The sequence below is a fragment of the Podarcis bocagei genome (assembly GCF_964188305.1).
Source record: "Podarcis bocagei genome assembly, chromosome: 10".
NCBI lineage: Eukaryota > Metazoa > Chordata > Lepidosauria > Squamata > Lacertidae > Podarcis > Podarcis bocagei.
In genome coordinates, this window is record NC_138135.1 from 22,192,919 (window position 1) to 22,466,773 (window position 273,855).

General features: G+C 43.9%; 3 protein-coding genes and 2 long non-coding RNA genes across 12 annotated transcripts; 1 reads left to right on the top strand and 4 right to left on the bottom strand.

Moving 5' to 3' along the window:
- Window positions 1-8,099: 8,099 nt before the first annotated feature.
- TMTC1 (transmembrane O-mannosyltransferase targeting cadherins 1) lies at window positions 8,100-151,057 on the bottom strand. Its single transcript, XM_081212029.1, has 20 exons — window positions 150,519-151,057; window positions 138,952-139,129; window positions 133,342-133,415; window positions 128,042-128,218; window positions 126,394-126,600; window positions 96,880-96,961; window positions 96,303-96,406; window positions 87,718-87,907; window positions 75,495-75,616; window positions 63,053-63,217; window positions 61,223-61,336; window positions 35,816-35,959; window positions 28,375-28,483; window positions 23,406-23,508; window positions 16,243-16,378; window positions 15,498-15,642; window positions 14,104-14,241; window positions 13,066-13,188; window positions 12,237-12,314; window positions 8,100-11,181 (listed from the first exon to the last, which is right to left on the bottom strand). The coding sequence occupies exons 1-20, from the start codon at window positions 150,848-150,850 to the stop codon at window positions 11,047-11,049; spliced, it is 2,856 nt and encodes a 951-aa protein (XP_081068155.1). The 5' UTR covers window positions 150,851-151,057; the 3' UTR covers window positions 8,100-11,046.
- Window positions 151,058-195,269: 44,212 nt separating this feature from the next.
- On the bottom strand, window positions 195,270-195,778 carry LOC308596838. The gene is made up of 2 exons (XR_014012725.1): window positions 195,592-195,778; window positions 195,270-195,550 (listed from the first exon to the last, which is right to left on the bottom strand). It is a non-coding gene; the product is annotated as an uncharacterized lncRNA (long non-coding RNA).
- A 2,067-nt stretch (window positions 195,779-197,845) lies between these two features.
- On the bottom strand, window positions 197,846-240,545 carry IPO8 (importin 8). 6 transcript variants are annotated; one of them, XR_014012704.1, is made up of 26 exons: window positions 240,332-240,545; window positions 234,117-234,198; window positions 233,660-233,816; window positions 232,022-232,180; window positions 231,353-231,509; window positions 230,164-230,253; window positions 228,541-228,635; window positions 227,143-227,227; window positions 226,148-226,282; window positions 225,560-225,668; window positions 223,027-223,103; window positions 222,387-222,503; window positions 221,285-221,374; window positions 220,568-220,733; window positions 219,379-219,539; window positions 217,274-217,399; window positions 217,004-217,070; window positions 216,219-216,377; window positions 215,588-215,685; window positions 214,228-214,323; window positions 210,507-210,727; window positions 205,048-205,253; window positions 204,393-204,611; window positions 202,924-203,040; window positions 200,188-201,587; window positions 197,846-200,125 (listed from the first exon to the last, which is right to left on the bottom strand). XR_014012704.1 is itself a non-coding variant. In XM_081211999.1 (25 exons), exons 1-25 carry the CDS (start codon window positions 240,413-240,415, stop codon window positions 201,493-201,495), a joined length of 3,126 nt encoding a protein of 1,041 aa, XP_081068125.1. In that variant the 5' UTR covers window positions 240,416-240,545; the 3' UTR covers window positions 197,846-201,492. The 6 variants fall into 6 exon arrangements, 5 of the variants coding, with proteins under 5 accessions (XP_081068125.1, XP_081068123.1, XP_081068124.1 ...); XM_081211999.1 differs by having other exon boundaries at window positions 197,846-201,587; window positions 216,219-216,344; window positions 225,569-225,668; XM_081211997.1 differs by having other exon boundaries at window positions 197,846-201,587; window positions 225,569-225,668.
- A 162-nt stretch (window positions 240,546-240,707) lies between these two features.
- Window positions 240,708-252,644, top strand: LOC308596818. 3 transcript variants are annotated; one of them, XR_014012714.1, is made up of 3 exons: window positions 240,708-240,914; window positions 251,051-251,207; window positions 252,505-252,644. It is a non-coding gene; the product is annotated as an uncharacterized lncRNA (long non-coding RNA). The 3 variants fall into 3 exon arrangements; XR_014012715.1 differs by lacking the exon at window positions 240,708-240,914 and adding an exon at window positions 248,220-248,309 and having other exon boundaries at window positions 251,055-251,207; XR_014012716.1 differs by lacking the exon at window positions 240,708-240,914 and adding an exon at window positions 248,234-248,309.
- On the bottom strand, window positions 247,386-273,500 carry CAPRIN2 (caprin family member 2). Its single transcript, XM_081211994.1, is given in 24 exon segments — window positions 247,386-248,284; window positions 249,201-249,368; window positions 250,387-250,450; window positions 252,573-252,676; window positions 253,894-254,016; window positions 255,024-255,207; window positions 255,751-255,900; window positions 256,402-256,515; window positions 257,909-258,004; window positions 258,664-258,716; window positions 259,904-259,979; window positions 260,236-260,364; window positions 261,640-261,735; window positions 262,672-263,337; window positions 264,060-264,103; window positions 264,569-264,757; window positions 265,789-265,871; window positions 267,687-267,925; window positions 268,395-268,481; window positions 269,349-269,405; window positions 270,430-270,492; window positions 272,138-272,403; window positions 273,215-273,245; window positions 273,251-273,500. Coding segments are annotated over 24 exon segments (3,711 nt in total). The 5' UTR covers window positions 273,314-273,500; the 3' UTR covers window positions 247,386-247,718.
- Window positions 273,501-273,855: the final 355 nt, after the last annotated feature.

A 273,855-nucleotide genomic window follows, 5' to 3' on the forward strand; every position in this document is an offset into this window, starting at 1 on the left:
TAGAAGTATTTGGAGATGTATTTGCTCTTGAAGGTGGAAGACAGTATGAGAGAGAACATTATATATTAGGACCCCGATGAATAAAAATAATATGGTATAAGGTACTTGTCTTCAACTGGTGAGTTGGGGCAAGGGATGAATAGATCTGTCAACTTTATTTCAGTTTCTCATTTTCCCAGTCTTCAGTTCTCCACACTTCCGCATCAGTTTGCAAATGAAGATTTGTCAGCATTTTAATGCATATTTCGCCTAATATACACATTTTAATGCAATTTTGCCTGACACATACATTTCTGCAAGCTATTTCCACCAATTTAATGCATTTCAGATGAATTTTTCACTGATATATACACTTATATAAACTTATATGTTTAAAGCAGTATCATTCTTATCACTTTATACATGACTTCCTCCCCAAAGAATCCTGGGAAATGTAGTCTGCTAAGGATGCTGAGAGTTGTCACCCCTATTCCCCTCACAGAGCTACCGTTCCCAGAGTGGTTTAACAATCAACCCTTCTTCACAAGAAACTTCGGGAAATGGATGGAGAAGGATGGAGAAAATTAAGTTTTGTTGGCAAGTTGAAAGTCACCAAGTTAACAAGGGTGATACACTTGGCTGGCTTCCCAAAGTGGGTGTTTTGCCCTTTCCAAATGGAAGCCACTGGTGACCACTATGCAATCTTGGCCAAACCATGGTTTAGTGCACCCAAATGGGTTCCCAGAGTGATTGCAGCTGGTTTACCCCTTCTCTGATCCTGCTGATGAGCTAAATTATCCACCACACTCAGATAGGTTCATATTGAACTTCCCCCATGCAAATGTGTTCATGGAGACATGTGGAAAATTAGTGTAAAATGGGCTGCATGTGCAGAAAACTGGCAGACATCTTGGAGCAATAGGATTCGGTTCTGTAAGAAATATGAGGTTTTCAATAGTTCTCAAGTTCTCAGTTTGGGGAGGCTAAGGTAAGGTCCTTTCAATCACTGCCATGCCCCACTGTTATTTAAATATTACTTCCACACACATTTTCTCTGTTTTCTCTGTAAGTGTTGCCCCAAAGTTGCAGAGTTAAATGGAAACCATGAAATGCAAAGCCCCGACTTTTTCATTATAGAATGACATTTTCGCTGAAGCCCTGCAACTTCTGGTAATATGGATTTCTGGGTATTCTCTGTGCAGGGCAACTTGTACCCTTAAGTTGGTGTACGTACTAGCTGACTCCCAGCTCCCATCTACCCCAGGCAGCATATCTAATGGTGGGGGATAATGGGAACTGTAGTCCAGAGCATCAGGTTGGGGAAAGCTAGTATGTTACATTAATAGTGAAGAATTGCTACATTTGTGCTCCTCCCCATAATCCATATGTTCATGACGATTGGCCTGTATGAGAAACAGGGCTTTTTCTGTGGTAGCCCCTTGTAAATGGAATTCTCTCTGATGGAAGATACACCAGATATGCTCCACTGGCCCTTTAGAATGACCATGAAAAAGAGCTTTTCTGCACTGTGAGTTACTAGGAGTTAAGACGACTTTTAGATATTTCCTTTTCATTGGAATCTTTGTGTTTGCTTCTATTTGGTGATTTCTTTAAATACACTGCAGCCTTCTCAATCACACACATGAAAGCACACAATGAAAGATTCAACTGCACCAGGCTAATTGAAAAGCAGTCTGGCAGAAGGAACTCAGACACGTTTATATTGTTTTTATATAAAATAGACATCTATATACATTTGCTTTGTTCAAAGACTTCTTTGATCATAACCTCTGTAGGCAAAATTCATAATTTGACAATGAAAATAAAGGACCTTTCAAAATCCTGTTATCACTGACATACATCCCACTGCTAAATTGTGCATTTAATTGATGGAACAAAAACAACTGATAGTTCAGAAAGGCAAAAGTGATGGAGACAAAAGACAGAAAAACACCACAGCTATGCAAAATTAATTTCTGCTTGTTGAAGTAGATTAACGGCATCCAGTTTCAGCAGAGAGATTTCTATGTTTTCATAGAAGCCACAGCAGTGACCCAGAGACTTTTCAGGAAAAAATAATTTTCAAACAAATTCATATAAACATCACAAGGAAGTTCAGCACATATTTTCAGAGATTACCATCATCAATGGTGACACTTTTCAAACACCATTAACAGCCAAAGCAGGTTTTCTTGTTGCTGCTTGTTATTAAGTGTACATAGAAGCAGGCTGCTTACTTGATAAAACTATTGCACATCCCCCTTAAGGCAAAAAGCCCTTTAGGACTAAATTTTCACAGATGAGAAAGCAGGTGAGCAATAAGCCGAAGTGCAGTGCGACTGCAAACAAGAACCAAGATACAGAAGGACCTTGGCAGGTTCTTAAATGAATCAATCAACTTATAGGCTGTGAATCAATGAATCAATCAACCAACATAGCTTCCCAGAGGTGGTGTTAGGGAAACTCACATGGCCTACAACATTATGTTTGTTCTGAGTCCCACCAAGGTTGCTTGTCAAATTGATTTTGCAATTTTCATACCACTCAGTGCTAAGGGACAGATTCAGCTACCCCATTCCAGTAGTGAAAGGACTCCCAGAAGCACAATAGAACATTCCCACCCATGCACCTCCCCTGAATCTGCTCTGGAGGTTTGTGAGAACCCCTAGATCAGTGCACCCCCAAATGTGAGATCATTCCTTCAGGCAAGCAGAAATGCTTGTGCTGATGCAAACCATCTTCTTAGCACTACACTGAATTCCAGCCCATACCTTTGCCACAACTAGGCCCCACCCACCACCAAAAGCATAAGAAAGTGTTGATGCACTAGGCACATGTACATCTTGTTGCAGTTGTCATGGGCACCTATTGGTGGGAGACTTTAGCTCGGTGATAGGGCACATCTTGCATGCAAAAGGTCTCCATTTCAGTCCAGGGCACCTCCAGTTTTAAAAAAGGACCAGGTTGCTATGAGAGCTGAAATACAGGTATCTCTCTAAACTTGCACATAACTGATGCAATGCAGTTCTCCAAATGAATGATGTTTACAGAAATGCATGCATTAGGGGAAAGTGTGCATTAAAAAAAAATCAATATATAAGTAAAAAAAAAACAACCAGAAATGAAATGTATTATGAGAAATTGCTTGCAAAAAATGTGTATTTTAGTCAAAACTGCATGCAAATTTGTGTTTATCGGGAGAGATTCACACTAAAACGCTGAAGGAATTTTTGTGATTTTTTTTTAAAAAAAATGAAATTAGGAAATTGCTGCAGAAAGTGAAGAACTAAATTCAAGATTGAAAAAAATAAGAAGAGGAAAGAAAAGAAATTAATAGATTCCTCCATCCCTACATGAGACCCCCAGAGAGCTGCTGTCCATCAGAACAGACATACATGGGGGGGGGGGAGCCCTGGAGCTTACTGTCAAATCTTTTGTTGCCATGGCCACTTAGGAGAAAGACCTAGAAATTCCTAGCACTTCCCTGTGTTCTGCAAAGCAGGACCAACAGGCATGAGAAATCTGCTTTTCAGGGGGACTCCCCTCCCCATTGTTGATCTTCTGTTCAAGGAAACATGCATGTGCTTCAGAGGAACCCTAAGAGTCCCTAAGGACAGTAGTTTGAAGACTACAGAGAGAACCACCTCCACACAGGCACACACATCTGGCACACCAATTCATGCTGTACTGATCTACATGTTGCTGCACTACAACTCCCTCACCATGCTGGTTGAGTGCGATGACAGTTGTAGTCCAACAACATCTGGAGAGCTTCGGGTTTTCTATCTCTGGGCTACGTGAATGCAGCACTTTGAAGACCTCAGGAAAATGAACTAAGAACAAGGGAGGAAAGTACACAGAGGTCCTGCTATTCAACGCCCGTTATCAGTGGCGTAGCGTGGGGGGTGCAGGGGGGGCCGGCCGCACCGGGCGCAACATCTGGGGGTTAGGGTTAGGGGGCGCAAATCCACGGGTTAGGGGGCGCAAATCCACGGGTTAGGGGGCGCAAATTACTTGCCTTGCCCCGGGTGCTGACAACCCACGCTACGCCACTGCCCGTTATATATAAATTCACTTATCCAAACACAAGGAATTAGTACCCAAACCTTGCTATACACACTGCAGGTTCAGATCTCCAAACTGCCAGACCTGCATGTAGTAGTGTAAACAAATCAACAGACTTAAAGGAGCTTTATTTTTTTGTGTTTTGCTGGTCCGTGGCAGTTGTTTCATCAGAAACCATGATGAGAGAGGGAGGGAGAGCGATCAGCCGAATAAGAGAGCTTTTCCTTGTTAGCTTTTTGCAAGGTTTCAGAGGGTTTCCCCATCATTTTATGGTCAAAATCCCATGGTTGGGAACACATTAGAAATTTCCCCATAGGAATCAATGGAAATTGTCAACTCATTATGCAAATGCTCACCTAACAAATGTTTTCCTGAGAGCACATTGCGTTCGGATAGCAGGACCTGTGCGTATGCTGTTTGTAGACTGGAGCAATAGAATTTCCCCCTCAATAGCTTGCTTTCCTTTTTAAATAAAATATAATCCTAGTGACACAGGGAAGCAGGAGCTCCCTTTCCAATGACTTGCCACTTGATATGATATTGAAATATATATAATCTCCATACCCTGAAATTTTATCCTATTCCCTCAGAGCCATCCCTTCCCTTTTGGATTTGGCCAGCGTCTGTCTGCAGAGGTCTGCTTTGAAAACAGTACTTAAGCAATATAAGAAGAAAACTGCCAAGCAACATTATTATTATCTGTAATGCAAAAAAGGTGTCCATAATACATGCTGTGCAGGCTAAGTATATGGCAGTAGCAGGAAAGGAGCCAGAGTATTTATAGCTGCATTACGTCGGTGAGCTATGAGGGGGAAAAAGAGAGGGGAAGAGCTGTCTTATATCTATGAGAACAAGATCAATTTTATTACCAATTAACCTGCTCTATTAGTTCAGCAGAAGTGGGAGAGAAATCCATTGTAATGTGATTAGACAAATATGAATCCTTATTTAAAAGTGAGCCTTTCACCAAGACTCTCCTGATTCACCTAGCAAAGGGGCCCAAATCAGACCATCAATGGAACCATTCCTGTTATTAAAAAATTAACACACGTGATTCTCTTGTGTATATAGAGTTTGGTGAAACTGCAATCACGGCACTGGGAGACTACACAATTAAATGAATTGCTGCATTAGTTGGCATGAGGTTTTAAGCCTATAAACTGTTACTGCAGGAGAGGTGCAGCAGAACAAGAAGTATAATCCTAAAGAGTGTTCACCTCTTTTCTCCAGAAATACTACAACTTGTCTGATCCTAGCTGCATTCCAAAACATGTCAACTGCATTGACTATTTTATATATATTGCATTTATATCCTGCCTTCCTCCAAGGAGCTCGAGGTGGCATACATACCGTAGTTCTCCCAATTTTATCCTCCTCCCAATTTTATCCTAACAACAACCCTGAAAGGTAGGTTAAACTGAGAGTGAGTGGTCTATCCATGTCATAATTGTGGCTGGGTAGTAGATGCAAAAAGAAGTTTATTCTGGGTTGGGGGGCATGGAAGAAGACAACATCCACTTCTTATTGACTGCAAAATCTTAACATATTGAGGAATATACATGGCTTGAAAGTGGCTTTCTTTGTTTTAGGAGGGGTTGGTTTTAACCCCTGGGAAAAGCAGCTGTGAGCAAGCTGGATTAAAAGTAATTTTCGCCATCAGACTTGCAAGCCAAAACATGTAAAAGTGAAGACAGAAAGGCTGATAGGAAAAGATTGTGACATGGATGCCTTTTAGTCAAGACTAACTCATATGACGGCTCTGATGGGCATCCTTGGGTTGTATTCAATTGTTACTCTAGAGTAGATCCACTGAAATTAACAGGGCTAAGTTAGTAATAACCATGATTTCAATGCATCTACCTCTGAGTAAAAGTTCATTGACTATAATCCCTTAAAACTATTTCAGGTCTAATGTACAGAGGGACCGCTATTTTTTCTGCAGCCACAATGACTTTTGGATGGTTTCTGATTAAATATACAAATTTGCCCAAATCTAAAGCCTTCCCTTCATCAGCCCTCTCTGCCTCCCTTTGAGATTCAGGGTGATATTAAACTAAATAATTGTGTGAGTTGAATGATTCCACTTACAGAACTTTCCTTCCTCTCCTTCTCTGTGCACACCTTATTCCATTTCCCAAATCAGCTCTGGAGGGTTGGGGTAACCCCCAGAGCATACTTGGGGGAGGGTGCCAGGGGAAGGAGGAAGTAGCATTGCACAAGCAGAAGTCGTTCCACTTGCACAATTAGGTAACCGAATACAACCCTCAGTCCCCAGTGTCAACACCTGGCAAAGGTAACTGGATGAATTAACATGTGGTAACCATACTAAGACAGGAAAGCTTTGCTTAACCATTATCATTAAACTAGCAAAACAAAACCAAAAAAAAACTTGTATTATCTCAGATCAAGGAGACAGATTTTCAAGACGCCATTCCTTAAAAAAATAATGTGTTTTCCTTAAGTTACAAAAATAAACTCAATGTGTACATTCTGGATCTATGCAGCCAATATGTAGAATGATAAATACTTATACTTATATTCAGTGCTTTTTTTTCTTTAAAAATGTTTAGGGGTACTCTCATTTTGACTCAAGAAAATCACCATTTTATAGTTCAAATCGGAAAAAATAAATACAGTAAATGGACAAAAGTACAAAGATTCATAAAATGTTTAGGGGTATGCGTCCCCCCAGGAAAAAAAGCACTGCTTATCTTGTTTTACAAATCTAATGTCTTCTTGTCTTTCAGTCCTCAGATATGTTACAATTAGGTTTCTAAGTATTATCAAGAAGTATTGGCTTACAGGGAAAGCTATGAAGGCTGCAATCCCATACTCACTCACCTGGGTCTGCTCAGTGAGACTAACAACAGAGTAGAAATGTATAGAATTGCACTGTAGCGTATGGATGCTTGAAAATGAAATATTATACATTTGTGGCACTGTAGGTCTCCAAAGACTATGGTCCAGGTCTAGCTGCAGTGAGCAAATCATAAGTTAGGCACAACTTGTTCTGTTGTTTTCAGTGGGCTGTAGTCACACCTTATGCCAAGTGCATTTTAATTATCAGTGGGGAAAGAGATTTTAATTTTCACTCTGGATTTTTCTCTCACTCCAGCTAATGCAAATCTTACCTTTCACAAGTTATGCTCTGATGGTTTTTAAATGTCACTGCAACCCTTCCCCAACCAGCTAGTCCAATTGCAAATCTATGTAGATTGCCCTGCAACTATACTGGGATATCATCAAACACAAATTCTTGTCGTTTTCCATACCACTTTTTTCTTCTTTACCATACTTTCTACCACCCATTCTCTAGTGAAATTGTAAAGTTGCCTTGTCAGTTTTTCTTTCCTTCTCCCTTATTGAAGTAATTAGTGTGTGCTGCATGTACATATATGCTTTCCTAAAGGAAAAACAGAAACTTACCCTCTCTTCAGCCATAGCCTGGAGGCAGGGGAAAGGGCCGGCATTAGAGAAAAATAAGTCCGCAACTATGTCAGTTTCATTGGAAAGCAGAGAAGGCAGGGACAGTGAAGAAAATATGCATTCATGAGATTGATAAGCATTCCCCATCCCCCACTCCAGTATCAATTTCTCCGTAGAACACAGGTGGGGGTAGTGCAATAAATATTTATGGATGAAACTGACAACGCTTCTCCCGCGCTTTGGTGCAGAGAGGAGAGATAAGAATGTGAAAAACACATCCCAACTGTGTTTAATTCGAGAGAGAGAGAAAAAGGTAGGCAGAGGATTAAAAATGCATGTCAACTAGATTGCATCAGTTCACAGGTGATAACCCCCCCCCCCCCCCAGGAAGGTTGAAAGGTGATTGTAAATCCATATTTCTCCATGCCTGTCAATCAATTTAAATGACTGATACAAGCACATTTAAAAATTGTATTCCTGTCTCCCCCAGGCATCGCAGCAATGGGAGTAAAGTTCATGCAGATGCATGAGAAATCTGTCCAACACAAGTTGGATCAGAGCCTAAGTGCACAATCTACCAATGAGTTGTTCATTTCAATGGGGTTTGTTCAACAGAACTTCATGCTGGATTGTATCGTGTTTCCCACAATAGTTTTACTGGGAATATCTATAATCATTGGGCTTAAACGCTTTGCCAAGAACAACAACATTTAAAGGCATGCTAAAAAAAAGCAGGTGATAAAATGGACCTTAGATATAAGTTAACCAAGTTCAGCTGCCTTGAGGCCCAAAATTAACTGCTGGAAAACTATTCCCACCCCCAAACCCCTCTAGATTTATGCCCCACCCTGAAAGCTCAGGGTGGTACAAAGAATTTAAGCAAGCAAAGGGACATTTACTAGTAAATCTTTAAACCTAATTCTGCATCTCTTGATGCTCCATCATATCTGCTCTTTTCAGAATTCTTAACTTGTGAAGTGGCTTGCTGCATTTGCCGTCACAACAACCACATGTAATAAGTAAGCACTATACACATTTCACAGATGGGGAATGGGAGCTAACACACAATGACTTGCCCAAGTCCATAGCAGAAGTGGGACCTGAACCCAGGCCTCCAAACTCTCAACCCACTGGGGCACACTATCTAATTATTAAGGCCACTCAGAGTAATGATTTTTTTTTCAATAAAGATATTGAGGTCCACCTCCTTTGCCACTCTAGAATGCCGTGAGGCATTTAACAATTTCTGCCAAAGTTTCCCAAGCTGCCCTTTTGCAGACAACAGTGATTAAGTACTGGCAACCAGCAGCCACCAAATAGTGCATATGTGGAGGGAAGGTATTGTCCTGCCAAATGATGAGCACCTGCCATTCTCCAGATTCCGCAAAGTGTGGTAAATTACCAAACAAGGGGCGCAGAAAGTAGTTACATGCATATCACAATTAAATTATTAACTGGTAAACAGTCATCAGTATTTGTTTGACAGAAACTCTAAAACAAAACAGACACAATCCTCATTGAGGCCAATGTCTAGCAAGAGGTAGGGACAAGTTGGACTACCGCGCTTTGTGTTTTAGTAAAGCGTTCGCTGCCTGTTTCTTGGCTGCAGACTTGTTCGCATAGCAGAGGTCTTGCTGACGGAGGGCCTCTTCCCTCGACGTCATGAACCCCATCAATGCACACGACGTCTGAGCTCTTTATTGAGCATGCGGAATCCTCGTCTTAGTAGGATTTAACTTCATTCAATCAATGGAGTAAACAAGGATTGAGAAGACAAGAATCTTTAGCGCTCTGAGGCATCTGAAATATGCTCTGAAGAGGGGGTCACCAATGTGGTGCCCTTCAGACGCTGTTGGACTACAAATCCTGTCATCTCCGACCAATGGCCATACTGGGTGGGCCCGATGGGAGTTGCAGTCCAGCAAAATCTGGAGACCACCATGTTGGCCACCCTTTATAGGCTAGAAATATTAACAACTATTCACATACATTCCCCCTCTGTGTTTGCTACCTTCTCTGGCTTCATAAAAATAAGAGCAACATCCACAATTTTAGCTACATTCCCAGTAGTGAAAGATATCACTTATGCTGCAGAGAAAAGTTAAATAAATAACGCTCAAAAATAAACACCCAATCCCTGTGAGCTTCCTTCTTCTCTACCATATTTATCTTTTATCTCATTTTTTATTCAGTGGGAGAAAGAGAATCTCCAGATGGAGGTGGGCAGAATAGGCCTCAAAATCCCTTTCTTCACTCACTCCCCTGTGCCTCATGCACAAATCAAGTCCAAAGACCATTGGAAAATGATCCCATCCTCTCTGTCTTCCGCTGAGATCCAAAGAGCCACTGGTGTGCACTTAGTGGACCTTCTAAGGCCTTCCTTCCTTCCTCCTTTGGAGGAAGTTCAGTTCATTGGCTTTGCACACAGACAGGTTCAACCCTCGCCATCTCCAGGTAGGACTGGGAATGTCCCCCGTCTGAAACCATGGAGAGCTGCTGCCAGTCAGTGTAGGCAATACTGGTCTGACTCAGTATAAGGCAGCTTCCCATATACTCCCAACAACCTGTTGTGCCACTACCTTACAAGCTGTCCTGAAAACTCAGGAGAGCTCCTGAGGTCAACCTCTGAGGCAAAACAAGGGTCTATGATTTTTTGGGGGGAACCCAGTGTGCATGGGTTCAAGAGCAACTTGGGACCCTAATATCATTGATATGGGAATAGGCCATATGACGGGGGTTTTCCAGAGCTGTTTCTCTCCGTTCCCCCATCTGGCACTTTCATTCTCTACAAAAACAGCAACCACCCTGTTATTCGGATCGAAGAAAAGCAGAGCTACTAAACTTCTAACACTGTGTGAGAGCTTCAGTACAAACTGCAATGAAAAAGACTTTTCATATGAGTGACTTCTTCTTCTGCAACTGCCCTCATGATCGAAATATTCAGCTGAGAGCTAGTTGCACCCACCCTCCTCTTTGGGTGATGGAGAACTGCTTTCCGGGAAATGCAACCAAAATCCCTATTGGGGCCTAGAAGGAGGCTGCTATTTCTTTACCTCTTTGGCTGCTGCCCACTATCTTCTTGGCCAATCAGGTGCCTGGCTTTGGTAGGCCTCTATGGTAAAATATTCTTTATATCAAGACTGAATGGTGGGGGCTACCTCCTCCGTTCCTTGCTGAATCAGGCCACTGTTTCACTTCTCATAATCATCCCAGTGCTTGATGATGATGATGATGATGATGATTTTTAACAAGTGAGAGACATGGACGTTATATAAGCATTATCTACTGTCAGCACTAATGGAAAGTAGCATGAGGCAAACCCAAATATAATTCTGGATTACGATGAGCTTTTCGCCCATCCTTCGGCTCATCCAGAGAGAAGCAGCAGGACTCCCCATAGCTTTCTGGCGACTCCAACATGCTTCCCATGTGCACCCTTCGTAGTCTGGGTCACCACTGCCTCCCTGCTATGTCCTTTCAGTTCACTTCTGTCTTGTGTGGGCTTCAGGGCTTCCACAGTTTCCACTCATCTCCAGGAGACATTGCACTCCACTGGCTGTCCCTCATTTTTCATTTTTATCCCCTCTCTTGAACTTCCTGCAGCCGTTTCTCCAAGCGATCCAGTTTAGCCAGATTCTCTTTCAGAAGCTTGCTGTTTGGAACCAGCTGCAAAGCTTTCTTATAATAGCCACGTGCCATGATGTAGTTGCCCTGCAGAAGGAAAGGAGGAAGGAAGAAATCATAGCACCCGTTGCAAAGCTGCTGTTGCTGAAATGCCATTCCTAACAGCCCTGTCCTAGTCTCACACGCCAATAGCTACAAATGTGCTGACAGAACCAGCATGGAATTGTGCAATAGTGAAGGCATGTAGCCTAGTGGCCAAGACACCAAACTCTGTCCCTGGTTCAGATCAACAAAGTAGGAACTACGCAGACCTATGTCTCAGGCGGTTGTTGGGCAGAGGAATCTGCGCTATAGAAAGCCAGTGTAATTTACGCTTGGGTAAATTATGCAAGTGTAATTTTCCCCAATTCCAAACTCCTTTCAGGAGCAGGGCTGCTGTAAACTAAGCCAGCCTGAGCCTGGCAGATGGAATACAAGCCTTTAAAATAGTTCAGCTTAACACATTTTTGCCAGATTAACTTCTGTTGAGTTTCTAGGTCCTGTGATCAAACTGAAAGGAGTTTGGAATAGGGGTAAGTCCCCCACTGCTGGCTTGCCCCCCTCCACACCACATCCTTTTTGCAGGGACTTACTCAACCCCTAGGGAGCGCGGGTGGCACTGTGGGTTAAACCACAGAGCCTAGGGCTTGCCGATCAGAAGGTCGTCAGTTCGAATCCCCGTGACGGGGTGAGCTCCCGTTGCTCTGTCCCAGCTCCTGCCAACCTAGTTTCCCTGCAACGGTGTTTCCGTGCGCTGCTCTGGTTCGCCAGAAGTGGCTTAGTCATGCTGGCCACATGACCCAGAAGCTGTACGTCGGCTCCCTCGGTCAATAAAGCGAGATGAGCGCCGCAACCCCAGAGTCGGTCACGACTGGACCTAATGGTCAGGGGTCCCTTTACCTTTTTACTCAACCCCTTCTGAGCCTTATACCATCAAAGTACACTCTGAATAGAATATTCTAATATATATGCCAAAATGAGTGATTTGATGAACCTCCGACTCCTATCTTAACCCTGCCTAGTTATCTCTGAATCACTTTCTGCCCTTCTTTGTTCCTCAGCAAAGGACCACTTCCATTGGCAGAGCTTGCGAATCTTCTTACCTTGATATGCTCAATCCCCCCCATGTTCATCCAGGCTTGTGCTTGTTCTGGGTTGAAGTCTACAGCAACTTTATAGCTCTAAATTAACATGAAAAACAAAACAAAGCCCAAATGTTGGAACAATCCTGCCCGCAGTGTGGAAATCTCATGAGAGGCCAGTAAAGGAACGTCACTAACATGCCTTTCTGAAATCTCCTCAGAGCTACAAGTGATTTCAAAAACTGCTTCACAGTCTTAGGTGCTTACAATAGGATGGTATCATTCTGTTAAGGCTCCGAAAAGCTATTTCTTGGGAGAGCAGGTGGGGGAGGCAGGGGCACAGATTGCAAAGTAGAACCTCGGGAGGTTATAATGCTTGCACTGACTTGGAGGAGAGCATTATGAATCATAGAGATTTCAGAAAGGAGTGTCAGCAACATTCCTCCAGAAGACTGGGTAATAAAACACGTGCTTGATCACAGGAACGAGGACACACAGTGCTGAATCTTAAACAGACCAGATTTACAGGATGTCTGCCTGCATCTCTGGCTTCACCCTTTGCCACATAAATCGAGCAGCAGTTTCAGGGCACCGAACTGGGGGAGCAGGGATACAAGATTCCTAAAGTGCCTTCTTCATGGGGCACCCCATTTGCCTCATCATCCTCAGCTGTGTGGGGGCCCACTTGAATGTATACCAACCAATCTAACCAATCTGAAGAGCTGTGTGCTACATTAAATGAAACAGGTGGCTGGTGAGTTAAGACAGCCATGTGTCTTTTAATTATTATTATTATTATTATTATTATTATTATTATTATTATTATTATTATTATTATTATTATACTTACCTCAAAAGCTTTGTCCAGGTGATTTTGTTCTCTTAGCTGGTTTCCTTTAGTGAAAAAGAGTTCTGATATGACTTTGGGGTCCTTTGGTTTCAGCTGTAGAGCTTTGTCTATGGCTTCAAGCGCCTGAACAAACATACAAACAATGATAAATATGGGTCATTTGAGCAGAACTCCTATAATATTTAAACACATGTAATGTGTGAATGAGACCCATTTGTATCATACAGGTATTCTCATCAGAGAACCAGAACTGGCTGGGGTTTTCTGACAAGTGTCCAGCCGGTCACAAAATTGGTTTTGCTCCTCCATAATGTGTGGAACAGACCCAAAGTCAGAGGTGAACATGGGTGAAAATGCTTTTGCAGACTTCATAATATTTTGTCAGTAGTCTGTACCTTGATGTTCCTGTCCCCTTTTAACACTGAGGAAAACATCCCTACTTCATACTGAAAGCACCAATATTTTTGTTATTGGACATACAACCTTTCCCTTTGCTACAGTACTTATCAGGCAATTTGTGTAGCTACTTTTTGCCATTTTTTTTTCTGGCAAGAAAACTAACATTTCACCGGCAGTTGGATCCTCAGTACCACTTGCTGAAGGAAGTTGGAAAATGGAGTCTCTCCTCTACTTCTCCAGAAGTCTCTTCTGAGAATCAGGAGACCCTACTGGGTGAGACTGGCAGTTGATGGGAGGTTGATGGGAGAGGGTAGAATTACATCAAACTAGGCAGAGTTACTAGACAGAGTTGAGGAGGGTCTCCTGAACATCTGGAGAGGCTTCTTGAGATTGCTGAAGGAAGTAGGGGAAGGGAAAATCTCATTCCAGCAGCTTTCTTCTGCAAACGGTTCTTAGACCCAAGCTGAGATCTTAACACTCAGTGACAATACATGCACAAAGCCACATGGTGTCTGGGTTGGCTTAAAGGTTATTGCTATGCATCGTTTTAGGTCTAACTCCACCTGATGGGTGGACAAAGGCTGATCTCCTAACCAAGTGCTTTGACTGGAAGATTTCCCACCAGAGCAGCATTCCTACCTTGTTGTAGTTCTCTTGCTTGCTGTAGATGGCTGACAAAAGGCGGTAGCACTCCAGGCATTCTGCCTCCTCAGTCACAATATGATTGGTCATTTGTTCTGCTTCCTTGGTTTGCCCCATCATTGCTAAAACTTGAGCCTACAAACAAACAAACAAACAAACAAACCATAAAAGGTGTCCTGATTGGAGGACCTCATATTTACAAGCATTCTGTGTCACCACAGGAGTTTATAGGATGACTTTCCAATTCTATCAGAACGCCTCACATACCGATAGCAACTAATCAAGGCATCTCCCAAAAAGATACCTCTGACATGATCTGTCTCCCTTTTTCTCTTTTACTGAAGAAGAACAGGATGCTATCATCACCACAGAGGTGTCTGTGGAGGGGATATATTTATTGAAAATGTCCAGCCAACCAGATTGGCAGTTGGGTTCCTACTGAGGATATTTGGCGACCCAACGTGACAGTGATGTGGGATTGAGGAGTGGAGTGATCATTTTGTGATATTATGGCAGCGGACAAAGCTGCATTGCAACTTTTGAATAAATGTTTACTTTAATTTTAAAAAATCTTTTTTAAAAAAGAGGGGTGACTTTCCAGTGAGTGAGCATTGCAACACTGGAACCTCACTGGATGAGATGTTACCGTGGAAAAAGCCACACACCTCAACTCAGAGGGTGGGCACCAGAGCTGGATGATAATAATCTGAACCCCTGGCTGGTTTATATGGGAGCAGGCCATTTTTCAAATGCTCTGGTCTTAGCCCATTTAGAACTTTAAAAGGCTAATACCAGCACTTTGAATTGAGCCCAGAAGCAAACTGGCAGCCAGTCAAGATCTCTAAGTACCAGCATTACTAGCTGCTGCCAGGGCATTGATAACTGCAGTCAGATCACTTCTCAACATCAGCTTTGGGAAACGTGGACTTATATACTCCTTCCACATTCCTCTTTCAGCATGGCTGCAAGGAAGAAATCAGAAGCTTGCATTTTTGCTAGAATGACCACAGTTTAATATTACATCCAAACCATAAGCTGTGGTTAATTTTAACTATGGTTTGTTGAAACAAGCTAACTTCTTAAGCTATAGTTTGAAGTTGCCTTGTTTCAACAAACCATAGTGACTATTAGCCACAGTCTGTGGTGTTTGAATGACACAGCAAGCAGTGCTTAACTGAAAACAGAAGTAGGAGTCTTCAAACTCTTCTTCATAGAAGAAAAGTGGGAGTGTGCAAACCCAAGGCTTAGGGGTGGCTCATTCTCATAATTCAACCTTCACAGAGTCAGGAGTAGAGGAACTGTTCCTTTGACATGGAAAGACAGTTGCCCTTGCTATGGTTCCAATGGTCAGTATGATATAACTCCCCCTCCTCTGCCACACACACACTCACCAGAGCCAGCCGAGTCTCCTTGTTGGATGGTTGAAGTGCTGCAGCTTCCCTGTACACCTTTAAGGCGTCTTCATATCTCCCTGTGTTATAATACAGAGCTCCAAGAGGAGACAAGATTTCAGCCTTCCGTGCTACTTTCAGTGCCCTAAATGTTGGCAACCAAAAGGAGGGGAGCAGTGGAAACAAGGAAGCAAATAGCATGGGTTGAAATGTGCCTGCTGTTAGGCTCCAAAACAAATACACAAGCAGTTATATAGGATGCTGCCTTATACAGAGTTAGACAATTGGTTCTCCTAGCTCAATATTGTCTATACCATTGGGATTGAGCTTGAGACCTTCTGCATGCAAGGCAGATGTTCTCCTACTGAGCTACAGCCCTTCCTAAGGTTCACAACAAGGCTTTCTGCCATCGGGGGCAGGGAGGATATTTCCTCCAGTCTTCCCCCTGCCCTTCCTTCTATCATCATAATCTCTACTCCCCTCGCCTACTGATGCCTTCCTTGTGGCTTTACTTCCATGGCAACATTATTCTGCATTTCAGGAAATAACCCAAATTAGTACAGCTGCAATAAATGGCATGATCCAAGTGCATTATGAAGTGATCACTTACATCATTTGTTCAGAAAATTGGCATTTACATTTTCCTTTGTACATATCTGGGATTTCTTACAATTAGACGCCTTGAGCCCCAAGAAAGGAATTTGACACTATAAAGTGGCACATACCCCATCCTGCCTTGCCTTACCGTTTGTACCAAGTTTCAGCATCTTTGTTCTGCCCCAAGGAGCGGTACAGCCTGCCGAGGTTCACCATGGCCACATGATGATTGGGGCTAAGCTGAATGGCCTTCTGGTAGTGGGAAACTGCAGTCTCTGGAGATCCTAGGAAATAAAGAGGGTTTGGTTATGGCTTCTCTTTACATATCCTGCAAAGCTATTATGGATTCTGTTCGTGCTCATGTATTTGGGAATGCATATGAAAACCAACCACACCTTCAAGAAGAGTCTGAAAAACTGTCTTCTTCAACCCTAGGTCACCTTAATATCTTGCATTATTTGTATAATGTTTTAAACCCACCTTTCCTCCAAGGCAACCAGGATGCCACACATAGCCTTCAACACATAGCAAGGGACTATGAGACACTGGGCAGGGAGCTGAAGAGCTGCGTGGAGAACACGGAGAAATGCTATTGGGTGACAGAGAAAAGGCGGAACTACTCAACACCTACTTTGCCTCTGTCTTCACCCAAAAGGAAAGTGATGCCCAACCTGGTGATAAGAGAATAAATGATGTAAGGAGAGAGCTGAAGCCCAAGATAGGAAAAGAGGTAGTAAGGGAACACCTAGCTACTTTAAATTCAAATCTCCAGGGCCTGATGAGCTGCATCCAAGGGTACTAAAGGAGCTTCCGGGTGTAATTTTACAGCCTTTGTCTATTATCTTTGAGAATTCTTGGAGAACAAGCGAGGTCCCTACAGACTGGAGGTGGGCAAATGTCCCCACCTTCAAAAAGATGAAAAAGGAAGACCCAGACAACTACCGACCAGTGAGCTTGACATCAATATTAGGGAAGGTCCTAGAACAGATAATTCAACAGTTGGTCTGTGAGCATTTAGAAAAGGATGCTGTAATTACTAAGATCCAGCATGGGTTTCTCAAAAATAAGTCCCGCCAGACCAATCTGATTTCTTTTTCTGATGGAATTACAAACTTGGTAGATCAGGGAAATGCTGTGGACATACAGTGGTGCCTCGCAAGACGAAAATAATCCGTTCCGTGAGTCTCTTCGTCTAGCGGTTTTTTCATCTTGCGAAGCAACCCCATTAGCGGCTTAGCAGATTAGCGGCTATTAAAGGCTTAGCGGCTTAGCGGCTAAAAGGCTATTAGAGGCTTAGCGGCTTAGAAAAAGGGGGGAGCGGAAAAAAAATCGCAAGACTTGCAAGACGTTTTCGTCTTGTGAAGCAAGCCCATAGGGAAATTCGTCTTGCGAAGCGCATCAAAAAACGGAAAACCCTTTCGTCTAGCGGGTTTTTCGTCTTGCGAGGCATTTGTCTTGCGAGGCACCACTGTAGTGTATCTTGATTTCAGTAAGGCATTTGACAAAGTCCCCCATGATATTCTCATGAGGAAGCTGGTAAAATGTGGGTTGAACGAGGTAACTGTTAGGTGGATTTGTAGCTGGTTGACTGACCAAACCCAAAGAATACTCATATACAAAGATTCTCTAAATACACACAAACATATTTATCCTCACAACAACAACTATGGTTCCAGTTACAGATAGGTAGCCGTGTTGGTCTGCCATAGTCAAAATAAAAAAATTCCTTCCAGTAGCACCTTAAAGACCAACTAAGTTAGTTCTTGGTATGAGCTTTCGTGTGCATGCACACTTCTTCAGATACACAGTGTGCATGCACACGAAAGCTCATACCAAGAACTAACTTAGTTGGTCTTTAAGGTGCTACTGGAAGGAATTTTTTTATTTTAACAACAACTATGTGAGAGAGGTTAGGCGGAGAGATGCTGATTAGTCCAAGGTTACCCAGTTCAACTTAAGAACCTTCAGAATAGCCTGCTGGAGAAGGCCAATAGCCCGTTCTCAAGTGGCCAAGCAGATGCCTATGGGAAACCAGCCAACAGAACATGAACACAAGAGCTCTCTTCCCTCCTGTGGTTTCCAGCAGCTGGTATTCGGAAGCATTGCTGCCTCCAACGGTGGAGGTAGGCCATAGCCTTCGTGGCTAGTAGCCACTGATAGCCCTCTCCTCCATGAAAAGAGAAGAGCTGTCATAGAAGAGTGGGGATTTGAACCTGAGACTTAAGTGCAGTATCCCTAATCACTACACCACAGAAGCCAGCCTAACTGACCCCATAGGGCTGATTTGGGGGGGGGGGAATGCATTGTTCATGGAAGTTGCGGTTGGAAATTACTTGCTCAAGGTAACCATCTGCACTTGGCAGAGGTGGTCTTTATTTATGATGTAAATAAAAAGTATAACCTGCTCCTCTAACGATGCCAAAAGCAGCTTGCAAGAAAAGCTTTTTTAAAAAAGACACTAACATTAAATAGGAAAAAACAAAACAGCACAGTTACAGGTATTTTATTCCTTCTATCAATAAATAGATTGGTTTGGTCTAAAGTGTCCTTTAGTGGCAAAACCTAAGACTGTATTTATGCATCGCCACAGGATGGAGCTGCTCGACTGTATTTTTCATGGACAGACGTGACAGATGAAATTTTGGAGAAATCCATTACAGCAGAGAAGAAGAGAGCAAGAGAGCGCTCAAGCTGTGTGTAAACTGATTAAGTAGTATCATTCATCAGTGTCTTATGCTTAAAAAAAGGCCAACAACCCACAACCGATGTGTTGATGTTAATTTCATCCTGCAGAAAAGTGACAGATTGCTAGCCTTGGGAAGCAAACAGCTATTTAAGATAAATTTTGTACATGAATCCACTGCCTGTCACATGGAAACATCTTCCACAGCAGTATGCATACATAATCTGCATGTGAAATGCAAATAAATACGTCAAGGTTAAAAATAACCAATGTTTAAGAATTGTAAAATAAAAGGGGGGGGCCCTCTTGTTAATTTCACTTTATTTGAAACTTTCAGTCATGCCCTCAAGGCGAAAGCATATTTACAGTGATTCAAGACCCTTCAGCTGTTTTATTCACTGCAAACTCACATCTCTCACAGCAATAGAATCACAGAATTATAAAGTTGGAAGGGACCCTGAAGGATCATCTAATCCAGTGTTTCGCAAACTTGAGTCTCCAGCTGTTGTTGGGACCACAACTCCCATCATACCTGACTGCTGGTCCTGCTAGCTAGGGATGATGGGAGTTGTGGTCCCAACAACAGCTGGAGACTCAAGTTTGCGAAACACTAGTCCAACACTCTGCTACACAAGAATATGCAGCTGTCCCACATGGGTATGAAATCTCAACCTTGGCGTTATCAGCACTACGCTCTAATCAAGTGAGCTATCCAGGCCAATTTAGACGACTGTAATGAACTCTACCTTGGGCTCCCCTTTGTGGGTACCTTCAATGCTAGTCCTGTACAGAGAAGACCCATTGAAATTAATTAACTTAAGCTAGTCGTGTTGATTAACATCAATGGGTCTATTTTGAGTAGGGACAGCACTGAATACCACTCTGAAGCTGCAATGGTTACAGGACGAAGTGTCTTGCCTCTTGGCAAGAGTGCTAGGAAGAAATGCCGTCTGTGCCTCTTGTACCTGTGTTGGTGTTCTATAGCTTTCAGGATATGAACTGTGGTTCTGGTTTTGATTATAAACCTCTAAATGTCTTAGCCCAGAGGTTTTCATCCTTTTTGAGTCCACGGCTCCCTTGACCAACTACATTCTTTCTGTGGCACCCCTGTGGGGCTGAGGAGCCCAATTATGTCACCCTTTGCCTGCAGAGCCAGCTGCCCCTCACCCCTTTCCAAGCACTCTCCCTTGTGGTGTGCTCCCTCAGCCTCCCTCTTATCCCCTCTCCTTGGGACTTCTCTGGGAAGCCGCCGCTGCCGCCCCTGGTCTCTGAACTGCCCCCTCCCCAAAGAGAGGTGCTTCTTCACATTGCCCCACAGGGGCCTGGGAAGCACCCCCTGTCCAGCCCCAGAGGCACCATTTGCCTGGGAAGCTTGTACCCAGGGCTGCTGCAACAATCAGTTGTGCAAGCCTTTGGGAGGCAGAGACGCGAGAGGGAATCAGAAGGAGGAGGGAAGGAAAGAGTGACAGGGGCCAGTGTTGCCCACAGCACCCCTGACTATCATTCAAGGCACCCCAGGGTGCCACGGCACACTGGTAGAAGACCACTGTCTTTGCAAGCCACTTCGACTTTACTTGTTTTATTTTTATTTATTCATTGTGCTTATATTCCACCTTTATCTCAAAGGAGCTCAAAGTGGAATTACATGGTTATCCCCCCTCCTCATTTAAAACAACAGCCCTGCAAGGTAGGGTTAGGCTGTTTGCTCCGATTCTGCATTAAAGAGTGGCCTTACCTGGGGGAAAAGTAAGGGGCAAACCAAAACAAACAAAAGCACTTGGACACTGACCGGGAAATGGCTAGAAATGCAGAGCAAAGTTAAGTGTGGACTCATCAAGAGTATCTCTTATACAATCCATCTGAATACTGAATCCATGTAACAAGAGGAATGTACAAAAGAATTACCAAGTGTTTGGAGTTCAAGGAGCAAGTTAAACCTGAGCAGCTTCTGAAAGCAAATTAAAATGTTCCTGGCTGAGCCACAGTTAAGCTAGTTAAAGCTTCATATTATTGTAAGCATTTCATCCCGATGCCTTAACTTGCGGTTTCGGAAGAGTCGGGGTTGACAGTGACAGGCCTCTCAGTCACCTCCGCTGGCAGGAAAGCTCAGACGGCAACAGAAAGATTTGTCACAATCCCCAGCACTTTTAATTGCTGTGCTTTCCCCATGTGCTGTCAAAAGCGTCTTTGGGGAGCGTGGGAGCAAGGAGATATATGACAGTATGAGGGCAAAATTGAGTGAGAGACATATTCCTCAAACCGCCCGTGTGTTTCTTATGCCTCTGACTTTGGAGACGGTGCTAATAATCACAGTCCGTGAAAGGAATAAAAATGGCCCCTTTTATCGCCTATCCAGGCTTCTTGAGGCAAGGCTGTGCATCCAGCGGGCTTTTCAGAAAACTACTTTTTATTTTTCTGAATTTAAAGCACTGAGATTCTCTGCCCTGACCTCATCCAAGACCTTTGCAGAAGAAAACAGACTTGCAGCCCAAGGAGCAGGTGCCTGCCCTCTCATGCAGAATGCAGATCAAGGCAAAGAGGAAGAGTTCCTCCCACCACAGAAAAGCAACTCTGGCACTGTTTGGTGTCCAGGGGCTATTCTGAGGCTACAATAAGCTGCTTAAGAGGAGGAGAATAGAATGAACCCCAACAAAGTACGGATATTAAAAATACATATATAGAAAACATCTACCCTACATTTTTGTCTAGCAAAAAATAGAAGACAGCTCATTTCATTGCAGTAAAAGAAAGGCGGGGGTTAGGTTTCAGACTGGCTGAATTTTTTAATTTTATTTTAACACAATAAGGGTGGAAGACAGAGAAGGCGGTATTATTCCAAAGTGTATGGGGAGGTTTTGGATCTGCTGGATCTAAAGTTCTCCCATTCCCTCAAATCCTGCCCCCAAAACCCACCCAGGAATAGGTTTGAGGGTGGGGAAATACAGCAGCGTTAAAGCTGGCATATTTCTTTTCCCTACAGCTACCCCATCATTAGCATATTCTCTGGATGGTGGGAAACTGGCTGGACTCAAGATTTGATAGTTCTTCTACCACAGGGTGCCTGTCATCACAATACAAAGGCAACAGGATCACCAAAATTTACTTTTTCTGCTGTGGCTTTCAGAAGTGTTAATATGCACCTTCTCCCTTATTTTATCTCTGAGAAATGCTTGCTGCAGCAGTTGGGAGCCCAGATAGTTATGTAACCTTCCCTGTCAACAGCTCAGGCAATTGTCTGAAGTCTGCTTTGGAAGGGGTAACCTGAGAGCCAAAAGGAGTGGCTTACTTTCTTGGTCCACTATTCAAATTCAAGTCAATGTATGACGTGCCATTTGCAGTGACTACTTCTATTATGTTTGTGCCAAGGAGGGAACCGAAGCTACAGAAGCTGGATCTGAAAGACTCCGCATTCTGCCACGAGTCCTTTGCTGAGAAAACATACATGCTTCCTTTTCCAAGTCACAGCATTTGTGTTTGGACAAAACAAGCCCACTGCAAAGCCTGGTTTTCTTCTGTAGCAGCTGTACTCTTCCTCAAGGAGCTGATGAGCAATTCTGAGCCACCACTGAGCTGCAGCAGGAAAGCCTGGGAAGTGGCCGAAGCATACATGGTTTCAAAGCGGTCATAGTGCATTACCATCAGGATATGGTAGGCAACCCTTTGGTGGCTCAGACAGAAAGCCGGACAACACTCTGCTGGCTTGAAAATACAAGCACGTACCAGGAAGGTTGCCAGCTGGACATCACTGCTAATTGCAAACCCTTCCAAGTGCACTTCCAATGACCACCCGACGTAGATGCTGACTCATGAATTTATTCATTTGCAGTGTGATCCTTTACACGCCAATCAGAAATATGCCCCCACTGAGTTCAATGGAACTTACTCCCAGGGAAGTGTGCATGTGATTGCTTGGCTGGGAGTAAGCCCCCTTGAACTCAATGGTGCTTTCTTCTAAAAGACATGCACAGGTTTACACTGTCAGTTACCTAGGGTTTTAAGGACCTTAATGCCCTGATAACCAGCTATGCATCTTTCTGCAGGTTGCAGGCTGAGTGGGAGGGACTATGCTAACACACATACACACACCATTGTTAAGGTTGGAGGGTGGGGTGTAGGATTGCACTCTTACAATTCTTCTCCTTTCATTATGCTTGGCCTCATTTACCCTTCCTGACATTTAATCTCTCTGACTGTGGTGAACCATGTGGCTTCATTTACAAATGTCCGTGACATCACCAAGTCACACGTAACACTGCAACATCATAGTCAAAACCGGACTGGTCACTGCCGTTAATCAGCGGGAGGTGAGGGCAGATGAGGGCAAGAGGGAAAAGAAGGTAAATGCAGAAAAAAGCAGCAGCTGACGGGGGACCAAAAGGCTGCTGAACAATTCTGAAATAATTAGGGTATGGTTGCAGCAGGTATCAAAACTGCCAAAAATGGGAAGAACTTTTCAACACATACGAAAGTTAACTAAAGACAAATTGAGACGTTTTGGTTCATTTTCACAGATGGCAACAAGAATGGGCACATTCGCTTTTGGGCACTTTGAATTACACAGATTAAACTAATTGTCCTCTTGGTTCAACCAGAATATATCTAATAACCCCAGTGCAGTATGTACTTACCTGTGTCTACTAAGAAAACCCCATAGTTATTGTGCAGATCGGAGCTCTCAGGACAGTTCTCTATTCCAGCCCGGTACACTTCCTCTGCTTCTTTTAATTGGTCCTTAACACAAAAAGAGTTAGCAAACGTGGTTACCCGGAGGGCTGTCAGCCTTGCTACTCATGGCTACTTGTACATTTCTTTCATGGAAATACTTATGGGCTTATTGGGGAAGGGTTCAGGATATTTCCTTCTGAATGCTTGAGAATGTTATGCAAGCCGCTCTGAGCTCCTTGGAGAAAGAGCAGGGTTGCCATATAAGAGACTGAAGTACATTAATAGCACTGATGAAAACATAATGTTCCCATGAGAACAGAAGCTCCTGTGATATGCTTGAAGGTGAGCATGATGCTGCCGCTGCCCCAGATAGGCTCAAGAACAGAGGGAAACGCTTTCTGCTTGCATGGCAGCTGCGCCTGCACTTCAAAGAACAGTGCGCTGTGAGGCATAACGCTGAATCATATCCATGAAAGGGTCTGCACTCATCGGGGTCAAGAAGTAGACAGGCAGGTGCTGTGTGAGATATCATCATCACACATGGTGAGCTTGAGAATAATCTGAGGCCACAGGAGAGATTTTCACAGCTAACCTGCATATATTCTAGATGGGGGCATATGATGTGCTAAAATCTTTTGCATTTAATTGTGTTCAGATTTTTGAATGTGAATTATGCAAACTGAGCATATCTGTACATATAAGGATTTTACAGCATTTATTCGCCTTCTGTTAATCTTCAGGAGGGACGAAAGCTTTGGGAGCTGCTAGGTCCTAACAAGGCACAAAGGTCTTCAGGACACAAGGAAAATTGGCTGTTGGTTTAAGTGAACCTCTCTGGAGTTTTGGCAGAAAATAATTATTTCATTTCACAATCCATGAAAACTCGGCAGAATGGAACTGGGTGGGTTCACTCATCCCAAGCAAATATATTCGTTTTATTTAAAAGCATTTACATGCAGCTTAGTATTTCAAAAACTTCTAAGCAGTGTACAGTTTAAACAATATACAATTAAAACAAAAATGCAACTAAAACAGCAATAGAAAAACACATGAAAGCATATAGAGGCATTGCAGACATGTCAAACAGGGTCCAGTCTTACAGGCCAGGGAAAGCCTGGTTGAAAAGGCAAGTCTTCCCAAGATAGTTTTCTAAGTTGCTCATCAGAGAAGAATCCAGACATAGATCAAAACGTTCCTGGTTTAGGAGCCAGGTACTGGTGTCGGCTACAACATGTTTCCTAATTTCCAGAGGGGAAGCTGCATTGGCCTCTTGCGGCTGTTTCCTGCAGGCTTTTTGTTATGTTGCTCCCCCTCAGGGATTTTTAAAGCACCCACACCTCACAGCTCTTGTGGCCCTTTACAATGCACTACATGAGCCTTCCATCTTTGCTTTGCCATGGTTGCACCAGGGAAGCTTGAGATGCCATTGCTCTGAGCCCCTGCTTTGCAAGCAGAAGGTCCCAGGTGCAATCCCTGGCATCTCCAGTTAAAGGACCAGCTATCAAGTTGTGGGAGAGTCCTCTAGTTGGGACTCTGGCAGCAGTAGACAATACTGGGCTAGATGGAGAACAGCTGGAAGGCAGTGTCTAATGCCTCTTTGACTCCAGAAGCTGTTTTCGGGGGGGGGGGGGGAATCTGCATGAACTGCAAACACTGAAGTCCCCAAGTCTCCACCACCCCCACTTAAGTTGCCCTGAATCATAATTTTGTAGTTTTCAGGCGTCAATAATACAATATGCTTCTGAAGGAGGATTCCTGCCCAAGGCATCCATTTCATTAAAAAGCAAAGCAAAACCTCATTTGATTCTAAATCAGGGGTCAGCAACCTTTTTCAGCCATGGGCCAGTCCACCGTCCCTCAGACCATGTGGTGAGCTGGACTATATTTTTTTGAGGTTGGGAATGAACGAATTCCTATGCCCCACAAATAACCCAGAGATGCATTTTAAATAAAAGCACACATTCTTCTCATGTAAAAACACGCTGATTCCCGGATCATCCGTGGGCTGGATTGAGAAGGCGATTGGGCTGCATCCGGCCCGCGGGCCTTAGATTGGCTACCCCTGTTCTAGATCAACCAGAGACACAAGGTCAGCTGCCTAATGCCAGTATACGACCAAATCAAGCACCACCTTCTGAACTTCTGATGTCTTAAGCATTCCAATGAGAACAAGTTTTGTTGGGTTGGGGGACCCAGAAGAAAAACAGAATTGTAGAGTTGGAAAGGACGATAATCATTTGGTCCAATGCAGGAGTCTTTTGCCCAACGCAGAGCTTGAACCCACAACCCTGAGATTAAGAGACTCATGCTGGTTAGCTCAGTTGGCTAGAGTTTGGTGCTGATGATGCCAAGGTTGCAGGTTCGATCCCCGTAAGGGAGAGCTGCACATTCTTGCATTGCAGGGGATTGGACTAAATGATCCTCAGAGGCTCTTCCAACTCTATGATTCTATGCTATCTCTGAGCTATCCCTATAGCGCTTTGAATTCCACAAGCATCACAGGAGAAGCGGCTTTTCTTAAAGGTACAGAATCTTCAAAAGCAGCAAAGTGCTCGCAGTTAAGTTTGGGGCTCACTACAACACAGGCTTGTGTAATCGTCCTCCCTTTGCAAGTCTGCTCTCATTTGAAAATCACCTTTCGAGGGGAGGACAGGGTAATTACGCTGACTTACAACCCAACTCCCTTGAGCATGGAACATTAATCTTAAGTGCCCCTTTTTACAACTACTGGAGCAAAGGAACGTCAAGGCTCATTTTAGATTCTTACATTGCAAGGGGAAACGTGCCGTGCAGGATCAACTGAGTCAATCAGAAAGCTCCCTCCTCCTCCCTTTCCCAGATTATAATAAAAATAAATCCAGAACCCACAATTAATCAGTCTGCTTACTTCATTGTAGCTGCAGAGAGTGTGACTTCTACCGCTTGACCTGATCCTCCTGTTAGTCTGGCAGCGTGGGAGCGCTAGTAGCGCTGCTGCTTCGTGCGCCCCCAGGTAACTTGCCAAGCCCCACACCACGCAGAAGGAGCCTTTGCTGCAGCTCCTGTGCACTCCCAAAACTAACCCAGTCTACCAAGGGATGGCACTGGCAATAGGGAGGAGTCAGAGCTGCACATGTTGCTAGAGTACAGCCTCCCCAAACCTGGTTCCCTCCTGGACTACAACTCCCATCAGCCCCAGCCAGCATGGCCAATGGTCAGGGATGGTGGGAGCTGCAGTGTAAAAAATATCTGGAGGGCACCACGTTGGGGAATGCTACCATGGTGGATGGAGAAGAAGTGCATCAGTGACTCCCAACCCAGTAGGTAGGGATCCAATAAGACATTGGGGCTCCCCTGTAGCTACTGAAAGAAGATACTTTCCTCATCTATTTACAACTGAGCCAATGCTGCTCCTCCCACACTGTGGACACCATGTTCACATGCCACAAAGTTGTGGGGAAGGACCTTTCAATGGTTCTGGGGGCAATGGCAACCCCAACCATGAGGGTCATCCAGTTCAAGCCCCAAAACCCTGAGATTGTCTTGTGCTCTACCAACTGAGCTATCCACTTGCAGCACATCTATTGCCTGGACCATTTTTTAAATTAAAAGTTGATGAGTCAGTGAAGACCCGTATATTTTATTTATTGATTAAATTTCTATATCGCCTTTCATCCAAGGATCACAGGGCAGTTCACAAGTGACCCAAAGATATGATTCTAACAGTTCACCAAACTATTCTTTACTGATGCTTCATGTTATTACCTCCTCAGATGAGATAATGTCTTGAGGGAACAGGCAGATCGAGAATGAGCCTCTCCTATTACCTTTTCTATCGTCGTTGCAGACAAGAAGTTTACTGCTGCTAGGGGACAACTGTTTTTGACTCACAACCTCTTTGACTCAATATTAGTTATTGCTCTAATGGCCTTATGACCGGTGCTCCACAGTATTGAAAATCCATACTCTTTAAGTCTGTTGTCACTGAGAGCAATTAATTTCGTTTATTCTCTGGAGGTGGTTCAAAATGAAGACAGCCTTACACATGCCCCACCTGCAAGGAGGAAAAATCAGTATGTGGCACTGGCTCCCAACTCTGCGTGCGATGATAAAGCAACCCAGCATCAGAATCCCAACGGCAAAGCCCTGGTTTCCTTATCCTTGCACTATTTTCCATATGGCCTTATCAACCTACGTAGATGTAACAATATACCTACAGTGAATGAGAGAAAGGATGCCTGCCTACGACAGTGCTTTTATTAACATAAGCATTCATTTTCCATAAGTAAACACAAATAAATGAAAGCATTTCAGAGATGCTTCTGACATGTTATACATATTTGCAAAATGGGGCACCTGCCTCATTGGGACAGGCAAGAGGTATATCTTCAAAAGTTGTACGCTGTTTGCCAACCCTAACACTAATCCTATAACCCTTTACATGCACAAAGTCCATATTCAGTCCCAGGTATTATCTAACTAGGACTGGGAAATATCCTCTTGCCGGATATTGCAAGTCTGTGTAAATAGTACTGAGATACATCAAGCACAAACGACAGCTTCCCATGTTGTACGTGCAGCAAGGAACACATGAATGTGCCTAATATCCCTTGGCATGCATGAGACTTTTGGTGGGTGTTTATGCAAGTTTAGCAGCTGTTGCCTTCACAGCTCCATGCCTCTCCTGAGCAACAGAATAGAAAAAAATATAGGATATGGACCACCACAATATAAAATGCATCATTTCTACAGGTGGTATAGTTCAGGCACAGAAACTGGCACACAATTGGGGCTAGGTTGGTATAGAATAGCCTTCATTTTTAACAATTTCATGGTTTTATCCTGCGTGGAAAGTAGACATCTCTTATCACAGGCACGTACCCAACAGAGCTGAAAAGGAGGATTAGTATACAGTACAAAGCATAGGTGGTGAACTGGAATGGAACTGGTTACCTGTTCAGCCAACAGTGAAGCGAGGCTGGAGTAAGCATCTGCAAAATCTGGTCCATACTGAATGGAATCTCTCAGTAAGACAACAGCTTCTTCCTTCTTCCCCCGGGACCTGTAAGTCATAGGAATTTGGATGGGGGAGAGAGAAGGCAGTTCTCTTAACAACTTTCTCAGCTCACCAATTGATTAAAAATACCGTTAACAGACTCGAAAGTGCCTGTCTTCTCCTTTTCAGAAAGGGCTAGATAATTAAATTTTCTTCTATCGAGCGTCTCCTGGGGCAATATCATATTGCACAGCCTGACAGCACAAAGAGGAGTGGGAGCAGCCACTGGATATGAGCTACGTTGCGGTGCCTTGGCACCTGCTGGCAACATTTTCTGTAGCCTGCTGGGCAGCACATGCAATCCCTACAAAAGCCCCTTCTCTCCCTTGTCAGCACTTCTTTCCATTTGCTATTGTATCGGGGCAACACAAATCTCCCAGGGAACCTGAGTGAAGCAAACCAGGCTGATGGAAAACTCAAAATACTGGAGGTGGGGGGGGGGAGGAATATGAGGACCTGTATAAGGAACTTTGTGGTTCTCACTGTGAATCGTGCAACCCAATCTTCTCAGTTTCTGACTGGTACTCCAGAAAGGAGGCAGAGGGAATCGTTTTTCTCTACTTCTGAAACTCCACATAAACTAGAGATGCTTAGCAGTCTAATTTTACATGCTGGTTCTCCATATGTGTGCCAGCATCATGCTGGGAGGAAGAGGACCGCAGTGAGCTGGGTTGGTGTCGTTAAAACATATAGCTAGTCAAATTGTGCATTTAAAGCAAATTTATATGGCTTCTCCCAAAGAATCCTGAGAACTGCAGTTCACCTGCCACAGAGCTACAATTCCCAGCGCCCACCACAGGCTACAGTTCTCAGTCTTCTTTGGGTATCTGGGGTTAAAGCTAGACTTTATGACATATATGTGGCCGAAGTTGAAAATGACAGCCCTGTGCCACCTCCTCTCTCTTCTCTGTAACATTTTATTAATAAAGAATACAGTATTATTCTGAGAATGTGACTTCATCATGCTTCACGTGTTTTGTATTACGATAGACATTACTGCGGGGGAGACACTGGGCAGCTGCTTTCGGAAGCAGATAGGCCTCTCTTGTGTCCTAGCCTCAGTACACCTGCAGCCGCCATTTCCTGCTTTAGAAGGAGTGAAACTGAAACAGAAAACATTGTGCCCAGCTATGCAAATAGGTCAACTTATATGCATCACAGCCTATTGCATGTAAATCTGACAGCAAAGGAAAACCCGTTGAAAGTCATATACTGCCAAGTGCAAATGTTTAACCTGGGAGGGGAAAGTTTGCGGTTTCTTTCAGATGTTCATGCCAACCTTAGGTAACAGCTCCAGATGCTGGCGGAATATTGATGTACAGTGGAAAAAGGAGCTGGCAGGCCCGAAGCACGTTCAGTAATGACAAACCATAGTTTATTGTTACGATTAAATGCAGCTAGTGTCATTTTGATAAACGCTAACTCTACAAGGATCCGGTGTGGGATGCCTACCTTCTTTTGGCTTTACACCTGTTCCAAGTTATTACTGTCCATAAATTCCACTGTGGTCCACCTTTTAAAAAATCAGCTGCAATATTTGCCTTCAGAATTGAAGTCCCTGAGAAGGGCAAACTACAAATTGCTTAGTGAGACCTGGGCCTCCCGTGAATCAGCAGGAGACGGCTCAACAAATGAAAAGTTCCCCAGAAGCACTGATTAAGGAGCACACTTGCCCTCTGGGAGCCATTAGCTTTAATATCTTGGACTAAAGTCATTTACTGGTTGTCTCTCTCTCCCTCTCTACTTCTGACTCCCATATCTATAAAATCAGCACAGGGCATGGTAAGCTCAAACAGGCCCCATTTTTTTTTCATGTCTGAGGTTGCCATAGGGAAAAACAGGGATATAAAAGTGAAGAGAGGAGCATGATGAAGCTCAACAGTAATTGAGGAAATAATGAGAGGGAAATGACACTGCTTCTGTCACAGCCTGCCCATGCCGCCATCTTGGCTGCTCATGACTGAGGAGAATAATATGACACTGGACTCCCTACCGGTTGTCTCCCAGTCTGTGTGTGAGGAAGGCTTTCTAAAGTTAGATGCAAACATGTGCAAACAAAGCACTAACAGGCATGTAAAGGAAAATGGCTGAGGGAATCATTTTGAGTGTTGAAGTGCCCTTCTGTTCAGCCATTTCCCCTCCATCTCAGCTGTCTTAGCTTTATGGCATACATTTCTGTGTAATGAGCAGTCTTCCTCTCAGACATCCAAAGCCAGGGATTTTACTCCTTGAGGGCCGTTTCCCAGAGCGTATTTTAAACCAGCTGGAGCAGGCTCATAAGCAACTCCCACATTTAAAAATACAACAAGGGAATGGTCTCTGTGTGTGTGTGCTGCTTCAAGAAAAACTATATACACAGATGCTTCAGCAAAACATTTCCTTTCTTAGAAGTTGGCCTGTGTGTATAGACCCTTCCCATACCTACTTCCAAAAAAGAGACAACTGTGCTGTGCAAGTAGATAAATAGGTACCGCTCTGGCAGGAAGGTAAACAGCGTTTCCATGCGCTGCTCTGGTTCGCCAGAAGTGGCTTAGTCATGCTGGCCACATGACCCGGAAGCTGTACGCCAGCTCCCTCGGTCAATAAAGTGAGATGAGTGCCGCAAGCCCAGAGTCAGTCACGACTGGACCTAATGGTCAGGGGTCCCTTTACCTTTACCCTGGACCATGTCCCTTCATCTCCTGCTTCCAATGCAGAATACGGGAAGAGGCCACAGTACAGTAATAGAGCATATTATTTTCCTGAAAAAGGTCCCATGTTCAGGCCCTGGCACCTCCAGTTGAAAGGATCCAGTAGCAGGCGAGAGGAATGACTTTTGCTAGAGAACCTGGGGAGCCACTCTTTGTCAGAATGGACGTACCAAGATGGATGCACAAATGAAGAAAGTACAAGGCACCTTCCTGTGTGGTTTGCTTTGAACCAACCCACTTGCTCTGCAGGTTCTCTTCAATGTACTAAACTTGTCAATTTATAGATCATCATCTGAGGCCCTTCCTCATGCACCTTCTCCACAAGAAGGTGGCAATAGGAGAAGGGGCCTTTCCTGTGGTGGCTCCCTGCTTGTGGAATGCACTCCTCCGGGAAGCTTGCCTTGTGCCTTCATTACATATATTTAGGCACCAAGCGAAAATATCCCTCTTCTCCCAGGTCTCTGGCTAATTAAACAATCTATGGCCTTTTAAACCGTTTGGGGGGGTTATTGTTTTTGTTTGTCACCATGTTATGTATTTTTCTGTTTTCATACTGTAAACCACCTTGTGGTCCTTGGATGAAGGGCGCTACAGAAATGTAATAAATAAATAAAAATTCAAATTAAAGCATCTGAGGTCACCGGCTTGAGTATCTGTGGAACATTTCAGTGACATGGAAAATTGATGACTGCTCTGCCAAAAGATTTGGCAAGAGTGAAGGAAATGCCAGTATCAGAAGTTAAAGGATTAAGAAACCCACTCAGCAGCAGTAAAAAAAATCTTTATTACCCACAGGCATGCTTCTTGAGCACCATGTAGTCCTCTCAATTATCCTCTTTTTTCTGTTAATGGCTTTTTTTTTATTTGAACAGAGAACAATGTGCATTTTTAAAAGAGATAATAAAAAGATTATAGCATCCCTTATGTGGCAGCCTGAATTACATATGTTGCTCTGGCCCCATTCCAGACAGAGGCTCCGTTTTAGGCAGAGAAGCAGCTGACATACAATTGCACACAATCAGTCATTACAATCAAGAGTAGATAAATGTGGTCCAGTAGACAGGAAGTTGGATTTAGATTCGGAAGTCTGCTTCTGCTACATTGGCTTGTTTGGACCTAACACTAAATTATAAAGTATGGGAATGAGCCTTGGACTTACATGCTGGTGCAGCAGCTTACTAAAAAACAAACACTGGCCCATTTCAGATGTAATGTTAAAACAAGGTTTAGCCACACAGGAACAAGTCTTAGAGTCACACCCCCACCCCTCTGGTGTGATCACAAGGAAGAAATTAGAGGTTGCCACTGCCTGGTTTCAACTAACCAGATTTTCTTGTTACATCTGAACTGGGGATTCTGGTTAGTTTAAATTATGGTTTGTTGAAACAAGTCAAAATCCTAAAGTGTAGCTTGTTCTTAGCTTGTTTCAATAAACCATGGTTTAATCCAACCACAGTTTCCCCCTGTTGCCCTCTACCTCTGGGAACATTCTAGGCTGTTGCCTGGCTCACAACCCATTGAGGGTTCTGTGAAGGCAATGATGGTATTAGCAGGCCCTTTCACATGGGATACAGGGCTGCCACACCACACACAATGGTGCCAGTCTGAAAGGGGGATGCTTCTTGTTCCCACTTACACACATACATTTCCACAGTGTGCAGCTGCTGACACATACAACTAGTATCTCCATGGAATTTTTCCTGGCTTTTGATCCTGCTAGCATTTCCATGTGGCCCCCAAGGCCTACTAGTGCAGGCTATCGGTTCTGCTGAATAGGGCAACTGTCTTTCAGTGCTAGGTTTCCTATCTGCTTGGTCCACCATATGAAACAGTTGAGGATGAAAGACAAGCACATGACTGCACAACACACTGCAAAGTCAAACAGCATATAAACATTATTTAGCAGTAGTCCGAAGAATTATGGGCTACGAGGCTCTTCCTGTCTGTGACCGAGGGATCTGCTGCATGGGGGGCAGGCGATCACTCAGAGTATGTGTTTGTTTCCTGAGGGCAAGATGTATATTGCAGGAAAACAAAGAACCTGGCTGGCTATACTTCCTACCTTCTCTGAATTCACTGAGTGACCTCCTGCCAGGAGCTGCTGGGGCAGCACCAGGAACCTCCAGATCGGTGCTCTGCTGCCCTATAAACAGTTCCCTGGGCTATGATACCTTTTCACAGTTCACTCAGCCCATCTTGTCTGTTGGATTTCCCTGACCTACTAGGGCAGGGGTCTGCAACCCGCGGCTCCGGAGCCGCATGTGGCTCTTTTACACCTTTGCCGCGGTTCCGGGGCGGATACTAGCAAGGGGAGGAGGCGCATTGTGCGCCCCGACACTCCCCACTGTTGCGGGCGCTGTACTGGCTGTGACGTCGCATGGGGGCGGTGCGTGCGTTAGTCACGCACCGTCCCGACGTCACCTTCCCACCCGCCCGCTACATTGTAAGGGGCATGTACGCTGGTCACTGCATTTAAAGGGGGCATGTACGCTGGTCACTGTTTTGAAGGGGAGTGAAGAACACACACACACAAAAAGGTAACTTGTTAATTTAATGTTTATTTCTATGAGGAGGAGTAATTCTGAGGGGTCAAACAAAGAAATAATAAAAAAGTGACAAAAAAGTTATTTTTATAATGACGAGTTTTGCGGCTCCCAGGTTTTTTTTCTTCAGAAATGGGTCCAAGTGGCTCTTTTTGTCTTAAAGGTTGCAGACCCCTGTACTAGGGCTTCTAAAGTCTCCCACTGCCTGGCTGTTAGACCCGGCTCCCATAAGGGCATGCAATGGACAATCACATCAAAATAAGAGAAGGGCATCTTCTCCTCTGGACTGGAAACAAGCTGAGCTATTTTCTCTGCGTGAAAGAGTATGGTTTATTTCTAAGTCAAGCTGAATTTGAGTCACAGAAACCCTTGATCCCCCAAATCCCCACTTCTCCCCATAACACACGCCCAGTTAGGGCAGTAGCTCTCCAGCTATGGGGAGACAGAAAGAGGGAGGTATCTCTCTCACTTCCTCTCTATTCTGCTACTGACACTGCAGTCATAACAAGGAGCTCCTAGTGTGCAGGTGCATGCTAGGTGCACTACAGACACCTGCCCACCTCCCATTCAGACTAGAGCTGTCTGGGAGCTCCAGTAAGAGATGCTGAAATTGGAGAAGGCAGAGGAAACAGAAGCAGCAGTTTAATCAGAGAAAAGAAAGGGAGGCATGAAAGGGGACTCTGAGAAAGCAGGAAATTAATAGTCTTGCTGGAGAGAATGGGAAGCTGTGATTGCTAGGACTAAGCTACTAAAACTAAGTGATGTGGAATAAGATGGCAGAATTAACTGTAGCACTTTAGGTTGCAGGTGGAGGATTTTTATTTTTAAAAAGATGTTCAACTATGAAAAGTTTCCTGCAAGTAGAAAACTAGCACAGTTAGGAGAAGGCTGGTCTACAACAGGCATCCCCAACCTGTGGCCCTCCAGATGTTTTGGCCTACAACTCCCATGATCCTTAGCTAACAGGACCAGTGGTCAGGGATGATGGGAATTGTAGTCCAAAACACCTGGAGGGCCAAAGGTTGGGGGTGCCTGGTCTACAACCTCTTTCCCTTCATTATGTCTCAGTTTTCTTCTTATGAAGTTATCATTTTTTTGGGGGGGAGACTATGCAACACTCAAAACTAGTATCCCCCTACCTGGACTCTCAGGTGATACAGTCCATTCTATCACATTCTGCTTAATGCACTGCTCTGGCCAAAGGTAAGGAGAAAGAATGACAACTAGTGTTCCTTTACTCTTTCAAAGCTGCTCAAACGTTGCTGAATAGTCACACATTAGGTACCCCCTCCTCCAGGGCATCCTATCTCAAAATCCAACAGAACAGAGAGCACTTTTTTTTAATTTTACACCAGGATAACCTTCTGCACTGATTTTCTTCCTCTTCAGTCTTTATCACATAGGGAGGAAAAGAAAATGACATCACAAGTTTTCTTAAGTAGAAAGCTGGAAACAAAGCCAAGGATTCGGAACATGCTTCCGATCTAAATGCAGTATCTAGTCCACAGATGGGCCCTAAGGCAAAACTGGAAAACTGGAAGTGGTTTTGTTTTCACTGCAAAAGGGAAAATGCAGGTAGCCAGAAATATTTTATCTGAAACAAATGTACTGATTACAGGGTAACTCTCTCTGGAAACATAGATCATTACGACTGATGGTTATCAGAACGCACATGGGAGCCAAGTATCCAAAAGTTAATCATAAACACAACTCCCTCAGTTCTGAAATTCGAAGTCATCTAAGTTCCAGTGACATACTTGCAAAACAGCTTGGGCATGCCCTCAGATGCAACATGGAACCTGCAGAGCTCCAGATGTTTATGGACACCAACTCCCATCATCCCTATGCTATCTGGGTCTGATGGGAACTGGAGTCCAGCAACATCTGGAGGGCTCAGAGTTTCCCCAGCGGTGTACTTAGCAAAGAACAGGTTGACTAGAAGTTGTAACCATATGCATTTGAATAATTAAGACTTACCTGGGGCTGAAGATGGAAAGGTTCTGAGGACTCAAACATCCTCCCAAGGCAGTCAGACCTGGCTTTGATTTGCAAGAACCATTTTCCAATTTTAAACCTACAGGGGACTGAATGAGACCATAACCTACTTGAGCAGATTTCCAAGATTGAAGAGGGCCCGGTTGTGCTGTGGATTCAGCTGGAGGGCTCTGCTGTAGTATTCCTTTGCTTCTGCCAAGTCTTTGGTCAATGTCCCAAGGTTGTTCAGGGCACTTGCATGACGTGGGTACAACCTGAGGGTACAAGAAGGAAGTTGATTGTCTTGTTGTAAACAAAGAAGGCCATCAAACCCATTTCAACACAGCCTCCTCTTTGCAAACCCTAAAGCTGTTCCAGCCCAGTTACTTCCCTGCTTCAGTGTGCAATCCCATACATTGTTACTTGGAAGTAAATGTGTTCAATGGGGCTTAGTCCAGGTAACTGAGCATAGACATCAGCCCTTTTATGCAAGTATATGAAAGTGAATAACACTAGTTGCTTGGATGCAACAGAAGACTGCTATTGCCTGCCATGTCCTGCTCGTGGGCTTCTCATGGGTATCTTGATGGTCACTGGCTACTGTGCAAAGCAGGATGCAAGACAAGCTTGGCCTTTGTCCAGATGCAAGAGGGCTCTTTTTAAGTTCTTATGGCATCAGAATGTCTGCTCCTCCTCTGCCACCATTGCCTGTCGGTGAGGCCCTCAGTATGCCCTCTCCCTCTGTGCTTGATCTAGGCAGCCACCCAGAGAAGGCAGGTGGAAGACGCTGTTCCATCTTGTCGCTCCCCTCCGTGTTCACATACTCAGAGAGGATGGGCTAGCAACTGGAATTTAGCAAGAGCAAGACAACAAGAAGAGAAGGCACAGCAAAGCCAGGCAGCTCCAGGGTTGGCAGCAATGATGGCAAGCCAAACCTAAGCTTCTCCCATTATGGTGCAGGGTTAGGTCCTTGACCACTGGGCATGCTGATTGGAGGTCGCAGTCTAATACATCTGGAAGGAACAAGGTTGGGGGAAGCTGCCCAAAACATCACATTTCAATGGAGTTTACCAGGGGATTGCCGGGGCTCCATTACTACTCTGCCTTTTTTTTGAAGGGGGGAGTCAGCCTGACGTGATCTTGCATCCCAATTATGGGACAGGATACAGCCTTCATTCTAATCTACAGCTCCGGTGCCTGAAAGGAGAGACAGCCTGTTTACATTTAATCCTGTTGGCTTTATTATGAAATACAGCCTTCCCATTTGGAGTCTCTCTGAAAACACACATGCGCGGGCACATGCACAACGGTATATATGTCACCAATAATGGCAACCATCTGCAAGCAATATCTCTCTTGCTATGTATCTCATTAGGCACAAACTCCTCTTCGCTTCACCTAATCAAGTGCCAAGTGCTGCATTATTTATGAAAGAAAGCTGAATTTCATTAACACTCTCACTGGGGCACTGAGATTGTTTTATTTTTATTTTATTTTTTTTTAAAAAAAACCCAATCAGTTTCCCAATCTTTCTGAAATCCTAGGCATTTGTGTTAAGAACTTCCTCTCCTTCACAATTATAGCAAAAGGCTCAAAACAGTGCAATTCATTATGCCACTGGAAAGAGAAATGGAAGTAATACTTTAAATCAGATTCAGCTTTGATTTCTGTACACAAGAAAAGCAGGATGTGGCGGGGGGGGGCAAAATGAATTATTCAGAAGAATCCTTCAATGGTGCCACTGCAATTGTCAGGATAAATTTAGGCAGCCTGGCCTTGAACTATTAGAGGTACCACATACACTGCACAAAACTTCCAGTATCAATTATTGCCGCAGTCCTCCCCACGCCATTGTTGCTAGAGAAAAGAAGTCTCTTTGGCTGCCAAAGAATGGCGAATTGCAGCTTCAACACAAAAAAGATGTCAAGCAGAAATGGATTTTAAATTTTTAGAGAACTGTTAACTGTTCTTCTATCTGAGACACTTAAAAGTTTTTTTTTTCCATTGCTGTTTGTCATCTTGCAGGGGTGAAGGTCAGGATGACCAATAGAGAGCCAGGCTAAGAACCTCTGAAGCCATATTATAGGGCCATCTAAAAGCTAAAAGCACAAAGCCATTTTAGAAAGCTAAAGACTATTTCTCTTTCTCATGTTTGTCACTTTGCCACCTTTTGCAGAGGCAGCAAGCATGCAAGCTTGTGGGTGCCGCTAGCTTGCCCCTGCAGGAAGTTTGCTAGTTGAGGTTAAGCCATTTCTGAGAAACGACCCCTGACAAAGGCAAGTAGCAGGATGTTTGCTGACCGCCAGGCTCCAGAGATAACGCTTAGGTGTGAAGTTGCTAAACCACAAGGACATTTCTTGGAAGTGGGGGGTTCAGGGGCACTTCCTGGAACTAGTACAGAGGTTAAGTAGATTATAAGCCAGTAGCGCCACCTAGTGGAATAGGCAACTTGGAACCGAAAGGACACACCAAATTTATTCATTGATTGAGCTTTAATGAATATGTATCAATGACCATAGGAAATTGTCAATCATTGGCTAAAGGGATGCCAAGGGGCTGAACTGTGCTTTGCAGAAAGATATATAAGTTGACTGCCCCAAAGGGGGGGCGGGCATTCTTCATTTTCCTGAATGCACCCTATTTGCTTTTTGTCGGACAAAAATCCAAATAAAAACTTTTTCTTTAAGAAACTTTGCTGCCTGATTTTTACATTCCTGGTCTGAATACCGATGTCCCTTTCATTTCTGGTGCCGTGACTCGGATCAGAAGGACTTTAAGTGTCCTCAGAGACCAGGAGGCAGCTCCCTTGCCCTCTGGGCAGAGGCAGCGGAGGGCCAACAGACTTCCTGGCTTCCAAGTGCACACCGAACCTTTTTTTCGGAGGGGGACAGAAGGCAACTTGACCCTCTTGCTGTATCCTGGGACAGAGGACAACGGATTTGAAGAGCCGAGGTTGGGAGGACAGGGCAGAGAACAGCCGGCTGGGGTGAGTACATGGCAACAAGCCCTGAGGGGATAGAAAATCCTCCTTTTAATTAAGGAGAAGGGAGATACTGATCACATCTCCAGCGTGGATAGTGGCATTAAGTAGAAGGGTTGATTCCTGACAACCACCCACGTTTTGGTATTAGGAAGGAGAAAAGGGGGGGGCACAGGGTGGATAGTGTGTCGTGCAAGCGTCCAACGAGAGAGGCATTTTGTGCATGTATGTGTGTTACCCCGGGGCATTCCCCTGGGGTCGTAGCAACAAGTACTCCATTTCCCAGTCGGGCGACCGCACCTGGGTGAGAAAAGTTGCGAAATGAATGTGTGAGTGTTTGGTGTGGGGACGCTGTACAGGACCATACTGAAAATGGGAGGGGGGAGACTTGAAAGCCTTGAAAGGTCCAGTAATTCCCCTTCAATGTATGTTAAACAACTTCAAGGAAGGACCAAAATCAGCATAGACCAGGGGGGACATCCTGACCAGATTCCCTATATAGACAACTGGCTGAAGGTGGTAGATGACAATCACCCCCCCCCCCCGGTTGAAGAAATGCAGGACTGAACATTGCAAAGTCACTCCCTCATGTCAGGTTTTGGAGAGGGAAGATGTCCAGAAGAAGTGCAGTGTTTATGGAGAAGAGTGTACAGAACAGTAAGCAGTTATTACTGCATTAACAGAGGAAAATAAAAGAAAAGAGCATGAAACAGGATGCTGCTATAGAATTAATGTAACAGGATCTTGAACAGACAAATGAAGGACTTAATAGATTAAACACAAGTCATTTAGAAGAGAGGTCTCAACTAATTCAAGACCTCCAGAGGTATGGAAGAGAATTTGACAACCTCAGAGAGGTTTTAGCTGAGAAAGACAAAGAAATTTCTGCTATTATTTCAAATACAAATGTGTATTCTGAGCAGATTAATATTCTGAAATGTCAGATCAAGTGCAAAGAGGATGAAATGCAAGACAGGGAAATAGTGTTGTCTAAGGCTGAAAGGGAAGTCCAGTTACTGAAAGATCTACAAACCAAAGGTGTGAACAGTGGAGGCAGAAAGCTTTCAGAACTTTCTGAACAGTTAAGTGCAATAAAATCAGAACTGGCTGAGGAAAAAAAAAATTGAAAACGTTAGTAAAACAAAAGAGAATGAAGAATTTGTTAGGCAAAACAAAGAGACTAGCCAAACAGTTAAAGATCTTCATTCTACAATCAATACTTGTGATGTTACTTAAAACAACAAACTCATGGAGTGTGAGTCACAAATTAAATTGCTTAAAGAACAAATAAGTAAATCAGCTAAAAAATTGCAAGAAACAGAAATAGAATGTAAGGAGGAAACAGACCATCTTAAATCCCAGGTCGATGAACATATCTCTGTAAAGGAGAAATTGAACAAGTTACTAAAATTAAAAGAAAAACAAAGAACAAAGTTTTGTGAATGAGCTGAAATCAGTGAAAGATTCACACAACCAGCTCACTTTACAAAATGCAAAAAAAAAAAAGGGATGAAGATTTAGCTAATTTATCCAGACAACTTGCTGAACATACTGACCATCTAGAAATTGTCAAAAGGTCACTGCAAAAAAGGCAGAGATTGTGATATCCCTAAAAGACAAGCTTAAAGTTGTGGAGCAGCAGGCTTTTGCAGAATCCTGATCTAAGGCTTCAGTATTTTAGCAAAACCTCTAAATGAAGTTACCAGAGGAAGAGAAAGAGACCCCTTTGAGTGGGGACCGGCCCAACAAGAAGCCTTTGAGACTATCAAGCAATTAGATTCCACAGTGAAAGGCTGGCCACCCTGTCTGCGCGCTGTCACTGCCACCGCCACACTAGTGGAAGAAGCAGACAAGTTCATGTTTGGCCAGGAGATGCATGTGAATGTGCCCCATTCGGTTCTCACCCTTATGGAATATAAGGGGTACACAGACTGAAACAGGCTTTGCCCAACCCATTGAGGAGTCTACAGGCGCAGTGGAAGTTTGTGAAGCAGACGTGCCTGATGTTCTAGAGAGACCAAAGGGTCCTAGTCATTTTAAGGGCCAGCGTTGATTCTTGGCTGTTGGCAATACTCCAAGGGAGGAAGTCCTGGGTAGCGTGGCAGCCACTGAAGACAGCATGTCAGGCCACAGTGGCAGCCAGACCAGAAGGGGCTGTGGGACGCCCAGAAAGCCCAGAGGGGGCTAGAGGATGCCCAGAAAAAGTACCGAGCCCAGAGGGGGCTGAGGCTGTTTTGGGAAGCTGTTTCTACGCTTCAATAAGTTGTTCCTCAGGCAGCAGAGCACCCAGAAGTGGGGGTGCAAGGCAGGCAAGCCGTTCCAAGAGCTCTAAGAAAGCCAAAGTCTCCAAGAGTTGTTTGTGTTTTGAGGCGAAGTCCAACAGCAAAAGGCATTGCCCTGCAATTGGCAGCAGGATGCAAGGCTAATGTCCAGAAGTTGAGACGTTACTGGAAGCAGTATGGGGTCCCGAAGAGATTGCCGTGATGCACTGCAAAGCCCATGGGAGAGGCCGGGACATGGTCACTAGGGGCAACCGGAAGGCAGACAACGCAGCTCGTGAAGCAGCTTTGAAACCTCCACCAGCACTCAACGCAGCCCTCATCCCACAACTCACTCCAGACGATGTGGAACCACGCTACACACCGGAGGAGCAACAGTGGGCACGCCAGGAAGGAGCAACACTCCAGGAGGGATGGTTCCGTCTACCAGAAAACCGTGTTTTTGTGCCCCAACATCTGGCTACCGTGATTGTGAAGAATTACCACAAGTCCACTCATCTAGGGGGTCCAGCTGCCAGAGCACACCTTGGGAGACTTTTCTATATCACTACCCTTTCTCAACTAGTTGCTGCTATATCCCAGGGGTGTGTCCTGTGCGCCAAGAACACCCCCAGACAAGGCCACCTCCCCCCACCGGGTGTACAACACGTGGGCTTTACCCCTATGGAAAGCCTGATTGTGGACTTCACTGAACTACCACCAACTAGGGGCATCAAATACCTGCTTGTGTTTGTCTGCACCCTGACAGAGGCATACCCCACTAGAACAGAGATACCTCGTGAAGTGTCCAAGAAACTGTTACATGAACTCATACCCCGATTTGGCCTCCCCAGAAGTATTGGCAGTGACAATGGCCCTGCCTTCATTGATAAAGTTGTACAAGAAGTGTGCAAGGTGCTGCAGATAAACTGGAGGCTACACGCAGCCTACAGACCCCAGAGTTTGGGGACACCTGAGCGTATGAATCGCACCTTGAAGGCCCACTTGGCCAAGTTGACCCAGGAGTCGGGACTACACTGGATAGATGTCCTGCCCATTGCCTTGTTTCGGATTTGGAGCGCTCCAACCAAGAGACTGAGACTATCACCCTTTGAACTTTTGTATGGCAGGCCACCCCCTTTCGTCTGAGACATCCCCACCAGTTTGGGGCGGGTGGGAGATCACATCACTCAGGAACAAGTGCAATTCCTGTCCCCGTGTGTGTTTGCTTCCCTTTCCCGGTACTACCTCGAGCCTACACCGTGCAGTCTCGCTGAGCCGGTCCACCAGTTCCAGCCGGGTGACAGCGTGGAAGCGCAACCCCCTCATCCCTAAGTGGCGAGGCCCGTATACCGTCCTCCTCTCCATCCCAACTGCGGTGAGAGTAGCCGACGTGATTCCCTGGGTGCATCACACGCGTCTGATCATCACCTTGTGTCTGACGCTACCGGAAACGCGTTGGGCCACGGGCAACGTGATCCTGCGACTGATCATCACAAGGACTTTCACAAGGACTTTCCCCTTTTCTCTATTATGTTCTGTATTGATTTGCTCTATGTCCTACTGCCCTTTTTGCTCTATGTCCTATTGTCCTGACCCCACTGAGCCATACCAACCCTATTGGCCTGCGGACCTCTGCTATGACTGGTTCGTCTTGCCAGTGGTAAGAAATGGCGTGCTCATTGGTTATTGGGAACAGGGGTTTGATGAGGTTGCCGTATTGAAACATCCTACTACCCCACTGTGGCTTCTCTTCCACACCACTGTCCAGCGCACATGGGTACTGCTCCTACGGGAAGTTGCAGAGACGGTCGAAATCTATCGAGTTCTGGACCGCTCTTGCTGTTGTGGGGGGGTAACCAACTGTCAATCGGGGGGTAGAGCACTGTACCAACCCCATCTGGTAGACCAGGTCCTGAATCTTAATGCAAATATTGCAGGGGAGGGAGCCTGAACCAGGTGCACATTGAAATTGCTGAACAAGTGCCAGTAAATCCTGCAGCCCCACCTGTGGTTGTCGTGGTGGCTCGAGCCTCCCATAATCCCAGAAGAATACCTGGCCTGGTAACTCCACACATAATACCCTTGAATGTGGTAGGGTATTCTTGTGGCTGCATAAGGGTTGCCACCCCAGGCTTCAGCCTCCATAGGCCCTGGTCAGAGACCACGTAGGTGACCGCTACCCAGTAGGACCAGCCTTTGAACTTTACAGAGTCTATTGCCATCCCTATAGCTCCCGAGGCCTAACAGTGTATCAGTGCCAGGCGGCCACTTTTCCCTGTGTAGAGTGGGAATGTTTTGTGTGTAGACGCTGTTCACGCCTCAGTAGGGCCAGGAGTTAGAGGCCCACATGACCTGGCCTTCGTGGGCCACCATCCCTTTGGCTTGTGGTATTACCCTTTTTGTGGTATTTCTGTGTTGGTGGTACAGTTCTTCGTTCTGGGCCACCGAACATTCCTCGAATCAGGATGTGGATCATACCCTGCCTCCTGATGGTTCTCACCTCTCAAATGGCCACAGGGTGGAAGGAAAACACCTTCCTGAATATGACAACAGCTGTAGCTAAGAGCCTGAACAGGTCTGAGTGTTACAGGCTGATTTGTACCACAAAATTAGTCTAGATGGTGCAGGTCTCCCCAGTGTATGTAGTTGAATTAGTTCTTAGCTCCCAGGTTGGTCATGGTTAAAAGAGATTTTGCTTGTGATTTTACTTCTCTTCGTTACCATATTACTCTTATCATGCTTTTTGCCTTGCCTTATTCAGATTGTACGCCAAATGGTAAGCCGCTCAGTTAATGCAGCAACACGTACCTATATCCTGGCTCTCTATGATGTTGCACCTATAGGTCCATCAAGCGAAAATGGAGAACCGTGACCGGTCAGCATTTTCGTGATGGAAAGGGGGGAATGCAGGGGTGAAGGTCAGGATGACCAATAGAGAGCCAGGCTAAGAACCTCTGAAGACATATTATAGGGCCATCTAAAAGCTAAAAGCACAAAGCCATTTTAGAAAGCTAAAGACTATTTCTCTTTCTCATGTTTGTCACTTTGCCACCTTTTGCAGAGGCAGCAAGCATGCAAGCTTGTGGGTGCCGCTAGCTTGCCCCTGCAGGAAGTTTGCTAGTTGAGGTTAAGCCATTTCTGAGAAACGACCCCTGACAAAGGCAAGTAGCAGGATGTTTGCTGACCGCCAGGCTCCAGAGATAACGCTTAGGTGTGAAGTTGCTAAACCACAAGGACATTTCTTGGAAGTGGGGGGTTCAGGGGCACTTCCTGGAACTAGTACAGAGGTTAAGTAGATTATAAGCCAGTAGCGCCACCTAGTGGAATAGGCAACTTGGAACCGAAAGGACACACCAAATTTATTCATTGGTTGAGCTTTAATGAATATGTATCAATGACCATAGGAAATTGTCAATCATTGGCTAAAGGGATGCCAAGGGGCTGAACTGTGCTTTGCAGAAAGATATATAAGTTGACTGCCCCAAAGGGGGGGCGGGCATTCTTCATTTTCCTGAATGCACCCTATTTGCTTTTTGTCGGACAAAAATCCAAATAAAAACTTTTTCTTTAAGAAACTTTGCTGCCTGATTTTTACATTCCTGGTCTGAATACCGATGTCCCTTTCAATCTCAGTTAAACCAGTGGAGGCAAGGCAATGCCAAACTCAACCAGGGTGGAAGGGAGAAAGGAGGAACTTGTTGCCATGGATACCATCTATAACCAAGCAAATATACTGTATTAATTCATCTTTCGTTTGCGTCAGGAAGCCGCTTAGGAAGCACTGCAGTGAGAACGGGCTGTGGAACTGGCCAAAGTTTAAAGGAGCTCTGAATTTAGGTCAAAAGCCAGGGCTAAAGTTAAAAACGAATGCTTATGAGGTTGTCAGTTTTCAATGGTGAACAAGTAGTTTAGGCTGGAACTCAGGCAATGGGCAACATCCAGAAGGGCAGGAACACAGATAAGGATACAGTGGAGCGGAACAGTTAACTGGTATTGCAATGTTAGGCAAGAAGAATAAGATAAGAATAACAGAATGGAAGGAATTCCCAAGGGTCATTTAGTAGGGTCATCTGGGGCTTTGGAGTACGTTGTCAGCAATATGCTGATGACACACAGCTCTACTTCCTGGTGAGGCAGCGGAAGTGCTGGACCAGTGTCCTGCCTCACTAAGGGACTGGATGAGAGCCGACAAACCGAAGCTCAATCCAGATAAGGATTGAGGCACTCTTAATGGGTGGTTCCCTAGTTTGGATGGATGGGAGACTGCCTGCTCTTGATGGGGTTGCACTTCCTCTGAAGAAGCAGGTGTGCAGCTTGGTGATACGTCTAGATCCATTGCTGTCACTTGAGGCTAAGGTGGCCTCAGTGGCACGAAGTGCCTTCCATCAGCTTGGGCTGGTGACCCAGCGGCTCCCCTATCTGGACAGGGATAACCTAACTGCTGCCGTCTATGCTCTGGTAACCTCTAAGTTAGATTAGTGCGACATGTTATACGTGGGGCTGCCTCTGAAGACGGTTTGGAAACTTCAGCTGGTGCAGAATCCAGTGGCCTGGTTGCTCACGAGGGCAAGCGTGAAAAGGGAATAGAGTAGCCTTCTTTACTCCATTCGGAACCCCTCCCTCATCCTTTTTGTGTAATGACAGGGATTCAGAAATGTAGCAGTAGCATGCCAGATATTGCAAACCTGTTTTCATACCAGCACTTTTTAGAAAATAAAACCAACAACGAAGAAAGCAAGCAAGCACAAGAATAAGAAACCCATTCATTCATTTTTGGATGCTTCCAGACAGGGGTTTGATATTGTAAACAGCTTGTTCAGATATTGCAAACGAAGACTTTTTCTAAACATCGGATTTCCCCCAGAGAGGAATATTATGGATTAAACAGAGGGAGACACAAGCTGACATTTTTATGCCAACAGTGTTGGATGAATGCTGCAGGAAGAAAATTTTATGCACGAGGAACATCCATCCCACAATGAACACCCATCTGAAAGCACTCTTTATGTTAAAAAATAGGCAGGTGTTTGGATTGGGGGGTGGGGGGAGTCTGTTTAAAAGCTAATCAGAAAAGAACTGGGTAGGGCTTTCATGGAAAAAGTAGTTTACTTATACTGGACCGTGTCAAGGCCAGTTTGTATGAACCTGTGCGTGGTGTGGGTGGGTGTTTGTATGTGTGTTTCCCCATGTGAGTCCAGCCCAGTTATAAGTGTGGCATTAAGCCTGTGCAAACCTGAAGTGATTGCACTGGGGCCATCCCCAAGTGTGAATGACTCAGCCCTTTTATTTAACAGCTCTCTGAACTCACGCAGGTGTTTAAATCACTGCTTCCTTTCACCCATAGGTAAAGGACGGAACATCACAAAGATCTCTCTTTATAACATTACAAGGAGCACAACAACATATCCACTGTGTCATCCTAATTATGTAGGACCTGAAATACTGCGCGACAACCCCATCCTTGTCTTGGCATCCTGAGTTGTGTCAATCAAGGACTCTTCAAAGGGTGGAGTGGTTGATTCCTCCCTGTACAATCAAGTGCAGTACGCAACTATCTCCTTCAGCTCAGTTGGGGTTCTCTTAAAGTAAAGATAAAGGGACCCCTGACCAGGTCCAGTTGTGACCGACTCTGGGGTTGCGGCGCTCATCTCGCTTTATTGGCTGAGGGAGTCGGTGTACAGCTTCCGGGTCATGTGGCCAGCATGACTAAGCCGCTTCTGGCGAACCAGAGCAGCGCACGGAAACGCCGTTTACCTTCCCACCGGAGCGGTACCTATTTATCTACTTGCACACTTTTGACGTGCTTTCGAACTGCTAGGTGGGCAGGAGCAGGGGAGCTCACCCTGTCGCGGGGATTCGAACCGCCGACCTTCTGATAGGCAAGCCCTAGGCTCTGTGGTTTAACCCACAGCGCCACCCGCGTCCCTTGGGGTTCTCTTAGGCAGTACTATAATGTCCAGCCTGCCTTGATTCCCCAGCACAATATACATTCATGAATAACGGGCCCCAGTCTGTTGTGGATGCCTTTGCAATGAGACAGAATTCCAGCAGCCTCTTCTCCTCTGGCATTGATGATGAACAGAATCCCTAGCCTTTTTTTTTAATGGCCCTCTGTTTTTGCCCCCATATTCAGGTAATCTGAACCATATCCACAGCCTTCACAGCCCCTCCCAACTTTACAGCAGTTTCTAAATTGACATCCCATGGTAGGTATGAGGTAGGAGAGAAAGCAGCCATATAATATGGGAGGGGGAGGAAAGTGGTGAGCTGAGCCATAGGATTACTAAATAAAATACCATTTAACACCAGGCTACACCTTCCCGTTCTTTAAAATAACACCCACACAAAAACAGCAGAGGATCCAGTTTCCTTCAAAGCTTCTCCATGAGTTTTTAAAAATTTATATTTGAAACCAGCGGGTCTGGATTCATTTAAACTTCATTAAATCTCTCTCTGCCTTTACACTCTGAATGCTTTTCAGCAAAGGGCTGCAGGTGACCTTGGACACCATCTGGGATTTATTTCTGCAAAGAATTAAAGTGCCAACACCTCTAGTCAACTTCTGTTTTTGTTGTTCCCTTTTCTTTTCTTTTTTTACAAGAACTCAAAATGTTCTCCGCTGCTTCATTTATGAGAGCTATAGCCATCCTTGTTCCTAACGCATCAAGTACTATTATGGGACCTGGATTAGTCTTTTGGAATCATTTATTGGCGTTTGGGCTTGGTTTGATTTTACGTGTGATTGCACCAATATTCCTTTTGTGCCATGTTTTACTGAACTGTCCCTGTGCATTGCTAAATAAGCACATAGGAAGAATCCAGACACAACCTATGCAGAGTTATATCAAGGTTTCCTCTTTTCTTTTTGTGCTATATATCAGTGAAACACCCACATAAGAATCTTAATCCAATCATGTGTATGTTCACATTAGGAATGCTTTCTACCAGTGACACACCCACATATACACAGCAGTCTGTACAAAATTCAGAAACTAAACCAAACCTTTAAAATGGGAGATTTCTGATGCACAAGTTCCACTTCAGAGACACTGGAAGCTGCTTGATACTTAATCAGGCAGTTGATTCATCTGGTCCATCTAGCTGAGTAATTGTTTCTACACTGACTTAAGAGCATCTCTCCAGTGTTTCAGAGGGGGACATCCAAGCCCTATCAGGGATGCCAGGTCTTCAAATTTGGATCTTCGGCATGCTCTGCCAATGAGCACCGGCCCTTTTTGGGTGATTTGGAATTCCAAAATCAAATGATAAATTGGCTATTTCAGAAGTATCCCTACACTGCTGTAGTACTTTGAAGAATAAGACTGAAAAAAGTAATCCTGTCTAAGGCTAGAATCTCACTGAAAGCTTCATGGAACTCCTAAACTCCAAGTGAACATTTCCTCATTTTCAGCATTGGAAAAAATGTGTGTGCCATCTCTGTCTCTCACATCAAAGGAGAATGGGACAATGCTGAGCTCTGTGTATACATTTCTGTCCCATCCTGTGTTCATCACAACAGCGCTGTTTCTATTCTGCTACAGACTGGCTTCTGCTAAAACCAACATTGTTCACATCAATCACTATGACCAAAACTAACATCATTTATTACATAATTTCAGTGGAAGGGAAACATTGAAAACAATGCAGAAAATAATGCCCTTGTTTACATTACATTTGAAAACTATAAAGTCGATTTCTGTTCCTGACCTCCAATGAATTTCAGCAATTTCTGCTCCTTCACAGATTACTGTGAAGAAGATCTTCATACCTAGCTTTATCCCAATGTGTGGATTTCCCAATCCACTAGTCACTAGCACATATTTCAAAGGAGGGGACATCAAGATGATCTGGAGTTGCTCGGCACCCAGAATGCTTTATGAGTAGTTGCCAGGAAATCATCACCATCATCATAGTCACTACTACACTTTGGTCAAAATGTGGGATAGAGAGGTGACTGTGGTTACCCATGAGAATCATCCTAATGTCTTCCAACCCAGCTTCAGGGGCAATTGGCTCATTGGTCTACCAAAACACCAATGACAAGGATGAATAGATAAGAAGAGCGCAGATGGCAGACAACCTGAGCCAAATTTTTAAAAGTTCACTAATTTGCTGTGCAACTGAAGACATACAGAAAACTGGTGTCCTTGCACCGAAGCTTATAATAATGCTTAAGAGGCATGACATTGCAGTAGCTCTTCCTTAAGTAAAAGCTATTATAGCTTCAGAGATGTTAAGTACCTCAATGGTGTGGAGCAGGACTTTATATATTGGAGCAAGGAAAATGTATGAAAATTGTATGTGTAAATCTAGGTCCCAACATTTGGGCTTAAGCTACTGTTTCTCCTATTTTTATGAGCACTCCAAATCTGCAGTCTAGAAAACGTTCCTGTGCTGTGCAATCCTATGCATGTTTACTCAGAAGTAAGTCTTGCTGTGTTCAGTGTAGGTTACTCCTAGCTAAAATAATCTTTAAAATAAGCAATAGAAATGGTCAGCATTTCCTTGTCCACCATTCTTCCCAACACAAGAAGTGTTTACATTTGAAATTTTCAACACTTCAGTGGGGAATGCCTGTGACACAATGTGACTCAACTCCCAGTCTGGGCAAATGAGTGAAATGCATTTAATGAATTCATTTTGTTTCAGCAGTGCCCACTGTGTTTTGAATTTCATCATGGTTAAAACGAGACCATTTGCGTTAGATCACTTGGTAAGAAGCAGCCTTTTGCTGCTGACAGGCAACCGCAGCCAGAACTCAGGGAGATGAAAGACAATTTCCTTCTCTACTTGCAGTAGGGGGGCTGGAGATTACATTTTAGGGTTGTCTAGAAATTCTGTTGTGCTTTTCCCACTTCCCTTTAGGCCCAATAAGAGGTGATGTTAATTGTATCATTGTAGCTAATACGTCTAGTATTTTTCCTCTTTGAAAAGCTGCCTGGGGAATAGTATTGCGACTGTGGTGTGCAGGGAAAGTGGGATTTTTTTTTTTTTAAGAAAACACAACACCTCCCTTCCTGCTGCAGTCTCCACGAAAAGTCACCCAGCTGCTATTTTTTCTGGGAGAGAAATATCCATTGATCCCAATAAAAACTCCCTCTTAGGAAGAAGAGCATAAGGCCATTTTCACCAGGACCACATTGGGAGTTTTTTTAAAAAAACAAAAAACAACAACAACCATGTTTTAAGCCTTCCCCACATAACATGCTGTCCTAGCCCAAGTACCTAGCCCAAGTTCTGCAGCTGAAGGACTATTTAATCATATGGTAAAGGGACCCCTGACCATTAGGTCCAGTCACGGCCAACTCTGGTGTTGCGGCACTCATCTCGCTTTACTGGCCAAGGGAGTCGGCCTACAGCTTCTGGGTCATGTGGCCAGCATGACTAAGCCGCTTCTAGCGAACCAGAGCAGCGCACGAAAACGCCATTTACCTTCCCACCAGAGCGGTACCTATTTATCTACTTGCACTTTGATGTGCTTTCGAACTGCTAGGTTGGCAGGAGCAGGGACCGAGCAACAGGAGCTCACCCCGTCACGGGGATTCGAACCGCCGACCTTCTGATCAGCAAGTCCTAGGCTCTGTGGTTTAACCCACAGTGATGCCATAAATTGCATTTCAACCACCACTCCATAAAGTTCAGCACAGGCACCAACTTGAACAAAATATGGGGGGCACCTGCCTACCCTCCCTTCTCCCCACACTTCTCTGGAGAGCACTTTCCTCCTCCACATGCAACTAGACACAAATCTCGCCCCCCCCCCAGTCTCCCACAAGAAGTTTCTGCCTACTCACCTGCCCCACACCTGTTTGCTTCTCCTACCAGCCTGCTGACCCACTTGCCTCTGCCCAGCTACCCTGGGCTCAGACACGCTCGGAAATGGCGCTGAAAGCTGAGGGCCAAGTTGGGGAAAGAGTGTAGCACCCAGCTTGGGGGGGGAGGTGGCTGCCCAAGGGGGGGTTAAATATTTTATGGGGGGGACCAGGGGACCATAGAGTTGGTGCCTATGTAACCCAGTACTGTCCACCCTGAATAGGAAGCTTCTTTGTGCCAAATCCGACACTTGGCCCATGTACTTCTGTATTGCCTACACAGGCAGGCAGTGGCTCTCCAGGGTTTCAGCCTGGTGACTCTCCCAGCCCTACCTGAAGATGCTGGGGACTGAACCTGGGACCTTCAGCATGAAAAGCAGATGCTCTACCTCTGAGCTAGGCCCCTTCCCAGTCTTTTCCCAGGATATCAAGCTGAGAAATCCCGCAGCCCAAGTTAAATCAGGCTATTAGGAATGGACGATGGGACTCTTCTGTAAGCAAAGTGTGTGCTCTGCTTCTGAGCTGTGGCCCTTGCCCAACACGTAGGAATGGCAGCACAGCAGTGAGCCACAGCAGGCAGAGATAGCAGCACCAAGCACTGCAGCTAGAAAGCGAGGAGTGTGCAGCGCTGCTTATCAGCAACGCTGCGTTTTAATGAAGAGGGAGAGCCTGCACATATTTTAATAAGAAAGGCTTCAATGACACATTAAACATTCAGCGCAGCACTAGAAATTGAGCATCCCAATATTCCTATTCAATCTTACACACATTAATATGCACACACTGCGATGATTAGTCGTACTTTGTTTCATCTCAGATGAATACTCTTTGATCTCCTTGCAGCAGGCGTCTCCTGCAGAGCTGGCAGCAAAAAACCAGCTATAGTGGCAAGTATTTTAAAATTAACCTTAGGGGATAACCTTCACCTTCCAACAATCTGCACTTTTCTTTTCTTTTTTTGCAGCCTCTCTCTCAGTTTCTTTTCTTTTTTAAAAAAATGGTTCTGCCAAATAGCACGATTCTCTTCTTTTCTGGGGCCAACTACAGCACACCTGGCAAACGACCAGAGAGCTCTATTGCAATGATTTCTCTTTATTGCTTCACTGCAAGTAAGCTTAAAGGTTTATAACCATTATCACCATTCCAGAATATCAACCGCTCGTGAACTCTGATTTAGACACAGCTCAGTTTGCATTCCCCAAAAGAATGAGCCTTTCAAGTTACACTTAATTTCCACCGTCTGTGCTGGGCACGCAAGAAAAGAGTTTTTGTCCAGACCAATAAATTTGCGTGTAGAAGTTTGCTTTACCTTAATTATGGCTCCCTCCCATGTGGTTCCATTTCTGAGACCCCCACAACAATTTTTGCAAACGTCTTTGGTGTTATACATTGTAGAACAACTTTGTGGCCTACCATGTCTCCACATTATGCCTTTTCTAAAAAGCTGACTGTCACCATGGCCAGCACATGCATTTCCTAATTAGCCTTAGCTACACTAGTAGAAGGGATGCGGGTGGTGCTGTGGGTTAAACCACAGAGCCTAGGACTTGCTGATCAGAAGGTCGGCAGTTCGAATCCCCGCAACAGGGTGAGCTCCCGTTGCTCAGTCCCTGCTCCTGCCAACCTAGCAGTTCGAAAGCATGTCAAAGTGCACAACTGGTCCTAATGGTCAGGGGTCCTTTTACCTTTACCTTTACACTAGTAGAAAACAGTGTTCTAGAAGCCTTGCTTAATATGTCAGCATTACAATTTAATTTAAAGGCTGTCCCTCTCCTTTGAAAACAGATGCCAGTGTTAAGCTGGCCTTTGCAGCAGAAATATGGATTTGTGTTTGGAATGTGAACATTGTGTTCTGTCTCATGTTGCAATCTTTGAGGGAGAGATCATGTCAGAAAGTGGATATTGGAGCCCCTTCCACAGTGTTGGGACCATTTTTTGTGTGGGGAGAGGGGGGAAATGTCTAAGGGGGTCATGAATATGGTACATCTAGACTGTATGTAATGTGAAGGAGATTATGCGTTGAAATATTTTAGTTGATATTTTAAAATGTAAAATGCTATTTTATTTATTGATTGGTTTTATCTGGTGGGCTTATAGCTGAATAAAGTATTATCTATCTACAGTGGTACCCCGCAAGACGAACGCCTCGCAAGACGGAAAACCCGCTAGACGAAAGGGTTTTCCGTTTTGGAGGCGCTTCGCAAAACGAATTTCTCTATGGGCTTGCCTCGCAAGACGACAGCCCATAGGGAAATCTCCGGGACAGCGGGGAAGCGCAGGGCGTCTTCCCCACTGTCCTCGGACCTCCGCCCGCCGCGCGGCATCGGAACGAAGCTCCAATGCCGGGCGGCGGGGGGGGGAACGCCTCCTCCCGCCGCGCGGCATCGGAACGAAGCTCCGATGCCGGGCGGCGGGGGGGGAACGCCTCCTCCCGCCGCCCGGCATTGGAGCTTCGTTCCGATGCCGCGCGGCGGGGGGGGGAACGCCTCCTCCCGCAGCGCGGCATCGGAACGAAGCTCCGATGCCGGGCGGCGGGGGGGAACGCCTCCTCCCGCCGCGCGGCATCGGAACGAAGCTCCGATGCCGGGCGGCGGGGGGGGAACGCCTCCTCCCGCCGCGCGGCATCGGAACGAAGCTCCGATGCCGGGCGGCGGGGGGGGAACGCCTCCTCCCGCCGCGCGGCATCGGAACGAAGCTCCGATGCCGGGCGGCGGGGGGGGAACGCCTCCTCCCGCCGCGCGGCATCGGAACGAAGCTCCGATGCCGGGCGGCGGGGGGGGGAACGCCTCCTCCCGCCGCGCGGCATCGGAACGAAGCTCCGATGCCGGGCGGCGGGGGGGGGAACGCCTCCTCCCGCAGCGCGGCATCGGAACGAAGCTCCGATGCCGGGCGGCGGGGGGGAACGCCTCCTCCCGCCGCGCGGCATCGGAACGAAGCTCCGATGCTGCCGCGCGGCATCGGATGGCTTTCCTGAAGACTTGGGGTGGGAGGAGGGTTTTCCTTCCCACCGCCAACATTCAGAATGCTGTTCTGAATGTTTGCGGTGGGGAGGAAAAACCCTCCTCCCACGCAAGCCCCGGGAACAGAGGGAAAGCGCTGCGCGCCTTCCCCTCTGTTCCCGTACCTGTCCTGAAGGCTTGCGGTGCGGAGAAAAGCCCTTCTCCGCACCACCAGCCTGGCAAGCGGTTTCCCTAGGAACGCATTAATTGATTTTCAATGCATTCCTATGGGAAACCGTGCTTCGCAAGACGAAAAACTCGCAAGAAGAAAAAACTTGCGGAACCAATTAATTTCGTCTTGCGAGGCACCACTGTATCTATCTATCTAAGGGGGTCATGACTGAGATACATAAAATTGTGCATGGGCCTGAGAAAGCAGATATAATTTTTCTCACTCTTTCCCATAATATGAGAATCTAATGAAACCAACTGGCCAGAAATCCAGGACAGCCAAAGGGCATTACTTCTTCACACAACACACCATAATCTAACCTCTAGGTTAGTTTATTGCAATGTGTTACACATGGGGCTGCCTCTGAAGACAGTTTAGACACTTCAATTGGTGCAGAATTCACCAGCCAGGTTGCTCACAGGGGCAAGATGGTTTTGAGCATATAGCACCAGGTAAAGGTAAAGGACCTCTGGATTGACTGGATGGTTAAGTCCAGTCAAGGGTGACTATGGGGTGTGGCGCTTATCTCTCTTCAGGCCAAGGGAGCTGGCATTTGTCCACAGAAGCTAGAGCACACAGAGCCTGAGCTGCAATAGCACTTTCCAGCCATTTATATATCATCAACTCTGGCCCAAGAGCACTGGCTGCCAATTCGTTTCCAAGCCTAAAATTGACCCATAAAGCCTTAAATGGCTCAGGACTGCAATACCTCAAGGACTGCCTCTCCCTATATGACCTGACCCAGACTCTGTGATCATCATCTGAGGCTCTTCTTTCATGTGCTCCATCCACAAGAAGTCTGGAGGATGGGAGAATGAGAACAGGCTTTTTCTGCAGTGGCTACCCACTGCAGTGGAATGCTCTCTCCAGGGAGGCTTGCATAGCCTTCATTGCATATCTTTAAGCACCAGGCGAAAACATTCCTCTTCTCTCAGGCCCTTGGCTAATTAAACAATCTACGGCCTTGTAAATTGTTGGGGCAGTACTGTTTTGTTTGCTGTTAGGTATTTCTGTGTTTTTATACTGAAACCACCCTGTGAGCCTAAACTGAAGGGCAGTTTATAAATTTAAAAAATAATAAATCAATTATGGAAATTTGCCAACCCCAGAGGCAAGAGGAGATGATGATCAGGTGCTAGAAAACGGACACCCAGGAATGGAGAGGAGAAGTCCCCCCGCCTCTGTTTCTAGATGTCGGACAGAAACGAAAAGGGTGGAGATAGCTACCCTGCTTAAGCTCCTGAGTATCATCAACTGTACTGACATGTCTCAAAAAGTCATCCCAATGAAGTTTCGAGTTTGGCAAGGTGGTAGGAACATGAACCGCATCCTTTCTCAACTCCTGTTCTTGTCTGGGCCTCGTAGAGGCCTGGAAGCAGTTAGTTAGAGGGGGTGGAGTCTCTAGAGAAGTGACTTTGTTTGGGGAAGAAACCAAGAATCAAGAGTTATATAAAGCCAGCCAGGTACCCTTTTAGCTTTCCAGTATCATATTGCCTGCCTGAGCTGCAATAGCAATTTCCAGCCATTATCTAGGTGGTGCTGCAGCACAGCAAATATCCGTAAGATAAAATGCTGGGCCCCTGCTGCCAGATTCCTTGGTTTGTGCCTCAGATGCCTGACATCTCCAGCACAGGGCTAGGTGATGCCCTTCAGATGCTGCTGGACTCCAATCCCCAGCAGTCCCAGCCAGCAGGCCCAATCATAAGGGATGGCGTGGGCAGTAGTCCAGCACATGTGGAGGGTACTGCTTTAGCTAACTCTGCTCTAGGGGAACTCCTGTTCTGAATCATGCAACCTAAATGGTACTTGAAGCCTCTGTGTGCTCATGTTCCTGCCTAATACAGGATCGACCTATGGCTAGGCTTCGCAATCTACCCTTCAGCAGCAAATCCGCTTCCTAAAACACTGACTGCTGGTTGCTAAACTCCTGGTGCTGAATCCCTGATTTATGTCTGCTGACATTCTGGCCAAGGCTACTCGCTTCCCAGCTGGCTGCACCAATCTTCCAGCTGCAAGGAAACCGACATAGTAGCATGAAGCTATGTTTATTTTGCCCACATAACTTAGTTGCTTGAGTTGAAAAGGTAACAGATCAGGGCCGGCAACCACGGCTTAATTCCAAGTTGCCAGGCAACCGCACATCCGCCAGTGAAGTACTTTCAGACGGCGCTACCAGCAACTTTGGAAAGCGGCGCTGCTGGCCCTTCATGGGGCCATAAAGCACCGAGCTGGATGAGGCTCACAATGCTCTGTAAACAAGATCGTTGTGGGCTATATATCTAATGATGCTTAATTAACACTCCTGGCAAATCAATCCTAAAAACAGCCTCCTTCATAATTAAAACTCTGCCAAGTAGGAGACAGCACCGGAGCTATGGCAACTTGATGCTTGCTGAATTAGGGGAGGAAAAAGAAACGAGGGAGAGGGGGGGACTCTTGACAGCAATTACTGTGTGCTTAGACTAATTCACAAGCAGATGGTTGCACTTAAGCGCCAGTGAAGGAGGACTGCGTGTTACTGTCAGCAGGATGAATAGAGAGGCTGTGTCGAGCAGTGGCTAGCTTTCCATCAGAGAAGCCTGGGGCAGGCGAAAACCATTATTACTTACTGTTCATACTCTGCCATCAGCATACATGAGTCCCTTACAAGCTAAACAGGTAGGTCACTGCCTCCAAAGGAGCACTGTAGAACCACTTTAGACTGTCATGGCTTCACCCCAAAGAACTGTGGGAAATGTAGCTTGTTAAGGACTCTGAAAGTTGTTAGAATACCCCTATTGCCCTCAAAGAAGGACAGTTCCCAGAGTAGTTTAACCATCAATCCCTGATGATCAATCCCTCTTCACAGGCAACCTTTGAGAACTGTAGCTTGTGGGGAGGAATAGGGGTCTCCTAACAAACCACTGTTCCCAGAATTTGTTTGGGGGAGCCATGGCTGTTTTGAAGTGGTATCGCTTTAAATGTGGTATTGCTTCCCTCCCCTGATTCCCTCTGAGGCTGATAAGCCATGAGGAAGAGTTTGGAAGGTTGCCGTTAGTTCTCCGCTGCCCCTTACTCACCCGCAGCCCCTCTGGGAAAATCACTGGCTAAGCTACTTGTGAGCAAATGGCTGGTCCAGCAGCTTCTTCCTCACATGAGGATAAGCCGCAGTACAGGCAGAAACAATGGTTTTTGAGGAGAGATTCGAAAGAAGGAAACAAACACATTCTGGAAGAATCTTTCATATAAGGGGGCATCAGCAAGGAGGGATGGGAGTAGCCATTTAAGAGAGCTGAGGAAAAGCTCTGGAAAGCTTTAAAGGAAAAGACATGGGAATCATTGCAGGATATGGAAGGGTATGGGGAAGCCACTGAACAAAACTGAAGAGGGACTTCACTAGGAAGGGGTATCACTGCTTCAATATCCTCTCTCTCTCTGTCTGTCTCTCTCACACACACAAGCACACAACCACACCAATTAAGTCCCAAGCGAGATTGGCTGCTCCTTGTGGGAGAAATGAGGATGTGGTGATGCCACATTTCAAATTGCTAGATGTTATGGGGAGAGAAGAGGAGGTGAAGGCACTTGTGTAGCTGCTTCTGTCAGCTGTCAACATCCAGGTTCATTCTCCAGAATGTGAGGCTGACAGGCTTAATTACAGAACTATAATTAATACATACTTGTGTTTAATAAATATTACCTGCCAGTTTACGCGGCACTTCAGATTTGCAAGGTGCTTTGCAACAGAAGGGTGTAATCACAATAACTCAGTGCTATGGATAGATGGATGAGTCTATTACCAGCCCTGGCCAATTCTGTATATGCTCATTCCTAAATCAGCTCTGCCCTCTTTCTGCATTAATTTGTGAGTTTCCTTTAAAAAATGAATGAAAATACATAAATTTTTTTCTCAGTGCACACAATTCTAAAAGTATTTTATCCTAAAATGTGCATTTTTGTAATGCATTTTAGTATGGGTTTTAAGCAGAGAGGTGTATGGCAAATTTCAGATAACTGCAAAATATGAAGGATAGTAGCATTAGTCATGCATTAGTCTGGGAGGTGTGAAACTGGCCAGCTCACATTCTTCTAAAGCATTTTCAGAAGCACACAGCTTGTTTTGTCCTCAGTGATTTTTCAAAGCTTCAACATTTTCTGCTCAGCCACCAGAATGAAGGGGAACTGATCAGTCAAGCCAGGAGAAATTCTGCTCTGAAATGCCTGCTTTGGCTTGTTCTTATGCACAGCTCATTAGGGTAGCTAGCCTCCTAATTCTTTGTACTTTGGCCACAAGCAAGGACAAAAATCCAGGAGGAAAAGCAGATAGACTCATTTGGGCTCCACATTCAACATTTTTTAAATGTCTGGTAATGAAATGCAAATAGTTGGCTGTGCAAATTTCTTAGCAGCATCCTGCTGTATGGAAAAGCTTTCCATGTGACCTTTAAGGCATTTGGCCCAGAGCCAAACTAGAGTTACACAGGAGATGCGTGAACAGTTCCTTAGCTTTTATTTATTTATTTTTTGAATGAAAAGCAGCTGTGGGAGGCTGCCAGTCTGAGCAGAGGAAGGAGAGGCAGGAGGGGTTGCTTAACCCATTCCCCTTCTGCTATTTGTATGCTCACAATCAACATCCTTAATGAGTACCCCCACCCCCACAAAACTCCCAAGGGTTCTAAAAGCAGCTTGGAGAGCAGCAATACGGAGATGCTTTTCTACTTTTAATCACGGCTACCAATACTTTGTTTCAGTGGGTTTAAATTAAAACTAAACTAAACTAAACATTTCAACAATCTTTGGTTGGTCAACAGAGCTTATTATAAAAAAGACACACAAAAAATCCATTGGTGTGATATGACACACAATTAGCAATATCTGCTAATAGCTCTAAAAGGTAAAGGGACCCTTGACCATTAGGTCCAGTCGTGGCCAACTCTGGGGTTGCGGAGCTCATCTCGCTTTATTGGCCAAGGGAGCCGGCGTACAGCTTCCGGGTCATGTGGCCAGCAGGACGAAGCTGTTTCTGGCAAACCAGAGCAGCGCACGGAAGCGCCGTTTAACTTCCTGCTGGAGCGGTACCGATTTATCTACTTGCACTTGGACGTGCTTTCGAACTGCTAGGTTGGCAGGAGCAGGGAGCGAGTGACAGGAACTCACTCCGTTGCGGGGATTCGAACCACCAACCTTCTGATCGGCAAGTCCTAGGCTCTGTGGTTTAACCCACAGCGCCACCCGCGTCCCAATAGCTCTACTTGGAAGCTAAGTAAAGGTAAAGGGACCCCTGATCATTAGGTCCAGTCGTGGACGACTCTGGGGTTGCGGCGTTCATCTTGCTTTATTGGCTGAGGGAGCCGGCGTACAGCTTCCGGGTCGTGGCCAGCATGACTAAGCCACTTCTGGCGAACCAGAGCAGCTACATTTGTGTAATTAAAGAGACTGCATTTAAACTTAAGAATCCTCTGTGAGTACTCTTGTAAACTTGAAATGTCCAGGAAGATATTTTATCAAGACACTATATTTAAACATAAGCACTCTCTGAGGGGGTTTATGTGATGTTATGAATTCCAGAAAACCCACAGAGTTGCAGTTATCTCTTTCTGGGAATTAATTTGCCAACAGACTAATTTGCAATGAGAAACATTAATTCATACCAACCTGTTGTCTATGTAAATGAAAAACTCTTGTGCCTGTCGTATGAATTTATGCAGATAAAGCTTTTAGAGGAGTGAGCATTCACTGCTGATTCCCCAGAGCATCCTGTCCGAGGCAAGATACACTGCCTGCATACTTAGGTTCTGAATATAAAGAAAGACACTCCGCAGGAGGCATAACAAGGAGCTGGGCACAAGCTATGAGCATTTTCCAAACACATTTATGAGGAAGTCAGTCCCATTGAACTAACATGAAGGTTTAGGGCAGAATATGTTAGTTCAGTGTGGGACTTCTTTGCTGTTTGCACTGATCATGTCTGCTTCGATTCTGTCTGCATGGACGACTAGTAAATCAGTAAGGGGAACTGCACCGTGACTTACATATATCAAGTAGGGTGATTCTGTGTGCCTGACACTCACAGAAATAGCTCAGTCTCCCAGGCTTGCAGTGGAAACAGAGTATTTGGAGGTAAGGTACTAGAGCCTCATGCTATGAGTCCCATTTGAAACACACACACACACACACAGAGAGAGAGAGAGAGAGAGAGAGAGAGAGAGAGAGAGAGAGTTCCATAGATCAGTGTTTCCCAACCTTTTTTGGGCAAAGGCACACTTGTTTGATGAAAAAAATCTCGAGGCACACCACCATTACAGCCCCGTGACGTCAGCGCGCAGCGTCACACCAGGAGGGACGCACGAAAGTGTAAGTTTCAATTTTTTTCCCTCCCCCTTGCCGGGGAACCTCCAAGCTTTGGGGGTGGGGGGGGAGGAGGCAGCAAAGCGAGGCAGGAAGGAGAGCGCGGCTTGGCTGGGTGAGCTTTGGCAGGGGCAGGGAATGAGAGCCGCGAGGCGGGCGCTGTGGACGGAGGCGCTGCCCGCCGAGCTCGCAGGCAGCCAGGCAGGCAGACGGCAAGAGCCCCGCGCTGGGCAGCCTCTCCTCGCCGCCGCCACCCCGCCTCTCGCTGCCCGACTCGCCCGCCTCCCTCCAGGCAACATCTCGCGGCACACTAGTGTGCCGTGGAACAGTGGTTGGGAAACACTGCCATAGATTGTAGTGGCTTCAAGTGCAAGAGCCTAACTCTCTGTTAAGACATTCTCTGATGTACCTGAGGCAAAGCACACCATCTAGAAAAGGTCCCTGAACAAAACAGCACACGCCCCAGGCCTGTAAGACGAGAATAAAAACATGGCATATACCCAAAGTTCCAGAATCACTGGTGATTAACATGCTTCCTAGTAATAAAGATGCTTATGGACCTCCTGGACCAACCAGCTTGTGAGAAGACAAAGCATGTGAGAGTAAAGAATAACAGCCGCAAAATACATCAGAGGTAGGGCGTTGGAACCGGCCTGTGGGCCAGATCCATAATTCCCTCAATCCCCACAGGTGAGTGGGACTGCCCACCTGTCTACCCCTTGGTATCCTAATGATACTGGGAGCATGCCCTTCAAAGGGGTTCACTGTAACTTCCAACCAGCTGACCAGCAGTTACAGGGAGCCTCTTTGAAGTCCTTTTGGAGGAAGTGGTTCCGTTTCAAAGCGCTTCCCCTCCATGAAGTGCTCCGAGTCCCAGCCGCTTTGTCTGCAGAGGGGAAAATACTTCATTTGAAAACATCTGTCATGTTTGGTCACTGTTCAAAAAAGGCCAGAATGAAAGCAAACAGAACCTTCCTAAGAACTTACTTGAGGGCTGTTTTGTAGTGGTAGATGGCTTCACTGTCACGACCTTGGTCTTTCAAAAAATTGGCATAGTTGTAGTGCACCTTGGCATTATGAGGCAGAGTCTGGATGCCTGACCTATGAACGAGAAACCACATAGGAACAGTAACAAACACAGTTTTGCTTTTTGTTATTGGAATTGCACCTCTTGATAGCTTGCCGTAAAAGGTACTAAAAATGAGGCATACTGGAAACCACGTACTTGGAAGAAACAGGATGTACCTACCTCTCAAACCAAACTGTAGTTTTGTTGAAATATATATATATAAAAATAATAAATGTCCAGTAGCACCTTAGAGACCAACTAAGTTTGCTCTTGGTATGAACTTTTGTGTGCATGCACACTTCTTCAGTCTCCCCCATCCTCCTATGAATGCCTCAACTAGAAATATACCACCAAGCCATCACTGCCAAAATCATACTGTATGCACACACTTCATAGCCTGAAACCTGGTTCCTGACCCACTTTGGAAATTATTCTCTAACTAAAAGGAAATAATAAATATTCATACCCCCAGTCAAATAGGGAAAGGTGAGGAGCAAATTACAAGGCAACACAAAATGTTTTTCCCATTTCTATTTCCTTCAATCTTGTGACTAATATTTTCCATGCACATTTGCCCAACATGAATTCCTAAACTCTAATATTGTTGCTCCAAAAAATACATAGCAATTGAACTGGCTGGGGGTGAGGGAGGAAAAAACACACACCACAGATTTGAGAACAATGTCCCAGTGTGGTTTCCTTCCGCACTGATTGCTATGGAGTTTCTCACAGACCAACCTGCAATATAGTGCGTTGGCATAAACTACAATGATGTTAATAAAGCCAACACAGGTGATTTTAAAAAACATTTTAGGGCACATGTGATCATAAAAGAGGGTGCCAAACACAGAATTCTCAGCACTCTCACAAAACTACAATTCCCAGTGCTGAGAGATGTGTCATACAATTTAAACCAATTAAAACTGGGTACCATTGGAAAAATTTAAGGTGCTTCCAGCTGGGGGGCTTAATATCTCAAATGGGTTGTTGGTGACAGGTTTTTGCATATTTTCTGCCAAAAATAGAGGAATTAAACAGGGGGGAAATATAAACTGGTATTTTGATGCTGATGATGTGATGTGCACACTATATAAAACCATGCACACATCAACAGCACCAAACCCCCAATAAATACCCATGTGGAAGCATCCATACTGAGCGTGACATTATCACCCCTCCGTTCTGTAAATCATCACCACCAGTAATAAAGTGTTCCACCATGATAAACCGTTTGCTGTGCAACCTCCTGTTAAATTGCTGCCCATTGATCTTTCCCAAGTGTATGTGTTTGGAACCTATTACATAATTCTGTTTGCAAAGCACAAAAAACAAGCGGGACTACATGCATCACGCTGCTCGTTCTGCAGAGGTAACGTGCATAAATAAAAAGAAGCAAAAGTGTCTTTTCAGGGGTGCAGAGGGAAATCATTCCTAGTCAGCATATTTGGCTCACAGAGCAGATTTACTGATTGAGGATAAGCTATTTTTAGACAGGTAAAGAGCACCATTTTAAAGGTTTAATCCCCAGTGGAGGAGAGACATTGCCTAGCGATCCATTCTCTCTCTGTCCCACACTATCACCTGCTTATAGGGTGGCTAAAACACATATTGTACTGTTCAGATTCCAAGTAATATGTATTCTTCAGGTAAGGTATGAAAAGTATTACTGGTGGGCCTTGGAGAACCCCAAGAAAGCCAAAATGTTTCCCCAGCCTTGCTGCCCGCCCCTCACCTTAGATCAATCTTACCTGAAAAGGGACTCTCTTGACAGCCAGATTTCATTCTGCTTCACTGTTTTCCATGAGAACAGCAACAGCAGCAAAGCTGAGAGGGTCGCTGCAGTGGCTCCCCATTTATTTAGCCACATACAAAGCTTGTTTAAGCCGTGGACCAAGAGGATGCAGTACCCCATACTGAAAAAGCAATCAGGGAAGGAGGAGGGAGAGAAAAATTATAGCAAGATGCAATGGTTGAGGTTTTTTCACAGAGGTTAGCATAACCAGCAAGAGGGCAGGTCCCTTGCATTATCTGGTCTTTTCTCACAGTGGGGCAAGATATTGCGAGATGGAGTCATTACTCCTCTGTGTCTCTTTGCTCATTCTTCAACATAACTAACTTAACACAATGCATGCTGCAATTTGACTACATCTTGCCCAGCTTCCACTGCCTAAGTCAATGATGTGAGGCAGGGGGCAGGGTAACACACAGTGAGGTCCCGTCAGTTGTTTTGTTAAGCTAGAACAGGGATGGGGGACCTTTGGCCCTCTGGATGTTACTGAACTCCAACTCCCATCAACTCCAACCAGCCTAGCTCAGTGGTGAAGGAAGATTAGAGTCCTGGCTCTCCATATGTCGCAACTGACATCATAATTGGCCAGCCTGGATGGATCTGATGGGAGGTAGAGTCCTCCTCATCCCGGGGTCCTCATCCCTTAGTTGAACATTATGAGAGAGAAGGTGCCAAGACACTCAGTGTCGTTCCTGTTCCTTCTCTCTTGGCAACATCTAGTTGTACTTTGGTTCTCAAAAACCTGCAGAACATATTTGGAAACTCCAGAAGTTCAATTTTATGATACAAATATTAAATTGGGGTAGCCAAAGTAGTGCCTTTCAGATGTTGATGGACCACAATTCTCATCAACTCTACAGGGAGTTTTAGTTTAGCAACAGCTAATGGTGGCTACCCTTGGTTTTAACTGTCGGGGGTGGGAATTGTAATTCTGCAATACATAAAGTTGTATGAGAGTAGCTTCCACCATGGCTATAGAAACCAGGTAGTCAGTGTAACCAGGACAAAAGAACACAAACACACACATATACTCTGTCCTTTGGATATTGTAAAATACATACTCTCCCCATCACAGAACTTCCGTGTTGGAAAAAATAATGAGGGAAGCAGCTCCCCATGGGTGTGATCCCAAGTCATAGTTCCTGGGGAAATTGTCCAAGGTCAAGGTTTTCGACTATTGCCCTTGGCAAAGTTTTTAAATCTGGAAGAATATGCTCCTTCAACTAAGATCCTCAACTTTAGTCTACCTCATACTGGCTGGGAAACTCAGAACAATATAGGACACTTCTAAGACTTTAGTCTTTTCTGACTATCCATTTGGTGCCACAGCTTTTAAAATAACAACTAAATAGCCAGGGTGTGGATGAGGGGAAAGAGATCAGGGTCATGGGATATATTTTTTGGGGAGGAGGTTAACCTTTTGTCAGTAATGTTCCAATTCAAAGCTGGGTATCACCCCACAAGCTTGCTATTCACAATGGGAGGAAAGCTCTGCTCCCACATGCCACATAATGAGGGGAATATATGTTAAGTACATTACATTCTGTTAGTAATTATAAGATATAGCTCTGTCTTTTTTGCTATTGCTTGCTCTTGTCTTCTGCACACTTATTTGCCTAATGCTGACATATGGTTTAACATAATCTTGAACCTGGTCATTTCTTTTGCCCCGTTTTGGTTTTTACTGCCTCTCTCCCATGCTAAACTGAATTGGTTTTTAACATGGTTTAATATAATTTTTAGCATCATTGTTATTATAATTATGTATTAGCTTTTTAATGTATTGTTGTTTTACTGGAGCATTTTGTCTGGAGCATTTTCTTTTTAATATAAACTGTTTGGGGCTTATAAAGGAAAGGGGGGAATCTACAATAATCTGCCTTAATAGTGAACTCTTAATTAGTTAAATTCACCAAGTTAATATGATCTTATGAATCAAAAGTCTCGTAATACGCTCAATAGATTTTTTTTTAAAAAAACATTCACACTGAACTTCTGGTTCAGTTTTTTTTAATTATAAATATAGTTTTTATACAATTTTCATGTGTTTCCTTAATCCATTCCATATTTAAAATAACAACCAACACCGCTCCATTTAAACTAATATGCAAGGTTATTTTCCCTACAAAACTATCCATATATATTGACTCTATCTTACATATTGCCAAAACATAATTTTCTTCCCAAAGAGCTGTTTGCTAAATCTACAGTCCCTGCTAAATCTACAGTCCCTGCAGATAGCACCAGAAGCTAATCTGCTTTTGTTGTCTAACATTCCTTTGCTTTTATTCCAGTGTGTTTATTATAAAGCAACAGCATCCAAGTATCTTGACTTTTTATGGAATCAAACTTGCTATTTGATTTCTCTTCAGAGTGTTTGATATTAATGGGCAAACAGCTAAACGTTCGAAGTCTGACTCTGGATAAGAATAATCTCAAAGAAAGGATGTTTGCAATGCTTAGTAACTTGATTATGTTTTATCTGATCAGAGAGCTAGAGAAACAGGAACTAACCCCAAATGGTAAAATGGCATTATTTCTTTCCTCCATTATTAAACATATGTGGGAATTGAGACTGTTTCACACTTGATTCCTGCAAGGCTGCATTTGTTTGCTCCTGGATGTGTTTCTGCAGGAGACTATATAAGAGCAGGGTGCTCACTTGCACATCATCATCAACAACAACAAAAGGAAATGTGCCACCAAAAAACAAGATAACAGATGTTCAAAGAATTTCCATATGCTCATTTATATGTATGGATGCAAATTTAAGCAGAAACACATCTCACAATAATGGGGAAGACTGTAACCTGGTGGCCTGGGTGCTGATGGACAACTTCAGTGCCCCTACTGCTCTCACTTCTGAGGGTTCTAGTTTCCATCAATTTTCAAATGGACTTGGACCGGACTGATAACTCCTTCAGACAGTGGACTATCCTCTGTAAAGTAGGAAACATGACCACTCTGCCTAGCAGGCTATCAACCAAAATGCAAATACTTGGAGCATACATTAGTGTGTGGCATTTTTTCAAATGCTGCCTTGGTACCAAGTGCCGGGAAGTCAGCTGCTCAGGAAGTTCAGCCCGAAGTTCTTAGAGCATATGAATTGAGGAAACTGGATACATTACGTGAGTACACCAAATTCCCCAAATGATCTAGGGGTTAAAGACTTTCTTTAGAATGAAAGGCTGAAGGTTTTTGGACTTGTCAGCTTAGAAAATGAATAGCTACTTAGGACAGTGTGTGTGTGTGTGTGTGTGTGAGAGAGAGAGAGAGAATGAATGTGTGGAATATGAAATACAGAATTATGGACGGCATGGGAGGCTGAATAGAAAGTCATCATTTCTCCCCCTTGCATCGTACTAGAATTCAGGGTCACCTAATTAAGCTGATTGGCAGTAGATGCAGGAGCGACAAAAAGAAGCAGCTTTTCGCACAGCGCAAAAATGGATAATGGAAATTTACCACCTCAAGGCTGCTGATGCAGCACAGAGAATGGAAGTGTTATACAGGAGGGATCACAGCTCAGGAGTAAAGCTCATGCTTTGCACGTAGAAAGACCCGGACTCTGGCATCGCCAGTTTTAAAAAAGAATAGGGGAGCAGGTAATGGGAAAGGTTTCAGTCTGAGACCCAGAAGAGCTGCTGCCCATCAGACTAGGCTGCAAATGACCCATTAAAATTCGTGCAGCCAACTGAAAATCACTGTTATAAGATCTGTTTAGGTAAAAACAAGCCTGACTACAATTAACCTCAGCCTGCAATACCTTCGGATTGCAGTACCCTCAGTATTCATTGATAAAAGTTGTTGATAAATGGAGCAGGGCAGCTACAAGTGTCATTAATTACAACAGGAGATACCCTTAAGCATGCTTAACTCTATCCAATGGAATCTACAGGGTTTAAAGGTGCACAATGCAGGCTGGATAATGCCCCTTCTATTTAGAAATAACTCTAACAATACTTTTGACAGCACTTTTAAGCCACAAGAATGTCAGAATCCTTTGCCTACCTCACCACAACCCTTTGAGGTAGGTCAGAATTTTCCCCATTTTATGTTCAGAGAACTGAGGGTAAGTGTTCACACCTTGCCAGTGGTAATTCATGACAGAGTGATGTGCCAACCCCTATTCTCTCATATTCAAGTGAGACTTAAAGGAATATGATCTAAGGATCAAATTCTGGTCATTCACAAATAAAATTTGCATATGTTTTCAACTGATGACACAGTTTAATCCTTTTGCGTCAGGTTTTTTTTTGGGGGGGTGGGGTGGTGTTCTTAAGCAGTTATCTACAGAAAGCGTATGTTGTATAAAAGTGGAGGGATTGCATTTGACTTCAATTGCAGGGGGAACGACACACAAGGCTTTCATCGAAGTAGAGGTTTTGTCATGTTCACAGTATTACGAATGATTTGTCAGAGGCATGGAGAAATTCAGATTTCCATGAGTAAATTGAAAAAAATAAAATGGAAAAAGACTAGCTCGGGCCAACAGCACACCAAATAAGCATTCGTAATAGGAAGTTAGGAGGAAAATATCCCCTAGAAGCAAGTGAATAATAATATATTCTCTTCAAATGAATACTTGGCTGGGGGGAAAGGGAGAGAGCTCTTTTGTGATTTTAAAGGGTCACAACCTCATAAAATTTTTAACTCTATTCTCACATCCTCATCACACTATGAATTTTAATTGCTATCGAACAAAATGCTATTAAAAGAGGTGAAGTAAAATGGCTACAAAATCCATTTCTCTTTTTACTTCCAGTTCCTCCCCCCCCTCAAACACATCGAATCATCTTTTGGCCCATTACAATGTAAGCAATTTCCTTTTTAAGGAGGACATGGTGAATACAAATATGTGCTTTTGAAAAATAATAGGTAAGTATCATTTAATGCCGAGTGCTAGACCCCAGGCCATCTCAAAACATTCCATGGTGACCTGAATATTCCATAACCACCACAAAACTTCACATTCACTAATATGCATTATTTAGATAAACTGATCTCTCGTAAACCTTGACAAAATGCCTTGTGAATATTAAGCACACACACACACACATACAGGCTCCCAAGATCATCATCATCATACAACATGTACAGCAGAGCCATAGCTGCTTTCCTTTAGCAGAGCGTACCATATTAACAGCAAATGTTTGACCCTCCACTGCTGGTCATACGCCGTGGAAGATCAAATTCTGGGGATGCCAATGTAGTCCCAAGAGGCAGAGCACCACCTCTTGGGATGGAAAGGTGCTGTGACATGGTCTGCCCAAACAAGTTGGTTCTAGTTTCTCAAACAAGTTCAGCAGACTAAACTCTGTGGGTCAATTGTGTGATCTAGGCTATAGTACCAGCCTGCCTAAATGTTGTCAGATAAACCATAAAGTTAATCTGAATCCACAGGGACCTGACACCCACGAGGCACTTATGAGGATGGATTTGATAACCACAAGCACGCCACCAGGAAGCACCAGATACTACAACTATCTGTGGCACCACTGACGTTCTTGTAAATAAACACTGAGAACCAAACATTTTACGGACATGAATACTTATAGGGATTATTACGTAACCTCATTCCTTTGTGTGCTCATGGGACAAAACTGTGATAGCTAGATAAGCAAGCAGTTTTCTAGCACCGCTGGCTAACATGCAAGTTGCAATGTTAGGATTAAGTAGCTGCTACCATATAAATTTGTGCCTTCTTACGACAATCACAGTTGCAAAATCCATGGATCTCGTCCAAGAGGGAAAGTTCCCAGGACTGATAAAAAATAAGGGGGGAAATGACTTAAGCACATTAACCAGGAAACAATAACTGAGAGCTTCTGTAATTTGCTCATTGTGATATGGGCATTTAATGGGGAAATTCTGAAACCACACTAGCAATACCGAAGAAACCCACTATTGTTTTCAGCAGGGGAGTTTTCTGAGAAACAAGTTCTTTCACAGGTAGGAGACAAGAACTCTTCTAAAAAGGCAGAACACCAGCCTTGAGTGTCAAGGCAATGCATCTAGCTCTGAACTACCTTCTCCTGAACATTCACCAATATGTGATACAGCTACTGTATTGTTATTTAAGCAGAATCTTAGCAGCTAGGGGGATATAAAACCATTTTAGTTCTAAGGCAGATGTAATGCAAGTCTGAACCTGTTTATTTGGAAGCAAATCCTTCTGAAACCAGTGAAAGTTTGTTTAGTGTATGTCAGGGAACTGACATCGGAGCCAGAGGCGGAGGCGAAGCTCTCAAACGATGCTGGAGAAGGGCCCAGCAGGGGGAGAGGCGGCTCACCAGCTGGGGAAGGAAATCAGCGTAACACCAGGGATAAAGGGGGGAGATGGGGGAATCGGCGAGGGGGCTCCAGGACTCCTCGCCGGAGATCAGCGAGGAGAGCATGGGTCCTCCGCTACCCACGCCCTCCCTGCGCAGAAGACTGGCACACTAGCCAGGAGTGGCACCAACTTGCGCACGAGTAACCCCTACAGTTATTACAGTGTACTGCAGCTATTGTGTTAATGTGAGTTTGGTTTTGGTTTTTTTAAAAACAGCAGCAGCAGCAGCACAGTATCCTGCTCATCAATGCTAAGGAATATGGCAGAACCGGCATTTGATCATGCTCTAGTCCAGACTTCTCCAACTTGGTTCCCTTTACATGTTGTTGGATTACAACAAGCCAGTGTAGCCAGCAATCAGGAGTGATGGGAGCTGTAGTCCAGCGGTCAGCAAGATTTATCTTGCCTGGGCCGGATCGGTCCCACAGAGATCCCTCCATGGGCTGGATTGTGTACCCGTGTTAGTGCGCATGCACGTGATTTTCGGCGTCTGCGCAGACGGGATTTCCTATGCTTTGGAAGCGAGTCCCTGTGCTATGTTGCGCCAGTTTAGCGCAGCACACAAGCGGGCAGCTCGGTTCGGGGGCGGCTCGGGAGCCGGTCAAATGACCTCCACGGGCTGCTTCCAGCCCATGGGCCTTAGGTTGCTGACCCCTGCTGTAGTCCAACAACATCTGGAGAGCACCAGGTTGGGGAAGGCTAATCTAATCAAAGCTAAGCACTTTAAAATCTTACTGACTTTAATGGGAGGGTATTGCTTGCTATGACTTTAAGATTTCAGGATGTTGCCTGGTTAACCTGCAAAACCTGGAAGAAGAATGGAGGAAAGGTTTTAAATTTTAATTATTAATCGCTCCTTACTCCATTCCAGGACACCCACGTTTACTGGCTTTCCAAATAATTGCAAGACAACAGTGGATAGTTTGCAGAGATCAAGGAGAATCATGGACATTGACATGCAACCAGTTGCCAATATGTACCCTGCTTTTATGGTAAAGAAAGCTGCATCATCTGGGCTCAGGAGATTGTGCTTTGCATGCAGAAGATCCCAGGTCCAATACCCAACATACCAAGCTAAGACTGGGAGAGACTTCTTTCTGAAACCTTGGAGAAGCACTGTTGATCGGTGAAGACAATACTAAGCTGGATTAATGGACTCAGTGTAAGGCGGGTTTTTCTTATGTTCCTGTAGAAGACCTTCTTATACACTTTCCTGCACAGGAGGAACCAATGACCAGGCTGGATAGAGTTAGTCTAGATAGAAGGTTCTGTAATGGCATAGCTTACCACATAGGGCAGTGGTCAGCAATTCCTGACAGGGTGTGAGGTCACAAGTAACCTAGGGGTTACCCAATGAGCCTCTGCTCAGTCAGCTGAACTTAATTCAAGAGATCCATGATGGGACCTCATGACATTTTCGTTTCTCCTCCTCCTCCTGTTTTAATTAAATACAGCCATGGGGGCTGTCAGTTTGATTGGAGCAGCAGTGCCAACATGTGTGTGTGCGTTTAAGCCTTCCCTCTCCCCCCCCCCGGCTATTTTTTTTTTTAATTAAAAAATTCACATACCAAATCCCTCCCAGTCAAAACTCCCTCGCTTGAGGTTGTTGTCTTCCAGGTGAGAGTGGGGGAGAATAGGAGTACCTGTAGCCTAGGGCAAAGTGAATTTGTTTGGGAAACCAGCGTGAGGGTAAGGGTTAAGCAGCCCCTCCCCAAGTCAAACTGGCCATCCTCCCAATCAGCATTTAATTAAAAAAAGAAATCAAAACCTTTTATTGAATACCAGAGGGATGCAATGCAAGCTTTTATACAAGATTTTTTTTTCAAAAGCACAATAGTACAATTTAAAATATGAGAATTTGTAAATTTGGGAGACAGTCACAGATTTTCCACACAACATGTAACTTGGCCCTGAAACTCAGGTCTAACAACACCCAACTGCTATGTAAAGGCTTCTAGCCACTTCACTGCTGCTCTCCCAGAATTTGGCAGAGACTGTTACACTGTCCTCTGCATTTACATGAACATAATTTTTTATTAAAAGATGTTTCATTCGGAAAAGAAGGCCAAAGAAAGCTTTAAAGGACCACTACATACCTATGGGTACATTGCCCCCAACCACACTGGTTAGATATCCTCGTCTTAGTCTAATTGAATAACTGAGACGTAAGAGCAGAGGTGGAAACAAAATCCAAGAAATGAATATTGTGCTTGGCAAGAGACGAAACTGCTGCTAAAGAAAGTTCTCAATAATGTTATACATCCCTGCTCTCATTATTTGCTGAACCATTTTATTTCCAGGCTCTCCCTTGGAGCAAAATTATAAAGAGGGGGTGGGAGGAATCTTTCTTGCTTTGCAGTGGCTACAAATTCTTGTTTGAGGAGAGTGCCGCAAGACTGTGTTCGAAATAAAACAAAAGAGATCATTGCTCACTATTCAGTCTTGTGAGCAGTCATATTTAGCCCCCTCAATATTCTAGGCCTGTATCACTTTTCGGAGCAGAGCACACCTCCCTTTTCCTGGGGGAACCTTGGAACAACAAACAAGATCTATCCATTTTAAACATAACATAGGAATTGGCTGCCATGCACATTTTTCATTTTAGATTTAAGTTCCAGTTCTCTGTCGATCTGAGGCATGGACCATTTTCTCCCAAGGAAATTCAGGACCCAGCAATCAAGAGCTGAAAGCAAGAGCTCCTGGCTCCCAGAGGCATAGTAAGCTCTGAGGAGGGGGGATGGGAAGGGGGCAGATTCTTTCCCAAAGAGTGTGAAGGAATGTGCCCCTGTCCCTCTAGGCTAAACTTTCTTGTGTAACACAGAATCATACAGTTGGGAGGGATCTCAAATGTCACCTCGTCCAACCATCTGCCAATGCAGGAAATCCACAAGCACAGCATCCCTGACAGGTGAGATCAGGTGTCCAAGGTGGACTGTCACAATGGAAGCTAAGAACAGACAGTAGCAGTTGCCCAATGCAGTGATGCTGTTGTAGATCAATACCACTGTTGCCCAACACTGTTATTTTCCTGCAGGGTCTTCTCCCTTCCATGGGCATGAATCTTCTTTCTGGTGACAACTAACCAGACAAGCTAATCACCAAGCCTCACGATACAATATGAAAAAGATCTGAAGTGTACTTTTTTAAAACTATGAATGCAAGCTTTAAATCGATAGATTAAACATCTAAAGATTTAATTGATTAACCCATTTGAAGCAAGTTAAAGGCACTCGCGCTCATTAACAAATAGCATGTTAGTGCAATAGACCATGAAAAGGAAAATATTACAGATCTAACACTAAATGGAAGCTTAGTGCTCTCTTCAATATAGGGGTCTGCAACAAAATACTGCAGTGTGGATATTCAGGGCCCTGTTCCAGGGTACTTACTCTATGCTATCCTCCCTTCCCAGTTTTCAATTATCCCCCTCCCCAATAGTCAGTTCACATTCCAGGCCTACTTCGCATGCCAAATCCTCACTGGACTGTTCTGGTGAGTGTCCACCCCAACCACTGCCAAGTCTTTTGTACCATAGATTCCGGCATATTAGGCAAATGGGAGTATTAGACGACCCCCCAAAGGTCCGCACCGGGAGAAAACTATACCTGGCGTATAAGACAACCCCTGACTTTTTAACCTCTTTTCCGGGGTCAAAAAGTCGTCTTATACACCGGAATCTACGGTACTTCTGCAAACCTTGGACTGCTTTGAGCCTCTTGGTCAGCAGTGGTACATGAGATAAGGGGGAGGGTGGAGCAGCAGTGCCAAACTCCTGTCATCAGCCGTGATATCACTCTCTGGGTCAGAGATGGGGCAGCAAGAAAGGGTTGGTGGCAGCCCACAAGTGCATGCACACCCATGCTACAAACAGCAATTTGCTCTCCCCATCTTTGTTTTGGTGAGCAGCCGTGCCCCTTCACATTCCACCGCTACTGTTACCTCCCTCCTGTGAATGGACAGTGTGGTTTTGGATACATAAATACCAGCACAGAGTACACTATTAGTATATGCAATATCAACATTAATGAGGTTTTAGCATCACTCTTTCTCATTTTTGTATACATCTCTGTTTCTTCATCGGACACGTCTTCATACCTCTGCTGAGACAACGTGTTCTATTCTCATTCCATATTACAGAAACACAAATGAGCCTAAGTTTTTTTAAAAAACAAACTAGCCCTTCAACTTCAGTCACACCAATTTAGCAACTCATCTACTGATTAAATCAATTTGAATTTGTGAGATAAGCATAACATTATTTTGTACACACTAGGGAGCAATCAACATCGCCCAATTTCTCCTGATCAAGACAGTGGTTTTCAATATGCACTCTGGGGAACTGTAGATGCCCTGAAAGCTTATAATGGGTTCCCCGTTTTTTTTAAAAATCAATGATGGCAGACAAGTTTCCTCTCAAAGGGAGCTTTGCCAGCGTCCAAAGCTAAAGATTGCCCCAACAATGAGAGCGTTGGATGTGCCTCACTGTCATTTTCAGCCATCTTAGTCAGTGCCTCACATGAACTGAAAGCCAAACCAGATGAGACACAAATCAAACAACTGTGTGATAATCGTTTTAAAAAGTAAATTGCAGGTGCAAAGACCCCAATCTAAATCAAGACCCTGAAATTGGGTTTTTATTGAGTGTTCTCTGCAAAGTTATACATTGCAACAGCACTACCCCTGCAATTTGCATTGTGGAGGGGGGGAGCGTCAGTTTACCCCACTGGGAATGTTTTTGAATGTAGATGCAACGTCCCCAATCCAGACTGGGACCATAAGGGGACAAAGGGGTAAAGCCCCCCCTACCTACCCCTCCAATTCCAGGATCCCACTACAAATGGGGAGACTGTGCCTGTAATTTATTTTTTAAAAGTCATTCACGCAATTGCTAATTGTGTTATTGGCATGTCATCTGCTTTGGCAGAATCCTCTGGCTTTCCATGAAAAGAAGTTCAAGAATTCCTTGGCAAATTAAAATGTTCCCTAAAGCTAAAAATGTTGAAAGACACCGCTCTAAGAGATAATAGGCCACATTTTCCACTTTCCCAGAATGGTGTGCATTTTGTTTGTTCTTTAACAGTATCTCTCTAGATGTCTACCCAACAAAACGCCTGTCTTCATTCATTAAAATGTCAGGCTAGATCTCATTCTGTGGCTTAATCTGACATTTCCAGTATCCTCCTTTTTTTTAAGGTTGAACTAAGAAGAACTTGTGACTCAAATGCTTTATATCCAAACAAAATAGCTGAAATGCCCAGGAATCCAAATTACAGTAAGACAATGGACTAGGTATCACATCTAGTACATTTTGAAACGGAATGCCATTGTTTACCAAAGCTCATTTCTCCCACCCCAAATTTCACTCTAAACTACAATCAGTTTTTCTAAGAATAATAGACCCAATACAGACTGAAGTAACAGATCTAGATAGAAATCCAATATTTTTCTTTCTTTCCCATTTCTATCTAATGTTTACAAATAAAGAAGAGAACAATTCACCTCTATAGTAGTATCTAGGAAGATACCATTTTGATCAGACTTTGGGTCAGCTCATGGTCACAGCAGTATCCACACTGGGCCTATACATCACTGTGATTGGTGTAATTGTGGCACCTTGAGAAAGGGCTGTTGTTACTGTACAAGCAACAAGGACCACATATACAATCCTTACATGAAGTCACTAACAGTCACAGTCAAGCTGTTTGAAAATCACTGCCAGCATAGCAACTCTTTCAGTAAAGCCCTTGAGTAGATCTAAGTATTGAACCATCCAAATCTCATTTTTACAGATTTACTTTAGCACTTGATGAGCAGCAGACCACGAATATCAGCAAAGTAGTTACAAATGAATGGGATTACATGGCATCACTGCATACAGCTAGTTGAACAATTCTATCTACCACTGCCTGGTAGATGTTCCTTGACAAATTCTGCAGAATTTCTGAAGCGATAGTTGTAAATACTTGTACATATTTACTTGTGGGAATAAATATGGGCTGAAGACCTTAGTTTTTAAATATCATAATTGAGAGTGTCATTTCAAAAGAATTAAATGTGTGAAAATTACCTAGGCATATACAGGACGCGCTCGGCCACAACAAATCCCACCCTGAAGAAGAGGTTGCTAGCTGGTATGAAGGGGAAAACCAGGAACAACAGGCCAACTAGAACTTCTCTGTGTTCCAGTTTCTGCAATGAAACAATAATTAGAGACAAATGAGTGAAAAAGAATGCCAAGTTCAGGGAAGATCATAGTTCCAATTCTAATATAACAATATTCATACTCATATTTTTCATCATTTCATTTTATTATGGCACTTAAGCTACGTGCTTTAACAACAACAGCAAAACTTAAAGAGATTGTATTGCACTGTATAGCATCCAAGCACTGGATCACAGCTAAAACCTTTAGGTTCAAGCTAAACATTAAATGACCTCTTTATACAGTATTAGCCTTCCACACACATTTTGCAAATGGCAAAGGGACAAGGAAATGATAATATCATATTATGAGTATTTTCCTACTACACGTTATTGGGGAGAAGTGAGAGAAGGCAAAGTTGGTGATGTCCAATAATTTCTCCTGATGTATAATGTGTCACTAAACTATACCAGCTTGTTTTTACTTATCTTGTATATATTCATCTTAAGCCAGTGGGTTATTGTCATTCCAATTTTACAGATGGAAAAATGCAGCAGAGGGATTACAGTTTGCATAAGGTTTATCAGTGTTTCCGTGGCTGAGCTGGGATTGGAACATGGACCTATCAGAACTAAGTGTGCTACTGGCCCCATTCACAAGCAACAGTAAGAACCTCAGCCCTCCAGATGTTTTGAGACTACAATTCCCATCATCCCTGACCACTGGTCCTGCTAGCTAGGGATCATGGGAGTTGTAGGCCAAAAACATCTGGAGGGCCGGGGTTGAGGAAGCCTGGGTAAGAATATTGTCCAGGCTAGGCCAACATTTTGCTCCAACCCTAAGTTTCTCAAGGGAAGACTAAAGGCTAGGAAATAACATGTACCATAATATTCTACAATGGGAGGGAAAATCTGAGGTACTGAAAGAAGAAATCTAATTGCCCTGTCCAGAACTGGGCTAGAACATTTAGCAATTCTCTTAAGCACAGTCAGCTGCTTAATGATCTCGGCTAACTGCTTAATGATCACAGCTAGTGACCACCTTCTCACTAAGCCAAAAGCGTTGAGATGTCTCAGCAACAAGCTTCCTTAGGAATTTCAAAGCCTGCTGAAATAGGTCATTTGTTCAGCAGTTCCTACCCAACAGCCATTTCTTGCAACATTTAGGCTTTTCCTCTGAGAACTCCATTCCACCCACAGCAGCAAACATCCATATTTGATGCCTAATAAAACTAAGTAGATGTAACAAGGAACCGCTAAGAGGCTAGAAACATGAAAAATGCACAATGTTATTTTTATGGCCACTTTTCAGTCTATAGTGCACCGGAGCATTTTATAGCACTCAAATTCTAAGAAACATTGCCTCACAGGCACAGGCACAGGCACGCACACACTCATACACATGTGAGCATGCACATACACAATAGTGGCAACACCAGTGCCTCAATATCCAAACTAACCTACACAATTACATTGAGGCCCCATTCACTTTCAGCCGGCAAAATGACCATGCAATTTCTTAAAGAATCATGGGAACTGTAGTTCAGAATAGGAACTAAGAACTCTCTGCAAGGCCCAGTTTCAACATGATGGCATGTAGGCAAGAACTTGCCCATTGCATCTCATTTAAAGTAACCCTTACATGCTATGCACGCAATATTGGCACACTAGTGCAGCAAACCGTCTGGGTCAGGGATCTCTGGTATGCTAACACTGCATGAAGAGGCAAAACAACACGGCACAGGTAAGTTCCTCTACCTTGCTGAAATCTGGTTGTCTTAGGCACTGCATTCTTAGCTCGCTTCTCAGACTATGGTTGGTTCGCAGAGCAGCAAATTTAAGTATGTCGTGTAAACATGCTCTTACAGAACCCCAAACTCTCACCTTCACCCTGTTTCCAAAAACAATTCAGGACAACCACTTATGTGTGTGATGGCTGACTTTCAGCACACTTTGTGATCACTTAGGCATGTACAATAGTTGGAAATGGGGGTGGGGGGAGCAATGGGAATAGACAAAAGAGATTATATATTAATCTAACGCATTTTAGACCCTTCTGGTCCCTTGCGGAAATCTAAAATCAATTTAAAATATTTTTAATTTGCAGAACTGACTATACTATACTATAGCAACTGTAATACTATACTATACTATACTATACTATACTATACTATACTATACTATACTATACTATACTATTGTTATAGGATTGGGGGATTGATTTGGATGATGCTCATGGGTACCAACCCAGGCTGTGGTTTTACAGCTACAAGATGGGGGTCTGAAATGGTCAAAGCAGTTTGCATCTCTAGCTCCCAGGCCCAACAACTGCTTTCAAGGATTCCAGAACAGAAAATGGCCATCTAAAAATGACACCAGCCAGACTATTTTCACCTTTCGCCACTCAACTTCATTGAGAAATTCTAAATTCTAGTGTTATCATGGGGGGCGGGCCACAATCTTGCCTATGCTCTCCACGCCATTTCGAATTATATCAGTGGCAGAGCACGGTCTTTCCATGCACAAGATCCCAGCTGCAGTCCTGGCATCTCCAGTTACAAAGGCTCTGAATGGCAAGATGAATGGCTGCAACTCTTGAGATCTGTTGTCAGGCATGGCTGACAATAATGGGATAGATAGAGAAGCCTTCAGTCTTACCCGCTACAAGGCAGTTCCTTATCCATTCAGTATTCAAACTATAAGGCAGAAGTGAAATTTTAACAGGAAATTTTTCAACAATGGCCTTTCATCAACCTTTTCATCATTTTTAAGACACAGATGGGACTGACTGTGTGTTAATCAGAGCCTAATCTTCATTTTTGGGTATAGGCTTTTCCCCTCCGCCTCCTCCTCCCTTTTGTTCCTAGCAAGTCTGTGAAGAATTGGTTTGATTCTATCCACTTAATCCTACAAGCTCTAATGGTACTTGAAGGTTTTTGCTGAACAAATGCAGACAATGACATAAGATATATTCAGAAATAAAACTCTAAAGACAAACTGAGTCTTAAAAAAAAAAAAAGAGGAATTGGCCTTTATAGTCTTTTTCTTTTGAAGACACTAGATTGCTCCCGTGTGCAGAAAAAAATGGTGCAAGAACATGCTCACACCCTCTTTATATATTTTTTAACAGATTACAAATAGCAAATAAAAAGGGAAAGTCAAACCAGGAAGGAGGACAGGGATTAAAATGCTTTGACCATACAAATTGTTAACACAGATACTTTTCTAGCTCTTTTATTTGTGGAAATGTAAGAAATCACATGCAGATGGTACTCTGCCTATCGAGATGTGGGGCTTATTGTGTTCATTTTACTGGTTACAATGCTAGCGCTTTTGTCTCGATTCCTAATGTTCCTTTTTTGCTGCAGTACCTGTTGCATTATAGAACCTTGGCTTTTTTATCAATATGTTGCCGTGTCGCACAAAATTTTAAAGAGCGGGAAAGAACTGCATGTCAGGAAACCACCCCAAATTTCATTACATGAAATTAGAACACAATATGCCCATAATCTTCCAAGTTAACCAGGTTGCAAAAGAATTTTTTTTCTGGAAACAACACAGAAATGAGCCCTGAACTTCCATTAGATTTCCAGAAGTGGCTTTTATGCTGTGTGAAAGGTCACATGGAAATTAACAGGTAAGAAAATGTCGGGGAAATGCAATAACGTGCTGTCCAAATGCAGCCCAAGCAATCTAATTAAATAGCTATAAAGTTATGCACTACTCAGTGGTCTGAAGATCTCATTGCTTTTCTACATTTTAACACTTGGCTTATAATAGCTTAGATATCTGATTGGACATATGGACAGTGTATATTAATTTATACATTTAAGTTATTGTTAATGTCAGCAGGCAATGTTCAAGCTATATGTGTCTTGGATCCCCTCCCCCACCTTTTGCTTTATCTTATTCGGGGAACAAGTTGGCAAAACCACATTAACATAGTGCCAGCCTATACTTATAAAAGAAGAATACCCAGCACTAGCTTTGATTTTGTAAATAGATATATAAATTTTATAGAAGTTATTAAGGACCAAACATGACAGATAACAGTTGTGGAATGTGTTTGCATTTGTGTCCATCTTTGCAAATTTTGGCAGATGAGAAGCAGTGGCACATAGCACTGCTTATATATGGAGCCCTAAGTAAGACGCAGGTGGCGCTATGGGTTAAACCACTGAGCCTACGGCTTGTCAATCAGAAGGTCGGCGGTTCGAATCCCCATGACGGGGTGAGCTCCCGTTGTTCGGTCCCAGCTCCTGCCAACCTAGCAGTTCGAAAGCATGTCAAAGTGCAAGGAGATAAATAGGTACCACTCCGGCGGGAAGGTAAACGGCATTTCCGTGCGCTGCTCTGGTTTGCCAGAAGCGACTTAGTCATGCTGGCCCCATGACCAGCTGTACGCCGGCTCCCTCGGCCAGTAAAGCGAGATGAGCGCCGCAACCCCAGAGTCGTCCGTGACTGGACCTAAAAGTCAGGGGTCCCTTTACCTTTAAGTAATGGTTTAACTTTAGTACATCATTTTATGCCCTCCCTTCCAAAAAGAAAAAGTATTTTAATCCAATCCTGTGGGTCTGTTGATCTAGAATCATACGAGGAGATGAACATGTAGCTGCTTCTGCATTTGCTACTCCTTAAGGAGTTAAAATTCACAATTTTAAAAGCTCAGTTAATCTCCTTAGTGTTTCCTGTGCTCCTGTAAGTCAGTTAACAGGGCAGGCGCGCAGTTTATGCAGGGAAGGAGGGAGAGAGATATTCTTTTAGCCAGCCCCAGGGTCTCTTGACTTATTGCTTTCTCTTCCTGAAGCAAATGCTAATGCAATAGTCATAGAAAACCTCATTGCCAAAGCACTAGGAACATCAATAGTGACCTTAGCAGGGGTGTCAGGAAATTCAGCAGGCCCTGAGGAAAATCAAGGAAGGATTGATTCAAAATGGGTCTTTTATGAAAATGAAGGCATTTTCCAGAGAGTAAAATGCAAGAAGTCAATAAACAGCCCTGCTCACCTTGTATATCTTTGGTGCATGGGGGGATAAGAATTGTTTGGGAAGGGAGAGAAAGATATGTGCTTCCAAAACCTTGTCCATTTTGGCCTCTAGGAAGCGCCCTTGCCGTCAAGGAACCATAGACAGCCATTTGTAGATGGAAAGTCAACTGTAGCAAAGTATGCAAGGCCTTTATTCACACAGCCTTAAAATGGTGAACAGCATCCTTAGCTGCTTTTGTAACAGGCGCTAATTCATTTGCTGCTAGGTCACCTTCTGACGCAGATGTTCAGTTCACATACAGATGTAGAACAACTTAATAGAAAGCAATTTGATTACAACTTAATGCAAACCAATTTGATTAGACACTTAATATAAACCAGTTAGACTACAAAAACAACTGAAAAAACACTATTTCCAAATGCTAGGCAAAATAAACATGCTTCTTCTACATGTCTCCAAGATCAGGCCAGAAAACAGTTGTAAAATGCAGTGCAGTGGAACAGCCACATACCACACCTCTACGCTCAAGGGAGAGAACTGCACAGGTGTGGATTGGGGTGAAGTGAGGGACATAAGAATAGCTCTTCTGTTCTGTCTCTGATTCTGGAAGAATTCATGGAAACTGGAGGAAACGATGTATTGCAGGCTAACAGGCTGAAATGAGTACCATCTCCTCCCATGAATGCTTAGACTACCAAGGAGCCTTTAGTGAGGGACTTTATAAAAAGCTTTTTTAAAGCCTAAGTACATAATGTTGACTGGATCTCCACTATGCAGGTGCTTGTAGACACTCTCCAAGAGCCTTAAGTTTAGTGAAACAGGAGTTATCCTTACAGAAGCCATGCTGGTTTTCTTTTAGCAAGACCTGAAGGCTTGGCCATTCTAGATGATCCTAGTGGTCCCTTCTATGATTCTATCTTTAATGCTTTCTACCAGCTTCCCCAAAATAAATGTTACGCTAGCCAGCTTGGATCTCTTCTGAATCGGTTTTTAAGAAATTGGTGTTGCAATGGTCTTTTTCCAGTCCTTGGGTATGGGGGCTGGTTTTAGGGACAAGTTACACATTTTTGTTAGAAGATCAACAATTTAACATCTCTTTAAGAATGCTCAGTTGTGGACTTCCGGGTTAGCGCCTCCGGCAATGGCGGATTTCCTCTGATCTGGAGGAATCCGCTCCGTGGAAATCAGGGTCTGGACCGCCACGGCGAGGCGGAGACCCACTAAAAACCACAGGCGGGAGAAGCCTGTGGACGTGGGATTCGGCTGGCACCTTTTGCGCCTCCCCTACTCGCGGGGAAACCCGATTTCGGGGATCTGGAGCGACGTGGGGTGAGTGGCGCGGTGCTTCGAATCGACTGCTTCTTTCACGGAGTGAAGCCGCATTGCTGTTGCCGGAGAGCGCTGACTTTTTCCTGTGGACAATTGGATTTTAAACAACTACCCGTGAGTAGAACGGAAAATTGGATCTTTAAACATCTCAATTTGGCATCGTAACGGGAAGGTCCCAAACAGGAAGTCCGCCTTCCTCTTTTGTAAATAAATTTAAGCAAAGACGTTGCAAGCTAAAGCCTGGAAAGCCTTTTGTAAAGGATTTAATCTCCATCGGTTAAAATTACTAAACCCCCCTTGGAAGCAGGAGAAGAGGGGGGAAATTTTAGATTGTCTAAGCCTACAGGAGAGAGAGTGAAGAAAGATAAATTACCACCGTTTCGAACCTGGGAACGGGCTGCCAGTAAGATCGACGTTTTGGGAAAGTTCATTGACTGTGAATAAACGTATGTTGACAGATAGTTAAATAAGAGAAATATATTGTTTCCATTGTTTCCTTTTGCACTTAAAAAGGAAAATTGAAACTAACTTTGTTGCTGGATCTGCGTTTAAAAGGATGGATACAAATGAAAATTGTTTCCCCTAGAGGGAGCTTTTGAAACTGTTGCAGGAGTGGAGCTGGGGAATTTTAAAGAATTAAAGACCGTGAGAAACAGAGGCTGACCTTGACAAGAATGTTGACAGAAGAAGCCTTAGTGAATGCATTTTGCAAGACAATTGCTTTATTGGAACAGCTTCATGAGAAGACGGATGTGAGGATTATTAAAATTGACAATTTGGGACAAAAAATGACTGATTTGGGACAAAAAGTGAATACCTATACAGAAACTACTCAGGAATTGATTCAGGAATCTGTTTTGACATGGCAAGCTGTGGAGAAGATGATGGAGAAAGCTGTCGTCGAATCTCAAGTAATTCAAGTGGAGAGAGCCCCGGCCTTACAGAGGCAATTTGATAAATATAAGCTGTGGCCTTTTACGATTGAATCTAGAGAAAGCCAGATTTGGAGGGATGGAGTCCCGCTTGGTTTGGAGAAGGAAAGTTGGTCAGATCTCCAGGGATGTTCTGGCTTTTGGGATCTGGATTTGGGTCAGCGGGAGATTGGAGTTGTGGGGGCCCTTAGCTTTGGAGGGATTTTGAAACATGCTCTGAAATATCTTTTGGACTTTAGTTCTGACTATGGAGAATGGGCTGACCTGTCGAGAAGGAACAAAGACATTGTTAGGTTGGAGTTTCCCCAAGATCTACTTCTCAGTGCCAAAGGAAGGAAATTAAGAATAAGATCAGCAGAAGATAAAGTAAAGTGCATGTATAAATATGAAGAAGATCTGCAGAAGGGACATGGAAAAGAGTTAAGAGCCTCGGACAGAAAATCACCAGGTTGATGGACCATATGGAATTGATAGAAAGGACTGACAGAACCCGAGACCAGGGAGAAGAGACGGTGGAAGAAGACTGGAAAAAAGTTTAAAAATTTATTTGGAGAAATATTGTAAAATTAATGAGTGCTAGAAAAATGTTGGAATGAAATTATACGGCTTTAGTAGAAATGTTATAAGGAGTTAAGTATAAATAAGTTTTAGGGTTTTAATGGTAAGATAAGGTTAAAATAAGTTAAGACAATTAAATGACAGAAAACAGTAAAAGATGGAAAGGATTTGCTGAAATAATAACTAGAATACAAAAAAGGGAGGTGTGAGGAGGTCGATGAAACAAGTTAAGGAAAGATAAAGATATGGAAATATTGGATGTGTTCTTAACTGTTTTTGCTTTTGTTTTTGTTTTGATGTATTGCATCTGTTGATCTTTTTTTCTTTTTTTATATGTATTGTAATGTATTGATTTGTATTGTTTACTTTTTCTTTTTTACTTCTTTCTGTAATTCTTAAACTTTTAATAATATTTTTTTTTTAAAAAAAAAGAATGCTCAGTTGTACCTGGATATTTGCCACTTTTTAATTTGCCAGCAATGCCTAGAACTTTGTCGCTTGTCACTACTGCAGGCAATGACCATTTTGAGCAGGGGTTCCATTCCTGGCCCCCACGCACATCGGCAGAGTGCGCATAAGCCTGTTGCTTCCCCATTATGCCTTCTTCTGGGCCCATCAGCGGTTGCGCATCAATTGGACGCACTCAAAATGGTTGCAGCTCATGTATTTCCCTGTTTCAATCCTGAGAAAGGTGGCTCAAGCACAAAAATCTGTCCTACATAAACAAAGAACGAATGAAACACATATATTTTGTCATAGATTATTCCTAACTTTTTACCTAATTAAATATGATTATTTTTGAAAGGGCGAAGAATGATTATTCTTGAAATATCTCTTTGCTTCTTATGAACGGAAAAGAAATGATATATCCTCTGGCAAGGACTATGACCCACAAGCAGGAAACAAAAGAACTTATGGGAACTGGTTTAATTAGACTTTGCTGGATATTGGGAAATGAAAATTGTAATTCCTTCCTTCTTACGAGAAAGGATACATCAAAAGGATACCAAGGGAAAGCTAAAGAGCAGGAGCACTGCTAATTTCCTGAAACAAATAAGCTGATAATACTGGAGAGCTGCTCTTGCATTCTAGGCAACCTTCTCTCCAGCGAAACGGCACATGGCCCTATTCCAAGAGTACCGTGAGCAAAAGCAAGACCTGGAAGAGACACAAGGCGATAAACCTATATTCATTCTACATTATAAATATAGAAGTATTCAGCAAACAAAACTGAGCTGCCTGCCTTGGTAGTTTATCAGCACTGCACACACATTCCAACAATGCAATTACACAAATCACAAGAGCTGACAACAAATTAGTCTCACTTAAAAATTCAATGATAACAAAATAATCAATCCCTTAGACATATTCTGTAATTATATTCAATGTAACCTGTCTTCCAACTCAGTATGACACGAGGCACCATCTCCCCCCGGTGCTCTGCAGTTTGTGCAAACCTGAGGAAGGGGATAGCATCTGGTTGCTGTTGGGGACCCAGACACAAGACCAGCTGCCCCAGCAACCAGATGCATATAACCCTGATGCATGAATTTTACTGGAGGTACACAGCATATACACTCTATGCATGCCTGGGGCAATAAACACTTTATGGGGGGGACACACACACACACTGGATATACTGCAGGTGCAACTTTGTCCTGGTCTAGCAAGGATGAAAAATTTGCAAAGTCTGTGGGTAGATAATGAAAGATTTAATGGGGGTGGGGGGTGTAGAGCTGTTCTAAATAATTTTGATGCTGGGTGCATCTTTATGTGACTGTAGGGGTACGCATTTCCAGCTTGAGCCCTGCCTTTTCTGTGCAGCTAGTGGTTCATTACTAGAGCTGAACCAAGGCCACTGTACTCACTAAACTGACATAAAATGTGAGGCTATCCTGAGTAGTTGGCATACTCCAGCTACTGGTGGGATATGGTCCAGCTGTATGACACCAACAGCGCCTCTCTCCGTACATGCACACACACATCCCTGGCCTAGAAAGCAATTGCAAACCTGGGAGTGTAAGAAAATGTATTCTATTTCTTTCTCTGGATGGCTATTACACCTAATGATGGCTGTACTACTTTTGGAAAGCTAGTTGTTCAGAAACAAAACACATGCTCCAAACGTAACATTATATCATCTCTCTTAACCAAGTCTCTCATTCTATGGGCCTCTGTACAGTGGCTGGAAAAGTGGATATAAGCTTCATCGGATCTGCTGCTTTGATTTTGTGGGGCAGAGGAAGGGAGGTTATATCTCTGCAAGGTTGACAGAATGAGACACATTGGTTAAGAGAGATGAAGCAATGTTTCATTTGGGGCTTTTGCTTTGTTTTTGATCTATCAGTGGTTCAAAAGTGTCGTAATCATCATTTAGCGTAGAGAAAGAAATAAAATCCATTTTCTTACCTTTTCCAGGTTGACAAGTGCTGTCTGGGTATTTTGTTTTAATGGCAAAAAGCAGTCCAGAGAACAAGTAGCTCCTTTGTTCTCAGAGCAGCAGCGTGCAATATTTCTGACTGCTAGCTGGTATTACTTCACCTATTCTGCGTCTCTAGAGTGTTACAAAGCATTCACGATTAAATTCTCACACAGCTCATCTTTCTCCCCAGGTTCATTACCAACACACGACTCTCAGCTTGTTTGTTGAAAAGTGGATAACCAACCCTGAATCGTCAGCTCTGTACCAATATTCCACCACCACCCTAAATTATATATATTAAAAGCAGAACACTTGATGACTTTTTGCTTCATGTACTGATTTGAGTCGTGATGGACAAGTTCAAAGTGACCCATGACCAAAGCCATAGGAAATCTGATTAGGATAGAAGAGGCGAGGGGAGTAAAGAAAAGAGGTGGAAGTAATCAGGAGCAGATGGAGACACAATGAATCCAAGGTTTCCTAATATACAAGAGAAGCAAACCTTAAGTTCATTCATGTCACAATACTTACCCTCACCGCTTCTCCCTGCCCTGCTCCCCATTCCCAAAGCCCTTTCTATCTCCCCTCTTTCCAACCTGCTACAAAGAGATCCCAGGTACAAGAGCCACCTGATATTTTGCCAGTTCATACATTACACAGGTAAATTGTAGTGGGGTAAGGAGTGGAAGGGGTGTGCATGAATCAGAGTGGGTTGTCATGGGGAAAGGGCCGGACTCTCAAAAAAGTGCTCAGACACAGCACTTTAAATCACAGGCTTGTTCCTAGAAAACACGGGGCAAAAGGTAACTGTGGATGAGCCCAGGTTGTATGCATGGAACTTGGGATCACATTCACTCGCCTCAAACAAACATTTTCTTACAGGTGCAGCTCCAATATGCACACTAGCTCTCCTGCTCACAAAGCCTGCCTCAGCTGTATGAAGCCAAAACTTCATTGCTTTGTTTGTGCTGATCCACTTCTTCCAGTAAAATAAATGGGATAGACAGCCCACACTCAGTATGTTCAAGGAAGAACACCCAGACCTCTTGATCTTCTAGGTAAAGGTACCCCTGACCATTAGGTCCAGTTGCGGACGACTCTGCGGTTGCGCGCTCATCTTGCTCTATAGGCCGAGGGAGCCGGCGTTTGTCTGCAGACAGCTTCCGGGTCGTGGCCAGCATGACTAAACCGCTTCTGGCGAACCAGAGCAGCGCACGGATCCTCTACTCACCAGCAATTTCTCCTTTAAAACTGCTACCAACTCAATGGTTCACAATAGTCTAAAGACCTTCCCCAAGGTTGTGGGGGCACAAAGGGAGACAAGAGTGCTTGATTCCTCCTCCCCCTCCCACTAAACCTTGATTCACGCACAGGTTTCATGCACAAGTTTCAGCTACAGCATCAGAAAGTTGTTGCATTCAAACCAATATGGTACAGCGTGTAAAGTAGCCTGTATCACTTATTATTTCATGTTCCCTTCAACCTAAGGTTCCAGGGCAGGATATAGCAATGAAAGAACAATATTAAAAACAGTTCAAAACAACATAAAATAACAGAAATAAGGTGGCTCCTAAAAATATACATCTCTCATGTCAAAAGCCACGGTAAAGAGATACATCTTCGGCATTTGCCAGATGCACCACTGTGGGGAAGGAGTTCCACAACTTCGGGGGTGCTGCCGTGAATCCTCTCTCCCAGGTGATACACCCAATACCAACTTTCTGAGGGTGGTGGAACAACCAAGACTGAGATTATTCCTTGGTAAATAACATCTGACCAGGCCCAGTGGGTATGTAGAAAGAGAAACAGAATACTTATCTTTAGCATATTCAGGAACACTGCCTCCTCCATTCTTTCAGGACAGAATTGTTTCTACACAATCAGTAAACAAACCAATGAGTAGAGGAACATTTGTTTACCTTGAATGCTACTATGCAGTGCAGACCCAGCAGCAGCATCACCACTGCCATCAGAAGTGTGGCAAAATTCCTCATGTCCCAGATCGATTCAACCAAAGGGATACTCCCAACCTGCCAGTCATAGCACAGAGTAATGGGAGCCAGTAGAAGCCAGGCATTGAAGGCCAGGAGGTAGGAATAAGTAAGAAACCTACAAAATGAAATGTGAAGTTCAGTTACTAGCATGCTACTCATAGGGGGAAAGGCAGGACTGTCACCAGTAGGTGGAAAGGACACTGGTGCAAATCAGAGCCAAGTTTAATTTGTGGGACGAAAGAACAGTGAAAGAACATCCACAACTCTGCCTTAATTTCCACACTCATATCCATTCGGCAGTACCATATCACGTTAGATGAGCAGAGATGGGCAATATCTTTATTAGGACTAATCAAAATGCCACAGAATAGTGAGTAAAGCTTTTTGAGTTCTCCAAAACACTTCATCATGTCAACTGTTGCACAACCCTGTGTGTAAGCATCTAGGCTTAAGAAAGAGTTCAGGAGAACTGAAAAGCTTGCCTGCTATTCTGTGGCATCCTGGTTGGTCCTAATAAAGGTGTTATCCAAATGTGATTTTTGAAGCTACCATTACAGATGCCTTTGCTTTTTATGTACATTCCTAATGGCATGCACTGGAGAAACCCAGCCAGATGGGCAGGGTGTAAATATAATAAAATAATAATAATAATAATAATAATAATAATAATAATAATAATAATAATAATTAGATCCCATGCAGCAGTGGCAGCAGCAGGCCCTCTATAAACTCAGTGAGATATGATGGGCTGTTCTAATGAGCCGGTTGGGCTGAGGCAACTGATCAAGCCAAACCACAGATTCATGATACGAGCTCAGATATGTAAGCTCGGCTCCCTAAAGGTAGTACAGTCAGATAAGACAAGTGTGGACAGACAAGAAGGTAGTGGGCGTTGGCAGGGCTGTAGAAAAGGCTTGCAGGATCCTGTACCTAAGTAGGAATAGGCAGGTGCAGAGCAGGAGCAGAATCCATGCTGCTTTTTTCTTAACACAGCCCATCAACAGAAAGAAGAAGGACAAGAAAGGCCAGAGAAAAAGCATAGTGCAGCAAGGCAAGGAGCCAGTAAAGTTAATTGGACCTAAGAAGACTTACGGTCTTGCACAAAACTACTGTGCCCCACCAAAGGCTCCAGCAAAGCTCCCAGAAGACCCACAGACTGAAAATTCACTTGTGCAATAAAAGCCAACATAGTGCAGCAGTTACAGCAGCTTTTGCCATCCCAGTGCCTTCCAGATGTTTTGGACTACAACACCCATGAGCTGCAATCAACACTGTGCGGGGGGTGTAGTTCACAACATCTGAAAGGTATCAGGTTGGCAAAGGGTGGGTTACAATATTGGGCTAGGAGTTAAAATCTCTGCTCAGCCATGGAGCCAGTGACTGTTTCCCAGCCTAGTGGATCTCCTAGGTTTGTTGTGCAGCTAAAACGTGTGTGAGCGTGCGCACATGCACACGGGCATCTGCACAATTTTGTACACCACTTTGAGCTCCTTGAAGGAACAGCAGGATATAAATATATATAAGTAAGTTAGTGTCTGATAACCTTGTGAGGTATAAGAAAGGTTGGTCATATAATGGAAAAACACCTTTTTGTTTCTGAGGCAGTGATCTGATGAAAACTGCTTTTCTGCAATCTGGTAGCATTTAGAAGCCAAGACGACTGAGAAGCCAATATCAGACTGTTAATCTCAGCATCACACCCGTCTGATGTGGAAAACAACAACATAATGAGAGATTCCCTTGAGGAGCAGAGCTTCCAACATAACCCAGGCAACATGTAAGCAGCCCACAAGGATGCGGACAGCTTAGCTGCTGACCCTGCAACTGTTCTTGTGAACTATTATGAGAAGGCAAAGGAAACAGAAGTCCCCTCCCCATACCATGTGAGAACATTTATGAAGACGAATGATAAGACCTATTTGTACAGCACTTTCAGCAGAAATGATACGTAACAACAAACGACAGAAACACCAACCAAGTGGCTTGAAAATTGCTCTGTTCTGTCTTGGCACCACTTATGATCCTTCCAAACATTCTGCCAGCACAGCCACATATTGTTTTCCAAATCCTAAAACACTCGTCACATGCTGTGCATAGTTGGCTGGTTCACATCTCAGCTTATCACAACAGAAAATCTCTTGGCTGTTTTGCTCGTTGTCAAATGCTGAAAGCTCTCATTAAATTTGCACGGTTTAGGAAGCATTTGCCAAACATGGCGGTGGGACTAAAGAGAGCACTTATTGATTCGCCGCAAGCCTCTTTTGAAAATGCAAGGATTCCATCTGTGACAGTTTTTAAAGCGTAACAATTTGGATCGCCTTCCCATTTTAATAGCCTTGAATAATAGCTTGCCGTTTGTGTATACCACAAAGCTAAGAGTGGCTGTGACAGCGGGCAGTAAGTGTGAGGCCAAAGAATAAATGGCAGCATTTATTTTTAAGTAATCAACAACATCATATAGTACCTTTCATCAGTAGCTCTCAAAATGCTTTGCAAAAAGTATAAAGGACCTGCAAACACTAAAATAGCTAATGCTATTAATCAGCTTTCACAAAAGGAGTAAGATACACTTGTTATTTCTATGAAGTAGTACATTGCCATTTATCCTCCCCAAAACCTTCTGTAGGAGGTTAAACTAGTGATTTGTCAAAGGTCATGAACTGGAACACAGGAAGCTACCTTACAACTGGTCAGATTATTTGTCCATCTAGCCCAGTACAATGTACTCCAGGGGTGCAGAACCACTGGAATTCCAGATATTGGTGGACTACAACTCCCACAATCCCTTTCCATTGGCCATGCTGACCAAGACTGATGGAAGCTGAAGTCCAGCATCAGGAGGGCCACTGGTCTCTTCTCACTGACAGCAGCCCTCAGGGTTCTCAGGCAGAGAACTTTCCCATCATCTGCTACCTCATTCTTTTAGCTGGAGATGACAGTGATTAAGACTCAGACCAGTGGTCGTGGTGCCTGGTGCCCATTTGGACTGGTAGGGCAGAGAACAAGGAGGCTAAGGATTTGGAGAGTTAGACCCACTGACGTGCAGAGCCAACTAATTCTAGTTTTGTCCTCGACTTCTTCCCTGGTGAGTTTTACTAAGGCAATGCTGAAACTAAGATTTCCAGGTGCCACAAAATTAATCCAGATTAGCTACTTCCTTGCCTCTTTTCAGCCAACAATGCCAAAAAATATTCCAGCGGCCTCTGTTATTGGGTAGTTAGAAAATAGCATTCCTTCTCTTCCAGCCTGACCTTTTAAGTTTCACTAAGAACACTCTGCTAAATTTACTATCTACATGGGAAGTCAAGAAATAAGAGCACAAAGGCATTCTTGCTGGCTGCCTCTCAACTGTGGAATTTGCTCCCTCTTACCAGACTTGCCAAACCCTGAGATTGTGCTTCTCATAGTGATATTTTTATTCAAGTTACCTTTGGGTGACCAAAGAAAGAGTAAGATGATGATAATTAAACTCTAATTAATTACAATAGCATAATGTTACCCCTCTTGAGCTCTTGGCATAGGGAAGGCTATAAATCAAATGAAACTAATGAGCCCCCTGTTAATCTCGTCAGATTTTAAAAAGGAAAGTGAAGCTGTTTCGCCTCATGTATATACAGATTTTCATGACAGTATATAATTACTTATAATGCAATTTGCTCAAAAGTTAATTCCCTTGGGTTCAATGGGGTGCTTAATCCAGAGTTGCAAGAATTCAGCATTAAAAAGAAAAGAACCCTAAAACTAAAAGGAGAACTTGAAAGATGAACTTCCCAGTTACAGGCTTCTGCCATTCTCCTTGTTAAAGCAAGGCCTGAGTTTATTCCCAAAGTTTGCATGATTTTATAAAAAGAACCTAGGCAGCAACTGTTACTGTGGCATACTGGATGCTTGAATGCATTTAATCTAATGCTTTAAAACTAATTATAAATACTGCTTGTGCAACCAGATCTCTCTCAAGAACATAAAACAACCACCCTTCCAAAACACAGCTCTGAGGAAAGTGACAGCTTGAACATAAACACCGGGGACTTGCTTGCTTCCCTAACTGCAATCTAGGCTGTTTATTATTTTACCCCAATCTATACTTTATGCAGCTCTGGAGAATGTTCCCTAATCATTTGAGTTAATTTGTCTACTAATTTTCAGTATGCATTGCATTTCTTCCAATTAACATTTGCTCTCTGAATAACTGAGACGAACAGTGCAGATTAAGTCAGATGGCCAAAGAGCGTTTGCATTTTTAAAAAATTATTTTGCAGACTTCATGTAAAAGAAATATTTTTTTTTATTGCTAATATGTGGAGAAACTGCTTGTTTTTATTTCTGGTGCCAAGGCATCTGCACTTCTAGCCCTAGATTCAAGCAACAAAAAGCACGAAAGTTGAAGCAAAGTTAACTCTTTACAGCCTGGCAAGAAAGCAGAGGATCCTATTTTAGAGTCCATTTATCACATGGCACAGTTGAGAAACTGAATCACACTCACATTACTGCCTAGTCCTATGCAGTTTCCCCCAAAACTAATTTTCACTGTATTTAATGAGGCTCTCAATAGGTTAATCTGTTTAGAATTGCATAGGATTGTAAAGTATGGTAAAGGTAAAGGACCCATGGATGGTTAAGTCCACTCAAAGGCGACTATGGGGTGAGGCTCTCAGCCCACTTTTCAGGCCAAGGGAGCTGGTGTTTGTCCACAGACAGCATTCCGGGTCATGTGACCAGCATGACTATACCACTACTGGCGCACAGAAGACCGTGACGAGTGCCAGAGTGCACGGAAATGCCGTTTACCTTCCTACCACAGCAGGAATTATTTACCTACTCGCTCTGGTATGCTTTCTGCTAGGCTGGCAGAAGCTGGGGCAGAGCAACAGGAGCTCACCCCATCGCACAGACTCGAACTGCTGACCTTCCAATCGGCAAGCCCAAGAGGCTCAGTGGTTTAAACCACAGCGCCACTCACCTGCCTACTAGGATTGTACTCTTAGTCAAGAAGCAAACAACGTGAGTAGTCCCAAGACCATGAACTCTTAATTAGCTGCAGCAGATGACATAGGTACTTTGAAGATATACTACCCCATATAACAGCGGCTTCCCTTGGTGGGCCAAGCTCGGCCTGTGTGCCAGAGGTTGCCCACTCCTGCAACAGAATGAGCAGGGAGGCCCTCAGATGCAGGACAGTTGACTCACTCCAATCTGAAACCATACACAGTGGCGTAGCATGGGTTGTCAGCACCTGGGGCAAGGCAAGTAATTTGCGCCCCCTAACCCGTGGATTTGCGCCCCCTAACCCTAACCCCCAGATGTTGCGCCCGGTGCGGCCGCCCCCCCTGCACCCCCCACGCTACGCCACTGACAATACATATGACTATTTAAAAGAGCTGAAACTCTTTTAATACCACCAGAGGCTAAAATTGCCTGGGACCAAGTATCATGGCTGTAGCAATTCTATACCTGGAATACACTGGACAGACCAGTGTCCCTTATCCTATCCAAACTCAGCATTCACTTCTTCCCTCTACATGGGACCCAACTGGTAATCTAATACAGTATATTATATATATACTTTTACTATATGTATGCATCTGCCTGTCCCTCTCTGTCCTTTTTCTTTCCCCTCTGGTTGCCAGCGTCTCTCTTCTGCATTGTTGTTGTGGCATTGCTGATACAACCAATCTTGAAACAAACAAACCCACATATATATACACAACCCTCTCTTGGGTTGCAACCTACGAACAGAACTTGGCCCTATAGCAGGTCCTGAACCTGAGGGAAGTTGGGTGGGAATTCAGTCTGTGCCACCCACAACTATCACCTGTGGCTGAAGGAGGGGCTACAGAGAAACCAACCGGACCAGCAATGAAGCCTCTTAACAGGAAGACAAGAGAACAGATCATATTGTTCTGCTTGATCTCTATTAAGAGCGTCTGGGTCAGGCTGTCTCACTGGTGTGGGACAGGATCCCACTACAGTGGTACCTCGGGTTAAGTACTTAATTCGTTCTGGAGGTCTGTTCTTAACCTGAAACTGTTCCTAACCTGAAGCACCACTTTAGCTAATGGGGCCTCCCGCTGCCGCCAGAGCACGATTTCTGTTCTCCTCCTGAAGCAAAGTTCTTAACCCGAGGTACTATTTCTGGGTTAGCGGAGTCTGTAACCTGAAGCGTATGTAACCTGAAGCGTCTGTAACCCAAGGTACTGCTGTACTACAATGGTATACAACCAACTTCTGCAGGCCCTCCCATACACAGAACAACCTGGTAGAAGTATGATGTCCACCAGTTTTATTTGGGAATGGAGACAGACAGACACACACACACAGACACACAGACACACACACACTCAAAAAAAAGCTGTTATCTTTTCAAAAATGATTCGGCTGACAAAGAGACAAGTATGCCAAGCTATATAGAAACCGGAAGGTTTTGCCGCATGGATGGGCTCCCTGATAGGAGCGCCTCAGAGTAAACAAACCAAATACGGCAGAGATAGGGAGCCCATAAATAACAGCACCTGGTTATAATTGCAGCCACATATGTTTTACAACATTATTATGAAGTGCCTTGTCAAGCGCATTTGATTTAGAGCTGTGAAAAAGATGGAAAGAGCCCCAAGCTAAAATAGCTTCAGCTGTAAATACCGAAGTGAAAAATTGTTACGCCTAATGAAGGGCATTAATAACATTTCCTCTCGGCATTTAGGAAGAGTTAAAATTCTGTTCGTTATCTGAGGAAGCCCACAAGGTTTTTAAAAGGAAAAGTTAATGGGCTACAAAACCTACCCCATGCTGTTCTTTTCCATTCCGCCCTCTTACATGACCCATGAGAACATTTGTATTTTCTTTTCCAGAGTCTCACAGTTCAATCTATAGTAGCCAGAGAGACAATGAGCTGTTTGTCTCATCCGGTACCTTCCATGTTACAGCTTCTCCTCCTGCTTTTTCTTCCCCTTGCACTGAAGTCTTAGGGATAAACCATGGATGTTGAGGCATTAGGCTTGCCAAGCCAGAAACCCAAGAGCCTTAAAGGCTTATATGGTGGTGATGCCGTTTCCCCTAATCAAGGGATTAGACAGAGTGATATTCGGGAATTAAGTACAACCCATGAAAAGCTTCCACAGAAAGCAAACTGAAAATGTGGCGCTTGCTTTCACTAGTCCTTCACTGGCTTCCCTAACCTTTCAAAGAGACTGCCCAAATTTAAATGAGAGTTCATTGGGACCAGGAGTCTCCTTTGTACTGCTGCTCTCTTGAGGAAGTACCCTGAGGGCATTTGAAATAATCAGTAAAAGCATTTATCCAAGCTTTTAATGTTGTGATGATTATCCTGGGAGAGCTCTTACTCCTAGTAATGGTTCATGAGCAACTGGCAGTACCTAGCTAAACAACATGGCAAGGAATGTGGTCAAGAAATGAAACCCCAGTTTTTTCTTACTTTCTTCCACAGGCATAATTTCTATGTTCTATGTGTCGTTTGACATAAGTGCTTCCTTTGACCCCAAATACCTCTTTAGAATCACTTATCTATATCAGGGTGAATTTCAAAAATTTGAGCACGGCCAATATTCACATTAATGCTAGGTTTGGACAAATCTGTCTATTTTGGTTTCTCTAAGTTTCTCACTTTTACAGCCTTACAATTTGGTTTGCCCATTTCAGCATACATGTCTGAAATTTTTTAATGCAGCATAAACATTAATACAGTGGTACCTCGGGTTACATACGCTTCAGGTTACAGACTCCGCTAACCCAGAAATAGTACTTCGAGTTAAGAACTTTGCTTCAGGATGAGAACAGAAATCGTGCTCCGGCAGTGCAGCAGCAGCAGGAGGCCCCATTAGCTAAAGTGGTGCTTCAGGTTAAGAACAGTTTCAGGTTAAGAAAGGACCTCCAGAACGAATGAAGTACTTAACCCGAGGTACCTCTGTATTCATTTTTGTGCTAGCTTTCCCTAATACAGTGGTACCTCTGGTTGCGGATAGGATCCGTTCTGGAGCTCCAGTCGGATCCTGAAGTTTCCGCAACCAGAGGATCCGCTTCCAGGTTTGCCATGTTTGCATCCTGAAGGATACACAACCGGAGGTATGGGTATCCAGAGGTACCACTGTATGTACAATTTTGCTTGTAGAAGCATTTTTGCAAGCAAATGTGCCATAACAGAATGCAGTTGTATATGTTACTTTCACTAAAATATGCATTTTTGCATGTACTCTGCACTAGAATACATATTGTTGCACACATTCCTTGTTTGGGCAACTCCATCGTAAAATCTGGAAAAGTGCACATTCACACGTGACTGTCAACAACCACCACATTTTGGACAATCACTGCAACATATCCACTGGAATTATTTTATGCATTTGAGTTAATCTAATCCTGCAAATATCATAGGTTCCCAAGCATATTTTTATAACTGTGATTTTCAGGAAACAACAACAAAGATTAAGGCCTCAATTAGTTCACATTAAATGGAAAGATAGCATCAACTCAAACACATGTGGCTCCTGCTATCATACCTTGTTAGAAGATAAGGTGAGAATGAAGCTGGATTGTCCTGTTCTGAAAACGCTGGCATAGAACCTCCCATTATCCAGAAGCGAAAATACAAAAGTAGGATCACCTTCAGAAAAGAAGAGATATTTCGGTTATTACTACAAAAAAGCATACAGTTCATTAGGACCAGGAAACCAGAACCTATCTTAAAACAAACATTTTCAGGTTAACTGAGATAAACTGTTCTAACTCAGCATAGGGGCAGACTTTGTTAATATGGTGCCTTGAGGAAGGACAAAATTTTTTCTTCTAATTTTCACAGTAATTCCTTTTGATGCAGTTGCTTTTTTATTGATCTTCTCAGTAGGTACCCAGCAGGTGGTTGTTTTGCACCCCTCAGCTTGGTGCCCTGTGCAGGAGAACTGTCCCCACCAACTTAAATCTGCCGCTGCCCAGCATACAAATTCTTATGTTTGTTCCTATGGACTAACAGAGTAAGATACTTCTGTATTAGGCCTGCTCTCGAGACTAAGGAGCTACAATGGGATTCATCTGAAGAAATTAAAGTTAAGTAAGAATATAGTTCAAAGTAATACTTACATAGGTAAGTACCAAGGCAGCCCTTTTTAAAAAAGGACTTGTGATGTATAAGAACTTCTGTTTGTTGCTTATGGTCAGGTAACTGTAAAAAAGAAAAGAAAACATTTATGAAAGTAATTATCAGTAGGCACCAATCTTTTAGAACTGGAATGTTGTGGGGTGGGGGGTGTTATTACAATTATAAACTGTCTTTCCACCAATGCATTTAAGGCATTCATGGTTTAAAACAAGGTTTCCAAATTAATAAACACAATATGCAAAGGGAGAAGGGACATGGATGGAAGAGGAAAAAATAAGCAGATAGACCAGGGGGTGGGGGCAGGGAGGTGACTTTGCTGCCCCACCTCTCCAGCTGATACACAGCACATTCCACATATTTAGGCACAATCACCACATTTAGGTAAGATCTATTGTTTTTGGGTGTGTAAATCACATGGGGTTCCCGGGATCCTAAGTTCTAAGGAAAACTGTACTCATGAAAGGAGTGCAAACTCCTTCCATGCTTGGAGGGAAGCTTAGGATCCAAGCCATGGTTTCTCCGCTGCCTGCATTCCACTGATCCATAAATAAAAACATGTTCCTTTAGGTTGCAAAAAGTAAAGGTCTTTGGTCCCTGTTGTACAGTTTCTCAGGCAAAAAGGAACAAGGCATCTCTATCGCACTAAGCATCTATTACACTCACCCATCTAGTCTGGTTCAAGGAAAACTCTGGCTTAAAGGTTTCAGCCAAAAAAACAAATAAAAAAGTGCACAGATTACAGTATTTCCCAGTGTAAAAGAAAAATGTCAAAAGCAGTCTTTTGATCTATGTCTTTACAGCAAACAGCAAGTAACCTTAACAACCCTTAAAATGTAAGGAAAAGCTCTGCACGCCAACAAAGTAAGAGAGATAAAGCCCACATGAGATGGGTTTAAAATTTAAAGAGGAAAAGAAAACATGGGGGGATCTGGGTGTGCTCCAGAAAACACACTGTCTAATCAAAGCAGTCTGATGAATGCCATGTCAAAAGAAGTAATAATAAAATGAGTCACATTCCACAGAGAAAAGCTAAATTGTCTCAGACATTTTATGTCTATTTATTAATAAATGTCAGCATTTGATCTTGGTATCCGAGCTAAATGCCAAGCTAGACTAAAAAGGGACTAATCTTACAAGGTCTTAAGTTTCCCAAACCTCCACTGATTTCAGAGAGGCAACAACTCCTCACTTTAAAAGGCAACTCCCAATTACTCTCCATATTTCACCTTGGCCTTGATGTGAAGTCGCCGGAGGGAACAAGCAGTTGATTTAATTAACCTGAGAGCAGGCCCTTAACACCTCCTGTTTGCCTGCTTATCTAAGAAAGCAGTAGAAGAGGTTTCTATAAACCCTCTTTGACTTTAACGGAATTTGGCCATAAAAAGAATACTTACAATGCCAGCAAACCATTGGAAATGTCTCAATTCAGTCAGCAGCTGAACGCTGGCCCTATGTGGCCAGCCCCAATGAAGCATGCAAGTAACTCAAAACCACACTGTCAAACTACTCATGACCCCAGTAGCTACATAGAAAAATCACACATCCTAACTGGAGTTTCTTAATTCATAATCACATTCAGGATACCATTGGGTCGTCTTCTTCTTCTTTGGCGATCACTCACAGCCAAAGAGTGAGCCAAAGATCACTCATAGCCGAGTAAGCCGAGTGAGTCTGTAGGTGACTGTGGAGGCCAGTTCTGGATCCGCATGTCCTTCCACAGTGGGGACATAGGTTTCTGGGCGGGAACTGATCATGGTAGGGGTTTGCCAAACATGCTTTCCTCTTAGCACATTTCTCCCTTTTGTCCTGAGTGTGAGTGTCTTCAAAGTCCGTGGCACCTTTGGCAAAGGCTGTTCTCCAATTGGAGCGCTCACAAGCCACTGTTTCCCAATTGTCAGTGTTTATACTACATTTTTAAAGAATTGCCTTGAGAGAGTCTTTAAACCTCTTTTGTTGACCACCAGCCTTCTGCTTTCCATTTTTAGGTTTAGGATAGAATAGTTGCTTTGGAAGACAATAATCAGGCATCCCATCAACACGACTAGTCCCAACGAAGGTGATGTTGAAGAATCATTGCTTTGACACTGGTGATCTTTGCTTCTTCCAGTACACTAACATTAGTTCACCTCTCTTCCCAAGTGATATGTAAAATTTTGCAGAGACACCGTTGATGGAATCTTTTGAGGACTTGGAGATGGTGTTTATGTTTCGCAAGCGTACAGTAAGGTTGATTGTACAATAGCTTTGTAAACAAGCATTTTGGTTTCCCTGCAAATGTCCCGGTCCTCAAACACTCTGCATTTCTATCGGAGTCACAGAGCATCACAGAGCTAACACGATGCTGGATTTTGGCATCAATGTCAGCCCAGGTAGGAAAAGTGATCGACACTTTCCAACATTTCTACTGGGATCTCCTCTCTCCCCCAGATTTTTTCGATGAACTTGTTAAGTTGTTGTGTAAGTTTAATTCCGTCCACTTTTAATCCCATCAGGTCCACTGGCTTTGTTGTCTTTCATTTGGTTAATAGCTGTACACAACTCTCCCAAATTTGGAGATACTGAAAGCTCATCTCTAATTTGTTTTTGCAGAATTTGTGAGAGGACCTCGACAGTTACGGGGGAGTTGCAGTTAAGGAGATGTTCTTTTCAGCACAATGCAACAGCTTCTTTATCTTTTAGAAGTGTGGTACCGTCTGTTGAGTATAGAGGGCATATACCACAATTTATTGGCCCACAGATGGTCTTTGTGGCTTTAAAGAAACTCTGTGCATCATGGATGTTGGCTAAGTGCTGGATCTCTTGAGCTTTTTTTTATCTACCAGGTGTTCTTTAGTTTTCTGGTTCTCTGAACCTCAGCCTTAGTGTTGGCATAGGTTTTTTTCTTAGTGACACAGTTTCTCTTTGCCAGATCTGTGTAAGGTGGCCATATGTCCTAATATACAGAGGAAGGCCTCTAATATAAAGGGATATCATCTATTTGACAAGTGGCCCCAAAGTCATGCTGCTGCTCCCCACCCACCCCACAATCTTTGTCCTGATGCTGAAGCATAATTTCTGAAGGAGATATCTTTCTGTACACATGAAGGCTCTCTACCAAAGTTAAAACCCTAATTGCAGACAGACTGTACTCACAAAGCTCACTTTCTTGGAAGATATTCCCCAACACAGCAATGATGGGAGAAGCTGCACAACAGGAGTCGTTTACTAAGGATGCAGTTCGTTAAGTGTGCTGTGAACTGCCCAGGGGTCCTTTACCTTTTTACCTTTTATCTCAGGCCTTAGAACAGAAAGAAATGCACAAAAGAAGAAGGAAAAACAAGCCATACAACACTGGCAGGCATTATGGAGCAGGCTCGCCATAAATACTAAGAACATGGCACCAGTCATCAGAGCAGTATTTTCTGTCTGCTGTACTTCATGCTTCAGTCTGTAGTAGAAGCTGACAGGCTGGAGGGCTCATAGCACCTCTGATTCCAGAACGTCTCAGTGCAAAGGCCAAGATCAGTGCTGCAAAAATATTCAGCTGCTCACCATAACTACATGCTAAACATGTCACAAATGCATCTTTCATGGAGGATCATTTAAACAAAACAAAACAAAGAACTAGATGGTGAAGAAAGCCAGCTCCACTCAAATGGCAAAGTATTTGTTGTACAGAGGTTTTTGTGTGTGTGCGTTTTGTGTGTGTGCTTTGTGTGTGTGCTTTAAAAAAAAACAAAAAAAAAACTTGCCTCCAAGCCAGCTTCTCCATAAGTCACTGTGTAATTACTTGGCTGCTTCCTTTTCTAAAATGCCTTTTAGGAATAAAACATAATCAGAACAACAATATACAACACAGAACTGCTTAAAAAAGCAAATTCATATACACACACACCCATATAGTTCAACGGGAGGCCAAGACAGAGATCTGGCAGCTGTGATTTCCTGAAAAGGAGAATTCATCACAAAAAGCCAATGACATCATCACTGCACTGAGACCTTTTTTTTATAACCGAAAACAGCAGGACAGGTGGCCCAATAAAACTCACAACCATGTGGGTTTACAGCAGTGTTAAAAGTTGCTGGTACAAGATGGGAGTTGTGTGGATCAAAACAAACCCCTTCTAAGGCCAAACAGATTGTCTTTGTTAAGGTGAAGAACTCAGATGCCTAATTCATTTAAGCAAAAAGCTACTTGAGGCCTGCTCCACACAGCCAGTCATTTGTCTGAAGAAGATGACAGCCTGGGGGCTACCTTCTTCACAGAGCACTTCCATCTATAGAAACTCCTGCCAGTTAGGAAGAGAGCTCTGCTCAACATACCACCGCTTAGGGAGATTGTGTCATCAGCCAGAAGGAGCAGAGTCTTTTTTCCCACAGTAGAAAAGAGGCTCTGGAATGGAACTCAGCTTCCTGAGACAGTGAAACTCTTTTCACACACCTTGTTAAATCAGATATTACTTTGCAAATCACAAAACCTTTGGACTCACGTAACATTGTCATTTTGAATGAATGAACATTTGAAATAGAGGCGGCTGTTGCAGGGAATATTACCATTGCTGATGGTGATCTGAAACAAACAGGACTTTAAAATATCAGGTGAAGGAAAACAATGTTCCTTAGACAGAATGACACCTTGCAGGACAGTTGCACCCATTTACTTAGAGGAACCCTGACATGGCCAAATATTATGCAAAACCTTGTAATCTGTGTGCGCTCAACAAGTCGACTGAAGTCCTTGCAATCCAAAGGGAACCTCTACAATCAACACACCAATATAAAAGGCAGAGCAAAGAGAGCGTGTAAGAATTTTGGGCCATAGGCTTGTATTCACCTAACTTTTATTAAGAGTAGACCCACTGAAATTAATAGATCTAAATTAGGTAAAGACCTCTGCAGCACGCAAAGGAGCAATGGGAAGCTTCAATCAGTCCACCACTTCCCTACTAGACCAGCCTCCTAGTTAAACAGAGCAACTGTATGCCGGCAGAGCATCTATAAATATGTTGCTATGACTGAGAGCTCGTTAACAAATGAAATTAATATATCATTTTATTTCTGAAAACTGGTATCATTGCCTTGGTACCTGTGGCACCCTCCTCCAGTCCTGGGCTGCATTTATTCTTTGCTGAGGTTCAAGATGCTACAAAGCCCAATGGTTTAAGCCAGATTTTAATGTTAAAAATTGGCCTATCGTGATATTTGAGGATTACTTGATTTTATGGCTGTTGCCTGAACAAGGTAATTTAACCACCTCAAGCTGCAGGAGAGAGAGGGCTGTTGTAGCAGTTCATACTGGTCATATCAGCTGCTCAAAAGCTCTGGGTTCTGTTCTGTCCCATCACTGCCAAAACTATCCGACAATGACCTTTTACAGGAACTGTAACTTGCTAAAGGCTTCCTCCTCCTTCAGCTCCCCACAAACTGTGCATTAAAGTCAGAGGATTCTCCACTGCTAGCAGTTCGCATACACAAAAGGCAAGACAGCAAAAGGGCTACTTCGTGAAAGGTCAGAAAATACGCTGCACTAAGAACAAATGGAAGGAGATTATTTCCCCCATCCCCTTTCATTCTATGACATGCTTCACAATGTATTTTCTCTTCAAAGTGACCTACTGTTGTCCACCTAGATAAAACACAGATGAAAAGTGTAACAGAAACATACCCACAATGTGCCAATACTTGTATAGAAACGAGGGAGGGGAGAATTCCCTCATGCCAAGCATCCAATCAGCTGTCTGCTAGCTGACCAAACAAGGCTACAACCTCTCAGCCACCCATTGACAGCTTCTTCCACCAGTTCAAAATCAGCTGCAGTTGTTGGCATCTATGGCTGCCTATAAATTGCTGACTTAAAACACAAGTAGGTTGTTCTTTTTCCTGGACTGATGCTGGTTTGAAGGGGGTTATGAAACACAGTATTTCATAAGAAAGCAACAGGATAGATACAGATTGTGGCAAACGTTGCGTGTACACCACTTCCCAAACCAGTGGTGGGAGTACATGGGATTCAGAATAAATGGGAGCATGCACACAGCCTCAGAATTCATGGATTCCCATCAGATCCATTTCATCCCAAGATCCAGACTCCTAAGCTCCAGAAAAGAGGCAATGCTTTATTTGTAAGCTGCTCTTGAGATTAGGGCAATTTTTGATGTCATATAGGGCATCAGGTGATGTGCAGTGACTTTAACCCTGCTTTTTGCCGGTATCAGCAACACAACTGAGTTCCCCATAAGGAACTTGGTCATACAGCTGATGCAGCCACATTTCTACCTGCTCCACCTTGAAGCTCCCCACCAATAATATACGTCTCCTTCAAAAAGTTTTCTCTCTCTTCATATTCTGCTTCTTTTTATTCTGCATCTTTCGTTTTCGAATGCATAAAATTACAGATGCATTCAAGCTTCTTCTAAATCAGTGTTTCCCAACCTTTTTTGGGCAAAGGCACACTTGTTTGATGAAAAAAATCTCGAGGCACACCACCATTACAGCCCCGTGACGTCAGCGCGCAGCGTCACGCCGGGAGGGACGCACGAAAGTGTAAGTTTCAAATTTTTTTCCTCCCCCTTGCCGGGGAACCTCCAAGCTTTGGGGGTGGGGGGAGGAGGCAGCAAAGTGAGGCAGGAAGGAGAGCGCGGCTTGGCTGGGTGAGCTTTGGCAGGGGCAGGGAATGAGAGCCGCGAGGCGGGCGCTGCGGACGGAGGTGCTGCCCGCCGAGCTCGCAGGCAGCCAGGCAGGCAGACGGCAAGAGCCCCGTGCTGGGCGGCCTCTCCTCGCCGTCGCCGCCCCGCCTCTCGCCGCCCGACTCGCCCGCCTCCCTCCAGGCAACATCTCGCGGCACACCAGGCAACATCTCGCGGCACACTAGTGTGCCGCGGAACAGTGGTTGGGAAACACTGTTCTAAATGACAGCTTAAGGTATTTGGGTAGAAAAGCATCTGGGTTATGCTCAAGTGGCCATAATTTTAGAAAACAAGAATGCCATGTATGGTTACTTCTGGTTACTATAAACAATGCGTACAGGTTGTTCCAGTCCAGGGCCAACGATGTGGTTTGCATAGCAGGCTCTCTGGAACGTGCAACTGAGCAGCTGCACTGAGGCTGGGATTTATGACATGTTTTTCCCTTGGACAGTTTCCACTTAAGCATCACAGCTCCCAACAGATCCATAACTTGAACTTTGCTACCTCTGCTTTGGAGGTATAAAGATCCTGGAACACCAAGGATGAAAAGACAAATGGAGATCTCCCTGTATCATTTCATGGAGCCGCTGGTACGAAACCACTCTTGCAGAGATCTTCACATCCCTCCTGATGACTTCAGACACCAACTCCTATCCAGAAATTCCCTCAGCTTCCGGTATGCTGCCCTCAAGGCCTGCTTGTGAACTTCCCATAGAGATCTGGTTGGCCACTGTGAAAACAGAATGCTGTGAACTAGATGACCCATCAGCCTGACCCAGTAGGTCCCGGCTTATGTTCTTTGCCACTACACAACACCCAAAGCAGTACATGAGGAGACTTCTCATTATTGCAGTGCACACGGAGGGTGCTTCTATATGGAAGTGAACTCAGTGCTGCTCATGCATGCAAGGTTTTTTGGCAGGCATTTGAGAAAGGCAGTGCTTTAGCACTTGGGGTAAATTCAATTGTCTACAAGTTTCTGCAAGCTCCCGAGCTCTTAGATTCACATTAAAGTAAACACCATGCTTGTTCCTTCTAATTATGGCTACCTGGATATAATTCACGTGCTTGGCTACTAAAATGTTAAACTGTTAGTATAGAAGAATTGTGAATCCTTCTAACTTTTTAAAATGTGTAATACAGAAAGAAAATATTTCCCATGAGGGACACACACACACACACACACACACATATATATATAGTAGAAGAGATCAACTACCAGCTCAAGAAGGGCTTACAAATAAAGCTTTGTCACTTCTCTGGAGCAATAGGTGTCTGGCTCTTGCAAAGGAAGGGAGGTGATTGAAATCAATGAAGTCATGGTAGGCAATTACTGCACCTGGTTTTGTACAAGTAGGAGAAGCTGTGATTGCACGGCTGAGGGCTTATAACCCTGCTTGGCCTTGTTTGATCAGCTGGCAGACAGTCGATGGAATGCTTGGCACGAGTGGAAATATCTCCCCCCCTCCTCTCCTGTTCTGTACAGACGCATTTCTGTGCAAGTATTGGCATATTATACATACGTTTCTCTTATGCTTCTTCTCTGTTTCATCCATGGGCACCCTGAGGGCACTTGCAAAAGAAATGAATTTGTCATAAAATAAAAAATGGGGAGGGAACCTCACTCCATTTGCTCCTACTAAAGCATGCTTCCTGACCTTTCACTGAGAAGCCCTTCGGCTGGTTTGTCCTTGGAGGGAGAGCATTTACTGCTTAGCCTCCTCCAATTGTGAAAATTCCTTCTGTCTCCAGCAGCAGAATCAATTTAAACATTTTCCACTATGTTGTGTCTTCAGCAGATGATGGGCTAGGAGTATTCCACTGAAGCTGTGGTATGAGATAGTAGTTTTTCCATTTCTGGTCTGTTTTCTTAAAACAGTGTTTCAGTGGTTAGCTGCTTGTCTCTGGATTCATACCTGCTATTTCCTCCTCTGATACTGTTGTTGTTGTTGTAGCAGTAACATTGGGTCTGTATGTTGTTAGGCCTTTCCTAGAAAAGCTGTTCTGTGAATTCTGAGTAGCACATGAACAAAGAATTCCATCAAGCTTGGAAACTTGCATGCTCTTGCTGTCAAGAGAGTGGTCAAAACGATTTTCACTTGCACCACACCTGATAAAAGTGCTTACATAAAAAATCTTACAGACCTATGTTTGCAAGTTTTAATCCTAAAACAGCTAATAAATGCTTACACATAGCTACTGGGCAGAAGAAAAGCTTTACAAATACGATACCGCCTTCCCACACGAGTTTTGGGATCAATTCATTTATGCTACTCTGAATTCACAGAACAGCTTTTATAGAAAAAGACTGAAAAGGGTGGCTAAGGAGCAGATAGGAAGGAGTTGTGAAGAACTAGCTTTCTGGTCTCCTAAGCATCCTTATACCTCCCACACACACTCAACACCAATGAAAATAGCCTTCACTTGCAAGACAGGAAGTATGTGGGCTGAGCTATCCAATATTATTAAATATTTACTGACAAGATAAGCAGAGCTGAAGATGTCTGGGCTGGTGGCACCCTTATGGAATGTTTCTAAAATGAAGCAAGCTCTAAACTAAATCGCACCTATTCTTGAATGGCACCATCTGTGCATCACCACTAGCAACTAATCCTATGCACGGTCTCTCTAAGCCTAGAGTGGGCATCAAGGGCATGCACAGAAGGTGGACACACCCAGACAAAGATCCACTGCAGTACATAGGGCAAGGTTCCTGACAATGGCAGAGAGTACATGCAACTTGTCTCTTTGCTCTTGCTGTCACAATCGCAGCTTGAAGCAAGACCCGAAACCTGAGGTTTGCTCAGCAGGTGTTCAGCCTGTCTGCCATCCACTAAACTCTGGAAGTGAACTACAGAGTAGAAAGCCAGGCCACCAAAAGAATCCCCTTAACAGCAAATAGCTCAGAATAGGCCATTCCAGACCAAACTTACTCCCGAGACTGAACATTAAAGGCCAGTAACGGCGCATGTGAGGGGGTGGAACTGTCCTCATGACACCAGCATTTTTACTTTTTACCCAGATGGTGGGAACACTTCAAGGCTCTGTGGAAGCATGGCATTGGCTGCTGTAGTCTTGCCAGTGCAACCACACAGCTCTGAGCTTCACCCCTCCACCTTCTCAGGGTAAGCAGCAACATGTCAGGAGGAATACTCCACACCAGCACACTCTCTGCTAATATTAAGGGCGCCCTGCTGCTAACAGTCCTTGCCACAGTTCTGCCTCACTTTTTCTCTGCTTGCCCTGCTTCACTTTGCCCTACCACAGCCACGCTCCCGACAGCTTCCCCCTGACATAGCAGAAGAGTTATTCTGTATGTAGATATCACTCTACAATTCAAGTGTGGAACAACAAGAGCTGTGTACCAACTCAATTACTGTGTAAGTTTAATTCGACTTAGGTCTCTTGAACATAGCATGAGAGAAGAAACAGATATAGGAAACAACACACCAAATATCTATCAGTTCTTTATTAATAAGGGTACAACTATCCTGAAAAAATGGAACAAAAAATATTACAAACATGCAAGTTCTTTGGCAATCTAAATACCCCCCTCTTAACAGACCACTTGGGAACCACAAGACTGCCACTCTGGGATCCAAGATGGAAGGCAGGCAGGATATAAACAAGCAATTTTTAACTCAAGTGGGGTGGGGGCATGACATGTAGTATATCTAGCATCTTTCCACCTTGCCTTTAAAAAGGGTGTGTGAGAGTTTTGCTTGGGGGAGAGTTTTATGTTGAATATGAAGTTAATGGTTTGTATGATTTCCCCTTCTATACATACAGAATGTATGTATATGTTTGTCTGTCAGTGTAGGTCACTTGGGGACTTTTGAAGTAAAAAGGGAGACTTAGGTTTAATCAAATGAATGAATAAAATAGGTACAGAGCCAACAGAAGCCAGATGTGGAAGCACTACTTAGTAGTTAGAGGGCAATAACTACCTCTAGACTGAATTGTCATCAGCTAGGAACCTGGCTCTTTGTCCTCCAAAAGGGCTGGCGCAAAGCATGAGCTATTTCCTTAAGTATTGTTCAAATGAAGACCCTGCCTATTTTCCACAAGCAATTTCCTTTATCAAGCCAATATCTACTCCATATCAGTTAAATGGAGGCCAGTTCCAAAGCCATCAGGAAAACAGGCCCTTCCTGTGCAGAAAAGGGTCTAATCTGACATTCTGATCTGTCAAGCTCCCTTGCTCAAGTCAGATGAAATAAAGGAGGCTGTATTCATTCCACAGCAATGAACACACCCTAAATAGAACTGGTAACAAGTTTCCCTCCTTTTTCTCTTATTTGGAAAAGCTCTGCTATTTTTATAAACAGTTTTCAGACTGATTTCCTCCCTTTTAAAAAGACAGATGCAATTCCATTCACAATCTTGGAAGAGATAAAAATGATTCATTTGGGGGCAAGAGATTCCCCCCCCCATGATTTCTATTTTTGCAATAAAATATAAAGTCCAAAGAAAGCATCTCAAACTCTTGACATACCAGCACTGCCAAGATGACTAGTTTATGGTTGTTTTGACATCTGACATGACAAGCCAGAAAGTTCCTTCTCAACTGCACCTTTTCCATTTATTCATTCTCCTCGGCATCCTTTATGCTCTTAGGATTCATGTCTTAAATGTGGATTGATTTTATCACCATATTCTAACACTGGTGACACCTAATTTATACATTCCACAGAATTAGTAAGAATTGAATCATAGGTGGCTAGCCAGATGTTGGACTACAACTTCAACCATCCGTGGTTATTGGCCATGCTGGTTGGATATTAAGAGTGGATATTGGCTTGATAAAGAAAATTGCTTGTGGAAAACAGCCCTTTTGAAGTTGTTCTCCAGCAACATCTGGAGAGCCACAGGTTAGCTGCCCATTTATTAGGTGTTCAAGAGTTGAGGTGGCAGAATACACTGTGTGACTTCAGGCTGTGTCATGGAACCTGTGGTGCCAGCTAGGATGGGACTAGATGACAAGATCTGTCAGAGGAGAAGTGGGATCCAGAGGTTGGAGATAGTGAGTGTTCAAGCAAGGAAGGGTTTCACCCCCATTGTTGCTGGACATCACAGAAGGGGAGGGGGAGCCGCTGGAGCAACTGTCCACTTTGTCCCCTGAGAATGAAGTTCTCATGGTAGCTGAGGAGGTGGTCAGTGAACTGGCAGGGCCAGCCAAATTAGAAGCAGGCAGTGAGTCAGAAGGTTGGTCTCAGGTACCATCACCAAGGACACACTACCATATGCACTGGTGCAAACTGATCTGCCCTGCAACCAAGGTTTTCTCACTTGGGATAAGAATCACATGAATGACTGGTCCTGCCCTACCCTTTAGAAGTAGGGCAGGAGGTTGGGACAACAATGGCTTTGCTAATTATTGGTCAAAATCCTTATAACTCTGTCTGTAGACCTTAACCGTGACCCTGGTTTTGGACAATGTAGATGCAATCTCCTCCCTGGGAGCCAGCAGGCTCATACAGTCACAAAAAACCATAGTTTGCCTAACTGTGATAGGTGAGCACGGCATTCTTACACTGTGCGGTTCAGGATTCCCTGCTCCTCCTAACTACCATGGTGCTGTTCCATTGTCTTTCAGGGCTATTACTGAGTTCTACAGAACTCCTCCTTATCTCCCTCTTAAAATTGCTGTCAAAAGAGAATTGGAGTGGCATTGGGCCAAGCTCTGACCAGTCTGTCCAGTACATGTCCCTTCAAGAGAACTGCTGTACTGGAACACGTCAGACAACAGGAAAGTTCCAATGGAAGGCACAGAAAAAGGACACACCCAAAACATGCTAGGTTTGGACACGTGGGATTTGCTCTCACAAAAGAAGTGATGGCCTCCAAAATGGGTGGCTTTAAAAGAGGATTAGGCCTATTTGTGGAGAATAAGGCTATCAATGGTTATGCTCTACCTTCCACTGTCAGAGACAGTCTGCTTCTGAAAGCCAGTTGCTGGGAATCCCAAGTGGGAGAGTGTTGTTGCGCTTATGTCCTGCTTGCAGGCTTCTCATTGGGGTACATGACTGGTGACTCCAAGAGCAGGAATCTGGACTAGATGAGCCTCTGGCCTGATCCAGCAGGCTTTTATTTGGTTCAGGGAATCTGGAAATGGAGGGGTCTCTAATACTCTTGTTACTGGCAGACTGTGATCTGGTTGGGTTTACACAGCTGCCACTCAGAATTTCTGTAGAGGTAGCAGATCAGTTCTGTTTATTGGTCTGGTGGTTTCCAAAACTCTCCTAGGTTCTTTCTCTCCCTGCAATGTTTCTGCCTTCATTTGCAGGGAAACTGGAAGCATTAAAACACAAGTGGAGACTGTAGGCGCACAAAACTTGAATCAAATGTATACAAGCACAATGAAATGCCCATTTTCAGACTATCAATGAACCAAGTCTTTTTTCCCCTTGTCCATCCCCTTGTTGTCCAGACAGAGCTGTCCACCTGAACGACTCCAGGTGGTAAATGTGCTTCTAAACTCTAGCACAACCTGCCTGGATATTGAGCCATCTGTTGTCTGCTTACAAGACACTTCTCGGATAAAAATCAATGTTATCCATTGCAAAATAAACACCGCAACTGAGAACAGTGTATATACCAGAAGCATCATTAGCATCCCTCTGTTTCTATATTTGATGTGGATGAGCTGCTTCGAGAGGTCTGCAGAATCCCTTGAACCGGTACAAATTACTGAGTTCTACAGAACTCCTCCTTATCTCCCTCTTAAAATTGCTGTCAAAAGAGAATTGGAGTGGCATTGGGCCAAGCTCTGACCAGTCTGTCCAGTACGTGTCCCTTCAAGAGAACTGCTGTACTGGAACACGTCAGACAACAGGAAAGTTCCAATGGAAGGCACAGAAAAAGGACACACCCAAAACATGGTAGGCAAACTTGGAAACCAGAAAGATATAGCACTTATCCACAGAGCCTAGGACTTGCTGATCAGAAGGTCAGTGGTTCGAATCCCCATGACGGGGTAAGCTCCCATTGTTCGGTCCCAGCTCCTGCCAACCTAGCAGTTCGAAAGCATGTCAAAGTGCAATTAGATAAATAGGTACCGCTCTGGCGGGAAGGTAAACGGCATTTCCGTACACTGCTCTGGTTCGCCAGAAGTGGCTTGGTCATGCTGGCCACATGACCCGGAAGCGGCCAATAAAGCGAGATAAGCGCCGCAACCCCAGAGTCGGCCGCGACTGGACCTAATGGTCAGGGGTCCCTTTACCTTTACTTACACTTATCGCTTGCCCTGCTCTTTCCAGACACATATCCACACTTTAAAGCTCTATGTCCAAGTGCAAACACCCGCTCTTTAAAGCTGAAACACAACAAATGGCAGTTCAGGTTTTCTTCATTGTCCTTTGCTCCAACCTATTGGGTTATCCCTGTTCTGTATGGAAATGGAAAGATCCTAATTCAGAGAATTGGTGGCTGATGAAGTGTAAAGACATCAGTGTAGTAACCACTCTACACACAGCTCTTCATTCAAAAGAACATGTTATCTTAGAAAGGCATTTGAAGTTCCAGGGTTGCACATTTTGAACAGCAAGAAAAGAGGACACATTTGCCGATTTCTACTTTTAACTATGGATTGCTATGATGACTCTACCCATGAAAAAGAGGACACGTCCTGGAAAAAGAGGATATATGGCAACCCTCTGAGCCTACCACTACTGACCAAAGCCCTACCTAATGTGTACAGCTTTAGCAAATGGTTAGGAGTCTTCATTATAAGCATTCCTTGTTTTTTAAAAAAGTTGGCCACTGTAATAAGAGGATGATTCTACACCCAACAGATGCATTTCCTTTTATTTAGAAAAGAACTTAGAAAAAAACTGCATAAGCACTGAAAACTTCGCCACAGTTTATCAGAATGGATAAATGAAAAGACAGCAATACCATATTTCCTGTTCTTAACGACAGCCCAATAATAAACTTCACAAAAGGTGTTGGCACAGAGCATACCGCCAACCGTTTCCGGCATTTATTGGAAGGAATGCAAAATGTACATTGTATATTGCCATTCAACAACAACAATATCCTTTGCAGAAAATGGGTTGATTCTGGCTTTGACTGAAAGAGATACTGCACAGGCTTAGGCAAGCAATTCTTTAATAGATGCGCACACACACACAACCAGGCATTTAGATATAACAAATGCAACAGCTTCTCTATAATAGGAATGAAAGTGAGAGAGCAAAGGAAAAAAACTAAACAGCACAATTCAGACATTGTGCCAAGCCATGGTTTCTGGTAATCCTAGTTATGAATTGACACCATAGTCAGAACTTTCAAATGTACAGAAGACAAACCTTGTTTTGAACCTACTTGTCTGCTTTCATTTTGTATCTGCTCGGCATCAAGCTCCCTTCTCAGTGTTGCAACAGCCTTATGAAGCCATAATTGTAGTTTGTGGATTCAGATATAGCAGCACAAACTGTGGTTTGCAAACCAGCTCTGAACCATGCTTTGATATCCAAGTTCAGTTCCTTGCAAACCATGGTTTGTAAAGTGACATAAGTTCAGTCATGCAATCAAACCGTGCTTTGGTGGGATGTCTGAATTCAGCCATTAAACTGTAGAGATTTTTTCAGAGGTGTTTTATAGTTCCCAGGACAAAGTGAAAGAGTATATACAACACATCCCTGCAATGGTGCATTTCAGGTGAGCAACAGTGGAGGACCAGCTGTCTTTTAACCATTGTGGTGTAGTTAGAGTGTTTGACTAGCTCTGGGGAGAGCCAAGGTCAAATCCCCATTGAGCCATGAGGCTCAATGGGTGGCCACAACCTAGCCACTGTCAGCCTAACCTACCACATAAGGTTACCGTCAGGCTAAAAGGGGGAGGGGATAACAACATACATGCAGCCCTAAGCTCCTTGAATGGATAGAAATATAATAAATAAAAGAACTTTCAGAGAAACTTGCCAACCATTACTGAACTGGGGGACTCCTGGTAAGCTTCTAGGGAACCCGAGGATTCTCCAGGAAATCATTTTTGAAAGCCTCGGTACTGTACAAATACCATCCTTATGCCAAATACATTTTTCATTTTTGCAGCCTGATCCTAAGATGAACACTACTGAGCTTGAGGCAATTCATCATCAAATTTTCTTGGGATCACAGCATTAAGAAACGAACACCTTGAGCCAAAAGCAAAAAAAATCCTGAGCTTGCCTGTATGGGCCTTGTATTCCCTCCCCAATATTATCTATAAATCAGTGACCACATCAAAGAAATTCCAAAGCATACCACTAGTACGGTTCTAAAACAAAGTTGTTACTAATTGCTGTATCTCATTATCAGGGTGTTCCATCTGTGTGCCTTTGATTTATCCTATGGTAATTATTTCTGCCCGCAGCATTATTTCCCATTAAAATCAAGGGAAACCTAAAAAGGAAGGAGATCATAGAGCTCCTCATGTGCTCTGAGCAATATGGTCTTTCTACATATCAATAATATTGAAATCAATTGAAAAAAATCTCTCTGCCTTAAAAATAGACTTTTGCATCAGGCTGGAAAACAAACTGTGGCAAAATTCAAACTTCAGCAGCAAAAAGTTGCCCAGGACAATGGAGTGCACCTCCGAGGGTGAAGTCAAACCACTGAGTTAGCAACGCTGAAATGACCTATCCAAGGTGCATGCCTGGACAGTGTGTATGGAAATCCTGGACTACCCAGACGACAAGACCCACCCCTTGGCTTTGCTGATGTGTTCGAAAGCAGAGCAATACGTTTCACACCAGCTTGGCTATAGGAGTTGTCAGAAGGAGGAGTACAAGGTGCCATCCAACCATCTTAGCAATTCCACTCCAGACTTGTGTTGGGTTTACGCCTTAGTCTTTTCTTCTCCCGAAGATATCCCAGTTGAGGTTTAGGATCAAAGCTTTCCTGCTCCTAGATGGGCTCTGAGACCCATCGGCTCCCCTCACCTGGTTTAGCTGGCCTGTCAAAGCTGTTTCCTGGGCTGTGGCTGCTGTCACATGTAGACAGCTTCTAGGAGTCACAAGTGAGAGCTGAGTGCATGGTGGGAACCAAAGGTGGGCAAACATGTATATACTGCTTACTTTTTTAGGGGGCAGGAATCTTCAGTGTTTTACAAGTATCATAAAATGTTACAGATATTATATGCTACCAGTACAACAGATATGCCAGCAAAACCCCAGATTATATCTTGTTGACTATGACTGGCAGCTGTTCTTGGGCTTGCATACAGGGAGTCTTTCCTAGCTCTACTTGAAGATGCCCAGGGATTGAACATGGGACCTTCTGCATGCAAAGCAGATGCTCTGTCACTTAGCTTCTCCGTGTCCATCCTTAATCAACCCTCCATGTTCTGGAGCAAAAACTGGACCAAGAGCTGACCAAGAGGAAGCTGTGCAAAGTAGTTCAGTAAGAAGCTGAATCTCCTCCTTCCTGAATGAAACCCTGAACAGGAGGGTTATCTCACCTGACATAGCTAACAGCTGTTGGAAGACCTATCTTCCTTCATGAACTGGTCCAGCCTTCCTTTAAAAAATCCATCTAAACTGAAAGCCATGCAGCAGTGAATTCAGTAAGCTAATCATGCAGGGTGCTAAGCTAATGATATAATTGCCACTTAATTCTAGACACAAGCTAATAAGCAGAGATTAACTTAATGGTGACCAATTTAATACATACGTACATATATATGTCAAAAGGCTTGACCTTTCATCTGATCCAGCATACTAATGTATTATTATTTGCATTTCTGAAGCGTTCAGAAAGTCTTGCCTCGTGAGCACTGCTATCCTCACAAATCCCCCTTCCTTCCTTCGTTCTTCTTTCCTTTATTCTGAGTTGTAGTTACAAGTAAAGCCCACGTTTTGAAGACCGTCACTATGAAGACTAAAAATCTCTCCATGTGCAAATCTATAAGAAGGTCTTGGTTAGACTAGAATAGGGAAGACCCCTGTTCACATCTCTGCACAGCCATAAAGCTTCCTGTGTGACCTTAGATTCTACCTCACAGTACTGTTTAGTGTAAAAAAAAGTAAGTAGAGAGCTGTTTATACTACTTTGAGTTCTTTAGAGAGAGGGTGAGATGTAAAGGGTGAGCTGCTTTGACACATAATGAACTCCAGAAAGAGTTCCACGCCTACGATCAAAAGCTTTTGCTCTCATCCTGGTGGAAGGAAAGTATCATTATTTAGCAGGCAGCTGAGCATCATTATGGCGCAGTGGCAGCTTTAGACAATTGAGGAATCTGCTTATTTACAGATGAGTGGGTTTAGAAGAATCGCCTCAGCACTGAGATGATTTTTATTTTTTATCTTATTCACACCTTGAAATTAACTGAACTACCCAAAGGAACCAAGATGCCTTAGCAGCACAGATATATTCTTTCATTATTAAGAATGTCGTTGAGCCTCTTGTTGGATTCTGACATTTCCAATCTCCCAGCATGTAACATTCCAGAGCCATTAAAATGACAAATGGATTTCCAAGAGGGGGGAGGGGTGGAGAGAGATACCAGACTGCCTTCAGACTACCTTAGCAACAAAAATATTTCAGCGATAGTCTGTCAAATGTTTGTTGCTCAATGGGACATAAGGCAGTCACGTGGTAAGTCACTCCGAGGCTGCATTCACATGGCAGTTTGTTCTAGTCCCCTGTTAATTTCCACATTATGCTAGAGCTTTCCTATGACATAAAAGCCACTTCCAGAAAACTAATGGAATATAATGCATGTTTAGCACTTATTTTCATATTATTTGATTCCAGAAGGAATAGATTTGCAGATGCCATAACCCGGAAAATCTTGGGAGTAAAGTGAAGACATTTGGGGCACATTTCCGGCATACATTTTGTTAAGTTGTGGGTGAACATATCAGACGACACAGTGATTCTTCAAGCAGCTCTTGTTTATTCACAGGCCAGAACAGAACTGAACTGAAGGGTTCAGCCAGCCTGCTTAGAGCTTAGAACTATCCAATCACTGAAGGTCACTTTTGACCCCTTATTTGCATATGTGGACCTGAACTATCTACAGTATCCCCCTGCTGGCCCAGGGTGAGAACTTCAGTACATAACATATTTCTTTCCTGTTGTTTTCATGGGGGAACAGAAGCATGTATGTGTGGAAAGAGAGGGGAAGTAGGGACGTTGCCCAATGATGTTTGCTGTTGTGTCACACCACACCCACTGCTGTGAATGAAATTCAGTGCAGCATGCCTGTATATCAGTTGAAAAGCCACATTTCCATAATACAACAGATACTGCAATGTGAAAGGAACATTAGAAAAGATAATGCACTAGGCATTATGATCAGGAAGACTATCACAATAGTCCCCAAGTCTGAATGCGACCTGGGTTGGAAGTTTCGTTTTCTCAACAAACAAAAGGAAGAAACAAGAATTCTTCCTTAGCCACCAGGGACCTCAACTTCTGTCAAGTCCCTCTGAAAAACAAATCAATAGTGGAGCATTCAAGTGTCATTAGCAGTAAGCCAGTTTAAAAGTGGTTTACAATTTGAAAGGCAGATGTGCTCTAAGATATAAGAATAGCAATGACGCAAGTAGCAATGCTCATCGTTATCCTTAGCAAGCAGGTCAAAAGAAAGGAGAGATGACTGGGGTCACATTGATCCACATTATAAAATCCCAGGGGTGGAACCAAAACAGCAGAATGGCTCAGCAGACCCATGAGCATAACAGTGGCTTGCATTTTGAAGGGACAGACCTGAAACTCAAAACAACTGTGCAATGACTAATGAAAAGACCCAAAGACACACACTTGTGAACCATGTTAGTGGACAACACTGATATACTTTGCTTGTTCCCAAATCTCAAACATTCCATGTCATGCTATTGTGCCAGTCTGTCTCAAAGTCACCGCTGAAGAGATTAGCAACATCCTTCTGGTTTCTGTGATCATCCTGCAATAGCCCCAAAGGATGCAGCTTAATCTCCAGAGGCCATTAACCTTCATGCTGCAACATCTGGATTGCACAGCACAGAGCAAACCAACAGGCAAAGAATCATAAAAGAGACTTAACAAGCCAGTCTTTATATTGGGGTTGGACATCCGCTGTTTGACCTTCAAAGACCTAAATGTGTTAGAACAGGAGTGGTGCGGTTTGGTCCTTCAACTACCACCAACCCTAGCCAGCATGGCCAATGGACCAGGGATGATGGGAGCTGTAGTTCACCAACATCTGGAAAGCCAAATGTTCCCAAACCTGTAAGGCTTACAACCTGCTTCCTTAAGGTTCACCTCCTCGCAAACATGCCTAATCAGACCTTGAGATCATCTTTAGATGCCCTTCTCCCTGAGTGAATACTGGAAAGTGGCTACTGGGGAGAAGGCCTTTTCAGTTGATGACACTCAGGCTGTAGAATGGCCTACCAGAGAGACCTGTGGGTCATTTCTGAAATCCCAGAAAACCACTGGCAGTCTGTGTAGATAATACTAAGCCAGATGAGCCAATGGTCCACCAATGGACCAATGGTGCTGTAGAACATACCTGCAAAGGGGGGGGGGGCAGTCTGCAAGCACCCCTTGTCTAGTGTTATGGTTTCCTTCCTTTACTTGTGGTTCTAGGCAGAACATGGCCAGCTCCCTTAGCCTTTCCACCCAAGCTCATTACACAGAAAAATCCCCATCCTGTTGTTGGGTTAAACTTCTGATTCCCAAACCCCTATCACCTGCCAAATCTGCAAAACGCCTTGAAGATTTTGACCAGCACTATATACAGCCGGTTCCAACACAGCATTTTTTCCTCCAAGTCAGTGCTTTCAGAATTGACTCCCAGTGAGGCATCAAGCTAAAAGGAAAGCATTACCTCATAAATGATCAATGGGGAACCTTCAGAGACTATCTATAAACTATCCCATATGAGGTCTTAAGAAGAACTGTGTTGTGAAAGTTTTAACACAATGGTGAGAAGTGCAAGCAGATCAAATCAAATATGGAGAGGTTCATGTGAGACATATGCACAAACTCACAGCCCTTGTCTTCAAATTATCAAAAAATTATCAAGATCTTTTTCTCTGAATCCTTTGGTACAATCCCTTAATTCTCGTATTCAACTATAACAAAGCAACAGCATGTATCAGGGAAATAATCAAGACATTCTATCCCTGCCCCCTCTTCCTCGGTTATTTTCATTGCTTTGTATATTAAACTGTAAACTCCTTCGGGCAGAGACCTGCCATATTGCACTCCAGTAAAGTGTTATGCACACTGATGGCATGAATATGCACACACACACACACAATAAGCCTGCAACGTACATAGGGGTTACGTTCCAGGGGTCACTAGTATAGTCAAAACACACTGGGTTCAATGGCAGGTGAGATTGCCAAAGTTCTTTTTCCTTGACAACCACCCCCTTTTTAAAAAAATGCCAGGTGCAGAAAGATGAATGTGCACAAGTTAAATGAGTGCAAGTTGAGGACTTGCTGTACAAAATCAAGCTTTGTTGTGATTTTCATTCTTCTAAGTTTCTTTTATGCTAGACTCCATCAGTTATTTTGTAGAAGCCATGAATTCCACAGAATGCATGTTGTGCAAAGAACGACAATTTCTTAGGTCTTAAATCTGCTACTAATTGATTTCAGTGGGTTCAGGGTGTTCTGCATGGGTCTCCTCCTATTTTATCCTCACAACTACCATCTGAGGGAAGTGAGGGTGAGAAACAGTGAGGAGTCCACGGTCACTCTGTGAGCTTCAGAGCTGAGTGGGAATTTGAATTGGGTCTTGAAAGTCCTGGTCCAACATTACTTTGTTTGCATGCATGGAGAAAGAACAACCCAGGCTAGGTTAAGCACTCTTAAATGCCTGTGATATTAGTTTAATCCCGAAGTGCTGAAGTACTCCTTCTTGCTTAAGATGTCCAATCCCCCTGATTGCCTTTTCTCGTAATAGTCCTATCTTGCAAGTTTGGAACTGCACACAAAATTTGCATGTAATGCCGTTTAATTGCCATAGAAATATGATTGGGAGACTGTATTAAAGATACCTATAATAAAAGAAATGAAATGCTTCCTATTGAGTCGCCTACTAGCTATAATAGGCTTATGTATTCTCTATATGTTATGAGTCAATTCTTCCTCCCACCAGATCCAAAACTTAGTTTCTATGCCTGGAAACAATCTTGAGGCTTGCACTTTGGAAAGTGTTTATGTAAATTTAATATGTATCTGAAATAAGCCACTGGGAAAGAGGTTTAATTAAGCCAGTGAACACAAATGGGATCCAAAGATGGCTGCTTATGAAGTGGAAGGAGACAGGATTAAGGACAGAGGGAAATGCCCTTGGTGGGTGGTCTTTTTCTATACAATTGAAATTGCTTCTGTTCCATTATCTGGCATGAAGAACAGAGGGCACACAATGATAACTCGAACATCAGGACTGGGAGAATATAGCCAGTTATTTAAATGTTTAGGGGCCAAGATCAAATTTAGCCACAGCTGAAAATATTTTCTAACCATTTAAGACCACATTTCCAGTCAAAAGAGCCAGATTCACTCAGTGCACGCTTGTGTTTGTGTACTGTACAAGACTCACTGCGGACTCAGCTATACAGCTGCAAATAAAACGTTTTCAATGTGTTGTAAAGTGCATTACACAAATGTGACAACAAGTGGCGATGATGAGCTATGGCAAATTCAATATATATTTTTCAAAAAAAAATTCACATTGTTTTTTATATGTGTCTAGGTTTCACCTGTGTTCCACTTATACCCTTGCATCTGCATTTAGAACAGCAGCCTCCACTAATTAATCAACTAAAAAGGCTTTGATCATCAGCCTTTTAACCTATTAATCTATTATGCTTTTAAAAAATCAAAACCTTGACACAGAAGCCTTTTAGAAATATTGAAATATTTTTGAAATATTGAAGGAATTAATAAATTTAATAAGCAAATGTCTAGCTTCCATTGTAAGAGGGAATGCCCATTTTTGCTATTTCCCCCCTTCCCTATTATGGGGAACACCAACATATCCTCAAAAAAAGAACAAAAATGTGCCTCCAACTCATCACCTCACTATTTAAGCAGCTACAGTTTTAGATGGTCCGTGAGAAGACTGTGCCAAGAACCTGTAACACATACACAAGAAACATTTTTGTCAACTCTAAACACTGGGAGACACTGGCCTGGGAGCACTCCAATTGGAGAACAGCCTTTACCAAAGGCGTCATGGGCTTTGAAGACACTCGAACTCAGGACGAAAGGGAGAAACGTGCTAAGAGGAAGGCACGCTTGGCAACCCCTCACCATGATCAACTCCCACCTGGAAACCTATGTCCCCACTGTGGAAAGACATGTGGATCCAGAATTGGCCTCCACAATCACTTACAGACTCACTGTTAAAACCGTGTTCATGGAAGACAATCTTACTCAGCTACGAGTGATTGCCAAAGAAGACGACAACCGAGGAGACGCAACTCACTTTTTGAAAAAACGTAGAGAAGTTCCTGTGACAAATTTCTGTCAAACTAGGAGTGAGAAACCTGCGGCTTTCCAAATACTGAGGGATCACTGGCCACGCTGGCTGGGGCTGATGGGAGTTGGCATCCAAAAACATCTGGAAGGCCACAGATTTCCCGCCCCCTATATTAGACAATGCTTCAAATAATATATTCAGATGATGAGTTAGATGCTCTGTGGAGCCCTCCTTGCTATTTGATTTCTGGCCAGCAATATCTGGTGGCAAAAATCGCGGGTCTTGAAATTTTAATTGCAAAACGGCTCACAGCTGTGTTGCTTCCTCCAACATTTCAAGATCTCTTTCTCCTGCCTTTTTTTTTTTTTTTTTTTTTTTTGCTGGGGCTGGTATTAGTAGAGGAGCAAGAATCAGAGCATCTTGTGTGTGTGTGTGTTGGCACCCATACAAAAAAACTCCAGTGTAAACAATCTGGTCCTATTGACCTTGGAAGTGCACACAGCATCCATCAAACGCAGCTGAATTGCAAATGCAGGGAATAACGATGAAATAGAGACAGCTGTCTTTGAGCCCTCCAACATTTAACTTCCTGACCGGAGCTTGTAAAAACCCTCTCCTCATAGATCAGCAAGGCCTATTATGTAGTCTGCTGGTTACGTTTAAAATAAAATAGCCACTCCCTGCTATAAATCTGCACTTTATAACAAGGAAAGAATCCAATGATGTTAATGTAAGCCACAAATTTTCAAGATAAATTTCCCGTTCTTTTGGGAGGATTGAGATGGGGTGGGGTGGGGTAGAGATATTCCCACCAAATAAAATAAAATCTAGGAAACAATGAAACACTTTCTGCCCCAGATGACACAACAATCCCTGAACAGCAACAAGATTGTATTGGGTTCTCTTCTAAAAACAAACACAGCATGCCATGGAAAAGGGCTGTGTTTCAATGGGAGAGCAAATGCTTTGCAAGCAGAAAATACTAGGTTCGATCCCTGGCATCTTCCCAGAAAAGCTGTCAAGACGGACAGTACTGAGTGAGATGGACCAATGGACAAACCCTGTAGAAAGCTGCTTCCAACACAGGTAAAGGTAAAGAAGAAGAGGAAGAGTTTGGATTTGATATCCCGCTTTATCATTACCCGAAGAAGTCTCAAAGCGGCTAACATTCTCCTTTCCCTTCCTCCCCCCACAACAAACACTCTGTGAGGTGAGTGGGGCTGAGAGACTTCAAAGAAGTGTGACTAGCCCAAGGTCACCCAGCAGCTGCATGTGGAGGAGCGGAGACGCGAACCCGGTTCACCAGATTACGAGTCTACCGCTCTTAACCACCACACTGGCTCTAAAGGACTCCTGGATGTTTAAGTCCAGTCAAATTCAACTATGGGGTGCAGCACTCATCTTTGCTTTCAGGCCAAGGGAGCCGGCGTTTGTCCGCACACAGCTTTTCCGGGTCATGTGGCCAGCATGGCTAAACTGCTTCTGGAGCAATGGAACACTGTGACAACTGCCAGAGCGCATGGAAACGCCGTTTACCTTCCCACTGCAGCGGTGCCTATTTATCCCTTTATCTCTGTCACCCTCTTTCCCCCTGTTTCCCTCCTTCCTACACACATGAAAGGGTGTCAGGCTGCAGGTTACTCACCCCTATCTTAGCTGACAAGCAGATTCCTATCTGGGGTGGGATTGTTCTTTAAGTATCTTGGTCCTAAACCACTTTAAAAGCTTTCAAAATAACGACCAGCACTTTGAAGAAAGCCTGGGAAGGAGCTAGACCTGAAGCAAGAAGTATAATTTGCTTTTAGGTCACGTATACATGTTTTGTTTTAGGCACCATCTCAGAAAAGGCATTCTTCTTTTGTGTGTGGGCTGGGGGGGTGCAGGGGGAGAGACAATGTGTATGAGAGAAAAAGAAGATTAAGTGCCTTTCTTAATATAGTTCTTGAAAATCTACAATTTTAATAAGTTATTATGTTAGTTTCTTTTTAATCTGCTGCCCAATTAATCAGAGATATCTTTTTAGCTCATTAAAGGATTTGCCAATAATTACATTCACTGCATCTGAATGCTGCCTTTCTGTAAAGATTACAATGAAAGCAGTCTAATAGATTAAAAAATTAAACATTACAGGCTACCCCCCCAAAAAAAAATCCACCACACATATCTCATTAGCAGAAGTTTGTAAATTCACTTGGCAAGAATAGGTTCCAGGTGACTATGTAGGGGAAGGTTTTCAAAAGCCAAGGTGGGTTTTCCCCTTTAAATGACTAACACAGGTATGTGAGAGTAGGTGAGTTATACTTTTTTTGTGGACTACTAATTTTTGTAGATTTATTTGCAAGTTTACTTTGTTGCTGTTTAGTCGTTTAGTCATGTCCGACTCTTTGTGACCCCATGGACCAGAGCACGCCAGGCACTCCTGTCTTCCACTGCCTCCCGCAGTTTGGTCAAACTCATGCTGGTAGCTTCGAGAACACTGTCCAACCATCTTGTCCTCTGTCGGCCCCTTCTCCTTGTGCCCTAATCTTTCCTAACATCAGGGTCTTTTCCAGGGAGTCTTCTCTTCTCATGAGGTGGCCAAAGTATTGGAGCCTCAGCTTCAGGATCTGTCCTTCCAGTGGGCACTCAGGGCTGATTTCCTTCAGAATGGATAGGTTTGATCTTCTTGGAGTCCATGGGACTCTCAAGAGTCTCCTCCAGCACCATAATTCAAAAGCATCAATTCTTAGGCGATCAGCCTTCGTTATGGTCCAGCTCTCACTTCCATACATCACTACTGGGAAAACCATAGCTTTAATTTAACTATATAGACCTTAAGTTTAGTTTAGGGCCTTGCAAATAACAAGCTGTTATTTTTAACATCTGAGTAAACAATACATTTGACATGGAGATACTGCAAATATCTGAACCATCTTTGATTCACTCAATTTTTTTTGATGTTTTGATCATGCAATTTCAAAAGTATTTTTCCAAGTTTGATAATTTCATCTCTCTTCCATAGTTGCACATAACCCAAACTCCCTGTTGTAATAAATAGAAATAACTTCTTACAAGACAGAAAAGACAAGAGCAGGTTATTAGCTTCGTGTTAAATTAAACGTTGAGGATATCAAGTGCACTCACCATGGCTTTGCAGAACTTAACTACAAATTGATAATTGGAGGAATGTCCAGGGGAGATTTATAAAATCACAAAATGGTAATTAAACCTACCTCTCTCTCAATTTTAGTTCTCATTAGAAAACCATTCTTCCATACAACATTTAACTATGAGCAGTCCTCCATAAAGATGTCAGTCTTTCAAAGGGTGGTGAATAGTTTTCTTTTATTTTTTTATAAAGGGAAATGTTTCAAAAAGGTGCTCAACCAAGTTTAAAAGCCTTCATAAAAGTGCTGAGTAGACATTAATAACCTAACCATACTCCCTTGCATAGCAGAACACAGAATCTCGTGCTAGGCAAAGACTGGAGTTCCTGATGGGATTGATCCTGCACGACTGGCACTGTTACAGGTGCCACACAATACCTGTAATAAACCAACCTATTATTGTAGTGCCATCGACACTATGGAACTCCCTGCCTATTGATATCAGGCAGACACCTTCACTGTATTCTTTTCGGGGCCTGCTAAAAACATTTTTGTTTAGACAAGCCTACTGAGATATTTAGAATGCTGATGTGTTTTTAGTTTATTGCTGGTTTTGATTTTTTGAATGTTCAGTGGGTGATAAGAGGATGAACAAAGAAAGCTGGGTTTGGCTCTGTATGGTCTCAGTTTATATTGTTTATTAACAATAGTACAGTAATCTCCATTCTGTCTCAGTCACAGCAGCCACTATGGAGAAATTATCTTAACGCCTTAGACAAGTATACCCTGCGGGTGTGAGATGAAAATGTAATGTAAAAGATTTTCCAAGTTTGTTTTGATGCCATGTGGATGACTGCATAAAAGTCTTAACATATGTGCATATATTTCTCTTTGGAAGACAACACTTTGTGTTTGGCAATTAAAAACAAAATTCAACCAAGTTTGTAATTAAAAACAAACACTTGCATTGGATCATTAGGGTTTTTTTGTTTGACTGTTTTACAAAATATTGAGTAAAGGCCAAAAGCTACATTATAGATCACCTGGAGCGTTATGGTTCCTAACACTTTTCTAGTTGTTTCTTAACTGCTCCAGAACACAAAGACCCAAGGAAGCAGATATTGCTGACATCTTGCATAAGCATACAGCAGAACTACATGGGTTTTATCAGCAAAATTAGCTGTACCACTTCTGGATGCAGAAACTCTTTCAGAACAAATGCTGAAATCTGGTTATATCGAGAGCCCAACTGCTAACTCCTTTGTATGGCTAGCTTGCCAACACATGGACATAAGAAAATGTTATGCCTGTAATGTACATTATGTCTGTAATGATAATTAAGAATACATTTCTGGACCTCCCAGCAACCAAAGACCACTGGGCAATGTACAAAAAAAATCAAATACAATTCAATCAGTAAAACAATCACAATACAAAAATGATATAAAAACTCACAGTGCAACATAAGACAGTACCAAAAAGAAGCCTAAAAAGTGACCATAATAAAAATTAACAAAAAAACCAGCCTAAAATCCAGCAAATGGGAAAACTATTTGTAACCAGATCTGAATGCACTGAAACATAAAACATAAAAGTATGGCAGGGTAAAAAAGATCTTCACCTGGCTTCTCTGGGGCTGATAAGAGCTGTGGCCCAAAACTTCAGACTAGAAAAGGCTGCTGTAGAGAGACACGCTATAGATGCGCTGTAAAATCAGTGCATCTATAGGGCTGTTTGCATCCCTGCGGCCTGGAAATTTGTCACATTACTCCTTTCAGAAGTGTCTGCCTGGCTGTACACTTGTAGCACAAACCCTTGCTTTATTTTGCTATGGCTGCTTAGCCAAACTCTCCACACATGGTTTGGCCCCATGGTTATACCGCAGTAGTCACTACCCTAATCAACAAGTCCAGCGTTTCAAGGAAAAGATCACCTGGCAAATGAAACACAACACCAGGAAACAAGCATATCCAATTAACAGCACTGTGCCCTATTAAGGAGGGATTAAAAAGGGATAATGGCTAATAAGACTTATTCACAACTCAATTACCAGCAGATGGGTAAGGAAACTTAGCAAGCAATACACATAAATCCTTAGTAGAAGGACGCTGTGCTCCACCCAGAGAGGAAAAACAGAAGTAACACAAAGCCCTTATTTCCTGTTCGCAAGTTGCCATTTAGTGACACAACCTAGGGGAAGTTGCTTTACTCATCTCTGCAGGATAGGGCCCTAACTGCAGTGGCAGACTTTGGGCTCTCAAATTTCAGAGGTGCCCTATGCAACTCTAAAATTTGGCATCCCCTGGCCTCTTGGCTCCATTCTACAGCATTGTTGTGGCGCCCCCTGCAGCACGGCACCCGATGTGGCTGAACCAGTTGCGCTACCCTTAAAGTGCAACCTGCTAAATGGTCCTCACCCCAAATACCACATTGACTTGAAAGCTAGGTATGCTGGTGAAACTGCACTGGGACATGTTGGCTCCCCTGCAAAACAGAGGGAAGAAAGGAAACTAGGTTATGCTGTGTAGGAGAGCCACAATTCAGTGGTAGAACCCATGCCTGGCATCTCCAGGTACCAAGGCTTAGGTAGGAGGCAATGAGAGAGACCTCTGCCTATGACCCTAGACAGCCACTGCCAGTCAGAATAGACCCAAATGACCTAAGAGCACGTTTCTCCAACGGGGCACCCTTGAGACTCCCTTCATCCCTGATTGACGATGGGGGATAAATCAGTCTGGCTCACATTTTAATGCAAATCTAACTGGCACTTCTCTAACCAGAACACAAACCAAAATGCAGCTCCCCTTCAAAATTTGCACCTCTTCAAATTTTGCATTGCAGTTTTGAAAACAATAAATGTGCACAAAAAGCATATTATTAGGGGTAAGCGCACACAAAATTTCCTACATCGGTGAAAATGACGTACAAAACCGCATTATATTGCTTGCAAAAATGTGTGTGTTGGGCAAAACACTATACAAAAAATGTGTATTTTAGATTAAATGCGCAAGAAAATGTATATGAATTTTTATTCGGACTTTTAAACAAAATTGTAAACTGGTGCAAAAGTGCGGAGAGCTAAACTTAAGACTGGGAAAATGGGAAACAGAGAGAAAGCAAAGTTGACAAGATTCATCCCTCCCCAAACCATTGGGCCATGCTGCCTGGGGATGAGGAGAGTTGGGAGTCCACCAACATCAGGCTGGCGAAGACTAGGCCAAATGAACAAAAGGCAAGGTATGGGGCAGGTTCACACAAACCCATGTTCACCTGCTATTCTGATAAAAGCAGCTGGGTGCACTTCCAAGTTCCAAACATTTGCTTGAATATAGTACCTTAGCACAGCCCTCACAACTTTGCTCAAGACAGAAAGGCCGTTGTGCTGCTGTTCTTCAGGCGATGCCGGGTGGCAGGAGTTCCACGTCCCCTTGTGAGCCACGCGGTGCTTCCCATTTTCCCTGCTGGATGACGGAAATTGTAACGAAGCGTGTAGAGAAGCTGAAGGAGGGCGGGGAATCTTCTGGTGCACCCCTCCGTTTTTCCTAATTGAGAGAGGAATCGAAGCTTTTTATTAACAGACAGGTTTCCACGTACATCGAGCGGGGGCTACCTACAGCATTTATTTAGTTCCACCTGTGTGAAAAGCAGTGTTAGGATGATCCCACACCCAATATCATTTCTCAGACACCGTGACAAGAGTGCTCCTCTGAGTCATTCTCTATGGCTGAAAATGAATCGCAGAAAGGGATCAAATACATGAACATTCCCCACACCTGCGATAAATAATTGGCAGTTCTATGAAACAGGCTTGTGTTCAATGTCAGTGCTACTAACGAGTGTCCATTAATTCCAGTGGGTCTGAGTGGAGCTTAGCTGACCACAACCCAGCAAAAATTTAATTCACTTTAATATAAATTTACAAATGCGTATGTATACAATTATATACTTTATGATTCGCTGTAGCTTGTACATTTGCTGCTGCTCTAATGGCTTGATGTCTGTTGCAGCTGTTGGTGCTGTTTCCATTATCGATCTTAAGTGTTGTTATCAGCGTAACTAGGTTACTTTATTTGGATGGAGAAATCCATCTCAATAAAGAGTGCCAGGGAAGAAGTACAGACATAAAATACTGAGCACTATAAACTGCAGCACTCATGCTGGATAACGTTAGCGCGGATATAAAGTTGTGCCACACCTGGGCCACACAGCCTAATTCCTGGAAGCTCTACAATACAGATGCGGCAGCTATATAATGTTATCGAAGCAATAAAACACAATAGTTAGCATCTGTCAATGCAGGGAGCCCATCTAGGAAAGCAGTGGAAGGAAAGAAAGATTTTCACTGAACAGTCCTAAATACATATCAGACAACCAAGTTCTAAGGTTTTTAGGGATGATTCTGTCCAAATGGAAACACTGTGAAAATTAGCTAATATTTTCTTCCAGGTAGCTTGGGACAGCATAGATGGTTTCCCCACCCCCAGCCACCCAAAACCTTTATTCTCACAACAAGCTAGTGAGGGAGGTATGGCAGTGAGACAGTGACTGACCAAGGTGACTCAGAAACTATGTGTGGTTAGGTAGGGATTTGAACCCAAATTTATTTGGACCCAGTTCAACACTAACCATTTATTTCCTCCCCCCATCCTGTGTTGTTCTAGGGGTTCTCTCGACAACCCTTAGAACCAACTGGGGAGGGACATTGGGGGAGTGCACAAAGCGTGAAAGGGGGAAGCCCCATTGGACTAGTGGAAGCACTTGCCTCATATCTCAAGTTTTACAAATACCAGAAACTTCCTGTTTTAAAAAAATGAAAGCTGGGAATCTGGAAATTCTGGCTGATCCAGCGGGGACAACTGCCCCATGTCACCCCACTGTGGACGCTCATGTACTGAATGTATTTATGAGCTGGTACATTTTGCGTGCTTCTATGCAAGATAGATATAGCCAAAACACTTAAACATGCAAGTTATGTTTACTTACATTCTGAGTCTATTTTGAGAAAGCAAGAAGCCATCATACACCAGGCAAACACCAAACACGGTGATCCCAGTTTCCTTCACCAGCATTGCACAGGTCCCAAGAAATAAACTAAGCAGCAAAAAGGAGGGGGAGGCAGTGGGGGGGAAATGTTCCCCAACATAAAGCTGATCCACACTCCTGCAAGGCAGAATGGAAATGGAAGAAATTACTTCAAAAAAACAAACGGCAAATGCATTTTGCTTCCTATTTGTCCATTAAGCAGATTTCATTCCCTTAAGTTATAAAACCCCCTCCCTAGTACACAGTTAATAAACAAGACTGTCTGCATCAGCAAAGTTGAAAAACAACAATGTGCTTCTGTTAAATAAGCAGAGCGATAAGGCAAAAAGAAGAATGGGCAAAAAAGGAAGTTATTGTAAAAGGAAGAGACGACATATGGTTCCTTATAGAGTTACACAGACAGCATGCACATGTCTTTCCTCCCCCAAGGAGCATACAATCAACAATGGACAATAGGTGGGAAGAATATGGGCAAATGCAATCACATATTGGGCAAATGCAACTACACAATAGCCCTATTGTGTAATTACATTTGCCCACGTATTTCCCTCTCCACTACCATTGTACAGGCACTATTCATCCAATTTTTCGTGAGAAACCAGCCTGTTTTCAGTGTTTTACCTTGCCCCCATCTCCAAAAAATTCCTATGGATTCCCATGAACTGGTGCCTACCCAAGATATACCTTGGCACCAAACAGTTGTGTACATGTGAGCTAGGAATTGCTCTCCAGCCCAAGCCTTCCTGTTGTTGGAATACAGGTAACTGTACAATTAAGGCCACTTGAGCTTCCAAATTGTATTTGGTCCAAAAAGGAAGCAGGGGGATATTCATTCTTGGGAACTGATCATCTTCCCCTGACCTAAGGTTAAACTACAACAAGTAAGGGCAGTGGGGGTGTGGCTTGTACTGTATGTGCAGTTCCCCGCCCCTCCACATGACTACATATGCTATTTGAATGCATGGATAAGGCTATTTAGCCTCACATCTCATGTTCCACAAGTGCTAGAATCTTGGGAGATCCAAAGAGTATGGTTCACCAAGGGGAAGTGGGAGACCACGTCCCTTTTGCCCTATGGGCACCTATGGGCACCACAGTTCAGTGGTGGAACACATGCTTTGCATGCAGAAGGTCATTAGAACATAAGAGCCTACAGCATCACGCCACTGGCCCATCTCGTTTAGCAGCCTGTTCTTGCAGTGACCAACCCGATCCCAAAACCTGGACCTTAACACAACAGCACTCTCTCCACCTGCAGTTCCCTCCCAAGTGGTACTCAGAACAGTGAAGGTAGAACACAGCCATCAGGGTCCAAGTTTAAGGCTTCAATCCATAGCATCCTCAGTTAAAAAGCACCAGGGAACAGGTACTGGGAGATAGCTCTGTCTGAGAACCTAAATAGTTTCTGCCAATTCAGAGGGGACAATACTGGGCAAGAGGGACAAACTGTCTGACTTGATTTAATAAGGCAGATTTCTATGTCCCAGTATAATCTTTATTGTCACTTCCTATACTTAACCTAAATTGGTTGTCACTACAAATGCCAAACTGGCAGGTCTATGGGGCTTTCATCATAGAGATGTTAAGGGTAGAACGATGCCCCTATTTGCATTCAGAGAAATTCATGGCTTACGACAGCTTTTCAATTCCATATCAGAAATCTAGCGTGTCCCTGTAGCCCTTCCTTAGAGAGCCCCCACCCAGTGGAAGCATTTCCTGACGGAAATACAATATAAACTGACCGCCACTAACTTTATTCCAATGACATTTCCTGGAACAAAGGACAATAAGGGTTTGCAACAGCTTCTTTCATTTATAGAAACTTCTGTGGTCTATTTAGGATGGTGTTAGCAATGTGAATTCCTGCCAACCTAGCAGTTCAAAAGCATGTCAAAGTGCTGGCGGGAAGGTAAACGGCGTTTCCGTGCGCTGCTCTGGTTCACCAGAAGCGGTTTAGTCATGCTGGCCACATGACCCGGAAGCTGTACGCCGGCTCTCTCGGCCAATAAAGCGAGATGAGCGCTGCAACCCCAGAGTCAGCCACGACTGGACCTAATGGTCAGGGGTCCCTTTACCTTTACCTTTAGCAATGTGAACATCTAGGGGTGGTCAGAAACAAAGCGTGGGATTTAATACTGCACTCTTCCAATTGTTTCATTTGCACAAGCATTGCAGCTTGCCAGATGGAGCAATCCCCCTCTCCTCCTCTGCCTGCTATTCTGGGGGTTCTCCCAACCCCACTAGAGCCATTTTTGGGGGTGGAGCTGCTGGGGCTGGTTAGGTGAATCCCGCCCTATACGTTTAAGTTTTTAGTACAGAACAAAAGGGACCATCAACATAATGTTGCAGCATAGACTGTCCCAGTTCAGCATTTTAGCCACAGCCGCCCTATTCCAGGCATATTCTGCTCCATTCTTTCTCCACCACCCTTTCCCATTCTTTTGTCTCCTTCATTAGTCAGTCAACATTCTGCACTCACCAAATATGCTCAGTCATCATTAGGCTGCCTTGGGATTTCCCAAGAACACAGGAACAACATAGGAAGCTGCCTTATACCAAGTCAAGCCATTTGTCCACCTAGCTTAGTATTTTCTACAATAACTATCAGTGGCTCTCTGGGGTTTCGGGCTGGAGAAATTCTCAGCTCCACTTGGAGATGCCAAGGATTAAATCTGGGGTGTTCTGCAGATTCTCTATCACTGAGGTACGGCCCTTCCATGGCAGGGAGGGAGTTTCTAATAGTGTTTTGTGTTTCTGCAGACCCTGGCATTCTCCCAAGCCTGCTAATCCACCCTTTTTGTACATGGGTGGTACTACTCTGGTTACGTGCGGATCAGCACTCACCTCTCAACACTGGAAATAGATGGAATGATACAGGTGACATCATGAGATGGAAGGGTTAAGGACAAAATCAGGGATCACGTAGTGAGGAAGGGAGATGACAGCACAATTCAAAGGGCTATGTAGACAATTGGATTGGGCGACCTGGTATCACCAGCAAAGGGTAAACGATGAAAGGCTGCTTCACTGTGAAGGAACTCCTCCCTGCATTGCCAAGACAACCAGACAAGGCTACCTGTCTTCTTGTACTGTGCTACAGAGGCAGTTTTATTGCTTGTTATGCTCCCAGTACAATGCAGCAACAGAATGAGCTTTGCCTGGTTCTTTGGGCGCCATGCAAACATTCCTGGTCCTGTTGCACCCCTGGTGTGGTAACAGAACCACCACTCTCACAATCCAATTCCAGAGGACGGGAGACATCATTGGGCTAATCTGGAAATCCGGGGGATGGGGGGGAGCAGATGTGCTGCAGCAGAAGAGCATCTGCTCTGCATGCAGATGTTCACAAGTTCACTCCCCAAGCATCTCCAGGTAGGGCTGGGAGAGATGTCCTTCCTGAAATGGGAGAGTTGCTGTTAGTCAGTGCAGACAATACTGAGTTAGATGGGCCCAAGTGTCTGACTCAGTATAAGGCAACTTCCCATGTCCCTGCACTCCTTCCCCCTGCCTTCCTGCCACATTCACATGTACACCCGATTTCAGCTCCTTTCTATAAACTATGAAGACAAATAGCTCACCTGTTGTGCTCCAGAGTTTTTTAAAGAGTAACCGAACATACATCTGAATGCTCCCATCAACAGAAGACTGGCCTAGTTGCTGAGGTCTTGGAATGACATTTTGAGCCCACACAAACCATTACTGAAGGAGCCTTTGAAGCCCTTTTAAAGCGACTCTCAATTGCGGAAAGTGGGGACACTTTTCAAAGGATGTGAAAATGTTCAGTGAACTCATCCCCATCCGATTTCAGCTCAGCTTCTCTAAACTCTTAAGACAATGCACGTTTTGCGTGAGACTTTAACAGAGTAACTGAATCCCCATCAAAGACACTGAGTCTCTCTATATACGCTGGAAAGATTTAGAAACTTGACCACAATCGTGTTTGATGTTAAAAGTAAAAAAGCTTTTAAAAGGGAGTAAGCACTCTGCAAGCCGTTTGTCTTCATTGTTGTTAAGTGCCTGCAAACAAATAGTTTTAAGAGCATGCAAATTGTGATTCGTTGCTTACAGCAGAGATTCTGTGAAGCATTCGCAGTAATTACAGGACTCATTTATTTAACTATGTAATACCCTTCACTTCAGTGGGATTATTAGATATTTCATCATGTAGCCAATTCAGCCACAGACGCAAGGGTCTCAGGCGAGTGGCGTGATTCTACACAACAGTTCCATGCCGATGTGGAATTTGTTTATCTAACTTGTTTAAATATGTGTAGCCCCACTGCCCAGCCATAAAGGCTCACAAAGTGGCTTGCATATAATCAGAGGAAGCAAGACCCGCAGGCATTACAATCTGAAAGGCAGAGAGCAAAAGGAAAAAAGGATGCTGAGGGAAGAGGGGTGGGATGGGGAAACCGAGAAGGCTTTAAATAGCAGTTAAATAGCAGTTCTTATAATAATTGGTTGGAATGGAAACAATTTAAGGAAAGGACGAGCCTAGCTGAGAGTTTATCCACACTTTTGTCTATGCCGTGATTTGTAGGCACAATTCCAAGGAGAGGTTTTTGTTGTTGTTGTTGTTGTCGTCGTCGTCCCACCATTTCCCCTGGGAGCAGGCTTTGCTTCCTGTCTCTCTCACTGCTAGAATTCCAGGCCACATCTGGCACCTGAGTGACCCAAAGACCTTCCCAGATTCACTGAGGCAGAAGGCTCTGTATGTGCAAAGGGATGCTTGCACAGGTCTTCCCCCACAGCTGGAATGAAGAGGGAAGTCTGCCTGTGCGAGAGCTCTATGCATTCTTCACAGTGCTTAAGAAACTCTAAATGGGTTTTTCCTCTCTCTGCTCCACAGGCACTGATGATACAGGGCAGTTTTCCACACCCCCAAAATGGTACCGTACCATATAACCAGGACAGCAGTTAACATCTCTGGAAAAAGCAGGTGCTTCCCACCCTCATCCTTTGTTTTAATTAAAGAAAAGGCAACTCAGTGGAGGGGGCACTGAGCACAGAAGCAGCAGGATGGCTTGACCCTTTCCTTAAGAGATCCAGCTTGCTCCTCCCCAACCACGAAGCTCAATAAGTGACCTTGGGCCAGTCACTGCCTCTCAGCCTAACCTACCTCACAGGAGGGTTGTTGTAGGGATTAAATGAGGAGGGATGCACAAGCTGCTTCAAGCTCCTTGGGAGAAAAAGGTGGGACATATTTTTTTTAGAACCCCATAAAACAAAAAGAGTCATACCTATTATAGGAGAGAAAAGCCAAAAGAAATAGTAGACAGGCCAAGACATCTGCTCTGCCTACTATACCCGTTACCTAAGAAGGGATGGGAAAAGAGAAACATTGTTAGAATTGTAATTAAATAAGGAAACTATACAGTATTTCAAAGCTACAGCAATGACTAATGTTGTTGCATAGGACTGCAGTAGGACATCCTCCCAAAAGCGCATGGTGAGAATTGAAGCCTTAGTTTTAACTAGAGGTTCATTTTCTGTATCCTCCCCTCTCCCCTCAACTTTGCCATAAGAAAAGCTGCAGCCCACAACATCTGGAGGGCAGCAAATTGCCTAGCCCTGGCTACCATGGCATGCAAATTAGGCCAATGAGGCCCTGAAGGATGAATGAAGTGTTTCTAGAAACGGCACACATAAATAAAATACGTGAGTTAATTCAAGAGGAGTTTTAGGGGAAATGTGAGTTCAAACTGAGAAATATATTGGATTTGCATTAGAAACAGACACACAAACATTCCTTGAAAGGGCTGATTCACCCCACCCTAGGGAGGTGTGTGTGTGGTGGATAAGAATTGCATTTCTGGATCTAAGATCAATCCATTCCATCATTCTGTCTCCAGCAGCGATCAGCAAAACACCCCTTGGAAATTCGTATGCAGGCCATAGCAGCAATATCCATCCTGTTGCTTGCCCATCGCATTGTAAGTAACCAGAGGTATATGCTTTCAAATACGGAGGCTCGATTTCAGCTCCAATTTCACCCCACCATGTGGTAAACTCTCAATCCATGCTGAAACGGAAGGCGGACACACGTGTGTAAGGGAGGGAAAGCACACACAACGTGCAAATGTGTGCACCGATAACCAGACAGTTTGCTGTTGCTGTTAAGGAATACAGCTTTGGAAGGGGCTGTTATTTTGAGCAGAGAAGTGTACTCAGAAGGCTCACAACCTCTTTCCCCAGGTCAAAGTGTCCTTCAATTTGGCCTTTTCTTCCACATGGAATCTGTGGCCCTCCAGATGTTGATTGGAACATGGCCAGGGATGATGGGAGATGCAGACTAGCAACATCTGTAAGGCATCCAGGAAGCCAGTGGGTGGAATGGGGAAATATTGGGCACAGTTCCCCTTCATCGCCCCTTCTCTGCCCCCAGTCATATCCACTGGAAACAGCTTTTCCTTAGCCAAGGAGAAAGGCTGCCAGGCTACCAATGCACTCCTAGGCATGTAAAATGTGGTTTGGGCCTGAGGCTACTTCAGGTCAGCTGAAGGAGGAAGAAGGGCAAGGGATAAAAATAACTTGAGGGGCAGTTTGCAAAGATGCAGATGCTCCAGAGATGGACGTAACTCTACAAGGACTCATCCACATCATACATTTAAAGCACATTTAACACAAGTGTCCCCCCCCATAACAGTGAATCTTGGGAACCACAGTTTGCTAATGGTGTTGGGAGTTGTGGCTCAGTGAGGGGTAAACTACAGTTCTCAGGGTTCTCTGCAGGTAACCATGTGCTTTAAATGTATGCTGTGGATTCATCCAGTACAAGTCTACAACGCTCTTTCTATATGTAGAGAAAGAGAGAGAGATTGTCTTTAAAAAATAAAGCCCTCCCCTGTACGCTAGCACAGTAATTCCTAACTATGATAAAGTTCACCAACAAAAGGTTAGGCAATTCTCAGTTCGTACATAAATTTTGACTGTCATGAACTACTGCCATTTCCTGAGTCTCAAAACCTGGCAAATTCCTTAATGAATTTATTTGTGTTATTTCAACATGTTATCCCCTCTCAAAAATCAAGAAATTAAAAGCACCTCTCTTCGGCTATGTCCGAAGTAAGAGGAAGAACATGCAAGTGGTAGGTCTTCTGTGTGGGGAACACGGAGAAATGCTATTGGGTGACAGAGAAAAGGCGGAACTACTCAACACCTACTTTGCCTCTGTCTTCACCCAAAAGGAAAGTGATGCCCCAACCTGGTGATAACAGAATAAATGATGTAAGGAGGGAGCTGAAGCCCATGATAGGAAAAGAGGTAGTAAGGGAACACCTAGCTACTTTAAATGAATTCAAATCTCCAGGGCCTGATGAGCTGCATCCGAGGGTACTAAAGGAGCTTCCGGGTGTAATTTCACAGCCTTTGTCTATTATCTTGGAGAATTCTTGGAGAACAGGTGAGGTCCCTACAGACTGGAGGTGGGCAAATGTTGTCCCCATCTTCAAAAAGATGAAAAAGGAAGACCCAGGTAACTACTGACCAGTGAGCTTGACATTGATACCAGGGAAGGTCCTAGAACAGATAATTCAACAGTTGGTCCATTTAGAAAGGGATGCTGCGATTACTAAGACCCAGCATGGGTTTCTCAAAAATAAGTCACACCAGACCAATCTGATTTCTTTTTTTGATGGAATTACAACCTTGGTGGATCAGGGAAATGCTGTGGACATAGTGTATCTTGATTCAGTAAGGCTTTTGACAAAGTCCCCCATGATATTCTCACGAGGAAACTGGAAAAATGTGGGTTAAATGAGGTAACTGTTAGGTGGATTGGTAGCTGGTTGACCGACCAAACCCAAAGAGTACTCATTAATGGTTCCTCGTCATCCTGGGGAAAAGAGGCAAGCAGGGTGCCGCAGAGTTCTGTCCTGGGCCCATTGTTGTTCAACGTCTTTATAAATGACTTGGATGAAGGAATTGAGGGGATGCTCATCAAATTTGCAGATGACACCAAACTGGGAGAGCTAATGCCTCAGAAGACAGAATCAGAATTCAAAATGACCATAACAGATTGGAGAACTGGGCACAAGCTAACAAAATGAATTTCAATAGGGACAAATGTAAGGTTCTACACTTAGGCAGCAAGAACCAGATGCACATATATAGGATGGGGAACACCTGGCTTACTAGCAGTACATGTGAAATGGATCTAGGTGTCTTGGTGGACCACAAGCTTAACATGAGTCTACAGTGTGATGCAGCAGCAAAAAAAGCTAATGCTATTCTAGGCTGCATCAATAGAAGTATAGTGTCCTGATCAAGAGAAGTAATAGTACCACTCTATTCTGCCTTAGTCAGACCACACTTGGAATACTGTGTCCAATTCTGGGCACCACAATTTAAGAAGGATGTTGACAAGCTGGAACATGTGCAGAAGAGGGCAAGCAAGATGATCAAGGATCTGGAAACCAAGCATTATGAGGAGCGCTTGAAGGAGCTGGGTATGTTTATCCTGGAGAAGAGGAGAATGAGAGGAGACTGGGAGGAGCTAGGATAGCCATCTTCAAATACAGAAGACGGAACAAGCTTGTTTTCTCCTGGTCTGCAGGGTAGGACTCGAACCAATGACTTCAAGTTGCAAGAAAGAAGATTCTGACTAAACATTCGGAAAAACTTTTTGACAGTAAGAGCTGTTCAGCAGTGGAATAGATTCCCACGAGAGGTTGTGTACTCTCCTTCCTTGGAGGTTTTAAAACAGAGGTTTAGCTGAGATTCCTGTCACAGATGCTTTAGCTGAGATTCCAGCATTGCAGGGGGTTGGACTAGATGACCCTGGGTGTCCCTTCCAACTCTAAGATTCTATGATTCCATGAAACCTGGCTCATATCACAAGTTCATTCATCTTAAGAATCCAGGCATTTGCTTTGTTCTCTGCTAATTCTTACCTTAAAATAAAATTTCAAAGAACGAGTTCTCTACCCCCCTCCCTTTCTAACTTTAATGATCCCACACATACTAAAATGGTACATTATTTAAAGACTGGCTGATTAAGGCCTGAAACGCTTCGGAGGCATCTAGAAAGCTCAAGGCTCCTTTGTTATTAAAGAGCTAATCTTTCCTGAAAGGAACTCAGCAAAGAAAGCCATTTCACTCTTCCCCACCTTAAAATATTCCACATTGGCCAGGCCTCCAACGAAGTACTGGTTCGGAGGGAAATGTTTTGTAAATAATGCTGGCGATGACAAACTTCACTTCTGAATTGCGAGGGATATTTCCTAAGCATCTTAAAGCTGGCTAAAAGCCTATGGCTTTCGACAGAATGGGGAAGTTCCAGGAGCCTCTGATACCTACCTGTTAAGACTTCTCTCTCCATGAACTCTTCTTCAAGTTCTGTTCCTCTGCCACATGGAATGCTGAGAGGGTTGTGTGGACTCTCAGGCCCCCATGCACTCAACATTTAAGAACATAGGAGGAGCCCGTTGGATCAGGCCAATGGCCCTCTAATCCAGTGGCCAACGAAATGCCCATGGGAAACTCAGAAGCAGGATCCCAACACAAGAGCCCTCCCCCCTCCTGACAGGCCTTGAAATGAGATCTTTCAATGGAGTTACACCCTTGAAACAACAGTCCCAGGGTTCCTAGTTATCCTGGCTTTTAGAATTCCGACTCCAGTTCCTGAAACTGCATTGGATTTAAGTCAAATCGGAAATATTTTATCCACCCCTCGAAAAATAAAATAGAATATTGCACTCTTGGCAAACTTCAGTCAATGAACTGCAGTGTAATGGCTAAAAGACTATAAATCAGGAATCTCCAGGTAGGACTGGGAGAGACACTAGTCTGAAACCCTGGAGAGTTTCTGCCAGACCATACTGAGCTTGATGGACCAAAGGTCTGATCACTGAAACATAAAGGCAGGTTTTTATGTTCCTAAATTCACCATATAGTTCAGACAGTCTCAGCTCTTCATTTGCAATATGAGAATAATTATACTGACCTTCTTTACATTTTTAGGGATTACAACGTAGTATCTAAGTGCCCTGAACACTCTGGCAACAATACCCTAGTACACTAGTCTATGCAGAAATAAGTTCCATTGAGTTCACTGATACTTACTCCCAGGAAAGGAATGAAATCTTTTTTTAAAAAAATCAGTATATAAGATATATTAGGGGAGCAGGGCTTAATATTAGCTGTGACATGCTGTTGCCAGCTCGTTTTAGAAATCAGCACTCTAGTCACTTATAAATGAATCACAATGATTAACTGATCAATGTTTTCAGCTCTTCCAATTTGTAACCATACACACGATGCAATCTGTGGGCATGTTGCAACATTCATTATTCTCTCAAGACGTAATAAAACTTGGAGAGCTTGTTGAATGCTGGGTTACTTCTTTGTGTTAAGGGAGAGAATGCTAGAGGAAGAAAAGGAAGCCAAACAATGTCTCAGCAGGACAGACATCTCAGAAGGAATTTTTTTAAAAAATATATATGTATTGTGCAACTGCTAAGCGTCTCATTATTCTTAGCGAAAAACCCTTGGTATTCATTCCTAGCAACACTGCGTTAGGCACTTAATCAGGATCATAATTCTAGCACAAAGGCATGTATACTTACAACTAAGCAAACCTTCTCAGGCCTAGGAATTATCATGGGGAGAGAAAATTAATTCTTCCCCTCCCTTCCCACACCAGTCCTTTTCTCTAAATACGGTGGTGCAATTCTCGCTCATCTTTTGATGCAAGCGTGCCACAGTTATCATTACTAAGCTGCTTTCTACTGAGTCAGCACAGCTCTTATCGTGGAAAAAGGGTAGATTTCCAATTACTGGGGAGGTCTGTGCTTCCACGAAGCTGGATTACAAGCCCCTTGCCCCTTTAGCTGCTTCTCATATATACGTACGGCCTCAGTGTGAATGGGGTGGACAGCAAAGAAGAGGGCCGTGACGAAAGCCAGGCGGCTGTCCTTGAAGACGGCTTTGTCACAAGTGTACATCAGCACGAGGGTCACCAGGCAGTGCAGGACTACATTCACGGCATGGAAATAGAAGGGGTTCATCCCAGCCAGCAATATGTTCAGCCTGTTTTTAAAAAAGAAAGAAAGCAAAACCAGAACAGTAATAAGATACCGAACAGGAAACGGGAGTTTTGGGGAAGACAGAATATCAATTGACACATATTTAAGACGGCTTCAAATGAAGTCCACAGAAGTTACCGTCGTATAAATATTTTACTGCCTGGTGATCACACATACACCATGCCTCTGGGACAGGGCAGGAGCAATTTGCAAGCCTGGCTGCAGGTTGCACATGCTATGTTGGTTTCTCATCCCCTTTGGTTTCTGCATAGATGGAAGTGGAAGGAAAGAGCTCATCAATGTACCAGTCCACTAGAAAATCCAGATTGAGGCAGGCAAGGCTTTGCAAATTTAGTCAGGAGATGGTGGTCACTGCTGGGTGGGGGCAGGACAGGGTGAGGGGAGGCTGAGAGCAAGTACAAAGAGCCTAGGGCTTAAGGGCTGGCAATTCACTCTCTCCACCCAGTTGCCAGAAAACTGCTTTTTGACTTTTGTCTTATTTCCCCTTACTGGCTGCTTTGCAGGTTTTTAAGAACCACCATCTGATTTCCCCACATCCTTATTCATTGGTTACTATTTCTATAGTAGCTGCCCTTCAGTACTGCTGCTACCAGGGCAGCAAGCCAGTTGGTGTAACAATTAAACACAGGCTTCAAACAGAATTCTGTTTGTGATTAAAACAGGAGGGCAATTAAACAAAAGGGGGAGGGAGGAATCACAGCAGAATGAAAGCTAAGAGAGCTAGCAGAGGTTTAAAGTGCTGGATAAATAAAAAAAATCTCCAGCCAGCTCTGGAAAGACCCAAGGATGGTACCTGCTCTTAGGAGCAGTGATGGGATTTTAATCAGGAAAGGGGTTTTGCAATGCAGGACGACGTGTTCAAGGGCTGGCTTCCTACCGTTAACCATGATTAACAGAGAGGATGAGTCATGTCTGACCTGCTCCAAAAAGGCATTGGTCTATCAATTAAAATATAACCATGAGGTAGGCTGAGGTAAGGCAATTCCAATAATATGATTACTAACAGCCTTGTACACAGAATGTATCAGGAATTCTAAGAAACCAGAAAATCTGTGCAATTTTGAAACCAGTGGTTAATATCAGTGCTCTTTTGAGAGGTTCAGTCCGCCATCTTGATTCAAGATGGTGTCCAATGGTATCCAAGAATAGACTTGGTGTTATAGAGGTGGACCTTTCCGCAAGCGGCACTCCCTGCTGAGATACAAGAGGCTCCATCTGTTACTGGCATTCCAGGGATGTTCACTTGATCTCTCAACCCGAGTCCCCCACTTTAATCACTGTGTTGTTTTAATGAGATTATTGTCTTGTATATTTTACAGTAACAATAATTTTTATTATATGGTCACAGATCCAATTTAAAAACTGCATGTTTTAATTATAGCAGATAATATTTCAAATGTTTTTATACCTTTAAACCACTTAGAAACCTATTCTGGCATTACAGTGGTACCTCCGGTTACAAACTTATTCCGCTCCAGAGGTCTGTTTGTAACCCAAAACCACTCTTAACATGAGGCGCACTTTCACTGATGGCGCCTCCCACTGCTGCCGGCGCGCGACTTCCGCTCGCATCCCGGGGCAAAGTTCGCAACAAGGGGCATCTACTTCCAGGTTAGCGGAGCTCGTAACCAGCAGCATTCGCAAGGAGAATGGTACGTAGCACAAGATTCCACTGTAAAGGATATATTCACTAATTAATTAATAATATAAGTATAGTGTTATCCCCACGCTGCTACGGCTGCTCAGAACGGTAATAATACTGGTCTTCTGATCAAGTGGTGGGAGTCTACAGACCACCGTGTCCTAGTATGGCAATCCACCCTGAAGTTACTGCAATATAAGAGGAGTATAGCCACTGGGTTCACGTATCAATTCCAAAACCATTTTCCAATCGCACCTGTTGGGAAGGTTATTTTCTGCTATGCAGCACTATATAGTAGGATTTCATCCCTGGTTAGATACACAACGCCAACATCAGTAAAGATGCAGGAAGAGGCAGAAGTCACCTAATCCTGCTCAGCAGGTAATTGCCAGTATATGGATCATTGACAATGACAGACTTTTTACTCCACAGCATTGTAGCACTTACCTTAAACAGCAGTGGCATTTTGCTGCAAGAATTTCATTTGTATTACTTGTCTCTACTGAAAACAGGAATCATTACAATATAATATGCAATGTGTGTGCACGCACATGCGAACACACACACACATAGTTAATTTATGGCTGTGCACCTGCAGTCCTTAATTAAAAACTCTGAAATAACAATAAAGTTCCCTAGAACATCTGGTATTTGGGGGGGGGAGTGCGGCACTCCTATCGTTAGCCTTAAGAATCTGTACCAGATAAAGGGACAGCTTCATGGTGCCCAGGAGACAGAGCCAATGCACCCCAAATATTTATACCCCATCTTTTTCCCTAATGGGACTCATGGCGGCTTACACATAAAAATGAAAATGGATAAAAACAAAGAAAAAAACAATCATTAAAAACAATTAAACGTCGTCAGAGGTGAATCTATCTATCTATTAAAACCATCCAAATAAAAACAACACGGCACCAGCCCTTTCATTAAAAGCAGTCATTTCTCAAAAGGCTGTTGGAACAAAAAAGTCTTCACCTGTTGGCAGAAGGACAAGGAGAAAGCCAGTCTAGCTTCCCCAGGGAGGGTGTTCCAAATGTCCATTAACCGCAGCTTGCTTATGTGCCTTTGGTTCTTCAAGGGCAACCCTGAGACTAAAGGAGGAGAAAGCGGACAGGCAGAGCTACCCTCTGGACTAGTTGGAAGGAAGAAGCCAGATGTGCCCTGGCAGTGGGTAGGCTATGAATGGTGAGCCAATGCCCCATTCACTCTAATGCGGAAGCTCCCACCAATTGTGATGGAGTGTTGGGCCTCCCAAGAGTCAGCCAGCAACTCCGTACAATGCAAATTGTCACACACAAAAAAACCATATGCACAAGACTAACATCTGCATATTTCCCTCTGCTAAAGTGGATATTCTTGGGAAGTACGGGTGCCTATCTCTCATCCAGGTTTTGTGGGGGATTTGTTTGTTTGGAAAGGGGGGAGAATGTTTGTTTCAAGCATCCAGTATTTGGAGGCAAAATCTCAGAGTCTCTAGGCTGATACAGGCACTTTGCTATAGGAAATGGAAATACACCCCCCTCCATAACCACATGTCCATCTGGGATAGCTCAGTTGGTAGAGCATGAGGCTTTTCATCTCAGAGTTGTGGGTTTGAGCCCCACACTGTGCAAAAGATTCCTGCATTGCAGGGGGGTTGGACTACATGACCCTCATGGTCCCTTCCAACTCTACAATTCTATGATTCAATGTCCTCTTTCAAGGCTCCAAATATATGGTTAAACACCTAACTAGACAAAAAAGTAAGATTAAAGACCTTCACTGTAAGAGATTTCTGCCTTTTGCTAGATCCCTTAAAATGAACTGTCTAATGCAGAGATGGGGAACCTAGATGTTGTGGGATTTCACTGCATGGCCAGTGGTCAGGGAGGATGGGGGGCGGTGAACAGGTTTTCCATTCCTGTTCTAATACATCTCAGTTTCAAAAAGAGAGTGTTTGGAGGTGAAGTAAAAAACGAGAGAGACGTGTTTTGCAATCTTCCAAAACCAAATTCTATCTACACTACATTTGTCAACAGTACTGAGAACGGGTAGGAAAGGCGAGGTGCTGCTTTGCTTGTAGAAACAAGTTTAAAAAAACAGGAAAAAAATAATCCCATCTATTAAGCTGCCTAATGGGCAAATTACACATTATCCCAATTATATTAATGCACAGTTCAAAGCTTATTACTCGAAACCATATGCAGCTGCTTCTCTTGGATATTCAACGGATGTAACTAATGTCTAGTTCCCATGTCCCAGATTGTTGATTCTTTTCTCAACCAGTTGGCAAAGTCTGCTTTTATGGAGAAAAGGTGCAAAATGATGGATAATGTGCAGCCTGGTAAAGATGCTTCTCCGGACTGCCTGCCAATGCAAAAGTAGAGGCTCCAAGTGGGAGGATACAGGAGGAAGCAACCCAAAATGGATTAAGACTATACACTGGCTGATTGTGGGCGCTTCCAAACTGCCAGTGCTTTGCCAGAGGGATTCAAACTCATACCAAGACATTTAGGTTTGAGCAATTAAAAGGGATTAAAGTGCTCTGCTACCCACCCTAGCACAACAAATCCACTTTAAAAAAGAAACTGAGTCTTTGCGGTTAGGAAAGTGAAGGGGAATTGCACTGAATAGTGTGTGCATAGAGTGTGTGAACCAATGATTAATAGGGAGACATATAAACACCCCCAAAGCTTTCAACACACCGTGACTCATCTCAAGAAAGCCATTCTTTCTTCCATGATCCCTCCCAGGCCTGAAATGTTCGGAAAGGGCCAAATACACACAATACTGTTGCCATTTTTGTAATACACAAATGAAACTGGTCTTAAGGATAAATTATCCAAAGCATCTTTGCAGATACGGCTATTCTGAACAGCACAGCTTGAACTCCCCCCGCCCCCGAAATGATTTATCTGTAATAGATTTAAAACAAACAAACAAACAAAAAACTTTTATGCTGTCTCCAGAACTTTATATGCTGGACATTTGTATAATTTGTATGACTTAGTAAGAATCTTTTATGTCAATATAAAATTTGATACCTATTATGGAGATGGGGGAGTTGTTATGTAATGTATCTATTACGTATAAAAACCAATCTTCTTTTTTTAAAGGGCTCATTGAAACAGACTAGCATCAACCACCGAAAGAGATGATGAATGTGTACAGTGGTACCTCGGGTTACAGACGCTTCAGGTTACAGACTCCGCTAACCTAGAAATAGTACCTCAGGTTAAGAACTTTGCTTCAGGATGAGAACAGAAATCATGCAGCAGTGGCGCGGCGGCAGCGGGAGGCCCCATTAGCTAAAGTGGTGCTTCAGGTTAAGAACAATTTCAGGTTAAGAACAGACCTCCGGAACGAATTAAGTTCTTAACCCGAGGTACCACTGTAAATGATAGAAGGTCAACCAAATCCTTCCAGAGATAAGGCAAGCTCCCCCAACTTCGCCCCAATTCATTTACAAGGCTACTGTGGCATTTGTGGGCTTCTTTAATTTTATTGATTGCAGACAGGAAACCTGGTGCAAATGCTGCATCATGCTGCTAACCAGAACTATAGAGGTGTTCCTCTGACAGTACACGGGCTTTCTCAAAGATAAAAAAGGAACACGGTCACAGGAACAAAAAGAAGTACACCATGTACTTTTTAAAAAATCCTAACACATTTTTGGCAGGATTAAGAGGTCTGGAGGGATGCCAGAAATAGAGAATCAATCTGGTGCATTTTTTAAAAAGATAGAGAGAGAGAGAGAGAGAGAGAGAGAGAAACCCAGCTACATAGAGCAAGGGGATTATTTATATTTCTCCTTGCACTGTGTACTGCAACCCAAATAATCAGACAATTCCCTAAACACAGAAAGAACCAAGGAAGCAGCAACAGAAAGTCCCAGTTCCCTCTTCGCTCTCCCTCAGTTATCTGCCTCTGCTCCTCAGTGTATCCTTGGAACGGCTGCCAACTACTGGAAAGTCCCTGCTACTGACGTCCATTGAGTCCAAGATGCCAACCAAACCAAGGCAGAAGCTGGGCCAGTTTTCTCCTACCTGGTGACTCTCCAGGTGTTTTTGACTACAACTCCCATCAGCCCCAGCCAGCATGAGGGCCAACGGGAGTTGTAGTCCAAAACACCAGGAGGGAGGGTATCAGGTTGCAGGAAAGAGTTAGGCGCTCCATGATCACATGCTGCTTACATCTAAGTGCCCCTGCAGTACACGGCGTCCCACTGCCCTGCACCAGCACACCTCTGGCAGATCGCACAGCCACATCTAGCAGTCACACAGGTACAACTGCACAGCTCAAGACCTTGTGCAATGCATATGGGTAGAGATCTGGAATGGGAGGAGTGAGGGACCCGCTCACCGCATCAGTCAACACTGTGCTCCCAGAGAACATGTATTAGCCTAAAACACCATATTCCAAACCCAGTACTATGGGAACAATAGCCTAGAGCTGGGGAACGGAACCTGGTGCCCTCAAGATGTTTTTGACTACAATTCCCATAATTATTGACCATTCACCATACTGGGCTAATGGGAGCTGTTGTCCAGAACATCCGGAGGGCACCTGGTTGCCAATGTTTGGCACAGATGTTCCACAACTGCACCCAAGCCAACAGCATGACAAAACTATTCAATATTAGATAGCCCAAGAACAAGAATAGCCTATGGAAAAACACTGGGGATCCAAGAAGGGTTAAGGTTCACTCACAGATCACATGTTCACCACCACTACAAGTGTAGGAACAAACTGCAACTGGACAGGTTGGAGAGGCGGATCACAACTAGATCCTTTTCTTTTTCTTTTTCTTTTTCTTTTTCTTTTTTTGATAAAAGGCTACACCCATTTCTGGAGCAGATGATGGCGCAGCCCCAGACTGCAAAAGCGCTAATTCAAAGCACAGCAGCAAATAATCACCAGTATATCAAAGGCAAAACACAGTGAGCAATCACAGAGAAGCTTTGCCCAACCTTGTGCCTTCCAGGTGTTTTGGGCTCAGTCCCAGACAGCACAGCCAATGGTCAAGGATGATGGGAGTTACAATCCAACAACATCTGGAGGTCATCTGGCTGGAGAACTTTGTAGGACCCCATAGAGCACAACTCATCGCAAATACAATGAATACAAGAGAGAACACTAAGCACTCGATCCATAGACACAGATTGCTGAAGACTCCTGTATCAACCATTACCAAGTCACAAAGCAAGCAGATGAGCTAAGCAACAGAAAAGGGAGTTGCATTTATTTACTTACCACAGTTCTATGCCACCCATATTTATTTACTACATTTGTATACCGCCCACACAGCTAAGATTTCTAGGGTGTTTACAGAGACATTAAAAATGGAAAAGGCAATCCAAGCGACAACAAAAATACTTAGACTTGCTATGAAATAAATCTCAGCCGCAAAACCCATCTAAAAGCAGCATAATCACGCAGCCAAAACAATTTAAAACCAGCAGAAATCTTAGTAAGGTGGGATAGATGTACCCACGGCAATGAAAAGGCATTCACCTGGTGTAGAGAAGGGCAGGTATGCCTCGCTGGGGAAGGCGTTCTAGAAGTGGGGTGCCACCACATAAAAGGCCCTCTCCCTACTAACCACTCATCTAACGTCACTAGATAAAAGGGCTTCTGATGACAATCTCAAGACTCAAGCAAGTTTGGGATCCTTTGAGTAACCTGGGCCCAAGCAACATGAAAAAAGAGAAAGTATGGGACCTCTGATCATAAAATTGTAGAGTTGGAAGGGACACCAAGTGCCATCTAGTCCAACCCCTGCAATCATTTGTGCAACATGCGGCCTGAACCACAACCCTGAAATCAATTCTCATTCTCTACCAACTGAGCTATACCTAGATATCAGCTATCCCTGATATTCTCTCTTGTAAAACGTAAACTCCTATGTATCTGGAAAGGGGAATTGCATGGGAGACAGACCAGGTGAGCACACATCCAGTGATATAAAGAGAAAAGGAGCACAGGCTAAACTTGGTAGTAGATCAGGGATGGGGAGCCTGTGGCACTCTCCAATCAGCCTCAACCAGCATGGCAAATCATCAGTGATGATGGGACTTGCAGTCCACCAACATCTGGAGAACAACAGGGATAGAGTCACAAGGCTGTGCTGGTCGCCAGGTGGGAAAGACCATTCACGTCTCCTTCATCCATAATCCAGTAGGTTCTACCAATTAACTTGCACCCTGCCAAGACTTTCTAATAGCATGCAAGCACCCATCTTGTGCTCCCAGGAGTGAAGCAGGTCTTCTGACAAGCATCAAGGAGACAGCAAAGCAGAGCTATTGCTGCAGCACTGAACCACTGAGCAGTTGGAAGACACCATGTGATGCTGTCACCCACTGTATTCAACAAAAGCCTTAAGTGATGCAGCTGTGTCACTCTCCCTAGGGCAATGCGGAATGCAAGATGCAGAAAGGCCAGAACGCATTTCTGAGCAACTTAAACAGCAAGACAGAATTCCAATGGAAAAGAAAAACCAGCCCTGGGACACCCACCTCAGTAACCAACCCAAAGCAGGCTTTATTAAATTTTAAAATTTAATAAGCCACCCTTCCAGAGCACAACTCTCCCCCAGAATGACATACAATGAAGTTAACACTTCCAGAGTAGGAAGCCAGATGCTGAAGCCCCTCCTTCTCCCCATATGCCTCATGGCCCATGCAGCACACTCAGCAGCTAGGAAGGGGAAGGGCTGCAGCTCTAGGGTAGAGCATCTGCTTTGCCTGCAGAAGGTCCCAGGATCTCCATGTGAGGCTAGGAAGGTCCCTTGTCTGAAGCCCTGGAGAACCATTGCCAGTCAGTGGACCAGTGGTACAACTCAGTATAAGGCAAGTTCCTATGCGGAATCCAAATCAAGTGCCAATTGTGTCCACGGAGAGGAAGAGGAAGCTGCCGTATAACAATTCAAACTTGAGGTAGCAAGGCATAAATCTAGAAGCTTCATCATGCAAACCCAGTGCTGTCCTACAGAGCTGGTGTCTCTTTCCCATTGTCCCTCCCAAACTAGGCTACATAGCCAGATGAAGAAGAGGAGTTTGGATTTGATATCCCGCCTTTCACTCCCCTTAAGAAGTCTCAAAGCGGCTAACATTCTCCTTTCCCTTCCTCCCCCACAACAAACACTCTGTGAGGTGAGTGGGGCTGAGAGACTTCAAAGAAGTGTGACTGGCCCAAGGTCACCCAGCAGCTGCATGTGGAGGAGCGGAGACGCGAACCCGGTTCCCCAGATTGCGAGACTACCGCTCTTAACCACTACACCACACTGGCTCAGAGACCCAAAGCGTCAAACAAAAAGAGTGTGATCCAGCAAACAAGGCATGACCCCAGCCAAGTCCACAGCAGGCTACAAAGATACCACTGGCCAGGCTGAATGAGACTGATGGGAGTTGGGATCCAACAACATCTGGGGAGTAGGAGGGGAGGTCCTCCCTTCCTGCTGTAAGGACACTAGAGCTCCCGGTGCAGGTGGAAGGAATCCTCAGCATCAGTTTTTTAAAAAGTAACAGGTAAATCTCTGCCTTTGACCCTAGAGCAGGCCCTTGAGGCCTTTTTTGGTAGCCCTCAGCAACATCTGACACCCCCTCAGCCCTTACACTGCCTTCCCAAAGTTGGGTAAGTGAGGCACAGGGCTTTTGGAAGGAGGCGTGAGGGTTCTGACAGGGTCCTAGACTTGCCCTGTCTCCTTCCCAAGGCCCAGTTAGGGCTTTCATAGCTTTGGGATGGAGGTGGGAGGGCTGGGACGTGTGTCAAATTTTGGCCTCGCTCCCCCCCCCACCCAACGTGCAACAAGGCAGTGTGCAGCCTACAGGTTCCGTGTCAAAGCATTCGTGCAGCCTACTTGGTATGAAAAGTTGGGCTGCCCTGCCCTAGAGAGTCACTGCCAGCCAAGGTAGACAATACGGGGCTAGACCAATACGCAGACCTAGCCTGGTATAAGGCAGTTTTCTGTCTCTCAAATGCTACCTAGAGTCTAAACTTACTGCTCACCGAAACAATTTGCAAGTGCAGTCAAGGATGGAGGAAGCAGGCAAAAATGAAAGTTAAAAGAGTGCTAATAATCCTATGTGCGACTTGCACTGATGAATTATTCACTTATGTATTCAAATATGTATAGGCCATTTGTTGTAGTTTATGCATCTAAATGTTGTTTTTTTACATTAATAAATATGGGAAAACAGTCTGATCTAGCTTATGTCAGATTCCAGTTAACATCCCACCTTTTGACTGTGGCTCAGTGGCAGAACACTTGCTTTGCATGCAGGTTCAATCCCTGGGATCTCCAGGTAGAACTGGGAAGTGCTGCCAGTCAGTGTAGACAATATTGAGCTAGATGGACCAATGATTTCACATGGTATAAGGGCAGCTTCCTATGTTCCTTACAGACCAAGCGTCAACCACAGGGAGGTACTAAAGCTGAAGAAAAGAGACTCAAAGGCCAAGACGAAAGAAAGGCAAATCAGTTAGCTTGAGACGTTTTTCATCCCAGTCATACAGCCATATAGATCAATGGAAAGGGTGGGAGCACTAAGGCTGCATAAACCTCTGGCCTTAAACTCCAGAGGGGGCGCCACCCCAAAGGAAAGAAGCCTGGGGGTAAAAGCAGGAAAAGCATCAGCATATTTACAACCAGTTAGGAAACCCTTCTTGGCTCAGGAATAAGGCTGGAATTTGTAGCTTTGCATAGCTAAAGTTCACCCAGCAACCAAGAAAGCATCTTATCCCCACAGGGAAAGGCTGAACTGTGTTCTAAGCCTGCTCCAGTGGAAGCAAAGAGGAGCAAAGAACTGGCTCAGAAGGAATACCAGCCACAGGGATGTTTCCAATACTAATCCTACTCAGAGTAGACCTATTTGTGTTCCTGGAAAGGGCCAACTTTTTTCATTATTTTCAGTGAATCTGTTCTACGTAGGGCTAGCACTGGATACAAACCCTGACCAGCACCACAGGAAATGCTTGGAAAGGCAGAGCGTAATCAACTTTCCAGCAGACTTTATGGCCCAGGATTCAGCTAGGAAAGTTGCCAGGACTAGCCGTGGGAATGACTGCTGCGCCAGGGGACAAAGACTGTGCTCAAATGAGCCTGGGGGAAAGAAGAACTCGGAGAGGTGAATCACAGAATCAAGACAACTACAGAGATGGAAAGGACCCCAGGGTCATCTGGTCCAACCAGAGGTGGGAAGATGGGCACAGGAACATTCACCACCTGAGCATGCACACACAGCATCCCTGTGGTTCTTTGCTCTATCCCAAAACAGAAGAGAGAATTCATCAGTGTTCTTCAACTCCCCCTCCCTCCCTCTCTATATTCTCACCCACTGTCAACATTTTTTAAATCTAAGTTCCTCAGGGAAGGGACTCATTTCCCCGCTCCCGGTAAAGTCCATTCAGCATTGCCTGCCCTCAGATCTAAGCGTAAGAGTTAAGCAGCCATATCCTTTCCTGCGAAACTGTCAAACCCTACGGAGTTAGGACTACTCCCCACCCGACTTTCAAAACTAGCTTTCTCTCCCCCAGGCATGTGCAGAGCGCTTTCACTTCTCCCCAACTGCCTCCCACAGCCTGAGGCGCAATGGAACTCCTGAGACGCAGAAAGGGCTGGTTTGGCGAGAAGCGCGCCCGCTCCCCTGGGCATGTGCAGAGTGCTTTTGCATCTTCCGGGAGGCCAGGTTCGTCTCCTGGGCGCTGCGCGGTTTTATGGAAGAAGGGCACCCGCTCGGCGCCCACTTACTTGAAGGTGAGGACGCAGAGCGGGCGGTAGGACTTGTGGCTGGTGTTCTCGGCCATGCCCTTGCCCCAGAAGTCGTTCCCGAAGGCGGCCGCCACGGGGGCCGCCGCCCGCGCGTCCGGGTTGTTGACGATCGCCCACACGTCGTCGTGCACGAACTCGCCGCGCAGGGAGTTCAGGTAGCAGAGAGCCGCCAGCAGCGCCGCGCCCGCCCCGGCTCCCCAGCGTCCGGCCCGGGCAGCCCGGCGCGGAGGCGGCTGCGGCTGGCGCAGAGGCGCTCGTGACTCCCTGCTGCTCCGGCCGCCGCCTCCCGCCGCCGCCGCTGCCGCCCCCATCCCGCGGCCGGGCTAGCTGCCTTCTTCCTGCGCAGCGGCGGCGGCGGCGGCGTCGAGGCATCCCCAGCTCAGCGCCTCCTCGCCTTCCCTCCACGCCGGCATGGCGCCAGAGGAGAGCAGCCGCGAGGCGGAGCAGGCGGCGGCGGCGCTGCTGCTGCTGCTTCGGAGGCTGCCCGCTCGCGTTCTGCCGCTGCTCCGCCGGCCCAGCTGCAAATAAACAGCCGCCGCCTCCCCTCGCCATCCCTCCCTCCGTCCGTCCGTCCCTCCCCCGCAGCACGCATGCTCCCTCCAGCCGGGGAGGCTTCCCTCCCCCGCCCGCCCAGAAGCTGGGTTCTCCTGGGGGGGGTGGAAGGGGCGGGGAACAATCGTCTCCCTCCCGTGCATAGGTGCCGTCTCCCTGGGGTCCTGAGCACCCGCAAAATTCCCCATGAAGGTGCCGGGCAACCACAAATCTCGCCGCCAGGGCATGCACGCTGCATGGCACCCACAGCTCCGGGCACCCACGGTTGCCACCGTGCCAAGCTGGCACTTTGGCTCCCGTGCGCCCTGTACGGCCACATGCACCCCCTCCCGCTCAAGCCCAGGGTTTGTCTTCGGCGCGCTCCCCGCCCCAATTTCTTTCCATCAAGCGTTCCTTCGCCGGTGATTGAGCTCAAACAGGGCAATGCAAGCAATAATAATAATGAAATCTGCATTAGTTTATAAGTAATTGTTTTCTCAAGGAAATGAATGGGATGTTCCAGGATGCTGATTCCCAAATGTCAGCTTTTCTTGATGACTTTTGGTTTCCCCCTCCCCCCTCTAATGAAAGGGATGACAGTGCACTCTCAAAGAACATCCGAAGAGTTCCGCTAGGTTGGGCCAGTCGCCTAACTGATCCAGCATCCTCCTTTCGCAGTGGCCAACCAGATGCTTCTGGGAAGGAGGCAAGCAGGACCCCAGGGCAACAGCACTTGCCCCTCCTGCAACTAGGATTCAGTAGTATAGTGCTTCCCACAGTGAAGGTAGAGCAGGCTTAGCCCTCCAGAAGTTTTTTGAGACTACAACTCCCATCATCCCTGACTACTGGTTCTGTTAGCTAGGGATGATGGGATTTGTAGTCCCAAAAAACACATGGAGGGCCGAATTTGCCTATGGCTGAGGTAGAGCATAGCCATCAGGGTTAACAGCCATAGATAGCCTTATCCTCCACAAATTTATCTCATCCTCTTTTAAAGCCATCCAAAGATGGCTTTCTTTTTCACTGTTCCTTGGGGTGAATTCCATAAATTATGCCCTGTCCGTAATTTTGGGCTGCCCTGATTCTTCCAACATGCAGCTTTATTCCCTGTTCATTCTGCTTATGGTCAAAATAGACAAGGCTCTGTTGACTTTTTGGAGAATCGTGGAATTATAAAGTTGGAAGGGACCCCAAGGCTCATCTTAGGGACCCAAGAGTACTTGAGGGTTGTGCTTTAGCTGGACCATAAAGAAGGCTGATCGCCTAAGAATTGATGCTTTTGAATTATGGTGCTGGAGGAGACTCGTGAGAGTCCCATGGACTGCAAGAAGATCAAACCTATCCATTCTGAAGGAAATCAGCCCTGAGTGCTCACTGGAAGGACAGATCGTGAAGCTGAGGCTCCAATACTTTGGCCACCTCATGACAAGAGAAGACTCCCTGGAAAAGACCCTGATGTTGGGAAAGATTGAGGGCACCAGGAGAAGGGGACAACAGAGGACGAGATGGTTGGACAGTGTTCTTGAAGCTACCAGCATGAGTTTGACCAAACTGCGGGAGGCAGTGGAAGACAGGAGTGCCTGGCGTGCTCTGGTCCACAGGGTCACAAAGAGTCGGACAAGACTAAATGACTAAACGAAAAAAAAGGGACTGCCACAGCCATACTGACAGGCGAATATAGGAAGCTGCCTTATACTGAGTCAGACCATTGGTCCATCTAGCCCAGCTTTTCCTACACTGAACGGCAGCAGCTTTGCAGGATTTCCGGCTGGGGACTTTCCTAGCCAAACCTGGAGATGTCGCAGACCAAGGCATGGCGGATGCTCTACCACTGAGCTTTCACCCTTCCCCTAATAATAGTCCAAAGTTTCTAAACATCACCAGGTATGGGAAGGTGGTGTAGATTAATGGCAGCAGCTCTCCAGGGCCATGGGCAGAAAGCTCTTTCCTATCAGCTGCTATCCTGATCCTTTTACATGTCCAGCATGTGCTTTTACCATAGAACCATGATTTTGCTCCAAAGGGGCTTATGTACTGCCAGAAAACCAAATCTGGAGAACACAGTCCCTGACAAAACACAAAATACAAATAAATGAATGAAGTTGAGGTCTAGATAACCATAATATTGCTCTGTAAAGTATGTATGCAAGAATTTAAACCTATATCAAAACACAATCTATGGCTGATAGCCAATAGGATATGCAATAATAGCTGAGTTAATCTCGTGTGGGCTTATGCCATTTCTATGCAAACACAGTGTGTTATCTCCCATGAACAAAAGCATTGTTGGTCCAAAGTCCTGAAACACATCAATTCCAAAAGTTGCATGCTAAGTGGCTTGCCAGTGTGGTGTAGTGACTAGGGCCTGGAAGACCTGGGTTCAAATCCCTGCTTGGTCATGAAACTCACTGGGTGACCTTGGGCCAGTCACTGCCTCTCAGCCTATCCTACCTCACAAGGTCATTGCGGGAATTAAATGAAGAAGGGGAGAACCATTTACAGCACCTTGCGCTCCTTAGAAGGAAAGGAGGGATAGAAACACTGTAAGTAAATAAACCCATTTTGACTCTGAAGAGTGTTGTTTAGAGAGTGCTGTTTCAGTGCTGTTTAGAGAGATTATTCAGTTTATGTACACAGAACCCATTTGGGCATGTAGTTTCTCATACAGTATGTTCACAGAGGTGTACCCCCACGCACCTAAAAAAGAATAAAAGACTGGAAGAGGAAGGAATAACACAAATGCTTCTTTTTAAAAAGTTTTTGAAGAGTGCGAGAGAACTTCAATTGCAGCTCTTATAAATTGGCATATATAGAGATTGTTGTAAAGAAAAACCTAGGAAGAAGGAGGGGGGAAGATAGGTATTGAGAGTTTTCTTAGAAGAGGTGAGCACTGCGACATGCTGCATATCAGAAGGTAAAGAATTATAAATGGAAGGATAGGTGAAAGAGAACCTGCACAGAAGCAAAAGAGAATGAACTGCAAAACAAGGAGAGGACAGGATTGAAAAACAGCGGGGAGGGCAGGAGTATGAGGTTATTTCAGAGGCAGAAGATGGCTGCAACAAAGGATAGAACAGGTAACCACTGTCAAGAGAATCAAAACAGGAAGCAGATTAACTACTAATGCACACGACATGCTGTTTTTCATAAGGTTAAGCAATGGGAAATCTGGATTTTATCTTGGAAGATGCTTCACACAGTAATTTCAGTGTGGTGATAGAACCTGAGCCAGTCATCCTAGGTAGTTTGTCACATGTCCAGAAGCTGTAAATTACGTTGTTTTCAATCTAATTATGTGTTAGGAGCTAAGGCTTTCACCTATGGAAATACAAAATTCTGGTAACTGACAGCTGCAGGGGGGAATTCAGTGACTTCTGGATGAGCCCAGCATAGAAATGGTCTATTCACCTAATGTTTACTTTCTGTGTCAATTTTATTTACATCCTATGTTTCCATATAGGCCCGTGGTGATTTACATCAAAGTGACAAAAATAGTGCCAAAATCATAAAGCAATTAGCCTATGACATCTCAGGAGCTAACACAAATTCATAAATAAGACAAGATGGAAATATTACAATATTAGTGAACAACCCACTTAACTATTCATCAAAGCGTGTAATTCATAGTTACCAGATCATAACATTTCAAACTAACTTGAAAACATAAACAAACAAATCTTCTATTGGGCCAAGAAATGCCCAATCAAGTTGTACAAAGTGTACAAATTTAAAAATACAAATAGTATTTATTTGTGTGGCCGAAGTCATTTAAAAACAAAAACAAAAACCACTTGTCAGGTGGTATTTAACTCCTTTAGGAGACCTTGTTTTGTGCTAACCTGGTCATTGTTCCATCTAGCCTAATACTGTACTGTACTGTATACCAATTGATAGAGACTCTCTAGGGTTACGGGGGGAAACCCTTGGAACAGATTTAGGGGGCACAGTGGGAAAGGAAGCCCCTTTGTGCAGGGAAAATTGTACCTGTACTAATAGTGGGTCAACATTCTACAGCTAGATGTGCTTTTTTGGGATGATTACATGCATAACCTTAAGGTTGTCATATTTCAAAAAGTGAAAATCTGGACACAAAAGCTCTTTTTTGCCATATGTCCAGATTTTCCAGGCTGTTTGGACGATTTCCACCCAGACACTGATTCCGGCTGCAGTTTTCCAGGTATGTCCAGGAAATTCTGGATGTATAGCAACCCTATATAACCTTGTATTCTGCAGTATTATATTTTAGAAAAATAGTTAAACCAAAATCACTTGTGCCTTTTTCTTCTTCTAGTGAGGACATGTGGTGAACCATTCAGACCACCACAATATCAGTCATGAGATCAATTTTTCAGCTTCAAATCCACACCATGTGATGACATGAGCTGGTCTTTGCTTCCAAAATAGGTACCCAGGAACACTGAACCAGACTACTAGCCCATCTAGCACAGTACTACCTGCACTGACTAGCAGCAGCTCTCCAGGGTTTCAGATAGAGTCTTTCCCAATCCATTTTGGAGATGCCAAGGATTGAACCTGCGACCTTCCGCATGTAAATCATCTGCTCTGTCGCTGAGCTACAAGTCCTTGCTCAAATGAATGTGATTAGTGCAAAGCTTTAATTCCAAGTCAGAATCGCACTGGAAATCTGTAGAATCTGTAGAAATCAACATTCCCCTGAACACTAAGCTTGTTCAGCCATATTCAAGTAACTCAACCAACTCAGTAAACATGTGTCTGTTCTTTGTTGTATTTCCATGACCCTGTTTTTTTATGCAATTCTGGGCAAAAATGCTTGCACTGTATCAACCAATGATGTGTTGCTAGCATTATGGAGACAGGTCAGGATTTCCACAGCAACACCGGCTGGCAAAGAAACCTGATTCAGTTCACATATGGACCTACTTAAGCTTTCATTCCTTTAAAATATAATGTGCCTAGTATTTAAATAAAGTTTATAGAACTTGACTTGGGAGTGGAAAGTGGGTGGGAAGGAGGCAAAGTGGGAAATATGCTGGAGGCTGGTCCGTCAGGGTTTCATCTTATAATCGGCTCATTTGGAAACACCTGGTAAATGAGGCAATCAAATTTGGCCTCAAAGCAACCCCCACCAAAAAAAGCAAGCAATAGGAATAATAAAATCCAGTCAGCAGAGTCAACAAAAAGAAAGAAAAACAACAGCCCTAGGGCATTTATGATCATGACAATTATATTCAAATTTTATACCTTGCCCTGGCTTAGAGGAGTTTAAACCATTGGAAGGAATGCGAAAGCATACTTAAAGTGTGTCTGTGTTGCTCATTATAAAAATACAAGTTAGTATGAAAAATTGTGCACCAACACTTCGGATATGATGAAATGGAAAGCTCAGCATATACACAAAACACATAAGATAAATATGCTTATGCCTGGTTCATCCTCCAGGGACTTGGTGTCTGTCGCTAAGTGCTACAGAATGTGACAAAGTGTAGCAGGTATTGGGATCTGGCTTTTATATGCAGCAGAGGTGGGGAACCAAAGGCCCAAGAGCCAAAAATGGCCCTCAGAAAACTCCTTTGCACATCCCCTTGCTAGCCCCACTTTGCACTGAGTGTTTTAGCCTCTTGCTTGTATGGATGGAGGGTAGAGAAGTATACAAATGAATGTAGAAACCAGCCTACTGCACCTCACATTCATTGCACTGCCTCTTGTCCTACTCACCACTGGCAAGTGGCCCCCATAAAGTTTCCTAGAAGGAAATAGAGTCCTTGGACTGGAAAACACTTCCCACCATACATGGGAACACTGGCTGAAGCTGCCCATTTCAGTGCTGGAGAACCCTCTCCATGTGTTCAAAATGCATTCTGCACAAAAGTGATCCATATATATGTTTAAAGGCTTGGGGAAGGCCCCCACCTGGCATCACCTGCAGCCTCAGCATGTTGAGATAAGATCTGAAAGGGGGATTTAGTTATCCTCCTGGAGGTGTTGATGGCTTTGAATGATATCCAAGGCTCAGAGACAGAGGAGGATCAGCAAGCTGAGTCAAGGGCTGCTTCACCACCAGCTGGAGAACAGAACCAGGTTCCTGATACTGAATCAAAGTGGGCGACTATGAATCTTAGGTTCTTGCTTCAGTGGCTATTAGCCATGATGGCTGTGTACTACCTCAAATGCCAGACTCAATACCAGCTGCTGGGGTGAGTGCTGATGTTCTCATACCATACTTTCAGGCTTTCCCAGCAGCATATGTTTGGCCACTGGGAAGGCAAGGTGGGTCTTTGGCTTGATCCAGCACAGCTGCTCTTATTTTCTTAACATGTGGCCTAAGCCCTGATCTTCACAGAGCTATCACCGCCCCCCCCCCAGCTGAGCTCAGTTCATCAAAGAGTCAACTCCCTCCTATTCCACAATGCCAGTCCAACAGTGCATGGGCAGAAGCCATGGGGAAGAGGATAAATGTTCAGCTTCAAACCGGGTTTTAAGAAGCCACACACCTCAGGAAGGGGTGGTGGTGCCTTGTCAACTTACATCTTTCTCTGGAGCAAGTTGTGCACATGGAGCTATCCAAGGTGCTGAGACTTTGGCTTCCTTGCTCTTTGGGTTCCCACTGAGGTCAAGAGCTCCAGTTGCACAGGGCTCCTGAATTAATGGAGGAAGGTCTTGTGAGTGTGGCCATGAGTTGCGGTCAGGCATTCTCTCAGTGGGTGGAGGTTGAAGTGTGGTGCCAGGTGACTGAGAAAGTGCAGTGCTGGATGTGGCCGGTGACCCAGACCTGCTACCTTCTAATTGCACAGAGCCTCTTTATGTGGAATAATGTGCAAAATGAGATAAGGCAGCCCATTCCCACCACAGTCATGTTGCCTTTCCACCTCCCTTTTGCTGTATGGCACACCCAAAACACAGCAGTTTACAGCAGGTTCAGGAGAGAGGTGAATTACAGTGATGGGGAAAGACTATGCTGCCACAGTCATTTCTGCTTTGTCTCCTGAAACACTGGGTGATTTAAAGGCAAATAAATGCTCCCCAGTATTTCAGATATGCCCAGTAAGCTTTTCTTACTGAACCATTTTTTTAATTTAAAAAAATGCAAGATGCAATTTTTAAAAGTTGGTGCTCACTCTCCTACTGAAATCAAGGGGAAGTTACGGTGCAATCCTATGCCTTAAAATTTCCTTAGCAGTGGCTGGATTGTGTCCAAATTGTTGGGAGTGTTAGAATGCATCTCAGCAAGACTTGTGGGTTTGCACGGGAAAGGGTAGTAAACGAGAGGAACACCCAAATTTCCTAGACTGTGCTTTAACCTGTGCTGACTTTCCCTGACTCTCAGGGCTGCTGACCCCACTCCTCCCTTCTTCATCCCCCTTACCTTAGGAGAGGAGACATATTTGTGTGAGGACAAAGATCAAGCATTGCTCTTTGAATCTCCACCCAAGTTAGATAGAACTTGGATCTTTCCTATGAGCGACATCTGCTAATTGCTACAGATCAAACTGCCACTAAAGGAAGTGACGGGGGATTGGTGTGAAAGCTCACCATCTGAAGTACAATCTCCAGGCTGACAGCTGCTAATCTTAAGTCTCCAGTTCCCTCTCCTTCAAAGGAAACGCAACCCGTAAAGCGAGAGTGACTAGCAGAGCCACTGCCAGTCAATGTAGACAATAACTGAACTAAGTGGATCAATTGTCTGACCCAGCATAAAGCAGAGTCTGGTGATGGGCAAATCTGTCCACTTTGGTTTCTGTCTGTTTCTCTCTTTTTTTCCTATCTTAAATTCAATTCTCTACATTTCCACATCAGTTCACTTTTTTTTTTAAGTCCTCATGAAACTTCATCAGCACTTTAGTGCAAATTTCTCCCACATTTGTATGCATTCCCCCCCACAATATACCCATCTATTCAAAGTAATTCCCCCATATTTAATGCATCTTCGTACGCTATCTACATTAATATACTCATTTTCGTGCACATTTTGTTTCAGTATATACATGTACATGTTACGTGACTGGAGAACTGTATTGTAATATTCAAGAAGTGTGAATTTAAAAGGATGGCTGTGTTTCCTTTCGCACAGAAACCATGGGTTAGGGAGGGGTTTGCCTCTACTGTGAACGGAATCAATTTTTTCTCTCCATTCCTTGATAAGGCCCAGAAGACATGTAGAAAATGGAAGTTGAAACCGGACTGAAACGTTAGAGTGAAGAGGTTAATAGTGCAATCCTACACAGGTCTCCTCAGACGTAAGCTCCACTGATCCCCCAGGTAACCCTGTACAGGACTGCAACCTTCAAAATGTCTTGTTATCCTATGCTATTTTTAAAAAAACTGCTCTGAGATTGCTTTTTGTTGAAGCACTCCAAATAAATAATACAACATGCTTAAAAGAGAAAGTGGAAGGGCTGGACTGAACTATTGGTTGATTGCATTTATATTCCCACCTCCCCCCCCCCCCGAAAGAGATCAAGGTGGCATACAGTGGTACCTCGCGTTACATATGCTTCAGGTTACATACGCTTCAGGTTGCATACACTTCAGGTTACAGACTCCACTAACCCAGAAATAGTGCTTCAGGTTAAGAACTTTGCTTCAGGATGAGAACAGAAATCGTGCTCTGGCGGCGTGGCAGCAGCAGGAGGCCCCATTAGCTAAAGTGGTGCTTCAGATTAAGAACAGTTTCAGGTTAAGAACGGACCTCCGGAACAAATTAAGTACTTAACCCGAGGTACCACTGTAAATGGTTTTCCCCTCCTCATTTAATCCCCACAACAACAAGGTAGGTTAGGCTGAGAGGCAGTGACTAGCCCAAGGCCGCCCAATGAGCTTCATGGCCAAGCAGGGATTTGAACCCTTGTCTCCCAGGTCCTAGTCCGTTACTATAACCGCTATACCACACTGTCTTTATAGGAACAACTGGGCTAAAAGATGCTGCTCTGACTTTCTCCACCAAGCAGCAAGAGACACAAGACAATTCAATATTTAAAAAATTGTCATCCTCCTGCAGCACAAAAGCCAGGGAAAGCCTCTTTTTGCTAACGCCCACATTCCCCCGCCAATGTACAGATTTTACTGAAAAAAATCCTATAACGGCAAAGAAGAGTAATTTATCACCGGAAACTGATGGTCTCACAGGAGCATTTGTCCACCCCATTATAATTATAATTTTTAGGCCACCCACTTCCCAAACCATGCTAATATTTCTTGTACATAAATGCCGGCTGGAGAAAACTAGTGGTTTAGGAGGCAAGGCTGTTGAGCCCTAGGACAGGGTTCAATGCAGAGATCAGCACACAGAGATACACATGTCTGGCCTGGCAAGGCCTTAAAAACCGAGATGAACACACATTAACTCATTTGAAATTGTTGCCTGCGGAGGAACAACAACAACAAAAGATTCATGACAGCTTTGGGCCATTTAATTTTTCTTTTTTTATACACCTGCTTCACCTCTTAACACCTGCTTGAAAGACACTGTGTCGTGTGTGTGTGTGTGTGTGTGTGTGTGTGTGTGTGTGTGTGTGTTTTAACCTAATAAATGATTAGTACAGCTGCTACTGGATTAGCCAGAGGGAATTCCCATTTCAGCTTGGTTGGAAAACAAAGCTGCTGCCCATTCAGCTATGAGAGCTCTACCCTACCTTACATCTTTGAGAGAGCAATGAGTTTGACTGAATTAACAGCAGCCACATCTAGGGAGGGGCTTGAGGAATTTAATCTTTGCACATTCAGATGTGAACTGACTTGATCTACACCTTCCGGACTAATGCACAGATCGGAACATCTCTAGCTATTGGCTTTTGCAGTTCTCCAAATGTTGGGACACAGCCCTTGGCTACAGAAACTTATCCAAACATGCTTTAGAATGCATATTCTGAGAAACAATGTGTTTAAAAATATATATTTAAATGCAAATTTTATTGAGGGTTAAATAATAAAAAACACCAACATCGCTGGTGTCAGGGGCTCAGGAGCAGAGGTACAGGGGAGAGAGGAAATGGAAAGCGAAGGGGAAGAATCTGAGGGCAGCGTAGGGGAATACGACAGTGACCCGAGAGATTCCATGAGCTTCTCCAGCGAATCAGAAGATTCCCAGAAGGAGGCGCCCATGGTCAGGGCAAGGGGGGTCCCGGGGGGGACACACCAAAAACAAGGGGCCAGCGGGGACTCCCAAAGCAGCAGCTGGAAATCAGGACCAGCTTCCCCACCAGAGCGTAGTGGGGGGGAAGAGTCCCATGGGACAGGGCCAGCGTCTCCTCCAGCAGGGAGAGAAGATGAGTCAGGGCTGACCACGCCTCCATTGGAGAGTGAGGGAACAGAAGGGAGGTCGGGTCCAGCTAGCCCCCCCGAAGGGGGAAGCAGTGACAGGAGCAGTGTAACGGTCAGGAGGAAGGTTGCCGGCTGGGTGCGCGCGCCAAGTTCAAATGTACAGGCGCGCGGGACAGCAGAAAACCCGGATTGGGAACCAGGTCCTAAAGCCCGCCGGAGGCAGGGGGAAGACTCAGGGGACTCAGCGTCAGAAGAATCTAGGAAGGGCGAGACCCCAGCTGACAGGCGGAGCCAGAGGAGGAAAGAGCAAAGGAAGAGGTGGAGCAAGGCTAGAGTCTTAAACTGGTGTCTGGGGGGAGGAGATTCAGACGGAGCTTCGGCGGTCTAGAGTTTCAGACGTAGAGCTGCACGCTGCTGATATGAAAGACAAACTGAACTTCAATAAAGACTTTTGTATATAACAACGAAGTGGCGTTGGTCCTTTGTGAGCTGGGACCTAGGGCAGCTCTGACAGTAAGCTCCGTCTCTCAAAAAAAAAATTTTTTTTTTTGCGAGCTCACGAAGATAGGCAAAGATGACCACAGAGGAAAAAGTGGCAGAACTGCAAAACGCAGTCACGAGGCTTTACGCAGAAGTGGAAGTATCCAGGAAGAGGGAGGAAGAAGCAACAGCGCTCTGCCAAGATCTGCAAACCAGGTGGGAACGTTTGGGCAAGGAGGGGCTGCTGGGACCCAAGCTGGAGGGAGTTGGCCTCGGGAAAAGGGGAGGCAGCATAGTAGCCCACTTTGACGGGAACCTGGAGCAGTATCCTAACTTTAGAGCAGACATAGTGTTCACGCTCAATTTGCTTCGGAAAGACTTTAGAGATGAGGAGGAGAAAGTGGGCTTCATAATAACTCATCTGCATGGGGAAGCTAAAGCGTGGCTGCGCACTTTATGGCGCGAAAATGATCCCGCCCTCCAAGATTCAAATGCATTTCTCAAGGCTATGGACAGTTGTTTTAAATCTACGGTAGATGTAGATGTGGCCAGGAGGGAAATGCACGGACTGAAGCAAGGCAAAGCCACGGTGAGACAATATCACTCCCGCTTTTTTGCGTTGGTAAACGTGCTGGGCTGGGAGAAGGACTCCTCTGCCGTAAGGGATCTTTTCTGGGAGGGGCTGAATGGAGCCGTGAAGGATGAGCTGGCAAGGGGGGAGAGACCCAGCAGTACCACAGAAGTCGTCCAAAGAGCGCTGACGATAGGGGTACGCCTGGAAGAACGCCCTTGGAGCAGAGATGAGGGGCGTATAGCACGCACACCAGCCAGGACAACTCCCTTCCTGCCCAGAGAGACAGGGCGCGCGCAATCCACGCCTCCACTGGGGGGGGGGAGAAGAGCCGATGGAGATAGGTGGTGCCAGGGCTCAGACAGCAACCAGAGCCCAAACACCAGGAACAGTCAAGACGAAGGCTCCTAGAGGGAACAGGAAGTGCTATATCTGCGACAGTGCACAGCACATGGCCAAAGAGTGTCCCCAGAGGCTCCAGAAGCACACTGCAGCCTCGGCAACAGTAAGGGGAGCAGTTCAGCAGGGGGACCAGCTGCAGGGAAACGACGAAGCCTGGCTGGAGGCAGAGGCACTGGGGCCCAGCCAGGCGAGTCAGTGAAGCAGTCCCCAGAGATTTTGCAGCCCACAGACCCCCTCCCACCCAAACCAGTGGTGCAACTCACCGCATCTCTCCAGCTGCCCAATGGACTCACCCTGGAGGTCCCTATTACCATTGACTCTGGTAGTAATGCAGACTTTGTAGGAGTGGACTTCATCAAGCTACATCGCATAGTGCTCCTACCAGCCACGATGCCCCTGAACGTCGTCACGGTCGATGGCATAGAGCTGCTGGGAGGACAGGTGGTGCAGCAAACACCGCCTATGGTTCTGCAAATTGGCAATCACCGAGAAGTCATCAGCTTCAACGTCACCCACCTGTCGGACACGCCCATAGTGTTGGGCATGTGTTGGCTGGATAGGCACAGCCCGGCACTAGCATGGTACCAGCGGCAATTGACCTTCTGCTCCTCCTACTGCGCAGAACACTGCATCCGGACCAGCCAGGAAGGGGAGGGGCAAGAGGATGAACCACAGTTGCACCTAGGCATGGTGCAAGCGGTACCCAACAAGTACAAGGCGTTTTTGGAGGTCTTCTGCGAGAAGGAAGCGGACAAGCTGCCTCCCCACAGGCCCTACGACTGCACGATTGACCTCCTGCCGGGGGCAACGCTGCCGACTGGGAAACTGTATTCCATGTCAGAAGACGAACTGCAAGAACTCAGGGAGTTCATAGATCACAACTTGAAGCGGGGATTCATCCGAGAATCCAAAGCAGTGGGGGGCAGTCCCGTGTTTTTCGTGAAGAAGAAGGACACGCCCCAACGGAGGCTGGTAGTTGATTTCAGGATCATAAATTCCAGGACAAAGCCCACGGCATTCCCCATGCCCAAGATCGACGACCTGCTCGCAACGGTGAGGAAGGGTCGAATCTTCACCAAGTTGGATCTACGTGGGGCGTACAACCTTATACGCATGCGGGAGGGCGATGAGTGGAAGACGGCCATGTTTACGCCTTTAGGCACCTATGAATATAGAGTTATGCCGTTTGGTTTGCAAAATGGCTCCCATTGTTTCCAAGCCTTCATGCACCACGTGTTAGCGGGCCTCCTCTACAAGAAGTGCGTATGCTTCCTAGACGACATCCTGATCTTCTTGGAATCGCAGGAGGCTCACGAGGGAGACGTCAAGGAGGTCCTGCACAGACTACGGGAGCACAGACTTTACGCCAAACTGGAGAAGTGCCAGTTCGACGTGACGGAGGTGGATTTCCTGGGCTACAAGCTGTCCGACAAGGGACTCACCATGGACAGCGCCAAGGTCCGCTCGGTGTTGGACTGGAAGAGCCCGCGCAATCGGAAGGAGGTCCAGAAGTTCATCGGCTTCGCCAACTTTTACCGCAAGTTCATCAAGGGGTTCGCGAAGGAGACGGCGGCCATCACGGACACCCTCAGCTCCAAGAAGAAGAAGTTCACCTGGACGGACCAGGCGGAACAGTCTTTTCGGAGACTCAAGCGTCTCTTCGCGTCCGAAGAACAGCTGCTACACGTAAACCCCAGCAAACCAATGAGGGTTGAGACTGACGCATCCGACAGAGCGGTGGGGGCGGTCCTGTTGCAGCAAGATCCGCAAGGGAACTGGAGGCCCTGCGCATTCTACTCCAGGAAACTCAGCAAGTCGGAACAGAACTACACCATCTGGGACAGGGAGTTGCTGGCCATTCATGCAGCCTTCAAGGCGTGCGGCACTTCCTCATCGGAGCCAGCCACACTGTGCAGGTCCGCACGGACCATAAGAACCTGGAGTACTGGCGCACGGCGCGGTTCCTGAACCAGAGACACATCCGCTGGGCGGAGTTCTTTGCGGATTTCGACTTCCGGATAGAATACATCCCGGGAGACAACAACGTCATGGCGGATGCACTATCCAGGAAACCGCAGTATCTCGAGGAAGCGGCACCGGTGGCGGCCAAACACATTTTCGCACCGAAAGCGTGGGCATGCGCTTCAGCCACCGTGGACCTGGACGCAGTGCGTCGCGCACTGCAGACGGATGCCTTCGCACAATCCAAGATGGAGGAGGTGCGGAGAGGCACAGCGAAGGACGACGAGTTCCAGATACGCGACGGGCTGCTCACCCGCAAAGGGGCTCTCTACGTGCCGGGAGACGACCTCCGCGCGAAAGTCCTGCAGCAGTTACATGACGCGCCCAGTGCTGGGCACTTCGGCAAGGACAAGACGGCGGAATTGGTGGCCAGAGACTTTTGGTGGCCCCAGATGAGGGGAGAAGTCGCGGATTACGTCTCTAGGTGTGACACGTGCCAAAGGGCCAAACCAGTGCACAGGAAGCCGGCGGGACTGCTGGAACCGCTACAGACGCCGCTCGAACCGTGGGAGAGGGTGGCCCTGGACTTTGTCACAGATCTGCCCAGCTCGCGAGGCAAAACAGCGGTACTCGTGGTCGTCGACCTGTTCACCAAGATGGCGCACTTCATTCCTTGCGCGAAGGTGGCCACAGCGGAACAGACCGCCAAGCTGTTCATAGACCACGTGTTCAAAGTTCACGGCTTACCACGGTCCATCCTGTCCGACCGGGGTCGCCAAATCGTCTCGAGCTTCTGGCAGAAGCTGCTGGGCATCCTGAACGTCAAGATCAACTTAGCGTCGGCACAACACCCGCAGACCAACGGACAAGCGGAGAGGGTCAACGCCATCATGCAGCAGTACCTGCGATGCTACGCGAATCAACAGCCCTCGACCTGGGTGGACTACCTACTGCTGGCCGAGTTTGCCTACAACAACACGAAGCACGGGTCTACAGGGGTGACACCATTCTTCGCCAACAATGGGCGGCATCCCAGAACCTTCCCAGGGTTAGAGACGAAGGGGGAGGGGGAGCCACGGGGAGCAGAGCACTTGGCAGCAGAGTTACAGGAGGTCCACGAGCAACTCCGAAGGACCTTGGAACTAGCAAAACACGCCTACAAAGTGCAGGCAGACAGGCACAGGAGAGTCGGGGAAGACATCCAGGTGGGGGACTGGGTCTGGTTAGCGGCCCAGGCAGTGCCGGCCAGAACGTTAGCTAAGAAGAAGCTCAAACACAAGCAGCTAGGGCCTTACCAAGTCGAGGCACAAATCAACCCAGTGGCCTTCCGGTTGACACTCCCGGAGGGCTCCAGAATGCACCCAGTATTTCATAGGTCAGTCCTCACACCCTACAAGGAACCCCACAGGTTTCAGGCACCAGGGACCGCACCTCACCCACTCAGAAAGTCGCCAACGGGGGAGGGGTCACCGAGGGCGGCGCCACTCAGCGAGGTCACGGAGATTTTAGACTCAAGATGGGGGGAAGAGGGAGTTGAATATCTCCTCGCCAGGGAAGGTACCCCGGCCAGCGCCAACAGGTGGGTGCCGGACTATGCCTTGGAGGAGCACTACCTCAAAGACGAGTTCCATGCACTCTTCCCGCACAGACCTATGCCGGCAGATTATTTCAACGACTGGCTTTTCACACCCACTCTTTCAACCAGCACGTTCCAGGGGTTCTCATCAGCTGAGGAGACGGCGCCGGACACAAGCTCCCCGGAGGGTTCTCCCTCGGGGTCTGCCACAGACCGCTCTTATTGGTGGGACACTCAACCGGAGGGGGGGTGGAGCCGGGAACTGCTAAGGGGGCCCTGGCACGCAGTATCACCCGAGGTAACAGGGGGAGAGACGGACATGGACGTGTTGGGGGAGGATCTTGGGTTCGAACACGAATGCAGAGAGATGGAAGCAGAGGAGATCGACGTCGACGAGCCCATTAAGGGCTGGCCGGATCCAACTGGTCGGCTGCACACCAGGGGGCAGGAACTGTATCCCGCACTCACCCCCACAGCACTGGAGCACCCGGAACCCGCCCCAGAAGAGGGGGAGGGGGGCTTCGAGGGGGTGATGTCAGTGGCTCATGAGCAGAGGTACAGGGGAGAGAGGAAATGGAAAGCGAAGGGGAAGAATCTGAGGGCAGCGTAGGGGAATACGACAGTGACCCGAGAGATTCCATGAGCTTCTCCAGCGAATCAGAAGATTCCCAGAAGGAGGCGCCCATGGTCAGGGCAAGGGGGGTCCCGGGGGACACACACCAGAAACAAGGGGCCAGCGGGGACTCCCAAAGCAGCAGCTGGAAATCAGGACCAGCTTCCCCACCAGAGCGTAGTGGGGGGGAAGAGTCCCATGGGACAGGGCCAGCGTCTCCTCCAGCAGGGAGAGAAGATGAGTCAGGGCTGACCACGCCTCCATTGGAGAGTGAGGGAACGGAAGGGAGGTCGGGTCCAGCTAGCCCCCCCGAAGGGGGAAGCAGTGACAGGAGCAGTGTAACGGTCAGGAGGAAGGTTGCTGGCTGGGTGCGCGCGCCAAGTTCAAATGTACAGGCGCGCGGGACAGCAGAAAACCCGGATTGGGAACCAGGTCCTATAGCCCACCGGAGGCAGGGGGAAGACTCAGGGGACTCAGCGTCAGAAGAATCTAGGAAGGGTGAGACCCCAGCTGACAGGCGGAGCCAGAGGAGGAAAGAGCAAAGGAAGAGGTGGAGCAAGGCTAGAGTCTTAAACTGGTGTCTGGGGGGGAGGAGATTCAGACGGAGCTTCGGCGGTCTAGAGTTTCAGACGTAGAGCTGCACGCTGCTGATATGAAAGACAAACTGAACTTCAATAAAGACTTTTGTATATAACAACGAAGTAGCGTTGGTCCTTTGTGAGCTGGGACCTAGGGCAGCTCTGACAGCTGGTTATTGTGGAAATGGGATGCAATAAACTTAGAAGTTAGCACTTGTGAAGGAGACTGGAAAAAGACTGATTCATCCAGCCCTAGTTGCAGCCACCCAAAAAAAGGCCTTAAAAATAGATTAATTGCTTTTAAAAAGTGAAGGATCAGCCAGAAACTGTATGGCTTTATGCTCCTTTATGATTAGCAGTAGTACTGGCATTATTTAAACTTTTTAGTTGCTTGTTTCCTAAAGGTATCCAATCGATTTACATTTAAAAACATGAACACATTGTATTATACTGAGGAAAGAAAAATGCATATAAAACATTGCTTTTCATATAACACAAAAAAAGTCCTTCCTTCACAGGCACAGGAAGCTATGGCAGCACTCTAACAATAAAACAGAATCAGCTCAGTCCATCCTAGGACTGGAGGGAAAGGTAAATCTCTAGCTGGTGCCAAAAAGATGTCAGTGAAGGTCCCAAGCGGACCTTACTGAGGAGAGCATTTCACAGATGAGGAGTCACCACTGAGAAGGCCCTCTTTGTGCTATAGCTCTGCATCAGATTGGAGAGGAGTGTTAGCTTACTCCCAATGCACTAATGCCACCAATTTGCTTGACCACAGAATTGGCTGCCTTTTGCATCTCTGTGAGAATTCATGCTCACAACTTGCTTTTTTAAAATGCAGAGACGCATCTAGATCACTGACTCATGCAGAAATACAGGGATGTATACAGAAATACAGTCTCCTCTCAGACTGAGTCACTCTTAACATTTAAAATAAAGCTTTTAGACTGTAGGAAGCCGAATACTTTTTTTTCCCATTACGGCAAATATTGCCTCCGTTAGCAACAGTGGCGGAGGAAGAGGAGTGTGGGGGGAGCGCACTGCCCTCGGCAGCGCAATCCCAGTGGGGTGTCATCGCGGCTGCCCCCCACCCACGCTGGGCATCACGCCCCTGCAGGCGTCCGCCACGCTCCCAGGACGTGCACCATCCATGCCCCACCTGCTCCCCGCCCCTGGTGCCGGAGCATGAAGCCCTGACACTGAGGTCCAGCTCCAAGGCCCTTCTGGTAATTCCCTCACTGTGAGAAGTGAAGCTAGAGGGAATCACGGAGAGGGCCTTCTTGGTAGTGGCACCTGCCCTGTAGAACGCCCTCACGTTAGATGTCAAATAGATAAACAACTATATGATTTTTAGAAGACATCTGAAAGCAGCCACGTATAGAGAAGTTTTTAATGTATAATGTTTTACTGTGTTTTTATATTTGGTTGGAAGCTGCCCAGTCTGATGGGCGGCAAATAAATAATAATAATAAATATTAATATTATTATTATTAAACTGCTTGAATTACAATGGGTAAGAAAAACAGACTCTGGCTATAAATTGTACCTTAACTGGTCTAATTAGCACCAAATGTATCCAGATCTATATAAAAAGGTTATTCACACCTCCCTCTACATTAATACATGTTACCCCTACATTAATACATTTTAATACATTGAAAATTATTAACAGCAACAGGAGCAAAAATGTCAAAAATCACCTTGCACAGTATGGCTGGCACAGTTTCAGAATGCAAGATGAATCTCTCCGTCTAAGAAGCTGTGCAAGTAAGAGAGTTCTATATTGTTGTCTAGATTTACCTAAACTTCTGTCGGGTTCCCTAAATAACCACCTGCTTACATCTTCACACCTAAGTGCTGTTAAGGGCACCATCGCCACTACTGTGCCCTTAACAGCATTAAATCTGCAGATGTAAGCAGGTAGTTATGTTATCCTCTATCCTGTGGGAAGCATTGACAGCTAATTTCTGCAGACAGAGCTGCTGTTAAAGGCAGAGTTAGGCTGGGTGTTAAGACGCTGCATCCTTGGACAGCTGCCAGGGGCCCAACAAGCTAATCCCACTTCTCTAGGGATGGCTATTCCTGTGCTGGAGTTAGCACAAAGTGGTCCCCATCACAGGAACATAGGAAGCTTCTTTTATATTGAATCAGACCACTGGGTCCTTCCAGCCCAGCATTGTCTACAGTAACTGGCAGGACTTCAGGCAAAGTTCTCTCCCAGCCCTACCTAGAGATGCTAGGGACTGAACATGGGACCTTGTCCATGAAAAGCAGATGCTCTACCACCAAGCTACAGCTTTGTCCGCATCAAAACAGAGCTTTTATTAATGCAACCACCCTCTAGCTCCTTCTCCTTATTCTGGCCAGTAATTACTTAACCCAGAGAGGGTTTATTGAGGAGTGGTTTTGCCACATCCTCCTTCAAGCAGGCAGGGACGACGCCTTTTTGCAAGGAGGCATTAATTGCCTCTGTGTCCCAGCCAGTTGTCCCTTCCCCGCTACTTTTTATCAGCCAAGAAGGGCAGCAGTGCAGAGCGCATGTAATTGCCCTGGCTGATCCAAGCACCTTGTCTGCATCCTCAAGCCTTGCCAACTGAAATCCAACACAGTGGGACTAGACAGTGCTCTGGACACCCCTTGAGATTCATCTGCTATAACAGCAGAGTCAAGATTCCAGTGGACGCAAGCGCTTTTATCCTCAAAATGTTTTGCAGACAAGCAGCGGCAAGCTACCATCGGTTCTGCCACCTGTGTTGCGTTTAACATACAGAAAATATGGCACATACGTTTTAATTATGAAAGTTTCTGTACGCTGCATACTCTGTTTCAGTTGGCATATTGTTTTGGAAGAATTTAATTGCAAACAAAATTTAATGCCTCCATCCTTTCCTACATTTAGCTGCTCCCTTAAAGCTGATCCTCTCTCACATGTGGCTTGAAAACAAGAGGGGAGTGACACAGAACGGGCTGTAGTGGACCAAAGGAGGAATAGCATTTCCAGGCAAAGGCTTAGCCAGTTCCCCTCCATTGTTTGAGAGTTGGCTTGAGCTGTTCCCAGCTGGATGCTGTTTTACCTCTGTTTTTCATCTCTGATATGTTCTCCAAGGGCTCGTTTGAAGAGAACAATTCAAACCTTGCTATTACGGTTTTGCTTTCAACTATGATTGTCACATTAGGAAGCCAATTCGCAATCTATTTTCTCCAGAGTAGTCGTATCAAAAATCAATGGGGCTGTCCGTTGCGGTCCAAGTACAGTGATGCGACATTAAGTTTACCCACTGTGCTCTGCTGTGAGCAAAATATACAATAAAATAATTATTTCCTCCCCTCTGACTTTCCAGGTAAAATTGATCCAAGCAGTGATGCCTTGGGGAGACCACCACACTAAAACTGAACCTAGAAACAAAGCTGGCAATTGGCAGCCTGGTGCACTTTGGGTTAAGAGGGATTTAACCATTGATGCAAACATTTGTTTCCTCCACTATTGGTGGTCTCCATTATGTAAGAAGGAAAAGGTATGATCATCAAAGACTGCTGGTGTGCTTCTACCGAGGCTCCATAGAGAGCATTCTTACATACTGTATTTGTGCTTGGTTCTCCAGTTGTACAGCTAGGGAGAGGAAGGTGCTCCAGAAGGTCATAACCACAGCCCAAAGGATTATTGGTCATCCTCTCCCATCCTTGGAAGAACTGTACGGTTCCCGTTGTCTTAGGAAAGCAAATAACATCCTGCAGGATTCATCTCACCCGGGACACGGTCTGTTTGCACTACTGCCTTCTGGCAGGAGATATAGAAACATCAAGTCAAAGACAAATAGACTGAAAAACAGTTTCTATCCAAGAGCTGTGGCCTTTTTGAATGCTGTAACTCGATAGTGTGACCTGGGAGTTTGATGGGTGTGGTGTGGGTGTGGCTGGAATGTGGTTTGTTTGGTTGTTGTTGTTGTTTTGCTTTTGATGTTTTAAGGGATGGCATCCAATTTCGTTGCACTTTGTACAATGTTGCACTTGTGTAATGACAATAAAGAATCTATTCTATTCTATTCTATTCTATTCTATCATAAAACTCTTGTAAATGTAACCAGGGCAATGGGGGGACAGGACACTTCTGGATCTTCCCTGGGTTGTTTCTGGATGACCAGTTTATTGCACATTCATCCTGATTTGCTCACTCAAAGTTTGTGAAGAGGTTAGTCAATGTTTGCTATTTATTAAACATTCATTCTGATTTGTTTGCAAGGCGGTTATGTCATGTTGCATCAAGCATTACGCCACACTTTCTAGCACATTTCCCCATCACTTCCCTTTCTGCAAAAGTCAGCTTTGGGTGGGGGGTGATATGTTTGTTGTGCAAGAGTATTAACTGCAAAATCTGAATTTTCTGGTGTGGTACTTTGCCCTCCAGCTGTATTTGAACAAGAGAAGCAGGTGAACTGTGGTGGTACAGAGAAGAGGGAAAGCCTCACCCATCACCTGCTGCAGGAAAAAAAAGTGCTGCCCTCTACAAAGTATTGTACTGGATCTAAGCGGCCATTTGTAGGACTGCCAAGCAGACAAAGCAGTTCTTCCTCTTATCAAATTAACTTAAATAATGCAAGCAGTGTTCAGAAAGAAAAATCCTGGAAATACTTCACTAAGCAAATTGAACAAAAACAGTATATCATTTCAGGAGAAATAAACAAAGAGGCTTTGTCTTTCATAGTTCAGGCTTTGTACACAACAGGGAGATTTCAACCATACATACAGACGAAAATGCCCTCAGAACTACACAGCCAATCTGAGCACAGGCTACCCTCAGTGAAGATTATGCCACTCTGCCCGGTCGCTAAGTGACACTTTCACTACCACCACTCCCTTGGCTAGCTGACTTACAAAATGAACCTTTAAGTTACACTCTGAATAATCATTGCTGTTGCCCTTCCAACACTTCCACTGGTCACAAAATTGGTGAGTCAAAATGAGTTACTGGAAGGTGGCAATTTCATGATATAGAAAATTAGCAAGCATGGCATGGTTTGAGAAGAATTAGCTAAGTTTGCTCTGCCACAGCTGGAAGCAAACGTAATCATTAAAGTGTAATATGTAGCTGGGCACTGTTTCACTGAGTCCAGTGGGACTTATCCCCTAGTAATTGTCCGTAAGACTTCAGTCTCAGTAAGCACATGTGAAATCAGTGACTAATAGCGCCATGCAGAGCTTGCATTTGCCTGTGCGTTGTAAGGTTTAAGGTTATCAGCAATGTGACTGCAGAGGAAGGAGCGCAACATTCATTCTGCATAGCTCACCATCATCAGACAACTCAAATGCACTGAGAGAGCACAAAATTGCACGTGTCGACCCACGGTTAATAAAGAAGAATTGTATACTCAATTGTATGCATGTGATCTATGTACCTATCTGGCTATTTACTGAAAGATTAATGATCGCTTTGGGTCTGCTTTTCACAGTACATTTCATTCCCACCACGCACTCGCATTTAAAGTGTATCATTAGGGCCCTCCTTATTACTCTTGCAAAACTACAGAGTCCTGCTTAATACTAAAAGCTATACAGCTGACTGTAGAAAACTGTGCCTCTTTTGCTTGGTGTGTTACGTTTTGCTAATAATAAAACAGAGGAAAGCCATTATGAGTGCTTATTGGTGAAGAGGGGAACGCTTCAAATCTGCTTGCTCAAGGGCAACATCCTTGACCTGGAGACATGAAGTGGTTAGGCCCAGACTGAATATTGCAGCACAATACGCCATTCACATGATTCCTGTAGGTAAATATAGTCCAGGCAGAAGATCCTGGCCTCTTCACTGCCACACGTAATGTGTGAAGTGCTGCTCAAATATCATTAAGCCTAAAGTCAACAGTCTATTCTAAGACTTCCAAGAAATGGGGAAGTGATCCTCTCACTTCCATTAAGCCTTTGGAATTGGGGTTTATAAGGAGGAACTGATCCTGAATTAATAACAATAGCTACCAGAGCCTTTGCTTCAGAAAAATAATAAGAGCTGGTCTGACCCGGTTGGGAAGGCTGGCCCATTTGGGCAAATGTAGCACTACTCTGCCAAATTGTATCTTGACTCCTCTTCTTCTTATTTACTATTCCAGGGGTGACCCTGGCTGCCTGCTTCCTCCTCCTCCTAAGTCTCAGTTTTGCCCTTGTAGAACTTAGCCTGGACGAATCTAGTTAGTTGGCTGTGCCTGTCACTGACAGTGGAGCCACCTACTGGTGGCCTTCTGCCCTATGGGCGCCAACCATCACTGGACCTGATGTTACTCTGTGACCTCATCTACACTTGTTGGGGAATTCACATATACAGGAGAAACTTATATTCAACTTTTTGTCGATCACTTCTCCTACCTGGGCAGTTATCTTTCCACAAGGGCCGACATTGATGCCGAATTCCAGCATCATCTGAGCTCTGCGAGTGCAGCTTTCTCCAGATTGAAGTTCAGGGTGTCTGAAGATTGGGACATCTGCAGGGAAAGCAAAATCCTTTTTTACAAAGCTATTGTACTACCAACATTAATGTATGCTTGTGGAACATGAGCTATCTCCAACTCCTCAAAAGATTCCATCAACGGTGTCTCTGAAAAATTTTACATTTCACTGGGAAGACAGATGAACTAAGAAAGGTGTACTGGAAGAAGCAAAGATCACCAGTGTCAAAGCAATGATTCTTCAACATCAACTTTATCAGGCTGGTCATGTTGTTTGGATGCCTGATTATCGTCTTGCAAATCAACTAACCTATTCCAAACTTAAAAATGGAAAGTGTAATGCTGGTGGTCAACAAAAGAGGTTTAAAGACTCTCTCAAGGCAAATCTTTTAAAATATTGTATAAACACCGACAATTGGGAAACATTGATCTGAGAGCGCTCCAAATGAAGCACAGACTTTACCAAAGATGTTCTGAACTTTGAAGACGCTCAAACTCAGGACAAAAGGGAGAAACGTGCTAAGAAATGTTTGGCAAACTCTCGTCTTGATCAACTCCCACCCGGAAACCTATGTCCCCACTATGGAAGGACGTGTGGATCCAGAATTGGCCTCCACAGTCACTTACAGACTCACTGTTAAGACTGTGTTCATGGAAGACACTCACTCAGCTACGAGTGCAGGAGACACGTGTTGGGTAATTCACATATACAGGAGGAACTCCTATTCACGTTTTTGTCTGTGGCGTATCATGACTCTCAGCAAAGCCTCACTGTGTAATATCGATGCTGGTTTACAGCAAAAGAGCTGCAGTGGTAGAAAGTGAAGGAGGGAAAAGTGTAACCATGTGTACAACAGGCCCACCTTTAATGACTCCAGGTTATTCGGTGCTGGATTTCTTATTTACAAGTGCTATTAAAAGTGTAACTGGACTCCTTCTGCTTTGAGTTTAAATGCAGTCTCTGTAAAAAAAAGACTCACTCTCACACAGCTGCCATTCACCTCCTTGACTGCCATTGGTTATAAACAATATTTTTAGCAACACAAAAAACATCTACCAAGGGGGGGCAAAGAGAGAACTTAAGCTGCAGGCAACAAAAAAACAGGGTATGAATTAGGTCAGGCACACAAAAATTAACTGGAACCCCCCATTTGCATTCATTAATGTAGCATTTTAAGCGACTAACAAAACATTCTTGCTTAAAGCAGAGACATCAGGTATGCTGTTAATAATGGGACTAAATGCACTTGATGGATGCACTTCAAGCAATAATATTTTATGGTTTGTTTGTTTTTAAAGAGTGACACTCCTCCTTTTCTCTCCCATCAGCCTTGTATAAATTAGTTACATAGGTTAATTACTTTCCTCACCTCCTCAATGTAATGTACAATTCATGGAATGAAATGGAAATATTTGTTACTGGCTCTGCTACTGTAGTTCTATCCTCCGCAAACTATATCTGTCTCTAATATATAAAATTGTAAGGATGTTGTCACACTGCAGTTCCTTTGGCCACAGACAGGTGCCACAGTGAACTACAGTGTGACAAGCTGATGAGCTGGTGATCGGGCAGCTGACCCAGGAGAGGAGAGGAGAGGAGAGGAGGATGAATCAAGAGCATGGAGATTCAGACCCAGGTGAGGTGAGGAGGGAACCAGAAGATGGAGACACAGACCGACAACAGTCAGGAAGTCTAGGGTAGTGGCCTGGGTGAGGCAAGAAGGAGGGATCTGAAGGACAGTGATGTGGGCAGCCAGGCATGTAGTGGTTAGGCTTACACTCATAAACTCATCCCTTCCTTCAGTGGTGGGGACCCGCAGTCCAAGTGGCCAAATGTGGCCCTCCAAGCCTCTCTACCTGGCCCTTGGAACACTCTCCAGGCCATACCCTTCACTGGCCTTACTTTGCACATTCCTTGACTATTTCGGCCTGACTGGAATTTGTCCTTAATCTCTGAGGCCTCTTGCCTAACTGGATGCAAAGAGTGGTGTGTGGATACTAGCATACTGCACAAAGGTAAAATTTACATTCATTGCTCCTCCCACCTTTGCCTCTGGCCCTACCCACAACTGGCATGTGGCCCTCAGAAAGTTGTCCAGATGGGAATGAAGTGCTTGGGTTGAACAACACTCCCTTCCCATGGCTTAATCCCATCTCCCCAAACGCCAGCACCCCACAGTCCTCGCCTAGCCTAGGGCTGCCTTTAGGTACACAAGTGAAAATGAAGACTTCCTGCCACATTCTCAAGGGCAATTCCATGTGCCAAAAGAGATGGTCCTGCTGCCAACGTTCGCCTTGACTTGGAGCCATCCAGCTGCCTCTGTTTACTGGTAGTGCCTGCCGACTCCAGCCTGCTTATGAATATTGATGACGGGCTCCTGTGCACAGAGACACCAGAGCAGGGCATCTGCTGCAGCAGAGGTCGGCGGGTGGGAGGGCGGGAGAAACACTTCATTTCCAGCTCATTTGTAAAATCGAAAACCAGGTGGAGCCGCAGAGAAAAGCCAAAGCAGCTTCCTCCTCCTCCTCCTCCTCCGCTTGCCAACGCTCCCATTTACACACGCAGCGCACTCACCACTGAACAACCTGCCAAGAGGCTCCGACTGCGTGCCTTCAAATTTCTCTTCGCTAATTAGACAGACAATATGCAAGGCATGTCATTTGTAATGGAAAAGCCGCCCTGAAATGGGATTCTTCCCAGATCTTTTTAGTAAGTTGTCGTCGTAATTGCCATCTTGGTAATTAAGCCCTATTACCATAGTACATCCCTGCAATGAATTCCATGTTGTCCATTTATTAACCTCTTTGTGCAGTCATTATGGTACCTGGCTCGCTTACCTGACCAGGCTTTCTGCTACCTAATGAGTTTTCAAGCAGTTGTGAGGAGGCCCTGTAAGCTTACCAGTGAGGAAATCCCTAAGGAGAAGACCACAATGAGAAGCGTATGGATGGTAGAGAAGCTTCACTGGTAGATAGAGCCGTCCAGATTTTGTCAGACTATGCTCTGCATCCACGGTCAAAGGCAGTAACGTTTCTGAATACCAGTTGCTGGAAACCAAAGGAGGGTAGAGTACTCTTGTTTTCGGGTCAGCCACTGGGTGAACAGGATGCTGGACTAGATGGGGCCATTGGCCTGATCCAGCAGGTTTTTCTTATGTTGTTTTCTTATGTTTTCTATTAAAGGGCCTTTCCCAGCCCTACCTGGAGACATTGAGGATTGAACCTTCTTCATGCAAAGCAGATGCTCTAACCACTGAGTTATGGCCCTTCTCTGAGATGGGGAAAGATCTATGCCCTACTGTAGGGTTGATGGGAAGATTTAAAATGATTAGGAATTGAAATGTGTTTTAAGGAAACTATTCATCCACCTGGATAGCTGATTTGGTTAGCGTGTGGAGCTGAAAATGCCAAGGTTGCAGATCTGATCTTCATATGGGACAGCTGCCTATTTCTGCAATGCAGAGGGTTGGACTAGATGATCCTCAAGGTCCCTGCCAACTCTACAATTATAGATGTAGATATGTATGTAGGTCTAACCTGCCTCAGACAAGACATACTCCCAGGGCTAACCTTAATCACAGTTTGTTATTAAGGTTGCTGTGTTCTATTAGAAGCATCTATAAATAGACTTCTGCTTATTGTGTCTTCTGGAAAGTCTCCCGGGGTCTCTAGGATGTTTTAAGAGAACCTCAAACTGAGCTGATACTGTACAAGAGAATTTGAGCCCGAGTAACACCTTATAGCGTCAGATAGGGAAAGAAAATCTACCTAGGTATAGTGAAGATAGGATCAGTTGACCCTGAATGTGAGTGAAACCCAAACTGGGAATATGATCCCAATTGCTGACTGACTGAACATCTCCAGGAAATGCTAGCCAAGCCCATTTTCCGAGGGCTCTCATCACAAACATAGCTAACATCTGAATATAATAGAAGTGATCCTCATGTAACATACATTGCCAGACCCCCAGAGCTGGTGAGATTTCTCCTCTGTGCTGCAGTTGCATGATAAAGAATGACAAGAGCTGATGACAAATCTCTCAGCAAGGTTCTGGTTGTCTGGAAAATATTAGCCACAGAATGGAAGGCATTTCTGACCTTGGGCAGATGCCACTTGTTTTTCTCATTTCAAAACAACCCTTTGAACTAATGCTCTCTTCAATGTCTGGCATAACAAGACACATACTGTACTTGGTGTCCTTATACTGTATTTCTATTTGTACTTTGGGATAGGTGTTTACAATGCACTGCCGCTTGTATTAGGCATGGCCCACAAGTTAATATATTTAATTGTGTTCAGCAGCAGATTTCAAACTGGGATTCCTTGGAAGCTGAACCGGAGGGCTCCTTGCAACAATAATGGCAAACAAACATCTCTGAAAGGCAACTTGCGCACCCACACAGATCGAGGCTGCAAACTCAGAAGCAGATCCTGTTAGAGCAGATGCGGAGTCAGGCAACACTTGGGAGATTAAAGCACATTCAGCCCCTCAAGGAAACCTAGGAATGGTGGTTTGTTAAGGGTGCTGGGAACTGTAGCCCTGCAAGAGGTAAACTACAGTTCCCAGAATTTTTATGGGGAGGGAATGTGCTTTCAATGTATGGTGTGTATGCAGTCTAAAAAACAGATCTTAAATCTTTGCTGCTAACCATCTGCAGCAAGGCTGACCAAGACATTTTATTACTAGTGGCAAAGGACAAGATAGTTCCCCTATAACAAGGGTGGGGAATCTCACGCCCTCGACCCAAATGTGGTCCTCCAGACCTCCCTGTCTATTTGGCTCTTGGGACTCTGCATACCATACCATCTTCATCCAGGACACAGCTCTCCCCCCTTCTGCTCCATGTCCTCCTTGAGTGCTTTTGCATGGTTTGGAATGTGTCCTTGAACTGTGGTAAGTCCTCTTGATTTCCCTAGATGGAGGATGGAGGGATGTCTGTGTGTACACAAAAGCATCTGACATTTGCAAAGCTGGAATGCAACCTGCTGCACAAAGGTAAAAGCTACATCCATTGCTCCACCTACTTTTGCATCTGGCAGCCTTTCCTACCTTTTGCCTCTGGCCCCGCCCACTGCTGGTATGCGGCACCCCAAAGCTTGTGCATAGCCAGAATACAGCCTCCAAGCTGCAGATAAATTGGCAGGTAAATCTGGCACTGGGACAACAGGTACCATAGTTTGGGGGGACCGGACAGGTGATAAGAGGCACACATACCCCCATCTCCTACAACACATACCCATCCTTACCCCAGCACGCCTTGTTCCCATAGTGGCTTGGTGCCTTAAAAGTTTGGGGAAAACAGGGGTGCCCTTCAGCAGCCACTACTCATCTTTTTGGTATCACGCTTCACTGGCTCTCCTCACCTTCCCTTTTAGCTATGCCAGGCTTCCTCTGCGTGTGTACACAGTGTGCCATGGAGGGAGTGGGTGTAAAATAATAGTCATGCTAAAGCAATATCAAAGTAAAAACAAAAGAAGCACACAATTAATCAAGTGATTAGATCTTGGCAGATGCAGATTCTTGAACAGAGCTAATTGATGGCAGCACACCTGCCTACGGTGAAAAATCTTCATACGCTCCTAATTTGCAGATGTTTCTGCCCATCCCCAAGCCAGAGCCCCTGAAGGAGCAGTCCCCAACATTCCCTTTGATTATTAAGGGTATTGCTCAATGCTATCCATAGAAGTAACATTTATGGGTTGCATGTGATAATGTATGAAGAGAAAGATGACTCTGTTGTCAACTTTCAGGGCCGATTCTTCGGGCAGGAGGTCACCGTGGGGAAGCTGATGGGAATTATTCCACATCTGAGGAGCTTCTGTCTGGGAGTGGCTTCCAGTAGTGTATTATTATTACATTACCCACCCTTCACCCTAAAATCTGGAGTGCAAGAGCTCATTATGGCATCACACACACCCCAAAGAGAGTCCAAAAATATAGACAGCTGCACTTACCTATTATTACACATACACAAAGAGTATTATTATTATGCATTGTTTTACCTGGTATGCTGCTTTCCCATATAAATATGCCTTAAGCAGCTCAAAACACCGCAAAAATGCAAATCAATACCTCATTGTCTGCTCAGAGTCCTGCACTGATTGCGCATTTGCTACTGGGCAAAGTTCAAAGTGTCACTATTGCTCTATAAAGCCCCTAATGGTTTGGGACCAGCTTACTTGCAGAGTAACATTTTAAATCATGATAATATAAATTAGCAATCTCTGAAACGTATATAGTAATATTAAATATCAGAAGCATTTCAAGTACAATCACATGCTAGCAATGCATAAAAAAACCAACAAAAACTGCCTAGTTTTACTATGTCAAATGGGATAAAAAGCCAAGAAAGTGTATGAAATTTCTTCTTGAAGGCTAGAAACAAAAGTGCACACAGTTCCTAGTACCGTAGCTTGATCATATACTACAAAGTTCAAGAAAAAGCATCTCGTTAATCTTTGCGGGAAGCTGCTCCTCAGTTGACAACAGATGATGTCAATCATTTCCTTCACTCCAACCCCTCATCCCAGATTCCCACCAAATAACGGTAAAAGCTTTGGACATATATATAAAACCAACCTTCCTCTTCCATGGGAAGAGCCCACCCAACACCCATCCCTGGCCCTCACCCAGAAGAAGCTCTACACTACAACACCCCTTCCACTAGGAATGACTCAAGGAAATGGCCCCCTATTGGAGGGGGCACCCTGCAGCCTTTTATCTGTTGAGGAAGGCACCAACCTTTCCAGGAAGGTAGCTAAAGATGGCTCAGGTGTTACTGGTCAGGAAATCAAGGGCTAGTGCCACCTCCTTTCATCCACACTTTTCTTGAGTTGCCAGAAAAGTTCCCAGTAGACTTGAAGTGCCACTAAGTCCTCAGCAGTCGGATGTTCCAGGTGCAGACAGGAAACAACAATAAAACAGTCTGCCAGCCTGGCTCAGGTGTTACAGCTTCTGCTAGTGATTGTCAGAGTTGCTGCTCCTGAAGCTAGGAAAGCATTCGTTTTATCTCTTACTCAAATGCAAGCAGGAGCCCTCCCAGAGCTGCCTCAGGTGTTACTGGTCAGGAAATCAAGGGTTAGTGTACACGGCATAATAACCAATTTGTTAGGCACATATGACTGTAACCAAATACATAATTGCCTGACAGCAAGCTCCATTGAACTGAGGGGTGTTCACTTTTGATTGCATAATTTTAGCTTGTAAAAACCCACTAAGCTTTAACAAAAGACAATGATTTAACATATCTTTATTTGTTCAGGCATTTATTTCCTGCCTGTTGACTTTTAGATTGTGCCACTTGATATTTTGTGTTAGTATTTTGGTTCTGGATTTTTATTGACTGCATAAACTTCTGTTTTGTTTGTATTCTAACCTTGTGATTTTATAGTGTGTGATATATATATATATATAGTAAATAATTAAAAGGCCTTCTGTAAACTGAATAGCAACCTTCTGCTTCTCATCAGAAACACAAACGATTTTGCAAAGAAGTGCTATCATTTAAACTGACTGCATGAAGTAGGATTCCTCCATTAAAAAAAAACATTATTCAGCCTCTGCTGGATAATTTACCTCACTTTTCTGGATTCATCTATGTTAATCTGCCGCAAACTTGAAAGACTTCTTACCACTTCATTCAAGTGACAATTGCAGTGGCACTCTGGCAGATCACATCATTGTTTTCCCCCTTTAAAAAGTCCCAGAGATTCACCCGCCTGCATCCCCAATCCATTACATTCCCAGTAGCACCAAGGTGTGTCAGCTGCAACAAGAATATTTGCAGCTCTGGTACATAAAAGTTCCATGCGATGGTGACAATACACGCTGCAACTGGCCCTCACGTCATGGTGACTTCTGCAGAGAGCTGCTGCCAAAGAAGGAGCATTTCCAATGCCTTCCATGTGGCGACAGTACTGTAAGAACCAGGTCTAAGTAAGTGCACTTAATGATTTCTGCATGTGAAGCCCTGCGTTTTCCTCCCAGCAGCTGTGTGTACACAGCCATATTTTATGTGCCACTAAGACCCACGGACAGCAACAAAGGCAAGATGATAGCCCTGGAGCACAGCCAGCCTGCTTCAAAATCCTCTGTGAGCGAACCAAAGCTAATCTGGGAAGCATCCAGACAGAATTTACAAGGGACTGATTGCTTAAAAGCAGCATGCTCGGTTGGGGAGGGGAGTAAACAAAAAGAAAAAGACGGCAGTTATGCCACCCACAAGGTTATTTTGTGTGTGTGTGTGTGTGTGTGTTTGTGCGCACACTCAGCAAGCGCACATGCGATTTGAGGCCAAGGCATTCCAAGTGGAACTGAGGACATCTGTAGCGAGGCTGGCAGCATTTTGAGCTGGGTGGTTCATAGCTTAACTTGCACTGGCACATGCTGATTGCAGCAGGCCAGCTCCTGTCCCTTTCAATTTAGTCTTGGAAATGTAAAGATATTTACATACCCTTGTAAATGTAAAGATATCCCAGTCCTTTGGATGATGCTTATTCCTCTGTACGCCAAGGGCCAAACTAGCCATTAAGAGAGACAGAGAGACTGGTGCGCTCTTTTTGCTCTTCTCCTTGTGGAACCCAATATAAATGTGTCATGTCCTGACATTATTGCACCTAGGGATGGGGGAGAAATTCAGTTCACTTCATGCTTTAATGCAAACCTACCCCAAAACTAAAATACAGCTATATTTTGAGATTTGCATGCCACTCAATTTTGCAATTACAAAGAAAAGTCTACAAAAATGTGTATGTTGGGAGAAAGTACATATAAAAATAGATTCGTCAAAATAACATACAGAAATGCATTACTTAGTGATAAGTAATATTTAGATAAGTAATATACTTAGTGATACTTCGCATATTAAGCAAAATGTATATACAGTGAGGATTTTTATTTCATGAAAACTGCTGAAAGAAACGTAAGCAAACTGAAACAAAAAGCTGAGAAAAACTGGAATTGTCAGGTACTTACATAAAATATTTATATGTCGCCTTCCGGCCTGACAATAGGCCTTGGATAATAAGCATATTAAAGCATAAGGAAGCAAATTCAAGTGCCAATTATTGAAATCACAAAAGATGCATACATTTGGCCTTCGAATGACCATTTGAAATGGCAGTTCCAGGAGAAGAGAAGGCAGGGGGCAAACGGCCATTTCTCCCAGTGAACTGTTGCTGAGGGAAACTGTTCTGAGGGAACTAATTCACACACACAGCAGCTGCTTCAAAAAATAAAACAACCGCAGGGGAAAAAGGGAATAACACTTTGAAAATGTCTAGCAGCACCATAGTATCGATTTATGCTTTCCCTAACGGCTTTAAAAAACAACCAAAAGGGACTGACTGAAAGGGAAGCGGCACCTGCGTCAATCTTTCCCTGCCTTTTCCAGAGTTTTGGCGCCGGGGCAGATAAGACCCTGCCTTGCAGGCCTTGCCTACACCACCGTGAAGCAGGAACTCTTTAGGAATTCAGCGGTATTGAATTTCAACGAGCTGGCCTGATCTGCTCCCAGGCACCTTTAGATTTTGCACTTCTCTGCATTTCGGGGTGCGAAAGAAAGGATCAAAATGCATTTTGAGTATGATCTTTTTGAGATGGAATACGCTTCAATAATTTTGTGAGAAAATATGCCCAAAAATACATATTCGGTGTTGATATATATATTTATATATTAACTTTCCTGTATAGGGAAGTTTTTAATGTTTGGTGTTTTCCTGTGGTCTCATAATTGTTGGAAGCTGCCCAGAGTGGCTGGGGCAACCCAGTTAGATGGGTGATTTATTATTATTATTATTATTATTATTATTATTATTATTATTATTATTCTGTAGCCTTATGAGGCTTTGCCCTCGGGTGGGAAAAATATTGCGCCTGGGAAAGGGAAGTAGTGGAGGGGTGAAGGTCAGGATGACCAATGGAGAGCCAAGCTAAGAATCTCTGAAGCCATATTATAGAGCCATCTAAAAGCTAAAAGCACAAAGCCATTTTAGAAAGCAAAAGACTATTTCTCTTTCTCATGTTTGTCACTTTGCCACCTTTTGCAGAGGCAGCAAGCATGCAAGCTTGTGGGTGCAGCTAGCTTGCCCCTGCAGGAAGTTTGCCAGTTGAGGTTAAGCCATTTCTGAGAAACGACCCCTGACAAAGGCAAGTAGCAGGATGTTTGCTGACCGCCAGGCTCCAGATATAACGCTTAGGTGTGAAGTTGCTAAACCACAAGGACATTTCTTGGAAGCGGGGGGGTTCAGGGGCACTTCCTGGAACTAGTAAAGAGGTTAAGTAGATTATAAGCCAGTAGCGCCACCTAGTGGAATAGGCAACTTGGAACCGAAAGGACACACCAATTTATTAATTGGTTGGGCTTTAATGAATATGCATCAATGACCATAGGAAATTGTCAATCATTGGCTAAAGGGATGCCAAGGGGCTGAACTGTGCTTTGCAAAAAAGGTATATAAGTTAACTGCCCCAAGGAGAGGTGGGCATTTTCTCATTTTCCTAAAATGCACCCACATTTGCTTTTTGTCGGACAAAATCCAAATAAAAATCTTCTTCTTTAAGAAACTTTGCTGCCTGATTTTTACATTCCTGGTCTGAATACCGATGTCCCTTTCATTTCTGGTGCCGTGACTCGGATCAGAAGGACTTTAAGTGTCCTCAGAGACCAGGAGGCAGCTCCCTTGTCCTCTGGGCAGAGACGGCGGAGGGCCAACGGACCTCCTGGCTTCCAAGTGCACACCGAGCCTTTTCTTCGGAGGGGGACAGAAGGTAACTTGACCCTCTTGCTGTATCCTGGGACAGAGGACAACGGATTTGAAGAGCCGAGATTGGGAGGACAGGGCAGAGAACAGCCGGCTGGGGTGAGTACATGGCAACAAGCCCTGAGGGCATAGGAAATCCTCCTTTTAATTAAGGAGAAGGGAGATCCTGATCAAATCTCCAGCGTGGATAGTGGCATTAAGTAGAAGGGTTGAGTCCTGACAACCACCCACGCTTTAGTATTAGGAAGGAGAAAAAGGGGGGGCACAGGGTGGTTAGTGTGTCGTGCAAGCGTCCAACGAGAGAGGCATTTTGTGCATGTATGTGTGTTACCCCGGGGCATTCCCCTGGGGTCGTAGTAACAAGTACTCCATTTCCCAGTCGGGCGACCGCACCTGGGTGAGAAAAGTTGCGAAATGAATGTGTGAGTGTTTGGTGTGGGGACGCTGTACAGGGCCATACTGAAAATGGGAGGGGGGAGGCTTGAAAGGCTTGAAAGGTCCAGTAATCCCCCTTCAATGTATGCGGAGACTATGGCATAGACCAGGGGGGACATCCTGACCAGATTCCCTATATAGACAACTGGCTGAAGGTGGTAGATGACACCCCCCCCCTGGTTGAAGAAATGCAGGACTGAACATTGCAAAGTCACTCCCTCATGTTAGGTTTTGGAGAGGGAAGATGTACAGAAGAAGTACAGTGTTTATGGAGAAGAGTGTACAGAACAGTAAGCAGTTATTACTGCATTAACAGAGGAAAACAAAAGAAAAGAGCATGAAACAGGATGCTGCTATAGAATTAATGTAACAGGATCTTGAACAGACAAATGAAGGACTTAATAGATTAAACACAAGTCATTTAGAAGAGAGGTCTTAACTAATTCAAGACCTCCAGAGGCATGGAAGAGAATTTGACAACCTCAGAGAGGTTTTAGTTGAGAAAGACAAAGAAATTTCTGCTATTATTTCAAATATAAATGTGTATTCTGAGTAGATTAATATTCTGAAATGTCAGATCAAGTGCAAAGAGGATGAAATGTAAGACAGGGAAATAGTGTTGTCTAAGGCTGAAAGGGAAGTCCAGTTGCTGAAAGATCTACAAACCAAAGGTGTGAACAGTGGAGGCAGAAAGCTTTCAGAACTTTCTGAACAGTTAAGTGCAATAAAATCATAACTGGCTGAGAAAAAAAAAATTGAAAACGCTAGTAAAACAAAAGAGAATGAAGAATTTGTTAGGCAAAACAAAGAGACTAGCCAAACAGTTAAAGATCTTCATTCTACAATCAATACTTGTGATGTTACTTACAACAACAAACTCATGGAGTGTGACTCACAAATTAAATTGCTTAAAGAACAAATAAGTAAATCAGCTAAAAATTGCAAGAAACAGAAATAGAATGTAAGGAGGAAACAGACCATCTTAAATCCCAGGTCGATGAACATATCTCTGTAAAGGAGAAATTGAACAAGTTACTAAAATTAAAAGAAAAACAAAGAACAAAGTTTTGTGAATGAACTGAAATCAGTGAAAGATTCATACAACCAGCTCAGTTTACAAAATGCAAAAAAGAAAGGGATGAAGATTTAGCTAATTTATCCAGACAACTTGCTGAACATACTGACCATCTAGAAATTGTCAAAAGGTCACTGCGAGAAAAGGCAGAGATTGTGATATCCCTAAAAGACAAGCTTAAAGTTGTGGAGCAGTAGGCTTTTGCAGAATCCTGATCCAAGGCTTCAGTATTTTAGTAAAACCTCTAAATGAGAGTACCAGAGGAAGAGAAAGAGACCCCTTTGAGTGGGGACCGGCCCAACAAGAAGCCTTTGAGACTATCAAGCAATGTCTAATGGCCACACCTGCCCTGGGTTTGCCAAATCCCGGGAAACCGTTCCAATTATATGTGCATGAACAAAACGGCGTGGCAGCCGGAGTCCTAACTCAGAGGCTAGGGAGTTGGAATCGGCCAGTCACCTACCTCTCCAAACAATTAGATTCCACAGTGAAAGGCTGGCCACCCTGTCTGCGCGGTGTCGCTGCCACCGCCACACTAGTGGAAGAAACAGGCAAGTTCACGTTTGGCCAGGAGATGCATGTGAATGTGCCCCATTTGGTTCTCACCCTTATGGAATATAAGGGGTATACAGGCTGAAACAGGCTTTGCCCAACCCATTGAGAAGTCTGCAGGCGCAGTGGAAGCTTGTGAAGCAGACGTGCCTGATGTTCTAGAGAGACCAAAGGGTCCTAGTCATTTTAAGGGCCAGCGTTGATTCTTGGCTGTTGGCAATACTCCAAGGGAGGAAGCCCTGGGTAGCGTGGCAGCCACTGAAGACAGCATGTCAGGCCACAGTGGCAGCCAGACCAGAGGGGGCTGGAAGCCCAGAAGGGGCTGTGGGACACCCAGAAAGCCCAGAGGGGGCTAGAGGATGCCCAGAAAAAGTACCAAGTCCAGAGGGAGCTGAGGCTGTTTTGGGAAGTTGTTTCTACGCTTCAATAAATCTGTGTGATGGACTGTGGGCTGGAGAGAGGCTGAGACCTGGGAAGAGGAAGGCAGTTACAAGTTGTTCCTCAGGCAGCAGAGCACCCAGAAGTGGGGGTGCAAGCCAGGCAAGCCGTTCCAAGAGCTCTAAGAAAGCCAAAGTCTCCAAGAGTTGTTTGTGCTCTGAGGCGAAGTCCAACAGCAAAAGGCATTGCCCTGCAATTGGCAGCTGGATGCAAGGCTAATGTCCAGAAGTTGAGACGTTACTGGAAGCAGTATGGGGTCCCGAAGAGATTGCCGTGATGCACTGCAAAGCCCATGGGAGAGGCCGGGACATGGTCACTAGGGGCAACCGGAAGGCAGACAACGCAGCTCGTGAAGCAGCTTTGAAACCTCCACCAGCACTCAACGCAGCCTTCATCCCACAACTCACTCCAGACTATGTGGAACCACGTTACACACCGGAGGAGCAACAGTGGGCACGCCAGGAAGGAGCAACACTCCAGGAGGGATGGTTCCGTCTACCAGAAAACCGTGTTTTTGTGCCCCAACATCTGGCTACCGTGATTGTGAAGAATTACCACGAGTCCACTCATCTAGGGGGTCCAGCTGCCAGAGCATACCTTGGGAGATTTTTCTATATCACTAACCTTTCTCAACTAGTTGCTGCTATATCCCAGAGGTGTGTCCTGTGCGCCAAGAACACCCCCAGACAAGGCCACCTTCCCCCACCGGGTGTACAACACGTGGGCTTTACCCCTATGAAAAGCCTGATTGTGGACTTCACTGAACTACCACCAGCTAGGGGCATCAAATACCTGCTTGTGCTTGTCTGCACCCTGACAGAGGCATACCCCACTAGAACAGAGATACCTCGTGAAGTGTCCAAGAAACTGTTACATGAACTCATACCCCGATTTGGCCTCCCCAGAAGTATTGGCAGTGACAATGGCCCTGCCTTCATTGATAAAGTTGTGCAAGAAGTGTGCAAGGCGCTGCAGATAAACTGAAGGCTACACGCAGCCTACAGACCCCAGAGTTTGGGAAAACCTGAGCGTATGAATCGCACCTTGAAGACCCACTTGGCCAAGCTGACCCAGGAGTCGGGACTACACTGGATAGATGTCCTGCCCATTGCCTTGTTTCAGATTCGGAGCGCTCCAACCAAGAGACTGAGACTATCACCCTTTGAACTTTTGTATGGCAGGCCACCCCCTTTCGTCCGAGACATCCCCGCCAGTTTGGGGCGGGTGGGAGATCACATCACTCAGGAACAAGTGCAATTCCTGTCCCCGTGTGTGTTTGCTTCCCTTCCCAGGTACTACCTCGAGCCTACACTGTGCAGTCTCGCTGAGCCGGTCCACCAGTTCCAGCCGGGTGACAGCGTGGAAGCGCAACCCCCTCATCCCTAAGTGGCGAGGCCCGTATACCGTCCTCCTCTCCATCCCAACTGCGGTGAGAGTAGCTGACGTGATTCCCTGGGTGCATCACACACGTCTGATCATCACCTTGTGTCTGACGCTACCGGAAACGCGTTGGGCCACGGGCAACGTGATCCTGCGACTGATCATCACAAGGACTTTCACAAGGACTTTCCCCTTTTCTCTATTATGTTCTGTATTGATTTGCTCTATGTCCTACTGCCCTTTTTGCTCTATGTCCTATTGCCCTGACCCCACCGAGCCATACCGACCCTCTTGGCCTGCGGACCTCTGCTACGACTGGTTTGTCTTGCCAGTGGTAAGAAACGGCGTGCTCATTGGCTATTGGGAACAGGGCTTTGATGAGGTTGCCGTATTGAAACATCCCACTACCCCACTGTGGCTTCTCTTCCACACCACTGTCCAGCGCACATGGGTACTGCTCCTACGGGAAGTTGCAGAGACGGTCGAAATCTATCGAGTTCTGGACCGCTCTTGCTGTTGTGGGGGGGTAACCAACTGTCACTCAGGGGGTAGAGCACTGTACCAACCCCATCTGGTAGACCAGGTCCTAATCTTAATCCAGGTGTTGCATGGGACGGAGCCTATCTTAATGCAAATATTGCAGGGGAGGGAGCCTGAACCTGGTAGACCAGGTCCTAATCTTAATCCAGGTGTTGCATGGGACGGAGCCTATCTTAATGCAAATATTGCAGGGGAGGGAGCCTGAACCAGGTGCGCATTGAAATTGCTGAACAAGTGCCAGTAAATCCTGCAGCCCCACCTGTGGTTGTCGTGGTGGCTCGAGCCTCCCATAATCCCAGAAGAATACCTGGCCTGGTAACTCCACACATAATACCCTTGAATGTGGTAGGGTATTCTTGTGGCTGCATAAGGGTTACCACCCCAGGCTTCAGCCTCCATAGGCCCTGGTCAGAGACCACGTAGGTGACCTCCACCCAGTAGGACCAGCCTTTGAAGTTTATGGAGTCTATTGCCATCCCTATAGCTCCCGAGGCCTAACAGTGTATCAGTGCCAGGCGGCCACTTTTCCCTGTGTAGAGTGGGAATGTTTTGTGTGTAGACGCTGTTCACGCCTCAGTAGGGCCAGGAGTTAGAGGCCCACATGACCTGGCCTTCGTGGGCCCCCATCCCTTTGGCCTGTGGTATTTCTGTGTTGGTGGTACAGTTCTTTGTTCTGGGGCACCGAACATTCCTCGCATCAGGATGTGGATCATACCCTGCCTCCTGATGGTTCTCACCTCTCAAATGGCCACAGGGTGGAAGGAAAACACCTTCCTGAATATGACAACAGCTATAGCTAAGAGCCTGAACAGGTCTGAGTGTTACAGGCTGATTTGTACCACAAAATTAGTCTAGATGGTGCAGGTCTCTCCAGTGTATGTACTTGAATTAGTTCTTAACTTCCAGGTTGGTCATGGTTAAAAGAGATTTTGCTTGTGATTTTACTTCTCTTCGTTACCGTATTACTCTTATCATGCTTTTTGCCTTGCCTTATTCAGATTGTACGCCAAATGGTAAGCCGCTCAGTTAATGCAGCAACACGTACCTATATCCTGGCTCTCTATGATGTTGCACCTATAGGTCCATCAAGCGAAAATGGAGAACCGTGACCGGTCAGCATTTTCGTGATGGAAAGGGGGGAATGGAGGGGTGAAGGTCAGGATGACCAATGGAGAGCCAAGCTAAGAATCTCTGAAGCCATATTATAGAGCCATCTAAAAGCTAAAAGCACAAAGCCATTTTAGAAAGCAAAAGACTATTTCTCTTTCTCATGTTTGTCACTTTGCCACCTTTTGCAGAGGCAGCAAGCATGCAAGCTTGTGGGTGCAGCTAGCTTGCCCCTGCAGGAAGTTTGCCAGTTGAGGTTAAGCCATTTCTGAGAAACGACCCCTGACAAAGGCAAGTAGCAGGATGTTTGCTGACCGCCAGGCTCCAGATATAACGCTTAGGTGTGAAGTTGCTAAACCACAAGGACATTTCTTGGAAGCGGGGGGGTTCAGGGGCACTTCCTGGAACTAGTAAAGAGGTTAAGTAGATTATAAGCCAGTAGCGCCACCTAGTGGAATAGGCAACTTGGAACCGAAAGGACACACCAATTTATTAATTGGTTGGGCTTTAATGAATATGCATCAATGACCATAGGAAATTGTCAATCATTGGCTAAAGGGATGCCAAGGGGCTGAACTGTGCTTTGCAAAAAAGGTATATAAGTTAACTGCCCCAAGGAGAGGTGGGCATTTTCTCATTTTCCTAAAATGCACCCACATTTGCTTTTTGTCGGACAAAATCCAAATAAAAATCTTCTTCTTTAAGAAACTTTGCTGCCTGATTTTTACATTCCTGGTCTGAATACCGATGTCCCTTTCAGTAGGAGTCAACAGACACTCAAGGAATAGTTTCGGAGAAAAAGGTTTTATTTCTACTGTCAGGGGTACAGGGACAGAGGCACAGGGAAGGCAGGAAATGGAGAGCGATGGAGAGGAATCCCAGGATAGTGAGGAAGAGGATAGCAATGACGCAAGGGATTCCATGAGTCTCTCCAGCGAATCAGAGGATTCCCAGAAGGGGGCGCCTGTGGTAAGGGCAAGGGGAGCCCCAGGGGGGAAGTGTCAGGAGCGGGGGGCCAGCAGGGGACCCCAAAGCGGCAGCTGGGAATCAGGGCCAGCCTCCCCACCAGAGCGCAGCGAGGGAGGGGGAGGTTCCAGTGCGTCAGAGGGAGCAGCTCCGGCGACAGAGAAAGGGGAAGGATCAGAGCAAGCCATTCTCCCGGAAGGGGAGGAGGGCAGTGAGGGGAGTAGCATAACTGTCAAAAGGAAGGTCAGAGGTTGGGCGCGCACGCCAAGTTCAAATGAGGAGGCGCGCGGAAGAACAGGGAGCCCGGAGGAGGAGGAGCCAGGTCCCAAAGCCCGCAGGAGGGGGCAGGAGCAGTCTGGAGACTCCGCTTCAGGAGAAAGCAGGAGGGGAGGAACCCCGGCGGGCAGAAAGACCCCGCGGAAAAGGAAAGAGAGAAAAAGGTGGAGCAGCGTTAGCTTATTAAACTGGTGTAGGGGAGGGACCGATTCAGAGGGGACTTCTAATGTCTAAGGAAGAGACGCGGGGCTGCGCGCCTCGGTTGTGGAACCGATAATGAACTGCAATAAACATCCTTGTATATAAGAAGAACTTGGCGTTGGTCTTTTGTGAGCTGAGACCTGAGGCAGCCCTGACATCTACCATCCATGAACTGGTAGAAGGAGCAAGTGTGATAGTTCACAAAAAGCATGCACGAGTTCATAGTGATGTGCACAAACATATATACCCCTTTCTAGTTCCCTCCCCTTTCTCCTCCCTCAGGAGTCCTGCCCCATGTTGAGGTTCCTCTGAGCATGAACAGAAAGCTGTCTTGGGTCTACTGTGGACTCTTGGCAGGAAAGGGGGTGAGGGGGTTTTCAGAGTGTTCCCATTGTTTCATTCTTGTGCTTTGGCATGGTTCCCGGAGAGAAAGCAAGTTGCAATGTGGTTCTGAGAAAGGCCTGAGAAGACAATGGGCTCTACCTTGTTGCAATCTTTTTAGTTACAGCAAGTGGAATGTTTCTGATGCTTAGCTGCTGAGAAAATGTTTTTGAAAAGCTTTGAGAAGCTTTGAGGGGGTGACTTCGGGCTTAGGTGAGGTCACCTGTCCTCACCTTCATTCCTTCAATTCATCATCATCATCAAACCGCCGACCTTCTGATCAGCAAATCCTAGGCTCTGTGGTATAGCCCACAATGCCACCAGCGTCCCCCTGGTATCCCCTAGCATACTGTAATTCCCAATTAGCTAAGTACTGCAGACCCCATTTTTCAAAAGCCAAGCCATGGAAATTTTGATCTCTGTACGGTAGTTTATGTTATGAGAATGGCTCCATGGACCCCCTAGATGGGTTACACAGACCCCCTGGGTTCTATGGACAACCAATTGTGAACCAGTATCCCAACATATTGCCTCTGAAATTGGAGGCTGCAGGCAAACTGTAGGCCAGGGATGGGGATCCTCATGCCTTGGAGCCAAATGTGGCCCCACAAGCTTTTCTGTCTGGCACTTGGGACTTTTGCCAAGCCACACTCCCAACAAGTCCTTCTTTGCATCCTCCTTGATGGTTTATTCTTCTGAATATGCCTCGTGCCTGTCTGGATTAAAGAGAGGGAAGTGTGGGAGTGTTTGTAGAAACTAGCCTATTGTACAAAAGTAAATACTGTACTTGCAATCATTGCTCCACCCACTTTTGGCTCTGGCCCCACCCACCAATTGCATGTGTTCATTGGACGATGGCCCAAAAGCCAACACAGCCCTCAGATTGAAAACTTTCCCTACCTTTCCTGTAGACTGGGCAGAAACTAACTTCTTTTGTGGTGCCAGAATATTATTTATTGAAATTTTATACCACCCTAAACTCAGAGGTCTCAGGAACCCTCAAAGAACAATTAACTATTGCAGTGAATTAGATAGTGAACTTATCAAAGTTAGATCCAGAGTGTCTTCAAAAACAGGCCTTTGAATTTCATCTAATGTGTAGTGGGGAAGATTTTCCATGAAACACAGGAAGTTGCCTTTCATAAAATCAGACCTTTACTTTGCCTAGCCCTGCATGGTTTACACTGGCTGGCAGTAGGTCTCTGGTTTCACTGGCATACCCTCCAACATTTCTCCGATGAAAATAGGGACATCCTAGTCAATCATAATCATAATCATAATTTATTATTTAAACCCCAGCCACTCTAGGTGGCTTCCAACATATATAAAAACAGAATGCCTGCAGATGTATTCTAAAGGTCGTATAGTTACTTATCTCCTTGGCTCGGGGGTTGCATAACTCCATACCCTCTGATGAAAATAGGGAGGTGTTAAGGAAAAGCGGGACATTCTGTGATCATATCAGAAACTGGGATGGCTTCTGTAAATCTGGGACTGTCCCTGGAAAATAGGGACACTTGGAGGGTCTGCACTTGCGTTTTTCCTCACCTCTACAAACTGAGGATTGAAACTGGGTTCCTTTGTATGCAAGTCTCTATACTTACCCACTGATCTATGGCCTCTTCCTAAGTGTGTCCCTGAAATACAAATTTCTCTGTAGAGCTTCGTTGCCTGGAATGCTAAGGATCACAGGAGCTGTTAGGCCAGACAGACCTACACACCAATGGTCTGACTTGGCATAAAAGCTCTTCATACAAGAGGAAGGGATGATCCTTCCTAAAATCAAACCACTTAGCTTATATTCTAATCTGAAAAGTACTTAAACAGGACTGAGGCAAAAACTACCCAGTTTTTCAGATGTTTTCACAGTATGTTTAAAACCACCCCCCTACTTTCTCAGTTAATTTTTTGGCATTCTTTTTTTATATGAAAGCAAAACCCAACAGCCTATTTATTTAGATTGCAATGACATGTTCTTTCATTCTTAATTGACTTCACTTGCCCTCAGAGACATCATTACATAGCCAGATCTGATTGTTTATGCAGCCTCGTTGACATCATCCCATTCACTCCATATTCCGATAGAGTGGGATCACCCAGGCAATTAATCCAGGAAGGAAAATGACGGCTCCAAGTGAAGAGAATCGGGGGGCGGGGGGAGAGATAAGTATTCACACAAAGTTTCAAGGAAATATATATATCCCACAGAATCATAATTTTTCAACCAGAAAACCAAAATGGAAGAAAGTGTGGCTGAGCCTTAGTAAAAGAGCTACTGCAGCCTTGAATGTTTGTACAGTAACCACAGCGGCAAGATCCTGGCCAGCTCTGGGATACTTTTAAGTGTTTAATATCGGCAATAATAACAAAATGGGTCAGGTTCTAAGTCAGCAAGTGGGGGCAAAAATAGAGTTGCTTTTTGATGCATCGGCGAGACAAGCCATAAAATGTGGTAGTCTCTTGCCAGCTCCTTACTGTACACAGCAGTGCCAGATGCAGTGTTATAGGGAGCTGAAGCATGGGCAGCAGCTGCATTGAATATAATGGTGCTCTTTTTATTTAGGTCCCGGATGCTGTTGGACAACAACTCCCATCATCTTCGGCCAGCTTAGTCAATAGTTAGGGGTGATGGGAATTGTAGTATTTCATCAACCGGGGCTGATGAAACCCAAGGCTGGAAGAATGCTCGAATAGCGCATGCTCTGGGTTGAGAGAAGCAAGAGGATGGGGAGTAAATATGTGTTTTGTTAACGAAACCAGGGAAGAGTCAGAATGGTATTACATGCACAGTGCAGCTGTGATACTTCCCTAATGATAAGCAGCGCTTCCATTACATCTGCCACAAGATGCCTCCCAAAGCAGCTGCTTTGGGTTACTCAGTGGTGAAGAGACAGCATCCTACAGACACTTCTTATTGCTACTTCACATATTGAAGGGCAGGGCTGTGTGTGTGAATTTTCTAAAGAACCAAAATAATCAGTGCAATTTTGAAATCGGTGGTTGGAATTAGTGCAACTTGGAAAGGTTCAGACTGTCATATTGATTCAAAATGGCATCCAGTTGTATCCAAACACAGATGAAAATCTGTTCCTTGATCTCAGGAAGCATCATGCAACATTTGGTTACGATATCTTAAAAGGTGTTCACATGCAGAGCTAACAAACAACTTTGCAAAATATATGGTAGAGAATCTGGAGTGTCTGGCACCAAGAATGCACCCACAGCTCTTAATGACAAAGTTTTCGAAATGCTTATGTGATTTTTATTATTGCATTTTTACTTTGGTTGTAAATTGCTTTGGGACTTTTTGTAATGGGAAGCAAAATCTAGATGTAACAAACCTAATTGTAGGAATGATCCCTGGCATCAAAAAGATGCTTTGAATAATTCCTCATATCAGCATCAGGTCCTCACCCCCTTCTCCCCCTTGGCTGTTATAGCAAGTATCAGTTCTGTCAACAAAAAGTCCTGGAGCGTTCCCTCCTGTGATCATGGATCCAAGCTGAATGGACCCTGCTTTATTGGGAGTTCAGAAAGTTATTTACCATTTAAAAAACATACTTTTAGCAAAAACCTGCCTGTGCATTTATTTTCATTTGCCTGTAGTTATTTTCAGAATCTGGAGTGTGTGATAAAGCAGGCCTTTATCTAAGGATGCTTGCTTGTCCCCATAGGCTGGTAAATATATGCTGTTTTATGTGGTCTCTGCCTTTGTTGTATTTCATGACACTCTGATGTTAAATTGCTTTTAATAATATTTCATGACACTCTGATGTTAAATTGCTTTTGAGCTGCCCTGAACATTGCATCGGCAGTAGAACAGCAGGGCAGAAATCTTTTTTTAAAAAATAACCTTTGTGCCTTGCTTATGAACTTCAGAGGCATATGACTACCCACTAGAGTAGATGGGGCTTTGGTCTGATCCCATGAAACAGTTCTTAAGCCCAGAAAGCAAAACGAGGGCTCCCCAAACACTTCTCACTGTATTGAAACATGCAGTTTGGAAGATTTCAAATACTGGGGAGCCTGTAGCACATTCTACCAGTTCTAGAACAAGGTGCAGCACCTTTGTTCGTTATGAAGAGCTCCATAATTTTATTTAGCTCTCTGGATGCAATGAACTACCACACAGGTACAGCTGGAGTCCAAAAGCAGCATTCAGAGGTAAAAGGGAACAAAATCAAGACAGTCCAACACACTCTGAAGTGCAACGCTCAGGCAAAGAGGAACTTGGGAGTACAAGTCATCCTGTAAACAAGCACACACAGAAAGGATGGTCCTCAGGCTCATAATGAAGTGGTATTGCCGAGAGAAAAATATTGCTTCCATGGAATGACTCTTACAGGAGTTGATGTAAATGGCATACATGGGAGAATATAATGAAAATAGTCACTGTATACAACTAACGTAGGTCACCACCAGGACTGCCACTATTTTGCAGGCAGGATTCAATCACATATTAGAAATTTAGGTTTATGCAATTAAAGTGCTCTGGCGCTACCAATCCACTTTTAAATAATTTTAAATAAATAATGCTTTTAAATAAATAATGCTTGGCAGGGGGTTGGACTCAATGGCCCTTGTGGTCTCTTCCAACTCTATGATTCTATGATTCTATGACTTTCTGCAGTTAGGAAAGTGATAGGGAAAGTGAACTGATTGTCCCCACAAACAAACCAGAATGAATATTCAATAAGGAGTGAACATCATATAACCTTTGTGCAAGCAAAATGAAGATCAATGCTCAATAAATAGGTTACCTGGGTGAACCATTTGGGGCTTGATGGGTAACTATACAAGACTCCTGGACAGTGGCAAAAAAGGAGTGAATTATATGGATGACCCATTCAGAAAGACAGTCTTTAATTGTAAGCAGTTACACTGACCACTTACAATTTCATGGCTACAAAATCTAATGTAGAACTTGCCCAGAATGGCACATGAATGATTAAGTCTTGCAACAAAGCTATCTGCATTGCTCAGCATCGGACAGAAACAACCCAACTTCAGTCAAGAGTCAGCTAGGCACAGTAGCTAGAGTGTTCAGCAGACTTGCGAGGACCAAGATCTAACACCCTAGTTTGGGCCCAAAACTCTATAAGTAGTCTTGAATAAATATTCATTTCAGAGTCACTTGCAATCACAATGTGTGTGTATGTTTAAAAAAGGTAAAGGACTATTGCCATAACCCACCTGAGTCCTTGTGAAAGAAGTCTAACGAAAGCTTATCAATTCAAATTATACGGCAGCAAATCTCAAGGCTCTTCTCATGTTTCCTGGGGAGCCCTTGAGATAGCTCCTTCCTTTGTAGTATTCAGATAATACCAAAAAGAATGAGGCCACGTGACTGAAAAAGATCAGGGTAGGAAGGAACTTGTCTGCCCCTTGAGCAACAGCATCACATCCATACCTGCTTTCTTAAGATCTCAAAAAAAAAATTCCTTACGTTGCTGTGCACAAGTGCAGAACCCATGTGTGTGACTACACAGAGGCCATGCAGAACAATCCCAGTTTCTAAGAGGAAAACACAGGTGGTGGACTCCTCCCATGTGACAGATTCCATCTGATGTTACCTGAGGTAGTGGGAAGACAATATTGGGTAACACTTCAAAGTTTTTACAAGAACAGTCAAAGGTAAATAAACATTTAAAGATGGAAAAGGGTCGTGCAGGTAACATGACATGTGGTCTTTTACACAAGAAAAAGCAAGGGGGGGTAATCACACTCATATGTCAATGAAAGACCCCCTGCTGGTGATTTCAGCCCCTTTATCTGTAACCAAAGCTCCACTAAAGAAAAAAACAAGTCCGATTCAAAATTTAGCATGAAATGGTCCTGGTTTTAATGGTCCTCATTGTTTTAATGAGTTAATTTGGTTGTGATAGTCATGCTAGTTGTTTCAACCTTCAAAAAGTGGAAAGGGGGAAAGGGAAGGTTGTGGTAGCTGGCAACTATTTTCTGTTGGGAGGGGGAGTGGAAATGTAACAACAGGTTTACCTAGAACATTTACAGTTCCAGAAGATTAGACAGTACAAACCCTTATTTCCTAGAATATCCACAGATCTGTCAGGTCAAGTAAAAGTTGGCACCAGTTGTCGAGTCAGTTTGAGGACTTCTATTTCCTCAAAGATTGGTTCACACATGCACATGTACATCACTTGGTTTTTCTACACTTGATTGTGGTTGGTAACCAGCAGTTCATAGAGTGAACTGACTCAGCTGAAGAACAGCACTGTGTTTTGGGTGGTGTAAGGCAATGTGGAGGCTTTTATCTCTGGTGTTTTACCTCTGATACACGAATGTAAGCCAGAACTTGTTAATGCAGTCAGCACTGAACAGGTACATGTGAACTTATCATTACATTTCAGAATTTCCAATGGTCACCCTCAACATGAAGCTTTCAGATCAAGGAACTGCTCTCTTAAGTCATGCCTGTCATAACACTGTATAACATACAAAAATATGACAGACATATATATGGGGAGGAAACACGTCATCAGTGAGCTGCTCACAATCCTGGAAGACACTTCAAATCTTTTATCCAAGACAATCATATTTAAATGAATGTTTCCAAAGAAAGCAAAGTCAGCTTTATGTGGATCCCCTTCCTGCATGCGTGAAATTATACTTATTTTGCTGACATATTTGCACAAAGATCTGTTGTGAAAGGGGGGAAGAGCAACAAACTCTCAATCTCTCTTGCTCTGCCCCCTCCTCACACCAATACTGCCCAGCAAGATGTCTCCTGATCAACTGCATAACAACACATTCCAGAACAGACAAAGGAAATTGACTGTAATGGGCTAAAGCATTTACAGGAAATGCGTTTGGGAGAAAAGGGGCAGAATTATCAAAGAATCAAAACAAATATAAAAGGAGGCACACATTCAGCATATTAGTTAAGAAGTTAGATGACATTTGCATTCTAGCTCCTCAGAGTCTCTAGGCCAACTGAGAATTTTTAGAGGCACACCAAATGTTTTAAATGTACACTTAATAATGTAAAATCTGATTGATACTGACAGAGGCTGCTGGCCTGGTCAGCTGTTCAGGAAGCCACAACTGGATGTAGTTCCTTGTTTGGTGCACACTTTGTGGCAAACCCTGCTTTGCCTCTGTTTCAATTAGAGAAAGAACCCCAGTTCCTTCTTGTGGTCCATCACAAAAAGCCAAGCCCTTTACTGCAAACCTATCAATGATCCCAAATTTTGTATTTTCATCAGACGATCAATATTTGCAGACAAATTTAGTCTTCTAGCCACATAGAGTTGAGGGGAAGCTTAAGCACAAACTGAACAAGGGAATCAAGGAAATGTGTGTCTTAATTCAAACCCTTAATTAAACCACCTTCCCTTACAGTTTCTTAAGTAATGAATGGCTTTAGGTGATTAAATGTGACAAGCATGAAGAGCTGGGGCTGTTTTTGAAAAATGCCCAGTACATCCCTACCCCTAGCTCTTTCCTCACCTTCAGGTTGTTCGTCCCTCAAACCAGAATTTTGATGCTTCTTCCTAAAGATACAAAACTCATTATCTTTGCTTAGTGCTTAACCCTGTGTTCCTCAAGGTATACCTATGTGAAGCAGTTCTGGGAAAGAGAATCAACGTTTTTCCTGAACACTGAAAACCACATCTCACAATATATTTTGTGCCTGGGCACCAAGGCATCAGTTATGATGCTTCAAATGTGGCTTTCCCCTTGTAAACAAACCAGCGAGGTGGTTTGGTTCTTGCCCACTTGTCACTTTTGTGTATTTTAAAAAGGGAAAGCTGTACTTGAAATATGCACTGCACATGTCTTTCACAATCAACTTGGCATACATGTATTTTGTATTAATTGGTAACATGCAAACAGAAAATTTCTCACTAGATACAGCCATCAAGTGTGGCTGGAGAACTGGTAAGGCTCAAACACCAAGTTCCCTCAGTAACATTTGGAGAAAGACACGAGCACCCAGTATTATGGCATGGGAAACATATGCTACAACAATGGGCAGTGGGAGATGAAGAAGAATGAGTACCAGGGATAGGAAAGTGGTAGTCCAGAGACTCAGTCCAGTCTCCATCAGATGCCTGGTTTCTTAAGACACTTCTTCCCTTTATGCAAGGTAAGCTATATGAACATAGGCTCATTGTTCTGCTCCACCCGTCTACCTGACCATTTTTCTCACGTTCTGCTCACCAATGCCTAGTTCCAATTCATTTCTGATGTTACGGGAGACTGGCCTTTTAAACCTAAGATTTATTTATTTTTGTGATCACTCAGTTGCTGGATACAACCTGAGTGATGCAGCCAATAAAAGCAGTTATTTAAAGCGTAGGTTTTCAGCACAGGCACGGATGGAAAACCTCATTCTTGTCAAAGACAGATGACAATATAAAGAACCACTGCTTGCAAAGGCCACTGTTTGATTACCAATACATCAATAAATCCACAAGAGCAATGGGATAGTTCTAGATCTGAATATGCCAGGCCAGGCACACCATTGCTACATCTACAAACTGCCCCCCCCCAGAATAATTACAATGCCTCCATTAAAAGCAATAGCTTCCAAACTGTTCTGGAGACACCTTGGGCTCATAATAAGATTGAGCCTGGCAAACCAGCTTCCCTGAAAGAGAGAATAGTGAGACCCACCCAACATGTCAGGTTGCAGGCTCAAAAAGTCAGAAGGGCTATGCTCCAGGACCTACTGCAATGCACAGTGGATTCCTTGGTAGACAGGGCAACACAGAAAGGATTCCTTCAAGGCAGATAGTTTGAAAACCACTGCATCAACAAACCCCAAGTAGAAATCTAAAGAAATATTTTCCATGGGAAGGTCTGCTTTCTGGTAACAGCTGTGAACATAAAGGTTATTCTTGATAACTCCAAGAGAAATTATTACCCTGGACACATACAGATGAACTCGGGAAAGCTGAAAGGTTTGCGTAGCCAACGGTGTGAAGTTTGTGACTGACAAAATACAGCCATGATTTCACTAGAGGAAAGCAAGATTTGAAGTGTGCCTATTAAATGTCCTTCCTTAAAATAAAATTAAAAAATGCACTATGCACTCCAAAATTATTTCTTCAGGCAATCCATATACAACAGAAGGCACTGTTATCCATAGGACCCCTTCAATTTCACATGGCAAAGACCTGAGAAGTGCAACTCAATCCAATTCCATACAGCTGCTTCCCCATTTCACTGGGAAGAGCAGGAACAGAGACGTTCTTCAGTCCAACAACTTAGAAAAATACCACAAGAATTTATACATTACAGTAGCTGGTTAGAAAGAGTGTCCTAATGAGAGGAAAGAGGGTTGACCACTGCCTTTCCCAAAAGGAAATCATCTTCCAGAGCACTCCATTACCTTCCCTTGTCTGCTCACAAGTCACAAATGTGTGTTGCTGTTTTAATAAAATGCAATAATGAAATATTCTGCAGAGTCCCTTAAGCTTTCGTCTTTTCCTCCTTCAGTTGCTCCCTGGAGGATTGCCAAAGTTAAATGAAGAGACCAGTCCTTTGTTATCAAATGTGAAGCCCGTTTGCTGCTCTATCCTCTTTGATTCTAGAATTAAAAAGAAATAAGTTTAAGAGACAGATAGTAAGTATGTTTTTTTTTAAAGCACCAATGAACCTCCTTCAAAATGCATGCATTTATTTTCTTAAAAGATTGAAATTTCTGAAGTACCACCAAGGCGGGGGGAACAAAATAATCTTGCAGATTTGTATATCTCTATATTGTCCCTGCACTACTGGAGATGGGTAATATTCTGTAGTGGAAAGGGAAAACTACTGAGCCCAATAGAAAAACACCCACTCTGCAATTTCCACATTTTGCTTGTACGGACAAGTAGGTAATATATAGGTGTATCATACAAGTAGAAATAATCTATTCCTGTATAATTCATTTGGTTAAGATTCCTGTCCTAATAAGGGTGGGTAATGCAGAGACTGTTTAGGGAGTCTCTAAACTCAATTTGTGTGCAACTAATTCTCTGTAGAGATCACTGGTCCTACATACCAAGTGACAACAGTGTAAAGTGGACCTCTAACAAGGCCTAACAAAGGAACATAGAAAGCTACTTTATGCTGAGTCAGGACATTGGTCCTTCTAGCGCTGTGCCATCTACTTTGTCTAGCAGCTCTCTAGAGTGGCAAGCAGAGGTTCCTATCATTACCTACCAATCTAATCCTTTGAACTGGAGATGCCAGGGATGAAACAGGGAGCCTAAATTTGAAGCATGTGCTGTGTCACTGAGCTATGGTTCCAAGAACTATGTTGATAGCTTATTTATAGTGGCAATATATAGAAAGCCACAAATGCTTTTTTGTAATTTAATCTCAGTGGACTTTTAAAACTCGCATACCTCCATTTCTACTTCCCTCACCCAAGTTTCTTTGTCCTTTCTTACTGAAACAGAGAAAGTTGGGAGGGCAGAAGAAGAGCTATGCTTGCAGTTTCCTCTGAGTTGTGCTTCTCCATCCTATACATACTGCTGCTGTCTGCTGTGTCCGTTACATATTTATTGCCTCCAATTTCTCTCTCACCAAATGTTCCCTGGCACTTCTCTATCTTCGTCTTCTCTACAGGGAAGATAAGGACAGTGAGAATTCTCTCTCTTGCTCTGAAGACTTATCTATCTCTCTTCAAAGGATAGAAGCCCCTGTGAACTGAAGATACCTCCCCTCCTCCAAAGAGTATACAGTACACAAAGGGTGCTTACAATGGGAAAATCTATTGAATGTGCTTCTCTCTTTGTGCAATCAGAATATGTTTTGTTTTAAACTTGAGGAAGCTTGAATTACTTGACATGGTTGCAAATATTAAAATTCTTATTTGTGCAGTGTACAATTCATGCTTCTACAGACATCCTTGCAACAGAGTAAATAAACAGACTCACCTGCTGAACTCCTCCGGTGTTCAGCTAACGCACAGATGCCCTGCAGCTGAGTCTTCTGATCATTACTGAGTGGTGCTGTCAGCAAGTGGTACCAGGCTGCATCTCGGCTCTGTATCGCTACCAACACAGAAATAATGGTCTTTCTTTTAAGAAAGTTTCAGAAAGAAAAGGCAGATACACAACCCACCACAACCTTCCTCCATTATCATTAAAACAATCCTTTTCACAAGTAGAAATCTTCTACCTTTGGCTTCAGTATATTGAGCTGAAATACCTGTTCCAGTGAGCAAAGACTGTATGACATACTTGGCAACTTATATCTGATGACAAACTAGGAAGACAAGTAGCTGCCTTATATTAAGCCATTGGTCCATCTAGCTCAGTATTATCTATGCTGACTGGCAGTGGCTGTCCAGGGTTTTAGGCAAGGATCTTTTCCTAACCTTACCTGGAGATACCAGGGATTGAGTCTGGGACCTTCTGCTTTCAAAACACTTGCTCTATCACTCAGCTACAGCCCTTCCCCTAAGCTTGTTGGTTTTAATCATCCCACCCCAGAAGCAATAATTTACCCATCATCTTTGTATCCTGCCCTTGCTCGGAGAATCTCAAGGACACCTGACGAAGTGATAACTCATTTTGTTTTCAAAGTACAGTACAGTCATACCTCGTAGTACCTTGGTTCTCAAACTTAATCCGTTCCAATAGTCTGTTCGACTCCAAAAACTGTTCAAAAACCAAGGCGCGGCTTCCGATTGGCTGCAGGAGCTTCCTGCATTCAAGCGGAAGCCGCCTCAGACATTCAGCTTCCCAAAAAACATTTGCAAACTGGAACACTTACTTCTGGGTTTGCGGCATTCAGGAGACAATTTGTTTGACAGCTAAGCCATTTGAGAAACAAGGTACCACTGTAATCCAGCGAGGTAAGTTAGGCTGAGAGAGAGTTGCCCAAAGCCAACATCTGAATGTCATGGCCAAAGAGGATTTGAACCAGAGTTCTGACTGCCAAAGCCAACAATCTGCCTGAATAAAATAGACTTGTGTACATCTGAATCTGGGACATTTGGCATAAAAATATGTTTTTTTACTGCTTGACTATGATCCTTCTGATGATGGGAGAGTTAGGCTATGCTATTTATGAGTTAGGCTATGCTAATAAAATCAGGGTTAGGCTATGCTAGCCCTTCCCAGAAAAACAGCTTGAGATTGTGATTCTCTTTCTGAAATGCAAGAAGAAAACAAAGAGTTTTCCAGCTTAGCAGGGTTCCTCTATCTTCTGTTCAACTAGAGTTTCACAGAATCCTTGTAGGATACAGAGTGCATGTTTTGGACTGAAAGTTAGCCAGTGACCTGACTGAATGTTGTGCTCCAAAGATAACAATGAATCTGACAAAGATTTTGTAGCCTTTGAGAAGACAGAAGACATTTGTGGATTTTTTGTTATTGCTCTAGGTTTCAGATGAATGTACCTAGTAGTGCCTGTGTAAAGAACTGGTATTCATCCACACCATCATCCAGGTCGATAGGGGTGCTGAAACCTTCTAAAGCAGTTTCTTCCAGTGCATCATCATCCCAGTCATCGTCATCATCTTCATCGTCATCTCCTGCATCACCGCCACCACCTGTATGGTTTTCCTGCATCTCCTGGCTGACTTCATTGGCCTCCTCTTCATCACTTGGAATCTCTTCTGTTAAAAAGTTTATTTTTAATAGAAGGCATGTCACAATATATTCAGGATTTAATGGGGCACTTTGGGGGGGGAGCAAAAAATATTCTAAATTTCCTGGCCCCAGTGCTGTCCCATAAATGAGCGGTTGCAATTCACCTATGTAGAATAAGGAAAGCACTACACTCAGGCAAAAATTAAACTGCTGACCATCATCCTTCTAGGAGGTGGCCCAATTCTCAGAGAGGGTTATTCAACAACGCAATATGGGAATATAAAGTACTGCTGAATTTTTTAAAATATGCAGTCCCTCCCTCTCAAGGAAGCTGAAAGACATTATGACAGGTATTTTTGCTAGTAACAAATAGAAAAATGATAGCTGATGAAACAGTATTGCTATAGCAACCATCCCCTGCCCTCTCCACTGAAATGCACACATGTATATTAATTATTTTACCATTATCTTCTGCATCATTCTTTTCAGATTTAGCATGTTCTTCATGATCCGTATGCTGCCTGGTGGCACACAATTGTTTCAGTCCCAGGAACAGAAGGAGGACCGACGGAACAATCTGAGCAGCCACAGCATCTACTGCAGGAGGTCGGTTGGGCAGCCCCATCAAAATGCTCAGCCCTATGATGCACATCTTCCTATCATGGAGGCTAAACACACATACACACAAATGAGTGAGAATCTCCCATTTTTATTTATTACAGGTTTATTTAAACCTCCTTCACGATGAGATCTCAGACCACGTTACAACAATTTATAGTCGCACAATTTAAAACCAGGTAAAAGAAATTAAACAAGAAACCAATACAGTTTAAATCAGAAAACAGAGATGTGTATAAAAACACATCTCAGCTGTCAAAGGCTGAGGATTACTTTCAGAGCAGCCTGGGAGGTTCTGCTCTGGTTCCCAATCACTCTCAGAGGTGGCAGCATAACAACCAAATAGGCTCTCTGAAAGAGGCCTCCCTGTCTTGGATAGTAGATGAGGACAACGCATACTGGGATGCTTCCCTTACATAGGCCCAATACTGCTTTTCCTTTCTTTTTTTATAGACACTGTTTAACGGGAATGAACAAAACTTTTAATTATGTATTTAAAAATTCACCAGATGCAGAAATTCCTGAAGCAAAATTCAGACGGGAGCTAGAAGAAGCAGAAAAACCCAAACATCAGCCAAACGATTCGAAGTGGCAGCCATAGTAGAACTCCAATTAAGTATCTCATTTACATCATGCATTTAAAGTTTCATGCTGCAGAACGGCATGACAGGGGGTCTACGTATTGGTCGCCACATAGAAACAAGCAAGCAGTCAGGGGAGGGTGACAATGTGCAGTCACCTGTTTGGAGTAGGAGGGCGGAGCAGGGTTTGAGGAAAAAGAAGAGTTGTTTGCTCTTTTGACTGTGTGGGAAATTCATTCTCAGGGCCGGCCCAAAACATTTTGACACCTGAGGCAAACCACAAAATGCTGTCCCCCTCCAGGGAAGAAGGGGTGAGTGAAGTTCCACAATGGGAACAAGGGTGGGAGGAGACCAGCAGTGCCTTATATTCGCCAAGAAGCCACTGTAGAGCTGGCACTGGAGTACGGATGCTGAGGAGACAGCAGTTCCCATCTCCAAGGAGCTCACCACAGCTGTTGCTGCCACTGGGGTAGGGGCGGCAGCAGCAGGGTGATGCATTCCTTGGAGGCAGGATCTGCTGCCCCTGCAGATCCTTCCACCCGAGGCGGTCGCCTCACCTTGCCTCATGGGTGGGCCGACCCTGCTCATCATTTAAACATTTTACTAAGCGCATACTCCACCTTGTATCCAAAGGTGTCGAAGGTGGTCCTATCACACTAACAAAAGAGACCATTTATGGTTTGAAATAATACAAAATAATATGATTTGAAAAGAACTGAAAAGGCTGTACACACACAAAATGGAATGAAAAAACATGGCACAGATTTTAGAGTCATTCCTGGGAACAGAAGTGCTGTTACATCCCTGTAAAATGGCATAGCCAGTTATTATCCAAAGTTTCCCCCGCCCAAGAATAATAATTTGCAAAGAGTCCGCTGCTAAACAAACACATGTGGTTACTAATGAAGCAGATGCCCTGCCCTCTGGAGAATTATAATGACGTGGGACCAACTATAAATCTGACAGAAAAATTAATCTCAATTGGGCTGAAGAGCACTCTCGTACGGAATGAAAATTGGCAGACGGACCACTGCAAATAGGAGCAATAAACAGTGAAATATTTGGCGGGGAGAAGGGAGAGGGTGGGGGGGGAGATTTTTTTACCTCAAAGACTTGGGATGCTCCTTTTATTGAAAAGTGTTATCAGCATTCAAAGCATGTGCCTCTACCTTAAATTAATGCTCCAACTGGGCTCAACATATTTTTTAAGAAACAAAATTGTTAAGAGTATCCTTCAAGTAACTCACAAGAGGATTCACTGTGGAGGGGAAAATATATTTTCAAGACCATGATGGTAACTCAAAATGGGCCTTTAGTGAGGGAGATCACAGAACAGGAACCAAGAGAGCTTCAAGCCTGCAAGGTTTGAATGAGCATAGCATGAATTACCCATGTCTTTGGTCTCCCTTCTTTAGGAGACATTTTTACAGAGGAAGGATAGGGAACCTGTGGCCCTCCACCAGATGTGGCTGGACTAGAAAATCCCGAGCGTCGCTATTTGTATTATTTATTAAATTTATGTCCCACCCAGTCTACCTAAGGAACCAAAGGGGACAAACACCAAAGCGCTAAAACAATAATATTTAAAATAAAACAGGAACACAGGAAGGTGCTTAGACCGTTGGTTCATCTAGTTCAGTAATGTTTATGCTGAATGTCAGTGTAGACAGTACTAAGCTAGATGGACCAAGAGACTCAGTATAGGGTCTTAGAATCATAGAATTGTGGAGTTGGAAAGGAACACGAGGGTCATCTAGTCCAGCCCCATGCAGTGCAGGAACATAGATTCCTTCCTAAACACAAGGTGGCAGCAGTATAGAATGCAGAAGGTACAAGAGGTTCAAATGCAGAATTAGCCACTGTCTGCATTTGCTAGCTAAGCCAAGGTCTTCTGCTCTTGGATGTTTGTTGAATTCCGGGAAATCTCCGTTTTAAATTTTAAAAAAAGTTTCTAATCTTTATAATGAGATGAAGAATATGATGGCAAAAACTAGGCCCTTAGTGCCAAATAAGTTGTCCACTCTTGGCTCTTAGCCTTAGATAAATTGGTCATGATGTAACCATCGCCTAAGGGGAAAAGTCTTAGAAGCAAAAAACTGAATGAAGAGTCTTCTGTTTTTTTAATTGGCACAACAGGACAAAAAGCCTTTTTATTTTAAAATATATACTAAAGAGTTACATTCTGCCGCTGATGCACCTTTGAAAGCTGGATAGCTCCCCTAACCACAGAATGTAATAAAGCCCTTTTACAACCCACTCACCAGAGCAGTAAATGTCATGTTAAAACTGCATTTATGAGACACTGTAATTCTTTGCAGTTACATAACATCGACTCCAAGACAAGAACGAATATTACAAGATGTCAAGACAGCCACAGTAAATGGCTTCCGGTTCTTGTTAAATGTTTCCTCCTCAGCCTTAAAGGACAACTGTCTGTTACTGTTCATCGTAATCGTCCACAGAAAATGACTTCCGAACACAACAAAATTCAGCAACACAACAGATTCAAGTATGATCTGAAATCCCTTATCGTTAAGAAATCTACAGCTCGGTATAAATGTTGCCATTCACAGGTTGTGAAAAATCCCTTACTCACACAGATGCTGCATGTGGGGAGCACAACATTTTAAAACTCCTGAATCTATATACAGCAAATGACTTCTATACACCCATTAAGACAGAATTGGGAGGCACACGCTACATGCACTGAGAGGGAAGGCATGAGCTTCTTAAAGCCTATGATTTTTTTGGGGGGGTGTCAAAAATGCCATTTATAAATGGTGAATTGGAGGCTGCTGTTTCGCTTTCACTTCAGGGGTGAGATTCAACCCCAAAAATGATTTCGGGATGAGGGGAGGGGTCTTAAAATTTGCCACCTCATTTGCAAGTGGTGAATTGGGGTATGGAAGCTGTGTGTTGGGGGGGGGGATCCAAAATGGTTTTAGAAGGAAGCGGCTTTCAACTATGGGGATGGGACTTCTCTCTCTTTTTCTTTAAAAAGCTGCCAATTTTAAAGAACAGTAAAACCTCCGCTGCAATTGCCCCCACTGATCATTTCCCCACAGATAACTTTACCTTTCTCATTTGGGAGGTTTGCCTGAAATACCCCCACCCCACCCATTCAGGCACTATTAGAAGACATTGCAAGGTGATCACCTTTACTATCAGCCAGCAACCAAGCCTGCCTGTATGTCCCCTGGAAAGAACAGCCTGGAATCAAAATGATACCACCAACAGCCAGAGGCTAAAAGCAACCTCCCTCTTCTGCACAGTGACATATCCCTAATTGAAACAAAATAAAAAAATTCCTTCCAGTAGCACCTTAAGAGACCAACTAAGTTTGTCACTGATATGAGCTTTCATGTGCATGCACACTTCTTCAGCTCATACCAATGATAAACTTAGTTGGTCTCTAAGGTGCTACTGGAAGGATTTTTTTTACTTTGTTTCGACTACGGCAGACCAACACAGCTACCTACCTGTAACATATCCCTAATTATAATTGCAATTTGGTATGGATTTTCATTGTAAGCTGCTTTGGGAACCAATCTTAGATATCTATATCTATATCTATATCTATATCTATATCTATATCATCTATACCAAGCAAACATAGCATGGCTAGTATTTTTTCTTCTTGCCAGTTAGTAATTTCTGAGGATTTCTATGGCTGACGTGGAGTCTTCTTAACATAACCGAGCTAAAGTGTGTTGTCAGAGCTGCTTCCAGATCCTAGCTCACAGAGGATCACGCTAGCCAGCGTTCACTTTATAAAAGTCTTTATTGAGTTACAGTTTCCATTCTCAAGCTGCCGCGTGCAGCTCTACGTCTTATGGGTTAGACCGGCGAAGCTCCGTCTGAGTCTCCGCCCCCTGTACACCAGCTTAATACCCTAGCCTTACTCCACCTTTTCCGCCTGACCGTTCTTCTCTGGGTCCCTCTGCCCCCCGCGGTCTCCTCCTTCCTGGACTCTTCTGACGCTGACCCCCCGGACCCTTCTGTCTCCTTGCGTCGGGCTTTAGGACCTGGCTCCCTTTCCGGGCTGCTTACTGCGCCACCTTCCTGTGCATTTGAACTTGGCGCGCGCGCCCAACCTTCCACTTTCCGCTTAACCGTTTCTTCGCTCCCCGATGGAGGTGTGGCCACTCCTGACTCATGCCCTCCCCCCTGCTGCGAGCTGCCAGAGCTCGATACCTGGCGCCCTTCCTCTCCACTGCACTCTGTTGGTGACGCTGGCCCCGATTTCCAACTGCTGCCCTCTGAGCCCCCTCTGGACCCTTCTTCCTGGGGTGCCCCCCTAGGCTCCCCCCTTGCTCTGGCCACTGGCGCTCCTTTCTGTGAATCTTCTGATTCACTGGAAAGACTCGGAGATCTCGGGTCGTCGTCATCACTCATCTTTTCTTCGGCCTCCTCCCCCTCGCTCTCTGTTTCCTCCCTTGCCCTCGCCTCTGCTCCTGAACCCCTGACATGTGTGTATAAAACAAAACGATTGGAGGAAAAGATGTTATTTTTAAAAAATAAGCCAAATAGATTTTCTTTGTTGTAAAAAACATATCAGAGTACAATTTGGAGCTGCAGTTGGTGGGGAAGGTCAAGGAAAATCCTCCCTCCACACAGGTTTTGATATTTTCCTGGACCCTCTACGCAAACCAAAATAAAAAGTCGCTTTCCAAGAAGCCCTAAGCTTTTAAAAAAGAAAAAAGAAAACCACTGGACACCTACCCAAGGAAACAATCTGTATCATTCATCCACTGGTTTATGAACTGCGCAGTGATGGGCTCTGGGTTGTGAGGAAATCTGATGTTCTCTAAAGTGTGCAAAAGGAGATCAGGGTTGTAGTAAAGGGCCGCAATGGCCACCTGGAGACACATGGTGCGGAGCTCGCTGGTTTTAACCCCTCGCGTTAAGCGCTCTAGGACAGCTTCTACAAAGAGCGGGATGCACTGAGGATAGAAAAACAGGAGAGACATGGGGTAGAGGAAGCAAAGGGAAAGTGGAGAGATGAAATATGTTCAGAGAAAGTTCCAGGCATTAAAAGGCTTTAACTTACAATTAGAATTACCTTTCCTTAGAATAAGGGTCAGGGAACCTGTGACCCTCCTGATTATGCTGGACCACAGTTCCTATGACCATTGATCATGCTGGCTGGGGCTGATGAGAACTGGATCCCAGCAACACCTGGGGGGCCACAGGTTTCCCCATTGCTACCTCACAAGCATGCAGCTATACAGCACACAATTCCTTACGTGACTTTGAAGGAGAAATTATGTTATAAAACCATATAATGAGATACTGGCTCTAATACAGCTTCCTAAGAATCTCGGCTCTTTTTTTTTAAAGGCCTGTTTTTCTTTTTCTTTTTTTAATATATTTTTATTGCTTTTTTCCAGATATAAATATAAAGTCAGATAACGAAAGAAAAAAGAAGAAAAGAAAAACAAAAGAAATCCAACTTTCCATTACATCTTTCCATAACCAACTGGACTTCCCCACGTCTCCCTCACCCTGCTTTCTTTACAATAAAAATATCAGCAAATTAATAGCTTGTTTCATGTGTTATTAATACTTTCAAATAATTCTCTTTTGAGTTCAAAATACTTATTATCAATTTACTTTTGCCCTAAAATAAACACCATATTATTTTAAACTTTAGTCCTTTCATAGTCATATCTTAATTTCCAATATACAAAATCTTATTGCTGGAGCTTAATTTTTCAATTCATGCAAATTATTGGCATTCATATAACTTATAATATTTTTGTAAATAGTCCTTGAATTTTTTCCAGTCCTCCTCCATTGTCTCTTCTCCCAAATCACGGATTCTGCCTGTCATTTCGGCCAGTTCCATATAGTCCATCAATTGCATATGCCACTCTTCCAGTGTGGGCAAATCTTGTGTCTTCCAGTGCTTTGCGATAAGTATTCTTGCTGCTGTTGTTGCATACATAAAAAATGTTCTATCCTTCTTTAACACTTTCTGGCCGACAATGCCCAAAAGGAAGGCCTCTGGTTTCTTGGGAAAGGTATACTTAAATACCTTTTTTAACTCATTGTAGATCATTTCCCAGAAGGCCTTCACCCTTGGACAGGTCCACCAAAGGTGAAAGAATGTCCCTTCAGCCTCCTTACATTTCCAACATTTATTATCAGACAAATGGTATATTTTAGCAAGCTTGACTGGGGTCATGTACCACCTATATATCATTTTCATAATATTTTCTTTCAAGGCACTACATGATGTTGTACCCAATGTCTTGAGCCCATTTTATCATGGCTGATTTAACTGTCTCATCCTGAGTGTTCCATTTAAGCAGCAAGTTGTACATTCTCGAAAGTACCTTAGTCTTTGGTTCTAACAGTTCTGTCTCTAATTTCGATTTTTCCACCTGGAATCCTGTTTTTTTGTCCAACTTAAAAACCTCTTGAATTTGAGCATAATGAAACCAGTCTTGCACCTTATGCTTTAATTTTTCATAGCTCTGTAACCTCCAATTGTCGCCTATTTTTTCTATTATTTCCCCATATTTCAGCCAACCGGCCTCCATATTGGGTTTTTTTCGGGCCTTGGCCTCCACTGGTGATAGCCACCTCGGGGTCTTACTTTCTAATAAGTCTTTGTATTTTGTCCAGACCATAAATATTGCTTTTCTGACAATATGGTTTTTGAACATTTTGTGAGTCTTTACCTTGTCGTACCACAGATATGCATGCCATCCTAGAGAGTTATTAAACCCTTCCAGATCTAGGACATGTTTTTCAGTCCTGCAATTAATGAAGAAATGGGAACTATGCCTAATGAAATCTCAGAAAGCCAAAGAAACTGCTGAACAAGATTTCCAGTTGTCAGGAAGCAAAGCTTCGCGACCCTATGAAGCTCTTTGTTGTTCCCGGGGGGTATGCAAAATAAGAAAAAATGTGCAACTCTGCTAAATATGCATCATTTATACCGGTCACTTCTCTGAGATAGCTTGTAGCCCATCATATATGAGTCCCACCTAACCACCAGCTGAAATACTTGTGTAATGTACAAAGCAGAGGAGCTACTGCCAGAAAGTTGGCAATCAATTTTGGAAGCAGAAGGCCAGAGAAGCAGAGGCAATTTTTTATTAAAATATTTTAAAGCACCCAGAGCGCCACCTGGTGGTTAAATTCTCACCACCCGATTATAACTTCTCAGTTTGATAGAACAGGTGTGGGGAACACCCATTGGCCATGCTTGCGGGGGCTGTGGAGTTCAGCTACACCTGGAGTCCTATGACAGATGAAGGATGCTTTGGAGGGGAAGCCTCCAACCTCCCCCAACTCCCTGTTCAACCTTTTCCTTTACCTGCTTCCCCAGATTGCCCCCCTTTTTTCTCTTCTCCTTTGGCATCCCACCATGACCCCACTTCATCTCCGCTGTTCTCCTCTTGCCCAATTTTGTCAGCTGCCAACAGGAAAAGGTGGCAATGCCCAAGGTCCCCATGCAGCTCACACCCCTTTCCCCCTCCCTACCCAGAGCAGTGGGCGGCAGGTGGCGTCTGACTGAAGGAACAGACTGGCAAAAGGGCTGGTGGTGACCTTGAAAAGCCTTTATGGTTTGGGACAGGGATATCTAAAGGACTGCCTGTCAGTTTACATTTCTTGGTACAGAAAGTATTGATCTGATGTGTAGAGATCTTTCCTATTCTAATTAATTCAAGAGGGTTCTGGAAGCCTCTCTGTGTGAAAGAAACAAGCAGAAGGTTCCTGATGTTTGGGAAGCTGTGTACAGCTGGCTTACACAGGTCCTGTTATCTCTTCCTGTCAAGGTCATGCTGACTAAAATAATAAGGCCAGAAGGGGCCTGGATTTCACTCTTTTCTATCTCTCTTTCTTTCTGGTGTGGTGTTCTGTATATAGTATGCTTAGTGATAAGGTTTAGTCTTATTATAAGTTATTGTAAGTTTAAGTTAAGTCTGCTGCAACTGGATTTCTTATGGACAGTGCCAATCCTGAATGTATTGGATTTGTGACCATTATGCTTATTTGCCTTCAGCAGCAGTAAAGCTCTGCTGGATGAAATATTAATGGTCTATTTTTTGGGACTCCTGCAACATGTTTAAGTTTTTACTCTGCTAACTATTCATTGGAATACTGCTCTGGATCAATACTGAGTAGAATTCAGGCTTGCTTACTAAGACATGCTTGCTTACTAAGGTATTCCGTGCAGGCCCTCTTGGGACTGGAGAGGGGGCTTTCTCAGTGATTGTGTCTAGACTGTGGAATTCCTTGCCAAGGTAGCCATGTTTTGCCCCATCTGTCATGCTGAATCAAAGTGACACCTAGCCCAGCACTACAAAAAAATAACCTAGGCCAAATAGCCCATTCCTCCAAGCACAAACTAGACCCATCTCAAGCTAGTTCTATCTAATGATCATCAGCAAAAGAAAAACTGTATGCCACTCTATGATTCTATGATTACCTGGTCAATACCCCTCCCTTTGCACTGCAGAATAATGACCTCTAAGAGCTTGGCTGCATGGCATTCGGCATCTTCTCCTGCATCACCAGTTAATACCTAGCAACAAAACCATGAACAAATTACTGAGAGGTCAGTTGATACTAAACATGCCCAAACAGAACATGTTTGCTCAGGGTGTAAATGGAAACTGTTCTGAACCATTCATGTCATATCTGAGAAACATATTTTCCAATACAGTATGACCTCTTATCTGAATAATCAGCAAGGCATCCAACATAACTGGATAACAAGAGAAGAGCAGACATAAAAACAGAGGGGCTAATCACACGAGCTTATACAGAAATGAGGGATAAACAGTAAATCTGAACAGTAACAATTTTAAGGTGTTCCCATAATGGGAGTCTTAGTATTGGCACTTTTATTCCTTTTCGTGGAGTTAAGTGGCACTCACTGAAATTGATCCCCAGCCTTCAAAAACAGGGTAGAATCTTGAACATTGTGGTCTGAATCCGTATGTGAATTAAGAGTTCTCAAAACATTATGCTCAACAGGCTCAGTGAGCAAAAAGCAAGAGAGCTCGGATCTGTTATTCTGTTTTCAAGTCTCACTGTCAGATTCATGGAGCTAGAATAGGCCAAAAGGCCATTTAGTACAAAGCCTGCACGCAACGCACAGCTGTCAATCCCAGCAGATCTACCTCAAGTGTTCAGACCTCGGCATGCTAAAAGCAAAGAGGATGCATGGCAGAGCAAAAAGCTCCGTGTTGCTCAAGCAAACTGAGCCATGGCCCTCTACTAGAGAAAGGCAATTCTACTAATACTCTGTGGGACTTTTCCCAGAACAAGCACATTAGGAAGAGCAACCGAAACTGAATATTCAAGAACAGAATAAGTGTTTGTCCTGTTTGCTGGTACAGCTCATGTATTTAAAAGACAAACACATTCACAGTACTCTAGCATATGTTTTTGTGTAGGATATACATCATTTCTAGTTGTAAAGTGGGTGTCTTGCATGCTGATGTGCTATGAACCTAAGTGAAAGAAGTAACAGAATTGGAAAAGGATCCAACATATGGCGTGGGCAGAAAAATCCTGTTTTTTTTAGAAAGCCATACCATGTCCAAAATCAGTGGGTATAAGTAACTACATTCATCCTGTCAGGGTAACATGCAGGCATGACCCTCAGACCCTGGGTTTGAAGTCTGCTGAAGGGAAGCAAGCAGAGAATGTATGCTAAAAGCAGGTCTAAACAGGACTACTTGTGACCTTTACATTTCACCCAGTGCTACATTTTTCGGTCACTTTTTCATATTCATTTTTGATACCTAGTTGGTAAAGGTATGAACAATGGCAATACTTACCTTTTTACACATGGTGTAAATTATCTCTAAATTTTTGGGATTTGACAGTAACGTATCGGTATCAACAGTGACATAGTTGTGCAAGAGAGGCATCATATCTAGACAAAGGCAAGCAAAACAGTTAAGCTTGAGAGCAAAAGTAAGGTTAGCATTGTAGAGTTGTTTTCCTTGCATAGTACATGTTAACAAGCACTATAAACACATAAATAACTTAAAGGGGGGGTGGGAAACAAGTTCCTAGGGCTCCAAAGAAATGCCAGAAGTGTGTTGACAATCCCTGAAGCCATCTACATGACGGAAGGAGGAAATGTGCAAATTTACTCAATATGCAGAGTTTATATAGGTCTCAGAAACTGGATTGCCACAGCCCAAATTAAGTGCACACCACTCTGCACAAGGCTATCCCGTGCACATGCAGCTCTGAATCTATAGCACTGAGGAACAATGCAAGCTTGTTTTCACTCAGCTGAGACAAATTGACAATTGATACACTCCATCATAGCTTCCTGAACTACTGCTAGCCAACATAATACTTCAAATCGAGTTACTTGAACAGATCTACTGCTCCAGTCTCTCAGGTTATTATAACATCAGTCAATCCCCTTTCAGAACACACTACAGAGCTCATTACCTGCAAAGTACTCAAAGCAATCCTGTTGAAATACTTCATATAAGACACCCAGAAGCTGCCACATTTGAGGTGAAATAAGATGGCACGTCAAGCTGTATGCTAGAGAGAGGATTTCTTCATAGAACTCTGAAAGGGAAACCCCCGCAGATCTGATGAGGTCTGAAAATAAAAGTTTGCAAATCCCACACAAACTGCAAAAATTCATACCATTATCAATCCTTTATACAGCAATTTTAACCAGCAAACATGTTTTGCAATCATGTCTTTCTTGAGGTATACTGACAGCAATCTTGCCAGTTCACCTGAAGGTGTGACGGTAAGGAATTTACCAACCAGCACTGCATAGACTTGATTCAGGGCTTAAACAAAACTGCACATTTAGTGCAATTTGAACCTGGACATTACAATACTATACTCCCATTGTGTGCCCCACTGTCAATTCCCCAGGTATGTCTAGAACTGAATTGACTGTTGTTCCGTTGGCCTTCCAATTTGCACTACAGAAAGCAATCTATATGTCTAATGTGCAACAAAAGTAAATTCACAACAGGTGACTTATTTATGCCTAAACTGAAGTGGATAGCAGAGAAAATAAGTTGTTAAGGCAGCCTTCACCAATCCAGGCCAAAACATCTGGAGGGCACCAGATTGGCAAAGGCTGGCTGGAAAAAGAGGGTGTACTATATTCTAATATCTAATTCAAGACTGGCTTTTAGTTCTCTGCAATACAAACACAAACAAAAAATCTGGAAATATTTTCTAGAAGGTCAGCTTTTTAAATTTACCTATTACGTGCTTCTGCAAGACGAGGCCAATGATCTGTAAGCAAATGCTCTCCAACTGTTGAGTTATCTAGAATAAGAAGAGATAGAGACTGTTTATAGCATGAAAGTAACAACTGAATGCTTTTGTTTAAATGAACAGTTGCCCTAAAACAAAAAGCTAAATTTAAAACTGTTTTAAAATTATGACTGGCTGAAAGCTGTAGGCAAAGGTTCTGTGGAACAGAATAGGCCCACAGCGCCACCTGTTGACAAGTGATGGAGAAGGCTCACCTCCTTGTGGTCTTGCACGACAGTAAGGATTGTATCAATTGTGTGAAGGATCCCCATAGCCATGACAGTTTTATCCTCCAGTTCTTCATATTCTTCACTTTGGAGAACTTTCCCAAATATCTCTGCCTAAAGAAATCAAGACACAAAACAATGGAGAAGCAGCCTGCTGATTATGTCATCCTTGGAGACTATGAATAATAATAATAAATTATTATTATTATTATTATTATTATTATTATTATTATTATTATTATGTATTAAAGCCATCAATGGGCACAGCACCTTGCAGTAAGTCCTGCACTAGTGGTTAGAACACCTGGAAGCCTGGGGAAGAGGGCTTACCATCATTGCCCTCCACAGAACTTCCCATTGGCTGTGTTGGCCTCCTCTAGTGAGAGAGCCAGCTGTGAACTATCTAGTTCCCAAACTGCATTTTAGCCAGGCTGCTTGGCTCTTGGAATGCAAGGCTAGAACTTGTAGTGTAGCCTTCCCTGTGCCTGCCCCCATCCTGAACTTTTGAGTTTTCTCTGTATATAGATTATTTCTTTGTACTGTTGAACTTATCCTATTTATCTGATCTTATAAGGTCTTATGTGAATTGATGGACATGTTTTGTAAAAAATTATACATATCGTTTCAAATGTTTGGTATGTTGATAATAAGCATAGGAAGCTGTCTTATACCAAGTCAGACCAGTAGCCCATCCAGCTCAGTACTGTCTATACTGACTGGCAGCGGCTCTCCAGGGTTTCAGGCAGGGCACTACCTAGAGATGACAGGGATCAAACCCGGGACCATCAGCATACAAAGCAGATGCTCTACCACTGAGATACACCGAGTTGCTTGTTGTGAGGCACTTGGAGCACAATTCACTGTGGAAAAGCAACATATACCTAAACTAAACTAAACTAAACTAAACCTTATACAGTGGTACATTGGTTTTCGAATGGCTGTTATTGAACAAATCAGCACCCGAACACCACAAACCTGGAAGTGTTCTGGTTTGCAAACATTTTTTGGAAGCCGAATGCCCGACGTGGCTTCCGCTTGAGTGCAGGAAGCTCCTGCAGCCAATCGGAAGCTGTGCCTTGGTTTTCAAACAGTTTCGGGAGTTGAATGGACTCCTGGAATGGATTAAGTTCAAGAACCAAGGCACCACTGTAGTGTCCTAGAATGGTTCTTGCTCCAAGCAGCTTACAAAGTAATATTTAGCAATAGAGAGAGAAAGGAGGAGAGGTGGGATGTGAGAAAAGACAATTACAGTGGTACCTTGGGTTAACTTAATTCATTCTGGAAGTCTGTTCTTAACCTGAAACTGTCCTTAACCTGAGGTACCACTTTAGCTAATGGGGCCTCCTGCTGCCGCCGCGCGATTTCTGTTCTCATCCTGAAGCAAAGTTCTTAACCCGAGGTACTATTTCTGGGTTAGCGGAGTCTGTAACCTGAAGTGTCTGTAACCTGAAGTGTCTGTAATCCGAGGTACCACTGTACTCAAACCTAGTTGCAGTTTTGGATGAAGACAAGGTGTGCATGTTCAACGTAAGACCTGAGAGCCTCCAGGTGTTGTTTGACTCTGACTCCCATCATCCTCAACCATGAGCCCTATTGACTGGAAGCGAAGGGAGACAGAGTCCAACAACACCTGGAGGTTCACGGGTTCTCCACTCTTTATGTAAGAGTTTAGTTCCACAGACTATAAACCTGCCTGAAATGCATGTAAACAGCTGAGAATGTAAGGTGGGGAAAAGAGAGCAACCCAGGCTGAGTGTTTTTGAAAACCAGGATATAATTTTTAAAAGCAGTTTAAAAATATAACAAAAGTTTCAATATTTAGGGTTAACCCATTGAAAAAAAATGTGGTATGGGCAAAAACACATGGGAATTTTCCAGGATGTACTGCCTTATATTGAGATAAAATGAGAAATGCATTCAATTTATTTTCTTCAAGTCGTTTAAAACTTATTTTTATAGACATGCAGACTGGTCTTTACAATGGCAAAGCTGGAAGCTACACATCCCTTAATAAATTCTTGATTCCAACAAGATCAACTGGAACCAGAAACATCAGAGGTTTTCCTCTGTATCAGAGCACTGCTATCTCTTACCAGGTGCTGTGTCATTTCAACAGCAATTGTTGCTACTTCCTGACTGTATTCACAAATCAGCTTCTGGATTACATTGGTGAGATCATCGTTCTCAGTCTCCCGAACAACAAGCAGCAGCTCCTGCATAACTGGCCTGATGTAGGGCTTAATGTATTCCTTTGCTAAAAAGGCACACAGAAAAACAACACAGAAAAAGATAGAAGGGGTCATTTGCTAAATGAAGATGCAAGGAGCTCTGGATTAGGATTAAACCCCTTAGATAGATAAGACAAAATGACAGAAAGATAAAATATAGATATCTATCTGTCTGTCTATCTATTTATCTATCTATTTATCAGTGCTTCTTAGGTACACATATCTGTCTGCTTTCTATTCCTGAACTATTTCACTGGTACAGGAAAAAGAGGTATGTTGGAAAGCTGAAAAAGGGAGAAAACTAAACAGACCATTTGAGGAATTTGCACCTTTTCCTTTGAAGATACACTCAGGTCTACGCTGCTCCCTTTCTCCAAATTTTTTTGCAGAAGATAGTATATGATGACTTGCTAAAGCAGGGTTCTGTAACATCTGCAGCTATTACACCAATCCTAACCATCATCTCAGAGCTATTTGCATAATTAGCAGTCAAAATACCTGAAATTTAAATGAAGGTTCAAAGAATGGGAAATGAATGGCCAATAATGAACTACGTGGGCATTTATTCAGTCAGTAACAACCACATAGTAGGATGCTTGAAAGAGCAGCAACAGATGCATTGATGTTATTGGAGCATAGATACTCAATACATGGGTGCACCTTTACAGCAACAATACACAGTAGAGTGAGAACAACGGTTTCATGGTTAAAACTTTATTTTAATAGGAAAATCAAATATTTCCAGAGGATGCACCCTTCCTGGCTGGTATATATTCTATATTCTATAGTCTGTCATTACAGAACGAGATTTATCATAATATTCGTTTATTTTGACAGAAGGAATCTGAGGTTTAGCAACTAGGCATTGGAACTGAACTGGGGATGTTCATGCAGAGTCCATGCGGAGGCAAGAAAGAGAGAGAGAGAGAGAGAGGGAGGGAGGGAGAGAGGGAGAGAGAGAGAGAGAGAGAGAGAGAGAGAGAGAGAGAGAAAGAAAGAAAGAAAGAAAGAAAGAAAGAAAGAAAGAAAGAAAGAAAGAAAATCAGAATCAAACCTCGTTCCTGATGGCTTATTAAGGATTGAAGTGCTATGGCAGCTTCCACTTTGACAGGCATCTCTTTGTCGTCAATCAGGCTCTTCTTTGTTAGCTCAACAGCATTCCTTAGGTTGAATTCATTGTGGAATTCCAAAGTACTGAACGAATGAAGAGTCCAACAGGACTGCAGCAAAGGAGGGAGAAAGCAAAACAGACACTACTGAGTTCTGTTATTCTCTAAGGAATCTAGTTGTGTGCTAGTAGTTCTCAGCTGATTAGACTTGTACCCCATCTTATGGTTTGAAGATGCTTACATTAGACAACTAAATGCGTGTGTGTGTCACCCCTGCAGCCACCCCTGATTAAAGCCACCACCACCACTACCAACAACAACCATTAAAATTCTAGGCCAAGTTCCAAAGAGACACTTGTGTATAACTAAGGCAGTTTTGCACAGGCAACAGTCCTTTGTGCCACATGAAAATGTTGCTCCAGACAGTTACCCGACCTTCAGGAGAGACTCTGAGGCAGCAAGCAAGAATGTCAGCAATAAAAGAGCAAACAAAAAAAGCAAAGAGCAACAATGTGCAAAACAACATCCCCAATGCCATCTCGCCCCATTGCCCCTTGGGAAAGCAAACAGCCTCCCAGAGGCTGTAAGAGGGGGCACACTCTCTAAATGATGCAAAGAAGAGCAAGTTACCGCAGAATGATACACTTGCTCTGGTCACTTACTCTTGCTCTCAAATACCCCAGGTTCGACATGAACAGTGGAAAGATGTGATTCTGTAGCATCAGCTCCATTTGATCCTTGAAGACACTCTTCTGATGGAATTAACAGCAGCCACAAAAAAGGTTAGTCTCCATTTTGATATGTGACAATATTCAATTATGTTCCAAAATTTAACTCCCCTAGAGTAATTGCCCAAATACAAACCAAATTCAGCTTCTAGCTTCAAGTTCACTTTCAGAAAATATTCTGGCATTATATAAGTCCAATAAAATGCAGAAATGCCCAACTGTTAAATATGTTATGCTGTCCAGGCCAATTACAGCCACAGGTGGGAATGTGTCCCTATGAAGGTACATGCATCCAGAAATGCGGACTTGCTATGAATTAAGAGATACTGGACCAGATGGGCCTTTTGTCTGATCCAGCAAGGCTCTTCTTGTGTGCTTAAGTAAGACTGCAGAAAGGAGAAGAATATCTTTCTAAGACCAGGTGAAAAACAAAACCTGGGAGTTTTGATATAGACCAGAGATATTGCCTCGTTTGTTAAGAGGCTTCCTTGTAGCTCTCTCCTTTGGTTAGACCTGGCTGTTGATGCACAGGCTAAATCCCTGTCTAGCTTGACTGTCCTCGTGTTCAAGTGCCACTACTGGTTTACGGGCCAATAGCATATCATGGGATTATTTCAAGTTATGTTTTGAGGACCAAAGTGCCCTCTGACGCACACCTGCTTTTCAAGATGGTATTTAAATTGAACAGAACAACTAGGATACATCTGTTTTAATGAACATTCTAGAGCTACTTGCCATGCCTTACTGTCCACAGATCAATTTCATTTCCATGCATGTCTCTGATGAAATACCTGTGTACAACAGGACTTGCCAGGTAGTCCCAGAATACTAATTAAAATATACTGTACAAATCTTGGTTCATTCCATTTTCATTCATCCTCTTAGAATCCCTGATCAACTCCTGCTCTACACAGACCTTCTGTCAGAGATATATATGTGCATTCTGATCCCTGCATTAAGGTTTTCATGAATCACATTGAAGACTACATATTTGGTGGCAAAACTACATGTATCTTACAAGTCTTCATCCGCTTACCTTCAGCAAAATCTCTGCTAGAGATCCTATCACGTGTAATGCCCCATCTTTTTTCCTAGGGTCAACATTGGGCCCAGTAAGTATCTGATAGCAAAATGCCATCATTTTGGGTAACACCTAAACAGATGGAACAAAACGCAGAAAATTAAAAACTAGAAAGTAAAAAATGCTAGAGTCATTCTGTTTAAACCAAGAAGACACTGGTGGTGCTGTTGATGAATGCTAGATGACCCACGGGGAGTGAGGAGAGGCCACACTCAAGATCTGTCTGCCTGGCTACTCAGTGCAGCATCAGTCCAGACTGGAGGAATGGGAGGGGTCACTGTAGCCTAAACCAGCTCAGATGGTCGTGGCAAGGATAACATTGGATTTTCAGGCAGGGACATACCTTGTACACCGCTCCTGAGCAACTTGGCTAACAAAGAGGATAAAAATGTAATAAAGATTTTTTTATTTTTTTTTAAGGGAGACAAATAGCCTTTAAGCAGGGATAGGAAATCTTGGCCCTCCAGGTGTTGCTGGATTCCAATTCCCATCCCCAACAACATCTGGAGGGCCACAGGCTTCCCATCACAGACAATGAAGAATGGAGGAAGCGGTACAAGCCTTTATAATGTCATAGCGTTTGTATTGTAAGTACCTCTTTTCGCTTTTTTGCTGCAGTGTACAGAAGTATCTGAGCAGCTGTTGTAGGGGATGCATAATCTTCAAAGACATCTTTCAAGTTTTCAGCAACAACAAAAAGAACAAGAAAAGAAAACCACATCAAGTGTTACTGCACAATCTTCAAGAAGAACATTTTGACAAATCATTCTGAAATTGACAGAACAAGGACAACCCAACAAGGCTCTTTTTATTTCTTAAATGAGCAATCACTGATGGAAGTAAACAGCTTTCAGCCAATATGTGTCCACTCTTAAAGAAAACTTCATTAGATCCCTTAGACCTATCTAATTACCGCCCAGTTTCAAATCTTCCATACCTGGGTAAGGTAATTGAGAGAGCGGTTGCTGAACAGCTTGGTAGGTTTCTGGAGGAAACATCGGCATTAGATCCATTTCAGTCCGGTTTCCGTCCTGGTTTTGGGACGGAGACGGCTCTGGTTGCCCTAACAGATGATCTCCGTAGACAACTGGATCGAGGTGGGTCAGGACTGCTGATCCTTTTAGATTTGTCAGCAGCCTTTGACATGGTCGATCATGATCTTCTGGACCACTGCCTCGCAGACGTGGGGATACAGGGCATAGCCCGTAACTGGTTGTGCTCTTTTATCTCTGGTCGGGGACAGAGGGTGGCACTAGGGAGAGAAATGTCGTCGCACCATTCCTTGGTGTGTGGAGTGCCTCAGGGCACAATTCTCTCCCCGGTGCTTTTTAACATCTTTATGCGCCCCCTTGCCCAGATTATCCGGAGCTTTGGGCTGGGCTGTCACCAATATGCTGATGACACTCAGCTCTATCTGCTGATGGATGGCCACACTGACTCGGCCCCGAACACACTGACCAGATGCTTGGAAGCTGTGGCTGGATGGTTTCGTGGGAGCCGATTGAAACTAAATCCTTCGAAGACAGAGGTCCTATGGCTAGGTCGGGATGGCATGGGGATGAGGGACCAACTCCCTTCTCTTGCGGGGGCCCAATTAGTGCCATTGCCTTCCGTTAAGAGTTTGGGTGTAATCCTTGACGCCTCCCTTTCCATGGAGGCACAAGTTACAGCAACAGCCAAGGCGACATTTTTCCACCTTCGCCGCATCAAGCAGTTGGTCCCTTACCTTTCCCGCCCCGACCTGGCCACAGTGATCCATGCGACGGTCATCTCCAGGCTTGACTACTGTAATTCACTCTACGTGGGGCTGCCCTTGAAGCTGTCCCAGAAACTCCAGCGGGTACAGAATGCTGCAGCGAGGCTCCTCACGGGGTCTCTGCCATGGGAGCATATTCACCCAGTGCTTTTCAAGCTGCACTGGCTCCCGGTGGAGTACAGGGTCAGATTTAAGGTGCTGCTTTTGACCTTTAAAGCCCTTCACGGCCTAGGACCCTCGTACCTATGGGACCGCCTCTCCCGGTATGCCCCACGGAGAGCCTCAAGGTCCATAAATAACAACACCCTAGTGGTCCCAGGCCCTAAGGAAGTTAGATTGGCTTCAACCAGAGCCAGGGCCTTTTCAACTCTGGCTCCGGCCTGGTGGAACGCTCTGCCTCATGAGACCAGGGCTCTGCAGGATCTGATTTCTTTCTGCAGGGCCTGTAAGACAGAGTTGTTCCGCCAATTGGCTTGGAGCCAATTTGATTCCCTCCCTCCCTCTCTTTCTTTTTGCTTTTCCTTCTCCTCCTGCAATGACGCTACATTTTAATATTTTAATGTTCCATTATTTTAATGTTGTGTTTTATTTTTGTTTTTAAGTTGTAATCATTCATCTTGTTTTTATTATTTCTTGTAAACCGCTCTGAGCCCGGCCTTGGCTGGGGAGGGCGGGGTATAAATAATAATAATAATAATAATTATTATTATTATTATTATTATTATTATTATTATTATTATTATTATTATTATTATTATTATTATATCCTACTGTCTCTCCCTCATTTTGTGTTTTTAACAGACACCTCACCACAATCATAGTTTATGGGGGCTTAAGCAAACTGTTATTTAGGGATGGAGTGCAATGGACAGGTTAAACAGGGGCATGTCCTACTTTGCCATCTTTTGCCTTCTCGGTAGTGGCGCCTTCCCTGTGGAACACCCTCCCACCAGATGTCAAAGAGAACAACAACTACCAGGCTTTTAGAAGACATCTGAATGCAGCCCTGTTTCGGGAAGCTTTTAATGTTTGATGTATTATAGTATTTTAATATTCTTTTGGAAGCCGCCCAGAGTGGCTGGGGAAGCCCAGCCAGATGGGCGGGGTATAAATAATAAATTATTATTATTATTATTATTATTATTATTATTATTATTATTATTATTATTATTATTATTATTATTATTATTTTGTTTTATCTCCTTTTGTTATATTGCCTAAATACTAACAAAATTACAGGTGCAAATAAACAAACCTTCTCACTGTAGACTGATCTAAATGTATAGTAATCTGTTCAAACATTGGGTGCTACTGAGAAATAATACCAGGGATAGCAAGGAAGTCATCTAGCTGATGCATAATACATATTTACCAAATTTACCAAATTTCATGCGGATGTACTCATAGGGGTCTTCTTGCCAGAGCTCTTCATCCTCATCTTTATAACACATCAGGGAAAAGATCACTTCTTCACACACAGTCTAATAAGAAAAAAAGCAAAGAGAACGTTCAACAGAGCAAAATCGCATTATTAATCATTCAAACACAAGTCCTCACTCCAACAAATCATCATCATGAATCCTGCAACAGTACAGTGTGCTGCATACTGGACCCACCAAATCCAGCAGCTAATGAAAAGATGTCACATCACACGCTTTACATTACTAAATGTTATCAGGCGGGAGATAGATACACACACACACAGAGAGAGAGAGAGAGAGAGAGAGAGAGAGAGAGAGAGACCACTCCAAATCCTACAGATGGTGTGGAATAAAATACAGATAAATGAAATAAATATGCTATTGACTGGTTATTTCTGTCCAAGTGATTGCATTCCCATTATAGTAATTGCAATGTTAATTATTGTAATTAATTTTTCAAGCTCCAACACTACATGAAAAGCTCTAGCTCAAATCCTCAGTATTTGTGCAGGGACACCAATCACTATTTTTGTATTGACCTGCATATGTGGTTTCATCTGCTTCCAGGTTATACAGTGATTGACCCCTTGGTTCAGATAGTTTAATGTTTGCTGAAGGACACGTGGTGCAACATACTCTTTCTTCCTATATTGGTCCAAGATTTTTAGGAGTACCTAAAGGAAAAACAACATATATCAAGTTGCATTTGAAAATCTGTCCTTAAAATTAGAACATTATGATTGTTTCCATTACCACCATCATCCCTGAACATGGTAGCCATGGGAAAGATTTGCTGTAACAACATACAACAGGGACCAGAAACTGGAAGCCCAATGGTCAAATCTGATCATCTGAGGAGGCCAAAATGGAGGCAAGAGAGGTGCAAGTGGCAGCTACAATTAAAAAAAAAATCAGCAGTTCACTTTGGAAAGAGGAGCACCCTGGAAAACTAAAGGCTATAGCTCAGTGATAGAGCAGACGTTTTGTGTGCAGAAGGTCCCAAGCTCAACCAGGGCAGGAAGATAACCCTGTCTGAAACCCTGGAGAGCTGCTGCCTGTCAATGAAGGCAGTGGTCTGACTCGGTGTAAAGCAGATTCCTAACAAGTTCCTGACAAGGGGGATCTAAATATTAGATTGTATGAGGCTTCTACCTAGAGAGCACTAACCATCTGTGATTATCCTAAAATGGCCCTGCGAACAGTTTCATTATAAGTGCCCTCCCCTCTTTACCCAGGTTCCTGGGGTGCATCTGCTATTCCTTCTGTTCTGCAACAGCCAAGTACTCAGGCAAGGGAATGAATGCCTTAAAGTGGGGATGGGAAAGCTGTGGCCTTCCAGATGCTATTGGACTCCATCTTTCATCAGCCCCAGACAGCAAGGCCAATGACTAGAGATAATGGGATTTGCAGTCCAACAACATCTTAAAGGCCACAAGTTCCCCATCCCTGCATTAAAGAAATGATACATAAAGGACAAGTAAAAAATTCCTGCTGTGGAACTATCATACTAATAAAACAAATGGCAGATGTTTACCTGTTGGATTCCCACCGCGTAGGTTTTCAAGAAGAACTCAGAAAATTCAAAATATTCTTTTGTTACATTCCCAGGACTGCCATACCTTGAAGAAAGAATCCAAAGCAAGTACGTAAACTGAAGGTTAACGTGTACACATGCCGCTAAAGTTGATCATGTATAAAAGAGTGCTCAGAATAACCCTGGACACCAAAGGAAGAAGAAAAGCAGGGAAGCAAAATCTAGGACCATTCAAGGCAACAAGGATGCATACACTCACTGTGACTCCCCTTGGCTAACTACATGCAGGTGTTATACCCCACCTATAGTAAAAGACAGATTTCACATTAAGCAAACTGGTCTTCTCTTAAGAGCTGAAAGAATGATGTGACAAAGATGTTAAGGTATCACCCTACTAAAAAGAAGGCCTTCCTATCTTGTGACTTGCACTTCTTATGTACGAAGCCAAACACAGTCCACCCACCATGCACTGTGGCTTGCCCAACTTCCTGACGCGAGGCAAGCAGTAAGATGGCTAATGGGACATGGTTTGATTTTGCACGCTCTAGGTATATTAAAAATAGCTCTAGTTTCATAGAATCATAGAGTTGGAAGAGACCACAAGGGCCATCGAGTCCAACCCCCTGCCAAGCAGGAAACACCATCAGAGCACTCCTGACATATGGTTGTCAAGCCTCTGCTTAAAGACCTCCAAAGAAGGAGACTCCACCACACTCCTTGGCAGCAAATTCCACTGTCGAACAGCTCTTACTGTCAGGAAGTTCTTCCTAATGTTTAGGTGGAATCTTAGTTTGTTTTTCGGTTTTCTGTTATGCAATTTATGTTCTCATTTATACCTTGTGATCTTTGGATGAAGGATGATATATAAATTCAACGAATAGTTGCAAGATGAGAAACAGAAAATGAGCAAAATAAAATATCCAATGGAGACCTTCAGTAAAATTGGTAAAACTTTTTCAAAAGATGTGAACAAAAGTGTGAAAGAACATACAGAGCTTGTTCAGACACAACGCTAAACCTTGGCACAAGTGACTAGGACTCTCTCATACACACACCCATCTGGTGCAGCCACAAGAAGTTTGGAAGTTTCTGCTCCTATTTTAGATTTGTAAGGATACTTTTTTACATTAAATCAGAGCTTTCCAAACTTTTAATGTTGGTGACACACTTTTTAGACATGCCTCATTTCGCGACACAGTAATTCAGTTTTACTAGCAAACCGGAGGATAAACTAACCCCTTTCCAGCCCCTGGAGGGGTGCAGGGAGTATTCATGTGACACACAAACGTGTCACGACACAGAGTTTGGAAAGCTCTGCATTAAATATATAGAAAAATGACTGAAGTATAGTGCTGAGAAAAACAGAGTTCAGAAAATCTGCTCTAGTTAGCATTTTACCTTTCAAAAAGGCGAGCAACAATCCGCAAAGCCCATTTCTTACATTTCCACCATACTAGTTCTGGCCTATCATCTTCATCAATCTGCAGAGTCTCCTAATGAAAGGAAATAACTATCAGCCAATTTGTACACAAATTAATGTTGAACATTAACAAAACTTATATACACACCACCTAGAACCAAAATTGGCTTTGAAGTGGTTTACATGGTATAAAGACCAGTTAACACAAACATTAAAATATAAAGATTCATAATCAAAAGAGCCCCACTGAACACTGATATTTACAGTACTTCTGAATAAACATGCTTAGGATAGCACTGTAAAAAGACTGAAAATTACTTCTTTTGAGACTGTTCTCTGAAACCACCAATACAAAACCTCAGAATTTGTTACTGAGGCAAATTCCACATGGTTCATACTCTGCAGACTACATTATGCAGGTTGTAGTGTCCACCCCATACCTTTCAATACATTATTATGAATTATACCCTGCTTATTTCCTATTCATGGTAAAACACAAGGCAAGATACATAGGATTCGTAAGCATCTGCCATCCTGGCACTGACTAGATTCAGACCTGCTTGGCTTCAGCAAAGCTGCAGCATCAGGTGCCTTCAGACCTTGCCCTGGCATGTCATAGCATGCACAGAACATCAAGCCAAAGCTGTGCATCTTCAAAGCTTGTATAATATAACATGCAAAACTAACTTGCATATGTCAGGAACTCCACAGCTTGAGTCTCAATCTTCATGGACTAAGGGTAGGTTCTGGCTAAGCTACATACTTAGGTCTTGGTGCAATCTTCAAGCACGGAAGGGAACGGGCAATATCAGCTTCTACAACTGAGTCAACTGAGCAGTACCTTCTGCCTGCTCCACTCCAGCGCAAGCCCCCAAGCTCCAGCAACTGGTATCTAGGGCCACTGTACTGGAACCATGCTCGTTTCCTTCTCCCCATGTCAAGGCAGCCAATGGCCTCAAGCCCAGCCTGGTCAAAAGGAATCTGGCTAAGTTTTCCATGAAAACCTTCAAAGAGGGAGATCCTGCAACCACACTTGGCAGCACACTCCTGCTTGGCAGCACACTCCTGTTCCTGATCTGCTTTTATAGAACATGACCCACACAGAGATGCGCCAACACAGGCAATGGGTCCCTTGCAAGTCCTGGGTATACATGGGCATTGAAGTCCAACAGGGCCCAGAGACAGTGAAACAGCCACAGGCACCACTGTAGTTGGGAGGCTGCAACAGTGCTCAGTTTCTAACAGGGTACCATGAGCAAGGCAGCCAATGGTCACATGTTGTGATGACATCACTTGGTGCTTACAGAGGCCAGGGGGCCAGGAGGGTTGTGGGTGGCACCTGAAGTCAGATTTTCCTATGTATCTTCTTCCTTGTATTTCAGAAACACTATATTCTTGCCAAGCCAGTGGAAAGTGTGAGCAATTGCTCCTGTCCTTCTTTCTGCCTCCTTTTTTAAAATACTGGAACACAACTAGAGGATAAGCCTCTAATAACACTGCAAATTGGGGGGGGGGGGTTAAGTTAATATGCCCCTTAAGCTACACTTCCCCCTTTCCTATTCCCCAAAGGCGTTAGTGTTGCCCAGTAATATAATCCTTACAGGAGGCACACTTCTGTCGATGATAGTCCGGAAAATCTCCATCCACTGAGTCATAGTTTGGTTATTCACCAGCTGAAGTGGCAGTGCATACTGGAATTAAAGAAAGGAAGAAAAAGACGGAGTGGGGCGGGGTGTCACACACAAAGAGTAAAGGTATTGCTGTTTCCAGACTATATTATTTGCACTAGAATCCAAAGATTACACCTTGTTTTTATTAAAGAAAACATTTTATTATACTACTGATACAACACCACAACGCAGCTGGAGTATTTATTTATTTATTTTTGCTCCAAGAATCATAGAATCATAGAGTTGGAAGGACTACCTTTCTTAATGCCCTGGGAGTGTATGTTATGTGATGGTCACCTGGTCATCCATGGGCAGCAATGACTTTCAGGGATTTATTTAAGAGGAGTGCATCAGGAGTTTCACAGAGGAATACAGAAGAAGCATGGGGGGAAGTGTGGAGGTATTGTGATACACAGAAGTACCAGAAAGGGAATGCAGAAAAGGTGTTCTAAGTCAGGGCTGCAAATTGCCTCTCCTCATCAGTCTCCCTCCCTGCACAGCAATTAGACTTAGAAAAGAAGGCCCCCATTCATTTGAAGGGAAATCTTGGTTTCTACAATGTCCAGGAAGCCTTCTTAAGTACAGAGAGCTCCCCACTTTACACAGTCAAACTGTTTATGCTTACATAGTTAAGGACTTTCTAAAGAGGACTAAATATGTCCATTCCAGGGGCACTTATAAACACACAGTAAGCCTGCAACTTACACACATTTAACTTGTGCTCATTCAGCTTTACGCACTTGGCAAAAAAAAAATCAAAAGGGGGAGGAAATTCTGGAAAAAAGACTTTGGCAATTCCAACTGCCATTACTGTACACCCAATGTGTTTTGACTCTACATGATTTTGGCTTTAGGCACAATCCTCAGAACGTAACCCGCGTGCAAGTTGCAGGCTTATTGTAAGGCGTTACAATCTCTCATTAGCATTTTTTCTTTTCTGAAATACTGTGAAGTCCAGGCCTAAGACTGTGATCTTAAACATCCAAATTTGTAAGTAAGCAAGCTTGAAGTGAATGAAACACTCTGAAGTATGCCTCTTAAGGGAAATGATGTAGAGGGTCCCACACACCCACCCCAGAACTCTCTATAATCTGATTGCTTTACGTGCAGAGGCTCATACCTGAACAAGTGCATAGAAAATCTTTAAGATCTGTTTCTGAAGGAGCACAGAGTAATGGGAGTTGTCAGGAAGGAGCTGGATTGTCTGCTGCTGAATCCGAGGCAAGAATATCTGCATTGCAGCGATGAGGGGCTCTCTCTCCTCGGCCTTCTTGTATCTGCAGAAGTAGCCAGATCCAGAAACAATTGGGGAGCAAACTTTTACACTTGTCCTAATTCTTCTACATTTTAAGGAAAAGATTCAGTATTGCTTGCCATCCTTCCACCCCTTCCTGACCATTTTTATCTATTTTTTTAGCACAGCAAATCAAAGACATTTTGGCGAATATGCTATAACTTACACAGCTGTGCAGCATTATCAAGTAATCTGATAATTACTTGATCCTTCATGTTGACTCACATGTTACTCACTCTGCCCTAACCTTGATGAATGGAAGGATTGCTTCCCATTCGCTAGAGCTGCCTTCTCCTGAGCACATGGGTGGACTCCTGCCTTTCTCCCTCCCCACACATACATTCTACTTTGAGAATTGAGAAGCTATTTCTCCAAGGAACCAGTCAAGGCAAAAGAAGGGGTACATGCATGTACTTGGGGGTGCTCTCCAGACACTGCCATCTGTATGAGCAAGGCTACTGAGCAACGGGCTTTCCCAGAAGAAGATCCACTTACTCATAGGTCTTCACGAGTTGGTACAGGCACAGCAGACTTCCAAGCCAGCTCCCACTATTGGGAGACTGCAAGTAATAGCCTATTTTGTCCACCACTGCAGTCCAGTGACCTGGGAAGTCATGCTTGATAATAGTGCGGAGGCACATTGTCAGCTGGGCCCTGAAAGGTTGGAGAAGAAGAAGAGAGTGTCAGCAAGTAACATGTTCTGGTAAACAGTTTGAGAAGCAAATTCTTTAAGCATATCAGAAACTCAGAGCAAACTTTATTCCGTAATAAATGCTATCAGGCAATCCTCCGCAAAAGGAGAGTATCAGAAACCTTTTAAAAGACAAAGACAGGATGAGAAATGTGGGTGACATGTGAAATCACATTCAGTGTAACTATGGGCAGTATCCAACCACAAAGTTCCACTAGTGCAAGGCCTTTTAGCTATGGATTGGTACTTCCCTGCACATGCCCTGCATGCCCTATAAATCTGCTCTGAAGGGTTGGGGGAAACCCAAGAACAGATTTAAGGGTCATACAGGGAGAGGAGATGGCAGGGCAGGGCAGTTCCATAAAACACCTAGAAGTCATTGCACTAGAGGAACTGTTAAGTTGGATACTGTGTAATGAAACCATATTGCTGGTGTCTTTTCCTTCCTCCTCAAATTATTAGAGAGAAATGGACTAACAAAATAAACAACATACACACAAATTAATGACTACTAGAAACTAAAGTACACAAGATTTGCAAATTTGCCATCCATCAGTCTCTATGATTAACCCAGGGTCAATCTTGGGTGACCTAGAGGATATATGCAGTGGGACAGAGAGATGGTATCATTCACTGGGCCACCCGATCTCCATGAATAGACCTAATGTCCGCAGAGGGCCCAAGTGCATATATCCACACACTCAGACCAAATCGCACAGCCCATTTCTGGATTCTGCGTTGGTATCAATCAGGCCTGCACATGTACACAGGAGGCTGCCTTCTATCAAGCCAGGCCATTGGTCCATCTAACTCAGTAGTGTCCACACTGAATGGCAGCGGCTTTCCAGTGCTGCAGGTGGGAGTCTTTCCCAGCCTATCTGGAAACATCAGAGATTGAACCTGGATCCTTCTGCATGCAAAACATGCGCTCTACCAAGGAACTACAGCCTTTCCCCATTACACACTCATGTGGAACAGCTGGTGGTCAGGGTGAGAACAGATCTTTCTTTATCATCTGGACTGGGTCAAAAAAGGATTATAAAGAGTTTTCTTTATCTTCATCTGGGAAACAAAACTTCCTTGGTGTGACAAAAGGATATAATATTTTAGCTTTAATTGCCCTTTGTTCATTAGCCTGCCTCTCTACAACTCTCATTTAGACCTTAACATGAAATATCCAAACCATCTTCTTTAGAAACAGCTCTCTGGGAAGCCTCCACTTAAGAATTATTACAGAAGTGATTCCAAGTCCTTTAGCTTACTTTCCATTACCCTTCCTAACCCATCACCTCCTGGAAAACCACAATTTTCAAAAAGAAAAATACAGAGTAAAAACTGACGTAAAGTAGCATGATCTGCATAATTCATACCTAATGGAAGCATTAATTCTCCCTGGAACACAATTCAGGGAATTCTGATGCATGTCCCCAAGCCTGACATACCTCACTAAGTCTGGAGAACGAATAATTCCTTCCACAATGTTATCCCGAATCTGTTGCCGATCATTTTCATGAATGTTGAATGGAAATATCACTTCTCCAGGTGGTGGCTCTCGGTCTGGCCAGTACTGCGTCACCATGTTCTTCAAGTAAATTGCAGCTGAAGTGAAAGAAGAAAAACATCCCTAAGTCCTAGTGTCCTAGCACATGGAAGACTGCTGAATATATATTTTTTAAAAAAAAAACCCAAGGTCCAAATGCAGCCCTTATAGAGCCCTTGGGACTCTCCTCACAGGCTCTTTATTGCACCCTCCTTGTTTTGCTGGAACATGTTCTGAACTTTAGGTCTCAGTAGCCAAGGCAAGCAAACCATCAAAGTAAGAAACAGTAGCTGAATTTGGATATGTATGACTATCAAACCAAATTCTAAACATAACACATAGAAATAATTTCTGCTCACCTGCCTGTCGGACTGGGAATTCCACTTGATCAGAAACTATTATTTGTAGTAGGCTGGGAGCAAAGTTGATGATCTTGTAGGACTGAAATGAATAGAAAGTCAATCAGAAAAGCACCATATATTGTAAAACAAGTTAACCTGTAGTATTCTCCTTCCTTGGAGGGTTTTTTTTAGCAGAGGTTGGATAGCCATCTGTCATGTATGATCTAGTTGAGATTTCTGCATTGCAGGGGCTTGGACTAGATTATGCTTGGAGTCCCTTCCAACTATACAATTCTATGATTCTTTATTGCCATGAATAAGAAAAAGATTATTTCCTTCCAAATCAGATGATCTCCTGCAAAGTTAAGCAGTTTGAAGGGTTGAGCATGCAGTGGACACACTCCAAATGAACAGCTGGCTTAGACACAACAGGTTTTGTTCTGCTCTTGAATCCAGTTGTGGTTTTGACCATTTATTTCTCTAATAAAATTGGAAAATAATAATACTATTTCTACCTCCAAACTATAAGCAACAGCAAAGCTGCTGCTGCTGCTTCTTGCAACAGCAAAGCTTCTAATAAAACACTATTACCTTCATAAACAGTTGAGAAGTACAAAGTACATTCAAAGTACAGTATTACTTTCCTATATTAATTTTATGCAACATATTTTTAAGGTAATTTTCTGTGCTGACCTTTACATACTTTTTTGTGGATCAGTGAATAAGTTAAAATAACTGGAAGAAGGAAAAAAGGTGTCAGCCTGGTCACAGTCATTCTGATGGAAGTTTCCAGTTATCACTGGAAAAGGCATTTTCCGATAACACAAAAAATCAACTCAACAAGAGCACTCAGGAAAATTATTCTGAGTGATTGAGCTTCTAAGTGAAAAAAGACTGCTGGATATGAAATCACACAACATTAAAACCCTCTAACAATTTCCAAAGTTCCTTAAATGGTTTCTCTCCCGTCGCTCATATTTTATTTGAACTTTAGCCACTGGGGCAGGAGAGTAGCTGTAAACTGTACTGCCCATATCACTCCTGCATTCACCTAACCCCACCAACTTCCACACTTGAAATATCTTTTATTTGTAGTAGGTGGATGGCCTTTGACTTGATATGGCCGACTGGGTTGCCTTCACATCCCCTCTTGGTTCAACCAAGAACCCTCTAGTTTCCCAGACCCTCTATTTTCTGCCAGATTCCACTGCACCAGGCACACTGCAATAGCACAAGCACAAAGGAAATGCAAGACCAGGTACTGATGGATCAGCACCAGTCACTAATGGAGTACATCCTAAGAAGTCTGTAGCTGTTGCATTCTTTTGACGACAGTTCACTATACTTAACTCTCCCAAATGGGAACTGCATTAGCATCACTGTGGCACTGATTTACTAAAATCTGCTAGAAGGTTTCGAAGACCTCATTCAGCAGTTGGCAGCTAAATGTGTCAGCATGTCAAGGACAAAAGTAAAACTGTAACCGATCTGATCCTCTTTAAAAATGAATACCTCCTTTGCTGTTCATCCAGGATGAATGCCACAATATACGCTGGATACTTTTTAAAAAAAGAAAACCTAAATCTGGGTATCAGAAATTAAAGCAAGAGAGAATTATGGATAAAGAGCAGAATTCCATCTGCGTCATTAAGGCTCTCCTTTGGCTTCTTTCAAAACAAGCAGTGAAAATAAGAAGCTGCCTTATATCAGACCATTGGTCCATCCATCTCAATATTGTCTATACTGACTGGCAGCAGCTTTCCAGAGCTTCAGATGAGAGACTTTCCCAATCCTACCTGCAGATGCCAGGGACTGAACCTGAGACCTTCTGTATGCAAAGCAATTGCTCTACCACAGAGCTATGGCCCCATAACATTAAACATAGATGATGCATAACAATAGAAATAATAACTCAGATAGCCCCTCCCCAATTTAGAAACTTGATATTTGAAGCTTCTGAATCATGCAAATGTGTCCACCTTCCCTGGAACCTCTCCCTCTGCTGAAATTAGGCTAAAAAGAAGCATTCTATTGTAGCAACTAGAATAGGGCATGTGTGGGATGCCCACAACTGTTGTCCAGATTGCAAATGTACCCATCAGGTTGGCGACTCCTGACTTAGGAGCTGTTAGTTGCTGGCAGTTCTTTCATGACCCTTCTGCAATGAAGGCCAAAGGAAACATATACTTCAAACAACAAAATGTAGAAAATCACATTCTGCTCTTCTTCTTTTTTTTGAAAAAGTATGGAACCAAACAAGAGCTAGGAAATTAAGCTTTCGATGACACCACCCCCATCCGACCATTTTTACCTTCATTTCCATTGTCAGAATCACAACCAAATGAACATGTTATGTGTATTTATATGCAGCAACTAAAAACTTTTATGACTAGTTTGGATGTAAAGATGTGCCGGGGGCTTGCAGTCTGTATGCCCTGTCAAAGTTGACTTGAGTAATATACTGCTTTGTGTTGATATCTTTTTACATTATGAAAATTACAAAAAAAGTTTTGTACAAATAAAGCTACAAGTTGACATTCTGACGAGTTCCTGGATCTTTTTTATCTAAAGTAGATATGTATACAAGCTAAGAATTCTTGGATCACGGGAAGCATGTTGATTCTAAGCTGAAATTCAACAACCTTCTGCTCTCTCTCAGGTATCATAGCTTTGATGTTTTTTGACATGACTCTTTTTGAACAATCCAGTTACCATAGAATTTTGCCATTGACTTGTGAATGATTTGGGATCTTCTATCCTAATCTAATACAACTGTCACTCATGTGGTTGCTTAGCAGTAGTTTTGATCATTAAGGGACTGTGAACTAACCTTCAATGTACACGTATAATGATTCCATAAAGTGAGGCATTTTACTTTGACATGTAAAGCAATCCTATACATGCTTACTCAGAAGGAAGTCCCACTGAGTTCAGTGGGGCTTGCAGCAGAAGTTTACTGCTTGCTGATTTGTAATTAATTTGGCAACCTTTAAAAAAGTTGGAAAAGTTCACAATCTAATTTCAAAGTATCAAAATTCCGGAGGGATGGTGATGAAGAAGTCAACTTGTCAAAAAATAACTATGCTGAAGAATCATAGGAACTACCATAGGTTGTAGCATGAAGGAATTTCACCACCAAAAAATGGTTAGGATGGTTAAAAAAAGTTGCGAAATTAAAAGCCACAAGTCTAAGACCTGTAGAGTACCTATAATACCAACCAGAGAGCCCAAAATTCCAAAACCTGTTGTCAACCTTCAAAACTTGAGATGTCTGCTTAAAAGCCAAACAAAAGTGAACAGAACTTTCAGTGAGGTTGCCATGTCAGCCTGTTACAGCAAACACACACACATACTTTTCTCTTAAAACAGTAGCGTCTTCTGGCCCCCTGTAGACTGACATATCTTTAAGGTCCAAACTAGTCTTGTATGTAAGAACTAGCCTAATAGCTATAGGTGACATGCAGGCAAGTGAAAGGCTAGCTGAAGACAGATGAAGTATCTTGTCCCTTCTTTTCTTTTTCTTTTCTTTTTAGATGTATATTTTTTCAAAGGAACAAATAAACACCACCATAGTATTTACAGGTCTCACATCTGGTGTTCTATTGGAAAACCATTTTGGATACAGGTGGTCACAGACTATGCCCAGCAGAGAAATCAAGTGCGTTGCCAGAGGGAAGCCCCCTTGTACAAACCCAGCATAGCAACTTGGGCTGCGTACACCCCATTTAAAGCACATGCAAAGCACAATGCTTTCCCCTAGAGCAGTGTTTCCCAACCACTGTTCCGTGGCACACTAGTGTGCCGCGAGATGTTGCCTGGTGTGCCGCGGGAAAAATTAAAAAAAAAAATTTTTTTTAAGTCAAATTTTCGATTGGGGCGCCGTCACTAGATGACCCCTGGGGTTCCCTCCCTCCCTCCCGCTCTGCGCCTCCCTCCTCCTCCGGGGAGGCCCTTCCTGGCTCTCGGCCAAGGCTTGGCGGCTGCAACTCACTCACTCGCTTGCCCACCCGTCCCTCCATCCCTGCACCCGGCCTCTCCCCCTCCGTCCCCGGCGCGGGGGCTGCCGGGATCCGTAGTCCCCTCGCCCTTGGGCTCCGCGCCCGCGCGGGGTGCGCGAACTACGTTTCCCAGCGTGGCCTGGCGGGCCGGGTGTTTTGTTTGAAGCGCTCTTCTCCCGGCCATGGAATGAGTGCAGCGGCGGCGGCCGGGCGGGCAGGGGCTCTTCCGCGCAGACCCCGCGCAGCCTGCCTGCGCCCCCGCGGAGATCGGGCAGCAGGATGGAGCCCGGGGATCCCCGCGGAGGCGGAGCGGCGGAGGCTGCCCCCCAGGTAGGGCTGCGTCGGGGGGGGGGTTATTTTTGCAATGCTGCATCCGCGCCGGAGGGGACGCATCGGACCGCGGGGAGACCCCTTGGCGGGCGTGCAAGGCAATACATGCGTGCAGGCGTTGCATGGAGTGCAGTGCAATGCAATGGCAACGCGGCGCCCTGCATGCATGCATGCAACTTCCACCGGCGCTCCGGACTTGGCAGGTGAGGGGGGTCCCCAGTGGGCGGCAGAGAGAGCCGGGAGGGCGAAGGGGAGCCGGGGGGAGCAGCGCTGCTCCCCGAGCCAAGCCTGGGGGGAAACTTCGGCGTCGTTGCGCCGGGTGTTGGAAGCGGAGGCTGGCGGGGGCCCCTCACCTGCAAAACCTGGTCGCCTCTCATATATTTCGTGCATTGCATTCATTGCCCGCTTTCTCCTCCAAGGAGCTCCCGGGGCGCGCGTGGTTCTCCCCGTGTTATCCTCGCAACAACAGCCCTGCGAGGTGGGTCAGGCGAGTGGCCCAAGGGAGCACCCAGGGATTGTCCTGGCCAGGTGGGGTGATTTGAACCCTGCTCTCTGCCCGGTCTTCGTCCTCATTTAGCCCCCACATGTGCATGACTGTGCATGACTGAGGTTTTCCCCCCTCGTCTTGGCTATGGTGTGAGTCTGTCCTGTTAATTAATGGGGTTCTGCCTTCGGAGAAGATGAGCCAGCCCTCAAGGAGGTGATTATGTAATTTGCTAGCAATTCATGTCCCTCCCGGCGTGACGCTGCACGCTGACGTCACGGGGCTGTAATGGTGGTGTGCCTCGAGATTTTTTTCATGAAACAAGTGTGCCTTTGCCCAAAAAAGGTTGGGAAACACTGCCCTAGAGAATCCTTGGAACTGTAGCTTATCCCTCACACAGCTATAATTCCCAGCACAATTAAACTACAGTTTACGGGGGAGGATGTGCTTTAAATATATGGCTTGTACACGGTCATAGTATAGAGCTGCTGTAGCAGGGACAGAGCTCTCCCTCCCTCCTCTGCCAGCCCCCAGCAAGCAAGTAAACGTCTTTTGCAGGCAAGCAAACTCTGTGGGATTATTTACAAGGCCGGTGGTAAGCTTCCCAAGGTTAGAGATCTCTCATTAGATTTGTGTGGGCTCCAGTCCATGAAAACATGCACAGTAGTAAATATGGAAGTCTGCAAAGTGCCTCTTCCTGCTCCCACAGGCGAACTTCTGGACAGAGTCCTCTGGTGCTGAAAAGACCGAAGGGTGCTTCACAGGGAGGAGGGGTCAGCTTTTGTGGCTGAGAGACCACCCAAGGTCCTGGTTGGGTGAAACCTGGGTTCAAATCCCGCACTCAACCCACGAAAGCTGGCTGCGTGATCCCAAAGCAAGCCACCCTCTCTTTGCCTAAACCACCTCACAGGATGGCTGTGAGGCAGGAGCGCCAGCTTGGGTGCCTGGGGCCATGGGTGCCGTGCATCGTGCATGGCCCTGGCGCCGGGATTTGTGGCTGCCCGGCCCCTTCATGGGAATTTTTGTGGGTGCTTGGGGGCCCCCGGGAGCCGGCACCTATACTGTGAGGGATAAAACACGGGAAGAGCGCACCTCGGGAGGAGGAGAGGCGGGACAGGAATGTAGGCGAATAGCCGTGTAAATCCGTTAAGGAAACCGCTAGGCTGTTTTCGGGTGGGGAGGTGAGCGCTGCGCGCCTGAGGTGCAGTGACAGGATTCTCCTCAGAGATGGAAAGAGCGCGCCCACCATGGCGAGGCAAGAGGGGGAGGCGAGGAGGGAGGCCACCCCCTGAGGGGAAAACAAAGCCCCGTCCTCCGCCGAGGCCTGGCGGGAGGGGAAGCAGCTGATCCCCGAAGTGCCTACGCCGCGATCCCCTGGGCGGGGCGGGGGCGGCGAAGGGGGCCGGAGGCTGCGCTCTCACCTGGTTCAGCTCGCTCTCGGCCGCGAGGCGCAGCTTAGGGTCGATGGTGCCCTTGAGCGCCTGGATGATCCGGTTGGGATCCATGTCTCTCCGATGGCGGTGGGGGGAGAAGGACAGGCGCCTCAGAGAGAAGGGCCGCCGCCGCACACAATCCCCAGCTCGCCTCTCCCCCTTCGCCACACGGGAGCCATTCACCGGTTTACGACAGCGCGGCTGTCGCGAAGGAGAAGATGCTTTGCGCCCCGGGCGCTTTCCTTCGCGTCTCTCCTCCTCCCCGACTCTCTCGCGGTGCCCGAATGGCAGGCGCCATGTTGTTGTACGGAAACGAAACACACATTGCCGAGCCGAGAGAGCGAGAGGGGGCGGTCTAGGGCAGCCGCTCCCGCCCTCTCCCGGCTGTGGACTTTTTAAAGATGGGGGCGGCCATGGTTTGTTACAGAGAGCATCCGCTGTAGTTGGAGCAAACGGGGGCTTCTCTCCTTCCTTTCCCTCCTTGGCTTCCAGCTGATATGGGAAAGCAGGGAGGCCGATGCTACGAGGACCTGTTGCTGGGACTTCGCTGGAGGATCCATTGGCCCGGCAGGTTGTGGCGCTTCAGCTCTCCGAAAGTGTCTCACGTGCTCGACAGGGAGTGGCGCGCAGCCCTCCAGCTGCTTTGGGCAGCGATTCCCTCAATCCCAGGCCCTTCCTTATTTTTGGGTACTAGCTAGAGGGAGCAAGCTGGTCCTCACAGGTTGAACTTGACGTGGGTTTTAAAGGGGTGTGACAAGAGACCACATGCGCAAAGTGGATGCTCAAAAAGGCGAAGGCTCTTTACGTGAGTGCTTAGGGATTCCTCCCAGCCTTTCTGCCGCCCCGCTGGGGTTTGGGCAATGCCCGCCCAGCCACCCTCCCAAAAATAAAAGCTGCAACTTGCAGCTTCTAATATGTCATATCCCATTCTATGATCTTCAGTTGCGAGCAACTTTGAGGGGGAAACCGCCCTGAGATCTCCGGGTATAGGGCGGTATATAAATTCAATTAATAATAATAATAATAATAATAATAATAATAATAATAATAATAATAATAATAATAATAATGGGAAGCTTACAAATACTGAGGGTGGGGGAGGTAATCAGTCCATGTTATCTTACAAAGTAATATAGGTGCATTAGGCTCATAGTAAAAAAAAGTTATAAGTAGCACCTTAATTTGTTGGTTTCCAAGGTCGCACAAGCCTGCTTTTTACCCAGAATATTTCTTTTTTGCTACAGACTGTGGGGGGAAACGTGATGCTACTGCTTGTTTAGTCTGACCCGCCAAACATTTAAGGTGGGGTGTACACAGCCACACCCATTGTCTTCATCCCCCGCCCAAAGAAATCCTGGGAACTGTAATTTCCCCCTCACATAGCTACAGGATTCTTTATGATAAAAATGTACTTCAAAAGATATTGTGTGTATGCCGAGTACTAGAACATTGGTCCAAAAGAAGTCCACCTAGAAATCTTGTACTCATCACTACAATATTGACACACATTTAGATAAAATTTATGCTGGCAAGAGAAGCACTCTCCTTGTTGTATGTATGAATAAGGGGCATATACACTTTGAGTGGCAGGTAAGGATTTCTTAACTATATGTGAAGCAGTCTCCAGCAGCTTTGGTGACAGTGTAAGCATAACATAGTCCATTTCAGATCCAGGAGTTCACATAGTGCTGTATGTGTGAGCCAGTTAATCATAGAATTGTAGAGTTAGAATCCCAAGGGACATCTAGTCTTCCAATCCCTTGCAATGCAGGAATCTCAACAATGAAAGTGTAGCAGAGGATATGAATATTGGGTATAGTGTTTGATCTTCAACACAGCAACTACTAAAAAAGACAAATGCACACTAGCTTTAAAAATATATATATTATTAGAGATAGATAATTTATTACGGTCGGAGACCAGCTTATAAAACACACTTGGGGGAATGGTCCCAGAAGGAAAACAATTAAAACAATCTACAACAATAAATTTAAAATTTATAAATGCACCCAGACACCGAGGTCCAGCTCTGAGGGCCTTATGGGGGTTCCCTCAGTGCGAGAAGTGAGGTTACAGAGAACCAAGCAGAGGGCCTTCTAGGTAGTGGCACCCACCCTGTGGAACGCCTTCCCATCAAATGTCAAGGAAACAAACTACTATCCAACTTTTAGAAGACATCTGAAGGCAGCCCTGTATAGGGAAGTTTTTTATGTCTAATGCTTTACAATTTTTTATGTGCTGTCTTGGCTTGTTTGATTCCTTGTTTATTTGCAGGTGTGGGGTGTGTCACTTCACAACTTCCCCTTGCTCCATGAAATAGCGCACCCTGCACTTGCAGATAAACAAGGAAGCAAACAAGTCAAGACTTTACCATTTTTTTGAATGCAGTTTTGAATGCACTATAGAATTGTGTTCTATAGTGAATACTGCATTTAACACCCTTTTCGCATAATGGCATCAGAAGCCAGCAAAAAACATGGTAAAACAAAAGTTTTCAGCATGCACCAGAATTACACCATTTGAATCATGCGTTTTCCAATGGGGAGGCCATTCCATGGAGTGGGTGCCACTGCAAAAAAGGTCCTCTTCCTAGTTAATGCTAAATCCAAGGCTGTGGCACAACCAGAAAGATCTCTGTTGTGCAAATCTATATGGGAGAAGACATTCTTTCAGGTAACCTGATCATTACAAACATTCTTTCACATGTGTACTGGTCATCCCCATCACAAAACGTGGGATATGTGTAAAGATAAGGACCTATCCCTTATCTCTTTTTGCTGTATTCAGTAGCGCCTCATATGCAAGGAAATGTGAAGTTTGGGGCTTTACATTATAGAAAAACTAAAGAATGAGCATAAGAGGCATAACAAAAGTTAAATAGGAAGAAAAATATTTACACGCTATGAATACTAGGTGCTGCCGTTCTGCTCCCAACTTCAAGGGCTTCCCAAAAGCGCCAAGCTACAGTCAGGAACAGAATGCTAACTATAAGGAATTCCACCCTGACCCAGTGAAGGTGTTCAGTGGGGTAGGAGGAGAGGACATAGAAAAAAGAGTTACAATAAACAAGAGTGCACAAAGGAAGGAAATGTTAGAATTTACCACCAGGCAAGAATGTTACTTGCCCAAAAATGGAAAGAAGTAGTCCCAGCAAAGGAAGAATAGATACAAAAACTTATGGAATATGCAAAAATGGCAAAACTTACTGGAAGAATAAGAAATCAAGATAACAAACTTTTTATAAAAGAATGGAAATGGTTTATTGAATATTTACAGATAAATTGTTAACAGATAAAAACACGGGCAGGATTACTGTAATAACCTGCAGCTATGCAAGAGTATATATTAAAAGAAGATAAATAAGTTTGGATATGCAGAAGATATTAAAAATAAATTTAAGGAATCGCAGAGAAGGGGAAGGAAGTCAAGTTTTAAAATGTCAAAATGATTGTAAAATCAGTGAAATGCATATATCTGAAAAGTATAAATAAAATTTAAAAACGGGGTGAAAGAACTAACCATCAATGTCCATTCTCTTTGGGAGAATGGAGTGAATCTGAGTGTGGGTTACTGTAAGCAAAGCTGTGTAAGTGAGTTTCAGATGCACTGCCTGTTTGTTGGCTTTGCATAGCTCCAAAATGTCTACCCTCCTCAGCTGTGCTTTGGCAATGAGTGATAGGCATTATAGTCCACCACCTGTAAGGCCACAGGGTCCCTCTCCCTGACTTAGGGAGAGGGAGCTCATTAGCTGTCAAGTAAAAGGCAACACTCCCAGAACAACTTGGGAGCTGCGGTCCCCTTTTTGCAGCTGAGACTGCCCAGGTTTTTCCCCCCTCCAAGTTGTCCCTGTACAAGGAAGCTTTCTTAAATCAGAAGTGCTGTTGTGAGGGTAAAATTGCAGTAATTGTACAGGCCGGGAGCAGATTCCCTCCACCTCCCTTTGGGAAAGTAAGGGAGGGAAGTAGCAAACTGCCCCGTCTGAAGCTGAAGATCAAATAAACACACAGGGTCCCTGTAAAAGACTTACAGTGGGAGAGCAAGCAGGAGTGGAACCTGAAATGTATTTGAATAGCCCTGCTTATGGAGAGTGGAAATAGCTCAATTCAGGGTGTGCCTCCACATGATAAACAGGTTAAGAAACCATATGCAAAAAATCTGCAGCTAATGTGGCATGGCAGTGCAACGCACACATACTTCAAGACAAATATGCAGATATAAATCTAAAATCGATTTTATTTTACACCCTGGGACAATAAAATTGCTTATGGCCCCATTAATCCTTGATAAAGGTAAAGGACCCCTGACAGTTAAGTCCAGTCGTGAACGACTCTGGGCTTTACTGGCTGAGGGAACTGACGTTTGTCTGCAGAGTTTTTCTGGGTCATGTGGCCAGCATGACTAGGCCACTTCTGGCGAAACCAGAGCAGTGCACAGAAGCGCAGTTTACTTTCCTGCCGGAGCGGTACCTATTTATCTACTTGCACTTTGACGTGCTTTCGAACTGCTAGGTTGGCAGGTGCTGGGACCGAGCAACGGGAGCTCACCCCATCGCGGGGATTTGAACCACCAACCTTCCAATTGGCAAGTCCTAGGCTCAATGGTTTAGATCACAGTGCCACCCTTGATACCCACTCTTGATACCCACCCACAAAGAAGACTGAAGTACAAGGTTCCATATGCTTACTCGCAAACTATCCAAGCAGAGCTCCAGCTGCACTAAAGCTTCCATCCCATTGACCAGTTTTAATATTCCATTCTGACATCTGAAAAACCTTTTAGTTTATACAAAGCAATCCTTCAATTCACTTTTTACTTTAGTTACAAATCCAATTCTATGTACTTTGAGCACTTTGAATGTAGAACAGGCATCCCCAACCTGCAGCCCTCCAGATGTTTTGGCCTACAACTCCCATGATCCCTAGCTAACAGGACCAGTGGTCAGGGATGATGGGTATTGTAGTCCAAAACATCTGGAGGGCTGAAGGTTGCGGATGCCTGATGCAGAACCTTGCAAGGTGGGGGTTTTTTTGGGGGGGGATCCTAACAGTCTAGTCCAATGTGCGGCTTAAGGGCTACATGCCGCTACCAAGGCCTTTTCTGAGAGTCCTCAGCAACATTTGATGCTACCCTCACCTGCAGCCCTCGCATACCCTTCCCAAAGCTTAATTAGTGCTTTCCCAGCTTTAGGAAGGAGGTGGAGGGCTCTAGAACCCTGCCAGAGCCTTGCACCTCCTTCCCAAAGCCAAGTAGCTGTGATGTGTGTCCCAAATTTTGGCCTTGCTTCCTTGTGCACACACACAAGGCAGTGTGTGGCCTGTGGGCTCCATGTTGAAGTACTCTTGTGGCCCACTTAGTATGGAAAGTTGAGCTGCCCTGATCTAAAATGTACCCCAAGGTATTAGCAATGTAATCTGCCTAATTTGCATACTGCTTCAAGAAATGTGGTTGAAAAATAGTCTAAACAACAAATACTATTTGAATAGTTTGAACACTTCCTCTCTCTTGCCCAATATTAGAGCAAGAAGCCTAACCACATGTGTGTGACGCTTACTTCAGATAGTTTGAACTCAAGAGAAGTTAAAGAGTTCATCACCTGAAACAACTGATAGGAAACAATTAGTTTTAGGATGCATTAAAAGCTATAGTAACTTTGGTGATTGAAGAAAACATTAAGGGTGTTTTAAGGCTCAGCTTAGCTCTTTGTACCAATATTCACATATGCAGCATTGGAAAGCTTGCAAGATTTAAGCCTTATAGATGAAAACATTGCCTTTAATGCTATGAAACGAGTGGCTGGGACAATTGCCAGTATACAGCCACACAATCAGCTCCAGAAAAATGAATGTAGGACATCCTACAACAAAAGTCTTAAAAGGGCAGGAGTTTGTTTCAAGTGAGCAAAGGAAGACACTACCATAAGTGTCACTTAATTAAATCTATTTAAAAGGCTATGCATGAGCTAGTTTTTGTGTTAGTGAGAAGCTGAACACTGATGCAACAGAGCAGTTCTAAAGACTGCTTCATGGGCGGCAGAAGTAGCAGGTAAAGGTTTTATCCTTTAAGATGCAAGTCAGATTCTACGCCCCCCCCTCCCCCATGTGCGCACCGTGGGCAGCTATACTAGCATATCCAGCTCTTGCTGTTGAAAACAGTATTCTTGCTAACATGTCAGATGCAACTAAGTGCTAACAGCAGCTCTTAATTTTAACAAGTGTTTCAGCAAAGGACTAAAGACAATTACCCCGTACTACAGAGGCCCATACATCCATGTGTGCAAAAACTAGTCAATGTAGACATTGACCTGAAGAGCTTTCAATTAGTTAAATAGCAGCAAGAAAAAATGAGAACTGGTTTAGAGTGTTGCCGCAGATACAGAAGGACTTCTTTCCAAGTAGCAGCACCGGTAGGTAGGTATCAAGGAGGCAGCATTATCAGTAGGACATGGAACTGCCAGAAAACAATTAGGACTAGTAAAATATCACTTGAAATATTTTTGGGATTACATTTACTATTACATTTCCTAGTAGATGTGGAGTTCGTTCTCTCTCTCTCTCTCTCTCTCTCTCTCTCACACACACACACACACACACACACACACTGCAAGAAAGAATGACACTAACTTTGAAGCTTACCCATGTGTTACATTCACATCAGCACAAGCTGACTACACCTGTATAAACTCTATAAAGTAATGGGGAAAGGTAACTTTGAAAGTCATCCAACTTCTTGCTTTGGGCTGTATCCAACCAATTTCTACTTAGAGCTGACCCTTTTAAATTAATGGACCCAATTCAGCCAAGGGCATTCATTTCAGTGAGTCTACTCCAAGACTTAGATTGCATATTTTTATAAGGGAAAGTAAGAACATATGAAGCTGCCTTATACTGAGTTGGACCCTTGATTGGTCATCTAGTTTTAGAAGTCTACTTTGACAAGGTGGGAGTTATGAGGACTGAGTCTGGGATCTCTTGCATGCAACGCATATACTCTATCATAGAAATGTGGCCCCCTTAGAATGTGCACCCAGCAGTACAGACATTGATACTAAGGCATATTTTTTTATTGAGGCACAAGGCATTGTGAATAGCCTAGACTTGAGGCAAATTTTGAGCAGTGTAGTAAGCTGATAATTACAGTTCAGGGAGAAAAGCAAACATACATTCACAGCTTTACTATCAAGACTACATCAAAACTGATAAAGTGCCACATTTGTGCTGACCCAACTCCCTCTCATAGCAAGACAGTTCACCATATCCCATTTCAGAATTATGTGGGTGTGTTTTAAGCAGTTAATGTGCAGTGCAAAACGAGTCTTCCCAGTTTTCACCTTCCTTCACCAAATTGTTTAGAGCAGATCTATTGTTAACATTAGTATTCAGTCTTGATACAGCACAAATCCTGAGAATGTAGAGTACTTCCAACTACTTCCATAAATAGCTCCTCTATGGAGGCGTAACCAAATCTGGTCTCCCTGAAAAAGCTGGAGGACTGCATGATTACTAGCAGTCTCATGATCTGGAGCACCATCATTGGCATATGCAGATACTAGAATCTCTTCATTTTTCATCAGGTTCACATACAGCGGAACATTCACAGCCAACTTCAGCATATTGAAGAGGAACACATAAGTACCATTCACAGGACAACTAAACCTACCAAGATGGATATTAAAGGCTTCACCAAGATTGTGTAACAGGGAGTCAAATGTAATAGGTTGGTCTAGAGTTCCAGGAGTAAAGTTAGAAGTTCTACTAGCCGAAAAGGCAGCTCTGACTTGCTGTGGGAAGGCATAGATGTGCACAGGTACAAAGGTGGTTGCTTGGCTCGTCACTGGCATATCAACAGGAGTAATGCTGCGTGAGTCACCCTGCCCAGAGTCCCCACTGTCAAAAGTCTCACTGTCACGTTCTGGGCTGCTCACCTGAGAAGAATCGCTCCATCCTGTTGTTGAAGATTATGAGCAATGGTTAGTTCTGACGTAACCTTAAATTCAGTATTTCTAAAACTCGTTTGTTCAAGCTTGCATGTTTCAAGCAGTCGTTAAAAAAGACCTTGTGTATTAGTGACTAGACCTATCCCAGTTAGACTTGTACCTAGTTCTTACAAGTTTTTAATCATTTTTCTTCAAAGTGAGTGTGGAGATGAATACAATGTTAGAGAGGCTTGGGTGTGGGTTTCTCAGCTGCAAAGCAACTCCAGCTTCACTCAACCAACAAATATACAGCCTCTGGACTGAGTGTGTTCCTCGTGCTGCTGCAAGCCAGCTATGCTTTGGTTGCTGTGCTTTTGTCATTCTCCCCACCCCATGCTCACCTGCTCCAGTATTTGTTCAGTATTTTAAAAATCTTCTCCACTAATGGCAAGATAACCTCCAAAACACACAGTGGCTCCCTGACTGACAGCAGCTGGTGCTGTGCTCTGAAAAAAGCAGAGCTGCTTCCTGGCAAACACAAGGGCCAGTCTATCAGCACGCTGCAAGTCCAGATTTCCTCTTAACTCAAACAGCGTTCCCACCTCCTTACTCTGAAAACTGAATCTGTGTGTCAGATATGTAACAAGTGCACTTCCACAGCAAGCTTAGCGTTGAAATGATTCAAGCTTCTCTTCACCCAGAAAGAGTAGCAGAGGTTAAGATGACAATGCAATAGTTCTACTATTATGTTTATGGTGAATAAGCAGTGGCTACATGCTCACCTTGGAAATCAAGACAAATACTTAAATATCTAGTTAACAGAAAACACATTTTGGAGGGTGCAATATTCTTACTACCAAGAAAGGACATATCTTATAAATGTGTGTTTATTTAGTATAGAAAACCAAGTTACCAATATCAACTGAACTGTTAATCAACACTAACTGAACTGATGCATCCTCGTGGCCACAAGACTGCTTTCAGACTCTGCTTCCTTCCCATTTCTCTCAGTTTTCCTCAATTCCCTTCTTCTGAAGTATTCTCTAACACGAGTTCTACCTCGAGCTCTACCTGATGAGCAATTCTCTTCCTGTCTGTTTTCTTGTCTGTAACCTAAAATACAGAAGCTTTAAGGATTTTATAAACTCTGCACCAAGCTGCTAATATGGCTAGACTGGAGGAGCAACTTCAGTACTTCTCCTTGATAATCTGAACAAACCATTAGGCCTACTTTAAATCACCTGTGTATAAAGTGGGCTTACTACTGGCTTGAGACAATAGTTACAGTGAAATGGTTGCTCTGAACTGTTTATTTAAGCTAGTCTTGGATTCTCTCAAGCAGAGGTTGACAACCTGGTCCCAAATGCCAACTAGTGTGCATGTCAGGATTCTAGGTGGGTGGTAGGGGGTTCTATGGCACAAACTGAATCCTCCTTGCATTGAGCACTGGTGGGCGGTAAGGAAATTTTACCATCAAGAAAGATGCATTAGTGGGTGGTAGGTATAAAAAGGCTGACTACCCCTGCTCTAGAGAATATTTTCTAGTTCTTTTTGCTCATATGACTCTGAGGTATGGAGAAGGCAGAGAGAGAACACTGCCTTTCCATAAAGTTTCCTTTACAGATGGAACAGGACACCCAGTGATGGGCAGCTCCCCATCCACCAGAGAAGGCAGAGGGAGCTCTCTCATGGTGGAAGTACCACAGCTGAGAAAACCTTTCACAGTTAAAAGCCAAGTATTAAATAAAAATAAGACAAGAACAAATCCCAGGATCTGCTACAAAGCTGGGATATTTGACCGATCCTCCTTGCTTTGGCAAATGATGAGACATGATCTTCTCTCCTCCATCAAGGAGAGCAGGCTAACTCAACTGAAATGACAACTCTCCCCTTCCCCATCATCAATTTTTAATAGCTCTACAAATCATGTTCCTGGGCCAGAAAGAATTAGATTCATCTTGTGAGCAGAAATGGAGCCCATATGTTGCATAAGACAGTTGATTCCAGCCAAAAAACATATGCGGTGAAAGCACATCCGATTATTGTATGCAGCCCTATGTTGTTTTATTTCAGGTATTAAATAATATCTAGGACAGAACTGCATTTTAAGCAGTGTTTGAAGTAAACTTACCTCTTGAGGTTGCCCGGCCACTACTAATACCACCTCGTTTATAGTTCTGCTGGTAATTCAAATCCTAGGAGAACACAAATATTTGTTCCTGTTTAGTCAAGCACCTCCAGACAATATTTACAGCCATATAACATCTACTTCATGGGGAAGGGGAGGGAGAAAAGAAAATTGCTACACAGTGGTACCTCGGTTTTTGAACGTAATCTGTTCCAGAAGAACGTTTGAGTTCCGAACGTTCAAAAACTAAAGCATTTACTTCAGGAAAACTCAATATGGAAGCTGTGTGGCATGTTTGACTTCCAAAAAGCATTTGAAAACCAAAGCAGTTCCTTTTGGGTTTTCGGCACTCAAAAACCGAAACATTCGACTTCTGAGACATTCGAAAACCGAGGTACCACTGTACCAGCATTGAAGTTTATTGCTGCTTAGTAGACATCAGAAGTAGTTAGTCCAACATACTAAATTTCCAGCAGCATCAACAGGATGCATATTAAGCACCTATACTTTTAAATTAGAACATTGGTGCAGTACACGCCACCATGAATGTTACTTCTTATTGGGTGTGGGAGGTGTCCAAGTGGGTTATGATTCCTTCTATTGCTCAGAAGGAAGGAAACATGATCAGATTTCCCCCCTTTCTCTACTGGTGTGGTTCTGTTCCAAGGCAGAGGTGATGCCGAAACAACTTTGTAATATGAGACAGCGTGAGAGACAGAGCGTGCACTGAAGAACGAAGACAAGGAGGAAAAGAATAAAACAGTGTGGCCTGGACCTACTGGTTTCCAAAGCTGAACTTTCAAGAAAAAAATGCTAGCTAGAAGGTAAAAAAAATATTCTGAAGCATGTATGTCCAACTTGCAATGGTGTATGAAATGTGGCCTAGTGTGGTGTATGAAAGGCTGCCAATGTGGAGTGTGTCATGGTGTTGGCAGGTGTAATCACTCATAGAATACAGAATGCAAGTCTTTATCCACTAGGATTGAATTAAAGCCTTTCTCCTACTGTAGTTAGGCAGAAGGACATAAGATACTGTTTTGCGTAAAGGCAAATGTGTGGGAATGTTGATCTTGAGGACCCAGACATTCAGCTTCTGCCAGGCCTACTCAGAGAGGTGAGATGGTTTAAGAGTTGGATGAGGAGAACCGGTTACTGTGCTCCATGGAAAGACAAGCTGCCCTTAGGAACGAAGGTCAGGTCAGTACAGAATATTGCACCGGTGGTCATTGCTGGCAACAGCACTGAGTTCCAAGATTCTGTTGTGATGGCCATGAGAAAAAGCACACTAATTGACTGAGCAGGGGAGCTCAAAATGCAGTTTTTATAGTGCATTGATGCCCTTGTGGATACCTCCAGGTGGGGAAACCAGTGGCCTCAGGTATATGTTTTAGGGTGGTGTGACTGCATGGCACTTTGATGCACACCTCAACTATGCATCTCCATCCTTTGGGAGGATAGCTCCAGTCAGGAGCAGTGCTCCAGGGGCACCCACTCCTGAGTAGTATTGGGAGAGGACTCCTGGAGAAAGAATATGATCAAATCTTTCCTGCCTTCAAAGCAGTAGGAGGGGTCATAATCCACTTGGACACCTCTCATGGCCAGCCCTTGCTCCAGTATCACTGCAGCTGACTGAATGTGCTTTATTAAATTGATATGAGTGTATATTCCTTGAAAGTGGAGCAAGTTGTAATACCATTGTAGCTATCCATCAGCACACTGGGAACTCAAAGATAGCTCCATGACACACACATTAACCCAGGCATGGCCAAACCTGGCCCTCCAGCTGTTTTGGGACTACAATTTCCATCATCCCTGACCACTGGTCCTGTTAGCCAGGGATTTTGTGAGTTGTAGTCCTAAAACAGCTGGAGGGCCAAGTTTGGCAATGCCTGCATTAACCCAATAAACTTGAGAGATATAAACGTAAGTCATGTTCTCAGAGTTAGGATGGGAAGCATGAATACTGAATATATTCAGCCCTTTCTAGATGGCATTTCAATTAAAATTAGTCCCTACTAAATGATACATTACAATACTCCTCTCAGTCTGGTAAGTCAAATTTGCAAAGCACCATTAACCTGACTATGTGCAAATAAGTACTTGTTCTTTATTCCTGAGCAGAATCCAGGACACCACCACCAAGGGTCATGTATACTTTCGCAAAGCCAAAAGTCTTCCAAAATAATTACCCTGTGAGAATACTGCACTGAAGGATAATCTCTGCCAGGAAGATGCATTTGGCTATAAAGGCCATTAGGAACAGAAGGTGATCCTCTGTAAACTTCAAAACCTGCTGAACAAAATATGAAATCTTTGCTTTAAGAACTAGAATGATTTGACAGATTGATCTCCGTGTCATCCAGTAACGCATTGGAGAACTCTGGTAGTTCCCTCCTAGGGGCAGGTCAAATACCCAATACGTTGCTGAGTACTGAGAGGTTCCGACTCTTATGACATAACTTTGTTTTATGGGTAAAGAGTAACTAGGAAGTTTATCCAGTAATTACAGTTAGAGAACTCTTCCTGTGTTAGAAAATTAAGGAGTTTATGATTCACTTTGGCAGCCAGCATTTTCAGGCAAAGGAGCAATGCTCAGTAACTATGTATCTGATTTCAGTTTGAGCACATGCTTACAACCAAAGTTATTTAGGGTCATTAACACTTAAATTGATATTCACCTAGTTTGCTATACCAAATAGCATCCCAGAATTACCACCAACCAAATACATGAGTGTTTCTTGTTGAGGTCAAAATCCAACTAGATATGGACAACAAATACTGCATTTGATCTTTTGGTTCAAGTTTCTTCCTTTTCACATGATACTACTATTTGGTGAAAGTCACTTAAAAAAACAAGACTAACATTGTGGTTGATATGTACGGAGTTATATTGTAACATATGCAATAAACAATTCTTCTCAAAGAAATAAAATTCTTTTTTTTTAAAAAAAAACAGCTTAAAAAACAACCCCCTGCTTTTGCTTAAAGTAATGGATCAACTTCATAGATATCTTATTTAGGCACTTGAAAGTTGCCCGTTGAGTGCCTGCCTTTTCAACCTTAAGCTCTCAAGCAGCTTACAACAGAGCACCACAAAAGGGTTTGATGCACAGATAGATGGCTGCTCATGAAATGGCACTTCCCTCCTTCTATTTGTGCATGGTGCGCTTACCAATTTTAGCATTTGACTCCATTCTAACCTCAGCCTCTGTGCTGCAGCCACACTTTAATGAAAGGTCCCAACTGAGAGACTTCAGGGAACACGGCGTTACAGCAGAGGAGAGACTAGGAAACCCTGTTGCTCAAGCAACCAACTGCCAACACAGCTTTGATCCAACCCAATATGTCTTACTATTAAAAAACAACAACCATGAGCTAATAAAGTTTTAAAGTTCAGCAGTTTTAATGTTGCCCTTTACTATGTGGTTTTTTGTATTGGCCAACTATATTCTACTTGTACAATGTTAAGATATATCCACTGGTAAGTATTTCCACAGAAACCATACATACCTTTATAGCCACCAGGAGAGCGATATGAATTGGTTGCTGACCTTCCACCTCGAACGGTGCCTCTGACCGATCCACGGCTTGTGACAAAAGGTTGAGGTGGTCTAGAGAAAGTGGGCGTCTGTGCTGCATAAAAGGTGAGAATACCATTGCTTACAGGAACAGCTCCCTCAACCAGGTACTTTAAAAATAGCCTTATAATTTTCTGCATAAAAGCAGGAGTTTCCCTTATTCCTTCACCCAACCTTTAGCAGCTAAAGACTTTCAAGATAGTTTGCAAGTCTTTATTTTGAACAGCTAGAATCATATCCCCTATTACTGGCAGTTACAATTAACCAAACCACTTCTAGAGCTTTAACAAACTAAAGTTTTACAGATATGTTATCCACCTGCCTCCTTGAAAACCTAATCATGTTTATCATAACAAGTAGTTAATGCAGTTATTTCCAACAATACTTTACTTCATCAAAGGCTGTCACATCAATAATTTGGACTTATTATTAGAATTTAAATCTATACTCCACCCCTCAAATATAGGACAGTTTGCAGTAGAAAACATAAGTAGCCAAAGTTAAAAAAAAAGAGCAACAAAAGTTGAAAGCCTAAGAAAATCTTCACCTGGCCCAGGAAGATTTAAGGGTGTAAGATTGCAGCTGAATCAGGCCAAAGGCCCTTTTGGTTCAACATTCTGTTCTCACAGTGGCCAACTGGATGTCTACCTATTGTCCTAGCAGGGCATGTGAATAATAGTGCTCTCTCCACCTGAGATTTCCAGCAACTACTCTGGTATTCAGAGGCATGCTATGACAGTGGGGGCAGGGCACAACCACTGTGGCTATTGACTATTGATAGGTTTATCCTCCGTAGGGTATTGTTAAAGAAACAGTCCCAGCCAGCACAGTACAATTTTTTCACTACGTGTCAGATAAGATCATGTTTCCTTGGAGATGGGCAGTTGGATACTGCCAAGTCATCACTCTTCAGTCCTTTTCTACTTCTGCTTTTATAGCCACTAGCAGAGTGCCTTGAAATCATTTGGGTTAAATATTGTAAGGCACCCCCATTACTGAGGAATCAATCAAGTTGTACTCTTGATGTCCCCATTACCATTCTTGCACTGAGGTTTTCCTTACCATTTGGCAAAGCATCTTGAGAAAAAGCAGTTTGTTCAACATTTTGAGTAGACTGTGGTTTACACTGGGGTGGAGTCTGTGTACTTGCTGTACAAAAATTCTGATTATATCCTGTAGGATGCAAAGAGTTCTCTTTTATATCCCGCTCCCTGCGAGGTGGTAAAGGCGCGTTCACTTTGAACACCTGCAACACAACATACAATTATGCAAAAAAGGGCTATTTTTACAGTGTTTCTATAGGCCACATGCATTATCAAGTCTGCCCCATCTTGTGCTGTGTAGTCTACACAGAGTAGAAATTTAAGTATTTTCCATTTACGCTGGAGTGGGGGTGTCTGGTGCCATGGCCATATCACATTCTACCAGGAATTTGCAATTAATTTCAACTAAATATTAAGACTGGTACTCCTTATTCACAGGGGTTCTAGTCTCAAAGCTGCAGAACTTCAAGTAGGAACTGTAAAATAGCAATTGTATTATTAGGTCTAAATGCAGCTGTAAGCATGCAAAAAATAAAGGGATCCCTTCAGGGAATGCTTCTCTTGTAAACTTGTAGTAAATAGATCTGCATCTGCTTAAAAATAATAGTTCCTACTAAACATGTATCCTCTATTATACAGGGTGCTCTGTTGTTTCTGAGGAGACCCTGGATTTAGCTTCTCCTTGTTTATGTCTAGCTTTTGCCCTCCCATCTAATTGCATTCACCTAGACAGCCAATGTACTTACAATCTGCACAGCCTGAAAGGGAGGTGCTTTCATGCTAACACTATTACTTGGGGAAGGAGACTGGAAACCCTTCCCTTGGGGTACTGGTGACATGGTAGTTCTTGATGGAGTCAATGATGTCTCTGATTCACTTGAAAGAGGAATAGGAACCTTGAAGGAAAAAATAGTAATATTCTATTGTCATGCCAATGGGAAAGCCATTTACACTGTTAAACCCTATGCTGTCAAAACACCAGCAGTTTCTGCAAGCCAATGGTTGGGCATATCAAAGAACAGAATAGCTTCTACTTCATTTGCTCTTGCTGTGCATTTGGAATTTCCATTAGTCTCTGCTGACTATGTCAAACATGTTTGAGCTAGATGTGTTACCACTTCAAACATTTACATACAGAAGTTTAACATGATGGAGATCCTTATGGCAATGAACTCGCATTTTAAAACTTACTAGTTTTCATTTTCAGAGATCAACATTATATAGCAAAGGGATAGCAAACATGGTCCCCCTCCAGTTGTTGTTGGACTACAACTCTCATCATCCTTGACCAGCCATGCCAGCTGGGGCCAACATATCAAGGGAACAATATTTACCACCCCTGCAATAACGACACACTTTTTTATCAGTCAAATTCTTACAGTATGTGTCAAACTCACCTGAGAAATTTCAGATTTTTTAGGCTTTAATACTTCAGCAATCTCTTTGCTTATCCGATAAAAGGACTGAGGTGGACTGAAGTTCTCAGACTCTTGAGAATTTGTAACAGATGTCTAGAGACATAACCAGATAGTTACTAGTTACTTAAAATGGAAATAAATGCTTGCAAGAAAGTGTGCCCAGATTACGCATGGTATTTTGGAAGATGCTGGGACTCAGTTATTACAGAAAGTATATCCTCTTACTACATGCCTAGATGTCAATATTGAAGTTGGGTAAACTCTGAAATGAATCCAAGGCTGCAACCCTTACATCATTCCACCATAATGACCAACTGGCAAAAATACATTTGCTTCTCAGTCAATACTGCATGCATCAAATAACTGTTGTATTTCACTTAATTTCCTTCCCCACCAAATATCACCTAAGAGGAATGAAGTTAGTGCAAATTCACTAGAAGTGAATTCCCTGTTGTTTCAACTACAAACAAGCTGTTAAGTATTCATATCATGTGCAAAAAATGATAATAGTCACTTCCTTATTCAATAGCTATCAGTAGCTTTAGCACTGTAAATTGACATATCCTGGTTTTCAGTTTCCCTTGTATAACACAACTAGAGCTGTATCTTAATTGGCAAAGTACCAGTTGCAAGATGAAGCTACATCTTCAGCTACTACAATCATTTAACTTCCAAGCAATAGTAGTATTTAATTCGTTCCGGAGGTCCATTCTTAACCTGAAACTGTTCTTAACCTGAAGCACAACTTTAGCTAATGGGGCCTCCTGCTGCCGCCAGAGCACGATTTCTGTTCTCATCCTGAAGCAAAGTTCTTAACCCGAGGTACTATTTCTGGGTTAGCGGAGTCTGTAACCTGAAGCGTATGTAACCCGAGGTACCACTGTATATCTAACTATATTATAATTAAGCAAATATATTTATTTGGGAAGAATGCTTCAAAGAGTCCCAGGGCCAACCCACCTATTTTTTGATAGATAGACAGGGTGGTCAGCTCAGTTTCATTGAATAATTTGCCTTGCTGAAAACTGTTCAAGTTTATATTATCAGAATTTCAATTTACTGAAGTGTTATCTTGTAAACGTAAAAACTCTGTTATAGGGATACATATGGGTAAATTCCAAGCCTGGTTCACACATCACATAAAACCACTGTTAACTTTAAACTATGCCTTAATGTGAACAAATGGCATGTTGGTTCATACTACTCAAGACCCTGCTTTGCTCCTCCTTAACAGTACAACAGGGGGGGGGGGTTGGCTTCGTTTGATATGCCTTCTCCCAGTAGGGACTTTTCTCAAAGCCACACCAGCATTTGCTGCACACCAACCTGTCACATTCAGTATCACCTGGCATAAGCTGCTCCCAATGTGTGCCTGCCCCATTTCTCAGAAATACTAAACGAATGAAGGTCAGAAATAGGCACCCCCTCATTAGAGGGCAACAAGTTAATCGGGATCAAGGGCAAACTCTAAAGAACAATCAGTAACCTGTGGTGTCGCAAGTTCAGTTTCTGATCCAGACAGTGTATTGTCAGAAGTTAAGGAGGTGATTGAGCCGTGCAAGGCTATGGGAGAAGCAGCAACCTGTCAATAGAGGGATATACAATGTAATATATAATGTAATGTACAGTAGACTTCATAGTTTGAAAAAATTCTTGAAAATATTACTTAGGACTTCCAGTTTTTGCTGCCATGGTGAACAGTGGTTCCCACAATAGTAGACCCTGGGCATGCAGCCAATTAAGGATAATTTGAGAGTAATTATACTTGCAAACCCCCCCCCCACTGGGTTGGAGGGGGGAGAGCTCTCACTTGCAGATCGTCCAGTACCTGCCTCCCACTCCTGCGGAATGCATCCAAGTTGCATGGCACACACATCAAAAGCCCCACTACTCTCTTGAAACAAGTTGCATGGTTCTTTAGGTCCTAGCCACTGTGCCTCCTAAAAACTGTTTAAGCCAAAATGGCAAGCCACATTAATACCCCCATCTTTTTAGAAAGTTACTCAAGGCCAGGCATCCCCAACCTGCAGCCCTCCAGATGTTTTGGCCTACAACTCCCATCATCCCTAGCTAACAGGACCAGTGGCCAGGGATGATGGGAATTGTAGTCCAAAACATCTGGAGGGCCTCCAGATGGGGATGCCTGCTCAAGGCAGTTTATGCAGTCAAGATACAAAAATACATTCCAAATAATCAATGCATGTTTGACATGCATTGTGACAAATGGCTTACCACTCTTACCTGAACCGGTTCCTCAGGGAAATCATTTTGGCTTGAAAGTTGTTCATTAGGTGCTACAAAATATGGGAACATTTGGTTATGCCCTTTCTACACATGAAACTGCTCTTCAAATATCAGAGTTGAACTACCACCATTGTATGCCTGATGCTAGATAATCTATTAAGACAATGCTAACATATAAGGTTTTATTTAAATATATATGTATGTATGTTTACTGATACTTGAAAATGGAGTTGTAAAAAGTCAGCAAGATGTACACATCAAAATAAAATAAAAACATTAATAACTGTGACTGAGTGGAGTACAGAGGTTGTTTACATTATGTTCATTTTTATATTAAGTAATAAATATGGAGCGACTGTCCAGAGTTGACATCTGAATGAAATCAAATCACAAGCCATCAACAACAACAAAACATCAGCTGAGAAAGGGGACAGTCCGAGACATGTCTAGGCCAACCAAAGAGTCTGCTGGGAGGAAGGGAGGTAAATACTCCCTCTATAGTGATGTATGAGTCATTGGAGTTTTGTACAATACAATATTGTTGGTTATTAAAGTTGTAAATAGAAACTATACTATTTCAAAATATCTGCAGTGGTAAAGTCAGATGCTCAGACAATACAATTTCCCATACACTCTCTAACCATCCAGTATGTGTAGGACCAACAGAAAATCTCACTTGAGGTTTTACATTTAAGAGAATTAGTTCTCATTTAGTGACTATTTGTGTCAAGATCAAGGCCCAAGTTTCAAAGTTTTAAAAAGTGAAATTCAAAGATAAAACTTTTGAAGAAATTTCTAACAGGAAGAATTAAGTTCTGCTCCAGTATCAAGCAAAATTTTGGATGCAATGTAATTTAAGAAAATGTGTTTCACAATTTACTGCTTAATAGAAATAGAGGCTTTAAGAAAATAATGAATTAAATTAAAGTTTATCTCTTTTTTAACAGTATATCTCTGCACAATCTGTATTAGTGTGTCTATTTATTTCTGGTGGTGGTTGAAGTGACCATAATGGTTGTAACAACAACAAAAATTGAATTTAAATTAAAGTTTGCATACAATACTTCTAAGATATACCATGAAGTATTAATCTCACCTATCGAACATCTTTGTCACATAGATTTAATAATTTGTTGCTATGCCAGTCTTTTCTGCTTTATGAAAGTGATAAGAGATTCCTAGAACATGAAACAAAATAGGATCTTCCTTGTTCACCATTAACCACAATTATGATTACCTGTGGAATCAACTGAAGGTGCTTGTGATGAACAAATGGCACGTTGTGAAGGTTTATCAAAATCCAGTAAAGACTCCTTAAAAACAAAAAAGTTACAAGTCTTGCACTCTTGAAAAAAACAAGAATCTATTCAGAGATGAATAAAAGTTTACATGTTTTGTGGTGCATTTTAACCTCTGAAAATTACCTTCAGCAATTAAAAACATGTGCCATTAAAATATCTGAGACCTTAACACCAACTGATGCCCTCCTTTTCATTTTTTCCTTGCGCTCACCATCCGTTAGGTACCTATCATACTCCCCCAAACTCCATGTTATCCAGGACAACTTACTTGCATGAAATTATAGGTCCCTTGTATTTGAGTCATCAGGTCTTGTAGTCTTTCCCTTCTTAATATTGGATCCTTTGGAAGACTAGTAGAGCAAAACTCTGCAACTGGTTGATGAACAGGTTTAGGTGCCTAATAAAATAAAATAATAATAATAATAATAATAATAATAATAATAATAATAATAATAATAATAATAAAAAAAATAATAATAATCGCTGAGGAAAATGTTAGTTGAACTATTCAGAGTAGGCAAGATTCCCAGAGTGCTTTTTCCAGTATGCTACTGTATGGGTTAAAGCATGGATAGGCAAACTAAGGTCCGGGGGCCAGATCCGGCCCAATCGCCTTCTAAATCCAGCCCATGGACGGTCCAGGAATCTGCGTGTTTTTACATAAGTAGAATGTGTCCTTTTATTTAAAATGCATCTCTGGGTTATTTGTGGGGCATAGGAATTCGTTCTCCCCCCCCCTCAAAATATAGTCCAGCCCCCCACAAGGTCTTAGGGACAGTGGACCGGCCCCCTGCTGAAAAAGTTTGCTGACCCCTGGATTAAAGGCTTTGTTGGTGCTGAAGTCAACTTGCAAAACACGAGTAGCCAACATGGTACCTTCTAGTTGTTGTAATCCAACTCCCATCAGCCAACAGGGCCAGAGGTCAAGAGCAATGCAAGCTGTAGTCTACAACATCTGGAGAGCACCATGGTGGTTACCCCTCCAATCAATAATATTCTCCCAATGTACATCTTACATTTTACTTTAGGCTTAAATTCTAAACACTGTTACAATGGAGAAAGACCGCAGTGAACAAAGTAGGAGCTACTTCTAAATAAACACATGGGACTGTGCTGCAGGTACACAATTTCAAGTCAAATAAAAGGGAGGATCCTAGAGCCAAGTCCTGAAAATGGCATTTTCAGAATACGAGCTCCTTTTCAAGTTACTATTTTAACAGGAGGTCCATTCATACCTTTCCTGAAGTAGACCTCTTCCTGATATTAAAATTAAAATATCCGGATTTTTAAACACTGATCTACTACTAAGGCTATGAATTGATTCCTGAGACACTCAGAACTTAGGAAGCTGCCTTACAGAGGGCAGACCACTGTTCTGTCTATCTCAGTAATGTCTGACTCACCAGGAATTCAGACAAGGGTCTTTTCCCAGTCCAACCCAGAGGTGCCAGGAATTGAACCTGTGGCCTCCTGCATGCAAAGCAGATGTTCTACCACTGAGCCATGGCCCTATGTAACAACTTAAACAGTTTTTCTTTGGTTTCAAATTCTCCTTTCCCTGGGAAGATTCAAAGTGGATACTTCACACAGGAAGTATTCCAGCTGTTCTCAAGATTCTAAGTTTAAGCATTTTGAAGCATTTCCTATGATCAGTATGACCAAGAAAGCAAACCTGAAGGCTGTTTTCAAAGCTCCTAGGTAGTTTACAAGGTTCTCCAACAGACGTAGCATCAATGCCTCCTTCATTCACTCCATCTGTCTTTTCATCCTATGTAAAATAAGAATTCCATGTATTAGATTATTATAATATGACTTAGCAATGTACACCTTTTACATAAATACACCACAGACTCCGTGTTCTACACAAAGTATCAGATTAGCTAACTTTTGAAAGCCCCATTGCCTAATGGCATTTTACTGTAACCACTTGTTTCATGTCAGAATCAAACTTCAGTCTGAGCTCTTATTTCTATATTGAAAAGCATTTAGAAATATGTTTTGACAAATTAATTGTTTAAGTAGAGATCAGTCCTACAGAAGGATCTCAGCTGATTGATAAGGTTGGTGAGCCCTACCTGCCACTCACTTCCCTCTACAGCACAAGCAGAAACCACTTTGACTGTTGGACCCACTATTAGTCTTGTTTGTTCAATCTGCAGAGACTGTCTTTGCATGCAGGGAAGTCCCTAACTCACCAAGGGGTTGAGACCCATTGGCTACCCTTACCTTCTCCTTTAATCCTACCAACCCTGTCATGTAGGTTAAAAAAAGCCTTCCAGATTCATTATCCTTCCCTCATTTTTTAATTATAGAAATCCAAAACTGATCCAAACTTGGAGGTCTATGTCTATATTCCTCCCTGCTCTATTCCTCTATTATATATTACTCCCCATTTTTTAACATCTAGAATCTTCAAGGTTTGTGATCAGCAATGCTAAGTTCTCTCCCCCCTGCCATTCCAAATATGAACTTGGCAAAAATTCACTGAACAGCAAACTATTTACACCCCTTTAGGTTTAGTTTATTTCCATGTCCAAATATTTGCTGAGAACCCTGTTTCATGTAGAGTTAGACTACTGTGGCAAAAAATAAGCTGTTCATTGACAAAGCCCAAACTTTGAACTTTTAGATACATCACTACCCCAAACTGCAGTTTTAGTATAAAAATATTCTACAGGCAATACTATTGTTTATACCAACTCACTTCACTGGGTCCCAAATCAGGCTTCTTTGGCCCAGATTGTTCCTTTGAGGTAAGATTTCCAGCTCCCCATATCTTTGGAGGGTTCTGTAATGGCTTCTGAAGTGCTTGCCGTGGTCCCTCAGATGTTTCCCAAACCTTTGGGGGTTGGGTTTTTTGTTCCCTCTCTTCCTTGATGTGTGCTACCCATTGCTTTGCAGGTTCGTGTTTCTTTTGCTCCTCCTCCTCCTCCTCTCCAACACATGCACTCCAAAGCTTCACAGGTTCCGGTTTTTCCACCCTTATTTGAGCAACCCATGTTTTTGGACATTGTGGCTTTTGTTCCTGCTCTTCCTTCGCTTTGCTCATCCAGTGTTTAGGAGAGGCCCGCTGTTCTCTAACCTGAGTTGCCCATGGCTTCAGAACTTCCTCCTTATGATCATCATCACCTTCCTTAAGATGAGCTTCCCAAGGCTTTGAAAGTTCCAGTTTCTTTCCCTGCTGCCTTACAGATTCCAGAGTTTTAACATAATCTTGTTTCTGCTTCTGCTCCTGCTCTTCCATGTCAACAAGCATTTCCCATGACTTTGGAGGTTCATTTGTTTTAACATGTTCCACTTCCCAAGGTTTGGATTCCTCAGGCTTCTTGATAGGGGAGTCAGCTTCAGGCAAATAGTGCCTATTAAGAAACTATACAAACCAAAGAAACTTAGTATTTTACCAGTACTCATCTTATTGCTAGCACAATTAAAATGAAATCATGCCAGAAAGTTGTTGTACAAGAGTCACCCAACAGGATTGAATTGTACATTTCCAAAAATGTTTGTAAATCTGTGTGACAGTGAACTGCCCTAAGATCTTATGATGAAGGGCAGTATATAAATTTAATACCTGTAAATAAACGTCGAGATCTTCAGACATAAAGACAAAACACTTGCTTTCAGTTTTACAAAATGCTACTGTGCCATCCTGAATACTCATTATATGGTTCTCTTATTGAGAACATCTGCTGTAGCTTCCTGGCTAGTTTATATCCAGGATTCTTGATAGAGAGAAATATGCCTTGTTTAAGACCACAGCAAGGTAGATGGCTTGGTTCAAAAACCACAGTGATAGCACAGAAAATCCACATTGTGCTAGAGACTATGCCCATAAACCTTCAAAGTTAAACAGGCAGCTGGTTGTTAATTCTACCTCACTGCACCCTGTCTCAAAGTCAAAGGATTTATGGACTCCCATTTGGCAATTGCCTTTGCTGGAGCCTTGTTACAAATTTCTTCAAGTGGAGCTTTCTGAAGAGATTCCTGTATTATCTCCAGTTTTTAGTTCTAGCATCACTGCACTGATATAGCAAGCTATTCTGCAGTTTAACACTAATTTCTTCTACTGTAGCATATCATTTAATAACTTACCTCTTGAGGCTGTATCTCAGACTGAATGTGCTCCATTTGAGGTGCTAGGAAGAAGGATTGCATAACTTAGATTCAAGTTCTCACAAAGCCAAATGATAGAAAACAGTTTACTTCTCTAAGCATCCATAGCACATTCACTTATGCAGGGGATGGGAGGGGGGACACACCAAACAAAATTACTTACATTTCAGGCTAGTCTAGCAACCACCTCTTTGAGAATTTGCTAATGTCTAGTATTATAGTAAGAAGTCACACAACTTCTTCTGTATTTCTTACTAAATACATTTAGTAGGAAAGTTTAAAATTAATCCCAAACAGCTAGGACTGTTTTATTATTGTGGTACAATTGATTTTAACCACCAATAAAGCCTAAATAAGGTGAAGAGCAGAATATACATAACTTATTTAGGTAAAAATTTAAGCTATATAAATTGACATGAAAATTTAAGACATACATCTGAAGTACTGTATCAGCAGTTAAGAATTTAAGATTTCTACAAATATATTACCTGATTCACTGACATGCTCTGAATTTGAGGGTTGTCTTGTTCTTTCAGGTCTTTGCATTTCTTCACACAACTCAGGTCTTGTAGACAGTTCTTTTGATTCCTCTTTTACTGGTATGTTGGAAGGAGCAGGAGTTTTTTCAAAATAGCCAGAATTTAACAGTTTAGATAACAAATCCTTCAGGTATTTATCTAGAGGACAGAGAGTTGAATGTTAAGCAGATTAAAAGATCACAAAATGAGTTTTCAATTTGGGGATATGGCACCATCTCATCTTAAATAAAGATCAAACGTTTTTTCTTGGCACTATATATTCTTGGAAATGTTTTAAACTAAATGCTTAAGAGGATCTTTGAAATGGCAATGTAATTCAAGCATTTCAGTTAACCAAAAGACCAAAGAAAATTACAGTTGTGAACATGGAGAACATCCACAGAACACCCTTGATTTCAAGAACTAATTTGCTTATTGGTAAAAGACTGTCATATCCTCAAAGATTAAAATAATAATAATGCAGCCTTGGGAAGTTATCCTGAGATATACTCTGAAGAATATATGCCTTAAACACAGGGATGCTGAACTTATAATTGGTTAAAAGACCAATTTCCCTATCCAGCAAATCTCCTGTAGTCACACCCATAAATGTGCTGGTCTACCTTAATTGTATACCAAGATAAAACATGGTTCCTGCAGCTGTGGGAACTCACCTGTTATTAAACACTTAACACATAAATGCAATCCCATGTACAGTACATCTACATAATATTGTGGCTTGCTTATTAAGCAAAATGACTTCCCACCCATGATAACAGACTGAGCACAATGCCTCTAGCAGTACTTCCTCTTTGCATTCCTTGCACACACTCAAGGTCTGTTCTGGAGAGTTGGGAGTCTTCTGGAGCTGATTGTGGGTGCAGAGAGAGGAAAGGAAGAGGAGGTTCTGTCATGTTTGTTCATGCCATATTGGATATTGCCATAAATGTGCAATGGGGAACTACAGGCCTTGCTAGGGATCTCTAAACAGTTATAAACAATCTGCATTTATGTTGCCCTAACCAGGCAACAGCAGTTACTGGCCTAGAAAATAATTCTTTCAAGCAATGGAAGGAACAATATAAGTATGTTTCTGAACTGGAATAAATGTTCTAATCCCAATCTTGCTATGAAGTATTTTGCCTGAAGACGGTAGACGTTAGATGCAAAAATATCTAAAGGCTACTCACAAGTTGTCCCAGCTACTGTTTTTTCACTGCCTTCTAGCAGATCCCAGAAGTAGCGTGATGATTGCTCCATTTGGTCTTCAACACTTCATGTCAGAGGGGAAAAATAAGTGTCAGTGCTAGATCAAGAAAGTAATGAACTTTTACTTAAGATGGCTGTTTGATATAATAGGGATGGCAGAGTACCTTGTACCCTATAAGCAGCAACTGGTTTTTTTGCTCAGAATTGACTGACGTAATTAAAAACATCCTTTCGCCAGTTATGCCAATACCATTTCACCAATTTAGTTATAAACCACTTCCTATGAGACATTTTGAAACAGTTTAATGATAAAAACATAAGTTTTTAGTAAGTCTTAGTACCAGTTTAACAGGTACAAGTGCACAGTTTCTTTCAAAAGACCTGAAAGCCGAGTATATTTTGCCTGCAAATGCAAATTGTATTCCCTTCAGGCTATCTAATAAGTTTTAATAATAATAAGACTTGTAAGGCTCCATTCCAAGTTGAGCCTAAAGATCTGCCAAATCACTTGTTAAGTTGAGAAAACAAGTAATTCTAACTGAATTAATTTAGAACTGTTTCATTTTACTGTAGATAACTTCTTCAAAAACTATTTTAGCAACCACAAAATAGCCACAAACTGGTGATATTCAGAGTCCCCCTCCCCCACAAAAAGAGACAACACACATACACAATTCTCAAAAGAAATAAAATGTAGGGGTGTGTGGAGGGGAGAACAGGCAATTCTTCAACTAAACCAAAACACTCAAATTTTAGAACAACAATTTGAGCAGCAGGAGGTCTTAGCAGATGCCAGTAGGGTCTCTCTTGAGGACAGCAACACTAAGGTTTCTGGGAACAATAAGCACATCAGCCTGGATTTGTCCAGCATGGCTTTGACTACATTATGGCAAAGTTCTGAAAAGGCTCAATTAAAAACCCAAATTTGCAAATTAGAAGTTGATACCACTGGTATCCCCAAGATTAGCCAGTAGTCTGTGTTGCACATGCAATATGATTTCATTTAGTGTTGCATATGAAGTCTCCTCATTCAGAGAACTAAGCCACAACATCTCAGTTCAGTCCTCAGAATACATATTATGGTGCTCCATTAGTTGTTCAGACAATTCTGTAAGTTGTCCCCTGAGTAGTATTTGCTTGAAGAGTTTTATGTTTATCCCAGTCTTTTTTGGGGATAAACAAACATGTGAAAGCCACAAAGCCAGCTTTATCAGCCTTGTAACCCTAAGGCAGCTTTCCCCAACCTGGTGCCCTTGCTAGACAACAACTCTCATCATCAATCATGTTGACTGGGGCTGATGAGAACTGTAGACTACCACCACCTGGTAGACTACAACCACTCCAGGTTTAAAAAGGCTGCCCAAAGGAATAATATATATATTACTAAACACAAAGTTCTGTAAAACAAACTATGCCAAGCACTGAGCACCAGGATGGCTGGGCACTTGTTGACATGCTGTGACTTAGAAGGGATCCACTACCAGGAGTTGATTGGCTCCTGCCATTCTTGCTCCATCATATGTAAAGGAACAATGAAGCAACAGCAGCAAAAAGAAGAAACTGCCTGTCACTGATAGATCCAATTCCCACCACTATCTTAAGCGACAAACAACTGCTCCCTTAACAGTGGGTGCCCCCTCACTTTGCAGACAAAAACCTGCTAACCTTGCTCTCTCTGCAGTAAGAAAATACTGCAGCAAGGAGGAAACAAAGCACCAGCAGCAAGGAGGCTGGAGGCAGCTCATCCAAAGAGCTATCCTGAAGGGGCCTCCTATGCGGAAAACTCATAATGTTTCAAAACTACACTTCTAATAAAGCTAAATGTCCAAATGCTAGCACAGATTCGCTTTGCAATTTAAGTAAGGACACATTTACTTACCTCACGCCTTCATTTCTTCCTGAGCAGGTCAATTTTGCAAAATTAATGAGGTAGTCTAGTTCTTTAGAAGACAAAAATATTGCGCCATTCAAGCCACATTTGAAGTCTTTCTGCACGTGCTCTTGAGTGAAACTCTGCAACACATACTGGACCTGCAGTACTGTGCGGAGTTTCTTCTTCTCTGCTTCAAGCTTCATTATACTCTCCCTTCTCTGTGCTTTCCTCTGTGCTTTCAGAAGCTGTATTAATATATAAACAAAACAGGCATGTTACACAAGTTCCTGACAGATCCAACCAGCAGCTGGACTGTAGCTCAGAGAAGTCAATTCAAAGTCTTACCTAAGTCATCTTCCTAAATGAAGGTGCTAAAGATTTTTCCTCAAGTCTCTAACAACACCTTTCAACTTCTACAATCATTCCACTTATCATACAACAAATGTTCAAAGCTTAAGTTTCTGGGTAGTGTTTCATATCAGGGTAGGATGGAATGACAGGGGTGGGGTAGAACAGGAGTACTCCATATCAACATTTTTGGCACTGATATGCAAGAAGGCACCGGACATACAAGAGTAGAGACCCAACTCCAGATTCTCAGACAAGTGGGGATGGGGGAAGGATAAGGAGAACCTGAACAAAGCCCGCCTCCCCTCACAAAGTGGATCCTAAGCCACACCGACCCATTTCTAGTCAATAATTCAATCTACTTACATCTTGACTAAGCCCAGAAAATGTCTTCTGAAGGTCTTTAGCAAACTCCAAGTTATGGATCACTTCATCATATTTTTCAACAGCTTCCTGTAATCAGCCACACATCATTATCATCATCATTATTATTATTATTATTATTATTATTATTCATGTATAAAGTGCCTAGAATTATGAAGCGCAGATGTTTTAAAAAGACTGTCCTTTAATGTACGCAAAGCTTCCAGTAACATCTCAACTTCTGATAGTCATAAGGTGCTAAGACCTGAGGAGCAGTGTGAGCAACAGCCACTATGGCTAAATTATAAGGTGACTTAAACAGAATTTTAATTATGGAGTTTTCTGCCATGTACAGGTTATACAGTTAAAACCAATGATGAATTTTTTAGAAGATACATACAATGAAGGCTGCTATAAATCTGTCATTATTTTATTATTTTACTACTTACAAAAGCAGCTATAATTTAAAGAATGCTACATTATTAATTATTACTATTATTATTATTATCCTTATTATCCCGTCTCACACCATGAGGCCCCAAGGCAGGTCACAACAATGTAAAATACAACATTAAAAATAGTTATGCCTCTCTTCTTATACACTCTTCTATCTCTTCTTATATAAAGGACTAGTTGCTCTTCCAGATGATGTTGCAGCAACTCCCATCAACCCCAGCTAGCATGGCTAATAGTCAGGGATGGGGTTCCCTATCGGTGATCTTGAGCAAACTGAGTAGTGCTATGCTAACAATTATCATGTTTACATGTGAAGGACTCAGCTTACTAAACCAGGAAGAAATCACCATCATAAAGCTCACAAATTTATTGCTTAACAACTATGGCTGGAGTGTTTAAGTAGCTATACTTCCCTTCAGCAGTTATTCATAATTCAGGGTTACACCATGGAAAATGGGTTAACAAAGGCCACATCTCCAACTCAAGATGCTCAGTGCTTACCTTGACCACAGATCCGGCAGTTATTTGACCTCTAACAAGCTGTGGCCCAAACTGCATCTATACAATTTGGTAAATGGCAATTAGACAGCACTTCCCCTGCCAAAGCAGTATTATCAAATATCACATGCCATAAGCAGCACTATCTTCTATCTCCATCAAAATGATGGAACCAGTCTGAACACTTGGTGTACCAATAGCCCCTTCGTAGCATCAATTTCCCAACCATTCATCCACTATGGTGTCATGAAGATCATGACATTTAACAACATATGCTCATGTACCTTAGAATTCTAATCCAAAAAGTCTACTAGTTGTCAACCAATAAATTGTATCTTGCTGTATCAGAATAATCTGGCAATGGCAGTGGGGAGGGGAGGGGGCAGCAAAGAGAACTATTGAAGAGATTTTGTGTGTAAAGCCCAAGCCATCCTCCGTAAAAGAATAAAAGTTATTGTTTCTCTGTGCAGTATTATAATATTTTTGTTAATGCTCACACACAATACTCAAACACGTAAAATTCAAAGTTCATGGCTTTCCTGCTGCCTCAGTTCATAACCAATCCTGTATAAGAATGGGAAAATGCAGCATCACAGTTACTATTACTGGAACTTAAAATAGCTTTTCTATCCAACCACTGTAAAAAGAGCCAAGAGCCTGAGTCAAAAGGAGCCAACAGCATGAGTCAGGATGAAGATAGATCTACTATTCTCAGCAAAAAAGTTAATTATGTTTGATCATTCTGGAGCAGCTTACAGACCTTAGCTGAGAACAATTTTAAGATTTTAGTAGTTTGCTTTCCTATCTATTTTCTACATACTTTCCCGGCCATGTTTGGCCCAGAGGACTGCTTAAAGGTAGGTCCTGTAGCTCTATTCCCATAGCTTCAATAGGGCCTAGACACGACACAAGACCTCAGCTTGACTGGCACCACTGAAATCAATGTGCAATAACTCTTTGTTAAGATTTAGGCCAATGTATTTTGCCTAGGCATGAAGGAGCATCTCAGAAGTCTGTCATGAGCTGCTGAATTCATTGCTGCAAATGTTTGCAGCAATCTGAGATACAAGAACAGAAAGCTTACCAACTGATCCTGATTGAGGGGTTCCCCCTTTTTCAGACGATCTCTGTAGTCTTCTAGTTTGAGCTGAAAACATGTATTGAGCAGGTACAGGATTAGACCATGTATAACCAACTTATTCAAGTCTGGCCTATGATTAAAGTCTGAATAACATGGATGCCTACACATGCTACCATGCATTTATAGCATTAAATACAATAAAATGCACATCAAAACAATAAAGTAGACCTCTTTGGCAGACGTTTAACATTAGATTTTGACAGTTTAAGCAAGAGGTACACTATATATTCATATGAATGGCGAAGGTTGCTGTAGCTCAGGGTCAAGTTCTATAAAGGTGATGGCAATACAGAGTTTCAGTGCACAAGAAGTTTATAATATTGGAACCACTGTCAAGATAGTACCACTGGCAATATATCTAGTTACAGTTGCATAAGGTGAATGTTAGGTTAATAACAGCCTTTCTATGACATTCAAGCTCTGATAACTACTGCAGCTGGATGGCAAAGCCACCTTCCTGCTGGATTAGGTAAGGTAAAGGTACCCCTGCCCGTACGGGCCAGTCGTGACCGACTCTAGGGTTGTGCGCTCATCTCACTCAAGAGGCCGGGAGTCGGCGGCGTCCGAAGACACTTCCGGGTCACGTGGCCAATGTGACAAAGCTGCACTGGTGAGCCAGCACCAGTGCCGCACACGGAAACGCCATTTACCTTCCCGCTATAAAGTGGTCCCTATTTATCTACTTGCATTTAGGGGTGCTTTCGAACTGCTAGGTGGGCAGGAGCTGGGACCGAACAACGGGAGCTCACCCCGCCGCGGGGAATGGAACCACCGACCATACGATCAGCAAGTCCTAGGCACTGAGGTTTTACCCACAGCGCCACCCGCGTCCCACCTGCTGGATTAAGACTGGCTAAGCATGAAACTACTACTAATCATGTAGGTTTCTTTATATACTTCCATTAGCACCTTAGAAACCAGGTAAGTTTGTTATTGGTATGAGCTTTCGTGTGCATGCGCAATTCTTCAGAGTGTGCATGCACACGAAAGCTCATATCAATAACAAACTTAGTTGGTCGCCCAGGTGCTAGTGAAAGGAATTTTTTTTATTTTGTTTCGACTATGGCAGACAAACACGGCTACCTACCTGTAACTATCTTTATATACTGACAGCAGTGACAGACTGCATCAAAATTCAGTAGACAGTTTAATTTTGGCATGCACTCTACACTACACACAAAGCAGCACCCAACCTTTAGGACTTAGTGGGCTAGTTTGGAAGCCAGAATACCACACTGGCAAAATTGTAATTGAAAAGTGGAAGTAAAAGATGTGGGATTTTGTCATTGTAGCCACACAGGGAACACATGAACCTAAAACTTGTTCTCATCACAGTAACAATAGTTTCTCATGCCACCTGAACCAACTCAATACTGACGGCTCATGCATATTACATGCCACAGCAGAAAGTTCTTATTTCTCTCTAGTCATAAACTCTAGCCATTATATTTTATTAATCTAATTTTGAAGGCTCGCAAGTTATCTTAAGTGAAATCAATTTAGTTACACAGCATTTCACACTTTCATAAACAAATATGGGCCTTTCACCTCAAAGAGCTTACAGTCCAATAGACAATGGCAAGAAAGAGTGAATGAACAAACACAGCAGTTTCCTTTGGTACCATTTCTCTAATCTAGGAGAGATACATACCTTCTTTTTCTCAATGTTCCTGATCTTGTGTTTCATGCAGATAAGTCCATTATCAATGTAAGTCTCATACGCCTGGGAAGCCGTTGCAGCAGAACTCAAAGCTGCCTGCAGGGGGCTCAAAGGAGGCTGATTGTCTCCATGAGGGCCCTGAGTCACCTGCTGCTTGGCGGGTTTCATGCTCTTCTCCTCTGCTTCCTCAGAGTGGCATGAAGGCGAAGTGTGGCAAAGCGGGGACTGTGAAAGCTGCACCATTGAAACAGCTAGGGCTGCAAAGAAACTGGTACTGTTTAGTTTTCCCCTCACAGCTGCAACTTCAGCATCCAGTTACTATTAAGTTTCTCATCTACACAGTGAGCATCGAATGTGCCTTTTGTGGAACATGTACCATTACGGAACAGGAGAGGCATCCAGAAACCACCATTTCTCTGTTCAGATAACCTTACAATTGAGAGAACTTTAACATCCTCATCCATAATCTATTCTAGATGGGGGCGGGGACTGTTTTGAACAGCTGCAGACCTACCAGCATTTGGATCAATAAGATTCCTGAAGAAGGGGAGTCTTGCCCTTCTTTCCCTTATTCCCTATTCCAGTAAGATGCCAGCTAATACTAATCACCATCCTAAACTCTTTGCATGCATGTACCAACTAGAAAATCAAATTTATATGCCACTTTCCTAAACAAGCAAGCAAACAAACCAACAAACCTACTGGAGGCTTTAGCCCTCCCCACCTGCACTAGAAACAGGGTCACAAATAAGGCATCAGCAATTCCTCACGCTGGAGACAGAAGCTAGCAGAGGAGTGCCTAAATGTCTTTTCAGGAAGAACACAAGACTTTCATTATTGGTTAATTCTAATTGGTTAATTCACCTATGTACCGGCAGAAAAAAAATTACTTCCAGAGGGGAAGCCCTGTGGGTCAGTTGCAGTGTGTGTGTGTGTGTGTGTGTGTGTGTGTGTGTGTGTGGAGTTCACACCTGCACCAAACACAATTTGAGAAAGATGCTAGGTTACCCATTACGAACAAATTGGCAGTTGGGAAGCAGGTGAGCAAGACATTTCCTCATTCCTTACTGAAAATGCAAGGGCCGTCGAGCGCTGAAGGTTAAAAAAAACCCAGCCATGTCGAGGCACTCTGCTTAAGTCGTCCTTCGTCAGAAGATTCGAGGGCATCACACAGAGCAGCGAATGAAACAATTTGGCGGCACGTCGCCGTTCTGTTCGAAGCCCGTCTCGCTACTTTCAGTGAGGGGCGCATGATGTTGCAGCCCCACAGCTTAGCCCGCCGTCGTCCCCCCCGCACGCTCACTAGGGCAATTAATATCACATTCACACGTGCGCTTATTCCCAGGAGAGCAAGTGCGCGCAGGACCGAGGCCTCAAAGCTCCCTCCCCTGAAAGGGCACCCAGAGAACAAGGCGCAGCTTGCCTGGCAGGGAAGGGGAGGAAGAAGGGCGGCGACACAACCTGCACCACTGGAGGGGTTTTGTGCGGCGTTTTGTTCCACGAGAGGAAAAACACCGGGAAATTCTGTCCGCTGTCGGGAAGGGAGGGTGGGAAAAGAGGAGGCTGTAATTATGGGCTACGTCCAACTATGGATAAAAGGGGGGGGGGTAATAAGTGACGTCGAGTTATCTTCTCCGCTCACAGCGGAGGTTGTCGCTCCTTCCTTTCCCCGCAGCGTTCCCGGCCACAAACGCCACCAGCCCCCGGGA

Bases quoted from the DNA above. Each gene is read 5' to 3' on its own strand.
- TMTC1 (XM_081212029.1), bottom strand. From the start codon at position 150,850: ATGGGGGCGGCAGCGGCGGCGGCGGGAGGCGGCGGCCGGAGCAGCAGG. The intron at 96,407-96,879 runs GTAAGTATTACT...TCTTTTCTGAAG, and splicing joins CTGCCTTGGTACTTACCTAT to GTGATCCTACTTTTGTATTT. The intron at 14,242-15,497 runs GTGAGTGTGTGT...GTTTGTTTGTAG, and splicing joins AGGAGACTCGGCTGGCTCTG to GCTCAAGTTTTAGCAATGAT.
- IPO8 (XM_081211996.1), bottom strand. From the start codon at position 240,415: ATGGATCCCAACCGGATCATCCAGGCGCTCAAGGGCACCATCGACCCT. The intron at 231,510-232,021 runs GTAAGTGGATCT...CTACTTCTGCAG, and splicing joins CAACTCGTGAAGACCTATGA to ATACAAGAAGGCCGAGGAGA. The intron at 201,588-202,923 runs GTGAGTCTGTTT...TTTTAATTCTAG, and splicing joins ACACCGGAGGAGTTCAGCAG to AATCAAAGAGGATAGAGCAG.